This window comes from Chiloscyllium punctatum, chromosome 33, assembly GCF_047496795.1.
Source record: "Chiloscyllium punctatum isolate Juve2018m chromosome 33, sChiPun1.3, whole genome shotgun sequence".
Classification (NCBI taxonomy): domain Eukaryota; kingdom Metazoa; phylum Chordata; class Chondrichthyes; order Orectolobiformes; family Hemiscylliidae; genus Chiloscyllium; species Chiloscyllium punctatum.
This window is the reverse complement of record NC_092771.1, coordinates 26,708,530-26,996,887: the sequence shown is the minus strand read 5'-3', so window position 1 is coordinate 26,996,887 and position 288,358 is coordinate 26,708,530. Positions and strand designations below refer to the sequence as shown.

Genomic DNA, 288,358 nt, shown 5'->3' with positions numbered 1-288,358 from the left:
CAAGCCACGCCCCCTTCCCAACAAGCCACGCCCCCGTACGCGTGCTCTGCTCCGCCTTTTACGTCCTATTGGCTAATGTCACCACAGCGTCACCGCCTCCCTTCCTGATTGGTTGGTGCCGGAGGGAGCCCATTGGTCCCTGCTACTTTCCCCCTGGTTGGTGTGGGGGGGGAAGAGAGAAGGGGGAGGGACGGCTGCGTCACAATGGAGTCTCACATAACGGGGCGGGGATTCCCTCACGCGGGGAATGGGATAACAAAGAGACAGGGAAGTCCCGCCCGGAATCACACTCGCCCTGGGGAGGGGGTACACAGGCAGGAGTCCCCTGGGGGTGTCCCATCCCATGTCAGCCTCACCCCGGCCAGGGGAGGGGGGTGCCCACCGGGGTCACCCTCATTGGAGAGGGGGGTGTAGGGGAAGAAAAGGAAGGAGGTGGAGAGAATATTGCCCGTTGGTCACCCTCACCTGAATCTCACAGCCCGGGGGAGGAAAACAGACAGGTGCCCTACCCGCTGTTAGCCTCACCCGGGGAGACGGTGGGGAGGAGGTGGGGGAAGGGAAAGAGCGTGCTGCCCGCTGTCACCCTCACGCGGGGAGAGAGTGCCCGCAGTCACTGGGTTTCCCCGCTCGCCTGAAAGTAAAATTACAGCAAGAAATCTAGTTTCTTCCAGCCTGAAACAAATCAGGAAAGAACACAGGGGAGATGGAAGCCCTCGCTGAGTCACCCCGGGGAGCCACTGGTGTGTGGCTGAGTTTCGGCGAATTGTGCCGTGTCCTGGTTCTTGTTACAAATTCAAAAGGAGAAAACACTATCGGCCAATGAAAAGCTCCAGGGCCAGAGTGTGTTGACTGTATCCAGTTGAGGGCGGGAAAGGGGTGGAGCCCAGGCTTTTCACCCAATTGTAACCTTCCTTCAATCTTATTTATTTTTGCTCCGGTGGTTTACTCTCGGGTGTTCTGTCCCTCCAAAACCAGCGTTGTCACGGTGTTAACCGAGAACTTTCGACCTACAGGGATGAATGTTATTTAATCGTATAGGGAGAGGGGAAAACAGACATAGGCAGCAAGAGGGTTGAACAGCTGGACGACTCGCAGCTGCTGAGTGCTCTAGGTCTCCGGCAGAAAAGGAGATAGACTTCCAAAAAAAAACAAAGTGCAAGAACACCACTCTGGAGTGAATCGATATTTGAAACTCAAAAATATCCAGGAGTTGACACTCGACTCTTCATTCCTCTAAGGGCTAGAATCGTAAATTTGTAAACACGTTTACCAAATCAAAACATAAATGGCCTTAAAGTGCTCAGCAGGTCTGGTAGTCTCCATGGAGAGAGAAACAGCGTAAGGGTTTCGAGTCCAATCTGACGCTGCTTGAGAAGTGACCTTGTTTGGGAATTGTAAGGCAGGGGGAGGGCACCTTGTAAAGTTCAATATTGCTGAAGCCACTGCGTTGTTTTCATCGTTCACTCGAACAGCCCTGGAGAAGTTGTAAAGTTCAGGGGATAGAAACAGCTTTCACCCATAGCTAACCACTTTAAAAATTAGATTTAACTTTTTTTAGTATAAAGAAGCCGTTCAGAAATAATAGCAATAGGGTTCGGTTAATGTCATTCCTCTTAATCACCAGAAGTTAATTTGAGGTTGCGGTGAGCAAGAGAGTCCCTACTAAAGGTAACGCCTCTACGGAGAGTTTTGACTTTTAAAAAAAAACAGTAGTCTTTAAGCAATCTGGGTAAAGACAAGAAATTTCGGACCCTCATTTTGGAAAGTTACATTTGAAATATCAGTATTCAGTATCTCAATGTCGTGTCACTAAAAACTGATTCGACAGCAGAGTCACAAAACACAGAAACAGACCCTTCCGTCCAACGAGTTCATGCCGAACATAATCCCAAACTAAACTGGTCTCACTTGGCTGCTCCTGGCTCATCTTACCAAACCTTCCCTATTCATGAAGTTAAGAGAATTGTTCCCCCCCCCACCGCCGTCTTTAAGATATCTCATCACCTTAAAAATATACCCCCGCCCTGCATTGAATTCCTTAAATTCCTATACTCCCGGCTTGAAGTCATGCACCTGAAATTGTTTGCTTTGTTTCTACCACAGATGCTACCAGACCTGCTGAGTGTAGCTTCTGTGTATATTAGGTGGTGGCAATAAGTCAATTTGAATTAGTAAATGACGTGATCTAGTTACAATAAAGCAATGTCAAGTAAGCTTATTTATTCATTTATTGATTAGAGGTGATGTTGCTGGCTGGGAAGACCATGGTTACCCTTGATTAGCTGCCTTCTTGAACCACTAGTCTATATTCTGGAGGTAGATGTGCAAGGCTATTAAAAAAAGGGTGCAAATGCCAGTATTAAACCCAATGTTAAATTGTAGGAATTTAGCATTTAATCACCAAACCTGAATCTTATCCTGGTCTCATTAGTTGTAGATACTGACTCCTTTAGAAATCTATATAATCCTGAAAACTTGTGAAATCATGAACCCAATACTGAATGAATGGGAAAATATTTCCAAGTCAGGTTGGAGTGTCTTAGAGGGAATGTGCAGGGGGTGGTGGTCTCTCATACTTGTCCTATAGGTGCTGTCAAAGTATTCTTAGAGTTGTTGTATTACACCACTGCAAGACAGTGAATAGGAATGTTTATCAAGTGAGTTTTGATTAGATTCCCTATAGTGTAGAAACAAGTCCACACCAACTCTGAAGAGCAACAGACCCAGACCCATTCCCCTACACTTAACACTATGGACAATTTAGCATGTCCAGTTCACCCAACCTGCACATCTTTGGACTGTGGGAAGAAACCTGAGCACCCAGAGGAAACCCATTCAGACAGAAAGTGCAAACCCCAAACAGTTGCCTGAGGCAGGAACTGAACACAGGTCTCTGGTGTTGAGGCACCAGAGACCTGTGTTCAATTCCTGCCTCAGCCTGGGTAGCACCCTTGTCCTGGTGGAGTTGGGCTAGTGTTGTACTCATTCTGCAAGAACAGGACAAAAAAGTCTACGGGTCCAGTCCCTCAAGCACAGTAGCTACCCTGGAACCTCAAGTATTCCATTATACTCCTGTCTTGAGCCTCAAGGACAGGTGGAGAGTTCCTAATTACAGAATTTCCAGCCTCTAGTGTGCTCTGGTTGAGCAATATGACCAGTTCAGTGTTAAATTGTAGGAATTTAGCATTTAATCACCAAACCTGAATCTTATCCTGGTCTCAGTTGTAGATACTGACTCCTTTAGAAATCTATATAATCCTGAAAACTTGTGAAATCATGAACTTCATCATTCTTTCTAAGGGTGGAAGTGGAGAAGTGGTCAAAAGATGTTTAGACTTATGATACAGTCCTGCAACTGATAGAGATAGAGTTAAGACAGTGTTGTGTTGAACTTGAATGGCATTGTGGTGCCCATTGGTCCTGGAATTGGGTGGGGACAGTGAAAAGTCACCATCCTACACATCCCAGGATACTGGGGTAATTTAGCATGGCCAAGCCACCTGACCTACACATCTTTGCACTGTGGGAAGAAACTGAAGCACCCAGAGAGCATGTGTAAACTCAAGTTGGATGAGGCTGGAATTGAACCTAGTGCTAGAGGTAGCAGTGCTAACCACTGAGCCACTGCACTCAGCCAGGACTGGCCACTTCATACCACTGACTGCAATGTTGTATGGGATACTTTCATGTGGTAAATCAAGGCCTCAAATATTTCCTACAAGAAGAAGAAGTTTGAAAATATTTGCACCATTAAGACAAAATTCACTAATTGGATTAGTTTGTAGAATTCAAACAGAAATTGCTATTGGATGACTAATCACTTGAAGTCCACACCATTAATTTAAAACTAGGCAGATTTCTAGCATGAGGAAATGGAAATTGGGGTTAGATCTGTATCCATTGGAGTTTGAATGAGTGTGGGGGTTCAGCGCGAGAGCACTCCTCAGAAAACCTTAAAGGTACAACAAGATGTTTCCCTGTGAAAGAAGAATAGGGGTCACTTTAAAACAAGTCACTCCTGTTCAGTCAAAAGGCAGTTCACCACTACCTTCATTGCAATTCAGGATGAGCAGTAAATGTGACCAAGACAGGAATTCCATCTCATGGAATTTTAATATTCCTGTTTAGCGCCTTGTCAGCCAAGTCACTGGTTCAAATAACATCAGCACTCCCACCATGTTGAGAATTTGAAGTGTAGCTTTGTGCTAAAGCTAAGCCTGAAGTCTGATCTTCTAAAGTCAAGATCCTGCATTTCAGAGACCGGTGTCCAACATCCTGTCCACACACCATTGGCATCAGGAAAGCGTCCTGTTGCTTTATGAAAAGGCGATCACCTAATACATTGGACCTCCCACCTGTACAAGACTAGTCACTGAACATCTGACAGATTGAGGGACTAACTAGGTAAGAATTTTTGCTTTGGTTTTCTTCACCCTCCTCCCCAGGCTTTAAGTTTTTGTATTGCTTTGTTGTTGCTCAGATTACTTTTTCCTCCATGTCTCAGGCTGGTTCCCCTGTAACATCACTGCCTGCTATGTCCATCAAATCCCACCCTAGTACTCAACCACTAAAGTCAGTCCAACAGTAGAGATCTTGCCTTCTCACCTGGCTCAATTTTGAGCCATCTGGTTTCTATGTACAGGTCCACAGACTATTCAAGTCAAAACAATCTATAATATTCAGATTGCAGCCATCTGGACCTTTCTGCACAGGCCATCTTTTCCCCAAGTCCACTTTAGTGGAATTACCCATGATTCCATTTCAAACCCTGCCCCATGTAGCTCCCAAATATTTCTTGGCTCTTTTGCTGATTCAAGATTGTTTACTACTTGTACACTTAAATTTCAAAATTCAGTGAAATGTCTATCACAAACACCATCCCCATGTAGTCTGGCTATTTGCCTCCGATGTACAGCATGGAAACAGACTTTAGTTCAACTTGTCCATGCTATAAGGAAGATAAATTAGTCCCATTTGCCAGCACTTTACCCATATCCCTCAACCCTTCCTATACCCATCTAAATGGGTATTAAATGCTGTAATTGTACCTGCTGCCTCTTCCTCAGAGCTCATTCCATACATGCACCACCCTCTGCATAAGTGTTGTCTCTTAAATGAACTTCAGAATCTCTCCCCTTATCCTTAACTCATGCCCTTTGGTTTTGAATTTCCTTACTGCACCTCATGATTTTGTAAACCTAAGTCAGCCTTCAGCCTCACCTCACACCAAGGAAAATTGACCAGTCTATTCAGCCTCCCTACAACTTGAGTCCTTTAACCCTGGCAACATCTTGGTCAAATCTTATCGGAATCCCTTCACATTCCACAACATCCTTTAACAGGGGGACCAGAATTGGACACAGTATTCCAAAAGTGGCCTAGTGTTCTGTATAGCTGCAAAATGACTGCTCAACTCCTATACCTCAATACTTTAACCAAAGGCATACTAAACACCTTCACTACCTACCTGTGACTCCACTTTCAACTATGAACCTGCATTCCAAGCTCTTTGTTCAGCAACACTGAGGACCTTAAAGCATCTTAAGTTCTGTCTTGATGTGCCTTTGAAGGCAGCACCTCACATTTAGCTAAACCCCATCTGCCACTCCTTCACCCATTGGAGCATCTGATCAAGGTCCTATTGTACTGAGGTAACCTTCCTTGCTGTACACTACAATTTGAGTCACCTGCAAACTTACTAACTATACCTTCTATGTTCAAAGTCATTTACATAATTGACCAAAAAGTGGACCCAGCACTGATCCTTATGACACCACTAGTCACAGGCCTCCAGTCTGAAAAGCAACCTGCCACCACTGTATCTTGAGCCAGTTCTGTATTTAACTAACAAGTTCTCCCTGTATTCAATGTTACATAAGCTCACTAACTGGTCCATGAGGAACCTTGAATGCCTTATTGAAATCCACAGATGATATCCACTCCTCTGCCCTAAATTGTTACTGAAGAAATAAGGTTTGAGAGAATTTCCCCACAAAGCCATGTTGACTATCCAAGTCAGTCTGTGCCTTTCAAAAAAAGTGGAAATCCTATCTGAATTCCCTCCAACAACTTGTTCACCATTGATGTCAGACTCAGTCTACAGTTCCCTGGCTATTCCTTACCACTGAAGCGGTACCACATTAGCCAGCCTCTAGTCTTTTGGTGCCTCACGTGTAACAAATGATACAAAGATCTCCATCAGGGGCCAATCACTTCCCACAGTTTGAGTACACTTTATCAGGTCCCAGGGATTTATCCACCTTAAGTGGAAGCATCCAGCTCCTTCTCCACAGTAAGGACTAAACCAAATAAATTACTACACTCGTGTTTAAAAAAGGGTAGATGAACCAGAACATCAGGAAGACCCAGGCAAAAAACAGCTTCAATCCCATTCAGAATTACAACTAAACTAACCTACAAGCAGGGTGTTTTTGTCTGGCTGTTACTTTTATTTTCCTATCATATTTGAAACTTTATTTGCCTACACTTTGCCTCATTACTATAAAAGCTGATCCCTCATCCATTACCTCCACCAAAAAACAGTTACCACACTTGCTGGTGACCTGGTTCTTGCTTGGTGGCAAAAACAAGTGGACATTTACTCATGTTAAGAAGTTAATGTCAATTCAGATACAAGCCCAATGGTGAAAGAGAATTCTATCCTTCCCTTGGTCAGAGTTGACAGTCACAACTCATCCCACAATATTTTAAAATCAGCTTGTTCAAACCTGTGGCAGATGAGACATGAACCAAAGACCTAGAAGTAGCAAGACTATTGTGTTCAAGCACTATATACACAACTTTAAAAGTGTTTTGACAAAGCTTGGAGCATGGGACTTTAACTGGGACCTGGATCTTCTGACCCAGTGTTCCAAAAGAGCTAAATCATCCAAAGTGCAGTAAGCAAAATTTAAAGTTTTACTCCTTGTTATACATTCTTTTGTAGTTCCAACCCATTTCATCTGTGCAGCCTCAAGCTCCTTCAAATCTGTGTCACTGACCCCTTAAAGAAAAATATTTTCACTAATTGGAGTTCTCCCTTACCCTCTGTTGCAGAAAGGGTCTTGCAAGACTTGGGGATCAATATTTGATTCACCTTCCCTTTCCTACATTCAAAAGAAGTGGATACAGGTTGTGGTTGGTGTTTAACCCAAGGGAGGTACCAATGCTAGGCTCCTCTGACCAGCAAGAACTTATGCCAGATTGAACACCAGGGCCTCTTGCAAAGATGTCATTCCACATTAAAATGTGGGTCAGAGGAGTGACAGCCAAGTTCAGATACCAACAAAAGCAACACTTTGCATCTCTTTCTCTCCATTAGAAATCAAATGGAAAGTTTGATTAACATTTAGTAGAAACCAACTCCTCTGGGGAAGTGTTTGAAAATGCCCACATCAGGATCAAAGTCTCTTACACTCATCTGCAAGGACCCCTCAGTGATATGCTGGGGCTTTATTTCCATTAATTCAGACTGAAAATGAATGCATTTGGTCACCGGGGGGGGGTTAGTATTAATGCGAGGCTATAATAGTGTACTGTATTGCAATTTGGCTGATTTCTGAAGTGAAAGCTGATGCTCCTTCAAGTGGTGGAGCTCATATCAAATCTGACTGCAGACTACTTCTGCAATGGCCATTTTCTGCACAGAAGTTTGTGCAGTAGTACAACATCTGAAATACTACTGCATCCAATGATCCAAGTAGTTTGTGGATGCTCGTTGTGCACAAATTAACGGTGTTCCCCTTGAAGGAAAGATTAAGATTTTGTTGACTGAAGTTCTTGGGACATCCCGAGGTCATAAGCAATCTTTTCATACTGAATCTCAGCCAGTGCTGAATTTTCAGGAGAGCAAATCAATGCAGCTCCACAGCTGTGATAGTGACTGGGTAGGATTACAAGGGAAGCATTTAGATTGCTCTAATATCTACAGAAGCAGTCATTCTAGACAAGTATTAGAAAAAACATTTAGCACCCTGGACCAGCCCAAGTCTGTCAGCAATACTTCCAATCAAATCCCTGTAGTTTGGAAACAGGCCATTTGGCCCAACAAGTCCACACTAACCTTCTGAAGAGTCTCCCACCCAGACCCATTCCCCTACATGTACCCCTGACTCATGCACCTAACCTACACATCCCTGGACACAATGGGCAATTTAACATTGCCAATTCACCCTAACCTGCACATCTTTGGAATAGATCAGTGATGAGAAAGTCCAATTCAGTTCTCTCTCTCAGACACACCAAACCCTTTAGTTACCATCCTGGGTGGAACAGCCAAAACAGCTTGTTAAGATAAGGGCAATAGGAATACCAATCAATCACTTACCTTCTAGGTCATCCCATCCTAACATGGATATAAAATGTCATGTTATCACCTTCACCACAGACTGATCTTAAGCAAACAGCCAATCACCATCAAGGTGATGAAGTCATGATGGACAGCTTTGGTAACAAGGTCCTCATCCTTACCTGTGTTTTTAGAAACTCTCAATAGAACCCCATCGCAAAACTGGTGGCTTTCCTCTGTCTGCACTGCCAACAGCATCCTCTACCTCAAATAAACTTGACCCATCTGTTCATTTAGATTTGCTGACTCTCAAACTTGATACTTGCATCTAAACAGGAACACAAGTGAACAGGTTTCTTATTTATGGAGGCAGACCCAAAGTGCAGCTTGTTCTGGAGCCAGAGTCTTACAATAGAGTGCCCACCAGCCATTCAGCTTTAATGTCCTGCAAGATAAATCTACAGGAAAATGTTTCCAGTGCTTCAGTGATACATGAACAAAAACTGCCTGTTTGAAAAAGAGTACATCAGCTTTCAAAGCTGTTCAGGATAATAAGTGGGAAGCAACTTTTCCAGACAAACAAGGGCAGTAGAAACCAACCATTATCGCTGAAAACTACAGATCACATTTTTTGAATTAAGGCATGTAGGTAAGGGATATAGATCAGTTAAGATGCAGACTGCTCAAATTGAAGTCTGGGACATTTTAAACTGCTATGGATGGGAAGTGGAAATCCATTCACTTGTGGGTTTGAGAAAAATCACTGCAATTTGATTTTACCAATTTAAGTCTGCTGCACATTGTACTTCTGAATCACTTTTAGCAAAATTTAGATTATGAAGAAAATAAAAAGGGGCTGATTTGAGTATTGAATCTTGACTTGGCATTCAGTGCCAAGTGGCATTATCTTGCTGGCTTCTACAGATTGCCCTGCTAAGGAAAGTAGGCAACAGGTTCCCACATAACAGCTTCCTGTCCCTAGCAAGAGACTGGCAGCTCCCACCTCCCAGAGGGTGCTTTGTGTCCTTTAACTGGGCACCAAACTCATTTGGCCAATTAGGGTATTAAAATTTAACTGTACCTTTGTCTGAACAGTGTTGTTTAGATGCAGGGTTGTGGCATGGAAATAAAATTGGAAACATGTCTTAAGGTCAAGAGTACACATTCAAGGGATCATTGGCAAAACTAAACTGAGGTGACTGCTTTGAGGAACACCTGTCCACAGGAATAACCCTGACCCCCAGTTGCTTGCCATTAAGGCTTTACAATCTGGTTTCTCTTTAGTTTGCTCTTAGAGGACCCATTCTCCCCTTTAAAACTTAATTCACATCCATTTTATAATCTCATTCACCATTATCAAACCCTGCATCTTTTGCACTGGACCTCTTCCATCTGTCACTTTGCTCCTCTGCTGCTTGAAAAACTAGTCACTCAAGAACAGTTTTGAAGAGTCATACTAGACTCCATGTTTAATATTTTCCCTACAGACATTGCCAGACCTGTGGAATTACTCCAGCATTGTTAAAAAGAATATTCTCAATTTCTGCTGAATGCATCTCCCCATCAACATTCCAATGACCATGTTCCCTCCATAACCAGGGTCTGGATTAGTGGTGCTGGAAAAGCACAGTTCAGGCAGCACCTGAGGAGCAGTTTAAAAAACTGACATTTCAGGCAAAAGCCCATTCCTGATGAAGGGCTTTTGCCTGAAACGCCAGTTTTATTGCTCCTCAGATGCTGCCTCAACTGCAGTGCTTTTCCAGCACCACTAATTCAGAATCTGGTTTCCAGCATCTGCCGTCATTGTTTTTACCTCCATAAAAGAGGGTCAAATTCTCAGCACTCAACTCATCTGTTCCTACAGGATCTGGTCACAGTTACAAAGGATGCAATATTTGCATTTTCATGATCTAGAAATGGTTTCTAGATCAAGTGATGAAGGGGCAGTACGGTGGCACAGTGGTTAGCACTGTTGCCTCACAGCACCTGAGACCTGGGTTCAATTCCTGCCTCAGGCAACTGACTGTGTGGAGTTTGCATGTTCTCCCTGTGTCTGCGTGGGTTTCCTCTGGTTTCCCACCAGTCCAAAGATGTGCAGGTCAGGTGAATTGGACATGCTAAATTGCCCGTAGCGTTCGGTTAGGGGGTATGGGTGGGTTGCGCCTCGGCATGGACTTGTTGGGCCGAAAGGCCCGTTTCCACACTAATGTAATCTAATCTAATTAATCTAATGTAAACTTTACTGATGTTATTACACTTGTGTTGCTTGAAGACCATATGCACATTGTTTTGTAAAGCACCTTGAGTCATTTACTTAGTCCACAAACATACCAGATTTCCAATTGTTACTTTTTACTTCAGCACCTCATTCAAAAAAAAGTAGTGTTCCAGTAAGTCAGGGAAACTAGGTGGAGGTGCAGCACCTCATTCCAATTAGGCACTTTACAGCCTTAAGGAATCAGTGTTGAGTTTTGTTGTTTGAGTGATGAAAGAATGCTCAAGAGGCTTAAGAATAGTCAGGTATTTGAAATTGATGGTGAGGGGAGATTACTGAAAGGTTGAGGGATTAGAAAATAAACATTAATGTTTTTTAAATTGAGAGCTAATGAAAGTCTTTAGTTAAAATGGCTTAGAACACAAGTTTTGCCCTTCCAAGTCAAGCTCATCTACTGCATGAGCTGTAGAATCAGGGTCTGAATTGGTTAAATCCTTGTAATCTTCAGGAAAGGAGTCAACTGCAATTGGAATCCTGCAAGTGACAGCATAGCTCAGCAGAGTCAGTCATACAGCAAGGAACAGTCCCCTTCAGTCCAACCTGTCCATGCTAACTTGCTATTTTAAGTTAATCTAGTCCCACTTGCCAGCATTTGGCTTATCTCTCCAAACCCTCATTCATATACACATCCAGATGGCTTTTAAGTGTTCTAATCTTACCAACTAGAAGTGGATGCTGGGACCATTCTTGCTCCAGTTAAAAGTTTTGGGTTCAAGTGTCAGTTCATAATCAAACCTGGTAAAAAGGGGTACGGCATAACCATACGATGTTCAAGTAGACCAAGAACCTGCAGTATTAAAAATTCTCTAGGTGTACTAGCCCATATTTATCCATTCAATGGAAGTTACTTCTGTTCTTGCCTGAGCAAATCAAGGCAACAGCTGCCAGATTGCAAGATGTGGTTACCACTGCACTTTATAATTGGCTACTTAGAACAAGACCTAGGTTGGAGTAATAGTAGACAATTCAGTCCCTTTAGCCTACTCTAAAGGCTAAACTGTACTTCCATCCTGCTTCTTAAAAAGGCAGACTTGAAAGTTATTTCTTGCACTTTCCAAGTCTATTTAAGAGAAAGTCAGGATAACTATGTTGCCTTTCACATTCTTCTTTCAACTCAACAAGCATCCTTAGTAGAAAAAACTGGTCACCTAATTTTGGAACTGTCAACTAGGACAGTTAATTTTCATGTGATGCTAAAACACTTGAATCCATAGCTTTAGGAGATAGTCAAAAGTTATAATGAAACTGGAGTATTCCTTGCATTTTTTTCCACTTATCAAGTAACATGTCCAGGGACCTCAGAGGCAGTTAGGCTTCAAACCTGGGTCTCCTAACTCAGGTAGGGATATGACCACTGGAAACAGCCTGCCAAGCCCAAATGTAGTGTTGCATGAAACATTGGACATTCTGATGGATCATTCACTTTATCCCCTTCAGTCTCATTCTGAAAAGAGATATTTAAATGGCTGTTTATACATGATTAGTTGGCACAGCATTGACCTGTTGCTGAGAGTTTATTCTGCATTTCAATTACTCTGGCCTCAATGTTCTGGTCTGTAGCCAGATGTAAAGGCTTTTAAATTTTGTACTCTTGACTCAAAGGGAACATAAGCTAACTAGCCAGTTGTTGACCAAAAGTTTGAGGCACAGCAAGTATAAAGACAGGTTGTCACCTCAATTTTTGTTTTGTCAATTTCTTACCTACTCCTTTTTCTTCACCCCTCCCAAACTGTCCATCTTAAAAAAGGGGACAAGGGCATGGAATGCAAAAGGCATTGCAGTGTCTAAGCTCCAGACAGCATCTTTAACAGAGTGCAAGCTGATGTTCATCCCTCTTGTTTAGTTGAAGTCAGTGTAACAAAGTCACTTGGATCCTTCTGGATGGAGACAGCTGGCCAGTGGACAGTGCCTTATCTCAGCAGGTCACAGACAGCCTGTTCAAGAGACAGTCTTAAACATTTAAACTTTCATCTGTATAGCAAATGTCACAATATTTACAGGAGTATTTAAATTGACAAAATCTAGTTTTTCCCTGTATGGCTCAGTATGAGAGAAATGCATCAGGTCTGGCAATTTGAGTGAAAGGATAATTTTAGTCCAATATAACTGCTGTGGTTGAAAGATATTATTTCAGGTGCTTGGCCAAATGGACAGGGATTTAAGCACTATATCTTGATTTTAACTTTTGCAAAATAAAACATGGCTGTGACACTCAGACTTTATTGTTTTGGATCAATTAATCTGAAGTGTTTGTGCTGCAGCCATTTAATCCAGTAATTTACTGGATGTGATCATGTAAACTTAGTTTGCATAATTGGTGTTCCCAACAGTGTTGTGGTTCAAGATAGGATTTGGCAGAGAGTTTGATCCTTCTCCTGCTCCAAGCAGGAATGGTTTGCATAATTTTGCATATTAATTCTATGAAATGGAGTTAAGATTATAGCAGAGTTAATGAAGCTCTTACTACTGCTATAGAATAGATCTCAGCCAGTTAAGGTATTTAAGTAAAACTAAAAAGTCATTATGTTCATCTCCCACTCCAGTTGTGGTCTTCTTGAAATGTACTCAGAGGGTTAATTTTTTTTTTTTTTAAAAACTGACTAGCTCATCTTTGCTAATAGACAGCCTATGTCAAAGGCTTGTCATGCCCAACTGAAGCACTGCTGATACAGAATATAGGACTTGTACTGTTTTTCAGCCCTCCAGTGTTGTGCTAACCTTTTATCCAAATCCAAGATGAAACTAACCGAAACACTACATTTTGTAGTCATCCATGTGCCTAAGAGGACTTAAATGTCCCTAATGTATCTGACTCTACCACTACTGGCAGTGCATGCCATGCACTCACCACTCATGGCATGTTTACAGTCAAGTATAGTAGGCTGTCAGCCTCCAGTGGTCTGTTTCAATTGTTTCATAGATATTGGTTTTGCTATAGACATACTTAGCTACTCCATAGATAGCTTACTTATGCTTTGTAAGTGGTGGACAGACTGTAGGGAAGTTAGGAATGGAATTACTTCCTATTTCCCAGCCTCTGACCTGCTCCTTCAGATGGTCATGTATAACTGAAAGCAGATGAAAGATGGATATTTTGATGTGGATAGAGTCACTAAGGGAGGATGAGGCATAAACTAAAAGCAGCTTTTAAATGGAGAAGTGAGGATCTACAGGTACAGACATGGCTGAAAGTTCAGCTACTGAAATAAACTGGGTGAAAAGAGATAGGGGAACATTTGGGAATTGACAAGGTGTGCCAGGATACAACTGGGCTATTAGGATAGTTTTAACATGGTCACTTGAAAGAGATCAATGGCAGGCTGAGACAGGAAAGAAAACTCACGAATGGGAGATGCAAAGCTTAGGGTTTAACACTAAAACAACAATTGCAAGAACAGTTGAGGAATGAGACAAAGCAAAATTTGTATATAGTTTGCAAATCTTGATTTATCACAGCAAGGATGTAGCCTTAGGCTAGAATGTGGGGGTTAAAGATCAAAATATTCCTTGGACCTGTGAGATATTCAAAGTTGCCATGAATATAGTGGATGCTGTGGTAAATTCAAGGATATTTTGATTCTGGAAGAATGCACTAGCAATTTTCCAATCATCCAGTAACTCCTTTATTCACTAGGAAACATGAAAAGGCAAATCTGGCTAGTTAGCTTATCTTGTTAAGAGGAGGAGATTATAGGGAATGTATTAGACTATTTAGAAGAACAGTTATCAAGCAAAGTCAGTATGGCTTCAAGAGGATGTCTGAAATTTTGGTGGTAACAAAGAAGGAGAGAAAGAAGTGCATGCAATATTTGATTTCCAGGAGATATTTGATCATGTACCACACAGACTAGAGAGCCCATTTTGGAGGTAGATATTAGCATGGATAGAGAATTAGCTAACTCGAGAGCTTGGATAAAAGGAGCTTTTCCGGATAGCAACCTGTTACTAGTTATGTGCCACAGGGATCAGTGCTGGGCCATAGCTATTTACAGCACAGATGGCTTTGAGGAACATGTACTATGGACAATTTTGCAAGTTACAATAAGTGAAAGGCAAAGGGCAATGATAGTTTGGAGAGAGATTGGGATGCAAGTTAGACGAACATTTGGCAAGTGGGACAGTATGGGGAAAGTAAGGCTTTGATCATGAAGAATCAAGGAGCTGAGTTTCTTTTACGTGGAGAGAGACTGCACAAAGCTACAGCACATGATTGTCCTCATGCATCAGGAGCATACATGTTCAACATATAAAAGCTACATTTCACTACAGCAAGCAAACTCTAGTCATTAAGTATATTCAGGACTAAGATAGATACTTAACCAGGAAGGAAAGTTATGGAAAGACAAGGAAGTAAAGTTGAGGATTACCAGATCAGCCATGATCTGAGAACAGGAAAACAGACTTTGCTTCTGAGTCTTATGGCATTTAGATATGTAGAAGCAGCAAGATAAATATGACTGTCACATTTAATGTTTGAATAAAATTGAAGGGAGTAAAGACATGTAAACAATTTGAACTAGCAAGAGCAATTCCTGGATCAATAGCCTACTAATGGATTGCTTAATAATTAAATCTTTTACATTGCTAAAGAAAGAAGTTTGGGGTGAAGCTCTCAACACAAGTTTGAGGTAAGCATTTGTTTTCAGTAACTGGAGGACAGACTAAGTGTTTGCTCAGCACGATTGATTAAAACAAGCCAAAGATTTATTTATGGTGCCATTCGTTTTCTGGGCCTCATGGTCATTCCTACAGATCCAAAGTGCAGTCACTCCCTAAAGCTGCTATTTTCAGAGACCCAAATCACACCTGTGGGTCCCAATTTTCCCCCCATAGTAAGAGTTAGACAATTACTCCATAACCCAGCCTGACAAGTTCACCATGAGGGGAGACTGTGCAAGTGGGAAGGACTGTCAGTAAATATATCTGAAGTTGGGTTTTTGTACACATATCCACAAAGAACTATGTCAGTTCTGTGCAAGTCTAAAATGTCCTGGCTGTCTGGCCTCTTTGGCAGGCCAGGCATTTCTACTGAATCCATGACATTAGGATCCAGGTGAAACTAAACAAGTCTCTTATCTGAAGAACTGGGGTGGGATGTAGGGGTTACACCTCCCTATCATCTAGATATTGCCAGTGTTGTCCCCCTACCATTTTCATTTTATCTTCAAGTTTGAAAATCTGAAACTGAAAATAGTTTATCAAAAATAAGTTTTGGTATAAGGTCTTTCACACAGGGTCAAATTATGCAAGAATGGTCAAAACTGAAGTGGTAAGGGTATGATTTCTGCAGTCAGATAAAAAAAAGTGTCACAAAAGGTTATTGCAGAACACAACTCTGGAAGGTATAATATTAGCAAGACAAGTGGATTGTTAACTGAGCATGAAACATTTGCAATAGTGGGTGATTCAGGTTGCTGAATTAACCTTTGATTGAAGAACTCAGCCTATCACATTAGCAGCTCATTCTTGCAGTAACTTCAGCATCTTGAATTTGTGGATTTCTTCAAGACCTGTCCAAAGTCCTAACTCATGGTTGAGTTCTGTTCTGGCCAGATAGAAATCAATATTCCATGTTCACTATTGACAGTGATTGTTAATACTTAACATAGAAAGTCTCAAGACCAGAACCAGAGTACTCCAAATATAACCCAAGGTTCTACACAAATGGAACACTTACCCACTTGTGCATTATGAGTCAGCTCTCATCCATTGTGGTTCTAGTAACATGTCACTATCACCTTTTTAAGGTGTAAAAAGTGTCTTTCAGACCTTTACTCCTTTACCACATTTGATTTTTTAATGTGCTAGTGGCCTCCTTAGTCCTCCTAAGAAACTCACTTGCTATTTATTCACTTGCAAGCCAAATCAAGAATACTTCCCTGACAGTACTTTGAGGCATGAGAACCAGTTGAATGACAAACTAAAAACGAGTTATTGGAAGAGGACAGCTAAGGGTTAAAGCTAGCAAAGTAGCAGTGGGATTGGGGAAAGGTAAAGTTAGCTTTGGATAAAGTTCCAAATAGGCAAGATTTGGAGGGGGCATTTTACACAATTAAATTTTTGACCCCAGCTCTAACTTTATATGACTTTCATCTAGGCTCAGCCTCAGGCTTGGAAGATTCTTGCTGTCCTATTTAATCTCAACTGGAGCTCTTGACCCTGTTGTATCCCAATAAGGATGCTTATTTCACCTCCACTTGAGCTAATCATTCAACAACATGTGCATTCTTTGGTTGTCTCTAGATTGTACTATTAAGGTTCTATTGGCCCACTTCCCATCTTTATTGGGGGAAGATGGAAAATATTGCCACCTGATCTTATGCTGCTTATCAAACATTCTCAGACTGGGATTAGAAATTGCTCCCTGAACTCAGATTCAAGACTGCACCCATGTTAAAAGCCCATATGATCAATTCACTGCTTCTCTCAAATTTTAGTACAACAGCCCAATTTGGCTTTGATCCTAATTTATGCCCTTATGCATACTCCTCCCTTCTCCAGGGGAACTACCCAGGAGTCATATCTAAGCAACCATCAACTCCCATTTTAGGCTTCATACCAGCATTTAAAAAGTTCTGAAGTTTGCCTCAGAGGGCAGTGGAGGTTCAGTCTCTGAATTCATTTAAGAAAGAGTTGGATAGAGCTCAAGGATAGTGGAATCAAGGGTTATGGAGATAAGGCAGGAACATGATACTGACTAAGGATGATCAGCCATGAATATATTGAATGGTGGTGCAGGCTCAAACGGCAGAATGGCCTACTCCTGCACCTATGAGTAGGAGGGTAGAGTTTACAATTGCAACTGCCCAATGACTATTAACCCCTACTGATCATCCAAGGCAGAGGCACATACATTCATCAGCTGACACCAACTACAGCAGTGATCAGACTAGTTTCTCATCTATATTACTAGAGATACTAAACTACATCTGATTGTAGTTTACAAGCATTACATGCTTAACTTGGTTATGCTAATCAAGTCCACTTAGACTGAATGAGACACTGCAGAAAGCAACCAAATAAACAAAATTTATTCCTATAATTAGGCCTTTATCTTTAAAGACATTTTAGATAGTTGTTTTGTTGTTCCATACATGTTTGAGCAAGACTGATTTGTTCTCATTGTATGTGAAAGCAGCTGAGGAGATTCTATACAAAGTTTTAGGTTTGGTAGTGCATGTTTGCACATCTTCACTAGCTGAAAGGATGGCACAAGACAAAGCTTAGATGGGAGATTTACTGATATCTACTGGTAAAAGACTTTCCAGTTAGTTATTACCCAACTATCCCCCAGGACATAGATGAAATTTTACAGGATTATGACTGACTATTCTGAAGGGTCTCTGGACTTAAAATAAGTCAGTCTCACCACAGATGCCACCAGACCTGCTTGTTCTCCAATGCTAGTTTTTAAAAAGTGATTATTTCAGTGAATAAAACAGCTACCTTACTTCAATTACATTCTTAGGTTGAAAAATGGTTTGTTATTTTTAATAATAAAAAGGAGAAAACAAAATAGTGCATTAGCACCTATTAATACATTCTTCCAGAATGTGGAAGTAAAGGTAAAATATACACGTTTGTGCTAGTGATTTGGTTTAACAATGTCAGATAACATAGGAAAAAAAATCATTCACGTATTTCATAGTTCCGATAAGAAAGCCCACCACGCTAGGTCTAGTTTAAGGATTATAATACATCGTTATAAAGTTTAAAAAAAACCATAGACGATACAATACTGGCCTGACCCAGCAAGTGATTAGCAAGAAGCTTTGTTTTTAATCATCTTTTGAGACTCATTTGGAACATGACCAAAAAACCTGCGAAAGTAGAAAAGCAAAAAGAAAAAATATCCACAAACCAACAACTGAACGCAAACCTGCAGTGCCTGCTCCGAATGTAGAAAATGGTAACCCTATAATACAGCTACTACCAGTCGTGGCACTTCCGCTATTAAAGGCAAATACCTGTCCATCATAATGATGGAACTGGCGGAAAGCCAATAGAAGCGTGGCAGTCGCCTCAAATAACGCGGACTAACCAACCACTACGGTGTTGTGGGCGGGACAGCCGGTGGGGCATTGCTTATTGGTCCAGCGAGTGGGCGTCACGGTGGTTGGCAGTTTCTGGGTTCCAATCAGACATCTAGCTGGCCGAGGGGGCGGCAGCGCCTACCGCCAGCCAATCGCTCGCGCGGCGTGAGAGCTGGGACTTCCGACTCCCCGGGCTGGTGGGAGGGGGCGGTACCTGGTTGTCAGGTTACCGTCGACAGCTGGATGATTGACGGTGGACGCGGACCAATGGGCAGACGGCGGGGCGACAGGCCTCGGCGGGGCGGGAGCCAATGGCGGCGGGGCAAGGAGGCGGGACTTCCTCCCGCGGCCCCCGCCGTTTGATTGACAGGCGGCGAGCGGACGAACAGACGGCCTCTGCTCCGAGCTGTTTGGGCTTTTTTTTTAATTCAACAGCTTCCTTCCCCCCTCCCCTTCCCCCCCCCCTACCCCTCCTCCTTCCACCGGGCCGGAGGATTTACTCCCGGCGGCGGTGCCGCTTCTTCCCCAGAGAGTGTGAGAGGCAGAGGTGAGGGAGACGACTGCATCGGGGGGGGGGGGGGGGGAGCGGTGAGTGAAAGGCGCGGGCTGTGTGTGTGTGAGACACAGAGAGTGTGAGTGAGTGAGTGCGGGGCTGAGGTGTTCACCGCCGCCGCCGCCGGGCGGCCCGGGGGCTGGCCTGCGATGCTCGCTTGGTGTGTGAGGGCAGGCGAGCCGAGGCCTGCACAACAATCGGCGCCTCGGGTTCGCGTTCTGAGAGAAGGGAGAGCCCGATCGGAGTGGGCTTGGTGGGGGGGGGGGAGGGGGGGTCTGGATTTGGGCGGCGATCGGGGGGGTGGGTGAGGGAGGTGGATGAAAGGGCTGGGGGACCCCCCCCGCTCCTCCCCCAGCCCCTCTCCCTCCCCCCCTCCTCCCCCAGCCCCTCTCCCTCCCCCCCTCCCTTTGAAGGACAGATTGGAGGGTGGGCGGGCCTTTCCGGGGCCAGGGGCACGGATGGAGAGGGGTGTGTGTGTGTGTGTGTGTTTTTTTGGGGGGGGAGGGAGGGATCGTCGGGCTTTTCTGAGGGCATCCGAGGAGAGAAAGGGGCCGGAGGCGAGCTGGGGATTGGCGCTGAGGGCATCCGAGGAGGAGCCTGCACAGGGGAGGGGAGGGGAAGGTGCAGAGGACCGCCCTGCTCTCCTGGCCCGGGGGGAGGTGGGGTGGATTTACCGGGGGGGGGGGGGGGGGTTGCTGCTGTCCTCTGCTTTTCGGTCCGTTTGTGGACGGGGCACCGAGGGAGGGATCTGAACCAGGCTGGGTGGGAGGTGGGTGGAGACTGAATACGTTTAGGGGCACGGCTAGTGATTTGGGGAGGAGCTGCCAGCGGCAATCGGGACGGAAAGAGAGATTGGACTATGGGGCTGAGGCTTGACTGTGGGGCTCACCCCCTCGTAAAACTTGTTATTGTCAAACTGTGCGAGACGTGTGAGGAACGGGCTGGGATCTGGGGTTTGTCTGACGGTGTTCAGGTGGAACAGAATAAGCGCCTTCCTGGAGAGTCTAAAGTGCAATCAGAAAATCAGGGTAGAAGACGCGTAGCAAACAGGTTCGTCCTTGCGACTGAGTTTCTCATGAGTCGAGCTAAACGTTCACCAACTGAACTGCCACTTTGTCCTTTTTTAGATGCTGACGGGTCTAGGTAAAAGTGCCCCAGTAATGATCCCCCGTTTCTCCCTTCCATTGAGTTTTAAAGATTAGGAATGACTTGGAGGTGACTGGGGCGGACAAAGTTAAAAATCGCACAACACCTGTTATAGTCCCGACAGGTTTATTTGGAAGCACTAGCTTTCAGAGTGCCGCTCCTTCATCAGGTGGTAGTGGATTAGGAAGAATTTATTTGAGCGAGAGCAGGGAAGCACTCTCTAGTTTTCTTGCCAACATTTATGCCTCGACCAAAAAACAGTAAAATGGTTTGTATGGTCATTTAACTTGCTGTTTGTTTATGGCAGCTAGTTAACAGTTTTCTCAATTAAAACAATGTCCACAATTTATTAGCTGCACATTGCATTGAAATGCAATCAAAGGCACCTTATAAATGTAAGTGTATTCCTAGTTGCAGTTTCTCAGGATGTTTAAGGAAACACCTTTGTGGTCTTTTTGAAAATTCTTCAATATAAAACATTACAAGTAAACACTCGGTAATCTAATTAACTTTCTACATAAACATAAGATGTCTTCAGGTAAGAATAGTTGAGTAATACACAGATGAGAAATAACGGTGTGCATCTGGGACTGCTGAACACAAGGATATGTGGAGTGCACTGTAGTGCAGAGGATTCTGGGCAATGATTGTAGGGTGGGGGCAAGACTGAAGTTTGAGGTGGAATTAATAAGAAGTAGATTCAGGGCGAAAGGATCTGGATGCTGAACATAAAGTTGCAGCAACTGCTTCGTCCCTCAATACAATGAGTAGATCTGTTGTTTTCAGAATAACTGGAGAAAAGATGGCATTTTTTCCATTTGTTAAAGTTCCTCAAAGTGTAAAGCTTTATGGCCAATGTGGCAGTGTGCCCATCTAACCCTCCAGTAAGCACCTTACACCTCTATTGGAACATAAAGTGATCATTACTGATCAGGTTGATGCAGAGTTAAGAGAATGTGTTGCTGGAAAAGCACAGCAGGCCTGATGAAAAGCTCCGGCCTGAAACGTCGATTTTCCTGCTCGTTGGATGCTGCCTGACCTGCTGTGCTTTTCCACAACACACTCTCAACTCTGATCTTCAGCACCTACAGACCTCATTGTCTCCTCCTGATGCATAGATAGATTTCCAGCTTGATTTTGTATTTAACTGTCACTACAGAATGGTGTGGTCCATAATGGCTGTAAGAAGTAACTCTAAATTGGACAGCAGGGCTTGATTTTTAAGTTTACTTGTGCTGTGTTTTATAGTTATTCACTGCATCATCTCTGGTGCTGGTGAGTTGCTGATGTGGGTTCACCTCAGGTCCATTAAATTACATATCCCGAGTTATGATTATAGCTAGGTTTTTCTAAATTCCATGGACTTGTGGAATAATGCAGTGTTGTACACCTGTTTGGTATGTTTAATATGAGGAGCTTCTTGTGTCAGTTGGGAGATTCAAATGCACTAAAGTGTATTGGTGAGTGAAATGTTGTATTTGTAGACTTCATCGAAGAGTGGAAGAACTAATAGACATTGCAAACTGAGGCTGGGATTATAAGAAATAGATTAGTCAGGCAAGGATGGCCATTGAGATGGTACAGTTTAAAGCTTGAAAAAGAAAAGGGAGCTGGACTACACTGATAAATGTTTGGTAGGAGGAGAAGCAGCAACAGCTTGTATCTTATATAGTGCCTTTCATGCAATTTAAGCAGTCCTTTCACTGGACCATTGTAAAACAAGCATTGACCCCGGGTCACAACGTCATATTAAGGCAGACGACCAAAAGCTGGGCTGAGAAAATAAGTTTTAAGGAATTTTTTTTAGGAGGATAAGAGAGTTGGACAGGTGTACAATCATGGGTATTCAAGAGGCCAGAAGTTATGAATAATGAAGCTTTAAGGGTTCTGGGTCTAGATGAGATTGCAGAGATTAAAAAGTGTAAATTGTGCTGTTTTTGTTTATTTGGGGATCAACATTGTATATTAATTCAAAGATAATTGCTGAATGCTTCCACTTGTGTCTTATTTTGGAATTGAATGTGAACTTTTCTTTCATATGAAAAATCTTTATATAAAACAATTTTCTATGTTTTTCATTTAGTTATTGATATAAGGTTTAGTTAACAGACTTGTGTGTGATAGTGAGATGATGCCAACAGTGAGCACCAAACCTTTAGAAAAACTTGTGTGAAATTATTCCTATTCAGATTAACACAGTAAACTGAGATCATGGCAGCTGTCCAGTGCTGTCTAATATATATATTGGATTGACTGGTGATTTGAAAATATAATGGTCATCTCTGTTTGTGATTATAAACAACTTCTAATTTCCTATGTTTCAACATCAAGTCGTCAGTTTCTATTTTACCTGCCCAAAATGCAACTTTGTGACCTTTGATGAACAGAAGAATTTTACAACAAACTACTTTTGTTGCCTTCTGTCACTGTATATGGTGTAAAAGGAAGTTGAAAAGTAAACCCCTGAAGGATGTCCCACTGATTCTTGTAGTACTGCCAATTATCTTTGAAAGGCCGAGAATGCCATGTTGTATTTGTCAACGTGTTTTACTCTTGTGCCATAGAGTATAATTTTGTCATCTAATCTTTGATCCATATCCGTAGTGAAAGGTGTGTTTTTATGTGTCTCATTTTAATGTAGGAGTATCACTGTTTATTGTTTAATATTCTGGCAACCATATTATTGAAAAATGATGGTGACTATAAACAAAATTTAACGTGTTTCTCCTTTTGCATTTGGATGAATTTTTGTGCAAAGGGAGTAGAGCAAATTTCTGCCTTTCCATTCTCAATATGTGATGTCTCTGAACCAGGTGTATTACAAGTTATGCAGACTAAAGTTCAAATGTGTTTTGATTTAGAAATGTCTTTTAGAAGGACACCTACTGTAACAGAAGGGCAATCTCATTCTCAACAACAGATATGCCACGTCTTGATTGACATTACCAGTGTAGTGCTGGTTAGCTGCTTATTTTTGTGATTTTTCCCAGTGCAATCTCGAGAAAGGATATAAAATATTCAGGCTTTCTGTCTGGGAAACGAGAGTACTGTCATGCATTGTTTGTATTACATTACCTGTTTGCACAAACCTGCTTGGAGAAGTTACTAAGTATTGTACAAAAGAAAACAAAGTAACTAACTTTCAAGTTTCCTCAGCTAGTAACTGTGTCTGATTAAATTATATTAAAAGGTAGTTATTTTAGTGAGGTTCTTTGATTGTAAATAATAGTCAGGGAAATACATTGTTATGTGGTTAGTAATGTGGAAACTTATGATGTAAATGACGGAAGTTTCTTGTGTCTAGGCCCACTTAAAGTTTCTGTTATGACAGCTGATGAAACGAGTCATGCAACAGGCAGTGGGTGGAACCTAATATGCAGATTATAAAGTTTAGTTGACACTTAGAGTGCCGATACTTGGTTATGTGGATGTGCAGGACTATCAGAGCCATGTTACTGACTTCTGCATTTTTGTTTGGGTAACTGGTATGTTGGGAGTTTAGAAGAGTAAGAGGTGATTTGATTGAAACATATAAGATCCTGAGGGGTGTGGACAATGTAGAAAGTGTTTTCTCTTATGCCAGAACTTAGATCTAGCGGTTACAGTTTTAAAAAATAAAGGATTGCCCATTTAAGATAGATGAGTAGAGTTTTTTTTCCTCATAATGGGTGGTGAATCTTTGGAACTTCGTTTGTAAGGAGGTAGAAGCAGAACATTTGAATATTGTTAAAGCAGTGGTAGATATATTCTTCACAAACAAGGTTATCCAGAGTATGGAGGAATGTGGTGTCATCAGATCACCTATGATCCTGTTGAGTGGCTTCACATTTACTTCTAATTCATGTGTGTGTGCTTACTGTTTAAACTTCAGATTTACATTTTACCTGTGGAATATTTGGAAAAGCAGGCAATCCTTGGGGTTGTAGTTTTCCATTCTCCATGTGGACTTCAGTGTCAATAATGTGGCAGTTATGCAGCTATTTCAGCACTATACTGGCGATGCTAAAAGTGCTTTGCATGTATTCTTATGCAGATATTCTCCATGTATCTGTGTGCTTATTTACCAATGAAGAGTCAGAAAAGTTTTGAACATTTTGCTTTTTGTCTTACTGATTTTAGCACTAATTGCATAAAAAAGTTAAATCTAAGAATCAAATATCTGCCTGGTATTGGTATCTGTGACTCATTTTTTATTTAGGAAATACAATCAGCAACATCTGTATTCTTAATTAACCACATGTGGCTAATATATTGCACACTGCTGTGATAAGGCATACACTCTATAGCCATCAACTGTTATCATTAATTTTGATGCTGAGCCAACGTTTTCAGTGAAGTGTTACTTTTTCATATTTTGAAGTACTTTTCCCTTGGCTGCAGTGGTCTGGAGGCCACATGAAGTTTATTGACATCTGATCAATGTCACTATTTCAGAATTGATTCACCTTAAGGCCTGTTTCTCTCCATTCACTGCTTAGTTGATCACAGATGCACAATAATATCAACTGTGAATTTACCGGGTAATATATTTGCTGCAACCCTGACCACAGAAATGGCATGGCATGAAAATTTTGGAGTTCAATTACTTGGACCGTGAGCACCGTTCTGATTATACCCTTTACATGAATCCGATTGAACAAAAGGAAAATAAACTATTCTTCTCTTAGTACCTCTTATATCTATCCCTCCACATTGCAGACCTTTGCAATGTATGTGTCTAGAAGTTTACAAAGGCATGTTATATTTGCTAGCATCATTAATGTAATAAAATGTCCCTCAGGAAAAAAATGCTTCACTGTGGCATTATAAAATGCTGATCCATGTTGGTATAATATATTAGATCAGATGATTAAAGGTTTGGTCAAATAGAGGGTTTTTAAGGCTCTGCTTCCCAAACCTTTACCCAGTACTACCCAATTTTAATGCATCAGACTTCATATGACTCCAGAGTGTAAATTTGCAGGTACAGAAGATCCATTGGGCAGAGTTGAGGAATGGAATGGGTTAGTTTTAGTTCTTGATTGGGGGTGGGGAGGGTATGTGGCAAGGTAGGCAAATTGGAGTTGAGTGTTGGGGGAAGTTGATGGAAAAGGCAGGATTCCTCAAAATAGGACTTAAACATTTATTTTTTTACGCACTTATAGTATTTTGCAGCAGCACTCGTGCTTATGAGAGCACTGCAGTAGGCCATGCCTACCAGTTGAAAAAAACAGCTATTTAAAGGCTTGAAGCTGTTAGCCCTCACTCACTTGGCTGCTGTTATTCCTCTGAGCATGACACTCTAAAATCCTATCTTAGGATCCCTCCAATGATATAACACAAGAGTTTTTGAAATACTAATTTAAGGGTTGTCTTAAAAAGAGCAAAGCGCAGTAGAAAAGTGCAAGGTGGAACTCTGTAGTGTTCGGCTTTGTGAAACCCATGCTGTTCCATTCTCTTTGCAACATGCACTGAAACATTTTTAAAAACGTGACGGGCGAAATTTATAAAGGGGTTACCTGAATTTGAGTTGAGGTGGTATATATTGTTTGGTCATCTTTAAACCTTCCTTCAAAAAGTGAGCAATGTATGTCAATCTTGTGAATTACTGCCATTCAATCCAAAGAAAGCATGTGTCTGGGGTTTATACCTCATTGGACTCTCTTCAGGTTTGTGCTTTTTGAGGGTTGGATTCATCCAGTATTTCATTCTGTTATTCTGCTGTTAGCTTGTCATTCAACTTTGATTAGCTGATAATGAACTGGTAAATTACTTGATGACACTAAAGCTAAATTTTAGTGTGAAACAACTACCCAGCAAAATAAAACTGCATAAAGCATTTCAACAGCCTCCTTAAACAGAAACTGTTAAGGTTATTTCTAAAACTTTAATAGTCTTGATGTTTGTCAAAACTGAAATATTGTCACTTTTGCTGTAGGAATATTGTTGCTGAATGACCGGCATCAAAAGTTGTACTAATAGTTACAATGGTGTTCTTTAGTAATTACTGAAGTATTTATTACATTTTTTATGACAGTATAAGAACTTGACTGCTGAGAATGAAGTAGATGAGTGCAGTAGATTTAGAATGTTACCCCATATAATTCAAAGTTCCAATTTAAAGTTACAGTAGTATATTTATGTATAAATACTTTGTGTTATAATGAAGTTTGAAAATGTATTAACATGTTTCCTTTTTGTTTATTGGTAAGATACAATTCTGCTAATTAATCTGTGACTTTTGGGATTGCATCTCTTATTTGAAATCAAGGGAAACATTATCAGAGGGTACAGAGATAGGGGGTGAGGAAAGGAAATTCACCAGTACAAGAAAAGGCATGTTACTCAATCACTCAGACAAGCATTTCTAGTTAGAATGCATGTCTGTCAAAAACCTTTTGGGCACTCCAGCATTTTAGTTTCCAACAATAAAGCCAACAAGGATGAAACCCTTTTTTAAAGTTAGATTTGGGTGGAATATCATGGTTTGCAAGGTGCCATTTTATGCATTCCTGCCTTTGATTTATAACCATGCTGCCTTCACCCTGTCTTGTTCCAAGTTCCCATAATTCTAGCCCCAGCTATATTTGTTTCTGTCTATGAATGTATTTTTTAAAAATCCTCATTCATAGGTCCTTTTGTAGCTTTCCCTTTTTCTGTCCTGCTCTTCATTTCCCCATTCTGGCTGCTTTGTAATACTTGACAGAGCATTCAGATCTCCACACTTCAACTCATTTGGCCTCTTTCTCATGTTCAGAAGCCTATTCAACCTTTGGGCACTTTCCAGCTTGGCATTTGTTTTTTCCAGATCCCCTTGTTTAAAAGAACTTTGAATTGGTTCACTACTACATGAAAGACACTATATAAGTGGACATTGTAGTCCAGTAACTTCAGAATTTTTTTAATGTTTCATGTTGCTTCGCGCGACTGTCTGTGTGGCATTTGCACATTCTCCCCGTGTCTACATGGGTTTGCTCTGGGTGCTCTGGTTTTCTCCCACAATCCAAAGGTGTACAGGTTAGGTGAGTTGGCTGTGCCAAATTGCCCATAGTGTTCAGGGATGTATGGGTTGAGTGCATTTGTCAGGGGTAAATGTAGAGGGGTTGAGGAGTGGGTCTGGGTGGGTTACTCTTCAGAGGGGCGATGTGGACCTGTGGGCCAAATGGCCTGTTTCCATACTGTAGGGATTCTATATTCTGGAGCGATTGTAAAAAATTTACATTCTAACCCTGAGTCTGAATGTTGACACTCCATTCAAGGATTTGAGTGCTCACTGTTGGTTAACACTTCAACCTGAGAGCGTACTTAATTGTCAGTGGTACTGTCTATCAGTTGAGGCGTTAAACGGAGGTTTTGCCTACCTATTACAGTGTATGTTACTCAAAGAAAAGTCAAGTTTTCTTTGCGTATCCTGGAGAGTCTACCTCGCAAAGTCAATTAGAGGCACAGATTAATTGATCATGCATCTTAGTTACTACATTATGAATCTTGCTGCCTTTATTAACCTACAAGTTACTGTGACTGCATCTTAGAAATAATTAAATGCTTTGTAATCATCTAACTATATGATAAAATGCTATAGAAATGGAGTCACTTGGCCATTTTCTTTCAACATTTTAAAATGTTGAATGTGGCTAATTTGTAATGCAATGGAGTGTGGTGTATTTCCTTATCAGAATGGAGAACAAGATTAGCCCTTGTCAGTAAAATTTTATCATGAATGTGCTGTAGTTCTTATTTTCTTAAGTATGCCATGTGCAAACACCCTGTTTAGTTGAGATGACCCTTAAGCCCACCGCTCCAAATAATCACTGTACAATGTGCACTGCAATCTTTGGCAAGAAAATAAAAGTGACATGGGAGTATTTAATTATCTGTTCAGGACAACACCTGGAATTTGCACTGTCCTTTATTGGTTGCTTTGTATTTTTGTTTGGAGCCTTAGAAGAATAAAATGGACTCACTGAAGGTACTGGACCAAGTTTATCATCAATATTAGATAATAAAGCATATACGATATTTAAAATACATAGAGAGTACAGCCCCCGGCCTCTCTGTTTTACTCATCCTTGGAACAAATCCGTTTCTGCTTTCTTCGTAGCTGCTTCTGATATTTGGTGCTTGAACAAACTGATTCTCTTTTAACCACATCCCAAGTCGGATGTCTCACTGGATGTAAAAACAATAAGTAATATTTCTTCCATTCATTAATCCATTTCCTTTGCAACCCTAGATCAGAGGTTGAATCATGGTACTACTTTAGAGCACTTTTTTCAAAGGAAACCCTTGGAAGTTTTAAACCTAATGTCATTTGGGAACAGATTCTATAATACATAGGGTAACTTTGAAGGAGGATCTTTGAGATTTGTTCATATTGAAATGAACAGGGTAAAGCCATGCTCAGAACAAATGTACTCTCATCAGGCTTACAGTTAAGGAGACTTGTGTAAATAGCATTTTTTTTCTCATAGTGTTACATAACCTGTGATGAACGTTGTAGCTTATTCAGTCTGTCTAAACTTGCCACTAAAAGTAAAATCCTGGATAAACTAGTACATGGAGGTGGGATATCTGCGCATGTGTTTAAAGGAGTTATGGGTGGGTTTTATTTCAGAATGTTTTGTGGACTACTTAAAACAGCTTCTCATTCGGTTCATTTAAGTGTAAAATATTTGAAAGCAATAACTCCATTCAAAGACATTGAGTTGTAAGGAACCGTTGGTGAATGTTCTTTCACATTGTAAGTAACAAGGATACAGCAGAGCAGACAGAAATATATCTATACTATTAAAACATTTGTGGATTAGACAGAACCCTTTAAAGAATGACCAGTTTATGACCACCTCTAACAGCCTAGCACCTGGAGCACCAACCTAATATTGGTTGCATTTTCTGGTCTTCTGCATTCTACTTATTCACATGTACAAATTAGTGTGAACTGGAGGCCTGACCTACCTCTGCAGGAGGAAGAGAAAGTCAGAGTATGATTTAGATGTTCTGGCAACAACATTGAGGAAGCTTGGAAGTTTGCTGCCATTCTTCACAAGGTAAAGCTCATGCAAGGAGAGGAAGAAGTTTTTAGAAGTTACAGGTGTACATATCTTTATTAATAATGGGAAAGTACACTGAGGGACTGTGTAGAATGTAAATTAGAGCTTTATACATAGTCTTCAAAAGTTATAAAATGTTATAATTTTAACTTTTATTTCTGAGAATTTGATTTAAAACACCATTTTAAATTGAATTCTGATGATTTCATCAGCAAAGTTAATCTCTTAAATATTTATTTGTTCGAGCTGTGGACAAAGGCAGTGTTGGCATCAGTGCATATACTTTTCAGGATGAGGGCTTAAGTATCTTCAGAGGCTACACTCTCAGTCAGTATCTCCAATAAGTGATATGATTGATATTTGCTGCTTAACTTAAGGTTTCACATGATCTAGAAATGCAACTGAAAAGAAGCTGTAAACAATGAAGTTTTTAGTCTTTCTGTTACTGACCCTCCTTTACCACTTTGTGATTTGTGCTGATATTACAGATGTTGCAAAACTTTGATGGTATTGCATTACTGCCAAAGTGATCACAATATTGGAGTTACTGTTCTTTTTGCAAAGATCAAAAAGATCACTACCTGAAAGTGCTGCGACATGCTGGGATGTTCTGTCTATTCAAAAATGAACTCATGTCAGAAGTGTCAGAAATTGTAACTGTTGCAGTTTGTTACAAAGGTCATTTTTTTTTAGTTACGTGATGCTACCAGTCATTCAGCGAGTGTGTTTTGAATAGAATTTAGAAAAACGTCTGTGTTGGTTCTGTAATGTTGACCATTGATTGATCTTTAATTATATAATAATCCTTAAATGCTTGAATGTTGCATAAATAATGCCTGTATTTAGTTGACGTTTATTTTTATCCCTAGAGTAGCAAATATTTGAACTACTGAGCTATTATAATACACTTTCATCCTGTGAATTTACATTCCCTGTGTTTTGGTGTAAGTTCTGGAAATTTGTGAACTAGATTCGCTTTCATATTTTTAAAATTTAATTTGGCTTGCATATGCTTTCTGCTTTGAATTGACACTTGTTTCTAGAAATTGAGACTCTTTTTGCAAAGTCTTGCAGTTGGTTGTGTCTTGTCATACCATACATCAGTCCTTAGTGAAACTAGCTCATTTTATCGCACTGTTCAGGCTCAGCCACTGGCACTCTAAATTCCACAATGAAGTTGACTTGAATTCCCAGGGATTAGGGTGCTAGTCACAAGTGGAGGGGTTTATTAATGTAGAGAACTGGAAGGCAATGAATGTAGACAACAGATCAGGGTGAGTAGGTGTAACTTGGTTTCCGTTTTAAAGTCATACATAATTTATTTTCTCACAATATTTTTACTTTGTAGTAGTCATAAAACTTTGCAATAATGTAAATGAGGAAAAGTAGCAGCAGAGGCTTTTATATAACTCAGGCTGAGGCATACAAAATGGGTGAGCTGTGGCTCAATTACTGATGAGAAGGTGAAATTGCAGTATGACAAGTTTATATAGACAGTTTGTGAATTCTTATGTCAACATTTATAATGCAATGTAAATGTTGCAAGAGATATTTAAAGGTAGAAGATCTTTCAGTACGTTACCAGGCATTTGATAGGTTAGGGGCAAACACCATCTGTCACTTTTTTGTTTACATAGAATAATTCAGGATGGAAGGTCTGGTGTCATGATTCACTATTGTATATTTAGTGTTTACTTATCTTTACTGAGCTCATTTTAAATATAATCCAAAGCAATTTGTTTTCTTTCTGATGGTTGGTTATGCCATTGTAATAGCAATTTATATGCTATTAAAAAAAACTCTCAGGGATTTGTTCTTGGTTATCTCAAAGCTTCAACCCTACTGAATAAGGGTTAAGATAGAGCTTTGGCATATTGCTTTGAGCACAAGTCAGGAGTGTGATGGAATACTCCCACTTGACTAACAAGTGCATCTCCAACCACACTCCAGCTCGACCCCATCAAGACAGGACAAGGCAGATCACTTCATTGACACCTCATCCATGAGCTTCCACTCCTTCTACCACCAAATTTCAGTAGCAGCAGTGTCTATCATCTAAAAGATACACTGCAGAAAGTCACCAAAGATTTTTAGACAGCACCTTCCAAACCCATGATCACTTTCATCTCAAAGGACTTGGGCAACAGTTATAATGGGAACACCATCACTTGAAGTTTCCCTCTTGCAATCTTGATCTGGAAATATATTGCTATTCTTCACTGTCATTAGGTCAGGATCCTAGAATTTCCTTCTTCACAGAATTAGGGATCAACCTATATCACGTGGTTTGCAGCGATTCAAGAAGGCAGCCTTTCTTGAAAAGCTTCACCACCCCTTCTCCAGGAAAACTAGGGATCGGCAAAAGATGTTCATTTTAAATTTTTTTAAAAAGGGCGTTATCGGAATCAACTTCACATTTATTCAACTGTTAGACTGATGAAGCTCCTGGACTTAATACAATCCATTCTACAGACAGAATGGGAATAGAGAAAACTCAAGAGCAAATCCCACATTTAATGCAAGCAGGATTTGTAGAAGCAGCAACTGCATGAGAAATGTTCCAGTAAATGAGAAGCATTTCTTGTTGTTTGTAAACCTGTATGGTAGAGAATGAACAATTCATGTTGAGATCCACGCCAGACTGTGTATCCATTGAATACTAATCAGTGTGCCTCATCCCCAGATCTCACCATAGCTTTTGGCTTCTTGGGGTTTGATATCCAGTGCTGGTGGGGATTTTTTTCACTCAGTTGCCTTTGGAAACAATATGTTGTGATGGGTCGGTAAATTCTTTGGTCTCTGGATCCCTGTGAAGAGTTTAATTTGTTCCTCATTACACCTGCCCAAGGTTGACTGATGTGCACTGGGTAGTTCAGTTACGATCTAACCTTCTACAGACATAATTACATGTTCTTGAAATGACTATATCAATTTGAGTCATTTGATACATTGCATATTGTTAGAGGGCTTTATACTGTTAGTGAGGTCACTTGGGGAAAATTATGTAACAATGAGTTAAGTGCAGTGAACAGTGAAAACAGTTTGTGTTGCTTTCGGCCTTGTGTATTTCTTCGGCCCTAAAGAAATGTTGGTGTGTAGACCATACCTAAGTTAATAGTGTCTCTATACTCTGCTTTTCTCTAATTTTAGTGTGAGAAAAGGTTAGAGTCATCGAGTCTCACAGCATGGAGACAGGCCCTTTGTCCCAAACTGGTCCATGCCGACCAAAATGTCCGTCCATGCAAATCCCATTTCCCTGCACGTAGTCCATATCCTTCTAAACCTTTCCTATCCATGTATTTGTCCAAATGCCTTATGAATATTATTAATGACTCGACTCAACCACTTCCGCTCACAGCTCATTCCATATGCGGACCACCTTCTTTTAAAAAAAAAGTTGCCCCTCAAGTTCCCTTTTATTCTTTCCCCTCTCACCTTAAACTGTTGCCCTCCAATCCTTGATTTCACAACCTTGGGAAAAAGAGTGAATGCACTCGCTCTATCCATGCCTCTGATAATCTTATACATTTCTGCAGGTTCCCTCCTCAGTCTCGTATGCTCTGAAAAATAAAGTCCTAGCTTGTCCAACCTCTCCCTATAACTCAGACCCTTGCGTCTGGCTACATCATTGTAAATTTCTTCTACGTTCTTTTCAGTTTAATAACATTCTTCCTATAGCCAGATGACCAAAACTGAATACAATCATCCAAGTACAGCCTCACCACCGTCCTGTATAACTGCAACATAACTGCCCAACTTCTATACTGAATGCCCCAAATAATAAGACCAGTGTGCCAAAACTGTCCTTCACTGCCTTGTCGACTTGTGACTACACTTTCAGAGGACTGTGAACCTGAACTCCAAGGTCCCTCTGTTCCAGTGTACTCCTTAAGGCCATAAATTCACCATGAAACTCTGACCTTGATTTGACTTTACAAAATGCAAGACCTCACGCTTACCCATATGAAACTCCATTTGGCATTTCTCAGCCCACTTGCTCAACTGATCGAGGTCTTGCTGCAATTTCTGATAACCTCCTCAATGTCCACAACTCCCTCTATTTTAGTGTCATCAGTAAACTCACTAATTATGCCTTGTACATTCTCATCCAAATCATTGATATAGGTAAAAAACAGCAAGGGGCCCAGCACCAACCCCTGAGGCACTCCACTAGTCACAGGCCTCCAGTCCAACAAGCATCCTTCCACTATTAACCTCTGGTTCTACCATCAAGCCGATTGTGTATCCACTTTGCCAGCTCCCCTTGGATCCCGTGCGATCTAACCTTCCAGAGCAGCCTACCATGTGGAACCTTATCGAATCCATATAGACTATGTCTACCATCCTGCCCTCATCAACCTTCCTGGTCACTTCATCAAAGAACTCTAACAAATTTGTGAGGCATGATCTCCCACTCACAAAGCCATGCTGACTCTTTCCAAATGCATGTATATCTTATCCCTCAGAATCATCTCAAGTGATGTACCTACCACAGATGTTAGGCTTATTGCTCTATAGTTCCCAGGTTTTTCTTTGCAGCCCTTCTTGAATGAGGGTGTAACATTTGCTACTGTCCAGTCTTCCGGGACCTCACCCGTGGCTAACAATGATGCAAAAATTTCAGCCAGGCCCCCTGCAATTGTAGACATTTTGATGACAATCCCATTTGATTTAGGCCAGAAATTACTATAGGACATAAAATCCTGATCATGAAATTGTAAAAGATTCTACTTCATATCTGATTTTTCCATGCTGATTTCAAACATTTGTACTTACTTAAAAATTGGTCAGAGAATCCTTCTTAAAAATAAGCTGTTTCTGTTCTCTTAATGCTGAGCATGTTTTGGCCAGTGTATTATGGACCTAATTACTGTGAGGTGGATGATAGAGGTTTGGTTTTGGTCAATTTCCGCTTTCAGCAGGTGGACTGGTCCCTCCGGGAAGTACAAAGACAGTATGAAATTTGTTCTTTTTGACAGAGATTCGCTGTTGGGATTTGTTCATTTTAAAATCCAGTATCCCTCAAGTTATTGTTGCAGGTATTGATCACTAATTCATTCTAAATCTGTTCATTTCTCAATCTCAAGTTTTAGTCAAGGCATTGCCCAATTATAAATAAGCAGGAGTCAAACTAGTGGACAGAGATGTTACATATAAAAAGTAGCTTTCATCCTCCACTATTCCATCCAGACTTGACATTTTAGGTGCTTTCTGAATACAGGCAGTCCCTGGGTTTCAAATGGGCTCTGTTCTTGGTTTCATTTGCAGATCGATTTGGATGTAAGTTGGAATACAATGCAGGACAATATAAAGTAGCTGCTTATAGTACAGGATATGTTCATATGTCTGATCTTTAAAATTATATCTCTGTATGGGATTGCGTTTGTAAGTAACAGCATTCACAAGTTGACGTTCATATATCATGGATCCCTTGTATGTTGAAATTTGAATGTGGTGGAACATTTTAATAGATGGTCATCTGTCTCTGAGATTTCCTGAAGTGATGTTAAATACTAGTGATGTATAACAGGGAGAAGTGTGACTGCACAAACACACTCTCAGGAAATACATGATTGATCTGTATTCACCGTAGTAAGTTGTGCTTGATGGCAGGTGATAATATACACAAGGAACACCCCAGAGAGTATTATGGTATTTTGTGTCATTTCAAAGAGAACAACCTGCTACTCTGTTGTAAGTGTTGTATTAGACTGTATCTATATTTAGTGTCAGTAATAATTAGTATTCATATAGTAACTCTAACAAATTGCAATGTCGTTAAATATGTCCATTTAAAGTGTCTGTGCAGTAGCACAAATTAAGTTTTCCCTCCCAAGCGTGACTTGGAAAGAAAATAAAACTTCATTTATATAGTGTATTCCACAATCTTAGGATCTCTAAGGGCTTTACAGTCAAAAGAATACTTTTGAAGTGTTGTCAAGTATGAAAAACTTTAAAAGAAACATGAGCATCAATTTCTTTACATAGAGTAGTTAATGTATAGAATGAACTTCCAGAGGAAGTGATGGATGTGGATACAGTTACAATGTTTAAAAAATATTTGGATAAGTACGTGAATAAGAAATACAGGCCAAGCACAGACAGGTGGGACCAGTTTAGTTTAGTGTTATGGTCAGCATGGACGAGTTAGACTGAAGGGTCTGTTTCCCTGCCATATGACTCTCTTACTTTATGAACTGCAGAAGCTAGTTTGCTAAGAACAAACTCTCAAAGACAATAATGAATCATGTGTTTGGCAAGTCACAGAGGGAGTTACATTGAGGTAAATGGAGATGTATGTCATGATTTCTGCAAACTATCTTAATGGTGTAATGCCTTGGTGCTTTCTTGTCTGTAATCATAGAGGATGATATTCACCTGAGATAACATTTCACAGTCATCTGGGCAGGTAAGACTTGTTGTGAACATGCAGAGTAAATTCTTTATTGACAACAATGTGGAATAGTTCCTGTTAGTCTGTCATGCTCTTTCCTCCCTTCCCATTGTGGAGTCTAAAGACTTGGCCAAGAATTTCACACTGAAATTTGAAGAGATAAAAATGGATGAAAACAATGAAGTGTAGTGATAAGAAAGTTATGTTAAAACAGTTGAATAATGGGGCAAAGAGGGAATGATAGGTGCAGCATACTGTAGATCACACTGTCCAACAGAAGTCAATGGGAAGTATTAAAGCAAACAGCAGCACTAGAAAGTCGAGATTGTAATGAGGGCTAGTTAGAACATGAGGGTATAGTGACCAAATTCTAGCTGTAGAATTGTGAAAATCAGCTTGTGACCTGCAGGGAGCATGTTGCACACAATTAGGAATATACTTGCCAGTACTGATTTAATCAAGGTTTAACTTGGTTAGAATATACAGCAAAATCAATATTAACTGATTTCCAAAATAAATTGCAGAAGTTTATACATAAACCAGACTCATGATGTCAACAGATTGTGAAAGAAGGATATTCTTATCTAATGTGTGGTGAGTGCTCTCATCTAGTTCCATTCTTAACTATCTAATCATAGCCAAGAATCACGTGTAATTACTTCTGTCCACCCTCCTGTAATATTTCTGTTGTGCTCCAGGATCGCCTCCTGCTTGTTTATATTGCTGCCGCATGGCGATATCATGTAAAAGTGCAGCATTAATTTTAAAATGATGCTGACAATATCCAGCTCTACCTCATCATCGCCTTTCTGGAATCCTCCACACTTGCTAAATTATCGGGTTGCTTATCTAATATTCAGCACTGGATGAGCAAAACATTCCTTCAATTAAGTATTCAGAAAACTCTGTTTTCAGTGTACATTCCAAACTCCCATTCCCTGGTTCATGAAAGTATTCCTCTCCCTGGCACCACTCTGAGACTAAACTATTCTTTCACAGTTTTCGTGTCATATTTGACATCAGGATGACCTTCAAACTCATCCTTGCTAATGCTGAGGCCATCTAATTTCATCTCTCTGACATTGCCTCTGCCTCTGCTCAACTATTGAAATAATTATCCATGCCTTTATCCCATTCTATCATTTGTAAACTTGAAATCACACAAAATTCCATTTCTCAGGTTGTGATTTATGTCAAGTCCTGTTCATCTATCGTTGCTGTGCTTGAAGACTTACATTAACACCTGATCAAGCACTACCTTGAAATTAAAATTCTTAACTTTGGTTTTCAAATTGCTTCATGGCCTTGCTCCTCTCTATCTCTATAATTTTGTTCAAATCCACAAACGTCTCAAATATTAACACTCCTGGATTCCTGAGCATCCCTGATTTAAACAACACCCTCAATGTCATAGAGTCATAGAGATGTATAGCACTTTTTAAATGTTGCAATTGTACCAGCCACCACCACTTCCTCTGGCAGCTCATTGCATACATGTACCACCCTCTGCGTGAAAACGTTGCTCCTCAAGTCTCTCTTATATCTTTTCCCTTTCACCCTAAACCGATGCCCTCTAGTTCTGGACTCCCCCACCCCAGGGAAAAGACTTTATCTATTTACCCTATCCATGCCCCTCATGATTTTATAACCTCGATAAGGTCCCTCAGCCTTGACATTCCAGGGAAAATAGCCCTAGCCTATTCAACATCTCCCAGTCGCTTAAATCCTCCAACCCTGGCAACATCCTTGTAAATCTTTTTTGAACTCTTTCAAATTTCACAACATACTTCTGATAGGAAGGAGACCAGAATTGCACACAGTATTCCAACAGTGGCTTAACCAGTGTCCTGTACAGCCGCAACATGGCCTCCCAACTCCTATACTCAATACTCTGACCAATAAAGGAAAGCATACCAAACACTACCTTCACTATCCTACCTACCTGCAACTCCACTTTCAAGGAGCTATGAACCTGCACTCCAAAATCGCTTTGTTCAGCAATACTCCCGAGGACCTTACCATTAAATGTATAAGTCCTGCTAAGATTTGCTTTTCCAAAATGTAGCACCTCGCATTTATCTAAATTAAACTCTCCATCTGCCATTCCACAACCCATTGGTCCATCTGTGGCTGTGTCTTCAGTTCCTGAGACTGCAAGCTCTGGAATTCACTCCCCATATGATTGTCCATCTCTTCCTCAATTTCTTGCTTAAAGGCACTCTTAAAACTTACCTTTTTGACCAAAATTTTTTTCATTTAGCCTACCTTCTCCTTATGAGACTCAATGTTATGTTTAGTTTAATCATGCTCTTTGAAGCACTTTTGGATCTTTTTAATTTTTCCTCATGACAATATAAATTTTTGTTGTTTAGTGCTGCCGCTCAATGGGTCACGTTTAAGATGCCTTGCTAGTTTTGCCGAGTTCATAAATTTTGCTTTCTCATTCTGAAGTACATGTTTTCACCCCAGTGCTCTCCATAAAGACAAGACTACAGTTTCTCAATATTTTCGTCATGGTGATCACTCTCGACTGATTGTTCTTTGGCATGACTTATTTCATTTTATTGCTTCTTCCTGCAGTGAGTGCAATTATGAGAGGTTTGTATACATGTTAGGTCTTGGATCAAACTTCTTTCCCTCTCAAATTGCCAAAACGTCTAATAAAGGGCCACAGGTGTTCTGTGTCTGACCTTCTTTATTCACCATACTTCAGTGCAGATAGTTTACATGTGTTCTGTAGTAGTTAATCTATCTCAGGGCAGGTCCTCTGTTCATTTTCTTTTTTTACCCCTTATGGTCATGTCTTTTCAGTTGCCTGTAAACCTCCCATTTTCAGTTTCAGTGAGCAATATCATTATGTGGGCTCTAGCAGTGTTCAAAAGAAGTGGCTAGTTTAGCTGAAAAAAGACCATGTTATAAACGGCAATATCCTAAACAAAACGAGCACTTGCAGCAAAGAAACACTGGGAGACCCTAATACTTTCATGGTGTCAACTATGGAACTCATTGACACTGTCACATTCCCAATTTGGATAGCCTGCAGTGTATCAAGAACTATTAATTTTAAATATAGTATGCCATCCATTGTAAAGCTATTGCATCTGTAGCTTTCCCTGAATTGGAACCTCTACTGCTTTCCCTTGCAGTTTTGTCTTTGCAATGGTGTCACATGAATTTACACTAGTGACTGTGAGTCAATATTAGTCTTTATGAAAGATTCAGATTTTATGGAATGGTGAACTGTTTATCTAGGATGCATCGTGGATGAGAAACTGCACTATGTGTGAGATTGATTGCTAGTTTGATTCATGCCCAGGGACACAGTGATTTTCTCTGCTTCGGATGCCGTGTAAAGAACTTATTATATATACAGTGACTGATTTGAAAATTAGGATCTGAGGAAAGAAAAGACCGCTGATACCAGTACCTATGATACTTATAATTTGTAGGTTTCATTGTGTGCATATATAAAAATAATACAGGTGCACTTGCTGTATCTTATTTACTTTCAATAATACTTATGTGGATTCCTGTTGTTGAGAAATGTCTGTTGTGTTAACAGTATCCAATGATGCTTCATGAGAGATAATTCTTGCTCCTCTACTCTGTCATTAGCAACAGAAGAAGCTTTCACTTTTGTTAAGGTTTGAAGTTTGACACCTGGGAGCTGTTGCATGAATACAGAGAGAGTTGAGCTTGTGCATTCACAAAGCAGCCAAGGCTCAAATTTAACTGGGTCCATCAGATGTGGTAGAAGTACATTTGAGTGAAACATCTATCGACCTGTGTCTTCTGCAGGGGGTGGGCAGGGAATGCACTAATGCACTGTGTTGTCCGGTGTTTGTGTCCATCATTAAGTTAAACTACACTTTATAGAGCTTAACTTTATTTTAATGTAATTTTCAAATGTGTGACTAATGTCGAAGGTTTATGTAAGTTCAATAAAGTTGCAAGACAATTCCCAGTTAGATATGTGCATCCGAGGACTTGAAGTCAGAAAGGAAGTAGAGGTTAACAGGGTGTAGCCTGCACAAGACTTTAATGTTTATTCTCTTGCACTTGTGCAGGCAGTGTTGAATTTTTAATAATACAGTTCTTCTTTACTGGTTCATTGAAACCAAAGTTCAGAATTCGGAAAAAGGAAAGAATTTCAGTACCTTGTTGTAAAATGTGAATGAGTAATTGAATCCTTACAATGGGTTACTCAATGAGAACAGATACACCTGTTTTTCTCCTGCTTGCTAATTGTAATATATGCAGAGCACAGACTATAAGAGAGAGGACCTGCATTTATACCGCATCTTATGTCACTAGGAAGATAACATGACTTATAAAATGACTTGTATGGAGCACTTCTGTGTGATTGAAGATTGTGTAACAGCAGCGAGGACTATAGGATAATATTGGAGTTCCCCTTAAGCGTCACCCACACTGCACCCTCCCACCCACTGTCTGAGTTAGATTGATCTTTCAGCCAGGAGTTTTTTAAAAAGACAATGTTATAACCACTGGCCAACTTAGGTTTCTAGGACTTGTGAAAGTTGACACGACTTTGTGTTTAAACCTCCTCAGAAATTGATATGCTTTTTAACAACTGAATCAAAGGAGGCTTTTTATTTTACAAAGTGTTGAAAGTACTTTGAACTCTTTTGCTCATTATTTGAATATAATTTGCACTTGTTCAGTCCTCCATTTTTTTCACAATACTTCTGCAGCTGTTTCTCCTTTTGACCACTCCTTCACCTCCAACTTTGATATGCTTGTGGTTTCATTAAACAAGCCTTTATTCAATCCCATCTTGGTTGATTTTCCTGATGGTATTCCCCCTTCTCAGCTGTCAGAAATCCAGGAGGTGAACACATATGAATTGGCTTGCTTGCTGTCTCTTAGTTTGACCTTTCATCACCAGAATTAGCTAAGCAACTTCTCAAGGTTCATAAATTAACCCCATCTTATTTTAGTCACTCTCTTCTCCCCATTCACTTTATTTTCACCTCGAACAAGGAGCTCACATACATCTTTATCACTAAGGTGGAAACCCATCGATATAGTTGGCTCAGTTACTTCTTTTCTGTGATGCTGTACCTTTTCTCTTGCTTTCAAGATTCTGCTTAAAGTCCACCTGACTAAGAGTTTTCTCCTCCCTTTGTTGTTTTGTTCTTTGGCTTCACCACTTTTCTTTGACCACACCTCTGTGAAGCACCTCAAATTGTGTCTCTATTTAAAAGATGCAATACAAATACATGTTGTAAAGTAAATAAATTAACTGAATTAACAATTACATTGTGTGTATTTAATGGTCCACTTCCTGTCCAGATTTATAGGGCTCCCTTGAGTATGAACACATAATGAAGCGCCGACTGGATGAGCAGGAAACAGTTTATGCGCCTCAACAGCGTCGGATTGCAAGCAGCGCTGAAACGTTTTCACACCAGCATCGGGTGCTGGCCCCAGCACCCCCTGTCTACGAAGCGGTATCAGAGAATATGCAGCCCACTGCTGGCATTCAGTACTCAGTCGCCCCAGGATACCAGGTACTTTATTATCTTTGTCGGGAATTTTTTAAGCTGGTCTTTAAAGTGTGCTGCGACTCAGTCTATGGAATGTCCAAAAACCCTTGACAGTGGAGGCAAGTTTAGATTGTAGTTCGCTACTGGCCTATGTCAAGCACACATTAGTTCAGAGCTCATCACCTGTAGTTTATGGCTACATGAAGTAAACTGATTTCATTTTATGTTCTGGTCTCACTGAATGAAGTCCAAGTACTGGCTAATACAAGAGCATAAGATTAAAAGAATCTGTTGAACTCAATCACGAATGTTTTCAATGACATGGCCCCTATTGTTCTATAATGAAGAGCGCTCCACAGACAACTGATCATCTGAGAGAAAAAAAATCTTCAATGTTTAATCCTCAGATAGAAATAATATAACGTTAAAGCATGGGTGGCACGGTGGCACAGTGGTTAGCACTGCTGCCTCACAGCGCCAGAGACCCGGGTTCAATTCCTGCCTCAGGCGACTGATTGTGTGGAGTTTGCACATTCTCCCCGTGTCTGCGTGGGTTTCCTCCAGGTGCTTCGGTTTCCTCCCACAGTCCAAAGATGTGCAGGTCAGGTGAATTGGCCATGCTAAATTGCCCATAGTGTTAGGTAAAGGGGTAAATGTAGGGGAATGGGTGGGTTATGCTTCAGTGGGTCGGTGTGGACTTGTTGGGCCGAAGGGCCAGTTTCCACACTGTTAGTAATCTAATCTAAAGTATGAAAATAGACACTTTTCTCTTGATTCCAAACCCATTGCTTTGCTGTAAAAGTGGCATAAGTTGAATATCCAGTATTCTCTAAGTGTAAATTCACCAAAAAAAATACAATATTTGGCAAGTAAATTAGAGTGGAGATGAAGACTTTCTTTTGTTGTCACAGTGAATTGTTATGACCTTGAATGCACTGACTGAACAGGCGACAAAAGTGCATACAATGGTTGGGAGTTTATGAAACCATCAGAGATTGCTGTCATTACACCTCCGAATCAAAACATGAGTTCAGGGTTCCAATGCAAGTGCAGACTAACGCATAGATCTTAAATGTTGAGGGAGTCAGTTTGCTCCTTTTTTGTGTGTGTATGAGGTTTTTTTAATCTTTTACAGTTCTTAATATTGTTGTGAGGAACTCTATGAAAAGTTCTAACTTCTTCAGAGCAATATTTTTAATGGTGAGCTGGTCATTACACAACCTTAGTTTGGCCATGAAGGAGTTGTAGAAAATTAAGTTTTTTAATTATGATTCTGAAACAGTGCTTTCTAAATGATTTACAAAAATTGTAAATAAGTTTAATTTTTAAGACTTAAGACATTTTTTAGCATAGCCTGACATGTTACGTCCCTTTTTTAAAGTTTTTTCTGTGAAAATTTTAGAAAGTTATTTTCATTAGTGGTTTTAGATTCCTGTTTTGCTGTCTGTAAAAAAAAATTCTTTGATGTGATTGACTGTTTAGCTTGATGACATTACTGCAGGGTATCTCACTGGGCAACACTACAGTCAATCTCACAAGAAAAGAGCTAAAGTTATCATCACAGATTACTAGGGCTTTCAATGTAACTTTCTATGAGATCAGCAATGATTGCCTTTGATTAGATTAGATTACATTACAGTGTGGAAACAGGCCCTTCGGCCCAACAAGTCCACACCGACCCGCCGAAGCGCAACCCATCCATACCCCTACATTTATCCCTTACCTAACACTACAGGCAATTTAGTACGGCCAATTCACCTGACCCTGCACATCTTTGGACTATGGGAGGAAACCGGAGCACCTGGAGGAAACCCACGCAAACACGGGGAGAACGTGCAAACTCCACACAGTCAGTCCCCCTGAGGCGGGAATTGAACCCAGGTCTCAGGCGCTGTGAGGCAGCAGTGCTAACCACTGGGAGGCAGCAAGACTGAATTAAGACTAGCAGCCAGTAGCTTCCAAAAGGGATATATGATGTTAATTGGACAGCTCTTTCAAAAAGCTGCTGCAGGCATGATGCACTAAATAGTCACCTTCTGTTCTGTATCATTGTGTTTTAAAAAGCAGGCTCTAACCATTAAAGGTATTTCTAAGAGATACTTCTGATTTGAAACTTTAATTTTGATGTTGGGGTGTGCAAATATTGTACATGTGGTCAATAAGTACTTCAGTTGGTGGAGATTTCCATAGGTTTAGTGGAATTTTACTTGTGGCTCTTATTTTATCTGGATGTAAATTAATAGTTGGAATCTGATGGGGAGATCATTGAGCATGATACGTGGGAGTTCTTTTGGGGTTTTCTTTGATATGTAGTTCCTTGTATGAGATTGTGCTGAAGAGGACCAGGTTAATGCAGACACCTGCTTTAGAATCATAGTCAACCCTTGAAAATTTGCATACAAAAGGAAGCCATTTGACCCTTCAGTTGTACCAGCTCTCTGCAAGTGCAACTCACCTTTTCTACTACTCCACCTTTTCCCAATTTATATCTTTCTACTCTGTCTAGACTTCTCACTATTTTGCACCATGATCCTGTTGCTGTTCTTCAAAGAGAACAGTCTCAACTTTTCCAATCTATCCATGTCGCTGTAGTTCTTCATCACTGGAATGATTCTTGTGAATCTTTTCCCTGTCCTCTCTAATGCCTTCACAAACTTCTGAAACTGTGGTATCTGGAATTGGAACCATAAAAGTATTTTATGAAATCATAAATTTTATCATAAGTTTATACATTTTGAATGAGAGCTTTTTTCCAAAGGTTTCCTTTTATTCATCGTCATTGAGGCTGAATAGGCGAGGGCTATTTTCCCTGGAGTGTCAGAGGCTGAGAGGGGAACCTTTATAGAAGTTTGTAAGATCACGAGGAGCATGGATAGGGTGAATAGTCAAGGTCTTTTCCCCAGGTAGGGAAATCCAAAACTCAAGGGCATTGGTTTAAACTGAGAGGGGTGAAATTCAAAAAAGGACCCAAGTGACAACTTTTTCATGCAGAAGCTGCCAGAGGACGTGTTCGAGGCTGCTAAAATAACAACATTTAAAAGGCATCTGGATGAATAGGAAGGGTTTAAAGGGATATAGGCCAAATGCTGGTTAATGGAATTAGATTCATTTAGTAGCACTGCTGCCTCACAGCACCAGGGTCCCAGGTTCAATTCCAGCCTCAGGTGACTGTCTCTGTGGAGTTTGCACATTCTCCCCTTGTCTGCATGGATTTCCTCCGCGTGCTCCGGTTTCCTCCCACAGTCCAAAGATGTGTAGGTCAGGTGAATTGGCCATGGTAAATTGTCCATAGTGTTAGGTACATTAGTCAGAGGGAAGTGGGTCTGGGTGGGTTACTCTTTGGAGAGTCAGTGTGGACTGGTTGGGCCAAAGGCCCTGTATCCACACTCTAGAGAATCTAATCAATATCTCATCAGCAAGGATGAGTTGGACTAAAGGGTCTGTTTCCATGCTGCACAACTCTATGACTCTGTAATTCAATAGCACAAGTAACAATAGTTGTGCTGTTAGGCATTGGTAAATTGAACTGACCAATAGCACTTTGGGAGCAGGTGGTGGTTTGCTCAGTTCTTGATATAGTTTGTAGATTAGAAGTTGTGTGTTTGCTTGCGTGATTTTTTTAAACTATCACTGAATACTTAGCACTCTAATGCACAGTGAGTCATGAGTTCTGTTATCCTTTATGTTTTCATCCATCGCACGTCACTTATAGCCTAAAGAATGGGCAAACTATCTCTGCCTGGATGCGTCAATGTTTGCTTTCGCACCAGTCATAGAAAGAAATCTGTATTAATGGGATGAATAGTGTGCTGATTTGAATACAAGTAATGTGTGTTTCCAAAGTGGAGAAATGTTGCATCTCTTTATACATGCAGTGAATTTACAGGTGTACTCCTGTTTTCAGAGTTCAAAAACCAAATATTCCTCCAGGGCATTTAGCAACCTGCTAATGACAGGTGGCTGGGTATGTGGATTGGTAACGTGACATTGCAAAATACTGTCTGCAATTATGGCACATGTTAGCCCAAGCAACAGTTTATGTTTATCAAAGCCATGTCGAAGCAGTCTTCCTCCATTCACAAATTGGAGCTGAGGGGCTGTTCTTTTCTGCTTAACCCATGCCCCTTGCATGTAGTGTCTAAAATGAATGAATTTGGAGCTGGCTGAAGGTGCTTTCTTACTATAATCGCATCATTGCAGTATCACCCTAATGACTCTTGGCATTCCCTGCATAATATTTTACTGTCATCAGCAGTACAACTGGAAGCTGGTTAAAATCAATGAGTGCTCTTGTGGCACTGAGGTAGTGTCCCTATCTCTGAGCGAGGGGCCTGGTTCAAATTACACTTGCTCCAGAGCTGCACCATAATATGTCTGACCAGATTGATTAGAAAATATCTATTTCATTGACTAATGTTCTACCCATCATTCTCCTTGCAGCCTAAGAACCCCAAAGGAGACAAGTTGTAGGCTGGCTGAGTGTATGGTCCACTTGAAAATGTTACTGAATATGGGAAGGTGCATTCAAATCAAACAGAAAAAGGGCTTTGTATATTGTGCTGCCTTTTGGATGTCTCCATTGTTAGACTAAAGAATCATTTAGCTGGTATGTTGCTGTCAGCCCTTTTAAAACATAAAACTAGGCACCAAAAAGTTATTTGCTTTTGTCAGGACTTTTGTCCAGTATCGACAAAGATAGGCAATTGGAAAGGTTAATATTATAGCTCATTTGAATCATTCATTCATAAAAGCAAATTAAATAGGAAATGACTCAAAAATCAATTCAGTGTTAATGCCCTCGGGCCAGTAGTAGCATCTGATGAGCAGAACCTCTGGGACATTGTGTGTGTGAAGTCTTTCCTTATCCACCTGTTCCTTAGCATATCTAGGGATGTGGAACCAAGCAAAATTAAAGCACTGTTTGTCTGTCTTCCTAAGATGTAAGACTGCTAATTTTTCTGCAGTACTTCAACCTTAGCCAACTACATGGCTGTTTTTACTTACTTTCTGTTGTCAAAATCTAGGTGGTTAGTAGTTACTCAGTGAATATTGCAATTTTACAATACAGGCTACAATGCTTACGTCCATACGTGCTTAGAGAACTCTCAAGAATTGTGTGGTAGCCTCATGAATGAGTAGAAAAGATTAAGTTCACAGACAGACATACAGCATACTCAATTTGCCACTTTTCAATTTTAGATTCATTTCCTGCAAATTTAATATTTGCTTCACAAAAATACACAAACTATTACTGTTCATAGAATCCTTACAGTGTGGAAGCAGGCCATTCAGCCCATGGAGTCCACGCTGACGCTCCGAAGAGCATCCCACCCACACCCAATCCTCTACCGTATGGGTTTCCCTAGATTTCACATGACTAATCCACCGAACCAGCACATCCCAGGATACTATGGACAATTTAGCATGGCCAATCCACCTAATGTGCATGTCTTTAACTGTCAGAAGAAACCCACGCAGACACTGGCAGAACTTGCAGACTCCACGCAGACAGTCGCCCAAGGGTGGAATTGAACCTGGATCCCTGGTGTTGTTAGGCAGCAGTGCTAACCACTGAGCCACCGTGCCATCCTGAACCCTGCCTCTTAATGGAACAGGATATGTGGTAGTAGCAACCCAGTCCAGTTCAGCACTTCTTGTATTTGTATGTCTAACAAAGCAGTTATAGTTCAGTTGAAATGAACAGAGCATTGATCAGCTTCATCTGAGATATTGTCATTGGTTGTGATGCCACCAAGCATGGATCATTCAGGCCACAAGTTCAGTCTCTGGGTGATGGTCTCACTTGGATAACTGCAGTCACAATTTGACCTCTTATTTCACTTATGGAACAAAAGGCCATATTTTCCTGGGTTGTCCTCAAACACTTGAGGATTATCCTGATTTTCTGCATAATGTTGAAACCTGCGACTTACCACTTGTGTCCATAATTAGTTTACAGTTGGTGAAGCATGCAGTTAACCAGGAGGTGTAGAGTTGAGAGTTAGGGCTGTCTTTAGTTAGTGGGGGTTGGATTCTGTTTCAGTAGGGACAGTGTGATTTCAACTGTGTGCATGGAATTTTTTTTGATGTCCTGTGTTAGTGGAAGTGCTTCGTTGGCTCTCATAGAGTCATACAGCACGGAAACAGACCCTTCAGCCCGACTTGTCCATGCTGTCCAGGTTTCCTAAACTGAACTAGTCCCATTTGCCTGCATTTGGACCATATGCCTCGAAAACTTTCCTATCCATGTACCTGTACAAATGTCTTTTAAATGTTGTAATTGTACTTGCTTCTACCATTACCTCTGGCAGATCGTTCTATATACACAGCATTCTGTATATGATAAAGTTGCCCCTCAGATTCCTTTTAAATCTTTTCCCTCTCACCTTAAAGCTATGCTGTCTAGTTTTGGACTCCCTTGCCCTGGAGAAAAGACCTTGGCTATTCAGCTTATCCATGCTCCTCATGATTTTGTGTGGCTTTGCTTCCTTCCTTGTGATCTGATGTTCTGCAGTGATTCTAGGTAAATCACATCAGTCCTTGCTGTTTTGTCTGACCTGGTTACTATCAGGGTGTTGCGTGGTTATCGCTTGGTTGCTCCCAGACTGGATGGCAGATGCCAGGCTTTTTGGCTTGAGTATGTGAAGTCGAACAACTTTGGTTCCTGCCATCTGGCATCATTCAGGAAATGAGCGTGATGAGTATTATTGCCACATCAGTGTCTTAATTTTCCCCATATTCCTCTTGGAGTAATTCACTTTCCACGATCTTCAGGCAAGGCATTTTTTTTCTGGAGACCCAAGAACCAAATTTGGTGGTTGCCAGCATGAGGTGTTGAGTAAAGAGGTGTAGATCATCTACCATGAACATCAACTAGCCACTAAATGCCATGACCAGCTGTTTCTAGAAGCATGACACTCGCTGACTCCATCAATAAACACATTGACCTTGACTGGGTATACCGACCACTGCAACGAGCAACCAGAACCAGTAACTGGAACCAGTGGGAATGAAACCAAATAAGTTCCAACTGACAAAGTAAAGCAACGCTTCTCAGGAGGCTCCACTGCACTGAGAGTGTCATCTAGAAAAACATCTGTAAACCAATTTCCCAGCATGGCAAACATATCCACAAAAACTGCGAGGTGATAGATTTTGGGAAGGGGTGAGATCTGGTAAGTGATAGTATCTGCAGTTGGCATCCTGACTGCCTTTTGCAGATTTCAGCATGATTCTAATTTGATATTTATAGATTTTACTGCTGAGCCCAATTTCTAATGAGTTGTTGGCGATGTTTTTACTGGGGCAGCATGATAGCACTTGACTGACTACTGACGTGCTCCTGATCTTTGCTTTCATGGATCATGAAGCAAAGATCAGGTAAGTAGTTGGCGGAATAAAATGTGAAAGGCTGCTTTACATCGTACATTTGTTTAGGCCACGTACAGAGGTCATAGAGATGTACAGCACGGAAACCAACCCTTTGGCCCAATCCGGCCAAGCCGACCAGATATCCCAACTCAATCTAGTCCCACCTGCCAGCACCTGGCCCATATCCCTCCAAACCCTTCCTATTCATATACCCATCCAAATGCCTTTTAAATGTTGCAATTGTACCAGCCTCCACCACTTCCTCTGGAAGCTCATTCCATACACGTACAACCCTCTGCGTGAAAAAGTTGTCCCTTAGGTCCCTTTGTACTTGGCAATATGGGCTTATCAGTTGGAAAGGTCTGTGTGGTGCGTTTCCTACAGGGTGACTATGTCCACCTTCCTGTCCAAGGTACTGTTGGAAGGAGCTCAGGTCCACCTGGATAGGCTGTTGATATTGAATCTTTTTGATCGCATTAGTTTGCAGATTTTCGGGTTGGAAAATTGACTCTAACAGGAGAATTGCATAGCAGCTGCTTACTCCCTCCCATACCACAAGTGACAGGATTTAATTACCTGTCACTGTCTTGAAGCTTGGGTGGTGAGAAGGAATATTTAAAATTGAATGGCATGGAATTCTGTTCTTGAATTAGACTCTTATCTGCATCAAGAATATGATAATGAAGTTTGACATTATCACATCAATATGAGAAATAGAAAAGCAGAATACATTTTTAGATGCTGAGACTGGGAAATGTGCACATTCAAAGGGATCTAGTTATCCTTGTACAAGAATCATTACAAAGGTAAATTGTACATCAGCCTTTGTTACAAGGAGATTGGAATAAAGCAAAGAATTCATACCACAATAGGACTTTGATGAGGTTACACCGAGAATACAATGTGCTGCTTTGGACTCATTCCCTAAGGAAGAATACACATCCCCTCAAGGGAATACAACAAAGATTTTTGGGATGGTAGGTTGTCTACTGAAGAAAGTTTAAGGAGACTAGGTATGGAGATTAGCATAATGAGAGGTGATCTGACGGAAACATATAAAATGAAAGGGCTAGTTTGGGTAAATACTGGGAAAAAAGTTTTTGACTGTTCTGGCAATTTAGAACATGGGGGTCAGTGCACCAAATAAGGGTCAATGTTCCATCTCCTTTCACTCCCCTTCCCTTCAACTTGGTTGACTTCATTTCTGGGGATTGGCTGTCTACTAATATATATTACAAGCCCACTGACTTCCGCAGCTACAAACTACACTACTCAACTACCTCACACCCTGCATCTATTAAAGATTTAATTCTATTCTCCTAGTTTTTCCATCTCTTTTCCACCCCGTCAGCCTCCACATTCAAAAATCATCTTTCACCATTTTTGCATCCGGTACAATGCAATCACCAAACACATTTTCCCCTCTGTCAGTGTTCCAAAGAAACCATTTTCACCCCAAACACCTTTTATCCCTTTCTATGGTTTGTGGGAGATGTAACACTTACCCAATTATTTATTTTCTCTCCTCACTGTCCAAGGCTTCAAAAGTTCCTTTCAGGTGAAATTGTAATTTACTTTCAATTTAGTCTACTATATTCACCGGTAACAGTGCGGCTCCTCTATATTAAGGAAGCCAAGTGTAGATGGGTAGCGCCGTTGTGGAATATCTCTCTACTCCATATTTAAGTGTGGTTCCAAGCTTCCAAATATTTTAATTCAAATATTTTAATTCAGCATCTTGCGCTCGCATTCACATCTCTATCCTTGCTCTGCTATACCATTGCACTGAAGCTAAATCCCTGGTTGGGTTCTTTACAACAATCATTAAATCCAGTAATTTTTGAAATTGGACCCTGCCTTTTATTTTTAATTCTTTTATTTTCCATTGCCAGTTTAAATTTTAATTTTTTTTCCTTTTCAGACATAACTGTTAATTGTTCCGGCATTTATGCTCACTGGATACTTTGTTTCTTCACTAGAACAATGACTACTTCCTTCGCCGTTTGTTCCAGGACATCTTTGCACTGCTGGCATTTAACCTCTCTCTCAACCTCTTCTTTATTCCGTTTTGCGTTTCCTCCAGTGCCCCACTTTTGACAGCATGAACCCTATCATATTTCAGCCACCCTACAGTTCTAAAGAATAGCCCTATTCGAACCATAGCATAAACTCTGCTTTTCTCTCCACGATGTCACCAGACTTACTGAGAAGTTGCAGTACATTGCATTTTTATTTCAGACTTCCAACATCTGCAGTACTTTCACTGTCGGAGTAAGTGGCTAGCTATTTAAGACTGAGATGAGGAAAAATTTTTTCATTCCTAGGATTGTAGATCTTTATTGCAGAAAGTGTGGATCTTTGTAATTGAGAGAGAGATCAAGAGTTTTTGTGACCGAGATAATTTAGCAGTATGGAATAGTGAGGAAAGTTAGAGTTGATACAGAAGGTCAACCATGATCTTATGTGATGGCAGATCAGACTTGAAAAGTACAGTTCCTGCTTCTGAATTTCTAGAATGGGCTATTAACTTTCTGAATACCAATGCATATTTTCCTCTGCTTCTTGCAAATGCGCTGAAACTAGTTACCTAATGAAGCAGCAGTGCTTTGAAAGCTAGTACCTCCAAATAAACCTGTTGGACTATAACTTGGTGTTGTGAGATTTTTAACTTTGTCCCACCCCAGTCCAACACTGGCACCTTGACATCATGGCTTTCCTGGTTACGTGATCCAGTCAAAGGTGACTTGCAATTGACTTTCACAATGCTGATCTTGCCTAAGAAGAGCATTTTAAAACAATATTTCCACTTATTTAAAAACAAGTCTGCAAGCTAAGTTTTGGTTCAGGAGCCATATTCCATCTGAATAAACCTGTATTTTGTCAGGCTTGAATTGTATCAGTCAAAGGGGTTGCAGAATGCATACTAAGACTACACCTACTGCCACCTAAAATTTGATTTTTGGGCTTAGGTTTGCTCCCTGAGCTGGAAGGTTCATTTTCAGACATTTTGTTATCACATTAGGTAACGTCTTCAGTGAGCCTCTGAATGAAGTACTGTTGGTGTAGCTGGCTTTCTGTTTATATGTTTGGGTTTCCTTGGGTTGGTGACATCATTTCCTATGGTGATGTCATTTCTTGTTCTTTTTCTCAGGGGGTGGTAAATGGGATCCAAGTCAAAGTGCTTGTTGATAGAGTTCCGGTTGGAATTATTGTGCGTACGTTTGTTTGGCTTGTCCTAGGATGGGTGTGTTGTCCCAATCAAAGTGGTGTCCTTCCTCATCCATGTGTAAGGATACCAGTGAGAGTGGGTCATGTCTTTTTGTTGGCTAGTTTTCTGCCTGTTTGTCCAATGTAGTGTTTGTTATAGTTCTTGCAAGTTATTTTACGATGTTGATTTTTATATTGAACGTTCCTATCTTTGTGATGGGGCTGATACTTTCTCCCCACCTTTCCAGACTGAGAACTCACCCCCTTGTCAGATTAGATTAGATTACTTACAGTGTGGAAACAGGCCCTTCGGCCCAACAAGTCCACACCGCACCGCCGAAGCGCAACACACCCATACCCCTACATTTACCCCTTACCTAACACTACGGGCAATTTAGCATGGCCAATTCACCTGACCTGCACATCTTTGGACTGTGGGAGGAAACCGGAGCACCCGGAGAAAACCCACGCAGACACTGGGAGAATGTGCAAACTCCACACAGACAGTCGCCCGAGGCGGGAATTGAACCCGGGTCTCTGGTGCTGTGAGGCAGCAGTGCTAACCACTGTGCCACCGTGCCAGAAAGAAATGTTGTAGATCAGTGGAGCGTGGTGACTTTCTAGGTTCAGGGTGGAAGAAGAGCCATAAGCAGTGCCCAAACACTTCATTTTTTGGCCTGGGAAATCAAAAGCTAAGTTACTCTGGATCTCTCTGCAACTGTTTCACATTGGCCTGTGTGCAGGTTAGCTTCATGAATCTTTCATGTGTGAAGCAGTAGGTGATAGTAGAATACTTGAAGGTACCGAAGGTTAAATTGTGAGTTGTATGCATTCTGCTTAAGCAGAAATGTCAAGTTTTCCAAAGCAGACATGCATTAAAGTAACAGCAAAGGCAGCATTTCTCTTTGGTAGTCCTTTGAAATGAGGATGATCCTTGTTCATTGAATGAACCTGCTTGTGGAATTTTTTAATATGAGAAGATGCTGTTACACTACAGCTATCATACCATACTGACTAACTAAGAAACCCATTCATTCCTGAAGAAGGGCTTATGCCCGAAACGTCGATTTTCCTGCTCCTTGGATGCTGACTGACCTGCTGCACCTTTCCAGCACCACACTTTTCAACTCTGGTCTCCAGCATCTTAGTTTCTCTGAACTAAGAAACCCTCTCTGACTCTCAACTCCCTATCATAGGCATATTGGAAAACTTTCCTTGTTGATGGTCAACCTGTTTAATTGCATTTTGACACAACTCCTTTGGTCATCAAGTCCTGAGGTGGAACTTGATTCAAGAGCTTCTGGCTTTGAGGGATTCCTTTGAACAAAGGTACCAGTTCTTCCTTTATACAAAATTTTTACATCACAGTCAGTAATGCACATAAGACAACCCCAGCCACTCTCCCACAGTCACATGCCACTGAAGACACAATGCAGTGATGTGATTATCTCCAGAAACAACATAATGTAAATCATTTCCTAATGGCAAGATCTGGTGTGAATCATTTTTTTTTAACTGTAAGAAGTTGTCAGAATTTCAGTGTTCTTATTGATTCTGAATAGGAGATGATAATGTAAATTTATTCTGAATTATAGGAGATGTGAATGTAGAGTTTTTTACTTTGTACCTGTGATATAGAAACATACCACTCTACCCCTGGGGGCATCCAATTTCTTGAAGGTCAGCAGAGCAAGGTAACTCCTTAACATTCAACAAGAGCAGAATTGGGCATTTGGCCCATCAAGTCTGCTCTGCCATTTGATCATGGCTCACGTGTTTCTCAATCCCTTTCCCCTGCCCTCTCTATAAAACCTTTAATCCCCTTTCTAACCAAGAAACTGCCTCTCTCTGTCTTAAATACACTCAATAACTTAGCCTCCACAGCCTTCTGTGGCAATGAATTCCACAGATGCACAACCCAGTAGCTGAAGAAATTTCTCCTCATTTCGGTGCTAAAGGGCTGTCCCTTCACTCTGAGGCTACACCCTCAAACCCTAGTCTTTCCTGCTGGTGAAAATATTTTATCTGCGTCCACTCCATCCAGGCCTGCCTGTATTTTGTATATTTCAATGAGATTCCCCCACCCGCATCCTTCTAAATTCCAAGTAAATTCCTAGAGTCCTCGACCACTTCTGATATGACTAGTCTTTCATCCCAGGGATCATCCGTGTAAACAGCATTTGGAAACCCTCCAAGCCATTGCATTCTTTATTAGATATGTGATCAATACTGCAAATGCAATCAGACCAAAGCCTTATATAACCTCAGTAGTTCATCCCTATTCTACATTCTAGCCCTCTCACAATGAATGCTAACATCACATTTGCCTTCCTAATTGCCAAGTGCACCTGCATAATAACCTTAACACTCTCATGAACTGGGACTCTGAAGTCCCTTTGTGCTTTCGATTTACAAAGCCTTTCTCCATTTAGAAAATAGTCTGCCATCTCTATTCTTACTATCAAAATGCATAACCCCTCATTTTCTCTCATTGTATTCCATCTGTCATTTCTGTGTCCACTCTCCTAGCCTTTCAAGTCCTTCTGCAGCTTTCCACCTCCTCAAAACTAACTGCCCATTCATCTGCCTTTATGTCATCTGCAAACTGAACAACACTGCCCTAAATTACTTTGTCCAGATAGTTAATGTATAACCTGAATAGTTGTGGTCCCAACACTGATCCTTGCGGAACTCCACTAGTCACCGGCTGCTATCTTGAAAAAAGACCTCTTTATCCCCCACTCTCTGCCTTCTGTCAGTCAGCGAACCCTCTATCCGTGCCAGTACGTTGCCCCTAAAACCATGGCCTCTTATTGTATTGAGCAGTCTCCTGTACGGCACCTTGTCACAAACCTTCTGGATCCCAAGTTGGTCAAAACCACCGGCTGTCCTTTCTCTAATTTGCTCATTACTTCCGCATGATCTCCCTTGATAAAGTTGTGCTGACTCAGACCTATCTTACCACACAGTTCCAAGTACTCTGCATTTTCATCCTTAACAATGGACCCTCAAATTTTACCAACAAGTGCACTGACTTCATTTTTATTAATGGTTTGATTAACAGCCTGAAAATGTGTGCTCAGTATCTTGTATTCCTGGAAAGGTTTTCTGTACATTGTAAATGTCCCCTATTTCAGATTGTGGCATGGAAATTGACATCAATTGGTGTGAGATTTCTGAATTGTGATGAATGGGAAATATTTTAGTACACTAGTAGATCTCCTGTTAATATTGCTCATGGTGAGGCAGAGGAAGCTATCTCAGAATAATGCTGTTAGCCTTTTGTGGGAAGTTGTTACAGGAAATAAAATAGAGGTGGAGTCTCGTTCCTGCTTTTGCATCCTCCTCCTGCCTCCATTTACCTAGAACAGTACAACACAGGAACGGGCTCTTCGACCCACCATGTGTGTTAGTGAGGTTTGAGAAGATTTGTACCTCAAGTTGAGGTTCTGGATCTAAGTTTCACACTGAGCTGGAAGGTTTGTTTTCAGATGTTTTGTCGCCATACGTGGTAACATCATCAGTGAGCCTCCATGAAGCACTGGTGGTGTAGCCCACTTTCTATTTATATGTTTGGGTTTCCTTGGGTTGGTGATGTCATTTGCTGTAACATCTGGAGAAAAACAACAGGAAATGACATTACCATAGGAAATGATGTCATCAGCCCTAGGAAACTCAAAAATATAATTAGAAAGTGGGCTACACCACCAGTGCCTGTTTCAGAGGCTCACTGAAGATGTTATCTAGTATGGTAACGAAACGTCTGAAAACGAACCTTCCAGCTCAGCAAGCAAACCTACATCCACCACCATGTCTGTGTCGACCATGATACCATTTAAAACTAATCCCATCTTCTTGCACATGATCCCTATTACTCTATCCCCTGCTTGTTCATGTGTCTGTTTCAATGCCTCTTAAATATTGCTATTGTATTTCCCACACTTCCTACAATTATTCTTCAATTCAAAAGCTTATATTTTTGCTGGATATACGGTACAATCGTTATTAACTAAAAGATGGTATTAGGAGGCAAGATTTGCAATGCCAGTCACACACTCAAATATTGATTAAGTTCCATTTTCACAGCAGATGCAGTTTGACATTTTCCCGATGGATGAATGTGAAGGGTTAGTGTTTAACTTTGGGTATCAGTTTATCAGTCACCACCTTTATCTGCTGCAGGTTTCAGCTATGCCTCAGAGCTCTGGCAGTCACAGCCATACTCCAGCTGTACACAGTGGGCACCATCACACTGCATCAGTTCAACCTCACGGACAGCAGGTGGTACCCCAGAGCCATGCCCATCCTCCAGGAGCACCAGCCACTCCGGTCCAAGGTCAGCAGCAGTTCCAGAGGCTAAAGGTGAGTTCTCCTTATCATAACTGGCGTAGTATTTTTAAAAATAATCTAATTTCAGAGTTTAAGGTAGATTTATCTTAAAATTTATACTTGAAATAAGGAAAACAAACTGTTCTCCTGTAATTTGCGTCTGGAGATACATCCCATAAAAATAAGCTAACTTAATTGCATACATCTGTCATGTAGTTTCTTTCAGTGAAGAGAGTCATTTGTGTCTGCCTGTCACAGGCTAAGAGGTTAAAGACACATTAATGAGTTTTTAATGCGGTTCAAAAGGATTGTTAACATTAAAAATTGGAAATTTATTCTGCCTTCACAATAAATCTTGAATACCAATATGGTTAATGCATGTGAGAAGGACATAACAACATGTCTGTGATATAATGAGTTAATTGTTTGAAAGCAAGAATTTCACATCATCACTTAACGAATAAAGGAAGAAGTTAGGAGTTTTTTTAAATGAAGATAATTGACACTTGGAATCGGACACTAAGTATTAGTATTTCAAAAAGTCATGTAAAACATTTGAAATGGATGGTTCCCTCAGAGAGTGGGGAAAATGGGCTGAATGGCCTTTGTTTCTGCCATTCGATTCTGTCAAAGAATTCAGGTGATGACTTTAACCATACGAATGAAGAGAAAACAATTTGCTAACATTATATGAAATTCTAACTTTGTGATAATATATTGATGGAGTTTATAGTTGCAGATTAATTCTGCTTTTGTTCTACCCTAAGTTACTGTCATGATGGATAATTACTTTTGAACTAATAACTTTTAGAACTTTTCAATCATTGCATGCTGTAATGTTCTTTTAAATGTAATACTGATATTGTTATATTTACAATATTGCATCCTCAATATATTATCCTTCATTATTCTAGGACTTGTTACATTAATTGGTCCTAGAATTTATAGCTACGCCCATGGTATGTCAACCTTACATCATACCAGGACTTGTTATTCTCTGCGTTTATATGATGAAATTACTGTTTTTTTGTAAAGGTTGATGTAAGCAATTTAAAAGGAAGTAACTGGGGGAACTCATTTTTCTGATACTTGCTTGTGTGTGAGGATTACTTGTGTGGAATTCGTTCCGGTGTGTGTAATTTGCAGAATCTGCTTATTTTTGAGTTTATGGCCCATGCTGTTTTTGTAGATTTTAAATTGGCACAGAATCTCCATCAATTTTGTTTGTGCTTTATCAGTTTGATTTTAATCTACATTATACAAGGGTTTCTCCTTCCAAAGTGATTCATTTATTATAAAGTAACGGGGTGATCTAAAGATTGAGGTTTTCTTTATCCTCTTGCTTTTTTTTTCTTTTATTTCTTTTACACTCTCTTCTTTCACCAATTGTTCTTTGTTTCACACCCTCCATAACACACTTCATATTCCCCATCAAGTTTAATTAGAGGAATGTGGGTGCAGTATGAAACCATTACCTGGTAAAGCAGACCAGTTAGAAAGTGATCCTATGAAAATGTAATCAGACATTGTATGATGAGATATCTGTTGCACGCCACCATCATGAGAACATAACCCATTGTAGCACAATCTGTCATTTACTCTGACTCCCCAGCGTCTGTCCACTATCTACAAGACACAAATCAGGAAGTATGACGCATTACTCCTCAATTACCTGGATGGGTGTATCTTCAACAACACTCCAGAAGACACTATCCAGGACAAGGCAACCTGCTTGATTGGCACTACATCCACAAGTATTCCCTCCACTACAAACATTCCATAACAACACTATGTACCATTTACAAGATGCACTGCAGAAATTATCCAAGGATCCTTAGACAGTACCTTTCAAACCCACAGCCACTTCACTCTATAAGGGCAGCAAATATGTGGGAAGACCATCTCCTGCAAGTTCCCCTCCAAGCCACTTGAAAATATATCACCATTCCTTCACTGTCGCTTTCCACCTGAATAGCATTGTGGGTCTTTCCATAGAACATGAACTGCAGCAGTTCAAGAAGACAACTCACCACTACCTCTTCAAGAGCAACTAGGGATGGGCAGTAAATGCTGGCCAGCCAACGATGCAGGTGCCCCATGAGAGAGGGAAAAAAACCACTTATAGTAACAAGTGCCAGTACCAGTATTTGTTTCTGAGTCTCCGGCATACCTTTCTGATGTTGTGTTGCATTTGTGGTGCAGAAATAGCATTTTAAAATTCATTCTTAAGTTGTGAGCAGTGCTGGCTGGGCCATTTACAACGCATTCCTAGTTCCCCTGAGGGTGGGCGTGAGCTACTTTCTTGCATTTTTCTTGAGTGTTTATTGCCTACCCTTAGTTCCCCTTAAGTTGATGGTGAGCTGTTTTCTTAAACTGCACTTGTTGAAGATAAACCCGCAATGCCATCAGGGAGAGAGTTCCAGTACAATGCTTTAAGATTTAATCTTTTATTGATGGTTGAAATGTTGCTTAATGCCACACTGGTATTGCTATCCCTGATCACATTGTATAATAGTGTTGTGCAATGTTATAACAGCTCTTGTATCACTTGCCATGTGATAGTGTTATTCTACCATAGTGTGCTGCCCAAAAGTCTGAGTGTCATTGCTAATGTAGAGTATACATTTGACATTAAAAACAATGCGGCCTACTGTATTTCTTTCAATGCCCTGGATGGTAATTAGTAATTCTGGTTGTAGTTTGACAGTTTGAGTGGCACCTTAATGAGGCAAGGCAAGGAGGTGACCTTCCAAGAGCTTACCACATTTGGCATTGGGATTGAGCCCGTATTGTTGGTGTCATGTTGCATCACACTATACCCAGCTTGCCAACTGAGCTAACTGACTCCATCCAGCCTTGCCCTGTATGAATGTTCATTTTTCATTGTGATTTTGAATACATTGCTCTCCAAGGGTAATATCGCCAATCACCCATTCACTCTTCTGTTTTAAATTATTGTCCAAAAAAATGATGATGTATGTAGTATCATTAAACTGTGACTCCATTTGCTTTCTCTTTTGGCAGGTCGAAGATGCTTTGTCCTATCTTGACCAGGTGAAGTTACAGTTTGGAAACCAACCTCAGGTTTACAATGACTTTCTCGACATTATGAAGGAATTCAAGTCTCAGAGGTATGTGCGTAAAGATTCCTTTTCCTTGCCTGTTTCAGATTGATGAGTGTGTAATCTGAACATTTGCTTTAGAGAAGAATTCTGACCACTATGTTCAATGAATGCAAGAACCCTATAGAGGCGTTACAGCACAGAGGAGACAGTCAACCTGCTGAATCTATGCTTGCAATTTTTAGAACAATCTCACAGCCAGCTCTATGCTTGTAACTTTACAGTTTTATTTCCCTCAAGTGTTTTTACAATAATTGATTGTTTCACCACTCCCACAGGCAGCAGGTTTGATAAACACTTCTTGAACTGAAGGGTGTATGCTGCAGTGAATTCTATAAAGGCATGAACCAGGGCAAATACACTTTTTCTCTTTTTCTTTTTCTGAGATTAAATATGAAGTTGGAATAAAAGCAGGGCTTCTTCCACTTGGAGGGTTGGATTATCCTCAGCAATAATATTCTTTTCAGCTCAAAACATAAGGAGACACACTGGTAATTTTTAAAAAAATTTGGGGCAAACATTCTGAAACCTGACATGATCTTCCAGGCTCAAACATATGGCTGCCATTTTTAAAAGGTTTCAGCAGTTCAAGAAGCATATCATGAACGTTTCAGGGCAATTAAGGATTTGTAGTGCAAGTTGGTCCAGCCAGCATGAACAAATTTTAAAAAACGAAGAAAGTCAACGGATGTGTGAAAGTCATATTTGACTGAACAAATTGAACTTTTCTGAAGAATTACCAGAGAAGGTTTATATCAAAAATGCAGTTAATGTTATCTATATGGATTTTAAGAAAGCATTTAACAATGTTTCAAAAGCCAACAGGCTATACAAGTTGAACTGAAAGGATCATAATAACTTTGAAACATTCATTGTATTTCTCTCTCCATAGACATTGCCGGATCTGCTGAATTTCTCTCGCACTGCTTACATCTGCCATGCCTGATCTTTATCATTTTTAAAATCCATGCTAATACTGACTGTCCAATTCTATGAGTCTTAAATTCATTAAATTGTATAGCCTGTTGGCTTTTGAAACATTGTCAAATGCTTTTTAAAATCCATATGGACAACATTCACTGCATTCTTGATATAAACCTTTTCTGGTAATTCTTCAGAAAAGTTCAATTTGTTCAGTCAAATATGACTTTAACACAACTGTGTTGACTTTTTGTTTTTTTAAATTTGTTCATGCATGCTGCTGGCTGGACCAACTTGCACTGCAAATCCTAAATTGCCCTGAGAAGTTCATGATATGCTACCTTCTTGAACTGCTGAAACCTTTAAAAAATGGTGGCCATATGTTTGAGTCTGGAAGATTGTGGCAGGCTTCAGAATTTCTGCCCCAAATTCTTTTTTTTAAAAACTTACCTGTGTGTCTCCTTATGTTTTGAGCTGAAAAGAATATTATTGCTGAGGACAATCCAACTCTCCCCAAGTGGAACAAGCCCTGTTTTTATTCCAGCTTCATATTTAATCTCCGAAAAAGAGAAAATCCTACCAAGTATATTTGCCCTGGTTCATGCCTTTATAAAATTCACTGCAGCATACACCCTTAATCTCTTATCATACTCTCGACCTGCCACCTGCCTTTTTGTAAGGACTGTGTGTGGGCTGGGGTTGGGTGGGGTGGGGTGGGGGTGTATGTGACTGCAAGGTTGGCCTTTGCCACTGATGGGAGTCCTCCATGGGCCACTGAATGCCAGGTCAGGAGTGTGTCACCTCAGCATATCTATCCTGCCTTATCCTGAAGTCTCTCAGCTCAACAATATGGTAATAAAGTGAAGGAAACTTTAAGTTAGCGATAACTTAAGTAAATGAAAAACTAAATTGAACTTAAGAAAAAAAAATCAACACTTAATAAAACAAAAACATGTACCAACTAATTTAACTTTCAAATTCAGTTAATTTTGTTATATAAACATTCTTGGAGTCTACAAGAACCGGAACGGAGGACTAATTGAATAACCCTTTCGAAGAGCTGGTACCTGCGTTATTCTTTCTGTACTGTAAAATTTGTCAGTTCTAACCACCACAGCCAATTTTGTGCAAAGAAAAGTCCAGCAAACACAATGGGGGTAGATGATTTAATTAAACTAGAGCTGTGAATGCAGCTGTGTAGTTCGTAGGAATGATGACAACCTTATTAATGAGTGACATTCATGGAAATATTTCAGGCTTAATGAAGACGTGCAGATAATAAATGCAATGGATTGATTAGATAGATTGAAGCTGATGAATTCCTCAGGGTTTTGAATTTTAATCCTCTCTTTTTTTAAAAATGTTGCAGCATTGATACCCCTGGAGTGATCAGCCGAGTTTCCCAACTCTTCAAAGGGCATCCTGACCTCATCATGGGCTTCAACACCTTCCTTCCTCCAGGCTACAAAATTGAGGTTCAGACAAATGACTTAGTGAATGTGACGACGCCAGGGCAAGTCCATCAAATCACACCTCAGCATGCTGCCCAGCCGCAGCCCCAGCAACAACATCAGCAGCAACCCCAGCAACATGCTGCACCTGCTCCAGCACAGCCAGCACCACAACCACCACCTGCCAAAATTCCAAAGGTGAGCATATGTAAAATGACATGACAAATTTCCTAACATTCTGAGAATTGTGTAATCTGAGTCACTTTTAACTGCTGTTAGGTTTTCAACTTTTTTTTCAACTGGCAGGATCAGAGGTTTGATCCTCCCATTATCTTTTGTGTAAACCTGTGTATACCAAATCACTGTGCCATCTCTCTGTATCACTCCAAGCTTACTTTTTGAATTTTCTTCCCCAATTGCTATTCTTTACCTCATGGATCAGCCTTTGAATTGGGAGTAGAGTCTTCACTTTGATGCTCGCATTGGCTTTGGAGAGTTGAATAGAGGTGCCGCAAGCTAAGATGCCCTGTGTCACTCTGTGAAGTGGCTAGGCTGAACGTGGAGATGTTTCCACCAGTAGGAGACATCAGAGTAAAGCGACAACCCTTTAGAACTGAGATGAGTTAGAATTCCTTCAGCCTGAGGATGGTGCATCTATGGAACACTTTGCCACAGAAGACTGTGGAGGCCAAGACATTGAGTGGACTTAAGGCAGAGATGGATAGGTTCTTGATTAGTTCTTGAATGTGTGGAAATGGCCAAGTGAACAGGTGGCAAACATATGCATGAGTATTCCAGCAGCATATAAACTGAGGCAGGATGAATTTAGGCAAAGTTATGGGATTGGAAGTAAATATTGCTTATGATGGCATAGATATGTGTTCTGAAACTCATCTAATCTTTGACACAAGGGATGTAAACGATTTAGTTTAATCTCAGACAGTTGCCAGGGAGAAATATAGAGTAGATATGATGGAAGCAGAATTTGGAACAGGAATTGAAAACAGTACTATCGGCCTTCTCAATATTTAATATGAAATAAATTTCTATTTCTCCACGGGACAATGATGAGGAATATCTGGGTTTCATCAGCATGCATGTAAACTCATATTGTAATGTTGCCAAGGAACAGCCTGTTGGTGAGAAATAGCAAGGAACCCAGGATAGGTCCTTGCAGGACACCAGAAGTATCAGTACAGAAACAAGAGGTCATTGAAGGTTATAATTTGGCTACAATTAGATGTATGCAGTCAGGCTGAGGAGGGACAGTTTATTTTTGTTGTAGTCATGTAAGATGTCATTTATTACTTGGCTCCGAGCAGTTTCAGTATTGATGCAGGAGAGATAGGTGTGCATTTGGGAGAAAGCAGCACATTCAATGATGCTGGATAAGAAGGACAAGCTGTAAATAGGGTATTGCCTTGGAAGTTTAGAGGGTCAGTAGGTTTTTGAGGAAAAAGATGTTGACAGCAGATTTAAAAAAGGCTGGGCAACAGAATGTTTAGTATTAACCATGATAGGTTGACAGGTGCTGAACAGAGTGATCAAACTGATAATTCGGTTCCATAGTTTTCACCTTTATTTGTCTTTTTAGAATACAGATATTCAAAACTGTGCATTTCTTTTTGTTTAAATCTGTTCTAAGTTGGGTGTGCAACTCTAAAATAAATTAGTAAGTAGTAAACTTTTGTTTGGAACTCACTTTGCAAACTATTGCTTGCTAGGAATATGGCCATTATTTAGTAGCCTCTTGTTAAATTGTGACTTAAATATTTTTCACCATTCTAATTGGATTTATTGATGCTAGCTTTCGTTTAAACAATGTTTATGGAACTCTTTCCAAGAGGGGAACTCCAACGTGCAAAGTGTATGTTTTTTTTGTTACTAGTAATGGAACGTAGTATTTGGCAAATGTTCTGAGTGACAGTGATAGGAATCTTCTTCTGCACAAGGTACCTTGTCTGCCAGCTGGGTTTGAATTTTCTCTGACAATCTCTCACCAATTTTGAGTCCAGATCAAAAACAGGATTAAGAATTTTCAAATGTGGCTACAAGCATTCAAAACATTGGAAAAAGACCTGGCATAAAATGTTTGCTAGCCAACATTTAAGTAAAACTGCTTTAAGCAAAAAAGAAAATGTACATTCTAATGAAATATCAACGTTACTGAGGAAACCAGCTGTCAAGAAAAATACAAGTTACATCTTCGATATCGTACTCAGCCAGAGCAATGGTGTGGGAACAACTATTGACAGCTCCTCCCATGTCTGACAGAGAGAGGCAGATTTGCTGAATGTTAGATGAGCTTTGGGTTCCCCATTCCTGAATGCTCTCATATTTGCTAGTGGCAAATACTTAGAACTTTTGAATGATAATTCATCAATTTTAAATAAAAGTTCATTGCACCGTAAAGTGTGTCCAATTATCTCATCAAAATGACAGTTAACATGTAACAATTTCCTAGGGTCATAACTGCATTTCAATAAGTTGGAATCCGTAAACTCCCAGGAAAAACAATCAAGTGATGTTGGTAACCTACCCCCGCCAAAAACTGTTTGTGGGCATGATTTAATTGACTACTTTTTCAGAGTTGTTTTTGGGAATTTTTTGGAAAATGGAACAGAATTCACTGCAGATCTATACAGTTTACTTTTCTTTGGTTGTAGCCACTACAGTCACAGACTCATACCCCAACCAGCCAGCCAAATGCATCACTGGCTCCATATGCCTCCCCTCGGTCACCTCCAGTGCAACCCCACACGCCAGTCACCAGTGCTCATGCTGCTACACCGCCCATGCAGAACAACCAGCCTGTGGAGTTCAACCATGCCATTAATTATGTCAACAAGATCAAAAATCGTTTCCAGGGACAGCCTGATATCTACAAGGCCTTTCTGGAGATCCTGCACACCTACCAGGTAAGGAAGTGTATAGCATTCATATTTCTCCCCTGACTGTCACACTAATAGCAGTGGAAAATGTTTTAGCATCTTTTGTTATCAACCTTATAAGTTATCAATCAAGCAATTCTTTTCCTTTCTATCTATGTTTGCCACTTGGTCCTTTTCAATTGTGTTAGTATGACTAGCTGAATCCTTGTCTTGTGTAGCTTTCATGTTCTGCAGAGAGTAAGGGCAAGAAACAAGAATACTTAGTTTTTTGTGTGTCACCGTATGACTGGGTGAGAATAGGTGTCTTTGGGGTGTGTGTGTGAGTGAGACTGTGCTTCATATAAGATGCTCTGAAGTTTTCCTTCTGTTACAGAAGGAACAGCGGAATGCAAAGGAGGCTGGTGGGAACTACACACCAGCACTGACAGAGCAGGAGGTATATGCTCAGGTAGCAAGACTCTTTAAAAACCAAGAAGACCTCCTTTCAGAATTTGGACAGTTCCTGCCTGATGCCAATAGCTCTGTTGTAAGTATTACGTATTAATTATTTTTTGGGAAATTAATGGACACTCTCTGCTCTCATTCTGCTGCTTTTCTTTTTTTCATCTAAACTTGAACTGAGTGTCCAGGAATTCAAAATTACAAACTGTTATATTTCTTGACCGATATTTTCAAAATCATTGATAATTGGAGCTGGGAATGTTAATAGAAGTTAATTTATGACTACGTCTTTTGGGAAGGAAAGAGGCAGCTTAAACCATGGAACACTTAATAGAAATAATTTGTGATGCCTTGGAAAAAATCTAGATCATACTCAGTAAAAGAGTCATCTATAATTATAATTTATTTTAGCTTTTGACATGAATGCCTCTTTCCCCACCTAGGCTTAGTCCACCCTAGTGAGATGTAGCTTCCAGAATGCCAATTCTTGTATTTGCATTTCTGTATAAATTAATGGCAACTTCTGGCTGCTTTTTCCAGATAGGTGAGTATTTTCCTCTTTTGGCTTCTCCTAGGACATGGTCTGCACGATGCTGCTACATGCTGCAAAGTAGCACATGTACTGTTTTCTCAGTGTAGTAATCTCGATAAGCATGCGTCCAAACTCTTCAATTGTTTTAACTTGTCTGAATTATAACACAACCTCAGAACTGAACTGATTGAAAGGTGTTTTCTGCACTGTAGTTGCTGAGCAAGACAACAGCAGAGAAGGCTGATTCTGTTAGGAACGATCATGGTGGCACAGTGAAGAAGCCTCAGCTGAACAATAACAAGCAAAGAAGCAATCAGAATGGTTGTCAGATCCGTCGTCACTCAGGCACAGGAACCACACCTCCCGTCAAAGTAAGTACAGAATAACTATTATGTGACTAAACAAGAGTTTGAACAAGGGTTCTGTGACAAATTTGTTTGCTATTGTATACATAACATCACATTCTAATGCAAAGATTGTAAACATCCAGGTACAACAACATGCATTTACACAGTGCTTTTAAAGGTTTCGAACATTTCGCTGGATTTCACAAAGACATGATTGAAAGAATATTGGTCCAAAGTTTTTGATGTAGAGAAAAAATTGCTGCTGTAACAATGAGTTTTTCTGGAAAGCATCTGCATGATTCCTGAAGAGAATAGCATGCATTGTTTGGTAAACATGCTTTTGATATCTTATGGTAGACTGATACTGTGCAGTTTAGTAGCACTTCTGTAGTCTTGCTCATGATAAGTCCGTCGATTAGCCTATTGAATGATTAAACTATGCATCAAGTATATTATTCTATTACTAAAGTGTTTTAACATTTGTCCTTTTAAAGGAAGCATATCTGAGACTTGTGCGAGATGTTTAGATGTGTACCAAGAGGTCCTGGGCCACACACAAACCCGCATGTCCTTGATAATTTGCTTTGCTCAAGCAGCTGGCATTAATAGATTTTGCTGTTTTAATTTAGGAATTATCCATTAATGAGGATGTAGCACTATGAACATTCTTTTCCAAACTTCAGAAACTGGAAGCCCAGGAAATACCATAGGGCAAGTAGATAAGTAAGAAACAAAAATCTGAATAGAACTGATTGACGTAGGTTTTGTGTCTGAATTGGCAGATTTATCCCGAGGGAAGTGATTTAGGCTCATAAAATTAGATTGTTATATATTAATGTGTCCTTTAAAATTAAAGGTTAATGGCTATTGATAAGAGAAGTTTGTAGGTTGGCAAATGTTTGTAAATTCTTGGAGCCAGGTTAGAAGACAGAAAATGAACATCATTAGTTTGTGTGTCAGATTTATTTATGACAATTTTGGTTTATTTTGTGGATACAAGTGACTGTATAATTAAGATCCCCTTTTGAAATTCCTTGATTTGTTGCTTTCCCTGATGTAAAGAAGCTCTGGTTATAAGTGTCATACTTGTGATATAAGCTGCTGCAAAAGCACTTTAAATTGATATCTTTCAAGTGCTCATGTTGGGAAAGCAGCAAAATTTATAAGTCGTACATATGAGATGAAAGCAGCTAATATTATTTGAGAACTTGATGTAAGGACAAATAAAATATGGACTGGTAACCACAGTTCCACTTGGCAGGCTCCTGATTTTCTGTTATCTGCTTAGCGACAGGCTGTCTCATTGTTATCAGAGACTGAAGATGAAGAACTATAGTAATGTGATCATGACATTGCTAAACCTTTGACAAGTTTAGCTCAGTTGGCTAAATGGCTGGTTTGATGCCAACAGCATGGGTTCATTTCATGCATCAGTTCAGGTCACCATGAACCTCGCTCGTTTCCTGAGATGTGGTGATCCTCAGGTTAAATCATCACCAGTTGTCTTTCCCAAATGAGAAAGTAGACCTATGGTCCAGTAGGACTATGGCAACCTGACTAGAATATTCATTTTGAACTGATGCAATATGCTTTACATGCTCTGCTCTTCACTCTACAATTGTTCAGAAAGGTCATCTAAAATAAACGTAAGCCATCGGTGACCACAAGGTTTTTCTTTTTATTTGTAGAAGAAACCAAAAATGTTGGCATTAAAAGACCAGTCCTTGGCTGAAGTCAGTAAGCATGGAGCTGGAACAGAAACTTTGTTCTTTGATAAGGTAAGTGGGATTGATTCAAAATCGGTGCACTGAAAGAGTTTAATAGTAGCCTTTTTTTCAAAAAAATCTTCTTATAGTCAGTGGTACCATCGCTTTTATGTTTCTGGACTAATAATCTAGAGGATGGCTCAAATCTCTGCTACAACACAAACTTTTCAAATCTCTGATGTATTAAATCATAACTGCATTCTCTGAATATGCTTATTATGCACAGACTGTTTGATTATGGACAGCACTTGAAGGAAACTGCTCCTAAATAGGGTCAGATAGTATTTTTAAAAGTACCCTTGGTTTCCTTACAATCCCCAAAAGACAGATTTGCTGTTTCTCCTACTTATAGAGTCATAGAATTTTCAGCATGGAAACTGACCCTTCAGACCAACTTGGCCATGCCAACCAGGTATCCTAAACTGATCTAGTTCTATTTGCCAGCATTTGACCCATCTCCCTCTAAACCCTTCCTATTTATATATCCATCCAGATACCATTTAAATGTTATCATTGTAAGCCCCTTCATCTCTTCCTCTGACAGCTTGTTCCATACACACACTACCCTCTGTGTGAAAAAGTTGCCCTTTAGGTCCCTTTTAAATCTTTTCCCTCTCACCTTAAAGCTATGCCATCCAGTTTTGGACTCCCCGACGTTGGGGAAAAGACCTTGGCTATTCACTCTATCCATGCCCTTCATGATTTTATATGCCACGACAAGATTACCCCTCCAGCCTCCAACACTCCAGGGAAAATAGCCCCACTCTATTCAGCCTCTCCCTATTCCTCAAACCTTCCAAATCTGGCAACATCCTTGTAAATCTTTTCAAGTTTCACAGTGTCTTACCTATAGGAGTGAAAACCAGAATTGTTAAGGAGTAATCAAAATCAAAAAGCTGGAAATACTCAGCAGGTTAGGCAGCATCTGGAGGAAGAGATACAGAATTAATAGGCAGAATCTTGTTGAGATATCAGAGACCTTGTCTGCTGTTTGGTGAACTGGTGAGAGAACCACATTACCTCTTTTCAGGAATGCTTGCTGAACCACAAACCAGTCAGGCAATGGTAAGGCCACTGGTGGGCCTTCCTTGGTATCAAGACTGAGAGTGTGAAAGTTACTCCCACTGAGAGCTGCTAGCCAATCTGCTGCCAGAAGGACATACAACAGAGTCTCTGCATTGGAGAGTGATCTCAGAGGTGACAAGCTGGCTGATTAGGTGGATGCTGTACTAAATTGCCTGTAGTATCCATGAATGTGCAGGCTAGATGGATACGCCATGGGAAATGCAGGGTAGAAAGGTGGGTTTGGGTGGGATGTTTTTTAAAGGGTCGGTGTGGACCCGATGGGCTGAATGGCCTGCTTCCATACACAGAACTGTACAGCACAGAAACAGGGCCTTCAGTCCACACTGTAGGGGTTCTATATTTGGTCTTGGATGTTGTGACTTTACTTGGCAACAGGCCAATCTGCAGCTGAGTTAATCCCAGCCACTGAAGAGAAGAAGCCCTTCAGTGATTCTTAACTGACCACTTCAGGGCCTAATTTTTTGGCAGGGGATTTTGAGTCTTCTCACCCAGACCCGAAATGTAATTAAAATTTAATGAAGGCAGGAAATTGTCAGGATTCAGATACAATATCCCACTTAATCACATATCTTTATTATCTCCAAATTTGCCATGTGGGAGAGCTGAAGATTCAGGTTGATCACTTTTCACCAGCATGAAAAAATGTTTGAGATATTACAGGCTTTTCAGAGGAGGTTCTCTTGGTTAATCCCAGAGTTGAGAGGTTTGTCATATGAAGAGAGATTGAACAGTTTAGGACTGTATTCCTTTGAATTTAGAAGAATGAGAGATCAAATTGAGGTATTCAAGATGATCAAAGGTATGGATAAAATAGACGTGGAGCGAATACTTTCTCTTTTGGGGCATTCTATGATGAGAGGTCATAGTCTTAGGATAAGGGGTAGTAAATTTAAAACAGTTGAGGAGAAACTACATATCCCAAAAGAGTTTTGAATCTGTGGAATTTGCTATCCCAAAGTGCTGTTGATGCTGCAACTGTGATTAAATTTAAGGAAGAATTGGTAATGTGTTGAAGGGTGTAGGGAGAAGGCAGGAAAATGGGAGTAAGGAGTACATCCATCATGATTGAATGGTGAAGTAGACTCAATGGGCTGAATGGCCTAATTCTGCTCCTATAGCTTATGAACTTTCAGCAAGTACAGACCGAGAATCCGGGAGGAACAAGGAACAGAAGTGATGGTCTAAGATTGCATGGAAAGCAGAAGACAGAGATGATAGAAAAAAAGAGTTGATGATTGCAAGATAAAAGAAGTGGCCGAGTGACGAGTGAAGATACAAGCCATTGACACTTGGAGTTCTTCTGGATCTATGGCAGAAACATACCTCACGCATGGTAATGGGCGATAGTGATGATGATCTGAAATTGTGGACTGTTGTGGCACAGTGTTGGTGTCCCTGACCTTGAACCAAGGCCTGTGTTCAAGTCCCATCTGTTTCTCAAGGTGTATTATGCATCTTTGAACAAGTTGATTAGAATATATGTATGATCTGAAATTACTGGCCTTGATACAAAAGAGAAATACTCTGGATACTGAAAATCTGAAATAAAAACAGCAAGATCCAGAAACACCCAGCAGGTCAGGCATTATTTGTGGAGAGATGAACACAGTAAATGTTCCTCTTTAGTGACCTGTGACACTCATTTCTCTCTATTGCTGAATTTGACTTTGGGCACGTTAGAATCGTCTAGACTCGATCAAAAGGTGAAGTGCTGTTTCTCAAACAGTGTTGAGCTTTATTAGAATATGTAGGAGGTTGGAGTGGGAGTGACCCAGAAAATGAAATTAGCAAGCAATTGGAAACTCATGTAATGCTTGTGAAGACTGGACACCTTCCCATGACAGAGGTACATTGGTTTGTGCGGGTCTGAGATACCTTCAGGGACTCATGATGTGTTTAACACTGATTCTGCAACAAGCAATCACAATGGTGTTGATCCTCATACAAATTAATACAAGTCATATCAGTGACCCGACTGCCAGATAAATCCAGCTAAGAATTTAATTTCTACACTAAAAGGTTTCCTTTTGAAAAGAACATTTGTGTTTGGTGAAGGTGCAGATACAGATGCTGACTTTTCCACCCTTGTGTAATTACGGTTCCTGTATTAGTTATGTAGCAAAATATAACTTGACCTAATCATCATGGTAATACTTCCAGAATGGACACTGGCTGCCCACAGACACTCAGTGTAGGTAGAGACAGACAGTGCTTTTCTCTCTGTGGGAGTCAACTAGTGGCATCTGCTGTTTGATTCACACATTGCAATGAAATGTTCTGGTTGGCCCAGCATCAATTTCAGACTCATTACTGGGACTGATCTATCTCAAATTATTCTAAGTTTTTAAAGGGCTGATTTAACGACTGAGATACAATCAATTTTGTATGCATGTGCATGTTTGACATGAAGGAGATGCTGTGGAAAAGAGAATAAAAGCAGTTGTGTGACACTTTTCATGTCCCTTAGACATTTCAAAGCACTTTTCAGAAAGTATTCAATTGGCTGTAGAGTAATTATTGTTGTAATGTAGAAAACGCCACAGCTAATTTGTGCTCAATAAATTCCCACAAACAACAGTGTGATAGTGACCAGAACATTTTTTTTAGGCATATTGATTAAGAGCTAATAAATATTAGCTTGTTCACGAAGGACAAGTGTCCTACTCCTCTTTGAAAATCTCAGTGAGTTTTTTACATTTGCCTGAACGTAATGCATGGTCCTCAGTCTAATGTCTCATCCAAATGATGGCATATCTGACTGTGCAGCACACCCTTAACATTGTATTGGAGTGAGATATTTGATTTTTATGTTCAAGTTTACAGTAAGACTGCTGCTGTCAGAGCCACTTCTGAAATTGGGTAGAAATGCATATAAAAAAAAGAGTTCGAGTACTTGGGATTTATTTTGGAGCTTTTTTGATTGCTCCACAATTTTATTTAGAAAATGAAGAGGTGTAAAATTTATGAAATATACTTTTTCAATATTTCCTAACAGATCAAGTCACTTCAAGCACTTTGGAGTTTACAACAATGTTGTTGGACTTCCATTAATTGGATCAGTATATATAAAGATCCGAACAATCTTGATCCATGGGCTGAATTGGATATAAATGTGTACACACAAGCACCCCCTTCCAAAAAAAACTATTTAGTATGAAGGAAAGAATAACATAATTAAATATTCTTTATTATCTGGTTTTAGGTCCGAAAAGCTTTGCGGAGTGCGGAAGCTTATGAGAACTTCCTACGCTGTCTTGTCATTTTTAACCAGGAGGTCATCTCTCGTGCAGAGCTGGTCCAGCTTGTATTTCCTTTCTTGGGGTAAGCAGTGACTGAAAAAGAGTTCTGTATTCTGGTTAGGCAATTTAAACCTTGGAAGACCTCAATAGCCCTCAATAATGTATTACTGCTCTTTTATTGTGTGTTCTGTGATTCAGTATATTTTCCTGATTCACAGATTCCACGTTGACAAATTCCAGGCTATAATGATGTGTAATACAGGAAGCTGGAGGGTTAGAAGCTAAATAGGAAAATCAGCATTGGCTTATAAAGCAAGTAAACACTTGTTATTTTCAAAAACTGAACAGCCATCAAAGTTTGCACCAAGTTTGTTAGTGTTTTGAGAAGTTTTTCTTTGTTTGGTGACTTGCTGCCAAAAAAGTTACATAAGAGCTTCTTTTGGTGGCACAGCCTGATTTGCACATTGCTATTATCTTTTACTTTAATGGTCTGAGGAACAAACTTGAAGTAAGAGGACTGGCAAACCCTTTTCAGAGGGTAGTGAGGAGATGCCGTTTGGAATTACTAGGTTAATGTACTGGCAAAATTTTAAGAAATATTAATACTGTCTTAACTCATCAGATTGTGCATCATTATCCACAAATATTTACACAGTTTCAAATTGGGCATTTCTGATCAGGCACACTGAGCTTGTCAGTAGCTTCCATAATGTTGTGCAAGTCGAATTCTAAAAGTTGTAGTTTTTTAAAATTGCTTATTGTCAGTTCGAGTAACCAAGCTGATTTGGTTGTAGTCAGAGTAAAAATTACTTGTTCCAGCTCAAGTAATGTAATTTCATTAGTGCATTTTCACAGGGAAAAAGAATCTTCAAAACTAAATTTCAAACACCTGTTCTTGTGTTTTTTGGCTTCAATTAACAAGCACCAGTATTTGGGGTAGGCCCTCTTTAATTTACTGCTGGCCTGCAAGCTGTTTAATTTGGACAAGCCATAATTTCCCTTGCCTGCTTCTATGATGTTTTCATCAATGAATGGCTACTCTGTCAGTCCATTAAAAATAACAGTTCCTTTTTAAAAAAAGGGCAATATATTCAGACAGGGCTTAACAGATTAATTTAGAGGTTTGAAAACAAAAGAAAGTCAAATCTACAGAGTAATTGTTTCTAAATATTACTGTTGATTTACCTGCAGCCTTAGATTTATGCAGTCTATATTGTGAAACCTGTAAGAGTTTAGTCAAACTTGTAAATGGACCAGACAGAACTATTAGAGGTATATTTTAGCACATATTAAAACCTGTGCAATTCTGAACAGTGTAACTGGGAGATGGGTTTGAGCTAGAGAACCTCCGTTTGTGTCTACATCCCTACTACTGAGGAATAAGGGAAAAGTTAAAGGGCAAGTCATTCTGTTGACTAGATTGGGAAGCTGACTATTAAGCTTGAAGAAAGACAGATTGAATTTACTACTTGAATTCTCTGTTTTCTTGCAGAAAGTTTCCTGAACTCTTTGTCTGGTTTAAGAATTTCTTGGGCTATAAAGAATCCTCCCATATTGAGGCATTTCCTAAAGAGAGAGCTACAGAGGGCATTGCAATGGAAATTGATTATGCATCTTGTAAACGACTTGGTTCAAGTTATCGAGCATTACCCAAAAGTTTCCAGCAGCCCAAGTGCACAGGCAGAACTCCCCTTTGTAAAGAGGTAAGGATGCCTGTATGAAATTATTCCATTGAAGGTTAAATTCTGACGTGGCTGAATGTGTCTTCCGCTGTCCTAGATAGGCAAATTGGAGTCTTAACTTTGAGGCTAATGCTGTGTGGAGCGGTTGGATTGGAGGCTGGGTCATTTTCAGTTTAAGAATTGATAGAGTGAAGTATTACTTCCATTCCAGATAACTTGATTGCCCTAACGTTTCCCACTGCAGCACACTAGATGGTAAATTATTGTACATGTCTAGTCACTGACCACAAAAGGAAATAATATTATGTTGAAAGGTTACCATTTCTTTCTCCATGCAATTTGTAAAATAATAATTTTAACTCAAAAAAAAGTGAGAGATGGAAGCTCGTAATTCAGCCCCGTTTTATCAGTTATAAATTTCACAGTTTAGATTGGGCAAAGATGCTGCCAAGTTTATATGTGGACATTGTTGAATCATTAAGTCTTTATGGATAACTTTGCTTTCTTAACTCTTTGTTGCTTTGTAATTATTGCTGGTACTTTCACTGCAGGTTCTTAATGACACATGGGTATCCTTCCCCTCCTGGTCTGAAGATTCTACCTTTGTCAGCTCAAAGAAAACACAGTATGAAGAGCACATTTACAGGTGTGAAGATGAGAGGTTTGAGGTAAGCAAACATTTTTTTGTTCAAGAAAAATACTTTTCATAAAAATTTGTAAAACTGTATTCCACTGTACAAATTGGACGTGACCGAAAGTGCTCACCTCTGAATCTGCACATTTTCATGTTGAAACAAATCTCTCAAGATCTGACTGGTAAGCAACTGCTGTGAAACTTCACAGGTTTTGAGCTTTATGGACTGGTTCCATTTTCTTTCTAGATTGAGGCTTTGGCATAGCAAAATAACATGTGAAGTAGCAGCAGAAAACTGAATAAAATCTGAGAAATGTTGCAGATGTGCTGTCACTTGTTAACTAAAAATCTGTGTCCTGACTTGCCTCTTGGACAATTAACTTCTTATGCTTTCAACTTTGATGATCACCATCCACTCCTCTTTGTCACGAATTGATCAGTCCTTTTAAAGACTAGTAACATTTCTGTGCTAATACACCAGTTTCTGTTTATACAGTTTGAATCAAATAGCAGATGCATGGTTGAAGGTCACTCACTTGCCTGAGTTCAGGAGGACATGCTGCACTTAATTTACCACTTAAAATCAGAGGATTTGATTAAGAGCATAAGAAATAGGACCGTGTTTCCAAAGGACCAGGCCTTCACGGTCCCTCAAGCCTATTCTGATATTCATTTACACCATGGCTAGTCTTTGACATCAATGCCTCTTTCCTGCTTGATAGCTTTATTCCTTATTTGCCTTAGAGTCCAAAACTTTATTGATGTCAGCTGTGAAAATACTCAACATTTATTGACTGAGCATCCATAAGCCTGAAAGTTAGAGAATTCTGAAAATGCACAACCTGTTGAGCAAAGAATTTTCTCCTCATGCCTATCTTAAATCATGAGCAACTTAGTTCTAGATTCTCCAGCCAGGGGAAACAAACAGAGTAACTGCCCTCTCAGAATCATATATTTTTCGCAGTTATCATTCTTCTAAATTCCAGGACAGGCGAAATCTACTCGACTAGGGTAGGGGTCATGATATTAATTTCTTTGTTTGGGAGAGTGGGGTACACTTGGGCATGGTCTTAAAATTAGAGCTAGGCCATTTAGATGTGAAAACCAGTAGTTATCTTCACACAGAAGCGTTTGGATTGTTGTGCAAATTGTGCTATTTCTGAGATTCAGAGATTGTTGATGGGTAAGGACAATACCAAATTTGGAGCCAAGGTGGCTAAATGGAGCTAAATTGAAAAACAACGAGAAGAACTTAATAGGAGCAGGAGTAGGCCATTTGGGTCAGTAAGGTCATGACTGATCTGATTGTGGCCTTAACTGTGTCTACTTGCCTTCCCATAACTTGTCTCTCAAATCTTCTTTAACTTAACTCCTTTTCCCATAAACCTACGCCCCCTAATTTCAACCCTGGTAGAAAGACTCTGACTATCCATTTTATCCACATCCCTCATAATTTTGTAAAATTCTATTCAGTTGCACCCTCCTCCTTCGATGTTCAAATGAAAACAAACCCAGCGTGTCCAATATCTCTGCATAGCTAATAACCTCAAAACATGGGCAACTGTTTCTATACCCTCTCCAAAGCTTCCACATCCTTCTGGTATTGTGGCAACCAGAACTATACACAGTATTCCAAATATGGTCTCACTATAGTTTTATACAGGTGCAACATGGCTTGCCAATGTTTATACTCTTTGCCCTGATCGATGGAGACAAGCAAGACATATGCCTTTGTGACTCCCTTATTACTTGTGGTGCCACTTTCAGGAAACTGTGGACTTAAATGCCCAGCTCCCTCTGTATGATGAGGCTGCTGAAGGTTCTGTCATTTAAGGTATACTTTCCTCCTACATTAGATCTTCCAAAATGCATCACCTCGCATTTGTCCAGATTAAACTTTATCTGCAGTTTCTCCGTTCAAGTCCCTAGCCTATCTATATCCTGTTTGTACCCCCTGGCAATCTTGCTCACTATCTGCACCTCTCCCAGTTTTTGTTTTGTCCACAAACTTACTAATCAGACCACCTACATTCTCCTCCAGATCATTCATATCTATTCATCACTGGTCACAGATCTCCAGTCAGAAAAGCACCCTTTCATCGCTACTCTGTCTTCTATGACTCAGCCAATACCGTATCTATCTTACTAGCCTATCATGGATCCCATGTGACTTCATTTTTTGTATCAACCTGCCATGAGGGACCTTGTCAAAGGCCTTGCCAAAGTCCAGATACACAACCTTCACCACCCTCCCTCATCATTTTTGTTACTTCCTGAAAAAAAAATTGTGAAGTTTGAGAGGCAGATTATATCCACTGATTCCTGGAGAAGAGAATTCTAAAATCAAATGATTATCTATGCCAAATGAGAGATGATATTTTTGTAAATGATGCCCCCTATGTGCATCCTTCCGATAATGAGGTGACCAAAACTGAACACAATATTCCAGGTGTGGCCGAACTAGAACTCTATAAAGCTCGCACCTCTTAGACTCAGTCCCCCTGCTACTGAAAGCCAACACTCCGTATGCTTTCTTGACAACCCTATCAAGTTGAGAGGTGACTTTGAGAGATCTATGGACATGGACCCCAAGATCCCTCTTCCTCCACACTGCAGAGAATCCCACCTTTAACCCTGTATCCTGCCTTCAAATTGGACCTTCCAAAGTGAATCATTTCACACTTTTTCAGGTTGAACTCCCATCTGCCATGTATCGGCCTAGTCCTGCGTCCTGTCAATGTCCCGTTGCAACCTATAACAGCGCTTCACACTCTCTACCACTCCATCAAGCCTCGTGTCATTGGCACACTTACTAACCCACCCTTCCCCTTCCTCATCCGAATCATTTATAAAAATCACAAAGAGCAGAGGTCCTAGAACCAATCCCTGCTGAACACCACTGGTCACAAAGCTCCAGGCTGAATACTTTCCATCTACCGCCACCCTCTGTCTTCAATGGGCCAGCCAATTTTGTATCCAGACAGTCAGATTTCCCTGTATCCCATGCCTCCTTACTTTCTGAATGAGCCTACCATGGGAACCTTATCAAACGGCTTGCTAAAATCTATGTACACCACATCCACTGCTCTGCCTTCATCTTTGTGTTTTGTCACATCTTCAAAGAATTCAATAAGGTTTGTGAGGCATGACTTGCCTAACAAAGGCATGTTGACTACCTCTAATCAAACTAGAGTTTACCAAATGATCAGAAATCCTGTTTCTCAGAATTCTCTCCAATACTTTGCTCAACACAGACGTGAGACTGACTGGTCTGTAATTCCCAGAATTATCCCTGTTCCCTTTCTTGAACATTTACCACCCTCCATTCATCTGACAGTAATCCAGTGAACGGTGAGGATGCAAAGATCATCGTCAAAGTCGTAGCAGTCCCTTCTCTTGTAGTAACCTCGGTATATCCCATCTGGCTCAGGGAATTGATCTATCCTTATGATTTTCAAAATTTTCAGCATATCCTCCTTCCTGACAGCAACCCGTTCTAGCACATCAGTCTGTTTCACGCTGTCCTCAGAAATGTCAAGGTCTCTCTCAGTAGTGAATACTGAAGTAAAGTATTAGTTCAGGACCTCCCTCCCTCCTCCGACTCCAGGCACAAGTTCCTTCCAGTATCCCTGATCGGTCCGAGCCTCACTCTGGCCATCCTCTTGTTCCTCACATAAGTGTGGAATGCCTTAGGGTTTTCCTTAATCCTACCTGCTAAAGCTTTTTCATGCCTCCTTCTAGCTCTCCTAAGTCCATTGTTCAATTCCTGCCTGGCGATCTTGTAACCATCTAGAGCCCTGTCTGATCCTTGCCTCCTTAACCTTACTTAAGCTTCCTTTTTTGTGTTGTCTAGATGTTTCACATCCCTTGACACCCAAGATTCTTTCAATTTACCATTCCTTCCTTACCCCAGTGGGACAAACCTATCCAGCACTATCAGCTACTGCTCCCTAAACTACCTCCACATTTCTGATGTGCATTTCCCTGACAATATCTGTTCTAAATTTAGTTAGGAACTGTAGCATTGTAATTCCCCCTCCCAATTAAATTCTTTCCCATACTATCTGTTCCTATCCCTCTCCATGAGTATAGTAAAGGTCAGGGAGTTGTAATCACTATCACCAAAATGCTCTCCCAGAGGTCTGACACCTGGCATGGTTCATTGCCCAGCACCAAATCCAATATGGCCTGCCCTCTAGTCAGACTATTTACATACTGAGTCAGGAATCCTTCCTAGACACACCTGACAAATTCGGCTCCATTCAACGATTTGAACTGAGGAGTTCCCGTCAATATTAAGGAAGTTGAAGTCACCCGTGACAACAACACTGTTACTTTTGCACCTTTCCAAAATCTGCCTCCTACTCTGCTCCTGTGTCTCTGTTGCAACTGGGGAGTCTGTAAAACACTCCCAACAAAGTGACGTTCCTTTCCTATTTCTGACTTCCACCCATTCTGACTCTGTTGGCAAACCCTCCTTGATGACCTTCCTTCTTTGTGCAGCTGTGATACTATCCCTGATTAGCCACTCCTCCACCTCTGTAACTACACCTCTTCCCCTGCGATATCCAAGACATTTGGACAGGTACATGAACTAGGAAGCTTTAGAGAAATATGGACAAAATGCAGGCAAATGGGACTAATTAAGTTTGGAATACCTAGTTTTCATGGATGAGTTGGATTAAAGAGTCTATTTCTGTCTCTATGACTCTATCTAAATGAACTCTCCTTAATTTGTCAGACATGTGTTTCACAAAACCAAAATGAGTGCCTGATTGATTTATGATTTTATACATGTCTATTATGGTTATTAATTCCTTAACAGTGGAGTTTGGCATTTTTCTAGTGACAAATGCTAGACTAAGTTGCCTTTTGTTTTCTGCTTTCTGTCTGTCTCCTTTCTCGAACACGTGGTTTTCCAATCCATTGGCACCTTTCCAGATTCTGGGGATTTTTGAAGATTACAACCAATGCATTTATTATCAATGTAGGCTCTAAGATGAGGCCATCGCATCTGGGAGACTTACTGACCCATTAGGTTTTGTAGTAATTTTGTCTCCAGCGGTAATGATTTTTTTTAAGTCCCTTCTGTCCTTTCACCCCTGTGTTTTCTACTATTTTTGGATTCTACTTTGTTTTTCCTGTGAAAACTGATGTTGTTTCTTTGTTTCCCGTATTAATTCCCCAGTCTCCCCTTCTAAGTACCAGTGCTCCGTTTTGATACTGTTTGCCATTGTAGAAGCTTTTAATATCTGGTCTTATTTTTTGTTAGTTTTCTTTCATACTGTGTAATCTAATTGAAGGTAGAGGAGCCTTAAGCTACTGACAGGCTTCCTCCTGTCCCTAATATTTCCATGAAATGTGTGTGATGATTAGGCCTGTTAATACTCAAAATTGAGGTCTATGCAAAAGGATTTAGTAATTTCTGTTGTGCTGTGGGATTTCAATTTGTTGAGTTACACACATTTAGGTTGCAATATTTGGACTTGAAATTGTAGACTTGTAGCACAGGACATGGGAGCTGGATTTGGTTTCTATGTTAAGTAACTGAAGTGTGACCTATGAGAAGTTATTGTTGTATCAAGGTTAGGATTTAACCTGACTGTTTGTTTGTAATTTGTGCACTCTGGATCATGTGTACTTTCAACATCAGAGTTAAAATGAATCGTAAATAACATTGTAACTCAGACTTATCCAGGCTATTTTGAGCCATAATTGCAGCTATAATACTTTGAAAAAAAATTCCTTCTATAGTCCTGCCTGTTAAAATATACTTCTGTTTTAAGGTGTGTACTGTTTTTACTATTTATTCCTTTAATTCAATTTGACAAAATATAAGCTATTTTTCCCATTCCTACATCTCTCCTTAGTTTCCAGGGGTGTACTATATGTCATTTCTTTGTCAAATGAGTGAATCAGAGTTTGCACAGAGACCTCTCCTAACGTCACTTAGTAACTAGCCATGTGTAGACTGTGCAGGGCACACTTGTTTAGAATACTCCAAAAAGGAATTTTCACACCCTGGATATCCCACAAAGCACTTGCTTTGTTTCAGGAACACATCATGTGGGTCTTGCGATGCCTTGGTATAACTGTGAAGTTGCTCTTCCTGGAAAAATAAATGCTGGAAATTTGATGTGGAACTTTGTTTTTCAAAAATTTCATAGCTTTTCTTCATGAAGAATTTGAAAACTTTATCGGTTACAATTAAAATAAAAGCAAGTTCCTTATTCTTGGATTTTTTGGCACAGCTTGACGTTGTCTTGGAAACGAACTTAGCAACGATCCGTGTCCTGGAGACTGTTCAGAAGAAATTGTCACGAATGTCAGCGGAGGACCAAGCTAAATTTCGTCTGGATAACACTCTTGGTGGTACTTCAGAAGTCATTCACCGTAAGGCCATTCAAAGGATATATGCAGACAAGGCTGCAGACATTCTTGACGGCTTGAAAAAGAACCCTGCAGTAGCAGTACCCATTGTGCTGAAAAGGTAAAATATATTCTGGCCATGTGCTCTAAGAAAGATTCATTTGTACTGTACTATATATTGAAATCTTTTAAAGATGCTTGTTTTAATATACAACAACATATATATTTAGCAAGAGTAGTTTCACAAGATAAAATTACTGCATAACTCCTTGCAATGCTTTCCGTATTAATAATTATTTGGCAGTATAGAACTTGAGTATTTCTGAAAAATGGCATTTTATTGAAGTTCTTCCTCTTTTACCATTAGGTCAATACACAATTATACCAATTGAAAGGAAAATTACATTTATGAGAAGAGAGTGCTGATTATTTGATGTGAACTCTGATTGACAGATTGACTGCCATGGGAATGCACAAATTAATGATTGACCTTAACTTCTGAACTTCATTTACAGCCAGCTATTTCACACTTGTGCTATGTAAGAGCAACACAATTGGTGTTCACCATTAATAAGATGCTGCCATGAAGCCAAAAAGGCATTCTTCTTATCACACAAATGAGCACTGTGCTATTTGAATTTCAGTGCTGGTGTGATGCCACGCCATGGTGTCAGCCATACATCCCAAAAATTAGCAGATCATATCAAAACAATATATCAGTTCAGCTAGTCACAACAAACAAGGTATTGACCCAACCTGCCCACATTGCAACACAAGGTCCAACAATGGATGTGATTCTGCAACTGGACAACATTTCTGGATAATTGAGTGTGCACAGAATTTTGCAGGCAGCCAATTTAGGACTGTCATTCAGGCCCATGGTATGATGCGCTTACATATACTGGAAGCTACGTGTATTAATTTTTTATATGTTACATATATTTGGCTGGCATGGTGGCACTGCTTCCTCATAGCACCAGGGACCCAGGTTCAAGTCCAGCCTCAGGTGACTGTCATTGTGGAGTTTGCACAATTTCCCAGTGTCTCTGCAGGTTTCCGCTGGGTGCTCTGGTTTCCTCCAACAGTCCAATCATGCTAAATTGTCCATAGCATAGGCTAAGGAGATTAGCAACGGTAACTTTGGGGTTATGGGGATAGGTTGAGGGTTTGGGTGGGATGCTGTTTGAAGGGTCAGTGCAGATCCGATGGGCCATATGACCTCTTTCTTCACTGTCGGGATTCTATGATTCTAATACCGAGACTCTGTTCTGTGCAAACAGAGCATGTGCATTCACAGAACCTGTTTCAAATTAATCCCCCCCAAAAAGATGACGGCCATTCACTGGCTCATTGATTAGGTTTAAAATTTATCGAAGCTTGACAGTTAATTATCATTCTTTGTGACAATCTCCTCTACCAATCAAGAGTTCACTTGCCAACCAATCAGTACTCTCCACTGATGCAGCATGAATGTTGATTTGGTATTCTTATGAATTGTCCTGATGAGTGCAAGATGAAAATCTTCGACAAAATGTGTCTTTTTCTTCCAGCGACACTAAAGTTTCCACATTGTATTCAAATGTGCATTGTATCTCAGTGCATAAATATCTCAAGTCTAGATATTGTCGTTAGCAATGTTAACAGATTTATACCCTCTGTTATTCTAATGCAGAAGCTTTTCCTACCGAACACCATTGAGAATAAATTGGTTAGCATGTGTGTAAACGGCAGGCACAGGAATGTCCTGCACACCTCCTAAACATGTGCTTGCCATCAATAATTGCTCAGTTATAGTGTCTGCATAGGTATATAAAGTAGTTGATAGAGAATTTGGTCTTTGTGCTAAAGTGACCAGTCCCAGCTATGTTAGTGGCAGGATTCAGTTGCTGTCCTCTACATGACTGAATTACAGAATGCTTATAGCACATTATGGAGCCAGACAGTGAGTCTGTATGGGCTGTCCAAATTTACCTGTTGCCCCTGAGAAGTGTCCTAGCTTCTTCCCATAGTCCCAAACACTCTCTCTCTCTCTCTCTTCCTTTTTAGATAACAAACCTTTTTGAATGCTGTGATTGAACCCTGCCTCTGCCACATTGTCAGACAATGTATTTTAGATCTCAACCATTTGCTACATGAAAACATTCTCTTCATATCCCCATTGCACCTTTTGCTAATTCAATCAAATCTGTGCCCTCTTGCTTCTAATCTTTCATCTGTCAAATCTCATTTCAACCTTCTCTTTTCCAAGGTAGAGTCCCAACCTCTGCAGTTAATATATTTTAGCATTGTTCAGGCTGAAGATAACATTGTGATTTCCACTATTAGTTGCTGTCTACTGACTGTAAGGACACCTATGATCCTTGCAAAGCTAGTTCACAATTAAAGGAAGAGTTGGCAAAAGAGAGCCAATTCACACAAAATCCTCTGTGTAATATATTTTGTTCAGACACTGGTACAAAGAACAGAAACTTGGGTCAGGGACTAGAGGGTTGTTAGTGCTTCTGAAATCACAGCCTAACAATAATCATAATTTTCAGGTGGAGGGAGAAAGCAGTAGAAAATATTTGAGAGGGCGCGTCATAGATTGAAGGTATTCTGAAACAGGACTACCTTTCAAAAATAACTTTGAACATGCAGAAAGGACAAAACATGGTATTAGAATGAGCTATTGGGCTGAATCCAAAGATCCATTACTAAGGTTTCCTGCTTTTTTGCAATCCCCTTTCTTTGGCCCATCTCTCCAATCTGGAAGGCAGAAAATGTCTCCCATAAGTATCAGTCAGAAACTTCTAGGAACTGTGTGGTTTTCCACAGTTTTTACTGTCCCTCTGGTAGCGGTCTTGTGATTGAGAACTGCTTTCTCAAGACGTATATGGACTGTTTAGATGAATACATGAAACACCACAGCATACAAGGCTATGGGCCAAGTAGTAGAAAATGGAATTAGAATAGATGGATGTTAGAATAGATGGATATGGACATAGGCCTGGATGAGATGTGCCTAAGGCTACTGTGTGATGTAAGGGAGGAAATTGCAAGGACTCCAACATTAATTTTAAAATGAGCTCTGGCTACATGAGGGGTACAGGACGACTGGAGGATCGCTACGTGGAACTGTTTATCAAGATGGGTGGTAAAGTAAACTAGGAAACTACAGACCTAAGAGTCTGTGGTATGGCAACTATTGAAAAAAGTCCTGAGGGACAGAAATAATCTCTGCTTGAAGTGGCAAGATTTATTAAGGATAGTCAGGTTGTTATCTAAAAAGGAAAAGTGTGTTTTTGAGGAGAAGAACATAATTAACAAATTTGATTGATTGAATTATTTGAGCAGGTGATTTGGTGTGTAGCTGAGGGGAATGCAGTAATCTACATGGACTTCAAGAAGGCTTTTGACAAGTTCTCACATGGTAAATTGGTTAAGAAGCTTAGAACCCACAGGAACTAAGGCAGTTTGGCAGATCTGATCTAAAGTTGGCAGGAAGCGATGGGTGCTGGTCAGAAGTTACTTTTATGATTGGAGACCTGCATTCAGTGGTGTACCACAGGGTTCAGTGGTACCACTGGATCCATGGCTGTCTATAGTGTACATGAATGATCTAGATATGAATGTAGGAGGTATGACCAGTAAGTTCATAGATAACATGGAAATTGATGCTGTGGTAAATAGTGAGGGATAAAGCCTTAGACTACAGGACGACATATTTGAGCTTGTCAGAGGGGCTAAATAGTGGCAAGTGGAATTTAATGCCGAAATGAATAAGGATTGCATTTTGTAGGGATTAACAGGTCGGGGAGTACATGTTGAATGGTAGCACCCTAAGAAGTACAGAGGATCAGAGGGACCTTGGTGTGCATGTCCACAGATCCTTAAAGACACAGGACAGGTAGATATATTCAAAGCATATTGGATACTTGACTTTATTTATTAGTCAAGGCTTTAAATGGAAGAGCAATGAGGTTATGATGGAGCTGTATATATTGTTTGATTAGACCACAGCTCTGGTTGTCACACTGTAGGAAGGTTGTGATTACAGTAGAGAGCATGCAGAAAAGATTCACCAGGATGTTGTCTTGACTGGAGAGAAACTAGATGGGCTGTTTTAAACATATTCCCTTTGCAGAAGTTTAGAGGGGATTAAAGGAAACATTTTCACTTCGAGAGTTTATGGGTACGTGGAACTCAGTGCCTGAAAGCGTAGGAAAGGTAGGAATTCTCAAGATGTATATGGACGATTTAGATGATTTTATGAAACACCACAGCATACAAGGCTACGGGCCAAGTAGTAGAAAATGAGATTAGAATAGATAGATGTTTGATAACTGGTGCAGATATAATGGGCTGAAGAGCCTCTTTCTGTGCTGTAAAAACTCTTGACTGTATAATTTTAGGTTTCAACATAATGCAGTAACCAATATTCTCCCCATTTCACTGAAGCTGGTTTTTGGTTTGTTCTCTCGCAGTCTTTGCTTCTGTCTCATTTGAAGTTTTTGTTAGAATTTCTCTTTTTGCCTTTCCTTCTCAGATTAAAAGCAAAAGAGGAAGAATGGCGAGAAGCACAAAGGGGTTTCAATAAGATTTGGAGAGAGCAGAATGAGAAGTACTACCTGAAATCTCTTGATCATCAAGGAATCAACTTCAAACAGAACGATACCAAAACCCTGCGTTCTAAAAGCTTACTGAATGAGATCGAGAGCATATATGATGAGGTATACAGCACATGTGCAACTAATGTTTGTTTCTGGGAGAGGGGGAAAGCATCTCCAGCTGTGATTCAAGGTCCATTTGTCTACCAGTGGTAATAAGAGGGTGATGTTTTCACCTCGATTTGACTGTGATTATTTGTTCAGGACTGTTGATCTGAGAATTTGATGAGAAGTGTGATGCAGTTTCAAAGATTGTGACTACACATCACTGGGATTTTCTGACATTTTGCCTAGAAATTGCTGCCAGTTATGGAAATTGTGACTATCTCTGTTTGTGAATCTCCCTTCCTTTTCCTTAGTATTTCTTCCTAAACTCCAGTTCTCAATGCTATGTCCTACCCATGAGATTACACCCATATTATCCCGACTCAAGACTCCTGCGGTTAAACTAATTTCCTAACCAGGTCAATAATTTGCTTTTAATTCCAAGAGCTTTAGCTAACAGTCCATGCTTAAAGGAGTATTTTAACTTTTCAAGGAACAATGAAGACTAACCTGTGGGGAGCCAGTTCCTGAGGCTTAGGCAATGTAAAGTTATTCAGTAAATAATTTTCCTATAGCCCTTGGCAGGTGGTATTGTTGTGTCCTGTTGATAATATCTGTTACCTGTCTGCAAAGTATATCCATTACAAACATTGGAGATTGGCTAATGTTTATTTCAGGCTAGTAACATGTGTTTGTGCATCACTGATCCTGCTAAATGTGTAGAAGGAAACTGCAACCTGTATTAATTTTGTAAGTGCATAGCTCAACAGGAATCACCTTATACAGTTTCAATTCAGAATCCTGGCAAGTGAGATTTAATGCTTTATTTCATAGTTGGGGCAACATCATTGAGACAATAACGATAAACTGTCCTTTGTTGGCAACTTTAAATAACTTCTGAATTTTCTTTCATCTATTACAAAAATGCACCAACTGAAATATCTGGGTGTGTCAGTACTGAATCTAATGCTTGTGAATCCTCATTCTGGTGATTTGACCACATAATGCTGTGCTGGCATCTCCTGCAACCCTGAGGGAATGCTGCACCACTAGAGGTGCCATTTGGGTGAGATTTTACTCCTCTTGGGCAGATGGAACCCTGTTCCACTCTTTTTAGGAGAACTATAGGAGGTCTCTTTGATTTTCAACTAACATCACTAAAAGGATAAGATCTTTAATGTCTGTGGGCTCTTATGAACAAATTAGTTGTTTCATTTCCAAACATTGCATCAGTGACCACATTTTAGAAGTATTTAATTAGCACTTTGGAACATCCTGAGACCATGAGAAGCATTGTGTAAGTGAAGTTTTTCTATGAAAGTGAAATGGCTCAACATAGCACTTAAGACAACAAATTGGATCTGGATTAAATTCTGTACTTATAAAATATAATTAAGTCTTTTCAGTATGTTTATGCCTAAATATTTCTCTTCTTTTATTTGTGGCATTTTTAGCGACAAGAACAGGCATCTGAGGATCACACACATGTGACATCTGGTTCTCACTTAACATTTGTTTACGAGGACAAGCAGATCATGGAGGATGCAGCCTCTCTCATTATTCATCATGTGAAGCGGCAGGCTGGGATACAAAAGGAAGATAAATACAAAATTAAACAGATAATTTATCACTTCATCCCAGATCTGTTGTTTGCTCAGCGTGGCGAGCTGTCAGATGTGGAGGATGAGAAGGAGGATGAGGAGGATGAGGAAATGGACATTGACGAGAGCACAGGGACAACAAAAAAGCACAATGGCATTGGCAGTAGCCCTTCCAAGCCAAAACTGATGTTCAGTAACACAGGAGCACAGAAACTGCGGGGCATGGACGATGTATATAACCTTTTCTTTGTGAACAATAACTGGTATATCTTCATCCGGCTTCACCAGATCTTGTGCTCACGACTTCTGAAGATCTACAATCAGGCAGAGAAGCAGATTGAAGAGGAATGCAGAGAGAGGGAACGGGAGATGCTGACAGGAAAGCGGGACAAAAGTGACAGTCCGGCTATTCAGCTACGACTGAAAGATCCGAGTGAGTATACACTGGAATCTCAGTAATCCTTCTCTCTTGGGAAATAGTAAATACAGTCACTTTATTTTCCCACAACCAACAAACTGATAGTGATGGTCTGACAGGATCTTTTATGATATATTTTCTAATGCTAAAAAGAGACATGTTGTCAAAGCTTTTTGTCTAGCACTCATCAGAACAAACACAAGAATGCCAAATTGCAAATGATCGCAACAATTCATACTATAGCAGGAAAAGGGTGCTGATTGGTTGGCAGGTAAACTTTGACTGGCGTTAGTGCTGCCATGGAGAAAGCAATGATGCCCCATGGTTGCTGATGACATTGGTTGCTGTATTTTGGCATTTTTCCTACTCTTTTCCACATTAAGAAATAGAAGACTGAATTTCAGTGTCGTATTTTTAAGGGAATCTCTGTAAGATTAATTAAAAATGACACTTAGATGAAATGCAGTTGGTACACTGATGTAGTTTTATTTCTTCATAGATTAAAGTGTGTGCATTTGTCTCATGAATACAATTTTTTTACTAATGAGCTGAGTAATAGTGATGCTGACATTTCTAACGTTTGAGTGTTTTGTGCGGAACATTTTAAAATTTTGATTTGATTTAAGCTTTATTGCCATGTGTACTCAAGCACAGGAGTAAGGAATGCTGTGAAAAGTGTACAGTGTCACCACACGCGATGCCATCTTAGGTACAAACATACCTAAGCACGAAACATAGGGAAACAAAGTTAAAAGTAAAGCATGACTGTTGTTCTTAGTATAAGTAGCAAAAAAGAAATAAAGTTGGAAGTTAACATTACTGTCCTTCCCAGTATTAAGTGAAAAAATAAGGAATAAAGATAAAAGTTGAACATATTTGAAACTGTAACATTCTACAATGCATCGGTTGCAACAGACTTGAGTTAAAACAGGCTTACTACCTGTATAAAATCTATTGCAGTAATTTTGATCCTAGTAAACTGTGGCTGATTTTGAATTTTGTTTTGCATGTTTATGTTTGTCTTTCTTTGGTCTATAGAGATGTGTAGTGCTGCAGTAGCACTTCTAGTAATGTGACTGACTGGTTAACATCTTTCTGCGCTAACACAGTCTAGTAAACAGCAAGCATAAATTGTACTGAGGAGAAGAGCCAAATAGAATCACTGGTAACCTCTTGAACCAAAAGGATGCAGCCCACTGCTGTGTGATTTGAGCACATGATTGAAACTGTTATTCAATTGCAGTATTGAATATGTCAGCATGATTGAAGTTGACATCCTCCTCATAAGACTTTAAAGTAAGGCCCCGGGGTGTTGAAGATAACTATGGCACTATTCCGTGAAGAACAGTGGACACACCCACTATCCTGATTATATTTGACCAGCACTACTGGAAACACATTGCTTATTCACCTAGTCGCTGTTTATGGGGTCTTGCTTTATGATTACCCGTACAACAGCAACAACTTTACAACATAACTAATTCTGCATGAAATGCAGCAGAATATTCTTAAAACAGTTTTTATATGTACTGTTTCTAGTACTTAAAAAGCCAACAAAATATTGTCAGTGTTTCTATGAGAGGCAGTGATTAGGTTTGTTATTGAAATTATAGTCTTATGAAGCTATTTTCTCAACTTCACACTCTGTCTTGGGCTAGTCACTAATGAAGAGAATAGAACATAGTAATGAGGCAATGCTGAAAGAGTTTTCAGGTTAACAGAAAAATTCTGGGAAATGCTATAAATAAATAAAAGCTGAAATATTGCAGGTTGGCTGGAAGTGATGATTACGGTAACTTAATCACAAGAGAGAACTTAGAATGTCACTTTAAATCTGTGGTATTTTTGATGTTTTGACATGTTTCTCACGTTGGGTTTCCTCAGAAATCTTCTCCTTCAGGATAATTCATTTTAACATGTGATGTGATCTAAGATTCCTGTAATAAAGCAGAAAAGTAATTGCATTAGCTTTGTATGGAATGGGACAACACAGGAGCTATTTGACATATTTTGAATGCTTTGAAAGAATTATCAGTTAGTCTTGTCCCCCTGTTCTTTGCTCTGCAAATCTAAGCATACTGCTATTCCCTTTTCAATGTTGCCATTGAGTCTACTTCCACCACCCTTTCAAACTGCATTTCAGACCTTGTGTAATTTTGTAATACACAAGATGGGGAATGCATATTATATGAGGTGCTCTGTACCTCAGATGTCAAGAATGGTCATTTGTATGTGCACAAGCGTGGTGTAAGGAGCTGAGTTTTACATGTGGCAGCAGAGGTGAGCATTTTTGTTTTATGTATACGAGAGTCTTGTTTATTTGGGGTTGTATGTAATACTTGCATTGCCATAAAATGCACAGGACAAAATGTGATGGGAATAACTTTGAATGTGCAAGGCTTGATGGTGTAACAATTTTTTAAACAAATTTCAGTGGATATCGACGTGGAAGACTATTACCCAGCTTTCCTTGATATGGTCCGGAACCTTCTGGATGGCAACATGGACTCATCCCAGTATGAGGATACACTTCGGGAAATGTTTACAATTCATGCATTCATCGCTTTTACAATGGATAAACTCATCCAGAGTATAGTCAGGCAGGTAAGCTGTGGTCAGTCAGAATTCTTGCCATTTCTTCCTAAGTCTTGATTTACAATCCTGATCTAAAACTACGATAAATTGAATCAGTGTACCCCTCTCCTATGCATATTAAGCAGACCTTCAAGATTCCCAAGGAGCTTCATATGTTTGCCCAGTGTCCGAAATGGAAACATAATTACAAAATAAATGTTGGCCTTTTTCAATTTGTTCACACTTTACACAGCTTGATTCTTTATGGTAAAAGATATTGATAAACATTGGAGTTTGCTCTGAAAAATCTCAGTGACCATTTTTCACTTAACATGCTGCCTTCAAATGAGACTGCCACATTGTCATTGCAATCACATATGCTTTTGTGTGTTTTTGTGCTATAGTGCAAAATCCCAGAACAAATCAATGATTTTTGCATTTTCAACTGGGGAAACAGATGTGTGAGCAGGCAGGCAGATGTTAATTGAACTCTTCAGGGTCATCAGAGTGAAAATCTTCCTTTTCTTCTAATGATACGTTTCATCCACTTTGCTGATCTATGCCTCAATAATGCTGGAGTTTAGCCAAGTAGTTTTGTTAGCCTCGCTGCATGTGTGTATCTCAACTTCCGAAATCCAACGTGGCTTTGTGTCAATTTCGCATCAAGGTGAGTCTATCCACTCCAGTTACTTCTTAAACAAAATATACTGATATTGATATTTGGAGAATCCTTAAGAAGGGATGCATATTTGTTACATTGTTTAGGACATATATGGTTATATTGACAAAAGGCTGATTGGACACGAAGCAGAAATGAGCTGCAGAAGTGAGAATTGATTGAGCATGTGGATGTTGAGAAGGTACATGAGATTTAGGAGAGACGTTGCAAGGCTGAGACATTTACAAAGATATGAAGTGTAACACCATAATGGTTTCAACCTGTATTGCTAATGTTGGACTAGACCATGCTGAAACTTAAAAGGTTTGGGCTGGGGATGTAGCTTGGCAGAGTTTGGACATAAGAGTGTAGGCAACTTGCAAAGAAACCCAAATAGAGCTTTCCCATTTTGGAGCAGACACAGGATTAACAGCTGTGGTAAATGAAGACTAGTCATAGAAATTAGGGATCTCTGAAGAGTTTTAGAAAGGTGAAGACTTTGCCACAGAGAAGAAGAGAGAATGAAATTAAATCTTATTCTGGAGAACTACTAGCTGTGAGTGAGCAGAAGGTAATGTCATAGAAGTAAGACAGCTGCCAGAAGAAAGGAAACTTAAGAATTGGGGTAAATTTGAAGACTTATCGAGTGGGGCATAGGTTTTATCCCTGTGATAAGTCATTCTGTTTGACTCATTTTCTGTCCTGCTGTTGATGCCTCATGTTTCTTTGCCTCCTCCAAGGGAGTTTTAGAAATTATGAATAATTCCTGCATGGCCTTCTGCTTTTTACTCTCATTAACTTGATGTCATCCAAAACTCTGCCAATATCCTGATTTGCCCTTGTGCACACTGACTCACACTGGCTCTCTTTAATCCAAGTTGCAATTTTAAAATTCTTGCACTTATTTTTAAATTCTTCTGATACTTGCCTCTCCCTGTTGCTATAATCTCATCCAGTCCCACAACCATCTGAGAAGTCTGTGCACTGACATCTTGATTTTCCACACGAGACCATTGTTCATGCCTTCAGTGACCTGGGCCCTAATGTCTAGAATTCCCTTTCTACAAGAGTCGGTCTCTTAACCTGACTTTCCTCCTTGAAGATGCTCATTAAAATCTACCTCTTTGGCCAAGTTTTGGTCATCTGCTGTAATATGTCCTTATGTTGCTTGGTTTCAACTTCTATTTACGATGCCAAAGCAATATTTTATGTTAAATACTCGATATAACGACAATTTATTGTCATAATTTTTGCACGATTTGGAGTATGTTTAAATTGTCCTCTAATGATGTCTTAGTCGAAACATTTCATTATCCCTTGTATTTTTCTAAAACAATACTTTGTAAGTTATAGCTTTAAGTTCAGTACCATTATTAAACAATTGCCTGTGGTCAGGTGCAGTTAGGATCGCTGTTCTGGTCCATATAAAGCAAGGACAAATTTGTTTTACTTCTGATTTTACTTATGTTGTTTGTTGTTTTAATTTCCTGGTTTTGGAAATTCATGTACCTTCTCAATAAATAACACTTATTGGTATTGATCTTTTTGAATTGCTTAGAAATGAATGAAAGCTGGATAAAAGTTTTTCTGTGAGCAGGAAGAATTCATGGTGCACCTTATTACAGGGTAGTGGCAAAAAGCTTGGAAGCTACTGCCATAGGCAGTGCATTTTAGACTGACAGTTGTATAAAAAAGTGCACGTGTAAAGAGAAAACCAGAGCCATTGGTAAGACTCATCGAGTCATAGACATGTACAGCATGGAAACAGACCCTCCGGTCCAACTCGTCCATGCTGACCAGATTCCCAACCTAATCTAGTCCCACTTGCCACACTTGGTCTATATTCCTCTAAATCCTTTCTAATCATATACCCATCCAGATCCCTTTTAAAAGTTGCAATTGTACCAGCCTCCAGCACTTTCTCTGGCAGCTCATTCCATACATGCACTACCCTCTGTATGAAAAAGTTGCCCCTTAAGTCTATTTTATATCTTTCCCCTCTCACCCTAAACCTATGCCCTCTAGTTCTGGACTCCCCCACCTCAGGGAAGAGACTTTATCTATTTATCCTATCCATACCCCTCATGATTTTATAAACCTCCATAAGGTCACTCCTCAGCCTCCGACACTCCAGGGAAAACAGACCTAAGCCTATTCAACCTCTCCCTATAGCTCAAACCCATCCGCCCTGGCAGCATCCGTGTAAATATTTTCTGAACCCTTTCAAGTTCACAACATCCTTCCGATAGGAAGGAGACCAGAATTGCATGCAATATTCCAAAAGTGGCCTAACCAATGTCCTATACAGCTGCAACATGACCTCTCAAATCCTTTATTCAATGCTCTGTCCAATAAAGGAAAGCATACCAAACGCCACCTTCGCTATCCTATCTACCTACGATTCCAATTTCAAGGAGCTATGAACCTGCACTCCAAGGTCTCTTTGTTCAGCAACACTCCCTAGGACCTTGCCATTAAGTGTATAAGTCCTGCTAAGATTTGCTTTCCCAAAATGCAGCACCTCGCATTTATCCAAACGAAACTCCATCTGCCACTTCTCAGCCCATTGGCCCATCTGATCAAGATCCCGTTGTAATCTGAGGTAACCTTCGCTCTCCACTACTTCTCCAATTTTAGTGTAGTCTGCAAATTTATTAACTATGCTCCGATGTTCATATCCAAATCATTTACATAAATGATGAAAAGTAGTGGGCCCAGCACCGATCGTTGTGGCACTCACTGGTCACAGGCCTCCAGTCTGAAAAACAACCCTCCACCACCACCCTCTGTCTTCTACCATTGAGCCAGTTCTGTATCCAAATGGCTAGTTCTCCCTGTATCTGTGAGATAACCAGTCTCCCATGGGGAACCTTGTTGAATGCCTGAATGAAGTCCACATAGATCACAGCCATGTTGATTCTCCATAATCAGTCCTTGCCTTTCCAAATACGTGCACATCCTGTCCCTCAGGATTCCTTCCAATATCTTGCCCACCATCGATGTCAGGTTCACCAGTCTATACTTCCCGAGCTTGTCCTTACCACCTTTCTTAAATAATGGCACCACATTAGCCAACTTCCAGTCTGCTGGCACCTCACCTGTGACTACCAATGATACAAATATCTCAGTAAAGGGCCCAGCAATCACTTCGCTAGCTTCCCACAGAGTTCTAGGGTACACCTAATCAGGTCCTGGGGATTTATCCACGAAATGCATAAATGCATACTGGACATCCAGTACTTCCTCCTCTGTAATATGGGCATTTTTCAAGATGTCCCCACAGTCTATATCTGCCATGTCCTTCTCCACAGTAAACACTGATGCAAAATAGTCATTTAACATCTCCCCTATCTCCTGCGGCTCCACACAAAGGCTGCCTTGCTGATCTTTGAGTGATCCTATTCTCTCCCAAATTACCCTTTTGTCCTTAATGTATTTGTAAAAACCCTTTCAATTCTCCTTAACACTATTTGCCAAAGCTATCTCATGTCCCCTTTGTGCCCTACTGATTTACCTATTAAGTGTACTCCTACTGCCTTCATTGTCTTCTAAGGATCCAATCCATCTATCCTGTCTATACCTGACACATGCTTCCTTTTTGTTCTTAACCAAACCCTCAATTTCTTTAGTCATCCAGCATTCCCTACATCTCCCAGGAATATTCTGTCTCTGACTGTTGTAATCTTATTTCTGAAGACTACCCATTTTCCAATCATCACTTTACCTGCGAACATCACCCAAACAGCTTTTGAAAGTTCTTGCCTCATACCATCAAAATTGGCCTTCCTCCAATTTAGAACTTCAACTGTTAGTTCCGGTTTAGCCTTTTCCACCGCTATTTTAAAACTGACAGGATTATGGTCGCTGGCACCAAGGTGCTCCCCCACTGACTCCTTCGTCCTTGCCTTATTTCCCAAGAGTAGGTCGTTTTGCACCTTCCCTAGTAGGTACATCCACACACTGATTCAGACAATTTTCTTGTACACTGTTAATAAATTCCTCTCCATCTAAACCCTTAACACTATGGCGGACCCAGTCTGTTTGGAAAATTAAAATCTCCTACCATAACCACCCTATTATTCTTACAGATAGCTGAGATCTCCTTACAAATTTGTTTCTCAATTTCCCACTATTAGGGGGTCTATAATACAATCCCAATAAGGTGGTCATTCCTTTCATCTTTCTTGGGTCCACCCAAATAACTTCCCTGCATGTATTTCCATGGATATCCTCCCTCAGTGTAGCTGTAATGCTGTCCCTTATCAAAAACTCCACTCTCCCTCCTCTCTTGCCTCCCCTTCTATCCTTCCTACAGCAGTTGTATCCTGGAATGTTTAACTGCCAATCCTGTCTATCCCTGAGCTATGTTTCTGTAGTTGCTATGATATTCCAGTCCCATGTTCCGAACCATGCCCTGAGTTGATCTGCCTTCCCTGTTAGGCCTCTTGCATTGAAATAAATGCAATTCAATTTATCAGTCCTACCTTGTTTTCTGCTGCCTTCCTGCCTGCCCTGACTGTTTGACTAGCTTCTTTTCACAAATATACCGGTCTCCGATGGATCTGTTTTCCTCAGTATCTCCCTGGGTCCCACCACCTCCAGAAGAGATTCCAATGATCCAAAAATGTGAATCCTTCCTCCATATACCAGCTCTTCAGCCATGCATTCATCTGCTGTATCCACCTGTTCCACCCTCACTCGCTTGTAGCACCGGGAGTAATCCAGTTATTGTTACCCTCGAGGCCCTCCCTTTTAAATTCTTGCCAATCTTTCTATATTCTTCCTTCAGAATCTCATCCTTTTCCCTTCCTATGTCATTGGTACCAATGTGTACAATTACCTCCTCCTGGTCCTCCTTCCCTTTGAGAACATTCTGCACCCTCTCTGAGACATCTTGATCCTGGCATCAGGGAGACAACACACCATTCTGATTTTTCACTGCTGACTGCAGAAACGTCTGTCTGTGCCCCTGACTAGAGAGTCCCTTAACACAAACGATCGCTTGCAACCCGATGTACCCCTCATTGCATTAGAGCCAGTTTTAGAACACAGAACAGTACAGCACAGAACAGGCCCTTCAGCCCACGATGTTGTGCCGACCACTGATCCTCATATATGCACCCTTAAATTTCTGTGACCATATGCATGTCCAGTAGTCTCTTGAATGTCCCCAATGATCTTGCTTCCACAACTGCTGCTAGCAACGCATTCCATGCTTTCACAACTCGTGTAAAGAACCCGCCTCTGACATCCCCTCTATACTTTCCTCCAACCAGCTTAAAACTATGACCCCTCATGTTAGCCATTTCTGCCCTAGGAAATAGTCTCTGGCTATCGACTTTATCTATGCCTCTCATTATCTTGTATACCTCAATTAGGTCCCCTCTCCTCCTCCTTTTCTCCAATGAATAAAGTCCGAGCTCAGTCAACCTCTCTCCGTAAGATAAGCCCTTCAGTCCAGGCAGCATCCTGGTAAACCTCCTCTGAACCCTCTCCAAAGCATCCACATCTTTCCTATAATAGGGCGACCAGAACTGGACGCAGTATTCCAAGTGCGGTCTAACCAAAGTTTTATAGAGCTGCAACAAGATCTCACTACTCTGAAACTCAATCCCCCTGTTAATGAAAGCCAAAACACCATATGCTTTCTTAACAACCCTGTCCACTTGGGTGGCCATTTTAAGGGATCTATGCACCTGCACCCCATGATCCCTCTGTTCCTCCACACTGCCAAGAATTTTATCCTTAATCCTGTACTTGGCTTTCAAATTCGACCTTCCAAAATGCATCACCTCACTGAGCTTGACCCTAGCTTCCTCCACCTTATGTAAGCTATCTTTTTCCCTTTTGACGAGAAGCTCCACCGCTCTCGTCATCCAAGGTTCCTTTGTCTTACCCCTTCTTGCCTGTCTCAGAGGGACATATTTATTCATCACTCGCAACAGTCTCCACATGTCTATAGTGCCTTTACCATGGAACAATTGCTCCCAATCCATGCTTCCTAACCCATGTCTAATCGCATCATAGTTTCCTCTTCCCCAATTAAATATCCTCCCATTTTGCCTAATCCTCTCCTTCTCCATAGCTATGTAGAATGTGAGGCAGTTGTGGTCACTATCACCAAAATGCTCTCCCACCACCAAGAACTGATACCTGCCCCGGCTCGTTTCTGAGCACCTAGTCTAGAATGGCCTGTCAACGTACTGAGTTAGGAAACCCTCCTGAACACACCTTACAAAAACAGCTCCATTCAAATCTTCTGCTCGAAGGAGGTTCCAATCAATATTGGGAAGGTTAAAGTCACCCATTACAACAACCCTACTACGTCCACACTTTTCCCAAATCTGCCGACCTATGCTTTCTTCAATCTCCCTGCTGCTATTGGGGGGCCTGTAGTAAACCCCTAACGAGGTGACTGCTACTTTGCTGTTCCTAATTTCCACCCATACTAACTCGGTAGGCAGATCTTCCTCGACAATGGAAGCTTCTGTAGCTGTGATACCCTCTCTGACTAGCAGTGCTACACTCCCTCCTCTTTTTCCACCCTTCCTATTCTTTTTAAATGCTCTAAACCTTGGAACATACAGCAACCATTTCTGCCCCTGAGAAACCAATGTCTGTTATGGCCACAACATCACAGCACCAGGTACTGATCCATGCTCTAAGTTCATCACTTTTATACCTGATACTCCTTGCGTTAAAGGAAACACACTTTAACTGATCGCTTGGTTCCTTCCCAGGAAAATCCTTCCCACTAGCTGGTCTACCTCTTGCTATTGCCTCATCTGCATCAATTCTCACCTCCGGTATACAGCTCAGGTTCCCACCCCCCCGCCATACTAGTTTAAACCCTCCTGAACCACTCGAGCAAACCTTCCACCCAGGACGTTGGTCCCCTTCCAGTTCAGATACAACCTGTCCTTTTTGTACAGGTCCCACCTTCCCCAGAAGGCATCCCAATTATCTACATATCTGAAGCCCTCCCTCCTACACCAGCTGCGCAGCCACGTGTTAAGCTGCGCCCTCTCCCTGTTCCTCACCTCGCTATCTCGTGGCACCGGTAGTAAACTAGAGAACACTACTCTGTTCGTCCTGCTTTGCAGCTTCCATTCTAACTCCCTGAAATCACTTTTTATATCCTCAATCCTTTTTCTGGCTATATCATTAGTGCCAATATGTAACACGATTTCTGGCTGTTCACCCTCCCCTTTTAGAACCTTATACACCCGATCGGAGACGTCCTGGACCCTGGCACCAGGGAGGCAACATACCTTCAGGGAATCCCGATCCTGACCACAAAATCTCCTCTCGATTCCCCTAACTATCAAGTCCCCTATCACGAGTACTCTTCTATTCTGCCCCCTTCTCTTCTTTACCACAGTGTCAGGCTCAGTACCAGAGAACTGACTGCTATGGCTTTCCTCTGGTAGGTCATTTCCGCCCCCCCCCCCCCCCCAGCAGTATCCAAAACGGTATACTTATTGCTGAGGGGAATGTCCACAGGGGATCTCTGCACTGTCTGTCTGTCCCCTTTCCTCCCCCTGACTGTGACCCATGTATCCTTGTCCTGAGCCTTAGGAGTGACTAACTCCCGGTAACTCCTCTCAATTGCCCCCTCAGCCTCCCGAATGATCCATAGTTCATCCAGCTCCATCTCCAATTCCCTAACATGGTTTTCAAGGAGCTGGAGTTGTGTGCACTTCCCACAGATGTAGCCAGCGGAGATGTGTGCCATGTCTCCTACCTGCCAGATTCTGCAGGAGGAGCAAGCAACTGCCCTAGCATCCATACCCGACTTATCTGAACACCAACTCAGTACTAAAGTAGAAAGCTTAGTTCAAGTTGCTATAAAATTAATAGCAAACTTATATTCAATAGAGGAAGTTTAGAATGAACCTTACCTTATTAACTAGGTTAGAGGAGGAGGGCAGGTGGGAGACACTACAGTTGTAGAGTCTCAGGTTTAGCCGCCTTGCTGATATTTGTGGTACCAGAAACTTGGCTGTTCATGCTGCATTCCCCTGAAAGTCCATTGTCCCCTACATTTTCCAAAACAGCATACTTGTTTGAAATGGGGATAGCCACAGAAGACTCCTGTACTCTCCGCCTGCCTCTCCTGCCTTTCTTGGAGTTAACCCATCTACCTGACAATAAGCAGTGCAAAACAGCATTCTGTCTCAAAGATGGCATTGCAGAAAGTGCCCTTTGCTCCTGCTCCTGCTCCTACTCCTGCTCGGGCCCATCCTCCACCACAATTTCTCAGCCCCTCATCAGCGAAAGGTGCCGTGATGATGACATGACTGTGTATGGAGTGCACTGACACCATTGCATGGTTGCACACGTCCTGCAGCCTGGCCAATTGCACATGAATGGTGACCATTTTTATGTAATGGATAATCACTCCGTCTGTTTTCAAATTAAAGGATGTAAATCTTGATGCTACCTGGAGCTCTTTCATTAAGTCAGCTAATGTAGGTACTGGGTAGTGATTCCTTGGGAATATTGAAATCTTATGACCTCACACAGTATAACTATAGGATGCTCAGTTGTGGTTTTGGCTTGTGTGAAGGAAAATGACCAGCAAAGCAAATAATTTTTCCTCATACTGGTGTTGTTTTGATAAGAGGCTGCTGTGAATCAGGTCATTCTCAAGACTTCTTTACCTGTCTGTTCCTGATCCCAGTCATGCAGTGAGACAAGCCAATTGTTCCACAGCAGTATGCCAGAAGCCTTGGCACAGACAGTTTGACTGTCCTGTATCCTCCATCAACAGATGAATTTTCTGAAATTACCTTTAAACAAACCTGCTGGTTGTTTGTGTTTTATACATCGATATCCATATGTTGAACTAGGTAGCAAAAGACTTTCAGATGTTCACAAAGATTTTATTGTATGTTGTAGTATAGTACACCTTCTCAGCCCTCTCACTGTCTAAAAGCAATATTCCACTGGAGAAGAGCTCAGCTCTAGATATTTTCTAATAAACTGTTGAGAGGTATTATTACACACATCTGGAGCAGGTGGGGGTCTTGAACAAGAGGCAGGGACACTAGCAGTGCCCCACCAGAAGCTCCTAAGAATTCAGCTGTAGAATTTCTTAATCAAACTATGACACGTGTCTGGAAAAGGCAGGTCCTGAACCCAGGCCTCCTGGCTCTGAGGTAGGAAGAATTCAATCTTAAACTGCAATTCTTTTTCCAATCAGTTAAGGGATCAATTAAGGGATATTATTATACACCTCTGGATCATGTGGGAGTTGAACACAGGCCTCCTGACCAAGAAGTAGGGACAGTGCCACTCTGCCTCAAGAGCCCCTGAACCCTCGACTGCAAAAGTGCAGAAAGCAGCAATGAGCATAATCTGCTGTCAATTAACTCTTGAGCTGATCTATCTGAGCCTTTGAGTTTCCAACTCTTTGACAGTATGATATGTGTACTGTGATGAGTGTTGCCAAATATACTTGTTTACAGTCTTTTTTACAACATGTTATTTGATTGATTAATGTTCATTATTCAAACAAAAGTGCTAAGATCCATCCTCCTTTCATCAGTTTATTTTGCTGTTTAAAGGAGAAAACACAATCTCACAATTTTGTAAGCTTCCTGAAAGTGTTCATTTTACTGGGGTATCTGCAAGAGCAGGATGGATAAACACCAGAAGGAGTTTCTATACTAGAAGGTTGATTATGCCCCATGGTCTGTCCTGTTTTGCGATTCTTTTAAAACGATAGTTGGGAACTGGGATTGGGAGGAAAGGTTTTATTATTTGCAATCGGTTGCTGTGGTTTAACATTTTCAGTTATCAATCATTGAAACTAAGGACATAAATCAGTTCTTGAGTATTCTAACTGATGAATCCCATCTGAAAGGTTGAGAGTGACATGGGCCTTCTTTGTGCGTACTGACCTGATTTCTGCTCCGGGATTCCCTTTAATAGTGTGGCTGAGATTGGGAATGGGGAATGGCAAAGTTGCAGGTATAAACATATGCCCCACTCAGTGTATTTGTGCCATGGTGCCACCAGTTAACATTTTATTAACCTTTCTGGAATTAATTTCTGTCTTGACTTGTACTGAGATCAGGAATATTGCTCACCTAGCCCGTAAATTCCAAAACACAACCTCAAATCTAACGGTCACTTTCAATCATTAAGCTAACACTGCTTTTTTGTGCTTTTGTTCTTTACAGTTGCAGCACATTGTGAGTGATGAAATTTGTATACAGGTTACTGATCTGTACCTAGCAGAAAGTAGTAACTGTGCCACAGGAGGTCCCTTGGCAACCATTTCCTCCCGAGTTGTTATCGAAAGCAACTACCAGCGCAAGGCTGAACAGCTCATGTCAGATGAGAACTGTTTTAAGGTAAGTGTCTATTCAAATACAGATTCACCATTGGCATAAATCCTGTTTAAATTACGTTTGATGAAATTATGGCCAGAATGTCTTCTGCAGAAATCAACACAGTGGAATCAGTATGGTGTAATATGGCTTCAATTTTACTCCGTTACTGTGGAAGATGTAGATTTATCACATGATGGAATCCCGTCAAACTCTCTCTTATTGCTGAAAAAAAATTTTGTCGAAGCCTTTCCTCTTGCATTCATCAGTACATTTACAAGAATTCCAGCATGGAGAGGAGCACTGTTTTACATTGTGTAAGAGAGTGCCAGTTCATTGGCAAATGGGCTTGAAAGGTGAAGACTGCAAGACGAAAAAATTTGACAAAGATATGTCTTTTCTTTCACCAACATTTGAGTTCTGTGCTACCAAACAACTAATTATACTGCTTTATCTTGACTTGGTTCTTTTGAATGTAGTTCAGTGCTACATTTGTGACATTAAAATCGCACCTGATAATATTTGTTTAAATTGTGTTCCAAATTTGGTACTTCGTTTGGAGCCCTACGTTAACGTTGGCTTCAAATCCAGAAAAAACAGTTAATTAAATCTAAGAATTTGTGTCAAAGTTGTGAGAGGGTGACCACAGAACAAGAAAGATAATGTGATATAATGGAGTCTGTTAAGATGTATTGTGCATTTGCATTGATACATATAAATTTTAAACAGTTCACACATTTGGGATTTGGAATGCATATCTGATGATATCTCCTGCTCCCCATTGTAAATGTGCATGATGGATCAATTGTTATTGCAAATTCACCTGTAAACTGGTAGGCATAGCTGCAGGCCTAACACTCTTCTGTTGTCAGTTCCCTTCTCTCAAAATTGTAGAACCTTGCAGCACACAAAAAACCCACGTGGCTTGTTGTCTCCCCGTTGGTTAACTATCTGGGCATTGAGACAATGATGAGTTGGGGAAATGTGGTTTTGACTTGTGAAATGCAAGTCAGTATAAAGATCTGAACTATTAATGAAGCCGGTCAGACCCTAACACTCGATATATAGTATACTTATACACTAACTGCAGTGAATCATTGTGACAGTAGAAGCATGCCCTCAATTGATGTTTCATTTTGTTCCTATTTTGCATGCCTTAACTTACTTGTTTATTGCTGATAATCTTAAATTGCTGTCCTCTACTTCTAAAGTTATCTACATCCTGCCACCTGACGTACTCTTGCCCTAGTTAAATTATGGAAATTTAAGTTTGAACATTCCAGCCAGATTTCCTCCTAAATTCCTTTGGTCTGTTTTCTCTAGTCTCTTTGTACCTGCAATCTTGTATTCATGGTATTACTTTATTGAACTTGTATTGAACTTTACATGACATCATTTGTAAAGAACAACACCCAAGGCTAGGCACAATATTTGCCCACTCAATGATGTGTATCAGTGCTTTAACTTCTTTTAATTGTGTGCCTAGTTATACAACCTGGGGTCACATATGTTAATTTTTTTTAACATCATTATCTTCATGTACATAATTTCAAAGATTTTTGAAGTTTAAGCTGTGACCAATCAATTCCTACTCCTTTCTAATATGTACCATTTTAGTGTATCTGTTACGTTTTAGAATTTCTTAATATTGAGAAAGTTGGTTATGTTTAGGGTTGCAGTTTAAAGTAATTTGTCTTATTACACAGGTTTTTATTGAAAGGAGATTGAGGACAAAAATTGGTGCTTTAGATGCTGCAGATTTTGAAGTTGTTTCCCCAAAGACAATACTTTAACTTATTCAGGAATTGGTAAACACACGCTTCCATTGTACTGAAAGGGAATGGATCTTGGGTATTCCCTTGCTTTGGACTCTGGCAGATAAAGAGAAACATCATATTTTTAAAGGAAGCTGTAAAGACAAAGCTTTCACTACAATCTGAAGATTAGAGTACAGATGGGTAGTTTGGCATTTTAAGTCACGCAAAGCTGGACTGAAATCAACAGAAGAGTGTCAGTTAACAAATTATTTTTCCACCCTGAAGCTTGTTTTTAATCTTTTTAATTTGTACCTTCCTTTAGTTTCAACATATGTTTTGTAAAAAAGCAAGTATTGAAAAATAATGCAAAATGATTTGGTGGGAATATGTGATGTGGGGCAGCAGACATAGGGATAGCTTGCAATGTTTTTTCTACATATTTTAAAACAACGTGTTCAGAAATGTAATGACAATACTCTAGAGTAAGTGGAACTTGAACCAACCCTTCTGGCACTACCACTGCCCAGCAAGAGGCCTGCAGTGTCTTTATATACTTAATGAAGTAATGGCTTAATGAAATTTTAAGTCACAATATGAGCCAATAGTTGATTATAATGCTTAATGTATAAACAAATATTAGTTATATTTTATAGCCATTCACATTTATTATTTATTTTCTTCCTCGCTAGCTTACGTTCATTCACAGCCGAGAGCAAGTGTCATTAACCATTGACCTATTGGATACTGAAGAGGAAAACTCAGATGACCCTGTGGAAGCAGAGGTGCGCTTGACAAACTGAAGTTGAGATTGATGAATGATATGAGGTTACTCCCAGTCAAGAGTTTAAAATTCCTGGGATCCTGTCTACACAATAATGTAGTTTTACTTCGCCAGAAACACCTAGACTTGGAGAAACAAGAAGGTTCATTTATAAATTCCATGTATGATTAAAACTTTTCTTTCTCCAAATTGTACATATAAGTACAAAGGGAATACACAGATTTTCCTCCACATAATACCGTGGTTCCCTTTTTTTGCACACTTATCTTCATTACAGCCTGTGCTTGTTTTAGTTTATTGAACTTCAAGTATTTCATCTCAGCAACATACCCATCCCATGTTGCAGATAGATGTGATTGATACAGTGTTCCTGTGCACTGATTTGCACATTGTCAGAAAGATGAGACTTTCTTAAATAGAATTGGCTGCCAAGCAGAATGGGGTATGAGCATCCTTCGATGATACTTAACTGTTATTTGCTAATATAGTTAGTGTCCTCCTCATTTATCCAGAAGTAGGCAAAACTTTTATTGTTTATCCCTAATTTCCCTGAAGAAGGTCGTGATGAACTGCCTTTTAAATTGTTGCAATCCATGGTGGGTAGATATAGTCACAGCACTCCTCGGGAGGAATTCGAAGGTTTTGGCCTAGTGACAGTTAAGGAGCAGTGATATTGTTCAAAGTCAGGATGGTGCATATGGAGAGGAATCTGCAGGTGGTGATCCTCTCATGCATTGAGTGCCCTCATTATAGGGTTGTAGAGGTTGGGAGTTGGGAAGCTTCTGTCAAAGGAGCCATGATGTGTCCCTATGGTTCATCTTGTAGATGGTACACATTGCTACAGCAGTGCATTGGTGATGGAGGGAGTGAATGTTGAAGGTGGTTGACAGTTTGCCAATCAAAAGGGTTGCTTTGACCTGAATGATGTCAACTTCAGGTGTTGCTGGAACTGCACTCATCCAGGCAAGTGGAGAATATTCCATCAACTGTAATTGGTGGGAAGGAGACAGGAGGTGTGTTACTTAGTGCAGAATTCCCAGCCTCTTAATTACTCTTGTAGTTAGAGTATTTCTATGGTTAGTTAAGTTTCTGGTCAATGGTAATGCCCAGGGTATTAAAAATTGGGGATTCAGTGATGATAATGCAATTGCACTTCAAGGAGGAGATGGTTAGATGTTGTCTGGTTCTTGAGTCGTGCAAAAGTTATGTGCCACTTATCAGCCCAAGCCTGGAAGAGTGCATACATTTCATAGAATTTCACTAAATGGCAGGAATTGTGGAATGCTGAAAATTTAATTCAATGGGTTTTTGAGCCTTACCTTTATTCTCACTTCAACGTGTTGGATCCATGAACATTGAGTAACACGTAGGGTGCAAGGACAGATCAGTTTTGTGTCCCCATCATTAACTTCTATCAAGCATTGTGAGAGTTAGAAAGGATTACGCAACTAAGTATTTGAACTTATCAGCACTTTCTTGCAACTCCCAGAAACATCTCAAAGTGCTTTACATAGATTAAATTAGAAGTACAGTGACTTGAAGTGCAGCAACTGTTCTGCACATAGCACAATGCCTCAAACAGCAGTGACTTAATGACTGGCCAATCACTTTGTCATGATGTTGGATGATGAAAGAAGTTGGTCACTAAAAGAGTACTCTCTACATACCTTCAAGTGTGCTATGCAATTTTTTTTTTAAACATTCTTATGAACCGTTGGAACTGGATGTTTACTGTCTCATCTGAGTGGGTACTGCCTCAGTGTTCTACTTAGTTTTAGATATTACCAAGTTCCAGGTTAATGTTTGAACTAAGCTGATGGGAGTTGAGATGCAACTCGATGAATCAACTTGAGAGCTAGTTTATCTCATTTGGAAGTACATTTATGCTGAAGTTTTACCCACTTTTTTTGTTGAGAGGAGTTATGGTTTACAAACAGTGCTCATCAGTTAGATGGACAAAACCAACGTGCCGTCATTGCTTTAGAAAGCTGTCTTTTCTCCTTTGAAAGTATAGCATGAGAAAAACCTTACATGTGGTAAGTTAGAAAGTTTATCTTGTGTTGCTCTTTTATTAATTTACTCTTTGAATTACATGATATGAACAGGACTTCATTTGCTGCCACTACTGGTTTCCCAGGGTGGATAATAGTGAGCTTTCTTGAACCACTACCAGTTTGGTGATGAAGCTGCTAAAGAGAAAATTCTAGAATATTGATGCAGCAATGACAAAAGAACACCAGTAATATCCAGGTTAGGATGTTGTGTCACTTTGAGGAGAACCTTGAGATAGTGATCTCAGATTTTATGCTTGATCCTTCATTGTAGTTGAGAGCTATGCTATCAAATACCCTGGATGATATAGTGAACTGTATCCTGCAGGTTAAACATACTGCAGGAACAGCACATTCACTGGATGTAGAGAATATCAAATTTCATAGCAGAAGAATTAAGCAGACTGCATTGGTTGGGATAATATCAAGCTTCTTGATTGCTATGGCTGTGCCCATTTGAAGCAGATAATGAATATTCTATTATTTACTTAGTGAGCAAACTATCTTTAGAGACTTTCTTTTAGGGGACAGGCAGTAAACTCACTTTGTAGCTATGATGCTGATCTGGCTGGTCCAGTTAAGCTTATCACCTGTGTTAACCTTCATGATTTTGCTGGTGAGGGTATTGTCATGGTGGTGCTATTGAAGGTCATTGAAGATGGTCATTATCTAGCAGTTGGAAGGCCATCCATTTGTTATCTGTAACCTGGTTGTTATGCAGATCCTGATTAAAAAGGTCTGCTTCATTATGAGAGGTGCTGTAAGTGCTGAATGCTGAATTTGCAGATAACCTCATTTCTAGCTTTTATGGAAGTGTGTCCATTCATAAAACAGCTGAAGATGGTTGGACCAAGGATGCTTCATTAAGAAACACTGGTATCCTTGGCTTCCAACAACTTCAGTATCATCTTTTGTGTCAGGTATAACTTTAGCCACTGAAGGCTTTTTTTCTTTAACCATACTTCTACCAAAATAACCCAAGTTTCATCAGTGATCATTTGTGCTGTCGTTGGTTAAATGGTGCTTGAATATTGAGCATGGCAATACTTCATCTCTGTTCTACCATTGGTTCTTAATCCTACAGTCAGTTCTTCTGTAACACGATGATTGTATTCCTATGCAATCCGTGTTATAGAAAAATTGCACTTTAGAAACAGCACTTAGTGTTTGGGCTGTGATTGCATTTTAAAAGTTCATAGTGTAGAAATAGTGCCCCATATTCGTCAACCACATTACAGCAAATTCATGTTGACAAAACCTGGTTATAACAGAATGACCTGTGTGTCTTAGTTGTTGGTATAATGAGATCTGCAGTCATTTGATTATCATGGAATGAAATGTGAATGTTTGTGGAAAGGGTATTGGTGAGTTGGTGTTAACTGATGACATTATTCCATCCATTAGTTTTGATTAGAAGAAGGCTAAAACGGTAGTAATAGATTAGGTTAGATTTATCCTGTTTTTTACTGAATGGGATGCACCTGTTAAATCTCGCACATGAGTTGGTAGGGGTTTGACTTATAGGTTCTCATAAAAGCAATGGTATCATTCCTACCCTGTGGACAATAAAGCCTAGTTTCAAGCCTAACCTGCTCTGGAGATGTGTAAAGATGTCTCTGAACACGTTTATTAGAAAATATATAAAGGTTTGTCTTCTCTGTATTGGAACAGCTAGGCTATGTGAGCATTTCGCTCTGGTACATGCATACTCAGTTGAACAGCTGGTTTATTATTGAGGCTCATTGTCTTAACTGTGTCCAGTACACTCAGATTTATCTCCATATTCAAACAATGATCTGAATTGGCATTTATGATATTTGGGGACCTCACACTGGCTCATTAGGAATTGCTTACTGTGCATAAAGACACTCTCGAGTCCTTAAGCTTTTTTACATTCATTTCCTTGACTCCAATGATAGGATGTTTACTGAATCTTCTCCTGTTGTTTGTTACCTGGTAGTCCTCAACCTTGCTTGACTGGATGTGTTAAAGCTTATAGCACTGTGCTATAGTGCTTTGCTCTGCTGTTTCTGCATTTACTTGCCCCTGATTTTACGTCGTGCTTTTGGTGTTCGACATGCAGGTAGTCGTTTCACCAAATACGTCATTCACGTATGTGCTTGGTGCTGCTCTTGCCACGCTTTTACACTCTCCATACTGTCACTGAGCTTGATGACCATCCAAGTAAGGGATGTGCTGAACTATGAAGCCATGCTTTATGGTGGTATGCAATTATGTTATGATTATATTGCAGTCATGGTTCATAGACCCTTATAGATTCTGATGCTTTGGGTTGTTAGATGACATAGTAGCATGGCAATAATGCCATTCTAACCAATGGAACTTGTGCTTGTTATAAAAGTGAGACTTTTCACAAGGTCATTCCAGTGCATTTACTTTTTCATGTTGGTTTCCTTCAATGAGATGCATGTCCTTGGTCTAGCAATTGTGTGCTTGTGGACTTGGTCATTTCATTGAATTTATTTCTCAGAGCTCCCTCCAAATGTGGGTGGCACAGTGGTTAGCACTGCTGCCTCACAGCGCCAGAGACCCGGGTTCAATTCCCGCCTCAGGCGACTAACTGTGTGGAGTTTGCACATTCTCCCCGTTTCTGCGTGGGTTTCCTCCGGGTGCTCCGGTTTCCTCCCACAGTCCAAAGATGTGCAGGTCAGGTGAATTGGCCATGCTAAAATTGCCCGTAGTTTTAGGTAAGGGGTAGATGTAGGGTTATGGGTGGGTTGCGCTTCGGCGGGGCGGTGTGGACTTGTTGGGCCGAAGGGCCTGTTTCCATACTGTAAGTAATCTAATCTAAAAAAAATGTTATTCCAGTATTCATTGAGAGGAACATTGAGTGGTGACCAGAATATGTTCTTGACCTTATTTGAAACTTTCTGGAGTCAGGAGTTAATGTTGAGAACTGCTGGCTTTATTTGAATGTATCACTATTCCCTCACCTCGAATAGGTCTATCTTGCTGAGGGGACAAACCCACAATGAGTTTGTGACATTAGCTCCTTAATGTTTCATTTGGGCTCACTCTCCATGTGATGAGGAGGGTTTATTCGGCTGACTGCACTGTGGTTGTCCTAAAACAAAGCTTGAATGTTTGACAGACATTTTAATTTGTTTTTGAACTTGTTGCAGTTGTCCACAATTGAATGGGTCCAGAGTCATGTAGAGACCAGACTTGATGGGAGTGGTTGGCTCTCTGTTGTGTTTTATTGCAACCCAGGTGCTGGTGTTGAGCCACAAATGACCAGATTTATTCAGCTTGGTTTCACAACTTGATGTGCTGAGATTTGAACTCATGATCTCGGTTTGTTCCGAGTGCCAGTCACTATCCTGGTCGAACAGGAGACATAAAAAAATGTCAGAGCTCAGTCTGCTTGTGACTTATCCTCCTTTTGGATTAGTAAATTCCAGGTTCCTCCTGGCTACTGCACAGAGTTTTAAAACCCTTGATTGTCAATTACAATATTGTAATTCTGAAAGTAGTCTAGTGTGGATGCTAATATCCAATCTCTGGCAACTGCACAAGATAGATTTTGATAGAGCTCTGGGAGCATGATGCCCATCCATTCGCAGCCTGAAATCAAAGAGATTGAGAGATGTCGCATTTCTTTGTAGTTAGAATACCTTCCACAGTTTTGATTCAAGCTCAACCTCACCATATAAATTAACTTCTGACCAATCTTTTGTCTAGTCTGTTACAGGGTCTGTCTCATTTATTTTTTGTTGGACTTAGAATTTCTACTGGTAGAGAGGAGAAATGTTGACTGGTTGAGCCATATGGCTATATCTGTCTTGTACATTTTTGAGTCAGTTTGTAATCAGTTCTTTGTTGTTACTGTTGATTTATCATTTTAATGAAGCTTGGATGTGTCAAAATTAACTTACCCCTGACTTATCCATGCCATATTGCAGGTGTCAGCCTTTTAGGTGTTGGAGGTGTCGTCTTTCGGATGAGACATTAAACCGAGGCCCCGTCTGCCCTCACAGGTGGACGTAAAAGATCCCAAGGCACTATTTCGAAGAAGAGCAGGGGAATTATCCCCGGTGTCCTGGCCAAAATTTATCCCTCAACCAGTACTTTTTTTTTAAAAAAGACAGAGATTATCTGGTCATTTTCACATTGCTGTTTGTGGGAGCTTGCTGTGCACAAATTGGCTGCCACGTTTCCTACATTTACAACAGTGACTGCACTTCAAAAGGACTTCATTGGCTGTAAAGCGCTTTGGGACGTCCTGAGCTTATGAAAGGCGCTACACCAAGGCAAGTCTTTCAAGTCTTTCTTCTCTTTTGTTGATCTCCTAGATCTCACTATTGAGCTTCTGCTTTGAAATGTGGATGTGGATCAGCAGAGATAGGAGAAATTTCATGACACTAAGTGCAACTTTATTTGAAGAAACAGTGTCCCTGGGTGATTTTCTTTTTCCCGACCACACCCCCAACCCACTCGCATTGGAAGAAACTTATAATTGTATGCCGAGGTTGAACTTCAATATAAGAAAATAAATATCACGTGGAGCAAGTAATCTGACTTCTCTTCCTACGGGGCTAATTGTATTTAATAAACACTTCTCTGTTTGATTGCAGCGCTGGTCAGACTTTTTGGATCGTTATATGAATTCCGATTCTACCTCTCCCGAACTACGGGAACATTTAGCACAGAAACCTGTGTTCCTGCCTAGGTAAGGCTTTTCCACTAATTAAGCTATGATCATTGAATCACTGTAAATGATACTTAGTTGTTTGGGAGAACACAACTTAATTATTGCTGAAAGAAATATGCTTTTTGTCTTGCATTTGTGTGCTGATGAGTGGAATATTTCGAAGGGAGGTCCATAGAACTACACGGCACAGAGGGACTGGTTTGGACCATCCTGCATGTTCTGGCTTTTTGGAAAATTAGTACCAATTAGTTCCACATCCTGCTTTTTGTCCATAACCCTGCAAGTTTTTCATTCTCTAGCACCTGTCCAACTCCATTTAAAAATTATTTATGAAATCGGCTTCCACCTTTTGAGGTAGAGTGATCCATATCTCATCAGCTCCCTTGAGTAATGACATTTTCTAAATCCTTTGCTAATTATTTTAAATCCATGACCCCTAGTTTGATTTGTTTTCGCTATTGTCCTCATCAAAGCCTCTCACCTTGAATACCTGGTAGGTCACCTCCAAATTTTTTCCAACCTGCCCTCAGAACTGAAGTTCTTCAAACAGCTAATATTCTGATAAAACTCCTCTGTACCGTTTCTAATGCTCTTTAAGTCCTTTGTGAAGAAACAGATAATAAAATATACCAGATTTCAGTAGTCTTTCTACACTATTGTCATGGGTGAAGTGAGCTGCTGAACAAGTATGAGGTAATTAGAGTTGAAGTTGTGAAGGGTAGATCATGTCTGGATAATACAGTTGAGTTTTTTGAGGACGTCATTCACAAGAACAGAAGATTGTTTATTTATCTTGTCATTGTGCATTGTAGGAAAGCAAATTAGTAAGATTCCATTGCAAGAAATTAACAAGACTGTGGGTGTGTGTGTGGAATCAGAGGCAATCTTTGGCATGTCTTGATAATTGGTTGTTTAAGTAGGTGAGGGATAAAGAGAATCTACTTGATTGCTGTAATGTGAGATGTCATGCTCCTTGGGAATGTGTTCTTGACCCTCAGTGTTTCACCATATAAATGACTTAGATGAATTATTACAGTATTGCACGTTCTAGTTTGTTCATGATGCTAAGTCAGAATGCGCAGTGCATTCATGTGGAGTTAAATGGATTCATATGGAGTTCAATGTGGAGAAGTTTGAGATGAACTAAGAGTGGCTAATCAGAATATTTTATTAATAGCACAAGACCAGAAACTGGAAGAACAAAGGAGTTGAGAGATAGTGTATAAATCAGGAGCAATCAACATGTCCACTGCAATGTTATCCCAAAGGCTTATTGCATAGGGAAAAGGGTAAAATCCCCAGATTGCACAGAGTTTCAGTCAGACCCCATTTGAAGTATTACATTCAGTTCTGATCACTACCACAGGCTGGATATGTTTGTCTTGAAAGGAATACAATCGAGATGTACTAAAATGAAAGAACAGTTCAATGGTTTAATTATTAGCGTAGATATTTGAAATGTGCAATATATCTCTTGAGTTCAGAAGGTGAGATACTTAAAAAAAAGATTAGTAGAGTAGAGACAGAGAAGCTGAGGGAATCCAAAAAGAAATAGATTCACTGAATTGGAATTTGATCATTTATCATGAAGGAAATTTTTCACAATAGCTAGTGGAAATGTGCAATCATGTCCTCTAACAGGTGGTGGATATGTGAGATTTTCAAGACTAAGACAGAAGTAAGAATGTCGAGGGATATGGAACAAAAGATGAATAAATGTCATTGTGTTCTACATCAGTAGTGATCTAATTTGATTGAAAAACAGGCTCCATGGGCTAAGTGGCATTTTCCTGTTCCTAATGTTTGAATGAGCAAATAACAATGAAAAGAGAAAAAGAAGTTTAAAAATTCAGAGGTGAGATGGAAGATTGAATATATTAAATGCAACTGCATACACCAGTTTCAATGTGCACCCTTTTTGAGAGTTCACTGCACAAATTATCATGGACATACTATGTGTCATTATAATAACTGGTCACTGTGATAGGAATAATCTTTGAGAGGTGAGATGGAGAGAATTTGTTTTTGTTCACATTCACTTAACCAAGATATGTTGATTGATCACAAGGTAACATGTTGGGCAATATTATTCTTTGTAAGAGTTTTACACGCTCCATTGCACCCTGTGAGCTACTTTAAGGCGGTAAATTCAATTTGTAGACCTTCCTGAGAAATTATTGTCCTAAAATATATTTGTTAGTACATTCCTTGAAAGCACATGTTTTAGTACATTCAACTGTAACGTTTAAACCCTTTTATTTATCACCTGCAAAACCAAGTATTCTTTCAGTTACTTATTTCTCACAGTAATAAGGTTTAAAGTAAGTTGGTTTCTGAACAGTACGCTTCAGTAAGGGGTGGAGTATATTTTGCTTTGTCAGTTACCAGCCATCAACACCATCACTGAGGAAGAAGCTAGGACCTTATTTTTAGAGATATATTCAACTGCATCCTCCATAAAAAGGGGAAAAAGCTTATATTTATATAGTGCTTTTCATAATCTGGGGACACCTCAAAGCACTGTAGGCATCTAAGTACTCTTATTTAAGTGTAGTGTTATGGGTGTACTGTACCTTTTAAGAGAGTTAAAAGCTGGTAGAGCTACCTGACAGAACCAAGTGTTCTCAGTAAGCTAACACTTGGTCAAAAGCTAAATTAGCTGGTTGCCTAGAAATGATAAAACAGATTTGAATTAGGCCAATCAGTTTAAATTATACCCTGAAAAAATACCAAGTTCCAATCATGTTTGAATTGAGTATATTGACATTCTTAAAAACCAATGACACAATCTGATGCTTTGAGAATATAAGACTGGGAAAATTGAACAGTTGAGAGGAGAACTGCTAAGCCCCAGCATTTAAAAAGACAGCCTGAAAAGTAGCTCTCTGAAAGATACCTTTATTGATCAGTAACCTATGAAGCAGAATGTCCAAAAAGAAGAAGACATGAATACAGAGAAAACTGAAAGCTACCTGGTTTTGTGATAAGCAGTTTTATTTTGTAAATCCTACTTGGGAGTTTTATTGGACTAGTATTGTAGAAGGGCAAAGTATAAGATAGGTTAGAGGAAGGAGTTGTAAATAGTTGTTAATTATTCTTTGTTATGCTTTAAGAAATAAAATTGTTAATTTTTACTTTAACTAGTTCTTGGCCTATTAAATTTTTGCAGATTACTGCATGGGATAAATCTTTTCTGTGTGGCTGGTTTTAAATTAAGCAGGAGAGTTTACACCGTATCGTAACAGTAGTCACTATTGTACTTAAGAAACGCGATGACCAAATGTGTTTAGCAAATTCTGATAAACTATGGTACTGCTCAGATAATCTGCTTTGTTACTTTGTTTGAGGGATATATGTATTGACTAAGACTCCAGCAATAACACCGCTGCCCTTCTTTATAACAGTTAGATAAAATGTGGCACTGGAAAAAACACTGCAGGTCAGACAGCATCTGAGGAGCAGGAGAGTTGCTTTGGGCAGGATCTTTCATCAGAAGTGGGGAGGGGGAAGGGGTTCAGAAATAAATGGGGGTGGTGCGGCTGGGGGAAGGTAGGTGCGATGGCGATAAGTGGATGCAGGTAGAAGGTTTTTGTGATAGCTCAGTGGGAAGCATGCAACGAATAGATGGGAAGGAAAATGGACAGGGAGGTCAGGTCAAGAGGGTGGTGCCAAGACGGAGGGTTGGATCTGGGATGGGGTGGGGAGACTTGGAAACTGGTGAATTCGATGTTGAGACCAAGTGGTTGTAGGCTCCCGAGGTGGAAAATGAGGTTTCTTCCTCCAACTTGCAGGTGGCCTTGTTTAGATGATGCAGGAGACCCAGAATGAACATATCATTGGGAGTTGAAATGGATAGCCACTGGAAGGTGGGGTTGTTTGGTGCCTACAGACCAGCGGTGTTCCCTGAATCATTGTATGAATTTGCACTCGGTCTCTCTGTACTGGAGACCATATCTGGACCAATGGATGCAGTAAATGAGGTTTGAGGGTTTGCAAGTAGATCTGCTGGATTTGGAATGATCCCTTAGAGCCTTGGATGGAGGTGAGAGCGGACAAGTCTTGCACCTCTTGTGGCAGAAGGGGAAGCTGCCTGGTGTGGATGAGGGTTGGTGGGGTGTGTGAACGAACGAGGGACTTGCGGAGGGAACGGTCCCTATGGAACACATATGATTAGGGAGGGAAATATATTTTTGGTGGTGGGGTCTGGCTATAGGTGGTGAAAATGTTCATGGAAATTCTTCTGATGTTGAGATTTAGATATAGTGGCTGGACAGAGTACAAGAGAGCTTTATTCAGTACCTGAGGTTTACAGTAATATACAATGACTATAATCGGGGCGGCACGGTGGCTCAGTGGTTAGCACTGCTGCCTCACAGCGCTAGGGACCCAGTTTCGATTCTGGCTTCAGGCGACTGTCTGTGTGGAGTTTGCACATTCTCCCTGTGGTTTCCTCCTGGTGTTCCAGTTTCCTCCCAAAATCCAAAGATGTGCAGGTTAGGCGAATTGGCCATACTAAATTGCCCAAAGAGTTAGGTGCATTAGTCAGGAGTAAATGTAAGGGAATGAATCTGGGTGGGTTACTTTTCAGAGGGTCATTGTGGACTTGTTGGGCCCAAGGGCCTGTTTCCATGCTGTAGGGAATCTAATCTAATCTAATCCAATTGATGGTATGATATACCATTGACATAGAACAAGAGGCGATTTAGAGCGATGCTGGAAAAGCACAGCAGGTCAGGCAGCATCCGATGAGCAAGAAAATCGACATTTCGGGCAAAAGCCCTTCATTAGGAAGGTGTGCTTTTCCAGCACCACCCTAACCTTGACTCTAATCTCCAGCATCTGCAGTACCCACTTCTGCATAGAGTCATAGAGATGTACAGCATGGAAACAGACTCTTGGGTTCAACCTGTCCATGCCGACCAGATATCCCAACCCAATCTAGTCCCACCTGCCAGCACCCGGTCCATATCCCTCCAAACCCTTCCTATTCATATACCCATCCACATGCCTCTTAAATGTTGCAATTGTACCAGCCTCCACCACATCCTATGCCAGTTCATTCCGTACACATACCACTCTCTGCGTGAAAAAGTTGCCCCTTAGGTCTCTTTTATATCTTTCCCCTCTCACCCTAAACCTATGCCCTCTAGTTCTGGACTCCCCGACCCCAGAGAAAAGATTTTGTCTATTTATCCTATCCATGCCCCTCATAATTTTGTAAACCTCTATAAGGTCACCCCTCAGCCTCCGACGCTCCCGGAAAACCAGCCCCAGCCTGTTCAGCCTCTCCCTGTAGCTCAAATCCTCCAACCCTGGCAACATCCTTGTAAATCTTTTCTAAACTCTTTCAAGTTTCACAACATCTTTCCGATAGGAAGGAGACCAAAACTGCATGCAATATTCCAACAGTGGCCTAACCAATGCCCTGTACATCCGCAACATCAATACTCTGACCAATAAAGAAAAGCATACGAAACTCCTTCACTATCCCATCTACCTGCGACTCCACTTTCAAGGAGCTATGAACCTGCACTCCAAGGTCTCTTTGTTCAGCAACACTCCCTAGGACCTTACCATTAAGTGTATAAGCCCTGCTAAGATTTGCTTTCCCAAAATGCAGCACCTCGCATTTATCTGAATTAAACTCCATCTGCCACTTCTCAGCCCATTGGCCCATCTGGTTCAGATCCTGTTGTAATCTGAGGTAACCCTCTTCGCTGTCCACTACATCTCCAATTTTGGTATTATCTGCAAACTTACTAACTGTACCTCTTATGCTTGCATCCAAATGATTTATGTAAATGACAAAAAGTAGAGGACCCAGCACCGATCCTTGTGGCACTCCACTGGTCACTGGCCTCCAGTCTAAAAAACAACCCTCCACCTTCACCCTCTGTTTTCTACCTTTGAGCCAGTTCTGTATCCAAATGGCTAGTTCTCCCTGTATTCCATGAGATCTAACCTTGCTAATCAGTCTCCCATGGGGGAACCTTGTCGAACACCTTACTGAAGTCCATATAGATCACATCTACTGCTCTGCCCTCATCGATCCTCTTTGTTACTTCTTCAAAAAACTCAATCAAGTTTGTGAGACATGATTTCCCACGCTCAAAGCCATGTTGACTATCCCTAATCAGTCCTTGCGTTTCCAAATACATGTACATCCTATCCCTCAGGATTCCCTCCAACATCTTGCCCACCACTGAGGTCAGGCTCACCGGTCTATAGTTCCCTGGCTTGTCTTTACCGCCCTTCTTAAACAGTGGCACCACATTAACCAACCTCCAGTCTTCCGGCACCTCACCTGTGACTGTCGATGATACAAATATGTCAGCAAGAGGCCCAGCATTCATTTCTCTAGCTTCCCACAGGAACGAGAGGCAACAAGGACTGGTTCTGTTTTTAACCTTATCGCTTTGTTTAACTGTATGACAGTTTGGGCAATCTCCTTACCGGCACAATATAACTATATTTATCTTTATTTCTGTTCACATATTCCAATCACAAGAACTGTGGTCCTTTATCCTTGGTGGTTCCTAAGTGGAATGTATAAATTATAGGAAACTAAAAAGTATTTTTTTCCCACGATTGGTCATCACTGTATAATATCTTGGGCAAAGTAGTTTTGTTGCTTGCACAGAATTTTACTGTTGTGCTGCATATGTTTTGGGATAGTTATTTTTGCCAGGGATTTTTAATGGTGTTTTTCATGAGCACGGATGGAACGTGAATTTAAAATGCTCCCCCTAAGTGCATGGAAATGCAGCAGCCCGTGGTTTTGTGCAGGATACGGACAATTGGTACTTTTAAATTAGCAGGCATGCAAGACAGAGTGAAATTAATTTTGAGGATCTGCACATTTGAATGAACAGCTTTTGCAAATTAGAAAACATCACTGGATCACAGGGTCGATCGAGGAGGCCATTTGACTGATTGTGTCCAGTTCCCTTCAATTGAATCTGCCTCCACCTATCCGGACAGGCGGTGCAGCCCAGATTTTCACTTAGTATGGGAAAACATTTTGCTCTTGTTGCTTTTGCTTCTTTTATCAAATAATTTAGATGGTATGTTTGTTAACACCAATGTGTCAATGATGATTGCTAAATTGCATGCTCACCCTTGATTATTGCTGATGTGTGCATGATATTAAGCTTATTTTTAAACATTAAAATGAACATTTCGCTTTAACACATTATCTCTCAGCTGATATTAAAACTGAATCATGAATTGGTATTTGTCACTATTGCTATATTTATGAGCAATGTTGCTACTAATGCTGGGTGTCAGCTTGTCCAGCCTACGTTAAATCTATTTAAGTCTATAGATTAAGTCAAAATTCACCAAAGGTCAACCTGAATATTTGAAACTTATGGACCTGTAGGGAAAGAGCAGGAGAGTGGAAATAATTAGATAGACATTTTGGAGAATAGGCTTGGACACGTGGGCCAAACGGCCTCCTTCATAATATTCTTTAGAAAGTCATTGCAAAGTTTTCTGAATTGCAATTTGAGGAATTTGGAGGCAAGCACAAAGGTGGGATGACGACAGTGATTGATGTTTTGCAGATCTTGAACTTTATCAACTTCTTTGTTCCATTGCACTCATCTGAGTCACTGACCTGTATGTCCTTTTCTCTTTTAGGAATCTGCGCCGAATTCGCAAGTGCCAACGGGGTCGGGAGCAGCAGGAAAAGGAAGGGAAGGAATGCAGCAATAAGAAATCCATAGAAAATGCAGAGAACTATGATAAAGCGCAGTGCAATTTTAAACTCAACTCTTACAAGATGGTGTATGTCTTCAAATCAGAAGACTACATGTACAGGAGAACTGCGCTGCTCAGGGCTCGCCAGGTCAGTACACAGCTTGCAAATTGCATGTGTTTTAAGTTACAAAAAGTAAAACACTGTGGATGGGTGCTGGAAATCTGACACACAAACATAAAAAGTGGTAACTATCAGCAGGTAACGGAGGGGAAATCAAGAGTTAATATGTCAGGTCATTGGCGTTTCGTCATAAGAATTCTTATCTGTAAACCTAAGCTTCTGCCTACACTGGTGCTATCTGATCTACTGTATGTTCCCAGCACTTCTGTTTACGCTGAGATTAAACCGTTTTAAGCCTCTTCTGTTATACATGAATATCATTGGATTTGTTCAATTAAAAAGGGATTCTTGTCAAGTCCTATTTTAAGAAAGCTATTTAGTACACATGGTGTATGCATGTGGCGTATGAAGTGGAATTCCTTTATATTTTCTTCAGTCCCTCATTATTAATTTATAAAGATCAAGACAAATCTCCTACTCATCTCTCCAAAATGTTATTAAATAACTCAACATATACACTTGAGTAATTTTTCACAGGAACACTTTGGATTTCCATCACTGAAAATATTTTTACATTCAGAATCAGTTTGAGTAGTTGACCACTAATTGGGTGAGTGTGACAGGACATTTGAAACATTACATACAGCAGCTCCACATAAGTAACATAAATTAACTCCAAGGTAAACCTTTAAACAAAGAAGGCAGGGTTTATCAGTTAGTATTTTACTAATTTGGTGAATCTGATAGACATGTCAAGATGTTGGCAAAGTCTTTCGATGAAGGCTGCTTAAATAAAGACTTGGTCTATACTTGCCTTTACTCGGTGTAAATTACATCATTTAACCTCTGCCCTGCGGTATTCTTTATTATTAGAAACAGTCACCTGACACAAAGTAACTGCACTACAATTCAATGTGAAATTATCAGCCAAGCTTGTAACGTGGCTCATTGTTGCTTACAATGTTCATTCCAGTGAGCCATTCTTGGCTTGAACATATTTCTTTTGTTTGCAAAGTAAGGTTTTGAATTACCTGAAGCCTTAGGAAGCTTATACTTCCACACTACTTTCTCAGTGTTAATCAGAGTTGACTGTTCAAACATTCAACCCTTTTTTTTGTGTGATATAAATAGTTGTAATCGTTTGAAATTTGGCATTCTTTCATTTGTCCTGATGAGTAAAAGCCAAAAAACTTTGGAAATACATCTCTCTTTGTAGCAGTTTTCTTGAATTTCTTTTGTCTTTTATTACTTTATGGGACGGTTCTGCTGCCTCACAGCACCAGGGACCTGGGTTCGATTCTACCCTCAGGCGACTGTCTGTGTGGAGTTTGCACATTCTCCCTATGTCTGCGTGGTTTTCCTCCAGGTGTTCCAGTTTCCTCCCACTGTCTAGGGATTTGTCATTTAAGTGGATTAGCTATGGGATATACAGGATTATGGGGATAGGATAAGGGGGTGAGTTTGGGTGGGATGTTCTTTGGAGAGGCTGTGTGGATTCGATGGGCCAACTGGCTTGCCTCTACAGAGTCGGGATTCTATGATTTTATACTTTTTTTTTAATCCCTCATGATAGTCTGGGGGAGTATTATACTTTGTTTACTTGCTGTTTGGAATGTACTGTAAAAATCAAGTGTATGATGACATTGCTAAAACGAAAGCAAACCTAGATGCCACCTGACTGGCTTAGTGTTTGCCAACATCTAGTATTTTTATTTCAAGTTTAAATTCTTCTGTTCACTTGTCTTCTCTTTGTTGCCCATATTATCTCTTTTCTTCCCCAACCCTTTCATTTACTTAGTTTTACTTCCAATTTACTGTCAATGTTTCAACAACTAGCAGTACTTCCCAAGCATTTTCCCACTGTGGCCCCATTTTGAAGCTTGGAAATTGTCCTTCCTCCAAGCGAGAATTGGGAAAGTGGGGTATGAGGGAAGTTTTGGGAGCACAGCTGTTACAAGACGAGTTCCCTTGGCTGGTGAGAGATTTCAGAGCTTTAAGATTTAGAGAGATTTGCAAGTCCTTGTGCATGAATCACAAAAGATTAGTATGCCGGTGAAGCAAGTATTTAAGAAAGTAAATAGAATGTTATTTATTATCACAAGAGAAATTGAATCCAAAGTAGGGAGTCAGAGAGAAAAGACCCTTCAGCCCATCAGGTATGTACTAGTCAAAAACAAGTATCTAACTATTCTAATCCCATAATATCCAGAGGAGTTATACTTTAGTTATAGGGCACTGGTGAGAATGCATCTGGAATAGAGTATACAGTACTGGGCACCTTATTTAAGGATACTGTAAATGCGTTGGAGGCAGTTCAAAGAAGATTTACCAGACAAAATCTGAAATCAGAGGGTTGTCTGTGAGAAAGTGTTGAATCGGCTGGGTTTGTGTATCCTCTGAGGTTTAAAAGAGTAGGAGGTGACTTGATTGAAATGAAAAGATCCTCCGGAGTCTTGGCATGTTGAATACAGAAAGGATGTTTCCTCTTAGTGGGAAAACCTAGAAGTAGGAATCACTATTTAAGACTTAGTGAGGTGATCATTTTTCTCTCTGAGGGTTGTGAATCTAAGGAAGAGGGTGATAGAAGTAGAGTTTGAATATTTTTAAGACTGAGGTAGCTAGATTCTTGTTGAGCAAGGGAGCGAAAGGTTTTCAGGGGTTGATAGGATTGCAGTTTTGAGGCTACAATCAGATTCAGCCATGATATTTTTGCCTAATGGAACAGGTTTGTGGGGCTGAATGGCCTAATCCTGCTCCTAACTCACCTGTCACATAATCAGAGCTTCATGGTGCCTGGGCATTACTCAGAGATTTTGATCGACAAATTTCAGTTCACAATCCCACTTGGGCTCCCACTTTAGGAAGCATTGCTTTAATTGTCTAGCATAGCTGTTTAACTGGTATGCCTCTGCCACATTTTGAAATTGGGAACCATATCAGACAGCATCGCAACTAATACCACGGAAGTAGATTTGAGTTTTCTAAAATCCCAAAACTTTGAACTCAATAAACAATTCTGTAAAAATGAACTCAGCATTTTTTGTATTACTAGACTTAGCGTATACTAAATGCTGCTGCCATCTAGCAGAAGAGTTTTGATACTGCACTGACTTTATTTTATTCCACTGATAAACAGCTAGATCTGCACTTTTCGTGGGATCAACTTGTAAAAAGAACACAAGTAAAAGCAAAATACTGCAGCTGCTGCCAATCTGAAACAAAAACAGAAAATGCTGGGGAAGAGATCTTGCAGGACTGGTACAATCTATGCAGAGAGAATCAGAGTAGACAATTCGAGTCCAAAATGACTCTTCATCACCACTGTGTGAAGACGTGTCGTATCGGACTAGAAATGTTCATTCTGTTAATTTCTCCACATATGCTGCCAGAGTTTCTCTCGCATTTTCTGTTTTTAAAAAGAACACAAAATTTGGACAGAGGAAGAAGCAGAGCTTTTAAAAGTTTTTCTTTATTCATCATGGAATGTGGGTGGCAATGGCAGACCCAGCATTTGTTGTCCAGTTTTAAGACTCCTTGTATTGCTTGGCTTCTTGGCTATTTCAGGGGGCATTTAAGAGTTAACCAAATTGTCATGGGAAGAGGCTGAACAGGCTGGGGCTGTTTTCCCTGGAGCGTCGGAGGCTGAGGGGTGACCTTATAGAGGTTTACAAAATATGAGGGGCATGGATAGGATAAATAAATAGACAAAGTATTTTCCCTGGGGTTGGGGAGTCCAGAACTGGAGCGCAAAGGTTTAGGGTGAGAGGGGAAAGATATAAAAGGGATCTAAGGGGCAACTTTTTCACGCAGAGGGTGGTACATGTATGGAATGAGCTGCCAGAGGAAGTGGTGGAGGCTGGTACAATTGCAACATTTAAGAGGTACTTGGATGGGAAGTTTGCTGAGCACCTTTTCGTCATCGATGTTGCTTGTTCCAAGTTCTACCCTTTTTATTGCCTTTTCCAATAGGAATGGTATTATTCTTAGAATCCTTACAATGTGGGCACAGGTCTTAGGCCCAACAAGTCCACACTGACCCGCCGAAGAGTTGGCCCACCCAAACCCATTACTCAATACTCTATATTTACCCCTGATTAATGCACCTAACCTACACATTCCTGAATGCTATGAACAATTTAGCATGGCCAATTTACCTAATCTGCACATCTTTGGATTGTGGGAGGAAACTGGAGCAAACCCACGCAGACACGGGGAGAGGGTTTGGAGGGATATGGGCCGGGTGCTGGCAGGTGGGACTAGATTGGGTTGGGATATCTGGTCGGCATGGACTGGTTGGACCGAAGGGTCTGTTTCCATGCTGTACATCTCTGACATGTGGCCAGACTGGGGAGTGATTTCCTTCCCTAAAGGACATTAATGAACCAAATAAGTTTCTCTGATTACCAAAGTTGGTTTTGTAGAGTCTGTTACTGGGACCAACTTTGTGTTTCAGACTTATTGAATTAAATTCAGTTTGACAAATTAAATTTCAATTTCACCAGCTGCTGGAGTATGATTTGAATCCTTGGTCTCCAATGGTTATCCTGCTGTTCTGGATTGCAAATTGGGTGATGTTACCACTACTCCTCCAGCTTCCCCCCAACTCGATATTAGTTCCATAATTATTTATCTCCTCTCTGTTAAGTGTCAATTGACACAACTAAAATATATCCCAGTGAGAAAGAAAGATAGTAAGGGGAGGGGGGGAAAATCCATAGCTAAACAAGGAGGGCAAGGACAATCAAAAACAAGATATATTGGAAAGGCCAGTGGCAGGATCAAAGCTTGCAAAACTTTCAAACATAAACAAAGGGATACTAAAAAAATTAATAAAAAGAGCTAAGGTAAATTACCAAAGATAACTAACATAAAATATCAAAAAGGATAGCAAAACCTTCTATAGGAATATAAAAGGGAAGAGAATCGCTAAGGTCAGTGTTGGTCTCTTGGAAGATGAAACCGGAGAGTTAATAGTGGGGAGCACTGAAATGGCAGAGATGCTAAATCAATACTTTGCCTCCGTTTTCACAATGGAGAACAATATGGGCGACATGGTGGCACAGTGGTTAGCACTGCTGCCTCACAGCGCCAGGCACCTGCGTTCGATTCTAGCCTTGGGCGACTGTATGTGTGGAGTTTGTACACTCTCCCCGTGTCTGCGTGGGTTTGCTCCAGTTTCCTCCCACAATCCAAAGATGTGCAGATTAGGTAAATTGGCCATGCTAAATTGTTCATAGTGTTCAGGATGTGTAGGTTAGGTGCATTAATCAGGGGTAAATATAGAGTATTGAGTAATGGGTTTGGGTGGGCCAACTCTTCGGCGGGTCAGTGTGGACTTGTTGGGCCTAAGACCTGTGCCCACATTGTAAGGATTCTAAGAATAATACCATTCCTATTGGAAAAGGCAATAAAAAGGGTAGAACTTGGAACAATCAACATCGATGACGAAAAGGTGCTCAGCAAACTATTAGGAGACAAGTCCCCTGGGCCTGATGGCCTACATCCTAGGATATTAAAGGAAGTGGCAGTGGAGATAATGGATCCATTGATTACACTATTCCAAAATTCCCTGGACATGGAAAAAGTTACAGTGGTTTGAAAAAATACTAATATAATGCCCTTATTCAAAAAGGGAGGGAGACAATATGTGAAAAATTACAGACCAGTTAGTTGAACATCTGTTGTTGGGAAAGTGTTAGAAATCATTATCAAGGAAGCAAATCAAAACGCTATCCATCAGAGTCAGCATGGTTTTATGAAGGGCAAATCATGTTTGACTAATTTTCTAGAGTTCTTCAAAAATGTAACAAGCAAAGTAGATAATGGGGATCCTGTAAATGTAATATATCTGGATTTCCAGAAGGCGTTTGATAAGGTTAATTCACAAGGTTGGAGCATATGGGTTTATGACTAATTTATTAGCTTGGATAGATGATTGGCTGAGGTAAGGAAAGGTAAGGAAATATTGTTGCAATGATACAAGGTATTGGTGAGACTGCACCTGGAGCGGTGTGCACCGTTTTGGTCCTCTTATTTGAGGAAAGGTGTTGTGGCATTGGATGTAGTTCAGAGGAGGTTCACGAGATGGATCCCAGAGATGAGCAGTTTGTCGTATGAAGAGAGATTGAACAGTTTAGGCCTCTACTCTCTCTGGAATTTAGAAGAATGAGGGCAGATTAAATTGAGGTATTCAAGATGATAAAAGGTGTGGATGATTCCTCTTTTGGGGCATTCAGGATGAGAGGTCCTAGTCTTAGGTCAAGGGGCAGCAAATTTAAAGGAGAGTTGTGGAGAAACTACTTCTCCCAAAGGGTTGTGAATCTCTAGAGTTTGCTACGCCAAAGTGCGGCGGATGCTGGGATAGTGAGTAAATTTAAGGAGGGGTTAGAGATGTAATTGGTAATGGGTTGAAGGGTTATGGGGAGAAGGCAAGAAAATGGGGGCGAGGAACCTTTCAGCCATGATCGAATGGCAGAGAAGACTCGATGGGCCAAATGCCTAATTCCGCTCCTATAGCGTATGAACTTATGAACCATGTTCCTGCAAGGGAATTTCCTCAATTCCCTTAGTATCTAAAAATCTCTGAGGTGGATAATTCCAAAGATCCACAATACTGTGACTGAGATGAGGAGATGGTTCATCATTCAGAATTGCTAATCTCTTGTTTCCATGGCGCTCTGTTCTAGATTCTCACTATTCTTTTATTTTACAAGCTGAGAAATTTCTTTAAGTTTGCTATCCTTCACTTGGACATCAATTAAATTTGCTATTGAACGACAATGATGATGTTTCACCATATTTTTGTTTAAACTTTTCAGCCAATAAGATCCTAAATGTTTTTAGTAATTGTCTATTGACTACTGAAATAATAACTGGATTGTGGATTGTTGTCACTGATGTCCTTTTTTCACAAGTGGAGGGGAGATACAATACTGCTAAAGTTTATGAGAATGTTGACAGGTAGACTGACTCAACAACCTCCCATAACTATCTAAAGCCCTCATCCAAGAGGACTTTTGAACATCCGTTACAATATTTTGTTGTAAACCATTTGAACAGTTGGATAAGTCTCGGTGATGCTGCTAATTGCTGCTTTTAGCACCCAGCCCCAAAAGCACTAAGGTGCAAATGCCATCGGTTTTTGTTGTCAAGGAACTAGGCAGTTCCTTTAACGGGGAAGGAGGGGGTGATTGGGAGTTCACTCAGTTTGTTGTTAAATTTGATTGGCATAATTGATGACTCTAATTGTTTCTCTCTTTGGATTTAGTCTCACGAGCGAGTCAGCACACGGTTACACCAGCGGTTTCAGGCTTGGGTGGATAAATGGAGCAAGGAGCATGTCACTCGTGAAATGGCTGCCGAATCCAACAAGTGGCTAATGGGAGAGGGATTGGAAGGCATGGTGCCTTGCACAACCACCTGTGAAACGGAAACACTGCACTTCATGAAAATCAATAAATACAGGGTGAAATACAGTGCTTTATTCAAGGGGCCGTGACCAACTTGCACAGCAGGTCCTCCCCTTACTCAATGTGCCCATGTTGTGGCATCTCATCCAATGCCATACACCAGCTACTCTCCACGACACACGCACACGCACACACACACACATACACACACACACGCGCGCACTCACAAAAAACACTGCTATGTCTTTGTAAATACTGTGTACATATTGTCAACAGACTTTTTTTTAAAAAAGAACCAATCTGCATCAATGTGCTAGCATTACCTACTAGCTTATTGTGTATCATAGTATGAGGTGGCTTGAAGTTAGTTAATATGGAAAAATGAGGCACCATTATTAAAGTTTTTACCAAAGGGATTTCAGAGTAATTGTAGCTTTCTTTGTGTGTGAATTTCTGTTAGTGAAAAGATATTTCATTATGTACAGAACACTTGCATCATTAAGTGTCCCTGTGCAGCATGCCATTACATAGTACATTTTGGCCTTTTTTTTGATTTAAGTTTTAATTCAAGTTTGCTCGTCTAATAACAACTGGACCAAACTTCATGGCAGACATCATTGGAACTGTCCAATCACCTTTTCTTTCATTATGGAAATGTTGAACTCTGGGTCTCTGAGGGTAATTTACCTGTGACCTTTTTTTTTAAACCTGCCTTAGTCTTCCAAACACAATTCGCTTCCTCTTGGAAGTCTGGCAGACTGCTGGTTCCAGTTTTATGCAGTATTTGACCCTATTGATTAGTAGCTTCAGGTATTAAAGGATGTTAATGAGCAAGTGGTTGACTGACTGAAAGATCTCTCTTACTATTGTGGCAGCTGTCCATTCAGGTTTTTCTCATACTGTTCTGTCCTTCTAGTGTTTTTTTCAGAACTGATATGGTGATTTAGTAATTTGGTCATATTTGACACTGTCCCAGATTTTCCTGCTGCTTCATTGTGTGTTCCAAGCAACATTGGTTTCAGCCATTTAGGCATTTTATTTTGAAGATTTTTTAAAGCATCTGAATCCTAGCATTTGAAGCTTCTTGTGAATACAATAGAAACTATTGGAAAACAATGAAACACTTTGAGTGTTCCTTTTTATATTAAACGGGTCACAAGAAGAGCTTAGCAGAATTTTGAGAGATTTTCTACAAACCTTAAACTTGGTTGATGAGAACATCATTGCTTGAAAGTGCTCTGAATGTCTGAAGGACAAGACTGTTAATTATGATGCCTTTGAAAATCAGTTTTATACATTTAACAACGCTAGCCCACTCCCAATCATATTTTAATGCTCAGGCTATTCTTTTACCAGTTGAAAGGTAATTTTTTTAAAAAAGATTAAAAACACCTCCAAAATTTCCATTTTTGATTTGATGAGACTAAACAGCAACGCTGCACATTAGTACGTGTGTTTCATTTCACAAGTGGATGTTCCCATCTGTTTGGACTTTGTTGTAGTCCTCTGTTAGCCACGGAACTCTCTATTCTGTTTTCGACAACATACGAGCTGATAATTCAGGCTTGTCCTGGTCATGAAAGAACCTTCAACATTTTTATCAATTTTTTTCTGTAAATTAGTTTAAATTATCTTCAGCCCCACACCCCATCTGTCTTTTTTCCTGTGTCCACTGAGATGGCTTGTCTGCCTTTGCCCTCCCTCAAATGCTAAAATGGGTATTGGGTTGGAAAGCATTGGACAAGCCATTCTAATTGAGGCAAGATTTGACTAATGGCAGCTAGAAAATCATATAATTAAGCTTTTACTCATCCACTTGCCCAATTGCTGGGCACTAACCTCAAATTGTCCATTTAACATGTTGATTCTGTTCAGATAGCCACTGTGCTCATCAACATAGTGATCAGATAATGTCAGAGACCGATTTGTACAGTTTGCCCCAGCAACCTCTCTTTTTTCACTTTGTAAAGTATAAGAGGCAGGGCTTTTAAGCCAGCTTGTACAATGCATATATATTGCTTTTTGTATTCTGTACTGTGATCTTTGGCCACCCACATGTGATTTCTATACAGAAGTTGTAAACTTGACTTGTAGTTCAGTATTTCCCATTAAAATGTCGCCAGGGCTGAAATCTGGCTGTCTTGTGTGAAGTGTATTTGTTTTCATTAATTTAAGTTTTCGGCTTGTTTTCTGTAACTTTTTCAATGTTTAAATAGAAATTGCTTTTTAAAAAAATGTTCTTGTGATATCCTCCACATTCGTCTAGAGGCCAATGGTTAATACCTATCTTGTCTGAATTTTGAATCACACAAAGTAAATTTTTTTTTAAAAATGAGGATAGAAATCCATGTCCGGTCTTACTTTTTTGCTTAAGAACTGCTAAGTAGTTGTGCAGAACAAAGCATTATAACTTACACATTGATTATCATTTTCCCCAGATTGAGGGAAATGAAGGCTTCCTCAACCCAGCAGGCAATGTCACCCTGGTTACTGGTCAGAAAACCAGGCACTTTGCTCACCTGCCAAGAAAACAGGTAATCAGCAAGTTGAGGCTGTTATGTAGCCATTAATTGACCATTTAAGGTTTTCAATTGCTCACAATCCCCATTGGACTTCCTCATCTTGCATTAATAAGAAAGGGATGATCACCTTATTTGGATTGTATTGTAGACCCCCTAATAGGCATGGGGAAATTGAGAAACAAATTTGTAAGGAGATCTCAGCTTTCTGTAAGAATAATAGAGTGGTTATGGTAGGGGACTTTTAATTTTCCAAACATAGACAGGTACTGCCATTGTGTTAAGAGTTTAGATGGAGAGGAATTTGTCAAGTATGTACAAGAAAATTTTCTGATTTAGTATGCGGATGTACCTATTAGAGAACATGCAAAACTTGACCTATTCTTGGGAAATAAGGCAGGGCAGGTGACTGAGGTGTCAGTGGGGGAGCACTTTGGGGCCAGCGACCATAATTCTATGAGTTTTAAAATAGTGATGGAAAAGGATAGACCGGATCTCAAAGCTGAAGTTCTAAATTGGTGAAAGGCCAATTTTGATGGTATTAGGTAAGAGCTTTCAAAAGCTGATTGGGGGCAGATGTTCACAGGTAAAGGGATGGCTAGAAAATGGGAAGTCTACAGAAATGAGATCATGAGAGTCCAGAGAAAGTATCTTCCTGTTAGGGTGAAAGGAAAGCCTAGTAGCTGTAGGGAATGCTGGATGCTGAAAAAGAAGGAAGCATATGTCAGGTATAGACAGGATAGATCGAGTGAATCCTTAGAAGAGTATAAAGGCAGTAGGAGTATACTTAAGAGGGAAATCGGGAGGGCAAAAAGGGGACATGAGAAAGCTTTGGCAAATAGGGTTAATGAGAATCCAAAGAGATTTTGAAAATACATTAAGGACAAAGGGTAACTAGGGAGAGAATAGGGCCCCTGAAAGATCAGCAAGATGGCCTTTGTGTGGAGCCACAGAAAATAGGGGAGATACTAAACGAGTACTTTGCATCAGTATTTACTGTGGAAAATGACATGGAGACATAAAATGTCGGAAATAGGTGGTGACATCTTGAAAAATATCCAGATTACAGAGGAGGAAGTGCTGGATGTTTTGAAACGTACAAAGGTGGATAAATCCCCAGGACTTGATCAGCTGTACCCTAGAACTCTGGAAAGCTAGATGAAGTGATTGCTGGACTTCTTGCTGAGATATTTGGATCATCGATAGTCACAGGTGAGCTGCCGGAAGACTGGAGGTTGGTTAAAGTGGTAAGCCAGGGAACTATAGACCAGTGAGCCTGACATCAGTGGTGGGCAAGTTGTTGGAGGGAATCCTGAGGGACAGGATTCACATGTATTTGGAAAGGACTGATGAGGGATAGTCAACATGGCTTTGTGCATGGGAAATCATGTCTCACCAACTTGACTGAGTTTTTTGAAGAAGTAACAAAGAGGATTGATGAGGGCAGAGTGGTAGATGTGATCTATATGGACTTTAACAGTAAGGCGTTTGACAAGGTTCCCCATGGGAGACTAATTAGCAAAGATGGATCTCATGGAATACAGGGAGAACTAGCTAACAGAACTGGCTCAAAGGTAGAAGGCAGGGTGGTGGTGGAGGGTTTTTCAGACTGGAGGCCTGTGAGCGGTGGAGTGCCACAAGGATTGGTGTTGGGTCCACTACTTTTTGTCATTTTATATAAATGATTTGGATGTAAGCATAAGATGTATAATTAGTAAGTTTGCAGCTGACACCAAAATCGGAGGTGTAGTGAACAGTGAAGAAGGTTACCTCCGATTGCAAAAGTATCTGGACCAGATGGGCCAATGGGCTGAGATGTGGCAGATGGAGTTTAATTCAGATAAATGCGAGGTGCTGTATTTTGGAAAAGCAAATTTCAGCAAGACTTATACACTTAATGGTAAGGTCCTAGGGAGTGTGGCTGAACAGACACGTTGGAGTGCAGGTTCGTAGCTCCTTGAAAGTGGAGTCGCAGGTAGATAGGATGGTGAAGCATGCATTTGGTATGCTTTCCTTTATTGGTCAGAGTATTGAATATCGGAGTTGGGAGGTCATGTTGCGGCTGTACAGAACATTGGTTAGACCACTGTTGGAATATTGCATTCAGTTCTGGGTTCCTTTCTATCGGAACGATGTTGTGAAACTTGAAAGGGTTCAGAAAAGATTTACAAGGATGTTGCCAGGGTTGGAGGATTTGAGCTATAGGGAGAGGCTGAACAGGCTGGGGCTGGTTTCCCTGGAGCGTCGGAGGGTGAGGGGTGACATTATAGAGGTTTACAAAATCATGAGGGGCATGGATAGGATAAATAGACAAAGTCTTCCCTGGGATCGGGGAGTCCAGAACTAGAGGGCATAGGTTTAGGGTGAGAGGGGAAAGATATAAAAGAGAACTAAGGGGCAATGTTTTCATCAGAGGGTGGTACTTGTATGGAATGAGCTGCCAAAGGAAGTGGTGGAGGCTGGTACAATTGCAACATTTAAGAGGCATTTGGATGGGTATATGAATATGAAAGATTTTGAGGGATATGGGGTGGGTGCAGGTAGGTGGGACTAGATTGAGTTGGGTTATCTGCATGGACGAGTTGGACTGAAGGGTCTGTTTCCATGCTGTATATCTCTATGACTCTAATTAGTAAAGGAGCAAATATCTCTCCTTGATCAATTTGCTCAATTACTTCCTGTTTCTTTCCATGCCCAGAAAGGGGCAGTTTATCTCCAACATTGCTGTCTTATGGCATTGCTCAAGGATGTGATTGGAGACATGGGTTAAAATTAATAACTGCTAAATTTGTGCTGTGTTTGGTCTTTCTGCAAAGTCTTCAGGTTAGCAAAACTTGGCAGAGCCCATTGATAATTTAAGAAAGTTTTGGCTTTGTGAAATTCAAGTGCTGAATTCCGAATTAGGAAAATCATGCTAAACCTTTTAGGTCTCAGTTATTGTATTGTCTACAATTTTGGGTACTAAATTTCATAGGAATAAAAGACAAGATATAGGGAGGATTATGAAGATAATACTTGAAGATTTAAAGTAATTGGCAAAAGCCCTATAAATCAGCTAAATGGGACAAACTTTATTTCTGTCCAAAAGATTGCTAAAATCTGAAGTGCATTACTTTAAAGGGTGGTGGAATTCCATTGCATGATAAGCGAATTGGCAATATCCTTACTGATGGTGAATTTGAAGGAATATATAGGAAAGATAGAGTGTGAGACTGATATAGACAACTCCTTTAAAGATCTGGCACAGGCTAAATTGCTTCCCAGAGCGATTCTTCTCTGTGAAAAGGTAACTACATGTTTGAAGTGGAAGGCTTGTTACAACATTTCTTGCATTGAAGGGTGAAAAAAGGTCTTTGGATGCTACACCCTGGAAGATAACATCTTTTTGATACAGCAATCCAAAGTTAATTCCAGTGCTCAGTTCTGTTCAAGCTCTGTACCTGTTTTTGTACTGTTTACTTGCAAAACCTTTCATTAAATTGATGCAAGATCTCTGTAATACTTCTAAATATGATATCCAGAGTAATTGATGGTCATTAGACAAACCCATAATGATTAATAATTCATCTCAAGTTGACATTACCTCCACGGTTGATAGACGAGTTGTTTTGGGATCCATCTGTTTTGTTACTTCCCCAAGAAAGTACCTCATTCCATTGTTCTACCTTTTAAAAAGAGGAGTAGATGTCAAAGTTCTTGTGTTCCTGATGGGATGAGACCCTGATTTGATGAGATCTGAACCCTGTACTCCAATTGGGTTTCAAACCAGGTTTCCCGATAGACTCTGAACACTGTGCTCTCATTAATCCATCATCACTGGAGTCTATACTTTGTTGTGTGAGATACAAAAAAAAATTGACCGCTTTTAATTTACTACATCAGTAAAGCAAGTAAGAGAATGACAGGTCTTTTTCAGTGCATAGTGTCTAGTGGATAAAAGGGACAAATGAGTTGAATTGTTTTTATTTTTATCACTGGTGTCTCAAAGCAGAAATGTTTCTAACTTTTGTTGTTTTTGCCTTTTGAAGTATTTTTGTGTTTCCCCCATCTGCCCAGATTTGCTGTTTGTGAAGTTCATATTTTTCAATGACCTGAAATATTCTCTTTAGATTTTAAAACAGAAATGTCGTTTATTTATGCACTCCAGCTCAAGGAACAATTGTCGCAACACACAGACATTCACATGCTTGCATGCAAGCAAGGTAAAAGAAAGAAAGTTTAAAACTAAGAATAATTTACAACTCAAAGATGTGAACATTAATTGATATTTGTGGACTGTTATTGTCCAGTGTCTGCATTGGAGCTCACTTGGTTACACTTCACTGAAGTCACAGAATTCCTATTAGAGTTGGCAAAGGCTTAGTAAGCTGAGGTTGCTGTTCACTTTTCTAGTGGATGCAAGCTTTCTGCTGAAGCTAAGTTTCAAAGAGATTAGATTCCCTACAGGCTTTTTGGCCCAACAAGTCCACACTGACTCTCCGAAGAGGGTCTATAATTACTCCTGACTAATGCACCTAACACTATGAGCAATTTAGCATGGCCATTTCACCTGACCTGCACATCTTTGGATTGTGGGAGGAAACCGGGCCACCCAGAGGAAACCCACGCAGACACATGGAGAATGTGCAAACTCTACACAGACAGTCACCTGAGGCTGGAATCAAACCCAGGTCCTTGGGCGCTGTGAGGCAGCAGTGCTAACCATTGAGCCACCATGTGGCAGACTTAATTCAGCCAGGTGTCTGACTGATATTAGACAACCTTAGATTCTTAGCATCTTCGATTCTTACTGATGTTAATACAAAGTAGATCCTAACCAAATTGGAGCAAGGGTTTAGAAAATATACGATTCAAAGACCAGAAATTTTGATCATATGATGAGGTTCCTGGGTTAATCAGTTTTAATTTAGTGAACAATGTAACAATTAGTTAATGTCTCTGGCTAGGACCATTGTTCATTACATGAGATCAGTGGCGAGCCTCTTGCTCCACTTCAGGTATAATGATTTTGCACCAGTCCCTTTTGTTCAAAACTGACTTAAGATTGATTCTGTCTTCAGTTCTGAAGCAACCATATTCAGCTTGTAATGTTAACTTTGTTTCCCTCTCCATACTGCCAGCTCTGCTGTGTATTTCCAGCACGTTTTTCCGTTTTTAACCATCACAGAATAATTAGGTGTTTTGTCCTGATGTCTGCAAGTCTTTTTGCGCTTGTGGACTGCAATCCAAGAAGGATGATGTCTGTGAGTTCTGTCCCGGTAATTACTCATTGGTACCCTTCCATAAACAGTGTTCAATTTGCATCTTGTAATTGGAGGTGGCCATAGTTTAATCCTGATAAGTTCAATTTAAAATTTAAATGAGAAAGTATAGTTTTAAAAACAATTTATGATTTCTCTTCATTGTCTTGTAGACTTTTTCCCCCTCCGGAACATAGGAGGTTGAGGGGGTGACCTTATAGAGATTTATAAAATCATCAAAGATATAGAGAAGGTGAGTGGCAGGTGTCTTTTCTATAGGGTGAGGGATTTCAAGAGTAGAGGGCATACATTTAAGGGAGAGGAGAAAGATTTTAAAAACGTCATGGGAGCAACAATTTTTTTACATAGCAGTTTGTATGTGGAATGCACTTCCAGAGGAAGTGTGACTGCAGGTACAGTTACAATGTTTAAAAGACTTTTATATAAGATTAGGAATTGTTTGGAGAGATATAGGTGAAACGCAGATGGTGGGACGACTTTAGTTTGGGATTATTGTCGTCATGGACTCGTTGGACCAAAGGATCTGTTTCCATGCTCTGACTTGACAAGAGCAAAACGCAACCCTCTCCCTAAGCTATCCCAATTCTCGAACTAACAATAAATTAATGAAAGTATTCACAGGAGCTGTGAGAAACTGAATCAATAAAATGGGCAATTAGAATATGTGTCAGGGGGTGGCAAGAGCCCTATTTCCTCCACAGACACGACCAATTTTAAGCTAGTTTTTAAAATATATATCCAACTGTATAACTAATTCCCTCGCCTGGCAGGACTGAAATGTTGAGATCAAAGGCAGAGTAAACAATTTTTTTTTGCTATTATCACCGCTAGTGAGCATTATAATTGAGCTCAATCCATCCTCGTAACCACTCATCAAGTTCTTGGAAAGATGCTGGTCTAGTGGGGAAAGCCTGTTCTCTCTCCCATGGTGATTTGGGAGGAGTGAGGGATTTTAATTAGGAATTGGAGTCCTACCACCTTCTTCCATACACTCTAATTAAGTCTTCCTCCTCTGCAGCCTTGCCATTTAAGGGCCTCATCTAGCCATCGCTCGTATTAGCCAAACGATGGGCAGGGCATCAGCCATGCAATCACCTTCGCAAGCATACCTTGATGAGTTTGATTACAGGCTCCCCAGGGGCATCGCATATTTAAAGACATTCAGCGCTTGCAAGTTACGCAGCATTAAGGGATTGTGGGGACCTCTGACACACTCTCGTGCTTGCTTTCATCCTACCCGCTCCCCTTCCCAAGGGCAGGACTGTCCTCTGGTGCCCTTAATCATGGGGGAGGACCATCAAATGCATGACTCAAGATACAAAGAAACAAAACAAGGATTTTATTGGCTCTGCAGAAGTGATGGTAAGATTCGTGTTACCTCCACACAATGCTGCCAGTTGTCTCCCTGGGGTTATGCATGAGTTTCTTTTTTATAACCAGTCTTGCATTTTCCGTTTTCCTCACATAAGCTTAAGTGCTGGGACCAAAAATAATGGTAAAACTGGTGAATCGTCTATTGGTGTGTTTATTTTTAAACATTATCACTCCCTTTGTTTTCTGTTTTAGGATGTCTGCCATTTAATCTTTTCCATCCACTGCCCAGACATCTCTTTATGCCCTCCCCCACTCGTGGTATAAAGCCTATCACATTTCTGTCTTCAGTTCTGAAGCAACCATACTCAGCTTGTAATGTTAACTTTGTTTCCCTCTCCATACTGCCAGCTCTGCTGTGTATTTCCAGCACGTTTTTCTGTTTTTAACCATCACAGAATAATTAGGTGTTTTGTCCTGAACCATTAACTTTACTCATGTTTGTCATTCAAGCAGCAGTGGTATAGAACTGCATCTCCATTTCCTGAATGATTAAACGCAGGGACTTTGTGCAAATTCTACTCTGTGAATGAACTACCAAGTACATCTCAGTATTTCAGGCTGTTTATGTTTTAACAATTTAAATTCTTTGCACCAGGCATTGAAGAGAAACTTACCAACAATTTCCCTTTCCTGAATGTCTGCTATTGTGTACCTAGTGAAGAGGCACCACTCAGATACAATATAAAGGGAAACATTGATGCTTTATGCAGGTAAGTCCAAACACTTACTTAAAAGCAATAAGTTAAACAAATTGTTACAGGCTGTCATCAAATCAGGTGTATTGCGTATAAAGGACATTTATTTTTGAAGGAATTAGATCATGTTATGTACCTCGATTTTTAAGTTCTCCATGGTAGGCTGCTCTTGCAATTGGAAACCGTGGAGATGAGGATGTGGGTGTCATTGGCAAAGTCTGTGTTTATTGTTCATTTCTAATTTCCCTTGAGAAGGTGGCAATGAGCCACTTTCTTAAATTCAACAGAGCATCTTGCTTGACATCTCGAGGGAAGCTTAAAAATCAACCACATTACCCAGTCTGGAGTTGTGTAAGGGAAGATTGACTCAGAATGACAGATTCACTCCCCTCATGGACATTTGTGAACAGATGGGACTTAAAATGATTCAGAAGTTTTGTGGTCACTGACTGAAATTAGATTTTTTTTAAATTATGTTTATTTAATGAATTCAAATGTGGCATTGGGATTTGAACTCAAGTCTCAGACCATTAAATCAAGGTCTAGTCCAACAGCACAAAAACTTGTGGAAACTCAATCATTTGGCAGGTTCAAGGTAGAGAAATTGATACATTTCTGGAGACTAATGACACTAATGAATAATACCGTGGTAAAATGACATTGAAGACATGATCAGCCACAATCTAGAATGGTCTGGCAGGCTCAATGGGCTAAATGGTCTACTCCTGTACTATGTACCACTATACAAGAGTGTCTGCGAAAGATAAAGTTATGGTTGATGAAGGAACGTCATAGAGAAGAGTTGTGTGCTCCTGTAGTTCCCGCTGTGGACAATAGGATGCATCATTGCTTCAGGTTATGAGGTGACAGTCTTGAGTGCAAGAATCTAGGTTGACAAGTCAGTTCAGGACTGAGGCAGTGCTGTGCTGTCAGAAGTGTTTTCAGATGAGACATTAAACCAAACCCTGACTTCTATGATGTAAAAAAAATCCATGGGCACTATTTTGAAAGAGGATTCTTGCTGGTGTCCAGATCAGTATTTATTCCTGAATCAACATAATTGAATACAGATAATCTACTTGTAATTGCATTGCTGCTCATGAGAGTTTGCTTTGTACAGGTGTGGCTGCCTTGTTTCCCCATGACAAGAGAGACATTTTGAGAGTGCGTTATTGGCTATGTGGATGCAAGCCTGAGATTGCCAATAATGTTATTTGAATGCAAATGAAAACAATTCTCTTAAAGTAGCGTAGTGAGAATAAAAATCTAACGTAACTACAGCAGATATTACAAATACAACTTGACAATACTTCTCCATCACATCTTTCCATCTTCTACTTCTGTACTCACCTTGGTGGGGGTATGGGGTTTTAACTTTCAAGCAAGTTTTTATGATAGTTGCATGAAATATGAATGACAGCTGCAAAGATTAGTCAGATTGATATTCTTAATCTACATGAACATTAAAAATCTCAATTAAAATCTGCACAAAAAAACCTGGCAGAAGAAATTCAATACAAATGTAGGGTAGTGTAATCTATTTGTAGTCTATGGGATAGTACAAAAAGATGGTCAAATGAATGAAGAACGTTCTGGGAATAATAGTAGATTTGGTGCTGGATAATCAAATCACTCTTTAATTGCAATAAAAGCAAGTAGACATGCACAAAAGGGTTGGAGGATTTGAGCTACATGGAGAGGCTGAACAGGCTGGACCTGTTTTCCCTGGAGCGTCGGAGGTTGAGGGGTGACCCTATAGAGGTTGACAAAATTATGAGGGGCATAGATTGGGTAAATAGGCAAAGTCTTTTCCCTGGGATTGGGAGGACCAGAACTAGAGGGCATAGGTTTAGGGTGAGAGGGGAAAGATATAAAAGAGATCTAAGGGGCAACGTTTTCACACAGAGACTGGCACGGGTATGGAATGAGCTGCGAGAAGAAGTGGTGGAGGCTGGTATAATTGCAACATTTAAGAGGCATTTGGATGGGTGTATGAATAGGAAGGGTTTGGAGGGATATGGACCGGGTGCTGGCAGGTGGGACTAGATTGGGTTGGGATATCTGGTCGGCATGGATGGGTTGGGCCGAAGGGTCTGTTGCCATGCTGTACATCTCTATAACTCTATGGTGAAAGGGGCCAAACAGGCAGCAGTGGATGTTTCATTGGACAAGGAAAAGCCAGGAATTCACCATCAGCAGGAAAAATAGCAGTGTGTGAAGGATGTTAAGAAAGTGAAGAATCCCAGTACTAAATTTCTGGAGGCAATGAAACTTTTAATATACCTGAACCCCGAACCCCAAGCTTCTCGTGAAAAGCAAAGCTCCCAGCAAACCCAGCTCTGGGAAATGAGGATTGAGCTGCCCAGTCCATCCCAGTCACAGAAGATCAGGTGCAAAGGTGAGAGTCCAGCACACATACCTGAAAAAAACCAGAAACGAAAAGGTCTTGATGAAAAGCAGAGGGGAATGGAACAAAAATCTGAGGGGACTTGATACTGTAGGTACGTGTAGAGGCTTCCACTTTGTTTTATTTACTCCCAAGATGGGGATATTTCTGTTTGGTTTATTGTCCATCCCTAGTTCACCCTGAGAAAATGGTGGTGAGCTGATCTGCTGCAGTAGGTACACTTACAATGCCATTGGAGGGGGAGGGGGGGTACGGGGGGATGTTTCAGAGTTTTGACCGAGCAAAACTAAAGGGACTAGGAGAAAGTGAGGACTGCAGATGCTGGAGATCAGAGTCAAAGAGTCTGGTGCTGGCAAAGCACAGCCGGTCAGGCAGCATCCAAGGTGCAGGACAGTCAACATTTCGGCATAAGCCCAATATATGTCCAAGTTAGGATGGTGAGTGGCTCAGAGGGGATCTTGCAGGTGGTGGTGTTCTCATATGTCAGCTGCCCTTGTCTTTCTAGAGAAGATAGTGTACACCATTGTCATTGAGTGTCAGTGATAAAGGGTATGAATGCTTGTGGATGTGCTGCTAGTCAAGGATGGTTAATCCATTGTCTTGGATGGTGTTAAGCTTCTTGAGCTTCTAGGCATTTGGGGAGTATTCCATCACACTCCTGACTTGTGCCTTGACGATGTTTGACAGGCTTTGGGGAGTCAGAAGGTGAGTTATAAATACTCGCCACAGTATTTCTAACCTCTGACCTGTTGTATCCACAATATTTATTATGGCTAGCCCAATTTCTTGTCAATGGTAACCCATTGAATGTTGACAGTGGAAGATTCTGAGATGGTTACACCATTAAGCGTCAAGGGGTAATGATTAGATTCTCTCTTGTTAAAGATGGCTATTAGCTGTCATTTGTTAGTCCAAATCTAGACATTGTTTAGACCTTCCCACATTAAAGATTTGTGGGTGACAGTTGAACAAAGGATACCCTTTTAAGAGTAAAGGAGCTCCCTTTTGAAAAGGAGATTTCTGATCGTGAGAAGGGTCTTCCTGTCAGATTGTTCGTACTTACGCAGAGCCTCTCGCCCCGATGTGCTCCCCTCGAGGAACAGACTGTTGCTTACCTCATTCTGGAACTTCCTGTTACAAAGAAGATATGGGAAGATGTTCATTGGGTTTTGTTGAGACTTCTGTGCTTTGTGTTGTTCCCTGGGTGCGTACTGAGATAAATATTAACTGTTGTTGGAGGCTCAACAACTTGGTTTAAGAAGTGTTTGTTCTCCCCAAAAGATGTTAGTCTTCCTGTACTAGGTGTTATGATTTGGACTGGGGTGTACAAAGTTAAAAATCACACAACACCAGGTTATAGTCTAACAGATTTAATTGGAAGCACACTAGCTTTCGGAGCGACGCTCCTTCATCACAATCACCTGATGAAGGAGCGTCACTCCGAAAGCTAGTGTGCTTCCAATTAAACCTGTTGGACCATAACCTGGTGTTGTGTGATTTTTAACTTTGTACTAGGTGTTACCAGTGACTGAGTGTTGCAGACTGGCCCATTGTAAAGTTCAGAACTGAAGCATGCACTAAACAGGGAAAGGTCTCTTGAGGAGACTTTTAGTCTCACATATTCCCACCTAAGGCACTCCTGTTATGGAACGCCAAAGGGGTGGACACCATGTGAAAGCTCTCAGGTTGTATACTTGATATGAAAAATAAGCTTTTAAATAAAACCAGTGATGGTAAGTATCACATATCACGTACTGCATTGAAAGAAATTTATTACAATTAAAATTTGATATTAAGAGTGTAATTTTGCATATTGATGAAGAAGCTCACTTTTTAATAACAAAAGCAGGAAAATGATTGAAATATGTTACTGGATCATTCAAATATGAATTTGATGACATGCTAAAACTATAGTTCTGTAATTGGGCACCACGTTAATGGAATCGAAGAGTGTGGAGCTGGAAAAGTACAGCTGGCCAGGCAACATCTGAGGTGCAGGAGACTCGTCATTTTGAGCATAAGCCCTTCATTAAGAATGAGGCTTGTGGCCTGAGAGGGGTGGGGCTGGAGGGAAGGTAGCTGGGAATGTGATAGGTAGATGAAGGTGGGGATGAAGGAGAGGAGAATGGAGCGGATAAGTGGGAAGGAAGATGAACAGTTCAAGAGGTTGGTGCTGAGTTGGAAGGTTGAATCTGAGATAAGGTGGGGAAGGGAAATGAGGAATCTGATGAAATCCACATTGATTCTGTGGAAGATGAGGCATTCTTCCTCCAGGTGGCTAGGGTTTGGCAGTGGAGGAGGCCAAGGACTTGCATGTTCTTGGCAGAGTGAGAGGGGGAGTTAAAGTGTCCGGCCACAGGGCGGTGGGATTGTTTAGTACGTGTGTCCCAGAATTGTTCTGTGAAACATTCCGCAAGTTGGCGTCTGTCTCGGCAATGTAGAGGAGAGCACATCGGGAGCAACGGATACAGTAGAGACTTGTGTGAAAGTATAGGGAAATCTCTGTTGGATGTGGAAGGATCTTTTGGGGCTTTGGACGGAGGTAAGGAGGAAGGTGTGGGCGCAGGTTTTGCACTCCTTCCGGTGGCAGGGGAAGGTGTCGGGAGTGGAGGGTGGGTTGGTGCAGACATGGACCTAACAAAGGAGTCGCAGAGGGAATGATTTCTCTGCCATGTAGTTAGAGATGGGGAGGGAAATATATTATTGGTGGTGGGAATCTGTTTGTAGGTGGAATAAATAGCAGAGGATGATGTGATGTACCCGGGGGTTGGTGGTTGGAAGGTGAGGACCAGCACCATTCCCCACCTCTTCCTCTGCTACATTGACAACTGTATTGGCACCACATTGTGCTCCCACGAGGAGGTTGAACAGTCCATCAACTTCACAAACACATTCTACCCCAACCTCAAGTTCACCTGGACTGTCTCAGACACCTTCCTCCCCTTTCTGGACCTCTCCATTTCCACTTTCGGCAACCAACTCAACACAGGCATCTACTCCAAATCCACTGACTCCCACAGCTACCTGGACTACATCTCCTCCCATTCGGCCTCCTGTAAAAACACTATCCCATATTTGCAATTCCCCTGCCTCTGTTGAATCTATTCTCAGGTGGACTAATTCCACCAGAGAACATCCCAGATGGGCTCTTTCTTCAAAGACTGCATTTCCCCCAGCAAGGCAGCTTACACGTGGAGCCGCAGGAGATGGGGGAGATACTAAATGATTATTTTGCATCGGTGTTTACTGTGGAGAAGGATGTAGAAGATATAGAATGTGGGGAAATAGATGGTGACATCTTGAAACTGCCCATATTACAGAGGAGGAGGTGCTGGATGTCTTGAAATGTATAAAAGTGGATAAATGACCAGGAACTGATCAGGTATACCCTAGAACTCTGTGGGAAGCTAGGGAAGTGATTGTTGGGCCCCTTGCTGAGATATTTGTGTCATCGAAAGCCACAAATCAACAGGAAAAATCAACATTTTGGGCAAAAGCCCTTTGTCAGGAATGGCTTCCTGATGAAGGACTTTTGCCCGAAACATCAATTTTCCTGTTCCTCGGATGCTGTCTGACCTGCTGTGCTTTTCCAGCACCACACTCTTGACATAATGGAAAAGACCTGGGGTGTGTTGCTGAACAAAGAGAGCTTGAAGTGCAGGTTCAGAGGGCAGAGCAGTGGACATGTTCAATATGGACTTCAGTAAGGTACTTGACAAGGTTCCCCATGGGGTTCCGGTTAGCAAGATTAGATCTTGAAAGTATCCTTTTGAAAGTAGACTCGCAGGTAGATAGGATAGTGAAGAAGGTGTTTGGTATGCCTTCCTTTATTGAGTACAGGAGTTGGGAGCTCATATTGCGGCTGTACAGGACAATGGTTAGGCCAATTTTGGAATATTGCATGCCATTCTGGTCTCCTTCCTATCGGAAGGATGTTGTGAAACTTGAGAGAGTTCAGAGAAGACTAACAAGGATGTTGCCAGGGTTAGAGGATTTAAGATAAAGGGAGAGGCTGAAAAGACTAGGGCTGTTTTCCCTGGAGCATTGGAGGCTAAGGGGTAACCTTATAGAGGTTTATAAAACATGAGGGATATGGATAAGATAAATCGACAAAATCTTTTTTTCCCGGGGTGGGGAGGGCATGGGTTTATGGTGAGAGGGACCTAAGGGGCAATGTTTTCATGGAGAGGGTGGTGTGTGTATGGAATGAGGTGCCAGGGGAAGTGGTGGAGCTGACACAATTGCAGAATTTAAAAGGCATCTGAATGGGTCTTTGAATAGGAAGGGTTTAGAGGGATATGGGCCAAGTGCTGGCAAATGGGACTCGATTAGGTTAGGATATCTGGTCGGCATGGATGAGTTGGACCAAAGGGTCTGTTTCCAAGCTGTATATTTCTCTGACTCTATGATGTGATTAATGATGCCTTCCAACACATGTCCTCCACCTCCAGCACCTCTGCCCTTGAATCCCACCCCTCCAATTGCAACAAGGTCAGAACTTCCCCCATTCTCACCTTCCACCCCACCAACCTCTAGATACATCAAATCATCCTCCAACATTTCCGCCATCTACAAACAGACCCGAGCACAAGGAATATATTTCCCTCCCAACCCATATCTGCGTGCCAGAAAGACCATTCCCTCTGCGACTCCCTTGTTAGATCCACACTCCCCTACCCTCTCCTCCCCTCCCCACCCCCACCAACCCACCCTCCCCTCCCGGCACCTTCCCCTGCCACCGCAAGAAGTGCAAAGCCTGCGTCCACACCTCCCCACCCCCACCCCCCCTCCACTCCCCCCCACCTACATCTAAGGCCTCAAAGGATTCTTCCACATCCAACAGAGATTTCCCTGCACTTTCACACAAGTCATCTACTGTTGCTCCCGATGTGCTCTCCTCTACATTGGGGAGACAGGATGCCAACTTGTTGAACATTTCAGAGAACATCTCTGGGACACACGTACTAAATAACCCCACCGCCTTGTGGCCGAACACTTTAAGTACCACACCCCCCCACCATGTCCTGGGCCGCCTCTACCGCCAAACCCTAACCACCTGGGTCTGGAGGAAGAATGCCTCATCTTCTGTGAACCTTCTGACCATATGGGATCAATGTGGATTTCACCAGATTCCTCATTTCCCCTCCCTCCACTTTATCCTAGATCCAACCTTCCAACTCAGCACTACCCTCTTGAACTGTCCTACTTGTCCATCTTCCTTCCCACCTATCCGCTCCACTCTCCTCTCCAACCTTCATCTACCTATTGCATTCCCAGCTAACTAGCCCCAGCCTCACCCCACCTCCCATTTATCTGTTAGCCCCCTTGGGCCACAAGCCTCATTCCTGATGAAAGGCTGAGACCCGAATAGTCAATTCTCCTGAACTCGATGCTGCCTGACCAGATGTGCTTTTCCAGCTCCACACTCTTGGATTCTGATCACCAGCATCTGCAGTCCTCACTTTCTCCCACCACATTAATTGATGTGAGTTGATTTGTCGTCCACTGTATCTGCGTGTACTGGAAGCTCCATACATACAGAGGACATTGTTCATTACAGACAGAAAGAACATGTACATACTGCACTGTTTCAACTCAACTAAGTAGGTGACAGCCATTCTCTGTTTAATTTCTCAGGCCAATGCCTTGACATATCTGGTAGTTTAAAGCTTGGTGGTTAACTGTCAGTTATCATTCATCATTATAACAGCCCACCAATAAAAGTCCATTTCTGGATTAGTGGTGCTGGAAGAGCACAGCAGTTCAGGTAGCATCCGAGGAGCAGTAAAGTCAATGTTTCGGGCAAAAGCCCTTCATCAGGAATAAAGGCAGAGAGCCTGAAGGGTGGAGAGATAAGCTAGAGGAGGGTGGGGGTGGGGAGAAAGTAGCATAGAGTACAATAGGTGAGTGGGGGAGGGGATAAAGGTGATAGGTCAGAGAGGAGGGTGGAGTGGATAGGTGGAAAAGAAGATAGGCAGGTGGGACAGGTCATGAGGACAGTGCTGAGCTGGAAGTTTGGAACTAGGGTGAGGTGGGGGAAGGGGAAATGAGGAAACTATTGAAGTCCACATTGATGCCCTGGGGTGGAAGTGTTCTGAGGCGGAAGATCTTCCTCCAGGCGTCTGGTGGTGAGGGAGCGGTGGTGAAGGAGACCCAAGACCTCCATGTCCTTGGCAGAGTGGGAGGGGGAGCCCAACAATACCCTTCCACCGACACTCTCATTCGTTTGGCCGAACTGGTCCTCACCCTTAACAATTTCTCCTTCGAATCCTCCTACTTCCTCCAGACCAAAGGGGTAGCCGTGGGCGCACATATGAGCCCCAGCTATGCCTGTCTCTTTGTTGGCCACGTAGAATTACACCGGCACCACTCCCCACCTCTTCCTCCGCTACATTAATTACTGCATTGGCACCACCTCGTGCTCCCGTGAGGAGGTTGAGCAATTCATCAACTTCACCAATATGTTCCACCCTGACCTTAAATTTACCTGGACCATCTCTGACACCTCCCTCCCCTTCCTGGACCTCTCCATCTCCATTAATGACGACCGACTTGACACTGACATTTTTTACAAACCCACCGACTCCCACAGCTACCTGGATTACACCTCTTCCCACCCTACCTCTTGCAAAAATGCCATCCCGTATTCACAATTCTTCCGCCGTATCTGCTCCCAGGAGGACCAGTTCCACCACAGAACACACCAGATGACCTCCTTCTTTTACAGACTGCAATTTCCCTTCCCACGTGGTTAAAGATGCCCTCCAACGCACCTCGTCCACATCCTGCACCTCTGCCCTCAGACCCCACCCCTCCAACCGTAACAAGGACAGGATACCCCTGGTGCTCACCTTGCACCCTACCAACCTTCGCTTAAACCAAATCATCCGCCGACATTTCCGCCACTTCCAAAAAGACCCCACCACCAGGGATATATCTCCCTCCCCACCCCTTTCTGCCTTCCGCAAAGACTGTTCCCTCTGTGACTACCTGGTCAGGTCCACGCCCCCCTACAACCCACCCTCTCATCCTGGCACCTTCCCCTGCCACTGCAGGAATTGCAAAACCTGCGCCCACACCTCCTCCCTCACCTCCATCTAAGGCCCTAAAGGAGCCTTCCACATCCATCAAAGTTTTACCTGCACATCCACCAATATCATTTATTGTATCCGTTGCTCCCAATGCGGTCTCCTCTACATTGGGGAGACTGGATGCCTCCTAGCAGAGCACTTTAGGGAACATCTCCGGGACACCCGCACCAATCAACCAAACCGCCCCGTGGCCCAACATTTCAACTCCCCCTCCCACTCTTCCGAGGACATGGAGGTCTTGGGCCTCCTTCACCGCCGCTCCCTCACCACCAGATGCCTGGAGGAAGAATGCCTCATCTTCCGCCTCGGAACACTTCAACTCCAGGGCATCAATGTGGACTTCAACAGTTTCCTCATTTCCCCTTCCCCCACCTCACCCTAGTTCCAAACTTCCAGCTCAGCACTGCCCCCATGACTTGTTCTACCTGCCTATCTTCTTTTCCACCTATCCACTCCACCCTCCTTCCTGACCTTCATCCCCTCCACCACTTACCTATTGTACTCTATGCTACATTCTCCCCACCCCCACCCTCCTCTAGCTTATCTCTCCACCCTTCAGCCTCTTTGCCTTTATTCCGGATGAAGGGCTTTTGCCCGAAACATCGATTTTACTGCTCCTTGGATGCTGCCTGAACTGCTGTGCTCTTCCAGCACCACTAATCCAGAATCTGGTTTCCAGCATCTGCAGTCATTGTTTTTACCTAATAAAAGTCCATTGTCCAACCAACTGGCATTGTCCCAAAGATGTCTCCCTGTTACTGTGGTATTTCTTGCAAATTGTCCCGATGAGTGCAAAACAAAATACTTCAACAAACTGTGTCTTTCTGTTTAGCCTCCTCAACTCTTCATCTACTCAGGTCAGTATCAGCAATCCACCAACCTCCCCACATTAAGATGTCCCCGCTCTCGGACCACCTCACACACCTTTAGGACTTTGCTTTGGAGCTCTTTGGGTTTAGGGGTATGTCTGGGTGGGCCATGATCAGTCAGGCACTCGGGGCTACAAATATCCAGAGATTTGTGTCCTTGCAGTCCAGATGCTAGTCCGTGGTCAATCCTGCAGTTCAAGTGTAACTCGTCTGAGGATTATAGGTAGGTCAGTCAGGGGGAATCTTGGAGACCTCAGTCCGTGGTCTGGGCCAATTTTTCCTGCAATGGGACAAAAGGAATGATGGAGTAGGATGGAAAAGGATGACCGAGCAAGTAGTAGAGATGCAGGAAATGTAGTGAGGTGTCTTCAGTGAGTAAGAAGGAATAATAATTCAGGAGGATGAAGTGGCTGAGAATCTTTGAGGTGGATAGGATGTACATGATAGTGAGAGTTGTAGTCCATGAACTTTGGTGAACTAAGTGTTGTAGAGGCAGAGTTAGAGTAAGTGGTGCTTCTATGAGTGTGAGGCAGGAGAGTTCAATGTTGTGGAGTAGAGAAGATCATATATGCTCCTCCTTATGCTGCTGGGTATCCCTTTTAACTCGAGACACAGCGCTGACCCAGGCCACTCACTGTCAGTGTCCAGGTTTCTGGTGATGTGGCCTTCTGTGTCTGTGAACTGTAAAAACTGCTTACTTCCTTCCCTCACTCCCCTGTCCACAGGCAACTCCAGGTTCCAGTAATGTGAAACAGGGTGCAAGATTCCCTTTATGTAACATAATGGTCTAGTACCACATGGTGAGTGTCAGCTCATGCCACCTGAAGTGGTACAGAATTGAGCTTTAATTGGGCAGTGTAGCATGAATGCTGACAAGTACCAGCCGTGGAGAGTATTCTCCTGCTGTGGAATTGCCCAAGAGCCCAGTCCTGCACATAATGAGGTGAAAAACAGAAGATTGCAGAAGAAAAGTTGCTTTGAGTGGACCAGGTGCCATGCATCGCACTTGACAAATGGAAAAAAAAGTAAAAATGTGAAAATTCAGCTCTGTGTTTCAATTCTTCTCTCTGTCTGGGCTGGAACATTTTACAGAAACAGATTTGACATTTCATTTCATGGACGATAGTGGCAATTGTAAAAGTATCACTACAAGAACTTTACTAATCCATATTCCTGTTCAGCAACAATTTAAGTGTATTAAAAAGTAAGTTACAGGCTCAGAATTAGTAATTTTCTGAAGCTCAATCAAATTATTGTATCCATTTGTTATGTGTCCTGTGGAAATTGAGATTCTCATATGTCATGGGTGGAGTCTTCCCTGAATGATGTAGGCATTGGTGATTCTGTTGATAAAATAGGATGAGATTAGTAGAAATTAGATTCTTGACTAGAAGAGGGAAAACCTCCAATTCTCCAACCAAGTTTTGAATGGCAAGATGAGAATCGCTTATTGAGCAGTGAGAGTTCTGTTGGTTTCTAGTTGCATGTGTTAGCATGCTAATATTACCTCATCTCACCTCACTGATATACTGCCTTCCATTCTCCCACCCCCAGTAGATACTTTCGCCAATTCATGATCTGGAAGAGTGAGAACCCCATGACTCCAGCTCGCTGCTCTGGACTGCCATCTTGAACCGCAATTCCCAACATCTCAGGGCACTCTCCTTCGGCAGTGACCAACCACACCCACTCATCATAGAGCTTGGGATCTATTGCCCTCACTGCACCCTCCTGTCGTTTCTCCAACACACTTATAATATAGTTCTGAACTTCAATGTGGCACTTTGGGGCACATTGGCACACTTTAGATTAGATTAGATTAGTAGATTACTTACAGCGTGGAAACAGGCCCTTCAGTCCAACAAGTCCACACCGACCCACCGAAGTGCAACCCACCCAGACCCATTCCCCTACATTTACCCCTGCACCTAACACTATGGGCAATTTTAGCATGGCCAATTCACCTAACCTGCACATTTTTGGACTGTGGGAGGAAACCGGAGCACCCAGAGGAAACCCACGCAGACACTGGGAGAATGTGCAAACTCCACACAATCAATTGCCTGAGGCAGAAATTGAACCTGAGCCTCTGGCGCTGAGAGGCAGCAGTGCTAACCACTGTGCCACCGTGCCGCTCTGGTGCAGGGCCAGGCTCCAGACTCTCTGGTTCAACCTGGGCGCATCTTGGGGCTCCTTGCTGGCTCTCTTAGAGCTCATCAGTTAGCATCAACTTGGATGCTCACAACATTCCTGCCTCACTTTTTTGTGCCTTGTCCTCTCAGGCAGGGTTTAAAGACTCACTTCTGTGTTACCCAGTAACTCGAAGCCATGCAGCTCCTCATGGTTGTCAGCATGTTCAGTCAAGAGAATAGATATGTTGTTGTACAGCACTGTGCTATGTGAGTCTCTCACACCCGCACCATGTGCCAGTAGCATACGTGGCAATGTTACTGTGTGTTTCAACCAAAAGGCCATATCTCAAAGTCTAAAGGACATAGTCCTCAGTTAGAGTAGAGGAGATAGCCTTGAGTCAGGAGACCCAGCACAGTAAGTCATCTGCTAACAGTCCAGAGATTTGGACATGGTCAGTCATTTATTTGGGGCAGTCAGAAACCTCTACAGTGTGGGAGTCAGTTCAATGAATGTGGGTTTATATGAGAACGCACTGTGATAGGAAAGATGTGGAAGGCAAATACTGGATTGGAGGCAGCTTGCTGGGATGCAGAAGGGACAATAATTTTGAAGGGGAGAAACAACAAACTGGGGAGTTGATTGGAGGACAGCGTTCCTGTGGGAGATGGGTGGTCATCAATGGTCATACCACCCTGGTTTCGGTGGGGGTGGGCGGGCAGGGGTTCAGTACAGCACAACAGATAATGGGCATTGTGACAACAGTAGCACTCCTTCAGACAGGGCCCTAAGATAGGATGGATCCTATGCAGTTAATTGGCAATATATTTACTGATGCCAACTTGTATCTGTAGTGAACTGTCAGCCATGCCACCTCTGTGCCCTAACAAGTGTTTTGTATACACTGTGAAGACAAACTGCTAATTGGCAGTGGTTGACTGGATGCATTGCCAGGCTTTAAAAAATGGCATTGGTGCCAGGAATCAAGGAGACCTGGATAGTGGTGACTACTCCTACCTCTGACAAGAGAGAAGGCAGGACGAGAATGTTACCTTCGCAGCATGATGCTGTGGTAATGAGATGAGTTTCAGATAATAAAGTGAGAAAACCCATTAAGGCTCCCACAGAGAGAAAGTCTCCATGTCGTACAAGCCAAGGATTGCAGCCCAAACCAAATCAACTTCACTATCCCTACATTCACAACATAGAGAACTTAAAACATTCAATGGCCTTCAAAATTGCTCAATTATTCCGAACCAGCCTAAACAACTACCAGATTTTGGACAGCAAGTTTACACTTTAGAATTAACTATTTATTATTAGTAATGTAACTTTAGCAAAAAACATAGAGCCAATGCTTCCAAATAAACCTGTTGGACTATAACCTGGGGTGTTGTGTGATTTTTAACTTTGTACACCCCAGTCCAACACTGGCATCTCCAAATCAAGACTTTTAAATGTTGTAATTGTACCAGCCTCTACCACTTCTTCTGGTAGCTCATTCCATTCATGCACCACCCTCTGCGTGAAAAATTGTCCCTCAGGTCCTCTCTGAATCTTTCCCCTCTCACCTTAAACTTGGACTCCCTTACCCTCGGAAAAAGGCCTTGACCATTCATCCTCTCCATACCCCTCATGATTTTATAAGCATCTATAAGGTCACCCCTTAACCTCAACACTCCAGGGAAAATAGCCCCAGCCTATTCAGCCTCTCCCTATAACTCAAACCTTTGAATCCTGGCAACATTCTTGTAAATCTTTTCTGAACCCGTTGAAGTTTCATAATATCCTTCCTAAAGCAGGGAGATCAGAATTGAACACAGTGTTCTAAAAGTGGCCAAATGGACAACAAGGATCCTGAATCAACATCTATAATCGAAGTCCAATCTTCTTCGATCACAAACTTCCATTCTCACACTGACAGTCAGACACAGTTAAGGGATAAATTTATAAAAACTGCATTAAGTTGTCCATTTGATAAGCATTTCAATGATAAATACTAGGCCTTTAGGAAATCCTTACATGATGTGTTATATTATAGGCTCATAGGATTGTGTCTCTTGCTTGATTTCCAAAGTCACTGGTCAATGCAACCAGCTTCCACAGACATCTGGGGCATTTCACTTACTTATTAAAACTGGAATTCTTTTCTCAGAATTTTTAACAAATTGATAACAGCAGAATAACTCAAGACAGCAAAACCAACAAACAGCTTCCTAGTCTGGCAGTTTCTAAAGCAAAACTGCCTGCTGCCCAAAGCCCCACTGAGAGCTTGTTCAGTCTTTGATTTTAGTTTTTCAATATTTTCTGCGGTTGGCTAGTCAGCACCAGTCCTCCCTTGATTGGGTGCAGAATTGATCAATCAGCTGCCAGTCCTTGAGCATAACAGCATCTTGGTACTGCTCTGTCTGTAGTGTCATTCCAGCAGTAATTAATTAGCATTATCTTTCCAGACCAGTTCCCATCAGCAAACATCAGTCTTTTGGTCTCTTCCCAAAAATTAAAGAAAAATAGTGATGATCTCACATGGAACTTGCAAGACTGACACCTAACAACATTCAGCTCCATCATCCAGAGCTGCTGCAATTTCCATCCTGTGCACTTGCCCTACACTATCTGAGCTGGTTTCTCCTTTTTGTGTATACTTTATATACCCATGCAGTGGTTTGGTTACTTATTGTAACTAGTTATTGGTTAATGATTGCTGGGGGTGAAGAAGAGAAGGTTATTCTAAGCTCTTAAAGTATTTGGTATGAAATTATTGTAAAGATTAACTTTTTAATTCACTTTATTTGTGATTGTGGATTTAACAGGAAAACAGAGACTGAGGAAGGAATAGCTATACACTTAAAGCAAGTTACTGAAAGCCTTTGTAAGTTGTGTTTATACTGTTGCTGGGGGAATGTGTAACAGGGCTGAAAATGTGTTGCTGGAAAAGCGCAGCAGGTCAGGCAGCATCCAAGGAACAGGAGAATCGACGTTTCGGGCATCAGCCCTTCAGGATTCCTGAAGAAGGGCTGATGCCTGAAACGTCGATTCTCTTGTTCCTTGGATGCTGCCTGACCTGCTGCGCTTTTCCAGCAACACATTTTCAGCTCTGATCTCTGCAGTCCTCACTTTCTCCTCGAATGTGTAACAGGGGACAGCATGCCTCCAGCTTGTGTATACAAAGTGAGGTTCAACTGGCAACAGATTGCTGATTGGTTTGTGAAGCTGTGACCAGTTGTGGATGACAAAGACCACCAACCTGACATCAACTATCTTAGATTGGCTTAGAATCATAGAGTACAGAAGAGGCTCTTCGGCCCATCAAGCCAAAAGTGCTAATGGGTAGCTGAACAACTTGTAGCTGTGAGCCAACACTGAAAGAAGGCTTTAGAATGCTTAAGCTAATTGGCATCTCTCTCCAATAAAATACTTCAAGTCTGAAGAAAGCCGGTTCATTATCTCCCACCAGTTGCTATAAGCTGTTGTTTTCAAATCAATAAGGCGGAGACTTTAAAATTTGTGAACCAGCCACTCTGTGTCTCCTGTGAGGATTTGGGAAACCGAAGGAATCCCTCCATTGAAGGGGTTTCACAGAATAACTGGCACCATTGTACTGCTTCCCCAGTATTTTTCCGTCCACTCAACACCAATTTTCTTTTGTTCAATTTTGTCATTCTGTATTTGTGTGTAGGGGATTTTAGAAGGGATCCAGAGCTTTAACGATCAGCGTTGTATGTTGACAGTTCAAAGTTGTTTACCTGTGGTTAGAATCTATTTATTTGTAGTAAATAGTAATTCTTGTACAGATCCTGGTCCATATTTAAGACCATAAGACATAGGAGCGGAAGTAAGGCCATTCGGCCCATCGAGTCCACTCCGCCATTCAATCATGGCTGATGGGCATTTCAACTCCACTTACCCGCATTCTCCCCGTAGCCCTTAATTCCTTGTGACATCAAGAATTTATCAATCTCTGCCTTGAAGACATTTAGCATCCCAGCCTCCACTACACTCTGCGGCAATGAATTCCACAGGCCCACCACTCCCTGCCTGAAGAAATGTCTCCGCATTTCTGTTCTGAATTTACCCCCTCTAATTCTAAGGCTGTGTCCATGGGTCCTAGTCTCCTCGCCTAATGGAAACAATTTCCTCGCGTCCACCCTTTCCAAGCCATGTATTATCTTGTAAGTTTCTATTCGATCTCCCCTTAATCTTCTAAACTCCAATGAATACAATCCCAGGATCCTCAGCTGTTCCTCTTATGTTAGACCTACCATTCCAGGGATCATCCGTGTGAATCTCCACTGGACACGCTCCAGTGCCAGTATGTCCTTCCTGAGGTGTGGGGACCAAACTGGACACAGTACTCCAAATGGGGCCTAACCAGAGCTTTATGAAGTCTCAGTAGCACAACACTGCTTTTATATTTTATATTATATTTACTGTTAGCCTGAGTCTATCTAGCAGGTAATTTGGGCATCTTGTATACTTGGATAAAATGGTTAACTTTGTGATGACTTTGGGAATAGCAGGGCTTGACTTTTCAAAAAATTCATGCATGGGATGAGGGCATCACTGGCTAGGCCAGCACTAATTGCTCAGAGGCTAATTAAGAGTCGACCACATTGCTGTGGGTCTGGAGTCACATGAAGGCCAGACCAGATAAGGATGGTAGTTTCCTTCCTAAAGGGCATTAGTGATACAGATGGGTTTTTCCAATAATCGTCAATGGATTTGTGGTTGTCATTAGACTATTAATTCCAGATTAATTTATTGGATTCAAATTCCACCATGTACCATGGTAGGATTTGAACCTGGGTTCCTTGGGTCTCTGCATTAACAGTCCAGTGATAATGTCACAAGGCCATCACCTTCCCTGCATATATATCCTGTGAGTGAGGCATGACACAGTTTGGGTATGCTTGGATGCAGTTTGGAAGAAACACAAACCAAATGGTGTTCTTCCTCCTGCAGCAAACATAAGGTGGGATATCAAAAGTAATATCTTGGTGAACCGCACTGAAAATTTGTATAATCCTACTTTATTACAGTGACAGCCACACCAGGGAGTTCCCTTGTTCTGCTACATTTGTACCCACTAAGATTTAATCTCGTATCCAGTAAAGGGTTCATGTTATGCAGGAGATTTTGGTGAAGCATAAAATTAGTTGCTTTCCTAAAGTCTAGTTTCTGTATATCCATTTGTGCTTTAGGCTACTGTCAAAGTCATGCATGGCCTCTTGCATAGTATACATAAGTTGCTGTCACAGGATTGTGCTTTCAGGAATCCTTGCTGACTTATTTTCAGGATGTTATGTTCTTCAACATAGTTTACGATGTGGATGGAAATTAAACTCTCTAATACTTTACAGGAACCTGAAATGAATGGGATTAGTATTTAATTAGCAGAAAGTGATGGGTTGCCTTTTGTCAAGATAAGACAGATGGTAGTGTACAGGGTTAATACACAGATTTGTAAATAGTAAGCTACATCAGTCAGTACGTAAGAGGCTACGTGATCGAGAGACTTTGAAGAGCTATACTACAGTGCTAAGTCTAATCTTCTGAAGACCTTAAACTTGAGCAGTTTCCTTTGGCTTATTAAGCACCCAAGCTTTTCCAAGATTACCACCACAATAATCGAGTTAGCAGTAAACCAATCTTTGGTAACCACCGCACCCCACCCTCCATACCTTTACTGATAAGTTGCATAGTCCAGTATTTGTTGGTGCTAACTCTTCGACACAATCTTTCATTAAACACACTGATGTTTTATCAGGTCCTCATGATCTATTCCCTTTGGAGTTTTAATAATCCAGTAATACCTCTGCTAAAGGCTAATATTGTTGTGCAAGGTGGCAGGGGTGGGGAAGGATGTAGTGGATTGTTGATTGAACTGTGATCTGGCCATTCACGGTTGTTGCATTCCTGTAACTATCAGATGAGTCCTTGTACTGTTTGCAATGGGAATGTTTGAAAACAATCTATTGTGCATAACAAATAACCAGAACTTTTGGGATTGTGATGTTTGGTATTTATTGTATCTTGGATGTGTACGTTTTGAGTTTTGTCCAGCTCCCATTCAGTATTATTTTGAAGCTTGCGGAAAACTTTTCAGTGTTTATTTTCTCTTTTTTTGGCTGAATTATAGACTTTTGCATTTGTCTTATATCTGAATAGGCTGGAACTTAATATTTTGTCCCATCTATGTGGCAGGTGAACTGTGTGACTCAACCTTCACAGATTCCAGTATAGCAGTAAAATGTGGCACACTGCAATGTACATTCACATTACAATTAGTTCCCAGCTCTTTACAAATAATAATGCTTTGTTTTACTTGGAATGTGGGATCTGACAGCATTTATGGTGGCGTTTGGTAGGGTGTCCAGTCCACATCTAAGCATCTGCCTTCAACTCTCTTGCATCACTGACAAATCTTCCTTGCTATAGGAGTACGCTTAGCCTTTTCAAATTAACCATAACATTTTCTTTTTGATTTGACTGCTGGTTATTCACTCATGCCAGGTTTGGATCATTTCAGTACTTTTAACACAAGCTGGTCAGAATGTGAGCTGTTTGGTCTCCAGCATGTGGATACTTGAGTATGTTGCCAATTGTAAAAAATATGGCTGCAGAGTGATAATAAATCTCACACAATCCAGTTGTTCCATTGCCCAGGATGACAAATAAGGCAGGCGTTCGTTACCAGGGGGACATCTCCATGTTGAGGTGGGAACAATTCAGGCCGGAACCAAGTGTCGGGGTTTCCTATGAGTTGGGTTTGGGGAGATGTTTGAGGCGGTGCACCATGGCCGGTTTCGTGCTGAAGAACCGCAGGACGACTCTGGAAAGAGCCGAAAAGTTCATCTCCGCCGAATATTTCACCGACATCAACCTGCGGGGCCGGTGAGTGAACAGCGTCGGCCGCCCGGGGACTGGGCTCCGACAAACCGGCTCCTTATACCCGACCGGGGACAGGGACAAATGAAGGGGCCGAATCGACCCAGTCCGTCCCGACCAAAAAACAATCCACGACAACCAGCTACACCCCCCCCCCTCAACAGACCCACAAATACCCCCCCCCCCAACAGACCCACAAATACACCCCCCCCACACACACACCCACAAATACACCCCCCCAACAGACCCACAAATACACCCCCTCAACAGACCCACAAATACACCCCCCCAACAGACCCACAAATACACCCCCCCAACAGACCCACAAATACACCCCCCCCACACACACACCCACAAATACACCCCCCCAACAGACCCACAAATACACCCCCCCAACAGACCCACAAATACACCCCCCCCACACACACACCCACAAATACACCCCCCCAACAGACCCACAAATACACCCCCCCAACAGACCCACAAATACACCCCCCCAACAGACCCACAAATACCCCCCCCCCCAACAGACCCACAAATACACCCCCCCACACACACACCCACAAATACACCCCCTCAACAGACCCACAAATACACCCCCTCAACAGACCCACAAATACACCCCCCCAACAGACCCACAAATACACCCCCCCAACAGACCCACAAATACACCCCCCCAACAGACCCACAAATACACCCCCTCAACAGACCCACAAATACACCCCCCCAACAGACCCACAAATACACCCCCTCAACAGACCCACAAATACACCCCCTCAACAGACCCACAAATACACCCCCCCCCAACAGACCCACAAATACACCCCCCCACACACACACCCACAAATACACCCCCTCAACAGACCCACAAATACACCCCCCCCAACAGACCCACAAATACACCCCCTCAACAGACCCACAAATACACCCCCCCCAACAGACCCACAAATACACCCCCTCAACAGACCCACAAATACACCCCCTCAACAGACCCACAAATACACCCCCCCCACACACACACCCACAAATACACCCCCTCAACAGACCCACAAATACACCCCCCCAACAGACCCACAAATACACCCCCTCAACAGACCCACAAATACACCCCCCCAACAGACCCACAAATACACCCCCCCACACACACACCCACAAATACACCCCCTCAACAGACCCACAAATACACCCCCCCAACAGACCCACAAATACACCCCCCCACACACACACCCACAAATACACCCCCTCAACAGACCCACAAATACACCCCCCCAACAGACCCACAAATACACCCCCCACACACACACCCACAAATACACCCCCCCCAACAGACCCACAAATACACCCCCTCAACAGACCCACAAATACACCCCCCCAACAGACCCACAAATACACCCCCCCAACAGACCCACAAATACAACCCCCACACACACACCCACAAATACACCCCCTCAACAGACCCACAAATACACCCCCCCAACAGACCCACAAATACACCCCCCCAACAGACCCACAAATACACCCCCCCACACACACACCCACAAATACACCCCCTCAACAGACCCACAAATACACCCCCCCAACAGACCCACAAATACACCCCCCCAACAGACCCACAAATACACCCCCCCACACACACACCCACAAATACACCCCCTCAACAGACCCACAAATACACCCCCTCAACAGACCCACAAATACACCCCCCCAACAGACCCACAAATACACCCCCCCAACAGACCCACAAATACACCCCCTCAACAGACCCACAAATACACCCCCCCAACAGACCCACAAATACACCCCCCCACACACACACACACAAATACACCCCCTCAACAGACCCACAAATACACCCCCCCAACAGACCCACAAATACACCCCCCCCACACACACACCCACAAATACACCCCCTCAACAGACCCACAAATACACCCCCCACACACACACCCACAAATACACCCCCCTCAACAGACCCACAAATACACCCCCTCAACAGACCCACAAATACACCCCCCCAACAGACCCACAAATACACCCCCCCAACAGACCCACAAGTACAGACCCACAAATACACCCCCCCACACACACACATACACCACCCCCCACACACCCCCCAACAGACCCACAAATATACCCCCCTCACACACACCCACAAATACACCCCCCAACAGACCCACAAATACACCCCCCTCTCACACACACACACACACACCACCCCCCCCCACACACACACAAATACGCCCCCCTCACACACGCACAAATACGCCACCCCACAGACCCACAAATACACCCCCCTCACACACGCACAAATACGCCCCCCCACAGACCCACAAATACACCCCCCTCTCTCACACACAAATACACCCCCCACAGACCCACAAATACACCCCCCTCACACACGCACAAATACGCCCCCCCACAGACCTACAAATACACCCCCCCACACACCCACAAATACACCCCCCTCACACACACACACCCACAAATACACCCCCTACAAATACACCCCCACAAATACACCCCCCACACACACACCCACAAACACCACCCACACACCATCCCCCACAGACCCGCAATACACCCCCCCCACAGACCCACAAATACACCACCCCACACACACCCACGAATACAACCCCCCACACACACCCACAAATACAACCCCCCACACACACCCACAAATACACCCCCCCACACACACCCACAAATACACCCCCCCACACACACCCACAAATACACCCCCCCACACACCCCCACAAATACAGCCCCCACACACCCCCACAAATACAGCCCCCACACACACACACCCACAAACACCACCCACACACACCACCCACACACCATCCCCCACTGACCCACAAATACACCCCCCCACACACACCCACAAATACACCCCCCCACACACCCCCACAAATACAGCCCCCACACACCCCCACACACCCCCACAAATACAGCCCCCACACACACACCCACAAACACCACCCACACACCATCCCCCACAGACCCGCAAATACACCACCCCACACACACCCACGAATACAACCCCCCCACACACCCACGAATACAACCCCCCCCACACACCCACAAATACACCCCCCACACACCCCCACAAATACAGCCCCCCCACACACACTTACAAACACCACCCACACACCATCCCCCACAGACCCGCAAATACACCCCCCCACAGACCCCCACAAATACAGCCCCCACACACACACCCACAAACACCACCCATACACCATCCCCCCACAAACACCCCCCCACACTCTTTCCCCCCCCCCACCACCACCACACTAACCCCCCACGCCCCCCCCCCCCCACAAATACGCACCCCCACACACCCCCACAAATACGCACCCCCACAAATACATCCCCCACACACTCCACCCCACACTCACACAAATACACCCCCCACACACACACACACCCACAAATACACCCCCTCAGACACACAAATACACCCCCCTGCACGCACCCGCAAATACGCCCCCCCCCCCTCCGGCACGGACCCACAAATACACCCCCCCACACACACATATACACCCCCCCACACACACCCACAAATACACCCCCCCACCAAGACCCACACACACCCACAAATACACCCCCCCACACAGATCCCTCCCTCTCACTACACACACACACCCCCATGCAGACCCCCCCCACACACTCACAAATACACCTCCCACACAGACCCCCACACACACCCACAAATACATCCCCCCACACACCCACAAATTGACAAATACACCCCCCCATACAGACCCCCACAAATACCTCCCCCACAAATACACCCCCCGACACACACCCACAAATACACCCCTCCACACACTCCCCCACAAATACACCCCCACACACACCCACAAATACAACCCCACTCACACCCACAAATACAACCTCCACATATACACCCCCCACACATCCACATATACACCCCCCACACATCCACATATACACCCCCCACACATACACCCCCCACACAGACCCCCACACCCACAAATACATCCCCCCCACACAAATACACTCCCCACACACGAACACACAAATACACCTCCCACACATAAATACATTCCCCCCCCCCCACACACCCACAAATACACCCCCCACACAGAACCATAAATCCCCCCCCCAAAGACCCCCCCACACAACCCACAAATACACCCCCCCACATACAACCGCAAATACCCCCCTCACAGACCCCCCACACACACACCCACAAATACAGCCCCCACACACAGACCCTCCACACACAACCACACATACACCCCCACAGACTGCCCACCATCCCCCACAAATATACCCCCCACAGACTGCCAACGCACACCCACAAATACACCCCTCACAGACACCCCACATACACACCCACAAATACACCCCCACAGATCCCCCACACTCTCACCCACATATACACCCCTACAGACCCCCCCCACACTCACATATACACCCCCACACGCACCCACAAATACACTCCCCCACAGATCACCCCAAACACCCACAAATACACCCCCACACACAGACCCTCCACACACAACCACACATACATCCACCACTGACCCCCCGACACACACCCACAAATACACCCTCCACAGACTGCTCTCACACACCCACAAATACACCCCTCACAGACACCCCACACACACACACCCACAAATACAACCCCCACAGATCCCCCACACACACCCACATATACACCCCCACACACCCACAAATACACCCCCCCACACACACACGCACTCACAAATACACCCCCACACAATGCCTCCCCCCCCACACTGACAAATACACCCCCCACACACACAAACCCCCCCCCACTCCACCCATACCCATGGATACACCACCCCCCCTCACACACACAAATACCCCCCGCCACCACACACACACACACACAAATATACCCCCCCACAAATACACCACCCCACACAGACCCCCACAAATTCACCTCCCCCCCACAAATACACTCCCCCACACACACACCCACAAATACACCTTTTACAGATACCCCATACACACCCACAAATACAACCTCCACAGATTCTCCCCACACACCCCCACATGTTCACCCCCCACACACACCCACAAATACACCGCCACACAGACCCCCCCCACCACACATCGAAAAATACATCCCCCCTCCACACACACACACACCCACCCCCACACACACACCCATAAATACACACCCCACACAACCCCCCACAGACCCCCCCCACAAATACACCCCCCAAACACACCTACAAATGCACTCCCCCGCGTACACCCTCAAATACACCCCCCCATACAGACCCCCCACACCCACTCCACAGACTCCCCACACCCACTCCACAGACCCCCACGCACCCACAAGTACCCTCCACACAGACCCCACCACACATACCCACAAATACAACCCTCCCACACACACCCCTACAATTATACCCCCCACACACACCCACAAATACACCCACCCCACAGACCCCCCTACACACACCCAAAAATAAACCCCCATCACACACACCCACAATTACGCCCCACCACATACATACACCCACAAATACACCCCTCCACATCCACACAGACCCACAAATACACCCCCCCCACCCACACCCACCCCACAGAACGCCCCCCACACACCCACAAATACACCCCCCGCACACACACACCCATAAATTTACCCCCCCACACCCCCCTACAATCCCCCCCACACCCATACATACACCTCCCCAGACAGAACCCCTCCACTGACACCCACAAATATTCCCCACCCCACCCCACCCCACCGACCCCCCATGCTCACACCGACAAATACACCCCCCCACAGAGACCCTCCCCCACACACACCCACAACTACACCCCCCACACATACCCACAAATACCCCCCCCACAGACCCACAAATACACCCCCCACACGCACACCCACAAATACACCCCCCCAGACAGACCTCCCACAAATACACCCCCCCACAAACACACCCCTCCCACACAGACCCTGCACCCACATATACACCCGCCACACCCACAAATACACTCCCCCACACAGACCCACAACCCCCCCACACACATTCCACCCACACACAGAGACTGCCCACCCCCATCCCCCCATCCCCCATCTCCCCCCCCAACCCCCCATCCCCCACCCCCCCAACCCCCCATCCCCCACCCCCCCCCACACACTTACATTGCCCCCCACACTTACATTTCCTTCCACACAAACAACCCCCCCCCCACAAACACACCTCTCACACCCCCCATGCAAAATGTCCCTGAAACCACAGACACCTCCCACACAAAATCTCCCTGAAACCACAGACACCCCCCACGCAATCTCTCTGAAACCACAGACACCCCCTCCCACGCAATCTCCCTGAAACCACAGAAACCCCCCACGAAATCTCCTTAAAACAACAGACACACGCTCATGCACTTTCCCATGCAGACCCCCATCCCTACATTCTTCTTAAAACTAGATACCTCCCCCATCCACAACTTCCCTGAAACCACAGACACCCACTCCACGCAATCTCCCTAAAACTAAAGACAGCCCCCATGCAATTTCCCTAAAACTGTAGAGCCCTTTCTACACACTGTCCCTAAAGCCACACGCCCCTAAAGTCTCCTTAAATCTACAAGTATTTCCCTAAAATCACACTCACCCCCACACACAGCATCCCTGTAATCACAGACCCCACACAATCTCCCTAAAGTCATATACCTCCCCTTCACACAATCTCCCGAAGAACACAGACGCCCCCATCCCCACATTTGCACGCACCCTCCCTAAAGTCACAGGCAATCATCCCCACACGCAACTTCCCGAAAATCACAGACACCCCACACACTTCCCTTAAAGACAGACCTCACCCCCAACACAATCTCTCCAAAAACAGTCCCCCCTCTTACAACTTCCCCAAAAATAGTGGTCCCCAGAGCCTCCCCAAAATTGGACCCATCCCCCCCGCCCCCCTCCCACAAAACCTCCCTAAAAATACAGAACTCCCACCCAACCATCCCTCCCAGTAAAGCACACACCCCTCACTCCCACACACACACTTCCCCATAAAAACAGTTTCTTCTCCCCAAAGAATATCCTTTCCTCACCAGAAAAAACATAAATGCTGCCAAAATCAGAGATATTCTGGATATAGGTTTACTTGCTGAGTTGGAAGGTTCGTTTTCAGATGCTTTGTCACCATACTAGGTCACATCCGTGAGCCTGCAGTGAAGCTGAAGACTCACTGATGATGTTATCTAGTATGGTGATGAAACGTCTGAAAACGAACCTTCCAGCTCAGTGAGCAAACTTACATCCAGAACTTCAACCTGAGCTACAAATCTTCTCACAACGTGCTGTCAGAGATATTCCCTAAAGAACAACTTCCTCGTCCAAATACAGACTTCCTCCCAAAAACAGACCCTCTTTGTTAAACGAGCCCCAAAAACACACCCCTTCCCAAACACCCTCCAAAAGCACGTCCAAATGCTCCCCAAAACAGACCCTTTCACCAAACCCACTGCGCTCCCAACCACCCTCCAAAAGTTGGTACTCCTTCCCAAATAATCATTGAAGTCTTGTGAACAGGTACAGACCACCTTCATTCCACACCACCCTCCAAATATAGTCTCCTAATTATCACTAGCTGCAAAACATGCACACACTACCCTTTCCTCTCAACCTAAAACTACACAGTAACATCCCAATCTCTAACTGCCCCCCCCCCCCCCCCCCCCCCCAATAACCATACCCTTATCACACCACATCTCCTCACCAGTCTTTATCTCTCAGATCTTAAAACAAAACATTCACTCATCCGCTGAGGCTCTCCTTGAAAAGCCACCCTTCAGCTCCTCCCCAACAACATAGACACAACCACTGAGCGTCACTTTCAAATTCCAAAACACACTTTATCAAAATAACCTACACTCTATCCTCACTTCTTTCCCATTTACCCTCATAGAAATGCTCCAAACAACATTCTAACATTGAACAATGCGTGGGTTTCCTCCGGGTGCTCCGGTTTCCTCCCACAGTCCAAAGATGTGCAGGTTAGGTGAATTGGTCATGCTAAATTGCCCGTAGTGTTAGGTAAAGGGGTAAATGTTGGGGAATGGGTGGGTTGCGCTTCGGCGGGTCGGTGTGGACTTGTTGGGCCGAAGGGCCTGTTTCCACACTGTAAGTAATCTAATCTAATCTAAACATGCTCTCACCTGCTCCATGATCCTCCTCCACATCTCCCTAACCCTCTCTGCCCATTCCTTCTCCCCATCTAAAGCTGCAATCATCAGCTTATAAACACTAACAGAAAAGATTATTAAGGAGGCCATCAATAATGCAAGTCTTTAATTACTTTAGATGTTGGAAATCTGAAGTAAATGATAAATTTCAGCAGGTCAGGAGGGTGGAGAGAAACAAACTTATTATTTCAGGCTGTGACCTTTTAGAATCATCCCCTCAGTTGTTGGTCTTGGTGGCTTTTATTTTTCCTTATCTATGCCTTCTTTCATTAATATAGGCGCTATAATGTGGTGACTTTTTTTGAAAAAATATAAGTGACAGTAAATTCCTATTCTATTCAATATCTAACCCTATTTTGTATTGCTGAAAGAAAGACACATTTTATCAAAACTTTTCATCTTGCACTCATAGAATCCCCACAGTGTGGAAGCAGCCATTTGGTCCGTTGAGTCTACACTGACTCGCTGAAGAACATCTCACCCACACCGACACCCCTACCCTCTAACCCTGCATTTTCCATGGCTAATGCACCTAACCTACCCATCTCTGAATGCTATGGGCAATTTAGCATGGGCAAATTCACCTGACCTGCACATCTTGGGACTGTGGGAGGAAACCGCAGCACCCGGAGGAAACCCATGCAGACACGAGGAGAACGTGCAAACTCCACACAGTCACCTCGTGGTGAAATTGACCCCTGGTGCTGTGAGGCAGTAGTGCTAACCACTGTGTCACTAATCAGGGCAACTTACAAAAAATACCCAAGTAAATACAAATTAACAACATTTGTACTGTAAGAGAGGAGCGTGTGGCAAGTGGCTTCAGATTGGTGGAAGTGTTGCCATGGAACGTGCACCGGTTAATGATGACAGACTGCTAATTGCCAAGCTTTGTTTAAATTTGAAACTCGACAGGTTGGTCTGATTGATCAAGGTATTGTCCTCAGAAATGAACCAGAGAATGGCCAACATTTATTTTGTAACATTTAAACAGATGTAGCGCATGTACATGTTCTATCTGTCTGCAAAGTACTGGTTTCTATCCAGTTCTGTAAATGTAGCACTCTACAAATTCAAATGACAATGCAAAATTGTACAAATCTAACACCTTGCTCATGGTAACAAAGAGAATACAAGCACACATTTCAAACTTTCTCTGAAGTTAACAGCCCAGAGCTACAACCTCTAACTGCACTCTGTGTACCTTGTCAATAAATACCTTTCCAAATAAGATTATGTGTACTTGGATCATCATCTTATTTGAAGACTTACAGTATATACCCTTCAAGAGGTTGTAACAAAATGATTTGTAGTTGTTGGTTGCCGGTTGATTTTTCTCAAACGTTTCTTCTCCTGTCTGGATGACATCTTCAATGCTGTGTAGCCTACAGATGAAGTGCTGTTGTGATATGCCCAGAATTTATGCAGTCCTGTCTGTCAAGGCAGGTCTATTGGTTCTATAGATGGAGCCTTTTTCAATATGTTTGTTTATGGAACCATCGGGTGAATACCAGGCCTCCAGGAATTGCCGAACGTGTCTTTATTTTGCGTGTCCTAGTATTGTAATGTCCCAGTTAAGTTGGTGTCCTTCATTGTCAGTGTGTATTGATGTGACGTTGAACTGATCATGTTGTTTTGTGCAAGCTGATGCTCATATATTCTGGTGGCAGGTTTCCTTCCTGTTTCTCCTATATCCTGTTTCCCACAGTTGCTGCATGGTATATCACACTCATCCTGCATGGTGTGGGTATAGCGTCTTTTGTCCTGGATAGTAGCTGGCGATGTGTGGCTGTTGGTTTGTGTGCTATCATTATTCCCAGAAGGTGTAGGAATCTAGTAGTTAGTTCTGAGATGTTTCTAATATAAGGTTAGAGTGTTGGGGCACACAGATCGTTTTGGTGTTGTTTGTATGCCAGGCATTGGCCGATGAAGCGGTTAGGGTACCCCATTATTAGCGAAGGAAGACTGATTAGCAAGGTTAGATCTCATGGAATAAAGGGAGAACTGGCCATTTGGATACAGAATTGGCTCAAAGGTAGAAGACAGAAGGCGGTAGTGGAGGGTTGTTTTTCAGACTGGAGGCCTGTGACCAGTGGAGTGCCACAAGGATCGGTGCTGGGTCCTCGACTTTTTGTCATTTAACGTAAATGATTTGGATGCAAGCATAAGAGGTACAGTTAGTAAGTTTGCAAATGACACCAAAATTGGAGGTGAAGTGGACAAAGAAGAGGGTTACCTCACATTACAACAGGATCTGGACCAGATGGGCCAGTGGGCTGAGAAGTGGCAAATGGAGTTTAATTCCGATAAATGCGAGGTGCTGCATTTTGGGAAAGCAAATCTTAGCAGGACTTATACACTTAATGGTAAGGTCCTAGGGAGTGCTGCTGAACAAAGAGACCTTGGAGTGCAGGTTCATAGCTCCTTGAAAGTGGAGTTCCAGGTAGATAGGATAGTGAAGAGGGCGTTTGGTATGCTTTCCTTTATTGGCCAGAGTGTTGAGTACAGGAGTTGCGAGGTCATGTTGCAGCTGCACAGGACATTGGTTAGGCCACTGTTGGAATATTGCGTGCAATTTTGGTCTCCTTCCTATCGGAAGGATGTTGTGAAACTTGAAAGGGCTCAGAAAAGATTTACAAGGATGTTGCCAGGGTTGGAGGATTTGAGCTATAGGGTGAGGCTGAATAGGCTGGGACTGTTTTCCCTGGAGCATCAGAGGCTGAGGGGTGACCTTAGAGAGGTTTACAAAATTATGAGGGGCATGGATAGGATAAATAGACAAAGTCTTTTCCCTGGGGTCGGGGAGTCCAGAACTAGAGGGCATAGGTTTAGGGTGAGAGGGGAAAGATATAAAAGAGACCTAAGGGGCAACTTTTTCACACAGAGGTTGGTACGTCAGTGGAATGAGCTGTTAGGGGATGTGGTGGAGGCTGGTACAATTGCAACATTTAAGAGGCATTTGGATGGGTATATGAATAGGAAGGGTTTGGAGGGATATGGGCCAGGTGCTGGTAGGTGGGACTAGATTGGGTTGGGATATCTGGTCGGCATGGACGGGTTGGACCGAAGGGTCTGTTTCCATGCTGTACACCACTATGACTTATAAGTATTCCTCTTTTTTGCGGCGGTTTGGGGTGTTGCAGTGTATTATAGCTCATTTAAACAGAGTCTATACACAGCTCTGTTGTGGACATTGGGATGATTACTGTTGTATTTGAGAATCTGGTTTGTGTATGTGTCGCCTTTCTGCACATTCTGGTAAGGATTCAACGTCGTTTGTTCGTTGTACCAGTACGTCTAAGAACGGGAGTTGGTCGTCTTTCTCTTCTTCTCTGGTGAACCTGATCCCGGTGAATATGCTGTTAATAAGGTAGTGTGTGCTTTCTAACTTGGCCTGTTTAATGATAATGGACGTATCTGATCCATAATTTGGTCTGTATCTGGGGGAGGGCTGAACCATTGCAGCTGATCCAGTGTAGGTGTCCCATACAGTAATTTTTTTTCTTTCTCTCTGTTATGCTTTATTATAAGTACTTGCTGGGCCATTTGAGAAGGAATTTAAGAGACAGTCACCTTGCTGTGGATGTGGAGTCATATTGAGCCAGGCTGTGTAAGGATGGTAGATTTCTTCCTCTGACGTTATTAGTGAACCACCTAGATTTGTATGACAATTGATAGTCTTGTGGTCACCATTACTAATGCAGACTTTGTATTCCAGAGTTATTCATTGAACTTAAATTCCACCAGCTGCCATGGTGGGATTTGAACGCATGTTTCTGTAGCATTAATCAGGATCTCTGGGTTACCAGTCCAGTAACACAACCAATATGGCGCCATCCTTGAAAGAATCTAGTCCTCTGTCCAGTGACAATTATACACCCTATGTTCTGTGAGACAGGATTGCAACAATTCAGCTTAGAAGTTTGTAGAAGCCCTACACTGTGGAAACAGGCCCTTCAGCCGAACAAGTCCACACCAACTCACTGGAGAGTAACCCACCCAGACCCATTACACTCCCCTATATTTATCCCTGAGTATTAACCTACACTCTGGGCAATTTGGCACGGCCAATTCACCTCACCTGCACATCTTTGGATTGTGGGAGGAAATCAGAACACCTGGAGGAAACCCACACAGACACTGGGAGAATGTGCAAACTCCACACAGTCAGTTGCCCGAGGCTGGAGTCGAACCCACGTCCCTGGCGCTGTGAGGCAGCAGTGCTAACTATGAGCCACCGTGCCACCGTTTTTGACATACTGCAGTATGCTTGTACAGTTTGATTTGAATACCCTGATGGTGGCATTAATTTGTACTCGTTGCCCTTGTGTCTTTTGTAGGCTATTTGGTGCTTGCTGTCCCATTGAATCACTTTCCTATTTTCTGACACCCTCACGCATCCTGTATGAAAATGCTGTGATGCAAGAATTTATTCCTGCTAAGGTTGGAGATTCCTTCGGACCAACGTAAGTACACAAGAGGAAGGCACACTGCCTGATTTGAGGAATTTTTAATTAATTTTAAAAATACTTTTCTCTACCAAAAATTTGTGTTAATGAAAACCTAGCTCTCCAGTTCAATCCCATTTACTCGTACCCAGGTTATACTTCTTTTTCATTTCGTTTGCATTCATTTCATTTTTATAAATTGCAAATGTTTTCTTTTGTGCCACTTGTGTAATGGGAAGTCTGTACATAGATTTAATATGATGCCAATTCTCTTAGTCTCACAATTGACCGTTTTTCCTGTAGATGGTGGACGTCCTGGTTCAGGGTGACACTGACCATTCCGAAGGCTTGGAAAGGTGAAGAGGTGCACCTTGTGTGGGAGAGTGACGGAGAAGCATTGTTGTGGAGAAATGGCATTCCAGTACAGGTATGGTAAATCGACAACAGCAGAATACTGTAGAAACTTAAATGTGGAAATCTGAAAAAAAACCCTAAAACTTCTGGAATCACTCCATGGGTTAGACATCATTCATGAAGAGAGAAGCAGAGTTAATACTTCAGGTTGTGACCTTTCACCAGAACTGGGAAAACTGATGAAATGCTATTTCTTTTTCCTGCACAGTGTCTGTGTATTTCCAGCATCTTTTGTGGTGAGTCTGGTATTTTAATTTGTATGGAATATAAATGAATATTGAATTAAAAGTATTTTTCTTTGTTTAATAAACTCACTGTCACTTATTTAAACTCTTGTTTAGCTCAGGAATGTCTAATGTTTGCTGTTTTGCATGGATATACTTTTGATGACACTGTTTGAGTCATCAGTGACACCCTCACGCATCCTGTATGAAAATGCTGTGATGCAAGAATTTAGTGACTCCCTGAAATCTCCACTTACCTGGATGTGAGAGTTCCCAGCAGCATTCACGAAGCTTGATAGCATCTACGATGCTTGGCCAGCACCCTACTGACTGCCTTAAATATTCACCCCATCCACTTATGGGGCAGTGGTCTGTAACCTCCACAAGATGCACTGCTGCAACTCACTAAGGTTCCTTCAACAGCACCTTCCAAAAGTGGGACCTTTCCCATCTTGAAGGACTAGGACAGCAGATATGTGGGAATACTACCACCTTCAAGCCACACAGCACGTTGGAGCGACATCACCATTTCTTCACTGTCATTCATGAATTCCTGAAATTTCCTTTTATAACAATAGTGTGGATGTACCTATACTACATGGATTGCAGAGGTTCAAGAAAGTGGCTCATTACCATCTTCTCAAATTCCATTAGGATAGGCAAGAAGTTCACCTTGTTAGAGGTGCCTCACATCCTATAAAAAAATCCTTGTTACAAATAAATGTATGCCACAAATGTATTTATTGACAATTATTTTCTATTGTTGAGTATTCATGGACTTGAAGCACTCACAACAATTTAAAGAATCTGCCATTTTTGTCTACTAATTTTATCAACAATCATGCAAAAATATTATGTCTCACCTGCACACAATATTTAATATGAATATGAAGATTAAATATCCAGTGTTGGTGTGTATTACTCACATTTATTTAATGATCAGAAGTGCTGTTAATTTGGATTTCTAATGATCCTGTAGAGGAATTTTGTAAAGCGTAAAATATCATTATTTTCTGATATAAAAACATGTTATTAAACTATGTCTTTCCAGTTCCTGTGCCTAATGGCAGAAGTGAATAGACAGATGTTGGCTCACTATGTGGGTAGTAAGTTTCTCAGAGCATGTCCTATAATATTGAGAATTGGATGATTCAGAGAGAGGGACAGAGACAACAATAGGGAGAAACACAGAAAGACAGAGCTGAAAAGAGAGACAGAATGAAAGGCAGTGGGGGGGCAGAGTATCAAATACAGTGAGAGGGAGAGAGAGACAGAGAAGGTAAGAGAATTTTCAGAAACTAAATGAGAATGATGGAAGTGCTCTGTAGGGAAGTGATTCACGGAATCGAGCAAGTCAAGGTCTGTTAGTGTGTTTAATTCTGTTTTTGCTAACCCTGCATGCAGATGAAAGGTTTCAATATATTCGATCATTTGTAAATCTCACTACTCCACAGTGCACCATTTCCTCTGGTGTTATGTCATGCCAAAAAAGCCATTATTGCCTTCTAGAACATTTTGAATACTTGCGGATATTCTAGCTGTTTGGAAATATGTGGAAAACTTTCACTCATTACTATCTCAGTATCAAACAAGATGACGTCCTGTATTTAATATTTATGGTGAAATTGTGGAAGCATTAAAGATCAAATGAATGGTTTTGGTTGAAATTATGGTTAGAGGAAATGTCCTCACCTATTTTGATGTGGCCAGCACATAGAAGCCAAGAATAAAATGTCTGATGGAACAGGATACTTAAATGTTGCTTAAGAGAAAGACATGTTATTGAAACATTTTGTCTTGTGCTTGGGGCAAACACAAGAATGCCAAATTTAAAATGAGCATAACAATTGCTACGTAAGGAATAGTTTGGCAAACTGGTTGTGCTTGGCCAAGGTGTTGTCATGGTGAATGTAACAGGTGACTATGAACTTCCAGATAATTGAGAAGAGGCACAAGGCTTGAACGTATTTCTTTGCTAAGCTTTGGCAGCATCTGTTTCTTTTCAGCAGCATTTAGGTTCTGTAATACCAGGTAACTGTTTGGATCAGGATGACTGGGAAGGATGGTGTAAGGTAAAGTACAGGAATAATTTTATTAGATTAGATTACTTACAGTGTGGAAATAGGCCCTTCAGCCCAATAAGTCCAAACCGACCTGCCGAAGTGCAACCTACCCAGATCCATTCCCCTACATTTACCCATTCACTAACATTGCGGGCAGTTTAGCGTGGCCAATTCACCTACACTGGACATTTTTGGACTGTGGGAGGAAACCGGAGCACCCGGAGGAAACCCACGCAGACACGGGGAGATTGCGCAAACTCCACACAGTCAGTCGCCTGAGGCGGGAATTGAACCCGGGTCTCTGGCGCTGTGAGGCAGCAGTGCTAACCACTGTGACCCCGTGCTACCCAGTGTCAGGTACAGTTACATAGTTACAAATTCAAGCATTGAATCTTTATTAAAGCCGAAATATCAAGTACATAGGAATTTCTTTAAAACATAATGCTTCAATCATCTAAAATTAATTATGCCATCAGGGACTGACCAAAGAAGGGGAGAAGATCAGCTATGTCCTGACAGAGAAACTCACAGATGAAGAACCTCACAGGTTAGCTTTCATGCACATTTGGGTTTCAGCTATTATCCACTGTGTTCTCTAACAATTGCTTTCATAACCTTTCTTAAAAATCTGTTGGACTGCAACCTGGTGTTATGTGATTTTCAACTTTTTTATAAAGAGTATCTCAGAATTAATGGGTTTATCTCTTGGGACATACCATAACTGGCAAACATTTCTCCTTAGAATTCTTCTAAATTCTTATTTTGCTTTAGAGAATTCACTTAGGTTCTCTGTCTGTCTGTCTGCCTGTCTCTCTCTCTCTCACTCACTCACTCATTCTCACACTCTCTCTCTCTCTCTCTCTCTCACACACACACACACACACTTTCTTTCAGATGATACTCTGTCTTTCTAATTCACTGACTTCCACTCTGTCTTTTTGCCCCTCTTTCTGCTGTTTCCCTATTTCTGTCCCTGTCTCTGCCAAAAGCTTCTGTTTCTCTTTAGACATTAAAAAAATTACCATTATCTTAATACATTAAACATTCTGTGGAAAAGAATCTTTGTTATCCTGATTCCTCAGAGTAGGATACATTTTTAAAATGTGTAATTTTACTACTACAGGTCAACTTTGGTCCCAGTCTTGGCATGAATTGGATATAATCTCAGTTAGATACTGGTAGCAATTTTTTCCTATCAATTTGGTAAATGATTTTTTTGTTAGTCATAACCAGGTTGTCTAAGGGAAGGAGATAGGAAAGTGGCTGGAGGTTATGTACTAGCAGGGTGAACTTCATGCTTGTTTGCAACCTGTGATTAGTTCATTTCGTAAATGATGTTCCATGGACATGTCTACAAGCTTCTCTCATGACTGTGATGCCTGTGTTTGTCCAGAGTTGCATTTATTGCAGACAGGTGTATTTGCATACTCTCTGCAGCTTGGAGCTGTATGTGGAGCTGGCATGCAATGGATTGTTTGGAGCAGGGCAGGGCTCGATGATTTCAGCCCCGGATCCGAACCGCAGTTTCACTCTCTACAAGGCTGAGCTGGTTGTCTTCAACAGAGACGTTCATGAGCTGCTGATTGACTTTGAGGTCCTCTCTGACATTGCAAAGGTACGGCTATATGGTAGTGTACTGACCTCCATTGGTTGGTCGAGACAACTCAAGCATTTCTAAAAGGCAACAGTTATAGGAGCAGCAAGTACTACCACATAAAGTTTAAAACAGTTCTCTTTTCAAAGTAATCTAGTCTGTAGATTTCTGCCCACCAAAGCCATTCTGATTGTTTAGGGCACAAATATACAAGTTTAGCAAGGTCTGTACTCTATCGATGTTGGTCATGAGCTCCCATGCCCCTGAACTGGGTCTGCTGCATTGGAAGAGGAAAGAGGCCATTTTGGGATACGTGATCATTTAATTTTTAAGATTTAAAATCTGTCCTCTGGGAAGTGTGAACTGAACCAGTTTTTGTGCAGAAATTCAAATCTTCCAGTATATTAAGTTCTTGGCCTCTGTTTAGGCAAGTACCACAGTTTAATCCAGACCTTGACAGTGGTACATAACTTAAACTGATACTTCTAGTTTGGACTGAAATAGGGTTCCATTGTCATTAAGTCTTGGTTGAATCATTGTTGTATCTTTTTAATTCAAGAAATCAAATACGTTTCTTTTCCCCCTTTGATGAAGGCAAAATTAACCATGGTGTTAGCTGTGACTCACCTCTTAGTTAGAAGTTTGTGGGTTCACTTCCTGCTATGGAGATTTCAGCATGTAATCTAGTGTGACAACTCCGTGCAGTATTAATGGAGTGCTGCATTGCTAGAGATGCAGTCTTTTGGATAAGACATTAAACTAACTTCAGCGCATTCTGTAGACTTATTCGTGATTTTAGCTGTAACACATTATGAAGTTATAAAGCTTTTTGTACTACTTGTTCCCTCTTTTATCCTTAACTCCCTCTAGCACCTTGGCATTGAAAATCAGCATAGCTATCAAGCATTGTACACTGCCAATAAGATGGTGAATGCCTGTGATGTGGAAGACAGGAGCACATTTGCAAAAGTTCACAGATTGGCCAGTGATTTTCTTCAGCAAGAGAATGGCAAGAGTCAGCATACAGTGCATGCAATGGGACACTGCCACATTGATACAGGTCAGAGAAGATCAGCATATAGTCATGATTTGGAGATGCCGGTGTTGGACTGGGGTGTACAAAGTTAAAAATCACACATCACCAGGTTATAGTCCAACAGGGTTAATTGGAAGCACACTAGCTTTTGGAGTGACGCTTCTTCATCAGGTGATAGTGGAGGGCTCGATCGTAACACAGAATTTATAGCAAAAATTTGCAGTGTGATGTAACTGAAATTATACATTGAAGAATTGATTGTCTGTTAAGCCTTTCATCTGTTAGAATACAGTGATAGTTTCACTTCTTTCATGTGTAAATCACAAAACCTTATTTTTAAAGTTGCATTCTCGGGAGCGTTGCTCCGAAAGCTAGTGTGCTTCCAATTAAACCTGTTGGACTATAACCTGGTGTTGTGAGATTTTTAACAGCATATAGTCAGTCATTAAAAAGGAACTAGTGTTTACAGTTCAGTGTCAATAAGGCTCTCTGCTCTCACAACGTATTTAGTTGTTATCCCTCTATTTATAACCTTATAGTTACTGACATATATCCATAATTCAGTGTACAGACCATTTTAAACCCTTGGCTGCTCTACAGTCTGCATTGCATCCAAAGTATTTAGTTCTGTATATGAATTATTTTGATTGCTTCAATTACCTTACTAACTGAAAATACAGTTTACTGGTTCAGATGGTCCATATCGAAATAACATTATAGGACATCATTTACTTGAAAGGATGAAATAGCAAACAATAAGTTGCGTTTATATAGCACCTTTTAACATGGATAAGGCTTCCAAGGATTTCCACAGAAACATCATTGAACAAGATTTGCTTCCATATCAGAAAAGAAGGTATGTTTTCTCAAAAATGTAGATTCAAGGACCATTGAAAAGGTGTAAAACGAGCTTGAGGGAGAGCATCCCAGAGTCTAGAGCTTTCATTGCTGAGTGCACAGCCACCATGAGTAGAGCAACTAAAATAGGGAGTAAGCAAAAAGGTCAGTATTGGAGGAATTCAGGTATTTCAGCAGTTGTGAAGCTGGCGGATGTTTTAGAAGCAGGGAGGGGGCAAAGTTATGTAGGGATTTGAATTAAGGATGAAAATTTTACATTTGTGGCATTGCTTAACCAAGAGCCAGTGCAGGATACCAAGCACAATTGGAAAATATGTACAGGTAGAAATGACTGCCAGTAGACTGGCAAAAAATCCAGTGTTGCAGTCTATCTTTTAATCCATTGTCTGTAGTGTTATGAAGATGTGGGTGTACTGTACCTTTTAAGAGAATTAAAAGCTAGCAATGACAGGACAAAGTGTTCTCAATAAGATGAAATGTAGCTAGGATAGCTGGTTGCTTGAAAACGACAAAACAGATTTGAATTCGGCCAATCAGTTTAAATTATACTCTGAAAAATGCCAAACTTCAATCCAGTTTGAGTTTACTGTATTGACAATTTTAAAAGCCAATGACATAATCTGATGGTTTGGGGTTATAAGACTGGGGAAAATTGAACATTTGGGAGGAGAACTGCCAAGCTGCCAGCATGTAAAAAGACTGTCCGAAATAAAGCTCTCGTAAAGGTACCTTTATCGATCAGTAACCTTTGAAGCAGAAATCCCTAAGAAGAAAAGAAGATTCAACATCTGATTGGTTTTTTGAAAAGTTAAATTTTGGTAAATCTTAATCGGGGGTTTTATCGGACTAGTATTGTAGAATGGAAGGCTAAAGGTAGGTTAGTTTAAGGACTTGTAAATAGCTGTTAGTTAATTATTGTCTGTTATACTTTAAGAAATAAAGTTGTTAATTTTTACTTTAACTAGTTCTTGGCCAATTGAACTTTCACCCATTACTGCACAGAATAAATCTTTTCTGTGTTGCTGCTTTTAAATTAAGCAGGAGAGTTTACCCCATGTCGTAACAGGAGCCCATGTGTGTTGAATCTAGGCTGAGGGACTGTTGCATTGTCAATAGTGCTGTCCCTCGGATGAGATAATAAACCCAAGCCATGTCTGCCCTTTCAGAGGGAGATAGTGTTCGTGTATCAGATTTGAAAATGACCTGAGGAGCTCCCCTGGTGTCCGGGCTAATATCCATCTCTTGGCCAATTTCTAAAATTAGATTCTCTGCTCTTTATTGCAAAACTCTTTGTGGATCCTAATGTGTGTAATTGGGAGGCAAGTTTCCTACAACACTTAATATGCTTCAGATTACTTCTTTAGCTACGAAATTGTTTTTAGATGACTGTTAATTGTGAAAGGTGCTACATTAATGCAAGTATAGATTTTTATAAGTATAGATCTTTCTATACTTTCTAAGTATAGATCTTCCAACCACTTTGCAAAAATATTTGTCATTATAAAATCTTAATCTGGTGCACTCAGTGTGGTGCAGGGACACCCACAGTGCCATTAGGGGAGGGATTTCCAGGTTTTTGACCCAGCGATAGTGAAGAAACCGTGATATATTTTCAAATCAGGATGGCATATATGTTGGAGGTGAACTTGCGGGTGGTGGTGTCCCTGTATATCTGCTACTCTTGACCTTCTAGGTATTGGAAGTTGCAAGTTTGAAAGGTGATGTTAAGAAGTATATTTTGTAAGTGATACATATTGCTGCCACTCTGCATTGGTGGTATCACCTGCAATAAAGAGCAACTCTGTAAATATACAGTTAGTTTTGCTGAATTGAATCTTATTGTGTTTCTTCAGTGTTATAGGAATTGATTGTGTTTCTAAGTGAAAATATGAAACAAATGATCACAAGGTGGCATCCTAGTTTGCTTCTCCTGATTTTAAAACATTTTAATTGAGGTCTGTGAACGTATAACTTCAGGAAGATGTGAAATAGTCATGAAATGCTGAGTCATTATCATTCCCCCTTAAAATTTAACTCATAAAATCTTATAGCACAGAGGAAAGCCATTTGGCCCATAATTCTGGTGCCCGAGGGCCTCTTCAAGAGAATAAATAAATAAATTGGCAGCTCTGTATCCTTTTCTTCTTTCTTCTCATCATAGAGACTTAAGAAATTCACAGACCGGAAAAGGTCCTTCAGTCCATTATCCCTGTCGGTGAAAAATAACCACCTTACTACTCTAATGCCATTTTCAAGCACTTGGCCAATTACCTTGTATGCTTGCTTTTGTAAGTGCACCTCTAAAGACTTTGAGGCATTCTGCCTTGACCACCCTTACAGGCAGTGAGTTCCAGTTTCCGGATATCGGTAGTATATCAGATTTGACTATGTGCGCTTGAATATAGAAGATGAAAGGGTGTTTATTAAGGTAATGAGTTGGATAAAGGAAAACTGTTTCCTTTGTGGATGAATTTAGAGCAAGAGGGATGCAATCTTAAGGTTAGAGCCAGGTCGATCGGTTGCGTTGTAAGGGAGCACTTGTTTAGATAAATGAAATTGGAAAATTCCCCTAAAAGGTTTTGGACTTGGGACCAATTGAAATTTTCAGAAAGGATGGATATCTGTTAGGTAAGGACATTATTGGATATAGATATGGAAAATAGTGTAAATGGTCTTACAGCTCATCCCTAAACTAGTTGAATGGAAAAGGAGATGAAAGGACTGCTACTTGTTTCTGGGTGCTCTGTGAGATTGGACTTAGTATTTTAATGTTTTTTTTATTCAACAGCTTGGCTGTGGCCTTATGAGGAGACTATTCGAAAATGTGCTCGGAGCTGGGTATCTGTACTTCGCCTCATGGAGAAAAACCCAAGCTTTATCTTTACTTGCTCACAGGTGAGATGTGTGGTGATGTAATTTGAATTTTGCAGTTTTGTCTTCTGTGTGTACGTCTGTGCACATGCATGTGCACAATCAGTCAGGAGTGCAGGTCTCCTCATGATCCCCTCGTAACTGCTCTGTAATCAGCAAAAAGCAAGTTCAAAAGTGTGGAATTAGTTTGATGGTTCTGACTTTTTTTTTCCAATTTTGTTTTCAGAACGAAAGAACAACTTCAATCAGATTTAATCATAGCCCTAGGCTGATGTTGAAGCATATGTAACTCTTTCATCCATTTGTTTAGATTTGGTGGGGATGTTCTGTAGGTTCATAGAATTAGCTTAGATGGTGAAAGGGGTGCAAAGAAAGAGTTAAAGATGCTGTATCTGAATGTACAGAACATTCACAACAAAAAATGGTTGACTTATTAGCACAGATAGAAATAAATATATGACCTGATAGCCATTACAGAGACATGGTTGCAAAGTGACTAAGGCTAGGACTTGAATGTTGAAAAGAGTTGATACAATGGAATGATGGTGGGGTAGCTCTGTTAATTAAGGACAGCATTAGTACAATAGTGAAAGATAACCATAGCTTGAAAGAGCGAAATATTGAATCAGTTTGAATAGAGATAAACAAAATGAAAGGTAAGAGGTCAGTTGTGGGAATGGATTATAGGTCCCTAACAGTAATTACAATGTAGGACAGAGCGGACAGGGATAAATAAATGAGATCTTGAAGAAAGATGTTATCAATAATCTTTGATCACCATTCCTGGGTATGACCTCTCCTCCTGACAGGACAGATCCACTAGAAATAGCAGCACAACGATTTACAGTCAGGAGGGACCTACCCTGGGAGTCGTCAATGTTGATTCTAGACTCCATAAAGTCTCATGGCATTGGGTCCATCATGTTCTCCTGCATGTTGAATACCATTTGGAGGATGTACTAAGGGTGACAGTGGTGCAGAATGTATTCTCAGTTGGGACTTTATTGTCCATCTCTCTAAGAGTGGACTGGCAGTACCACTTGAATTCTCAAGGGGTTAGCTACTATCCTAATCTGCAGCAAGTCACGAGAGAACTAACAAAAAGAAAAAAAGCTTCTTAATCTCATCAATTTGCTGTTGCAGATGCATTTGTCCATGACTGCAGTAGTGCACAGTCATTGTGAAAAGCAAACCCTATCTTCATATTAAAGTTCTCCTTCTTCCTGCTGTGTGACAGTATTACTGTGCTGAATGCTATACAAACTCAAGATAGGGTATCCATTGATGTTCTTTGGGCCATCAGTGTCAGCAGAATTATATTCAAACACAATCTGTAACCTTAAGGCCCAGGGTATACCCATTCTACTGTTACCATCAAGCCTGGGAATCAACTCTGGCTCAACAAAGTGTGCAGGCAAGCAACAAGAGCAATACCAGGCATACCTCAAAATAAGATGTCAGTTTGGTGTTTGTGTTCTGGCAGTGAGTGTGTCCACTTTAGTTTCTGATAGTTTAAAACCTCTCACCTTTTTTCAAAATACAGTGTATTTGTTTTATTAGTATTGATTATACTTTGTTACTGTGACTGAGCTCAGCCTGAGTATTGCACATGGCAGCATGCGGTAAACTGCAGTATTCCTACCTAGCCGATCATTGTTGGCTCTCCCTCAATTTGAGAATGATGTCTGTTCAGGGCCGTGAGTCGATGTCACAGCTATGCACAGGCTGAACAGTCTGAGTTTGAAATGTATCATTGGGCTCAAAAGGACACAGTACTTAAGAACAGGAATTGGCCACGTGGTCCTTCAGGACTGCTTCCTCTTTTACTCTGCTGCCTTTTTGCCTCATCATTAAGGTGTTTCGACTTGCCCACAAAACATGATTCATGGAATTCTTCAAACTGGCATCTTCACAAAGCTAGAAAATTCAGCAAAATATATTTGAGGCAATGCGCAAATAGGAGCACTCTCGCTTGAGAGAATGTGAAAGTTAGTATATAAATGTAAATTCTTTCTTTTGTCCTTATACCTTGGATTTAAGTGCTTAAAGAGTTCAGTGATAGAGAATGAGTATGAACTGTTATCATTTCCTTTCACTTTCCAACAGGCACAGCAGTTCGAGTGGGTAAAGAGCTGGTATCCAGGTTTATACACACAAATCCAGGAGTTCGCTGAGAAGGGGCAGTTTGTCATAGTGGGAGGTACCTGGGTGGAAATGGTAAAGTATCAGATCTTTTGATTTGAAAAGCATTTCTTGCCCCTGCCTAGTCACATGACACTAAGTGTCACATTGCCTCCAATGGTAATCCCAAATCAGAAGTTTAGAGGTTATTTTTCCTATTCCCAGGTTTGACAGCATAGATAGGCTGACAGTCCATGTACATTATTGAGAGAAGGCTTTTTCATTTCAAAAGACCATAATGTCAGAGTAAGGGATTGCCTATCGAAACAGAGATATGGGGGAAATGTATTCTGTCAGAGGGTGGTTAATCTGTGGCATTCCTTACCACGAAGAGCTGTAGAGGTTTGGATGTTCAGAATATCTAGGGCTGAGATCAACAAACTTTTAATCAGTAAGCAAGCCAAGGGTTCTGGGGCAAAGTGGAGATGAGGATCATCAAGTTGATTATGATCCCATTGAATGGCAGGGCAGACCTGATGGGCTGATTGGCCTATTTCAGTCTGCTCCTTCATTTTATGGTCTTGTGTCTCAGTGAGGCCTGCTACAAATTCAAATGTTTAAGTGCACTTCTTTGGGTGAGATGCAAAGACAAGCATTGCATTAAAAAGCAGAGGTTTACCCGCCCCCGCCACCCCAAGAATTAAAACTGAAACACTCAAAGAGGAGTACCTCACCCTATAATGTCTGAAAAGTGGTTAAATAAAATACATCCCTGACACTCTTTCCAAAATCAACAAGTAACAATTTATTTATCTAATTCTAACAATGAGCAAATTAACTAAACTATTAACAAACTGAATAAATCCTTTCTACCTGCTAATTGTTTCCAAATAAAACAAGATTCTAATGGTATGCTGTTCCAGTAAATATAACTTCCACTCATATTCAGAAAAAACATAATTTAGTCTCTTGAAATTACAGCCAGGTTACATGTCTTCCAAAATGTTTGGTGCCTTCTCCCATTGATCCTTCTGTTGGGGATGCTTCCTCCAATTCTTCTGTCAGAAATACCTTCTTTATTTACATGGCACTTTCTCGAATACATCAATGACTGAGAGACCCGATTTCTCTCTGGAGAGCCTTTTGGTCTTGGCCAACTGCCCCCATCTTTTATACCCTTGATGACATATCAATACTTCTGACAATAAGGTTAGTCCTATATTGTCAAAGCCATCAGATTTAATTTTAATAAGCTTTTGGTATCCAAGTGCCTGGTTCAAGTTGATTGGCTAAATTCAAAAACTATTCCTGGCCTGCTGATCCAAATGTTTCAGTTCAGGCTGTCTGTGTCCTTACATTTTAAATCTCTAAGCAAAGAAGCAATACCATCTTTTAAAAGGGCCACGCAACGCTTTCCCTATTTTACAATTTTATAAACACAAAATTCTAATTCTTGTCTCCCAATCTGCAATTACTCTACCCAAGTTTTCAACAACTGAGTCCTGCCAATGACCTGATTAACATTTCTACCAGAATCAACACCACTGAAACCAAATTAACTGATGACTAATTTTGAGAGTTATGGAATCTTGCTATGTACAAAATAGCCTTCAGAGTAATGTGGGGAACACTTTGGAAATGTGACAAGTTGTAATATGTTATTGCAACTTTTTCTTTAGTCTTTCATAATCCATGATACATAACATCAGAAACTGAAGTATTCCATGTCTAAATTCAGCAAGAATTGGTTCAGTATCCAAGTTTGAGCTGACAAGTATCTAGAAACATTTGTGCCACACATTTGCTCGGCAGTGATCCAATAAAAGAGAATTTTATCGTTGCCCCAAGATGTTCCATCAATAAGTTCCCCCTCCATCAACTTCCTGGGGGTTACCATTGACCAGAAACGGAACACATTATTTCTGTTGCTCCAAGAGCAAATCAGAGGCTTGGAATACTGTAGCACGTCACTTATTTCCCAACTCCCCAACCTGTGTCTACTATCTGCAAGGCACAGGTCAGACTTGTGACAGAGTGTTCCCACTTCCCTAGATGAATGAAGGCCCAACAACTCTCAAGAAGCTTGACACCATCTAGGACAAAGCAAGCTGCATAATTGGGACCACATGCAAGAACATTCATTCCCACCACCACCAGTGCTCAGTAGCAGCATTGTGTGCCCATGTCCAGGATGCACTGCTGAAATTCTCCTGAGACAGCACCTTTCAAACCCATTACCACTACCATCTAGAAAATCAAGTTCCTCTCCGAGCCACTCGCTATCCTGACTTGGAAATATATTGCCATTCCTTCAGTGTCACTAGGTTCAAAAATTATGGAACTCCCTTCCTAATGGCATTGTGGTGTCCCTACACCAAATGGACTGCAGACAAACGCAGCTTAACATCGTGCTCAAGAGCAACTAGGACGGGCAGTAATCTATGCACCAACTAGTGAGCCCACATCCCATGAATGAATATTAAAGGACAGTACAGTTTTTTTCAATTCACTGCACATCACTGCTTCCCAGCAATTAAATGGAGGATTCATCATAGATTTGCCAAAAGCTACAACAAATTGTCGTTTTATTTTGCCTTGGTATTAGCAAATAGGTTTACAACAAATCCATTCCTTCTATTTCTCATCTCCAAAAGAGAAAGCTCTTTATTAAACATTACCTCAGAATTTGATTCACTTTATTTATATTTATTTTTCCACCCTAAATTTTCCATCATTAATGTGGGTAATTATACTACGTGGATCCATTGCTTTTCCAATATTCCCTTTATCCAAAGCACTCCCTGTGGATCTTAGGCTAGCAAATCAAGAAAAAAGGAGAGACATAAGACGGAACTGTTGACCAGTAAACCTGAGAAATAGTAAATTCTAGTATTATATTAAGGGTGTGATAACAAGGCACTTAGAAAATCATAACATGATTAAGCAGATTTGACACAGATTAGTGAAGGGAGACCAGGTTTGACAAAACTGCTAGTTTTTGAACTTGTGTCTAGTCAGTTGGATACAGAATGATTACATTTTCAAAAAGCACTTGATAAGGTGTCATACAGGAGATGTTTTGCACAAAAGTAGGCTTCGGTTTGGCAGGAAAAATGAGAAGAGACAATATAAAGAGAAAGAAAATTCTCTGTCTGTCTGTTTCTCTCTCTCTGTCTTTCTCCCCTGTGCACTAACCTGACCATGTGCTGCCTTTGCCTCTTCCTGTCCCTCTCTCACTTTTAAAAGTATTATTGTTTTGACTTTGTTTTGGAACTTTGGAGAAAAAAAGTGCAGCAGCATATAAAGCAGTAATTGCTGCTCCTGGAATTCGAGGAAATCACCTCCAAAACCTAAAATACCTCAAAAAAGGAGCAGTCTGTTACAGCCAGAAATTTTCCTGACCTAATGCGAGGTGCTGCATTTTGGGAAAGCAAATCTTGGCGGGACTTGAACACTTACTGATAAGGTCCTAGGGAGTGTTGCTGAACAAAGAGACCTTGGAGAGCAGGTTCGTAGCTCCCTGAAAGCAGATGGCAGGTAGATAGGATAGTGAAGAAGGCGTTTGGTATGCTTTCCTTTATTGGTCAGAGTATTGAGTACAGGAGTTGGGAGATCATGTTGCAGCTGTACAGGACATTGGTTAGGCCACTGTTGGAATATTCCGTGCAATTTTGATCTCCTTCCTACCAGAAGGAAGTTCTGAAACTTGAAAGGGTTCAGAAAAGATTTACAAGGATGTTGCCAAGGTTGGAGAATTTGAGCTAAAGGGAGAGGTTGAATAGGTTGGAGCTGTTTTCCCTGGAGCATCGGAGGCTGAGGGGCGACCTTATAGAGGTTTATAAAGTCATGAGAGGCATGGATAGGATAAATAGACAAAGTCTTTTTCATGGGGTCGGGGAGTCCAGAACTAGAGGGCATAGGTTTAGGGTGAGAGGGAAAAGATATAAAAGAGATCTAAGGGGCAACGTTTTCACGCAGATGGTGGTACATGTATGGAATAAGCTGTCAGAGGAAGTGGTGGAGGCTGGTACAATTGCAACATTTAAAAGACCTCTGGATGGCTATATGCATTGGAAGGGTTTGGACCGATATGGGCCAGGTGTTGACAGGTGGGATCAGATTGTGTTGGGATATCTGGTCGGCATGGACGAGTTGGACCGAAGGGTCTTTTTCAGTGCTGTACATCTCTATGACTCTATGACCTTTCAAAGAAGAGAGTTTGAAAAACACACATCCCTCAGAGAAAAATATTCTCCTCATCTCGGTCTTAAATGAGTAACCCTTCTTCTTAAACAATGACACCTTGTTCTAGAATCGCCCACAAGAGGATACATTCTCTCCACATGCACCCTATCAGGATCTTGTATGTTTTAATCAAGTTACATGTTTCTGTTCTAAACTCCAGTGGATACAGCTCTACCTTGCCTGGCTTTACCTCAGGAGACAATGCGCCCAATCCAGGTATTAATGGAGTAAACCTTCTCTGAACTGCCTCCAATACATTTACAGCTTTTCTTAAAGAAGGAGACCTGAAGAGTCTACCATACTGCAGAAGTAATCTCACCAAAGCCTATATGGTTGAGTCATAATCCCTCCATTTTTGCATTCATTTTCCTTGCAATTAGCAACAACATTCTACTACCTTTTCTGATTCTTGCTGTACCTGCACACTGATATTTTGTAATTCACATATGAGGACATCCTCATGCTCTGCATCTCAGAGCTTTGCAACCTCTCACCATTTTGCTAATATGCTGCTTTTTTATTTTTCCGAACAAAATGGACAAGTTCACATTTTCCAATAATATACTCCAATAGCAGGTCTTTGCCTACTCACTTGACTTGTCTTAATCCTTTGTAGCTTCCTTGTGTCATCTTCATAATTGACTTTCTTACTTTCATTGTTTTATCAGCAAATTTAGCAATCAGAATCTCAGTCCCTTCGTCCCAAGTCATTTGTAAAAGAGCAGGTTCATAGCTTCTTGAAAGTGGAGTTGCAGGTAGATAGGATAGTGAAGAAGGCGTTTGGTATGCTTTCCTTTATTGGTCAGAGTATTGAGTACAGGAGTTGGGAGGTCATGTTGCGACTTTAAAGGACATTGCTTAGGCTACTGTTGGAATATTGCATGCAGTTCTGGTCTCCTTCCTATCGGAAAGATGTTGTGAAACTTGAAAGGGTTCAGAAAAGATTTACAAGGATGTTGCCAGGGCTGGGGGATTTGAACTATAGGGAGAGGCTGAACAGGCTGGGGCTGTTTTCCCTGGAGCGTTGGAGGCTGAGGGGTGACCTTATAGAGATTTACAAAATTATGAGGGGCATGGATAGGATAAATAGACAGTCTTTTCCCTGGGGTTTGGGAGTCCAGAACTAGAGGGCATAAGTTTAGGTTGAGAGGGGAAATTATATAAAAGAGACCTAAGGGGCAACTTTTTCATGCAGAGGGTGGTACGTGTATGAAGTGAACTGCCAGAGAATGTGGTGGAGGCTGGTACAATTGCAACATTTAAGAGGCATTTGGATGGGTATATGAATAGGAAGGGTTTGGAGGGATATGGGCCGGGTGCTGGCAGGTGGGACTAGATTGGGTTGGGATATCTGGTCAGCATGGACAGGTTGGACCAAAGGGTCTGTTTCCATGCTGTACGTCTCTATGACTCTACAATTGTAAATTGAGGCCCCAGAAATGATCCTTGTAATACTCCACTCGATAGATTTTGCCAAACAATGTGATTCATTTATGACTATTCCTGATTTCCTATTAGCTAACTATCGTCTATCCAATATGTACCCTATACATGCACATGCCCACACACATGCCCACTTTCTCTCTGACCTCCCACGTTCTGCAATAATCTCTGATGCAGTACCTTGTAAATGGCCTTCTGAAACATGCAGTTACTGATTCCAGTTTGATACAAGCGAAAATTACGACTTCAAAGGAGTCCGATACATTGGTGACACGAGATTTCCCTTTCACAAAACAGTGTAGTTATCCCTACCATCACAAGAACCAACCTTCAGCCAATTTGATTTACTTTATGTAATATCACAATAAGGCTGAAAAATAGTGAGTGCGCACTGGATACAGCAAAGACTATGGACCCCAAAAGTATCCCAGCTGCAGTACTGAAGACTTGTGCTTTCGAATTAACTTCACTGTTATCCAATAAAACTACAGCACTAGCATATGTCTGACTGTGTGAAAAATTACCCAGGTTTGTCCTGTTCACAAAAAGGCAGTGGAAGAGGGAGACCCAGAACTTGAAACAAAAGTGGCATTGGCGTAGAAAGAATCTGATTGGCCATTGGTGAAATGTGCTGCTGTGGCAGAAATGAGTCTTTGCTGATTTTATTGGGGCTGATTACTCTCTTCCTTTTGATACTGACCCTCAAGTAAGCAAGTACTGTAGGCTTCTAGAAATGGGATGTGGATTATGGTGTTAGTCCCTGTCAATGCCTGGGCTCCATACATTTTGGCTACCTGAGCCAGTTGACAAAGACCTTGCCCTGCCAGAACTGTATGAGAGTCTGTGCAACTGACCCTCCACATTAAAACAAAAATGCATAAGCATCTTCCACGCCCTCCAAACATTTGGGAACATCAGGCCCCTCATGGACAGCCCCAGCAGCAACTGAACGTCACATTGCCATCCTCACTCGGGAACTCTCACACTATGATATTGCCATCACTGCTCTGAAAGAGTCATGGCGTATAGGAGAAGGTCAGCTCAAAGCACAAGGTGAATGCTGGATGGGTAAACCAGAGGAAGACCACGGACTCCATGAGTGTGGTCGCACCATCAAGAACAAACTTGGCTGAGCCCTCATGGAATAACCCAATGCCCCACAGCCTGTTGGCTCACCTTAACACAGGAGCAGTACACCAGAGTCATCAGAGCATACGCCTTGAGCGTGGAAGCAATGGATGAGGCCAGGAAGAATTTTTCTCCAGCCCTGAGCGCTTGTTATCTGTGTCCCAAAGGGAGACAAGCTAATTCTTCTTGGTGATTTCAATGCCAGCCTTGAGAGGGACACAACCCTCTGGAAAGGTTTGATTGGCAGGGAAGGCAAACTTCAATGCGCTGTCCTCCTGACATGGTGCCTAGAGAATGGCCTGATCAGAACGCACACCCTATTTTGTTAGCGTGATAAATACAAGACCTTATGGCAATGCTCATTGCAGACATTGACACCTGTTTGACTGCATCATCATCCATGGAGAGTCAATGTTTCGAGCATAAGCTCTTCATCAGGAATGGTGAAGAAGTGGGAGGTGGTGGGAGATAAATGGGAGGGGGCTGGGCTGGGCTGGGGGGAAGGTAGCTGGGAATGCGATAGGTAGATGAGGGTGGGGTAATGGTGATAGATCAGAGAGGAGGGTGGAGTGGATACGTGGGAAGGGAGATGGACAGGTAGGACAGTTCAAGAGGGTGGTGACGAGTTAGAGGGTTGGATCTGGGGTAAGGTGGAGGCAGGGCAAATGAAGAAACTGTTGAAATCAACATTGATTCTGTGTGGCTGGAGGGTCCTAACGTGGAAGCTGAGACGGTCCTCCTCTCGGCGTCCGGTGGCCAGAGTTTGGCAGTGGAGGAGGCCAAGGACTTGTATGTTCTTGGCGGAAAGGGAGGGAGAGTTTAAGAGTTCGGCAACAGAGCGGTGGAATTGATTGATCCATAGATGTTCTCTCAAACATTCTGCAAGTTGGCATCCTGTCTCCTCCAATGTAGAGAAGACCACATTGGGTGCAATGGATGCAGTTGATGATGTGTGCAGAAGTACAGGTAAATCACTGTCAGATGTGGAAGGATCCTTTGGGGCCTTGGATGGAGGTGAGGGGGGAGGTGTGGGTGCATGTTTTGCTCTTGCAGTGGCAAGGGAGTTTGCCGGGTGTGGAGGGTGGGTTGGTGGGGCCTGTGGACCCAACAAGACAGTCACTGAGAGAATGGTCCCTCTGGATAGGATTGTGGAGGGAACTATATCCCTGGTGGTAGGGTCTGTGTCTGGTGGCAGAAATGGCAGAGGATGATGCGTTGTATCTGGAGATTAGTGGAGTGGAAGCTGAGGACTGGTGGGGAGGGGTTCTGTCATTATTGCAATGGAGGGGTGGGGTTCAAGGGCAGAGGTGCGGGGAATAGAGGAGATGCATTGGAGGGCATCGTTGACCACATTCAAGGGGAAATTGCAGTCCATGAAGAAGGAGGCCATCTGGGTGTTCTGTGGTGGAATCGGTTCTCCTGGGAGCAGATGCAGTGGAGGAATTGGGAGTAAGGAATAGAGCTTTTGCAGGACGCAGTGTGGGAGTAGGTGTAGTCCAGGTAGTTGTGAAAGTTAGTGGGTTTGTAATAGATGTCCATGTTGAGTCGGTCACCAGAAATGGAGATGGAGATGTCCACGATGGTCCTGGTGAACTTGAGGTCAGGGTGGAAGGTGTTTGTGAAGTTGATGAACTGTTTAACCTCCTTGTGGAAGCACGAGGTGGTGTCGATACAGTCATTGATGTAGCGGAGGAAAAGGTGGGGAATGGTGCTGGTGTAGCTGCGGAAGATAGACAATTTCACGTACCTGACAAAGAGGCAGGCATAGCTAGGGCCCATGCGGCTGCCCATGGCTATCCTTGTGGTCTGGAGGAAGTAGGAAGATTTGAAGGAGAAATTTTTAAGGGCGAGGACCAGTTGACTCGATGGAATGAGAATGTCAGTGGAAGGATACTGGTTGTGTCGGCGGGAGAGGTAGAAGTGGAGGGCTTGGAGGCTTTTGTCATAGCGGATGGATGTGTGCAAGGACTGGATGTCCATGGTGATGATGAAGCATTGGTGGCCAGGGCAACAAAAGTCATGGAGGAGGTGGAAGGCATGGGTGGTGTCCTGACTGTATGTGGGGAGATCTTAGACCAAGGGGACAGGGCGGTGTCAAGGTATGCAGAGATAAGTTCCATGGGGCAGGAGCAGGCTGTGACGATGGTTTGACCGGGACAGTCAGGTTTGTGGATTTTGGGTAGAAGGTAGAACTGGGCAGTGCGGGGTTCCTGGACTATGAGGTTGGAGGCTGTGGATAGGAGATCCCCTGAGGTAATGAAGTTGTGGATGGTCTGGGATATGATGGTTTGGTGATGGGAGGTGATGTTTTGGTCGAGGGGACAGCGGGAGAAGGTGCCTGCAAGTTGGCACCTAGTTTCAGTGGTATAGAGGTCAGAGCACCAAACAACACAGCTTCCCCCCCCGTCTGCTGATTTGATGGTGAGGTTGAGATTGGAGTGGAGGGCTGCGCATTGCGAGAGTAAGAGTTTGGAGTGGGCGAAAGGCACCTATCCACTCCACCCTCCTCTCTGACCTATCACATCACTCCCACCTTCATCTACTTATGGCATTCCCAGCTACCTTAACCTCTCTTCCCCCCCCCCCCCCCCCACCCCAGCCTCACATCCCTCCCATTTATCTTTCAACTCAGTTTCATTGTGAGCCCCTAATACGCATCCCACATTATGATACTTGTCACCATCATAGCTCTCACCTGATCTGAGGTTGAAAAGACCTCCCAGCTGATGATAACCAACAAGGCTACCATTGCACACAGCATGCTTACCAAAATACTAAAATATGGTGGGAGAGCAGTCTTGGAACACATACATGACCTCACTTCCCTCTTCTGGAAGAAGAAGACCATGGTAAGCAGATCTCTAAGGTGCCATAATTGTGACTGTCTTATTGATTGGATTTATTGTTGTCACACGTGCCAAAGTATTGTGAAAAGTGCTGCTTTGCATGCTAATTAGACAAATCATACTTAGGTAAGTCCATCAGGGTAATAGATTATAATGCAATATATAGTATTCTGTTTACAGAGAAAGATCAACTCTAATATGACATGTCCTTTCATAAGTTTGATAATAGCAGGGAAGAAGCTGTTCTTAAATCTAGAGATATGCAATAAAACATGAAATGTGCTTTCCAGCTCCAACTTATCCCAAGATGGTAGTTAACAGGAATTCCCAGCTTTCTGCCCTATCCCAAACCCTTGAAGCTCCACTTTACAGCTGAGATCACGTAAGGCAGCTTTTACCAAGTCTTCACAGTCTTGTTGTGTGATCTTTGCCTGCGGGTTGAGCATCTCAGCTCCCATCTCCAGGATCAGCTGGGAGAAGTCAGGATTGTGGGCCATTGGGTTACGGAGCAGGCCTGCTTCTGGTGTGTGTTATCAAACTTCTGTATCTTCTGTCTGATGGAAGAGGGTTGAAGGGAGTAGAACTAGGGCTGTCTCTAAAGAGAGGTCTCCCACTGTTGCCACAAGTAAGGTCATTGCAAAGATCCTCCTACCAGTGACGGAAGAGCTTTTACTGAAGACACAGTGCAGATTCTGTCCATCAAGAAGCACAATGGACGTGATCTTCACAGCATGACAAGTCCAGGAAAAATGCAGGGAGCAGCAGCAACCTTGATACATAGCCTTTCTTGATCAGGCCTTGGAATCTGTTAGTCAGGCAGGATGATGGAGCATTCTCCTCAAATCTGACAGCCAATAGAAACTTCTCACATTCCTCTATCTCCTGCACAGCAACATGAAAACTGTGACACCCTGTTCAACCTGTGTCACCTCCAATCCAGAAGCAAAATCCCTCTAACCTATGGACTGCAATATACAGACAATGCTTGTAAGTGCAAATGGGCCTTAAGCTAAACATCTGGAAGACAAATCATTCTACCAGTCTGCTCTCTCGACTATTAACTACAGTGAGTCACTGGATAGCATGAATCAATTCTCATACTTTGAGAGTTACTCCTCAGCAATTCAAAGAGATCATTGGTGATCTATGGCCTAACTCCATACACTAGCGTTTGGCTCATATCTTTTAATACCTTTGCTTAACAAAAAAAATCCATCTTGGATTTAAAATTAGCAACTGTACCCTCTCAATTTTGGAAGAGTTCCATCCTTCTCATCACCTCTGCTGAATGGTCTGGACCTTATTCTCAAACTATGCTGCCTGGTTCTAGAATCCCCAACCAGTGGAAAATGTTTATCTTTATCTACCCTGTCTTTTCCTGTTAATGTCTTGAAGACTTTGATCAGATCACCCCTTAACTTTCTAAATTCTCAAGAAAGTTGGCCTAATTTGTGTAATCTGACCTCAGAACTTACCCCTGAAGTCCAGGTATCATTTTTATTTCTCTATTTTCTAAGATCTTGTCACTGACAAAAACTGTATCTATGTACGTTTGTATCTAAGGTAGCAATGTAAGTGGTGACTTATGAACTTTTTACTGCACTCATTTGAGTACATGTGACAATGAAGCTGATTCACTTCAATTCATTGAACTCCCTCCTAGGCCAATATGTCCTTCCAAAGGTATCTTCCTAAGGCGCAGATCTGCTCACAGTGTTCCAAGTGGAGTCTAACAGTGTTTTGTATAACTGCAGCATAACTTATGCATCCTTGTATTCCAGTCCTCTAGTGCATCTGAACCCAAGCCTCTGGACAACCACTGTATTTCACTTGATACCACCTAGAAACTCTCTTGATTTATCATTTTTTGGTCCAAAATTGATATATTGAAATCTACCTGCCACAGTTATTTCCCATTCACTTAGTCTCACCTGTATCCCTATGTAGTTTTATGCTCTCATCTACAATAGCACCTACCTTTGTGGCATCAGCAAATTTGGATATAAGACTCATCATGCCATTATCCAAATTGACAATGATTTGAGTAATTAACGCCTTAACACCGATCCTTGTGGGATACCATGGGTCACATTCTGCCAATTTGAGCAACTACCCATTGTCTCTATTTCCTGTCACTTGCCACTCAACCAACTTTCCAGCCATGTTTGTAATTCGTCCTTGGTTCTGTAGGCTTGTACCTTAGTTAACTAGCCCTTGTGTGGAACTTTGCTTCTGGACGTCCATATAAACAACATCCATTGACATTGCCCTGTCCAATACCTTAGTCGCCTCTTAAAAAGATTCAGTGGGGTGTATCAAACATGACCTGTCTGTCATGCTGGCTCTCCTGATTAACTGGAAATTTTCCAGGTGTCAGTTACTCCATCCTTGATTATAGACTCAAACAATTTCCCTACCACAAATGTTAGGCTAACTGGCCTGTAATTCTCTAGTTTTCCTCTTTATTTTTCCCTTGTTAAAAAGTGAAGTGACATGTATACTTTTCCATACCAGAGGAATGACTCCTGTATCAAGGGAACTCTGAAATTGTCACTAATCATAATAACACTGAGAGCGACTTGACTATGACATAGCAACAGCTTCATCACTAAAGATTTGAGATGGCACCGACAGCAAGTCAAAGTAGGGAAGACAACAAGCATTCTATTAAACCACTATAGGTAATAGATAATATGTTTGGAGGTGGAGTTCCTCTGGTGTTTTTTTTTGTACAATACCAAGAGGTCTAGCAGCTGGCAGTTACTAACACTATTTGTCCTAGATCCTTTCAATTGTGTTTCTAGGCCCTTGTAAGCCAGAATGTATGCCCCTGTAGTGGGTAGGAACATCCATCTGAGCCAAATATAGGTAGTTTCAGTTTAGGCAGAGAGGGTTGGTGAAAGGGAGGTAGGAATTTGCTTCTTATATTCACTTAGTACATTCACCAGTTTCATTATTGATGCGGCAAGAAAATAAATTATTTGTGGATCCTAGATTAGCAGAATTTTTTTGAAAGCCATTTGCCTAAAATAAGGATAAGAAATAGAAGCAACAACATTTTCATTTATAGATAGATATTTGTTTATTGCACTGTCTTAAATCTTTTGTGCTTACATCAATATCTACAATGACAGTCAACATCTAGTCCAATGTACTAGCTGTGCCTTTGGATGTCTGAAGGGCAAAGTGCTTGATGACAAAGATCAAACCTGGTATCAAGCTCCTGGAATACTGGTCTGCGTATTACCTGTCCTTCCATCAGGCCACATTGTCTGCATGCCTGACTTCCAAAGTAAGCTCTCAGTTTTTAGCTTTCTCATGAGAAGGCGAAGGTAATATTTAAGGCCTTCCTGAAAAGATGCAATATCACTGCCTACTGTAACCCAAGACTGACTAAACTGGAGAAGCATTCGCAAAGGTGGCAAACAATTCGAATGTCTCCAGCATGCCCTGGTGGAGGTTAAGCAGAAACAGCAGAAGGAGTAAATGAAAACCGTATGGATCCAGCAGTGAACTGTTTGGTTACCTCAAGACCAACAACTCCAAAGTGGAAGAAAGCCATCCTCAATCCCAAGGAACTGCCTGAGATGAAGAGAAGATTTGACTGACTCTGGCATCAAGGAGTCCGAATAAAATTGGAGTCGAAGAAAATCAGTGGTGAAAAAGTGTTCATTGTGTGATACCATACCTAGCTGAAAAGATTGTTGGAGGCCAATCATCTCTCTTTTGAGATATTGCTACAGGAATTCTTCAGGGTAGATATTTTCTAATTGACCTGTTCAGAAATGATATTACACACTTTTGAGCAGGTGGGACTTCAACCTGAGTCTCCTGACTCAGAGCTAGGGACACTACCATTATACCAGAAGAACTTTGTTCGTCAGGGTAATGTCCTAGGATCAACTATCTTCATCTGCCTCATCAATGATCTTTTCCTCATCACAAAGTCAGAAGGGGGCTGTTAACTAATAAATGCACAGAATCTGGTTCCATTTGTGACTACTCAGATGTTGAAACATCTTGTGCTTGCATAAAGCAAGAGCTCAACAGCATTTGGGCTTTGATAAGTGGCAAGTGACATATGTGCCACATATATACCAATCATTAATCACCTTGAAGAAAGAATCTAACCACCTGCTATTCGCTTTATCATTGCTGACACTCCTGCCTAACAACCCAAAGATTAATGTTAATCAGCAACTAAAGTGTACCAATGAAGTAATTGAAGAAGTAAGAAGCAAATACTGCAGATGCTGAAAATCTCAAGTAAGATTGGAAAGTGCTGGACAAATTCAGCCAATTTGGCAACATCAGTGGAGAGAGAAAAATAGAATTGGCGTTCTGAGTCTAATATGATTCATTTCAGAAGAAGAGTCCTATTGGACTTGAAATGTTAACTTCCTTTACTTCCACGGATGCTGCCAGACTTGCTGAGTTTCTCCAGCATTTTCTACTTTTATTTCAGGTAAATGCTGTCTTTACAAGACCAGGTCAGAGGCTAGAATGTTTAAATGACCACTTCTTTGTGGCACACTGACTCAGTAGTTAGCACTGCTGCCTCACAGCACCAGGGACCCGGGTTTGATTCCAACCTTGGGTTACTGTCTGTGTGGAGTTTGCATGTTCTCCCTGTGTCTGCATAGGTTTCGTCCAGGTGCTCTGGTTTCCTCCCACAGTCCAAAGATGTGCAGGTTAGGTGAGTTGCCCATACTAATTTGCCCATAGTTTCAGAGATGTGTAGGTTAGGTGCACGAGTCGGGTGAAATGTAGAGCAATAGGGTAGGGGAATGGGTCTGGGTGGGTTACTCTTCGAAGGGTCAATGTGGACTTGTTGGACCAAATGACCTGTTTCCACACTTTAGGGATTCTGAGAACTCACTCAAATCCTGGCTACTATCTCCAAAGCAGAAGTGTAGTAGAATATTTTCTAGGCTGAGTGGCACTCCAACAAGATTGAATAAACTAGACATGGACAAAGGCACCTGCTTTATTGTCAGTCGTACCATCACCTTGAAACACTCAGTCCCTCCAGCATTGGCACATTGATTTACAAGATGTACTGCAACCGCTTATCAAGGCAGTTTTGATAGCACCTTCTAAACAGTAACCTCTACCATTTGGGAGAGCAAATGCAGAAAATTAACAGGAGCACCATCAGCTTTAAATTCCCTTCCAATACACAACCTCTTGGCTTGAAATTGTATCGGCATTTCTTTGCAGTTGCTGAAGTAAAATCGTGGAACTCAATCACTAAGTATACTCTGGCTGTACCACAAGTTTCAGTGGTTCAAGAAGGTGGCTCAGCATCACCTTCTCAAGGGCTGTTAGGGGCAGGCAATAAATGGTGGCCTTGGCAATGACACCTTCATCCCTTGAATTAAAAAAGAATAGCACCTCTCCTTATTAGAATGAACATGTCTACATGTGAGAAGATGTAGACTCAACATTTCGCCTCTTGGGCCTGCTGTAGCATTCAGTAAGATTGTGGCTAATGGAGACTGATAGTGTTGTTTTGTATGGCTGGGAACCTTAGGTGCTAACGTGAATTCTGTCACTTAGCAGCCGACTGTTAGACCATAAGAGATAGGAGCAGAAATTAGGCCATTCAGCCCTTTGAGTCTGCTCTGCCATTTAATCATGGCTGATAGGTTTCTCAACCCCATTCTCTGGCTTTCTTCCAGTTACTCTTGATCCCCTTGACAATCAAGAACCTATTTATCTCCATCTTAAATATACTCAAATGACCAGGCCTCCACAGCCTTCTGTGGCAATGAATTCCACAGACTCACCACTCTCTGGCAGAAGACATTTCTCCTTATCTTCGTTCTAAAAGGTCTTTCATTTATTCTAAGGCTGTGCCCTCAGGTCCTAATCTCTCCTACCAATGGAAGCATCTTCCCAACATCTACTCTGTCCAAGGTATTCCATATTAGACAATAGACAATAGATGCAGGAGTAGGCCGTTCAGCCCTTCGAGCCTGCACTGCCATTCAATATGATCATGGCTGATCATTCCCAATCAGTATCCTGTTCCAGCCTTATCTCCATAACCCTTGACTCCACGATCTTTAAGAGCTCTATCCAATTCTTTCTTAAATGAATCCAGAGACTGGGCCTCCACTGCCCTCTGGGGCAGAGCATTCCACACAGCCACCACTCTCTGGGTGAAGTAGTTTCTCCTCATCTCTGTCCTAAATGGTCTACCCCGTATTTTTAATTGTGTCCTCTGGTTCGGCACTCCCCCATCAGCGGAAATATGTTTCCTCCTGCCAGACTGTCCAGTCCTTTCATAATCCTATACGTTTCAATCAGATCCCCTCTCAGTCTTCTAAACTCAAGGGTATACAAGCCCAGTCGCTTCAGTCTTTCCGTGTAAGGCAATCCTGCCATTCCAGGAATTGACCTCGTGAACCTACGCTGCACTCCCTCAATAGCCAGAATGTCTTTCCTCAAATTTGGAGACCAGAACTGTACACAGTACTCCAGGTGTGGTCTCACCAGGGCCCTGTACAGCTGCAGAAGCACCTCTTTGCTTCTATACTCAATTCCTCTTGTTATGAAGGCCAGCATGCTATTAGCCTTCTTCACGACCTGCTGTACCTTCATGCTTGCCTTCATTGACTGGTGGACAAGAACACCCAGATCTCTCTGAACAGCCCCTTTACCTAATTTGATACCATTGAGGTAGTAATCTGCCTTCCTGTTCTTGCCACCAAAGTGGATAACCAGACATTTATCCACATTAAACTGCATCTGCCATGATCTGCCCACTCACTTAACTTGTCCAGGTCACCCTGTAATCTCCTAACATCCTCATCACATTTCACCCTACCACCCAGCTTTGTATCATCAGCAAATTTGCTAATGTTATTGCTGATACCATCTTCTATATCATTAACATATATTGTAAAAAGCTGCGGTCCCAGCACGGATCCCTGCGGTACCCCACTGGCCACTGCCTGCCATTCCGAAATGGAGCCGTTAATCACTACCCTTTGTTTCCTATTGGCCAACCAATTCTCTATCCAATCTAGTACTTTGCCCCCAATACCGTGCGCCCTAATTTTACTCACTAACCTCTTGTGTGAGACTTTATCAAAAGCTTTCTGAAAGTCCAGGTACACTACATCCACTGGATCTCCCTTGTCCACCTTCCGAGTTACATCCTCAAAAAATTCAAGAAGATTAGTCAAGCATGATTTCCCCTTCATAAATCCATGCTGACTCTGTCCTATCCTGTTACTATTATCCAGATGTGCCGTAATTTCATCCTTTATAATAGACTCCAGCATCTTTCCCACCACTGAGGTCAGACTAACTGGTCTATAATTTCCTGCTTTCTCCCGCCCACCCTTCTTAAAAAGTGGCACAACATTAGCCGCCCTCCAATCCTCAGGAACCGACCCCGATTCTATTGAACTCTGGAAAATAATCACCAGCGCATCCACGATTTCCCGAGCCACCTCCTTCAGTACCCTGGGATGCAGGCCATCAGGTCCCGGAGACTTATCAACCTTCAGACCTAACAGTCTCTCCAACACCAAATCCTGGCAAATATAAATTCCCTTAAGTTCAGGTCCTTCAGCCACTGTTACCTCAGGGAGATTGCTTGTGTCTTCCCCAGTGAACACAGATCTGAAGTACCCATTTAATTCCTCTGCCATTTCTTCGTTCCCAGTAATATATTCCCCTGTTTCTGTCTTCAAGGGCCCAATTTTTGTCCTAACCATTTTTTTGCCTTGGACATACCTAAAAAAGCTTTTACTATCCTCCTTTATATTCTTGGCCAGTTTACCTTCGTACCTCATTTTTTCTCTGCGTATTTCCTTCTTACTAATCCTCTGTTGTTCTTTAAAAGCTTCCCAGTCCTCAGTTTTCCCACTTATCTTCGCTAAGTTATACTTTTTCTCTTTTAACTTTATATGTTTCTTTACTTCCCTCGTCAGCCACGGCCGCCCATGTCTTCTCCTGGGATCTTTCTTCTTTTTAGGAATGAACTGATCCTGCAACTTCTGCATTATACACAGAAATATCCTCCACGGTCTTCCCTGTTAAGGTATTGCACCATTGAACTTTGGCCAGTTGCTCCATCATAGCTCCATATTTCCCTTTATTCAACTGAAATATTGTCACTCCCGATTGTACCCACTCCCTCTCAAATTGCAGATTGAAGCTTATTGTATTATGGTCACTACTTCCCAATGGCTCCTTCACTTCGAGGTCACTGACCAATTCTGGTTCGTTACACAATACCAGATCCAGAATCGCCTTATCCCTGGTCGGCTCCAGCACCAGCTGTTCTAAAAATCCATCTCTGAGGCACTCCACAAAGTCTCTTTTATGAGTCCCGATACCATCCTGATTCTCCCAGTCTACCTGCATGTTAAAATCCCCCATAACAACTGTAGTAACATCTTTGCGACAAGCCAATTTCAGCTCCTGATTCAACTTACATCCGACATCCAGACTACTGTTTGGGGGCCTGTAGATGACTCCCATGAGGGTCTTTTTACCCTTAGTGTTTCGAAGCTCTATCCACACTGACTCTACATCCCCTGACTCTAGGTCCCCCCGCGCAAGGGACTGAATATCCTCCCTTACCAACAAGGCCACCCCACCCCCTCTGCCCGTCAGTCTGTCCTTACGATAGCACGTGTAGCCTTGAATATTCATTTCCCAGGCCCTGTCCCCATGAAGCCACGTCTCAGTTATCCCCACAATATCGTATCTGCCAATTTCCAAAAGAGCCTCAAGCTCATCCACCTTGTGTCTAATGCTTCGTGCATTCGTATATAGAATTTTTAATTTGTTACTGCTCTCACCCTTCTCCTCAACCCTTATTTCACTCAACTTTACAGCATGATGCCTTTTCCAGTTTTCTGCCTCCTTGATACAGTTGTCTTTCTTGACTTCTCTTGTTCTAACTACCCCTTCAATTTCCTTTTTAAACATCCAGCTTGTCCCCTCCCCCCCGTTACTTAGTTTAAATGTAGCGGTGTTGCAGCAGAAAACCTGCCTGCCAGAATGCTGATCCCTGATCTATTAAGGTGCAAGCCGTCTCTCTTGTAGAATTTATGGTTACCATAAAATATACCTCAGTGATCCAAGAACTTGAAACCTTGCTTCCTGCACCAGTTCCCCAACCACATGTTCAAGTCCATTATCTCCCGGTTTCTGGCCACACTAGCCCGAGGAACTGGAAGCAAACTGGAGATAACCACCTTGGACGTTCTGCTTTTTAGCCTTCTTCCTAGTTCTCCGAAGTCTCGCTGTAGTATGTTCCTCCTTTTCTTCCCGACATCATTTGTGCCGACGTGTACCACCACCTCGGGCTCTTCACCCTCGTCCTTGAGGATGTCCTGCACTCTGTCCGCAATGTCTTTCACTCTAGCACCAGGAAGGCAACACACCATCCTTAATTCCCGTCTGCTGCCACAAAAACCCCGGTCAGTTCCTCTCACAATGGAGTCCCCTATTACCACGGCTCTGTGCGATGTCCGACTCTTCCGCTCTGCTTCTGCGGCAACTTTTGATTGACAAACATGGCCGCCTTGCGAACTGGCAGTGTCATCAGACTCTACTGTTTCCAAAAGCTTCAACTTGTTCCTGACAGTTACAATTAGATCCCACCCTTCATCCTTCTAAACCCCATCGAAAATAAACCCAGAGTCCTCAAATGTTCCTCATATGTTAATCATTTCATTCCTGGTACCGTTCTTGTGAATTTCCTCAGAACACATTCCAGGGCCAGTACATTCTTGTGATATGAGGCCCAAACCTCTGCACAATACTCCAAATGTAGTCTGACCAGAGTCTTATAGAGTCTCAGAAGTCCATCCCTGCTTTTATATTCAAATCCTTTCAAAATAAATGCCAACATTGCATTTGCCTTCCTAACTACTGACTCTAACTTGCAAGTTTACCTTGAGAATCCTGGACTGGAACTCCAAATCTCTTTGCGCTTCAGGCTTCTGAATTTTTTTCCCATTTAGGAAATAGTCTCTACCTCTATTGTTCCTACCAAAGTGCATGACCTCGCACTTTCCCATGTTGTACTCTATCTGCCCACTCTCCTCACCTGTTCAAATCCTTCTGCAGCCCTCTTCGCCTCCACAGTGCTATCTGTGCCTCTACCTATCTTTGTATCATCTGCAAACTTAGCCAGAATGCCCACAATTACTTTGTCTAGATCGTTAATGTATAAAGTGATAAGTTGTGGTCCCAACGTTGAGCCCTGTGGAACGCCACTTGTCACTGGCTGCAATCCTGAGAAGGGCCCTTTTATCCCCACTCTCTGCTTTCTGCCAGACAGACAAGCTTCTATCCATGCTAATATCTTCCCTCTAAAACCATGGGCCCTTATCTTACTTAGCTTCCTGTACAGCGCCCTGTGAAAGACCTTCTTGAAGTCCAGATAGATAACATCTATTGGCTCTCCTTGGTCGAACATGCTCGTTACTTCCTCAAAGAATTCTAGTAGATTTGTCAGGCGTGACCTACCCCTAATAAAACCATGCTGACTTTGCTCTATTTCCAGTTCCATGTATTTAGAAATCTCATCTTTCACAATGGACCTCCAGATCTGCATACGTCCCAATATTTTGGAACTGTAGCAGCAACTTGAATTCATAGAAGGCCTCCAATGTAGCAAAATGTCCTGAGGTGCTTCACAAGACCGGAATAGGATAGCCATTGACATGAAGTCATGCAAAAAGATAGAGGGACAGGTGATTAAGAGGAATATTGAATGGCCTGGGACAGAGTGGACCTTGAGGCCTGAATTACAGCAGGACAAAGAGTGAGAGCGAACCAGAGAGGTTGAGAAAGGGAATTCCAGAGTTTAGAGCCTTCAGCAGCTGAATGCTTGGTTACCAATGGAATGTTGAAAGTCAGGTTTGTACAAGAGGTTAGAATTAGAGGAGTACGGAGATTTCGCAGGGTTGAGAAATTGGGGGCATTGTGAAGATGGGAAGGAGTGAGGCTAGCCAGAACAACACTGGAATAGTCATGTCTGGCAGTAACAAAGGCATGGATGAACAATTTAGCAGCTAATGTGTGAGAAGCTGAGAGAACGTGATTGGTGTGTAACTGATCATCTTTGATGACAGAATGGATTGGCGATCAGAATATTAGGTTCAAATGGAACCTACTACCTACATTTTGATCACCCATTTAGCATTAGTCCCCAAATTTCTACAGCAGTAAAGGAATGAACAGGTATATTTGCTGAACAAGTGTTTAATCTATGTGACTGTTCCTATTTTGTTGATGTTGGTTGTATTTCTGCTTTATTTGGATTATGAAGCAGTAACAAATTCTGCCAGTAGGGTGCACTAATGTACAGGTTTTGCAGGATGGAAATCTCCCTTCTGGTGAATCCATGGTGCGACAATTCCTCCAGGGTCAAAGGTTCTTCCAGCAAGAGTTTGGGAAGCAATGCTGTGAGGTGAGTGTTTGGAATAGCAATAAGGCCTTTGTTAGAAAGTGATTCCTGCATAGTTACAGAATAAAATGAATCATCAAAAGGAATTTTCTATGTAAAATGGTTTAACACTGTTAATATTGTAACTGTTCATTTTATCCTGCGTACAAACTGCATAATATAAGATTCATTTCAGTAAGGACCACATAGCCCTTTTAAATGAAATTCTAGGGGTCTCTCTTAATTAGCTGCACCAACTTACTTATCCAAACACTTGTGGTTTGAATGGTAACTCATTTACTTGTATAGCCACCCCATGCCCTAATTGTGAGTAATTCTTTCCTCCCTCGTGATTTCTAAAACCACTCTCTCAGATCGGACAGAAGATGACATTGCAATGCTTTAAGATACGAAGTACAATTGTAAAATTGTCCTGACAACCAAATTGAAATTTGTGTTTGCTGATCTCTGAGGAATCAAGCAAATTCTACTTTCATCATAAAAAGCCATAATTTTATGTTGTGTTTTGTAGTAAAATCAAGTCTTCTCTAAGAATTGGAGGAGATTTTCTGAGGAAGCAGCTTACTGGGCAACAAGCTCCTCATGTTTACAATGTGAGCTTTTGTTTTCATGCTTATTATCAACTAACATGGTTCTGTCTTTCTCTGCTGCACAATAGTTGTGATTTGTTCCTCAGTGATTCTTCTGTTATGATTGGCACCTTTAGCCATTTTTCTTGAACTACTTGTCCTGCATGTATTTTTATAGTGTATGAGGGTATTTATACTTCTGCTAATGTGTTTTACTGAGTTACCATGTACTCTAAATTAACACATGGAATAACGTGAGTGCAAAATGTCTTCATTATCATTCCAGTACCTTTTTCATTCTTACTTTAATAAAGCATTTTGTTACCACTGTCAACATGCATTTCTTCCCTTATCACCTAAGGCAGCAGTCTCTATTTTGGTAACTGTGATAATTTAGGTTATCATATTTTAAGCATTAATTTAAGCAATGGGGCTCATTAATTGGCAATCAAACAAGGCAAGATTTTTGAACAATTGTGTCTGAATGTGTGAAATGATACAGCCACATTGATTTATAAAATTAAGGTTGGAGATTTAGCATACCAAGCTATGTCTTATTCGGTCTTTAATTTTGGAGTGAGCTAATGAGTGTTGTACTTATCTAGCACTGCACCTATCCAAAAATACTTTGTTTCTGCAATTACTTTATCTGTGTAAAGTTCTTTTCTTTTGAGTGATTATATAGAGTTTACAGTAGTAAATGGAGCAGATTTTGCATCTTTTAGTGATAAACTAAACGTATATATTAAGTTTTTTTTATCACCTTAAACCTTAGCTTTTCAAGGGTCTTTGACAGTTCAGGCAGTGGTTAGATTTTACAGAAATCACTTCTGTCCGATGGGATCTGCTGTAGCGTTTCTGTCCCAGCCATCAAACACATGACTGCCCCTGGAAAATAAGCCATTTTTGGGACAGAGTACTGTAATACTCCAGTGAGTACAGTGGGATTCTCATGCCAGGATAATTCTTGTTGGCCCTGTGACAGCCTGCCCACGTGGCTGTAAATCTCTTGATATCCCATGTGATTCTATTTAATTGTTGCCTCTGAGAATGCTCCATCCTCAAAATGCATAAAGCTTCAACTCATAAAAAGGCCATTGGCACTTGGCCTCCTGCTGATATATATTGGGTAACAAACACAAGAGCTGTTTGGTTCTGGTATTTTTGGTCATGGCCTATTCTAGTGCCACCCTTACACCTACACAAGTTGGGATAGCTCAATATCAGCATCAGTTGCACTCTGGGCTTTTTGTAGGGCTGAAGAATGTTAGCAGGAATAAAACACACATCATTTTTCTCTCTCTCATTATCTTTTTAAATAGTTCTGGTTGCCAGATACATTTGGATACTCTGCTCAGCTGCCACAGATTATGCAGGGATGTGGTATTACGCGCTTTCTCACTCAAAAGCTCAGCTGGAACCTGGTGAATGAATTCCCGGTAAGTTGCTCAGTTCTGGTGGTATGCACAGCAGAAGGCCCAAGTTACTGATCACAATTTTTCAAAATGTGTATTAAAAGTACTTGAAAGTGGTCAGGGACTGTCAACAATAGAAGAATAACAGAGGCTGGTGGTACAGTCAGTACAATGACTTACTCCTTGTTGCAAACATTCAGATATTCTCATCAACTGACTGCCTTGCAATTTAGACCTGAGTGGAAATTGTTTGCTACTGTGCAAGTGTCAACAGTTTTAAGATAATGGGTATTGTGCTTATTAGACTTGTTCAGGTTACTATGGTTAGATAGTTTTCAGCTCCCTGGATGAAATACAAGGAGGATAGCTCAGATAATCCAAGCATCTCACATTATTTAAATGGCATATAGTTACTTTTCACTGATAGGAAGGTAGCATTGGGCAACAGAAACATTAAAGGACATCAAAAGCCAGATTCACGATCTACTTTTCCTTAAATCCAGTCTCTCGAACCTGAACAAGGTCGCTAACCCCATGGATTCTGGAAAATCCTAATTCTGTTAGCAAGTCAATAGTGTCTATGCTGTCTCAGCCATGGATGGATGCTGGCCACATACCCAAAGACAATTTGTTCAGTGAGCTGGTCACTAGGTGATGATCTGCTGGATGTTCATGCCTCATTACAAGGAAAGTATGAAAGTATCAGACATCAACACACGTTAGAAGAAAATTGCTGATGACCATGACTTCTGTAAGTGGACTATTTGGAGGGACATTAGAAGAGGCAATCAGAAATGTAAAACTGAACAGAACAGGATGGGGACCCAGAGCAAACCGAGTCTAACAGATTTTGAACTTTCTCTAACTACCATCTTCTGCAGCAAATCTGGCAGAGACTACCAGTCCAGAGGGGGTTTCTCACCAATACCAGGCACGAGCCATCATTTCAAGAGATGGAAGGTTGCTGAAGTGAGCACCAGAATAAAATCCTTATAGCACTAGCATGATACTTGTTTTCCTCAAAAATAGCTTTTTGAGTGCAGAAATTGCTGAAGAAACTCGATAGGTATGGCGCCATTTATGGGAAAAAGGCAGAATTAACGTTGAGTTATAATGTAGAGTCATTGGACTCAAAAGGTTAACTCTGCCTTGCTCCTACAGATGCTGCCAGACCTGCTGAGTTTCTCCAGCAATTTATGTTTTTTTGTTTCAGACCTCCAGCTTCTGCAGTTCTTTGTTTTAGTTTTGAGTGCAACTGGCTCCGTGTCACTTTTGTCTATACTTTGTAAGTTTTCATGCAGAAAACTCACCAGAAATGAGTTGAAACTATCTCAGTTTAATTTCTTGTATGCTGATAGAGATCTGAATTGAACTTCATATCAGCTGAACATTGGATGTATGTACCTAATTAACCAGCATAATGTGGTAGTATTTGGAAGCTTATCCTGCTGATTTTACATTCTGATTCCATTTAGTGCTTGATAAATATGATGATTATGTGACTGCAGTACAGGTTCAAATTTCACAAAACATGTTTGACCACTCAGTTGAAACATTAACCTGTCCATTTCTTGAATAGATGCTCCCTGACTGATTTGAGTTTTCCAGAATCTCTTATCTTTTAGACTCCCGATTTTACAGCATCAACAAAGTTTTGCTTTTTACTTAAAGTCATGTGAGACTTTCACCAACCATACTCCCCTGCAACAACTGATTCCTGGGAGTTCCACTCTCCTTCACATCAGGTTGATCCTTGTCTGAATTTACATGGTTAAAAATCACACAACACCAGGTTATAGTCCAACAGGTTTGTTTGGAAGCACTAGCTTTCGGAGCGCTGCTCCTTCATTGGGTGATTGTGAAGTCTTGTGCTCCACAATCACCTGATGAAGGAGCAGCGCTCCGAAAGCTAGTGTTTCTAAATAAACCTGTTGGATTATAAGCTGGTGTTGTGTGATTTTTAACTTTTTCCATCCTCGTCCAACACCGGCTCCACCACTTCACGAAATTACATGATCAGTTTAATGCTGGTGTGAAACTGAAACTGTTTTGTACCAGTATCAAAGTTGTCTGCTATACACACTCTTTCTTAGAGTTTGATTCATGTACAAAATATAAAAGGCGTCATCTAGGGATTTCTTTACCAAATTCTTATCTCTTCTTCGATCATCTTTGAAGGCTTTGTCTCTGTATTTGCCATTGGTGCTATGCATGCTCAATATTTACATCACTCAAGTAATCATTCCTTTATTGTGAGGCAGGTTGCTGAGCATCTGCAGTTTTTTTCAGTAGGAGGCATTGCACTAAAACTGAATTTTGTCTGTGTTACTGTCCCCAGTATGTTTTAAGCAGGGATATCTGAATGATGGTTACTATCAGAAAATGGTCAATTTAATCTCCTAGCCTAGGATAATGAGATCAGTTCTATTTAATAGAACATGAAATTAGGAGATCAGGTCACATAAACTTTGCATATATTCGTTTATATGTTTACATGGTTTGATGGGTTAAAATGGGGAAACTGTTCCCACAGGTGGAAGAGTCCACTACGAAAGGTACGTAACCTTAAAATTAATGGTAAGTCATTTGGATGTGAAATTGAGAATCATTTCTTCAACATAATAGGTAATGGAAATCTGGAACTTGCTCTCGCTGAAAGCCTCCAATGGTGGGGGTCTGTTGGAGGTTTCACACTTAAGATCGATAGAGTTTTGTTAGGTGAGTTTGTAAAGGATGTGGGACAAAGGGAAAAGTGTTGCAGATCAGTTTGTAATCGAGTTGAATGAAGAAACAAATTTAAGAACAAACTAGGTTATTGATAATATCACCGTCTATGGGATCTTCTTCATCTGCATGGATCAGTTGCTGAATATTCAATCAGTTCCTCAACTAGAAGAGTTCCTACATTGGAAATGTTGATGTTTGTCTAAAAGCAACTGTATTGAGGTCATTGGAGGATTTGTTTTGTAACAAGAATTGGAATGTTCATAAATACTGTATGCCATGAGCCACTATTTCCGGTGCTGCGTACCAACGTTGTTCCTGTTTTCTTGTTTGGATTTATTGTACTTTGATTATCTTGACACAGAGTTTGAATTTGAAAACACATCTGCTTCAATTTCTTTGTCATGTTGAGTAACACTTGCTTATTTTTCCCTCTTTGATATTGCCAATCTTGACAGCACCACACATTCTTTTGGGAAGGAATTGATGGCTCCAGGGTTCTGACCCATTTTCCACCTGGCAACTCCTACGAAATGAAATGCAAGGTAGAGGAAGTAAGTAGGCGGCAAACTTCAATCTTTGGAGAAAGCAAGAGAGAGGGGTGCTGCTGGTGCTTGATTACTGCAGCTTTCTGTGCCAGCATCTTGGAATGCCCTTACAGGATTGGGCTATTTTTGTTTTCTCTTTTGGTGTCCTATAGGAAAATTCAGCCCACTGCCAACTAATTGTGGCAATTAGTTGTCTCACTCATTTGCAATCGTTTGTGTTGATGTTTAATTAACTGCTAGGAAGAAAAGAACAAAAACAGACTTTTTAACTTGACGGTTCTATAAACTTGGACGAATAAGTCCAATGTAAGCCCAAACTCTGCAAAAGGGAACCAATTTAAAACTTGCAATTGAAAACTTTAAAGTTTCCCCTAAGACCCAAAAAGGAAGTTAACTCTTCACATGGAAACCTATTGGGAAGGTTCCCTTTGCATTATAGCTAAAGCCAGAAGCCAGTTTAAAAGTAGAAGTCAGACTTTTGACTAACCAAACAATTGTCTGAGGAAACCTTGTCTAATGTTTTGGGAAAATAAATATTTCCAAATTAAATAACCTTAAATGCTACCACCTGTGGTTGTAACAATATTGAATGTTGTAAACTAGATTTTGCTGCTCGTTGGATGCTGCCTGAACTGCTGTGCTCTTCCAGCACCACTAATCCTGTATGTTGTAAACTAGCTCCTAGCCAGTCAAAATAAAGACCACTGAGGACTTGGGTTTTCCTTTTAAGAGGTTATGGATCAGTCCAAGTGTCAAGGTGTCTTGCTATTCTATGGGGATGGTTATGAAATTTGTCAAAGGCTACATCAAAGAGGAAAGGTTTAGTTGAAGCAACCTGTTACATTGCTGTCTACCTCAAAACAATTCAGTTTTCAAAGAAAGAACTAAATTTGAATGCTTTCGAATTCAGTGTAGTCGTTTTGCATAACTAGTTGCTTCATGATTGATATGAAGGGATTTATTGAGGTTATTTCAAAGGCATTGAATTTTTAATAAACACGTGCAGTGAGATCATACAAAATTTGGCTTAATTTGCCTTTCAGAATGATGGTGTCTAACAAGTACAGTCATAATTTCTGTTCAAATTACATTGCCACAACTTAACAGCTGAGGAGCCATGATGTCATTTTTTTCTAAAATTGGAATTTAAAATATTTCAGTGACAAGTATTTAATGTCTTGACTTTTTTTCTTCATTCTTTGCAGTGTGGGCAATGCTGACAAGGCCAGGATTTGTTGCGAATCTTAAATTTTCGTTGATGTTCTTAGGCTATGTCACAAGGCGGTTAGCAGTCACAAGTAGGCTAGACCATGAAAGGATGGCAGATTTCCCTCCTTAAAGGACATTAATGAACCAGACGTGTTTTTCAACAACAATTTGATGATAGTGTTACAGTCACCAGCTTTGGTACTATCGTTTGATTTCAGATCTTACTGATTCAATTCAAATTCCACCAGTTGCAGTAATTGGATTTGAACCCGTGTCCTTAGAACATTCGTCTGGATCTCTGGAGTACTAGTCCAAAGATAGTACAGGTAGTTCTGGGATAATGCACATTTCAGCAGCGTGATTTGACTACACCATCACTGAAGAATTAGGGAATGGTACTTTTGAGAATGCCTACCTCTGTTGGCAATAGTGCAGTTCTATTGGGGATCGATTTGTGCGCATCGTTCCACACTTGCACCGATGTCTGCGCCAAAATCTTCGTGCTTCATTCTGCACGTGCACTGGTGTTTGCGCCGCTATACGCATGTGCAATGTCAGCGCCAGTCTCTGTGCCATCCTGCACATGTGCCGATATCAGCTGCTGACAGAGCAGCTTTCTGTGAGAGCTACTGAACAGAGAGCAGTTTTCTTACATTTTTTAACTGTGCTGTGTTAAATTTACTTTTGTTTCATTAATAACTATGATTTCAAGCTTCATTCAGGCTGCGCTGTACATTGCGTTAGACTCTTGGGTGATTTTTGAGTGATCGTGAGTGATACTTTTGCCGGTCTGCGCCAACCCCAATTTTCCTGTAGACCCCACTATTTCTATGAAGCGATTTTCTATTAAGCGAGGTTTGACTGAAATGCAACTACGCCATAAAAGGAGAACTACCTGTACCACTATACCAGTGTATTTTTAAAAATTGGGGTGGGAGGAATTGGTGACTGTGTTAAAAGCATCCTATGTAATAATAGGATCAGGGGTGGGGTAGCTAGAACATCGAACTGTACAGGCCCTTCGGCCCTTGATGTTGTGCCAACCTTTTATTCTACTCTAAGATCAAACAAACCTATGTACCCTTCATTTTATTATCTTCTATCCAAGAACCACTTATCCAAGAGTCACTTAAATGTCCCTAATGTCTCAGACTTTTCTACTGCTGTTGGCAGAGAATTCCATACACCCACCACTCTCTGTGCTAAGAACCTACCTCTGACATCTCCCCTAAACCTTTCTCCAGTCACCTTAAAATTATGACCCTCATGATAGCCGTTTCCACATTGGGAAAATGTCTCTGGCTATCCACTTTATCTATTTCTCTTGTACACCTCTGTCAAGTCACCTCACAGCCTTCTTCGCTCCAATGAGAAAAGCCCTAGCTCCCTCAACCTTTCTTCACAAGACATGCCCTCCAGTCCAGGAAGCATCCTGGTTAACCTCTGCACTCTCTCTAAACCTTCCTATAATGAGGCGACCAGAACTGAACACAATATTCAAAGTGTGATCTAACCAAGGCTTTATAGAGCTGCAGCATACTACACGACTCTTAAACTCATTCCTCCTGTTAATGAAAGCCAACACACCATACACTTTCTTAACAACCCTATCAACTTGGGTGGCAACTTTGAGCGATCTATGGACGTGGACCCAAGATCCCTTTGTTGCTCCACACTGAATCCTGCCTTTAACCCTGTAATCTGCTTTCAAAATCGACCTTCCAAGATGAATCACTTCACTCCTTTCCAAGTTGAACTCCATCTGCCACTTCTCAACCGAGCTCTGTATCCTGTCAATGTCCCGTTGCAACTTACAACAGCGTCTCCACACTGTCCACAACTCCACCAATCTTCGTGTCATTGGTTAACTTATCAACCCACCCTTCCACTTCCTTATCCAAGTCAGTTATAAAACATCACAATGAGCAGAGGTCCTAGAACAGATTCCTGCAGAGCACCACTGGTCAACGGACTCCAGGCTCAATACTTTCCATCTACCACCACCCTCTGTCTTATTTGGGCCAACCAGTTCTGTATCTAGACAGCCAAATTTCCCTGTATCCCATACCTCCTTACTTTCTAAATGAACCTACCGTGGGAAAACTTATCAAACACCTTGCTAAAATCCATGTACATCACATCTACTGTTCTACCTTCATCAACGTGTTTTGTCACATCCTCAAAGAATTCAGTAAGGTCTGTGAGGCATGACCTGCCCCTCACAAAGCCATGTTGACTATCTCTAATCAAACTAATCTTTTCCAAATGCTCATAAATCCTGTCTGTCAGAATCCTCTCCAATAATTTGCCCACCACTGACGAAGACTGAATGGTCTCTAATTCCCAAGATTATCCCTTTTCCCTTTCTTGATCAATGAATAACATTTGCCACCTTCCATTCATCTAGTACTACTCCAATGGACAGTGAGGACGCAAAGATTATTGCCAAAGGCGTAGAAATTGCCACCTGTAGTAACCTTGGGTACATCCTGTCTGGGCAAGTGAGGACTGCAGATGCTGGAGATTGGAGTCAAGTGTGGTGCTGGAAAAGCACAGCAGGTCAGGCAGCATCTGAGGAGCAGGAAAATCAGGAAGAAGGGCTTTTGCCGGAAACGTCAATTTTCCTACTCCTCAGATGTTGCCTGACCTGCTATGTTTTTCCAGCACCACACTCAACTCTACATCCAGTCTGGCCCAGGGGACTTATCTATCCTTAGGTTTTTCAAAATTTCCAGTACATCCTCTGACTTAACGTCAACCTGTTTGAGCATATCAGTCTGTTTCACACTGTCCTCACAAATGACAAGGTCTTTGTTAGTAGTGAATATGAAGTAAAATATTCATTAAGGACCACCCCCTACCTCTTCAGACTCCAGGCACAAGTTTCCTCCACTGTCCCTGATCAGCCTGACCCTCACTCTGGCCATCCTCTTGTTCCTCTCATAAGTGAGAACGCCGTGGGGTTTTCCTTAATCCTACCTGCCAAGGCTTTTTCATGCCCCCTTTATAGCTCTCCTAAGTCCATTGTTCAATTCCTTCCTGGCTACCTTGTAACCATCTAGAGCCCTGTCTGATTCTTGTCTCCTCAACCTTAAGTAAGCTTCCTTCTTTGTCTTGACTAGATGTTCCACATCCCTTGTCGCCCAAGGTTCATTCAACTTAGCATTCCTTCCTTACCCCAGTCAGACAAACCTATCCAGCACTATCAGCAAGTGCTCCCTAAACAACCTCCACATTTCTGTTGTGCATTTCTCTCAGAACATCTGTTCCCAAGTTATGCTCCACAGTTCCTATCTAATAGCATTGTAATTCCCCCTCTCCCAGTTAAATACTTGCCCATACTGTCTGCTCTTATTCCTCTCCATAAGTATAGGAGATGTCGGAGTTGCGATCACTGTCACCAAAATGCTCTCCCACCAAGACATCTGTCACCTGACATAAAAAATTGGATAAAAGCCATGGAAGGGTGGAATCGGGCTCTGAGTCCCAAGTGGAAAATGCGATGTTGTTCTTTGAGCTTGTGCTGAGGCTGTCTGGAGCACTGCAGTAGGCCTGAGACCGATATGTTGGTGTGGGAACACAGTGATGTGTCAACCTGGAGGTAAATGAGCAGGTATTACTCCTTCTGCGATTGCTTGGGATGAGCCATGAGAGTGTAAGGAGGTGTGGACCAGGTTGTACCAAGGGATTTAGTCCCTGTAGAATACTGATAAAGGAGTTAAAGGGAAGGGAATGTGTGTCTGTATGTGGCATCTAGTTGGATGTGACTGAAATAGCAACTTACAATCCTTTGGATGCCAGACACTGGTGGAGTTTTAAGTGACAATGCCTGTCTCTTTGTTGGCTATGTAGAACAGTCGATCTTCCGTAATTACACCGGCACCACTCCCCACCTCTTTGCGACATTGATGACTGCATTGGCGCCACCTCGTGCTCCCACGAGGAGGTTGAGCAATTCATCAACTTCACCAACACATTCCACCCTGACCTTAAATTTACCTGGACCATCTCTGACACCTCCCTCCCCTTCCTGGACCTCTCCATCTCCATTAATGACGACCGACTTGACACTGACATTTTTTACAAACCCACCGACTCCCACAGCTACCTGGATTACACCTCTTCCCACCCTACCTCTTGCAAAAGTGCCATCCCTTATTCCCAATTCCTCCACCTCCGCCGTATCTGTTCCCAGGAGGACCAATTCCACCACAGAACACACCAGATGGCCTCCTCCTTTTAGAGACCGCAATTTCCCTTCTCACGTGGATAAAGATGCCCTCCAACGCATCCCGTCCACATCCCGCACTTCTGCCCTCAGACCCCACCCCTCCAACCATAACAAGGACAGAATGCCCCTGGTGCTCACCTTCCACCCTACCAACCTTCGCATAAACCAAATCATCCGCCGACATTTCCGCCACCTCCAAAAACACCCAGGGATATATTTCCTTCCCCACCCCTTTCTGCCTTCCGCAAGGACCGTTCCTTCCGTGACTACCTGGTCAGGTCCACGCCCCCCTACAACCCACCCTCCCATCCTGGCACCTTCCCCTGCCACCGCAGGAATTGCAAAACCTGCGCCCACACCTCCTCCCTCACCTCCATCCAAGGCTGTAAAGGAGCCTTCCACATCCATCAAAGTTTTACTTGCACATTCACCAATATCATTTATTGTATCCGTTGCTCCCGATGGGGTCTCCTCTACATTGGGGAGACTGGGCGCCTCCTAGCAGACCGCTTTAGGGAACATCTCCGGGACACCCGCACGAATCAACCACACCGCCCTGTGGCCCAACATTTCAACTCCCCCTCCCACTCTGCCGAGAACATGGAGATCCTGGGCCTCCTTCACCGCCGCTACCTCACCACCAGATGCCTGGAGGAAGAACGCTTCATCTTCCGCCTCGGAACACTTCAACCCCAGGGCATCAATGTGGACTTCAACAGTTTCCTCATTTCCCCTTCCCCCACCTCACCCTAGTTCCAAACTTCCAGCTCAGCACTGTCCCCATGACTTGTCCTACCTGCCTATCTTCTTTTCCACCTATCCACTCCACCCTCCTCCCTGACCTTCTTCCCCTCCCCCACTCACCCATTGTACTCTATGCTACTTTCTCCCCACTCCCACCCTCCTCTAGCTTATCTCTCCACCCTTCAGGCTGTCTGCCTTTATTCCTGATTTTGACCGAAATGTCGATTTTACTGCTTCTTGGATGCTGCCTGAACTCCTGTGCTCTTCCAACACCACTAATCCAGAATCTGGTTTCCAGCATCTGCAGTCATTGTTTTTACCTGACAATGAATGGGATCCAGTCAGGGTTATGGGAGAGAAGGGAAGGGGTGAGGGCAGAGGTGCAGGAGATGGGCTGGACTCAGCTCAGGGCCCTGTCGGCCACAATAGTGGGGAACCCTCAGTTGAGGAAAAAGTGTACATTTCTAATGCCCTCTGGAGGAAAATGGCATTGTCAGAACAGGTGTGATGGAGATGGAGAAACTGGAAGAATGGCATGGAGTCCTTTATAGGAAGCAAGGTGTGAGGATGTATAGTTGAGGTAACTGTGGGAGTCAGTGGTTTTGTAATGAATATCAGTGGCCAGCCTATCCCCAGAAATGGAAACAAAGATGTCATAGAAGGTTTATTGCTTTCCAATATTAAGTCTTTGTTCTTCCAACTCTGGCACTTGTGTACCTGTCCAGAGTTTTGTTCAGCTGCACCTTCAACCATATCATTTCTAAGCTGTGGAATTTTCTCTGAAAATGCCTCTACATCTTCTCCTTTTGGGGGAGACAGTGCTAATGTCACTATGGGGCTGGTGGAATTCAAATTTAATGAATAGAATCTGGAATTGAAAGCTAGCCTCAAGTGTTGGTGACCGTGAAACTATCATTGATGGTCATAAAAACAGATGCTGCTCACTAATATCCTTATGGGAAGTAAATCTGCCATCATTACTCAGTCTAGTCTATGTGTGAATCCAGATCCACAACAATGTGGTTAACTCTCAACTGCCCTCTGAAATGGCTTCGTAAGCTACTCAGCTCCAGGGCAACTAACAATAGGCAACAGGTGCTGGCCTTTCCAGCAATGCGTAAGTCATATGAAAGAAGAAAATGCTCTTCAAAGCACACCTATTTGAACCAAATGGTTTTCCACCTGTTTTAATGTTATCCCCATTGTCTTGATGTCAAATTTTGTCTTATTTGGGGAAGTTGTTTGAAGTTACAGTCACTATTTGATGCATGTTGCTGTTGGTCATGGCACTACATATCTTTGAGTGGAAAGCCAGTGTTAATTTGGTGTGAAGTCTCATCCTGGAGGATTTAAGCAGTTTGAGGAAATTTTTCTTCCCTCTATTGCAGCTGCTGAATACAGTTAAAAATAATAAAGACAAAGGTCGTGTCAATGATAGTGCCTTCCTGTTTGGGTTTGGAGATGGGGGCGGTGGACCCACACAAGACATGTTGGATCGACTCCAGAGAGTTCAAAACACAGATGGGCTTCCCAGGTCAGGAAACAAACACTGTTTAAAAGTCATGTGCGTTTTTAAACCAACTTGCCAGTTTGGTGTGGTCTGAAAAAGTGTATTGTTCAGGTGTATCTTTAAATTGCTGTCAGAATATAAAATTATGTGCAAAATCTGTTTGTTCGCATGAAATAATTTTCAAAATTCTGCATGCAACCCTGTATTGCTTGTGGTGTAGTGTGTAGGATACCCAAACTGCTGTGCATGTGTGCAATCTTTGGCCTGTAGAGTTTCTGCTGTTAGCAGTGGTACTAAGAGGGTAGCAGAGAAACCACTGTACTTTACTACACATCTGGGCAATAGTGTTTGAGATGTGGAAATAGATTTATTGTTCCCCTCTAATGTGCAGATGGCAGCAGACATGTGAGGATTGGAAATAGAAAAGCGACAGAACACTTTAGAAAGAGAGTTGCTCCAGAGAGGTTGGATATGGGAAAAGAAGCCATAAGGTGCTTCATACATCTTGGGGCAAACTGAAGGCTGAAATATGAGGTACCGTTGAAATGGCACTCAGGAAGTGTTAGATGTGTTAAAAATTAGAAAGAAAGTAAGTAATTTCTTTAATCTTGATTACTGTTCCAAAGCTAGTTCCCAGAATTTACGAGCTGCTCCCAGTGCAGAGCAGTGGTTGGCCGGATTACACTGCTGACACCAGGAAGTTCTTCACAGGGAGTACCTGAGCAAAATCTTAAACAGAGCACAATGTAATCTTAACAACGGAACATCTCAACTGTGTCCACAAAGTACCTTTAAACAATGTCACAAGGGATTTGATCTTAAGTATTAGGTGCACTGCACATTTCAAATGTGTCCATCACAAATCATTGTTATATCCCTGATCTCCTTTTATATCAATGGCAATGTGGTAAATATTGCTTGATTATTTCAACCTCTTGTAGCTCATCCCAAATAATCGAAAATCCTCAGAGTACAACGAAGGGCTGATTTACTTGTGTCCTGTCAGTGATATGCTGCTGTTTCTAAAAAAAATAATCTGTTCATGAGATGTGAAGATTGCTGGCTTGGCCAAGATTTGCTGTCCATGAGAAAGTGGTGGTGAGCCACCATCTGAATCCTCATCTGAAAGTTATACACAATCTTAAACACCCAGAAAGTCAGTGATGATGGAGTCTAAGAAAATCTCAGGAGGGAAAAATATCGGCTGAGTAGTGAAATAACTCATTGGAGGCCAGTATCCAATCACCAGGTCATTCTTTATTGCCACGTGGAGAGTTCTTGTCACTAATCCAGCTCCCTCAGAGCCAGCTCTCAGGCTGAACAGCATGTCTTTCACCCCTGTTCTGTTCTTTTCCTGTTTTTATTCCACACTACCGCCTAACAGCGGCAGTGCTTATTTTACCCCAGCACCCATGTCATGTGTGTGCGGGTATCGGACACTGAAGAACAACATGTATGTAAATCTTTATTTATATTCCACCACCAGGAAGAAAGGAAACACCTGAGTGGTTAGTGATAAGCAGTGCTACACTCCTGTTCTTTTATTAAACAGTACAGTTTACAAACAATTAACAGCGTATACAGAGAAACAACAATTTACAAGGGAGAGGAGCAGTAAAGCCAGACCCCAAACCCTACGCTCCTGTTCTTTTTTTTTCTCTTTTTTTCTTTGTTTTCTTTCTTTGCCCTTTTTATATAAACAATAAAGAATAAACAAAAAACTTCAAAATAAACACCTTGTCGATGCGAAGACGCCAACAAAGACACCACCCCTTCTCTTTTAACACAGGAAAAATAGACAATAGGTGCAGGAGTAGGCCATTCTGCCCTTCGAGCTGGCACCACTATTCAATATGATCATGGCTGATCATCCTTAACCAGTATCCTGTTCCTGCCTTATCTCCATAACCCTTGATTCCATTATCCTTGAGAGCTCTATCCAACTCTTTCTTAAATGAATCCAGAGACTGGGCCTGCACTGCCCTCTGGGGCAGAGCATTCCACACACCCACCACTCTCTGGGTGAAGAAGTTGCTCCTCATCTCTGTCCTAAATGGTCTACCCCGTATTTTTAAGCTGTGTCCTCTGGTTCGGCACTCACTCATCAGCGGAAACATGTTTCCTGCCTCCAGAGTGTCCAATCCTTTAATAATCTTATACATCTCATTCAGATCCCCTCTCAGTCTTCTAAACTCAAGGGTATACAAGCCCAGTCGCTCCAGTCTTTCAGCGTAAGGTAGTCCCGCCATTCCAGGAATTGACCTCGTGAACCTACGCTGTACTCCCTCAATAGCCAGAATGTCTTTCCTCAAATTTGGAGACCAGAACTGCACACAGTATTCCAGGTGTGGTCTCACCAGGGCCCTGTACAGCTGCAGAAGAACCTCTTTGCTTCTATACTCAATCCTTCTTGTTGTGAAGGCCAGCATGCTATAAGCCTTCTTCACTACCTGCTGTACCTGCATGCTTACCTTCATTGACTGGTGTACAAGAACACCCAGATCTCTTTGTACTGCCCCTTTACCTAAATTGATTCCATTTAGGTAGTAATCTGCCTTCCTGTTCTTGCCACCAAAGTGGATAACCATACATTTATCCACATTAAACTGCATCTGCCATGCATCTGACCACTCACCTAACTTGCCTAGGTCACCCTGTAATCTCCTAACATCCTCCTCACATTTCACCCTGCCACCCAGCTTAGTGTCATCAGCGAATTTGCTAATGTTATTACTAATACCAATAGCAGAATCCTTCAATCCACACTGATCCAGCTCCCTCAGAGCCAGCTCTCTGTGTACAGGACATCTGACACTGCTGTTCTTTTTTTTTCCTTTTTTTATATATAAAGCGCCCACACTACCGCCTAACTGCGGTAGTGCTTATATTATCCCTAGCACCCATGTTATGTGTGTGCAGATGTGAGACACCGTGAAAGACACAAGGTGTACAACACTTTATTCGATTTCCACCACTAGGAAGAAAGGAAACACCGAATGGCCAGTGAGAAGCAGTGCCTTTCTTAGAGGGTAATGCTGCATGATCACATCTGTCAGTGTGGGCTTCCTGATTGGACCAGGTTAACAGCCCTAATCAGGAAACTCATTCAATGAGGTCCACCTGGCTGACCTCATTTCAATCCCTATAAGTCATCCTGGGCCAGTTAGGCAGAGTAATTAATGGCACAGGCAGTGCTATTGGTTCCACTGAATCGATGCCAGCTCCCTCCAGAGCAATCCCACTTAGTTTCCCTTCCCTGCTTCATCCCTGTATCACAAAATAACATCATACTCAGAAGCCATTCAGCTTGCATTGATTATGAAGTCTGAATAGTTTACAAGGTGTTGTCAGAAATTTACCAAGCCTCCTTCATAGAATAGCACAGCACAGGAACAGGTCCTTTGGACCACCATGTAAGCTCTGATCATAATATCATTCTAAATAATGCCATCTTCCTGCACACAGTCCATATCCCTTTATTCCCTGCCCATTCAAGTGTCTGTCTAAATGCCTCTTAAACTTTACTATTGGTCCTGCTTCTATTCCCCTCTCTCGGCAGCATGTTCCAGGCACCTACCACCCTGTATGTAAAAAAAAAACTTGCCTCGCCCATCTCTTTTAAACTTTCCCCCCTCACCTTAAACCTATGTCCCCTCGTATTTAACATTTTCACTCGGAGAAAGATTCTGACTATCCATCTTATCCATGACTCTCATAATTTTATATACTTCTTTCAGATCACCCCTCAGCCTCTGACGATTTAACAAAATCAATCCAAGTTTAACTAACCTCTCCTTCTAGCTAATGCACACCAGCTAGCTAGGCAACACCCTGGTACATGTATTTTGCATCCTTTCAAGCTTCCACATACTTCCATAGTGTGTTGGCCAGAACGGCGCACAATAATCCGAGTGTGGCCTAACTGAAGTTCTATACAATTGTAACATGACTTGCCAACTTTCATACTCAGTGCTCCAACCAATTGAGGCAAGTGTGCTGTACACTTTCTTTACTACCTTATCCATTTCTGTTGCCACTTTAAGGGAGCTATGGACTTGCACCCCAAGATTTCTCTGTATATCAATGCTCTTTAGGGTCCTGCCATTTTCAGTACACTTTTCTCTTGCATTTACCTCCCAGAAATCCGTCACCTTACATTTGGCTGGATTAAATTCCATCTGCAGTTTATCTGCCCCACTTTCCAACTGATCTATATCCTGCTATATTCTTTGACAACCTTCCCCTTTATCCACATTTCCACTAATTTTTGTGTCACCTGCAAACATACTGACCAGACTACCTAGATTTTCATCCAAATCATTCATATATTGCAAATAGAGGTCCCAGCAGTGATCCTTGCAGAACACCACTGATCCCAGACTTTTAGTTAGAAAAACGCCACTCCACAATTCCCATCTATCTTCTATGACCAGTCCAATTTTGTATACATTTTACCAACTCTGTGTGGATCCCATGTGACTTAATCTTCTGGACCAGCACCACCCTTGTCAAATGCTTTAGTAATGTCCATGTAGATAACTGTCCTACCTCATCTTTGATACTTCATCAAAAATATCAAATTTGAGCGATCTGTGCTCCTGCAAGTTTGTCTTTCCAATGCCTGTTCAATTTTCTTTTGAAATTGTTGCTTGTACTTCCATCACACCCATATCTATTAACAGGATGAAGAATTACACCAGAGTTGTTTCCAGGTTTATTACCCTTATTAGCCATGGTTCAGTGAGTGTCTGTCATGCAGCTTGAATCAGAAAGTTAAAATGTCAAGTTCTGTTTTAGGACTTAAGCACAAAAATTAAAATCAAAGCTGACCCTCCCATTCGGTACCATGGGAGTTCTCCATTATCAAAGTGTGATGATGCTTTTAGGATGAGATGGTAAGCCATAAATGTGAAGTTGTCAAACTAATTACAATAGGGAATTCAGGAAAGTATCAGAGTGGTCAGAGTTTGGAACTCATTCACAGCGAGTAACTGAGGTAAATACTGTAGAAGTGTTTAAGAGGGAGTTTGATAACCATATTAACAGAGAAAGGAATAGAAAGATATTTTGATACGGTTGATTGAAAAGGGGGAAGAGGAGACTTGCATGGACTCGTTGGGCTGAATGGCCTGCTCTGTATTCTAAATATTTTGCAATAACACAATAGGCTTCTCCTATTTTGAATTAATCAGCCAGAGTACTGTCATGTAAATTCACCTTGTTGTAGCTGAGGCCAACAGGAGGTCAGTAAATTTTTCATCCAGATAACCAAAGTCAGAAGAATTCACGATGAAGAGTTTGTTTCCTTTACTCGTATTTTAAAATTAATTGTGTCTATAACAAGGTATGCTGTGTGAAGGTATGTGTGTATATAGACATATATAAGTTGTCGCTAGCAAAGGTCATTATTAAGTGCATACTCTGTGTCTCAGGGTGAAACAATCCAGCCCAGAAACATTCTTCTCAATTTTGGAAGCTGACACCACGATGCTTTGTACCTGGGTTGGAGAACTATTTTTGGAACTACACAATGGCTCCTATACTTCCCAGGCAAAGGTAGGAATCTTTATTATTCTTAGTTTTTAAGTATTGTGGGGACTGGTCTACTAATCCAGAGTCCTAGGCTAATGTTCTGGAAATATTGTTTCAAATCCCATCATGTCAATTAAATGATAAAGCTAAAATTAAAAACTAGTCTCCATAACATTAACAATCAAATCACTGATTATTGTTAAAGTTCAAATCATTCAGTATGTCCTTGAGGGAACAAAATTGGGCTGACATTGGACTCCAGACTTCTACAAGTCTTGACTGTCCACTGAAATACCTAGCAAGCTGCTGCAGAAAAGTCAAAAACCAGGCGAACCACCCAGCATTGACCCTGATTTCGCTGCTCCTCAGATGCTGCCTGAACTGCTGTCCTCTTCCAGCACCACTCATCCAGAATCTGGTTTCCAGCATCTGCAGTCATTGTTTTTACCAGGCACTGGAGCACTGATGCCAAGTCAAAATCCTGGAACTCCCTTGTTAACAGCACTGTGGATGTAGCTACATCATATGAACTGTTGACTTAGAATAAGTTGGTTCCTCATCATTTTCTCAACTGGCTTGCCAGTGACACAAACGTCCGACAGAATCATCCCTTTTTATGATCTCATTTGCAAACGGTTTTCAATTTGCTGCAGGCCACAATGATTTATTGATGTTAAAATAATTATATTATTAAACATCTAGCTTCCTGTAGCAGGTAGTATATATAAACACAAATAAGCACACATATAAAAAGCTTGTGTATGTATGCATTCCCAATGTACACATATTACTTGTTTCCATTGTTTTTTTAATGTATTATATTAATGTTTAATCTTTGTAATCAATTTTTATTGATTTTTTTCTATGCAAACAGTTGCCAAAGATTGTTGATGAGCCAGTTTGTCACTCAGCTTGCTTTTTCACATTTTTCTTGGCTGCTGAAATATATTAAGTGCCAAGTTAGATCCAAAATAGAACTAAAATTTAAAATATCTATTTGATACAATTAACCCAATGCGTTGCCTATGTCTTTTAATCTCCTTTTAAAGTTTTTGCTTTTAAGACTACAGCCTCTTTGAAAAGTCTGGTTTTTAGCTGTTTTGCTTTTGCACAGTAGTTAAGAATAAACTTTGTCACATGCCAACATAAAATGCACACCATAACAGGACTAGAAAGGTCCTCTTATTCTGTGAGGATTTGAGATTTTTTTTAACACTTTGTTTCCCAGAAAGTTTTAAAAGAAACTGGAAACTGAAATCAAAACCTTGAGATATGAAGCAGGGAATGGCAAATGTATATGATCATATAAAAACAAACAGTCCTGATCCCTCTATTTATAGCATCTTTAATAGTTAAGGGAGAAAGTTACAAGTTTGGTTACAAGTTTGGATTGGTGTTTACAGCTGTTGAAATTTCAAATCAAAATCTCTGTGATAATTGCTTTGACAAAATCTTCCCTTTCTTAGAACTGGCAGGGTAAGTGGTGTGGTAAATAGGTGGGCTGGTTGGGAGATTTCTGCTGCATTCCTATCACCGCTGGAATTAAGTTCTAGGAGCAAAGATCACCCCCACCTGCAACCAAATGACCCAGCTGAAAGTGGGTACTGCAGATGCTGGAGATTAGAGTCAAGATTAGAGTAGTGCTGGAAAAGGACAGCAAGTCAGACAGCATCCGAGGAGCAGGAAAATCGATATTTTGGGCCAAAGCCCTTCATCAGGAATGGCCGGAAACGTCGATTTTCCTGCACCGAATGAAGACCCTCTTATGTGGACAATTAACAACCACTTCAGGGCTTGATAGCACATCGTTTAGTGGGCTTTCCCATTCACTTTGGTGTCCCATTCATATATACACCCAGCACCATACTTCTTTCAAAAAGCAGAAGATTCTGCCCAATGATTTATTACATCTATACAGTACTTTTTTTAAAATGGCATCATTATTTGGGAAATTTGTTTCTTGAAACGTGTGTCTATGAAAGACTGATGAAGTTGGTCATCTCAACCATGCGCTACATTTTGCTCTGTTGTCTGTCAGTTGTGAACTTCTGGAACCTACATTGCCGTCCTGTGAGCACACACCTGTTAAGAAGCAGAAAGCATGAATTAAACCAGAAAAATTGATAAAGGAACTGGATGATTATGTAGCAAATGATAAGGGGACATCTGGAGCTGACAAAGTGGTACTGGTTGGGCTGGAGGAGGCTGACAGCATTGGCATAGCAGGTTGTTGAGGCTTGATGATTTGATATGGGCCTCTGACTTCTTGGACTTTCATCCTTCACAAGCTGCTCCCTTCGGTGCTGTTAGATTATAGCAGTCCCCCAATGTTGTTGAAGCTTTTGGTTTGCACTGATCAGGAGAAACACCAGAATGTCAAATTTCATACCATCACAAGTTACCACAGGAGGAAAGGGTGCTGATTGTTTGGCAGTTTGACTCTGGTTGGCTGAGGCTAGAGGAAGCAATGGCAAACTAGAAGCTTCCTCTGCTTCTGGGAATTTCTTTTAAAATGCAAGGCTTTAATATTTCTTTTGTTTGTAAAGGACAGATCCCTGTGTTATATCCCCACCTCTTGCTGAACCCAAGGCTAACCCATCTGCCCAATTAACTCAACTCTCAGGATCTTAAGAGCCCTTGTGTTGTCCAGAAGCATGTCGATTGTATTCTGAGCATGTTCTTTGATCCATAAACAACCAGTATCCCCTACCAGTATCTGTCTCGATCACACATCTTTTCCTCTCCTCCATAAAATGCTGCTTGCCCCAGAGACCTCATCCTAGTACGACCAGAATACAGGTGACCGTTGGATCCAATGCCATTCCCAGTGCTGATGACTCACTGCCTCCCTTGATAACACTACTTTGGGTAATGCTCCAGTACTCGTAACATCTGATTCACTGAGCAATATCTCAAAAATTCTACTAAACTTACCTAAAAATGGTGTATCCAGACCATATCTTGTCAGTCCTGCCTCTAATGTTACAACTGGGTATCACAAAAGACAGGGAGAAAGTGAGGACTGCAGATGCTGGAGATCAGAGTTGAGAGTGTGTTGCTGGAAAAGCACAGCAGGTCAGGCAGCATCCAAGGAGCAGGAGAATAGACATTTTGGGTTTAAGTCCTTCATCAGGAATGAAGTTTGTGGGTCAGTGGGGCTGAGAGATAAATGGGAGAGAGGCTGGGGCTGAGGGGAATATAGCTGGAAATGTGATAGGTAGATGAAGGTGCGGATGGAAGTGATTGGTCAGAGGGAGGGTGGAACAGATGGGTGGGAGGAAGGAAGGAAGATGGACAAGTAGGACCAGTCAAGGGGACAGTGCCGAGTTGGAGGCTTGTAACTGGGATAAGTTTGGGGGAGGGGAAATGAAACTGGTGAAATCCACATTGATCCCGTATTATTGCAGGGTCCCAAGGTGGAAGATGAGGCGTTCTTCCTCCAGGCGTCAGGTGGTAATGGTTTGGCGATGGAGGAGGCCCAGGACCTGCATATCCTTGGTGGAGTGTGCGGGGGAGTTAAAGCATCGACAGACAGACAATATAGGCTGGCACAGTGGATCGGTGATTAGCACTGCTGCCTCACAGCACCAGGGACCTGGGTTCAATTCCAGCCTCAGGTTACTGTCTGTTTGAAGTTTGCATATTTTCCCCATGATTGTGGGGTTTTGTCCAGGTGCTCCAGTTTCGTCCCATGGTCCAAAGACGTGCAGGTTAGGTAAATTGGATAAGCTAAATTTGCCAGTAGTGTTCAGCGATGTGTAAGTTAGGTGCATTAGGGGTAAGTGTAGAATACTTGGGTAGGGGAATGGGTCTGAATGGAATACTCTTCGGAGGGTCAATGTGTATTTGTTAGGCCTAATGGCCTGTTTCCACATTGTGGGGATTCTGTTCTATGTCATTCTATGTCATATATGTTTCATACTTGCATCAAATTGTCTCATTTCTTGTTAACAAACCTGCAGTGTTGCAGTTGTAAATGTGAACATTTAGCAAACAGAATTGGAAGCTGCCATTTATTAGGTTTGAGAAAAACACTATTTCAAACCAAAAGTGCAGTTAATCAACAAGAAACTTACTTTTGAAAATCTTTTCAGCTGCCATCATTAGGAGTGACACGGTGCCTCAGTGGTTAGCCTGCTGCCTCACAGTGCCAGGGACCCAGGTTCGAATCCAGCCTCGGGTGACTGTCTGTGTGGAGTTTGTACATTCTCCCCATGTCTGTGTCAGTTTCCAGGGATGTGCAGGCTAGGTGGTTTAGCCATAATAAATATAAGGTTACATGGGTAAGGTAGGGGGATGGGTCTGGGATGGATGCTGTCCGCAGGGTCAGTGGATTCGATGGGCTGAATGGCCTGCTTCCACACTGTAGAACATTTATGATTCTATCTTAATTATAACTATTTGTTTGGAAAACTAAGTTTTTTTTTAAATCAAAAAAACAAGGAAATTACAAGACTAGATGGTAGCATTTTCTCTAACAGTATTTCATTAAAAACCTTCTTGTATGGGCAAAACCTTAGCCTGGAGCTCACTTGTGGTCCTAGTGCTATTGTTTAGTGTGAGAGAGAGTCAGCCACATTGAAGCTGCAGTCACAGTATTGGGAGATATGAGCTGCACAGTGATTGTTAGTAAATCTGGAACTATGGAGTCCTGATTTAATGGTCGGACCATGTTTCCATTTTTTCACCCAGTTTTTCATGTGGCACAGTCACATTGAGAGCAAACCTGCTGTACAAGGCCAGAGCCAAGATTAGGACAGGAGAGAAGGAGAGAACGTAGGAATGGGTATGGAAGATATTTTTAGATGGTTGGGGAGAGAGGGACATCAACAGGTCTGGAAATTAATGGAAGAGTGATGGTTTGCCTTGAAGGCTAGTGGAAAGCAATCTGCTCTCACTGGCTCCCAAGAAGGTATTGAATTGCTGGTTGTGGAGGGGTATTTCTCAAATCTTTATACTGGTCAAACTGGACGTTTTGTGTGTGTGTGTGTGTGTGTGTGTGTGTGTGTGTTAGATTAGATACAGTGTGGAAACAGGCCCTTCGACCCAACAAGTCCACACCGACCTGCTGAAGCGTAACCCACCCAGACCCATTTCCCTACATTAACCCCTTCACCTAACACTACGGGCAATTTAGCATGGCCAATAACCTGCACATTTTTGGATGGTGGGAGGAAACCGGAGCACCCGGAGAAAACCCACACGGACACGGGGAGAATGTGCAAACTCCACACAGTCAGTCACCTGAGGCGGGTATTGAACCCAGGTCTCTGGCACTGTGAGGCAGCAGTGCTAACTGCTGTGCCACCGTGCCACCCATAGTTAAGGGTTCCTAGTGGTGAAAATGCTGTCCACCTCCATACACATGCAGACACACGCACTCGTGTACAGATCGCAAATGCATGCACCCTCCCATGAGCATACACTCACACACATGTGCAGCACCTGCACGCACCCTAACATACAATGCAGATATGCCCCTGCCCATTTCACCCAATAACACACACACACCCCCGCCCCTTCAACCTCCACCGCATACACAGACTCTTCTGCCCTCCCTTCTTCTGGGTTGTCAAAACTTCCTCCTTCAAATTCGAGAGTTTTCTTCAGTAATAACAGAAAGCCACAGAGGAACTTGCTGCTTTAGAAACCCTTTCTAGTGGAAGTTTTTGCAGACAAAACCTTCATGGAAGCCACTTATGAGAAACAGTTAAATTGAAGTAAACAGTACAGAGCAAGCAGTCCAAAGATGTGCAGGTTAGGTGAATTGGCCATGCTAAATTGCCCATAGTGTTAGCCACATTAGTCAGAGGGAAATGGTTCTGGGTGGGTTACTCTTTAGAGGGTCGGTGTGGACTTGTTGGGCCAAAGGGCCTGTTTCCGCTCTGTAGGGAATCTAATCTAATCTAAACTTTTAAAGTAACTCAAAAAACACACTAAAAATTTGCTCATGGCTGATTACCTGGAAGTGCATTCAACAAGTCCAATAAAGACATGAATATTGATAAATTAGTGAATGCGGAAGGACAAGGGTGAGAATGACTAAGAATTATGTAATTTTACAGCAAAGGAGGAAGCTAAAGCTTTCATTTTTCTGCTTTTTCTCCACACATCCTATTAAAGCTTAAGCTCACTTCCCTTTTAAAAACTCCAAATGCTACTACCTTGTAAACATTTGACAAGGGTCTTGTGAATACAGTAATCAGCAATGCTCCTGACATTTCATATAAACCACAAGAACAAAATCTGGAAGGAATATACTGTTAATCATGTTTGAAAGGAGCTTTTCTGCTTCTACATTAAACGTGTATTTAACGAGAAGGATTTTTAGGTAACTACATAGAGGCTTTTGGTAAAGAAGGAAAATCAAGGTATAAATTGCTGTAACCTTTAACTTTTAACATGAGCATAAAAGTTAACTGAGGAAGAAAACATTATAATTGAATAGATAATAAAGCCCTGTCATCCACGACTGGAGGATAGGACAACCAGTCCAAAAAAAAACAGCCCAGCAGAAAGGAGGGCGATAGCATCTGAGTAGATTCACATGCAGTGCTTCGAGTGGCAGGGTTGGGTGGGGGAGCGGTTGCGGGATGTGGCAGGGGGTGCAGTCAGTGTGTGCTTGACTGATCTAGTGAAGTTCCCCATTTGAAATGCAGAGACTTCGTTTATACAATTCATCTATTTTCAGTGGCGGAGGAAATCTATTTATTTCCCAAGTACTAATTGAACACTGTATCACTGGTAATCTTGACACCCCTTATTGACTTCTTTCATGGTTGACTATACCACACAACCCAGGTTCATCCTGTTGCAGTAGAATAACTTTTGATTCACCCGAATAATACTTTCAGAGACTGAAATTTACTTGTAATTTAAGTGTAGAAAAATTGTTTGGTAAACTGGATGACATGGAGTTTATACAATTTGTACCTGGATAACAATGGGATGTGGATGGACTTAAATGAGATGCCACAAAAGGTCTGTGGTATTTTAAGCATTGGTTACTTTGGACTTTTTAAAATCTTAAAAGCTCCATTGGTCCAGAGCAGCAAAATTGGCTACAATCCCTACAGTGGAATGACAAAAACTTTGGCACTTACATCCATTTAGGAATGTTATCACATTGCTTCCAAATTTTCCAGCACATTGACATTATGGTCACGTTATTCCATTTTTAAACAGGGGAGACAGTTCCAGAGCACGATTGTCACTGATCTAGTAATCACAGAAGCCCAGGTAGTGCTTTGAGCATTTGTCTCTTCCTACACACTCTTCAATTCTTTTCACCCTCATTTACTTAACCAGCTTTCCCTTACAAGCAAAATGAGTGATAGAAAGATAAACTTTATTAAACTGGTTCTTTCAGCAGTTTGCACTGTCAGGATCTCTACTTCACAAATGTAAAACATTTTAAAAAATATTTCTCTTTAGATTAAGAAAGGCAATCGCAAATGTGAATGTATCCTTCATAGTGTTGAAGTTGTGAGCAGTCTGGCATCCATACAGAAGGATACCTTCGAATATCCGAGTTCCCAATTGCAACATCTATGGAGGTAGTATCTATTTCATGAGATTTACTTTGTTGTGTTGTTTGTTCTTTCTGCTATGAGATTTCTCTGTTCCACAAAGAATTAAAGTTATGAAGCTCCGAAACTGAGCACTTCTAACCTTTGACACCACACACCTGTGGAATATAATGACGAGGGACTTTGAAAAAGTGCTTTGATCTTTCTTTTAACCACCTCTTCACACCACCCCTGAATTTCTTACCTGCCACTTGACTCTCCCTTCAGTGGTTGCATCAAGCTGGAAGTCATCCTGTACAGATTCATAGTCCAAATCACAGACCTATCCCACTGGCAGCATGGACCTTCTCATAGAGGTATGGAATGTGCAGTTCCTACCCGCAGGGAGTGTTGCAGGAAATCAGACCTCCAAGCTCTAGTTTGAGTAGGCTTCAAGAGTTAATCAATGGTGCTCCCTAAATGCATTACATGGGTATGAATTACTGAAAATTTTCTAATGATTAATGTTATGGTAGCCATTTGCTGATTGTGCAGTTAAAGTTGCAGCACACATTGCAGAAATGAATAAAGTTTAGGTTGACACTTGAGGTTCATGCTCAAAGTTTAAACACTCTTTCTCAGTATATTTAACTTTCCCATGAGTTGTGAGTAGTTTTCAAAACATGCTGCAATTTGAGACACTCAGTAATGCTGCACTATGTTGGTTGCTGAGTTTGAAACCTGACTGAAAGTGAGAATGTTGTAGCTTTTACAAGATGAGACCAGAACTGAGAAGTTCTGCCCCTCCCCCCCCCCCCCACCCCCTCCCATTGTCTGTAAAGCAAGATCGGAGGGGGAGCTGATTAGAGATCTTTAAGATAATTAAAGGGATCATATTTCCACATGTTGGGAAGACCCTAAGCTGATAGCCGTAAAAGCAGTCACCAATAAAGCTAAGAGGGAAACTATGAGAAACCTCTTTAGTCAGAGAACCTCCTGCCACAAGGAGTGTTTGGGGTGAATAGCACACATGCATTCAACGGGAATCCAGATACAAATATTGAGAAGGAAAAGATTGGGAAGTTTATGCTGAATAGGGTGAGTTGCAAAGGGGTGAGACAAGGCCCACATCAAGCACAAACATTAGTGTAGAGAGGCTAATTTTGTGTAATTTAATGTAACTATCACATTTCACAGACTGCTGCTCCTTAATCAGTTCCATGATGTGCTGCCTGGCACATGTATTCAGCCTGTAGTGGAAGATGCAGTAAAGTTCTATGAAGGTAAGGCATCTGTCTTCATTCCATATATTATCCATTCTCCTAAATCTGCTGTTATGTTTAGAGAATGGACCTCTGTGTCACAGAGGCCAAACGCCAACTCTCCGACACCACATCCTACCTCCCCCTTGACCACAAGTCCACCATGGTCCATTAGGCCACTATTATCCATACTGTGACCTCATTGCTTATGGTGACTTCCCTCACAGACCCCCAGCCCCACACTACCCAGTTCTGTCTACTCCCCAAGATCCACAAGCCCAACTACCCCGGCTGACCTATCATCTCCACATGCTCCTGCCCCATTGAACACATTTCTTGCTGCCTTGACTCAATTCTCCCTACCCTTGGTTCTGGCAGTTCTAATCTACATCTGAGACACCGACCACGTCCTCCATCTCTTCGAAAACTTCTAGTTCCCGGCCTCCAGCGCTTCATCTTCACTCTGGATGTGCAGTCCTTATACACATCCATACCCAGTAATGATGGCCTGCAGGCCCTCAAGTTTCTTCTCTTCCAACAGATCCATTAGGTCCCCCTCCACCATAGTCGTCACCCTCAATAACTTTTCCTTCAACTCTTCCCATTTCCTCCAAATTCAGGGAGTGGCCATGGGCACTCACATGGGCCCTAGCTTTGCCTGCCTCTTTGTTGGCCATGTCGAACAGTCCCTCTTCAGCATGTACACATGTGCTATTCCCCAACTCTTCCGCTGATACTTTGATGACAGTGTCAGTGCTGTATTCTGCATCCACGCTGAACTGGAGCAGTTCTTTTCACTTGGCCAACAACTTCCACCTTGCCCTCAGATTCACTTGGTCTATCAGACAATTCCCTCCCCTTTCTTGACCTCTCCATTTCCATGTCTGACGGCTGTTTATGGACTGACATTTACTATAAACACACAGACTCCCATAACTACCTGGACTACATCTCTTCCCACCCCGTATCCTGCAAAAACTCTATCCCGTTTTCCCAATTCCTTCATCTCCGTCACATCTGCTTTGACGAGGAGACGTTTCACTCCCAAGCATCCCAGAAGTCCACCTATTTTAAACAACTTGCTTCTTCCCCCTCTGTCATCCAGACGGTCCCCCACCGCACCTCCTCCATTCCCCACTCCACTGCTCTAAACCTCCACCTGCCACCAAACATAATAAAGACAGGGTTCCCCTTGTCTTCACTTTGCACCCCACTAGTCTCTGCATCCAACGAATTATCCTCAAACACGTCTGCCAACTCTAACTAAACCCCACCACCAAGAACATCTTCCCCTCCCCACTCTTCTCTGCTTTCCACAAGGACCATTTCCTTTGTCACTCCTTCGTTTGCGCCATTCTCTCCCCCCATCCCCCCAGTAGCTTCCCCTGCACCTGTAAAAGATGCAAAACTTGCCAGCACATCACCCCACTCACTTCCATCCAAGGTCCTAAACAATCCTTCCAGGTGAAACAAAGGTTCACCTGCCTCTCCTCCAACCTAGTTTACTGCATCCAGTGTTCCTGATATGGTCTTTTCTGCATCAGTGAGACCAAATGTAAACTAAGAGAACATTCTGCTGAGCATCTCAGCCTGACCTCCTGGTTGCTGTCCATTTCAGTTCCCCCTCCCACTTCCTCTCTCCATGTCCATCCTCGGCCTCCTCCATTGCCACAGTGAATGAGACTGCAAATTGGAGGAATAATACCTTATCTTCCGCCTCTGCAGCCTACAACCAGGAGGACTCAACATTGAGCTCCAATTTCAAATAACCTTCCCACCCATCACCCAACTCCCTTTCTAGCCTGCCTCTTCCCTTCCATTCCACTTACCGACCCTTCCTTCCAGCTACCAACTGGATTCATCCCTCCCATTGACCAACCAGGTTGTACCCATCACCTGCATTCACCCATCACTGCCTCACCATCCTGCCCCTCTCCCCACCCTTCCCTCCCTTCCTGAAGAAGAGTTATACCCAAAATGTCGACTTCTCCACCTCCTGATGGTGCCTAGCTTACTGTGTTCTTCCAGCCTCCCGCTTGTCTATTATGTTTCTTTTGCAGGCAATTAGACTAAAGTTTCTTATATCTTTTGTGATTCCTTACGTAATTGTGGATATTTAGCTTTTTGAATCGTAGGTAATTATATGGTTACATTTATGTAAATTTTGCATAAAAATGTAATTTTATCACTTCCAAATTGCTGTAATTTTCTAGATTGTGCAGGAAGTAAAGCTCATGCAATGCAGGTATATTTTGAGAATGACTTTATTGTAGGGTTTATTGTTGTAAGTAACATTTGAGTAGCACTGAAAAAGGTGATCTGGCACTGCTTCCTTTATTTGCTTCTAATCCTGGTGTGGTAATGCACAAAAAACATGTTGTGCTGAACTGAATATCTTGAATTGGGATTTGTCAGCAAGTGCTGCCCAATTGCAGAATCAGATCAAACAGTGGATGCTTTATCAGGCTTTTAATGTGGTTTGTTTATTCTTGCTATACCTTCGTAAGCAGGGACCTGTCCTGTACAAACAAAAGGAACATGTTCAAGTATTACCTTCTTTTAAATTACCAGGGAGATTGGGGAAACTTAGATCCTTGATGCTTTCTCCATAGAGAGAGAAAGTGAGGACTGCACCCATCAACCTCACTACCCCATGGCTGCACATTTCAACTCCTCCTCCCACTCTATCAAGGACATGCAGGTCCTGGGCCGCCTCCACCACCAAACAATTATAACCCGATGCCTGGAGGAAGAATGCCTCATATTCCACCTTGGGACCCTGCAACCACATGAGATGAATGTGGATTTTAACAGCTTCCTCATTTCTCCTCCCCCCCACATTATCCCAGTCCCAAGCCTCCAACTCGGCACCGCCCTCCTGACCTGTTCATCACCTTTCCCAACTATCCGCTGCACTTCTCCCGACCTATCACCTCCCTCACCTTTATCTACCTATCATTTTCTCAGCTATCTCCTCCCACCCCACCCCCCTTCCATTTATCTCTCAGCCCCCTGGCCCACAAGCCTCATTCCTGATGAAGAGCTTATGCCCAAAACATTGATTCACCTGCTCCTCGGATGCTGCCTGACCTGCTGTGCTTTTCCACTCTTGACCCCTTGCTTTCTCCATAGCAATGCCTGGACCAATCACAGTTGACTTGCCAACCAATCAGAAGCCTTCTCTCCATGAGTTAACGTTATTACACGTTTGAAATTCGGCATTCTTGCATTTGTCCTGATGAGTGCAAAATGAAAAACTTGAGCAATACTCAAGTCCGACACTAAGCAAATCTGGTCTGTCTAAAATATTTGATTCTGCTTTCTACCAACAAGTGCAAACCCTCTTCCATTTGTTTATCTTGCATGTAATGTATAATAAATCTTTCTTTAAAAAGCTGCCTGACAAAGTGTAACAACTGCTTTCAGTGACTGAAATTTGATTATGTGTATCCACCCACTAAAGCAGCCAACATCATACACTATTTTGATTTGGAATTGTATCACTGTTCCTTCACTATTGCTGGGTCAAAATTCTAGAACTCCTCTCTTTACAGCACTGTTGGTGTCCCTAAACTCACTCAACTGCAGCAGTCTGGTTCAGCCTGAGACAATGTCCAAGCAGAGATGGAATTAGTATCAAAGGTGGAGCTTTCAGCAGGGGTTGCCAACAATGGCTTTCATGTTCCTATGTTTAACAGGCAAATATCACAGATTACGGGTATCAGACAAGAAATTTGTCAACACAGATGTCATAGGCTGGGAGATGCCAAAGAAGTAGAAATGGGCGGCATTAGTGCACTTTTGGAAAACGCAACTAGAAGAATTTGCGGTTACACAGAAACTTTACCTACCCAACATCCTTCATTGGACCATAATCAGATAAAATTGGACAGCAACTTGAACGAGGAGATATTGAGACAGTTTTACAGAAACAAAATACTGCATTTCTGGAGATCTGAAGTAAAATCAGAAACTGCTGGAGAAAATCAGCTGGTCTGGCAGCATCTGTGGAGAGGGAAACAGAATTGAGATAGTTTTATTTGGTTGCTATTTTTGATTACTCCATGTGATTGTTTAATGATTGCTGATCTAATTACTTAGAATTAGACTGAACTACTTCAGAGCTGTTACTAAATTCGAGATTTCCTTCTTGGTGGCTTTTATTGAGAAGAGTAAGGCTGTGAATGTCAGGAATAAAGGATATTACCTCCTGACTATAAATATTAAAAGTGATTTTCCGTCCCTCTCCTCGGTATAAAAATAATTTCATTTTTTGTTTCTGTGGCTCAGAAGGGAAGGGGGGAGAATAGGAGAGCAAAAATGATAGGAGATTCGGTCATGAGAGGAACAGACAGGAGATTTTGTGGTTGTGAGTGAGACTCCCAGATGGTATTTTGCCTCCTGGGTGCCAGGGTCAGGGGTGTCTCAGAGTCTACAGGATTCTTAAGGGGGAGGGAGAGCAGCCAGAAGTCATGGTGCACATCGATGCCAGTGACATAGGTAAGGAAAGGGAGGAGGACCTGAAAAGTGAACATAGCGGGTTAGGTTGGAAGCGAGAAGGCAGGACGAGCAGATTAGTAATCTCAGGATTGCTACCGGTGCCTCTTGCTAGTGAGGCTAGGAATAGAGAGGGAATGCAGATGAACATGTGGCTGCAGGGCTGGTGTAGGAGGGAGAGCTTCAAGATATATGGATCATTGGGATACCTTCTGGGGAAGGTGGGACCTGTACAAGAAGGACAGGTTGCACCTGAACTGGAGGGGCACCAATATCCTGGGCAGGAGGCTTGCTAGATCTCTTCAGGGGGGTTTAAACAAGATTGGCAGGGGAGTGGGAACCTGTGCTACAGCTCAGAGGATGGGGTAGGTAGTGAACAGCCAGATACAGCATGCAGAGAATCCTGAGAGGAGGGGTAGGCACTTGATAGGGCCAAGGTGCAGTCAGTGTGATGCGTTGAACTGTGATAATTTTAATGCAACAAGTATCAGGAATAAGGGAGACGAGCTCAGAGGGTTGGAACTTGGAACTGTGGTGTTGTGACCATTACGGAGACTTGGATATCACAGGGACAGGAAAGGCTGTTGGATGTTCCAAGGTTTAGATGTTTCAAAAGGAGTGGGGTGGGGTAAGGTAAAAGAGGTGGTGGAGTGGCATTGCTAATCAGGGATAGTATCACAAAGGGAGGTCATCGAGGAGGGTTTGTCTACTCAATCAGAATGGGTGGAAGTCAGAAACAAGAAAGGAGCAGTCACTTTTACTGGGGGTTTTCTACAGCTCCCCCACCCAATAGCAACAGAGACACGGAGGAGCAGATTGGGAGGCAGATTTTAGAAAGGTACAGAAGTAACACAGAAATTTTCCTGGGTGACTTTAAATTCCCTAATATTGATTGGAACCTCCTTAGTTCAAATAGTTTGGATAGACCAGATTTTGTCAGGGGAGTCCAGGAAGGGTTCCTGACTCAATGTGTAGATAGGCCGACTAGAGGTGAGGCCATATTGAATTTGATGCTTGGCAACAAACCAGGCCAGGTGTCAAATCTCTCAGTGGAAGTGCATTTCAGTGATAGTGATCACAACTCCCAGACCTTTATTATAATCATGGAGAGGGATAGGAGCAGACAGAATGGGAAAGTATTTAATTGGGGGATGGAGAATTACAATGCTATTAGGCAGGAACTGAGGTGCCTAAATTGGGAACAGATGTTCTCCGGGAAATGCACATCAGAAATGTAGAGGTTGTTAGGGAGCACTTGCTGTGAGTGCTGGATAGGTTTGCCCCACTGAGTCAAGGAAGGGATGGTAGGGTGAAGGAACCTTGGGTGACAAGAGGAAGAAGGAAGCTTACTTAAGGTTGAGGAGGCAAGGACCAGATAAGAGGCAGGACTGTAAAGGGTTACAAGGTAGACAGGAAGGAATTGAAAAGTGGACTTAGAAGAGCTAGAAGGGGGCATGATAAAGCTTTAGCGGGTAGAATGAAGGAAGACCCGAAGGCATTTGACATTTATGTGAGTAGCAAGGGGATGGCTAGAGTGAGGGTAGGGCCGATCAAGGATAGTGGAGAGAGCTTGTGCCTGGAGTCAGAGGAGGGAAGGAAGGTCCTAAATGAATACTTTGCTTCAGTATTCACTACTTTGAGGGACCTTGTCGTTTTCGAGGACAGCAAGAAATAGGGTTGTTGTTAGGAAGGAGAATGTGCTGAAAATTTTGAAAAACATACGGATAAATAAATCCCTTGGGCCAGATGGGATATGCCCAAGATTATGACAAGAAGCAAGGAAAGAGATTGTTGCGTCTTTGGCGATGATTGTTGCATTCTCACACTATCCACTGGAGTAGTGCCAGATGATGCAGGCTGGCAAATGTTATTCTGGGAATTACAGACCAGTCAGTCTTATGTCTCGGTGGGCAAAGTATTGGCTTTCATTGGCAGGGGGCTTGAGTTTAAGAGCTGTGAGGTTATGCTGCAGCTCTATAAAGCCCTGGTTAGACCACACTTGGAATATTGTGTTCAGTTCTGGTCACTTCATTATTGGATGGATGTGAAAGCTTTAGAGAAGGTGCAGAGGAGATTTACCAGGATGCTGCTTGGACTGGAGGGTGTGTCTTATGCAAAAAGGTTGAGGGAGTTAGGGTTTTTCTCATTGAAGCGACGAAGGAAGAGAGGTGACTTTGATAGAGGTGTACAAGGTGATGAGAGGCATAGGTAGAGTGAATAGCCAGTGACATTTTCCCAGGGTGGAAATAGCTATCATGAGAGGGCATAATTTTATGATGATTGGAGGAAGGTTTAGGGGGGATGTCAGAGGTAGGTTCTTTACACAGAGTGGTGGGTGCGTGGAATGCTCTGCCAACAGTGGTGGTAGAGTCACATACATTAGGGACATTTAAGTGACTCTTGGATAGGCACATGGAGGACAGTAGTTTAGCCTGATCTTGAGAGTAGGATGAAAGGGCCGAAGGGTCTGTACTGTTCTATGGTTTGTGGACCGAGCCTCAAATTCACTAATTGAGAACTCCTTTTGCTCTGCCATTTTATTTTTGGTTTTTAATTTGCAGAAATCCAGAGCAATGGGAATGAACTCCTGAAAGAGGCGATACAGTGTCTCCTGGGAGGATCTGAACAGGAGACTGGGAAGAACATTCATGTGCTCAATACCCTGTCATGGGAACGGACTGAAGTAATCTCAATGCCACGACTGGAAGGAGACGAAGTCCTGGGTAATAGAATTAGACTTGGTGACTGAAAAGCTTTCAAACATAGAATGCCTGCCCTGCTGCCATCTGAAACCAAGCATAAGCTGATTCCTAAATAGGCCAAAAACATTGCATTCAAGAGGGGAGACTGACAGTAATAGCAGTCTCCTGTAGGAGCACATTATGACTTTATTCTTTAATTAGAAGTCAGTGTCACTGGCAAATCCAGCACTCGTTACTCATTCCTAATTGCCCTACTAACTTGCTTGGCCAATTCAGAGATCAGTTAAGAATCAACAACATTGAACATTGAATTAAGATTTTGTAAGGACAGCAGGATTACCTACCTTCGTGGGCATTAATGAATCGGATAGATTTTTTTGACAATCGATGGTAATTTCAGAGTCACCTTTACTGAGGCTAACTTTTAGTTTCCAATTTTTAGAAATTAAAAATATTCTATAGCAGCATATTGCTGGTATTTGTCGGGAACCTATTGTGATGAGAATTTATTCACAACAAAGTTTATTTTGCAAAAAGTGTCTGTGGTCAGATAAAAAGTGTTTTGCAGTATCTTACTCAGAAATATGACTTTTTTAGTTTTAAATGTGTTTCATTTTCTTATGTATTTGAAGTTCCCCTTGTTAGGTTTCATTATTCTCTGGCTGTTGGGAAGGTAGGTTCCTCTGTTAGTGCTGTGCTTGAGTCAGCACGGTACTGGGGAATCTTGGCCACTTTCTCTGATGGAGTGAGGAAGATTAAGAATTAAGGTCAAAATTAAGGCAGGTGATGGTCTATATTTTAAGGCACCAGTACATCGCACCATCTGTTTTCTGTTGGAATCGTGGCAACACAATGGGCGGCACGGTAGCACAGTGGTTAGCACCGCTGCCTCACAGCACCGAGATTTGGGTTCAATTCCCGCCTCAGGCAACTATCTGTGTGGAGTTTGCACATTCTCCCCGTGTCTAAGTAGGTTTCCTCCGGGTGCTCCGGTTTCCTCCCACAGTCTAAAAAATGTGCAGGTTAGGTGAATTAGCCATGCTAAATTGCCCGTAGTGTTAGGCGAAGGGATAAATGTAGGGGAATGGGTTGCTCTTTGGGGGGGTCAGTGTGGACTTGTTGGGTTGAAGGGACTGTTTCCACACTGTAAGTAAGTAATCTAATCTAAAGTAATCTAAACATTGAGAACAGCCATGGTTATAATTTATGCATCTGTTTTGCCTCTTCAGAAATTCCTGTCAGGGTACAGTTCAACAGGTCTTTGAAACCTTGCCAAGGTGGTCATCCTAGATACTGAGTGCTAACAAGCTTATTTGACCTTGAGGAGCATCACAGCACAGCTTGAAGTACTCGCACATTTTGTTGGCAGGGAAGGTTCCAGAATAGCAATTGAGAGTGGCTGAGTGTTAATTTATATTTCCTTTCCCTAACCCAGTGGCGCCAAGGCCATTTTTGTGCCACTCAGATGATTAGAAGTTCTTATTCTTCTGTTCCTTAACTGAAAAAAGCCAAGTATTGTTTGCTTTGATCCCCAACTCAGGCTTCTAAAGTCAAATAATTGTATCAATTATGTTATGTGTGAGATTGTCAAAAAAAATTCTAATCTTATTCATCCTTTTTCTTCACAGACATTCATGTGTTGATGCATCGTAGAGTAGTTTCAGTAGCTCAGTTTGAAGCTGGCACACTGGATTAATGTGAGGTCTGATCCAGAGACATCCAATTTTAGAAAGTTATTTGCAGTATATTTGTCCAGGATCTGGCCATTCAGTGTCTATACTTTATTTATCCATTACTGTCACAAAGTTTTAAGTAGCTTCGGTCCTAACCAAGCCATTCTTTGTAGCTGTGCTGGCTGTCCTGTTTCATGCTTCTAATGACCCTGTTCTTCCCCCAGTCATTCCAACTTAATCAGTTTATTATATCCTTTCTTGACTGACTGAATCCTTGCAGGTTATGGACAGGTTGGGTTCTAACAGAAAGCTAGAATTCATTGCAGCTCTGATGAAAGGTCATTGACCTGAAATGTCAACTCTGTTTTCCTGTCCAGAGTTGCTGCTGGAGCTGAATGTTTCAGCATTTGATTGATAAAGTTCAGTAAATTAGGAGCCAATTCATTGGTTGAAAGTTCACTTCATTTGCTTACGATTCCATTATCATGTTTACCTGTAGTCTAATTGTTTTACACCCTGGGAGTTGCTGGTAACCCGGTGGATGCTCTCTGTCACAGCAAACTCCAGTTGAATTGCTCTCCTCTGACCTCCAAGTGATCAATTAGTCCTTTTTGTTTTAGCATCTGTCTGAATATTGATAAACTAATAGTATCAATGCATGCTTACTTCACCCCTTTCAGTTACCGTTGCCATTCCAATAGCTATGTCTGTTCAGGATCCTCAATCACAGAAAGTGATTCTTAATTACAGATTCGGCCAAAGTTAACCATACACACAAATTGTAAACCAATTGTTGGCCAAGATAGGGACAGAAAAGTAAAGACAGAAGAATAAGTGAGAACATCAATGAGAATAGCTGGTAGACATTCTTATTTAACCACCTTGTTACAATGGGTACAGTGCTCCAAAATGTGAACCCTAGGTCTGTGAAGGGAGGGAAATGATGTCTTCTGATAAAGCTTTCACTAAGGTTTGCATTCTTTGTCATTTGCAGCTCTGATAAAGGTTCCCAGTGTTGGGTTTGCCACAGTGACCAAGCCTCTGGTCCCACCTCATCCAGTTATTGTCAATTCTCAGGTAATTATAGCATAAAACACTGATTTTTGTGGTCTCTGTGTCCTCTGACTCTTTCATCTTGATGCACTATATTGTTTTTGCGCTGTGTGCCTTCATCCATCAGTCATGGTCTAGTACTCACACCAGGGAATCAGAAAACTGAGTTCTAGTCCTAACCTAAAGATGCAAACTCAAATTTTATTTTGACAAGTAAAAACACTAAACCGAGGGTACTTGAAGAAGAGCACAGAAGGTATCCTAGTGTTCTGACAGCATTTATCCTTCATTCAGCATCACTAAGCAATGCAGAGTATTGGCTCGTTAACATGTTGCCCATGTGGGAGCTTGCTGTGCATAAATTGGCTGTGTGTTTTGTTTGTTAAGACTATGACTACCAAAGAGTTTCATTGACTGTATCAGAGTATTCTGAATCGTGAGAAATGCTTTATAAATTTATATCTGTCTTGATTTCTTGCTTATTCTCTGTCTTGTTGTTTTCTCTCTCACTATCTCCGTCTTACTGTCTATGCACTTTCAAGGTTCCTCATTCCTTCCCTTTGCAGTTTCACTCCTCCCCCTTAATTCCATTTACACAACACACTGGTGCTTCTCACGCTAATGTGCTGTATTTTGCCGTTTCCCTTCCTTGCTATACGTACATTTATGTTTGCGTTCTCATGCATCACTGAATCTTGTTGCAGGGAGATGGTTCTGTACTTATGGAGAATGGAATTCTCAAAGTCGCATTTGATTCATCGGGTCGTATAACATCGCTTTCTCATTTACTTTACAAAAGGTATAGAAGATCCACTTCATACATTGCCAAGCACACAAATTGAATGATTGAGTGGTTTATCTATTGTTACTTACGTTTTACAGTGAATATTACACTAAAATACAGTGAAAATCTTCATTAGTCACCACACTCGGGCACTATTTTGAATCCTTTAAGAATAAAAAGGATAAAAGATATAACTGACAGAGTCCTGCGCTCTGAGCCGGCTCACCCAAACGCACCTGTGCTGCCAGGCATCCTCCTCCGCCTCGCTGCCATCTGCACCGAACTCAGTAACGTAGGAGTCACCATTCTTTAGGCACCATCTCTTTGCCGTGGGGGCCTACCTCGCCAACACCACCACCGATGCCAGGTCCCATGCTGAACCCACACACTCGCTGTACAAACCAGAAGTCCTCCATTCTGCTGTTTTCTTGATGATGCTAGGAGTCCCAGCTCCAGTCATCCCACACTGCAGCCACTGCCTCATCCAAGTCAGGAGTCCCCACTCTGGGCCGACTCCAAGCAGGAGTCCCTGGCTCCACTGTCAAACCAGACCACCATCTCGTCAAGAGTCCTGCTCCAACCACCCTCATCTGAGATGTCGCCTTGCAGCACTGCCATCTTGAAAAGCCGACTGCCACCACCCCTGAATTAGAATTAGAATTAGAATTCCTACATTGTGGAAACAGGCCCTTCAGCCCAACAAGTCCACACCAACCCTCAGAAGAGTATCCAACCCAGACCCATTACCCTACATTTCTCCTGACTAATGCACCTAACCTATATATCCCTGAACACTGGACAATTTAGCATGGCCAACTCACCTAAGCTGCAGATCTTTGGGTCGAGGGAGGAAACCGGAGCACCCAGAGGAAACCCAAGCAGACATGGGGGCAAGGTGCAAACTCCACACAGATAGTCACCCAAGTTGGAATAGAACCTAGGTCCCTGGCACTGTGAGGCAGCAGGGCTAACCACTGAGTCACCGAGCTGATCTAATCTGATGACTGAGGAGCTTTGCCACTGCTGCCAGTCTGGAACTCCAGGAGGATGTCCTTATCACCGCTACCATCACTGCCTCCAATTGCCATGAGGACCCTCTCTGCCACCATCTCCGGACTCCCTTTTTGTACATGACACGCTGTAGCTACCATCCCAGTTTTGCCATAAAAGGCTCCAAAGAAGTGAAAAATAAAAGTGGAAAAAAGAAAAAAAAATCAAAAGCACACATGAACAGATGAGCCCCAGACAATAGCCCCCATCAGCCCTGCTATTCAGACAATAGCCCCCATCAGCCCTGCTACTCAGACAATAGCCCCCCATCAGCCCTGCTACTCAGACAATAGCCCCCATCAGCCCTGCTACTCAGACAATAGCCCCCATCAGCCCTGCTACTCAGACAATAGCCCCCATCAGCCCTGCTACTCAGACAATAGCCCCCATCAGCCCTGCTACTCAGACAATAGCCCCCATCAGCCCTGCTACTCAGACAATAGCCCCCATCAGCCCTGCTACTCAGACAATAGCCCCCATCAGCCCTGCTACTCAGACAATAGCCCCCATCAGCCCTGCTATTCAGACAATAGTCCCCATCAGCCCTGCTACTCAGACAATAGCCCCCATCAGCCCTGCTATTCAGACAATAGTCCCCATCAGCCCTGCTACTCAGACAATAGCCCCCATCAGCCCTGCTATTCAGACAATAGCCCCCATCAGCCCTGCTACTCAGACAATAGCCCCCATCAGCCCTGCTATTCAGACAATAGCCCCCATCAGCCCTGCTACTCAGACAATAGCCCCCATCAGCCCTGCTACTCAGGCAGTAGCCCCCATCAGCCCTGCTACTCAGACAATAGCCCCCCATCAGCCCTGCTATTCAGACAATAGCCCCCCATCAGCCCTGCTACTCAGACAATAGCCCCCATCAGCCCTGCTATTCAGACAATAGTTCCCCAGAAGCCCTGCTACTCAGGCAGTATCCCCCATCAGCCCTGCTACTCAGGCAATAACCACCATCAGCCCTGCTACTCAGACAATAGCCCCCATCAGCCCTGCTACTCAGGCAGTAGCCCCCATCAGCCCTGCTACTCAGACAGTAGCCCCCATCAGCCCTGCTACTCAGACAGTAGCCCCCATCAGCCCTGCTACTCAGGCAGTAGCCCCCATCAGCCCTGCTACTCAGACAGTAGCCCCCATCAGCCCTGCTACTCGGGCAGTAGCCCCCATCAGCCCTGCTGCTCAAGCAATAACCCCCATCAGCCCTGCTACTCAGACAGTAGCCCCCATCAGCCCTGCTACTCGGGCAGTAGCCCCCATCAGCCCTGCTGCTCAGGCAGTAGCCCCCATCAGCCCTGCTACTCAGACAGTAGCCCCCATCAGCCCTGCTACTCGGGCAGTAGCCCCCATCAGCCCTGCTGCTCAAGCAATAACCCCCATCAGCCCTGCTACTCAGACAGTAGCCCCCATCAGCCCTGCTACTCGGGCAGTAGCCCCCATCAGCCCTGCTGCTCAAGCAATAACCCCCATCAGCCCTGCTACTCAGGCAGTAGCCCCCATCAGCCCTGCTGCTCAAGCAATAACCCCCATCAGCCCTGCTGCTCAGGCAATAACCCCCATCAGCCCTGCTACTCAGGCAATAACCCCCATCAGCCCTGCTACTCAGGCACTAGCCGCCATCAGTCCTGCTACTCAGGCAGTCGCCCCCATCAGCCCTGCTGCTCAGGCAATAACCCCCATCAGCCCTGCTACTCAGACAGTAGCCCCCATCAGCCCTGCTACTCGGGCAGTAGCCCCCATCAGCCCTGCTACTCAGGCAATAGCCCCCCATCAGCTCTGCTACTCAGGCAGTCGCCCCCATCAGCCCTGCTGCTCAGGCAATAACCCCCATCAGCCCTGCTACTCAGGCAATAGCCCCCCATCAGCTCTGCTACTCAGGCAATAGCCGCTATCAGCCCTGCTACTCAAGCACTAACCCCCTTCAGCCCTGCTACTCTGCGCCATCATTATTCTCTTTTTATAGAACATAGAACATTACAGCACAATACAGGCCCTTTGACCCTCGATGTTGTGCCACCCTGTGAAACCAATCCAAAGCCCATTGAATCTACACTATTCCATTCTCATCCATATGCCAATCCAATGACCATTTAAATGCAAGTAAAGGTGGCTGTTGCAGGCAGTGCTTTCCATTCCCCTACTACTCTGAGTAAAGAAACTTCCTCTGACATCTGTCCAATATCTATCACCCCTCAGTTTGAAGCTATGCCCCCTTGTGCTAGCCATCACCATCTGAGGAAAAAGGCTCTCGCTGTCCACCCTGTCTAATCCTCTGATTATTTTACATGTCTCAATTAAGTCACCTCTCAATCTTAGATTAGATTACTAACAGTGTGGAAACAGGCCCTTCGGCCCAACAAGTCCACATCAACCCTCCGAAGAGCAGCCCACCCAGACCCATTCCCCTACATTTACCCCCTCACCTAACACTAGGGGCAATTTAGTATGGCCAATTCACCTAACCTGCACATTTTTGGACTGTGGGAGGAAACCGGAGCACCCGGAGGAAACCCACACAGACACGGGGAGAATGTGCAAACTTCACACAGACAGTTGCCTGAGGCGGGAATTGAACCCAGGTCTCTGGCACTTCTCTAATGAAAACAGCTTCAAGTTCATCAACCTTTCCTCGTAAGACCTTCCTTCCATATCAGGCAACATCCTAGAAATCTCAGAAATCTTGTGTCCAAATGATGTAATTTTTAAAAATCTGTATGATTTGTCCTGTAAGCTGCAGGAGCCTTTCTGAGGTTCTGAACACCAAAATATACTTGTGAGGAAGCTGAAAGTACACAGCATGTCTGTCGCCGTCTCAAAGGATGGGTTCATATTTTTGAACTGCTGTTCTGACCAAACCCAAACTGTTTTCCTGTTTGTTTTCTCGCATATATTGGTGAGCTTGCTGTGTCAATCAAACGTTTTTCTTTCTCCCTCATAACGAGTCTGTTTTTGGCATCTGGCATCGGCTGAGCCAGCATTTATGCCCATCCCTCATTGCCTTTGAGAAGGTGGTGGTGAGCTACTTTCTTGAACCGCTGCAGTCCACATGCTGTAGGTTGACTGACGACTCTCTTAGGGAGGGAATTCCAGGATTCTGATACAGTGACAGTGAAGGAATGGCAATATATTTCCAAGTCAGGATGGTGAGTGAATTGGAGGGGAACTTGCAGGTGGTGTTCAGATGTATCTACTGCCTTTGTCCTTCCAGTTGGGATTTGGATTGGGTTTGAGAAGTGCTGTGTAGGGACCTTTTGGTGAATTTGTGCAGTGCTTCTTGTGGACGGTACACATTGCTGCTATTGAGCATCAGTGGTGAAGGGAGTCGATGTTTGTGGATATGGTGCCAATCAGGATAATAGCAGAGTTGAAGTTACTGGTGGTCACTGAACTGCTGGTTGAAGATGTACACGAAGCAAAACTCCAAAGGAATTTCAAAATGGACCTCCTATTCTGCATTTACTCTGGTACTTTCACTCCAACATAATGGCACTTTCACACATCAGCTTAGGGTGTTTGGACATGGTAATGTATACCCAGCCAGTATGCAGTGGGACAGTCTTGGTTGGGGATAGAGGGCAATGGTGTTGTATGTCAGAGATTGAGGTGGAACCTGATACCCCAGGGTGGTGATGGGGTGGTGTAAATGATTGAGGGGTAGTTATCCAGGCGTTACAGCAGGTTTTAATCCCTCTGACATTTCCTGCCTAACTATTCAGGTAAGATTTTCAAAACCCTTTGAAGTCTCTGTCTCTAACTCAGTGTTGGGGATTTCTTTGGAGGGCTCCTACAGAGGATAATTGACCATCGTAAGTTCAAACGTTATGGCAGTTACCATGTGGTCAATATGTTGGGACCTCTGAGGGATCCTGCAATGCATCTGTCTGTACCTGTGGACACTGGTGGGCGCTTTGCTGAATTAATAGGCACAATATAGAGAACAGTTTGAACTGACAGAAAAAACAGCCCTTTCTCAGTAGCTTTGAATTTTGCTTTGGTTTATATTTCCTTGCTGTTGCATACAGATATGACACTGTGATTGCTACAGAGCACAGTGTTTGTGAACGCTTGCTGTCAGTGTACAGAAAGCATTTAAAATTCACTCTGGAATCTAAATCTTAAATCAGAAGCATCCTGCTGAGCGTCAGGGAAGTAAAGTTCTGATGGTGATGATTATTATGTGTCAATCTGAAATTCACAATGTGCATTTTTAAAATGATCTACCTGGAGGCGAAAGTTTGTTTGCTATCTTTGATTTGAAAGCAGAAGTTTCATTCAAACTGTGTTTATTTGTAAAGGGTAGTTAATAAACAATAAGTTGCAATAATGCAAAAGTGTTTGCTAAGTTAGCAATAGGTAGTAATCTTAAATACAGGCTAAATAAAAACTTGTGACTTGTGTTGGAGATGTTAAATCAACTTATCATTCTGTTGAGTGTTAGTGAGGATTAATAGACAAAGGCTTTTCCCTGAGGTGGGGGAGTCCAGAACTAGAGGGCATAGGTTTAGAGTGAGAGGGGAAAGATATAAAAGAGACCTAAGGGTCAACTTTTTCATGCAGAGGGTGATACGTGTATGGAATGAGCTGCCAGAGGAAGTGATAGAGGCTGGTACAATTGCAACATTTAAAAGGCATCTGAATGGGTGTATGAATAGGAAGGGTTTGGAAGGACATGAGCAGGGTGCTGGCAGGTGGGACTAGATTGCGTTTGAATATCTGGTTGGAATGAATGGGTTGGACTGAAGGGTCTGTTTCTGTGCTGTACATCTCTCTGACTCTCATATTGTTCTGTATTTAGCTGTAGCACTGCTGAGAAAGAAAAAACATTGATAATTCTACCAGAGACCGACTATCTTCCTGTGCTATATTCTTTCCTGTCAGTCACCCCTAATACATCCACTTTTATGACTCCCTTACTTTTAATACATGGAGTTATGATAGGTTATGGTCACTTTGCAGCACTTGAATGCTTCTTTCTCAGACCCAGCCAGAAATGTTCCTTTACCCTGATTTTATTACTTAAAGCTTATATTTTAGTTCTTGGCAATTAGATCAGTAATTTAACTCTGTACTGCATGGTCACTTTGATAGTTTACAGGGCAAACGCTTCAGGAACCTTGAAGGTAACTCAGGCTATTTTTGAAGGAACTACATTACAGCATGGCTGTAATGGTGAGGCTAAAGGAGATTGCATGCACAGAAAGGTAGTTTCAGAATAACACCGATTGATGTAAGGTTTTGGGAAGTTACCATTTATAAAGGGATAAGGTCATGGATAGGGCAGTAGTATGCAAGGACACTAGATTTGAGAGTCGGATTTATGAAATACCATTCTCTCCTTAATTGCCAATAATCATAGGATTTAATGTCATTGTTATTTGTGTGAACAGCTAAAGTGTTAAAGAAAACAACAGTATGTATTTCTAACCATCTTCCTGTTGTAAAGTAGTTCCAGAACTGGGAGGATCTTTTGCTCATCACTGGAGTCTCAAGTTAATAAGAACATTATTGTTGTCTGTGTTGTACTTCCAGGGAGACTATTCCTGACGGCTGCTGTGGGAACCAGTTTGTGTTGTTTGATGATGTTCCTTTATACTGGGATGCATGGGATGTCATGGATTATCATTTAGAGACAAGGTAATGTCAGAATAATCCTTATAATGAATATTTAGGTTTTGCATTTCTAGTGAGAGAGAAATCATTGTTATAAACCAAAACCTCCCAGGTTTCTGTGTGTACAGTTAGCTGCTGGGAGCAACAGCTGGAATGACAGGCAGGGCTTTATGTAAGAACCAGTGAATGGTGAAGCTTAAACTAATTCTTTAAAACTCCTATGAGAATCTTTCTATTTTTTATCTTTTCTCCATAAATCATTGAATACATAGGTGTCTAACCTGTGCTGCAATTAGAATATAGAACATTACAGAGCGGTACAGGCCCTTTGGCCCCTGATGTTGCAACGACCTTTGGAACCAATCTGAAGCCCATCCAACCTACACTATTCCATTATAATCCATTTGTTTATCTAATGACCATTTAAGTGCCCTTAAAGTTGGCAAGTCTACTGCTGTTGTAGTGGTTAATCGTTTCACTGTACAGTCCATCTGAACAAATACCTCTTTGTATCTATCACATTAAAAACCTTCCTTTTTTTGGGTGCTGGAGCTGCCAAGATCTTATGCAGTTTCCATCTTTTAAGGTTTGCTGATACCACTGCAGAATTCTTGGTTTTGCAGTAAAGTTGAGCTCATATCAATGTTTGTTTGATGAAAAGGTGGGCCGGTGATTTGAGTCCCACTCCAGGACTTGTTGGCCCTGAAAGAAACAAGCCAGTGCTGCAGGCAATCCAGAGTGTAATGGTGTCAGTCCCCAGCCCAGATAAATGAGGAGAGTGTGTGACAGCAAGGGCATCTGGATGTAAAACTACTTAGCATATCCAAAAGAAAATTGTGGTTTATCAGAAGGAGTGATCCATGAGTATTGTAATGAACCCATGTAACAGGATAGAAGCCAGAGAGTGAGAGAAAGATATTTGTTGTATAATGGGAGACTAAATTAATCTCATCTGGAAATCTGCTCATCAGGAAACCTGTGTCACAAGTTGTGAAACCCCTGGAGGTAGTCTGCCCTGGCGGAGTCAGGGGAAGTGTAAGATACTCTATCCGTATCAGTGATAGCAGCAAGATCCGCCAAGAGATCATACTGGATGCTTGCTGTCCCTATGTTAAGTTCAAAACAGAGGTGAGTAGATTTTAGAAATGTCAATATTTTCAGCTTCAAATCATACACTTAATGACCATTTGGCTTTGCTGTGTTTCTCCTCTTCAGGTGGAATGGCATGAAGCACACAAGTTTCTGAAAGTGGAGTTTCCCACAACAGTGCACAGTCTTAATGCCACATATGAAATCCAGTTTGGACACCTGCAGCGACCGACACACAGGAACACTTCATGGGATTGGGCGCGCTTTGAGGTATGGATGACTTGGAATTGCACAACAGAACAGTCTGGCCAGTGTGAATATTGCATTGTTCAGCTCTTTTGGGGTTGAGTAAGTGCTTTGTAAGGAATAAGTGGCTTATTACATAAATTTAATCTGGTACTGATCTGTTTTGCAGTGATGTCAGAAAGCACTTCTGCATACACAGCATGGGTGAAATCTGGACTTCCTTTTACCCAGAAAGTTGTTGGTACTGAGGGTTCAACTGAAAATTTAACAATTGAAACTGACGGTCCTTTTGTTAGTTAAGGGTATGAAGAGGCACAGGAGCAAAGAATGTGGACAGCAGTGTCTAATTGAATGGAATAGACTTAAGAGGCTGAATGATCTACCTTTTTCCCTATGTTTAGACCAGGATGGTCAGATCCTGGTCAGGGATCTGTTCTGGATTTTCAAAGAACTTTATTGTTCTTGGTCTTTCAATTTGTCTTCAAAATTGAGGCAGCTCCTTTGACTGTTGAACACAAAGGTTGAGTGAAAGATATCATACTGCACGTACAAACAATTGTACATCTTTCAGGTAATATTGCCTGCTTTATGGCGTTTCGCTGTCAAAACAATTAAGGTGATAACTGAGGTCAGAGGGGAGTAGCAGTACTGACCCAGAAGAAGTTAATGTTTTGTTTGCCAAAAGGTACAGGCCTAACTCAGCGCTATCACCTGCTGATGTGTCCCAATCTGTTCAGGTTCGATCAAAACAAAGCTACAACTGCCTCTGTATCTTCTGCAAACTGAACTGCCTCCTCTGTCAGCAGATACTCTCAAAAATAAAACAATAGGACCTTTTAACCAAGGTTCTTCTTTGAATCATTATCTCCAGTGGTAATGTGGACAATATAGGTTAACTTTTAGAATATAATATACTTTATTGTCACATGTACTCAAGTAACATTGTTACAATGTTGCCTTTCATGGCGCCATTTTAGGTACAAAGTACCTAGGTACAAATCTTAGATACAAAAAGAGGAATAAAAAAGAAAAGTTTCATTACCGTACGGTGATTCATGGTGTAAGTTAGAAATAAGACATAGTTGAAAGGATAAACAATTACAGATAAACATTGCATTGCAGTAACTCAGCACAGGGGCTCCCACATGTCTGAACAATCTCGTAAGCCACTGACTGCCTGTGCTGGTCTCCAGTCCAACAATTGTCCTCACTCCATATTATGCCTCCAGCCCATTCCACTCCACTCTGGCTCTCAGCTGCCCTATTCCTGGCCACAAGCTCTCACACTCTGACTCTCAGCCACTCCACCTCTCAGGCCCACTCCGTTCTGACTCCCAGCTGCTCCACACTGTTATAGTCCTCAGGCCGCTCTCCTCCAGCTCTCAGCCACTCTGCACCACTCCACGTCTCCGATCTGCTCTGCTCTGGCTCTCAGCTACTCCAAGGTAAGTTTCTTATCAGAAAAAAAACTATAAAATCTTAGAAAAAAAAGAGAGGAAGTAAAGTGGGCAAAAAAAGCTATTGGTTGACGAGCCCAAAAGCTGCCGCCGCCGCCATTTTGAAATCTTAACTTTTAACTGTAAGTAACTTCAAGCTTGTTTAAAGTTGTCACTTGAGAGGCTTACCAATTTCTTAACCAGGTGTTCTCATTTAAAGTTAAAACTTTAAATGATATTCACAGTAACAGTATGCAAGGTCAACTGCAATCAACAACTTATGCAGTAAACACACATGAAGATGATGGAATTCTAATTTTGGTTTGATAGTGTTCGGTATATATGGTGGTTGGAGTCCAGCATGTAGAACGCAGAGTATTTGAATTCTGGCTGTGTCTCAGTGTGGTCCTCACAAGTTGGCTGGTCCACATGATGTTCCACTCATTATTGCAAGGCAAAAAAAACAAGAGCCACTGAGATTAGTCATCCAAAGGGAGGGCATATTTTGTGTCCTGAGAAACGCTGGGACAGCTAATTGTACACTTGAGCAGAGGATAGAGAAGGAAAAAAGCAACACTTGATGACTTTAAATTTAGTTTGATGATCTTAAATAGCCTGATATCATGGAAATCACCTAGATTATATGAATAGTTTAAGAGTAAGTGATTAAACTGAGGATAGCATTCATTCCAATTACCTGCTTTACTGCTGCAAGTAGTAAACATCTATGCTGCTGCTGTTGAGAAATAGCTCTGTGTGAATTGCCCAGGTTCGGCCACAGCTTGTTAAGTGTAAGCTGTGTTCAGAGCTAGTGTTTACTGGTTGAAAATCAGTGACTCCACCGTTCTAATCGATTAGTCCACATTTAAGGAAAAGAGAGTAAGTTTTTGTCAGGGAAAATGTCTGAGTCAGGCCTGCAGAGTAGAAACTTTATTGTAATCAAACATGGTAATTCCAAAGTAACTGATAGGAACTGTTCAAGCAGAGACTATTTCACTGACTCAGGTTCATTCAAAAGTGGGGAGACAGATACATACCCATTGGATTTCTGTATGGAAAGCTAACAGGAGCCAGAAGACCAGTAAGGTGTCTGAAATTCTGCTTCAAAGATGTTTGCAAAGGTGAACTCAAGGCCCTATATATCAATTTTTCACATGAGCCAATAAGAGAGAACAATGATGACCTCATCTCTGTACCCTCAGGATGGTCCATGGCTACATCAGTTTGGCAACAGGAGCTAACTCTGAAAATAATAACCCATAAAGATTCCTGATAACTACCTCACATTGTGGAAGTTATTGTTCAAGTTCCCTATCCTGATGGATTTGCTACATGTCCATGATCTCCAGTAGCTGGTAGTACCTCAGTGTTTATCCTCATTTGTTTTTGCATTATGAAACTGTTCATAACTTTCTCCTACCCTGCTGACCTGCCTTGCACTCCACGTCAGCAGTTACTCTTGCTCCCATGTTCTGTCCACTCTAGGGTCTAGCTGTCAAATATTGATGAAGGTACTGATAAAAATCTCACATCACAAGTGAGTGCAAAGTATACATAGTCATAGAGATGTACAGCACCGAAACAGACTCTTCAGTCCAACTCATCCGTGCTGACCAGTTATCCTAAACTAGGAGAAAGTGAAGACTGCAGATGCTGGAAATCAGAGTAAAGAGTGTGGTACTGGAAAAGCACAGCAGGTCAGGCAGCATCTGAGGAGCAGGCGATTCGATGTTTCAGGCATATGCCCTTCATCAGGAACTCTTGACTCAGATATTATAACCTAATGTAGTCCCATTTGCCTGCACTTGGCCCATATTGCTCTGAACCCTTCCTATTCAGATGCTTTTTAAATGTTGTAATTGTACCAGTCTCCACTACCTCTTCTGGCAGCTCATTCCATACATGCCCTTTACGTGAAAAAGTTGCCCCTTAGGTTCCTTATAAATTTTCCCTCTCACCCTAAACCTATGCCCTCTAGTTCTGGACTCCACCATCCCAGGGAAAAGACCTTGTCTGTTTATCCAATCCATGCCCCTCATGATTTTATAAACCTCTATAATGTCACCCTTCAGCATCTGACTCTCCTGGGAAAACAGCCTCAGCCTATTCAGCCTCTCCCTCTAGCTCAAATCCTCCAACCCTGGTAACATCCTTGTAAATCTTCCTGAATCGTTTCAAGTTTCACAACATCCTTCCCATAGGAGGGAGACCAGAACTGCACACAATATTCCAAAACAGGCCTATTCAATGTCTTGTACAGCCACAACATGACCTCCCAAATCCTATGTTCACTGCTCTGTCCATTTTAAAAAAAAAAGCCTTCTTCATATCCTGTCTACTTGCGACTCCACTTTCAAGAACTGTGAATCTGCACTCCAAGGTCCCTTTGTTCAGCAACACTCTTCAGGACCTTATAAACTTAATATTAAGTCCTGCCCTGATTTACGTTTCCAAATGCAGCACCTCACATTTATCTAAATTAAATTCCACCTGCTACTCTTCAGCTCATTCACCCATTTGATCAAGATCTCATTGTATGCTGACGTATCCTTCTTTGCTGTCCACTACACCTCCTATGTTCACATTCCAAATCATTTATATAAATGACAAAAAACGGTGGACCCAGCACCGATCCTTGTGGCAGTCCACTGGTCACGAGCCTCCAGTCTGAAAAACAACCCTCCACCACCACCCTCTGTCTTCTATCTTCAAGCCAGTTCTGTATCCAGATGGCTAACTCTCTTTGTATACCATGAGATCTAATCTTGCTAACCAGTCTACCATGACGAACCTTGTCAAACGCCTTACTGAAGTCCACGTAGATCATGTCCACTGCTCTGCCCTCTTCAGTCCTCTTTGTTGCTTCTTCAAAAAAACTCAATCAAGTCAGTGAGACATGATTTCCCACGCACAAAGCCATGTTGACTATCCCTAATCAGTGCTTGTCTTTCCAAATGCATGTGAATCCTGTCCCTCAGGATTCCCTCCAACAACTTGCCCACCACCGATGTCTGGCTCACTGGTCAATAGTTCCCTGGCATGTCCTTACCACCTTTATGAAACAGTGGCACCACATTAGTCAACCTCCAGTCTTCTGGCACCTCACCTATGACTATCTATAATACTAATATCTCAGTTAGGGGCCCAGCAATCACTTCCCTGGCTTCCCACAGAGTTCTAGGGTACACCTGATCAGGCCCTGGGGATTTATCCATTTTAAGACATTCAGCACCACATCCTCTGTAATATGGACATTTTTCAAGATGTCACCATCTATTTCCCCACATTCTATGTCTTCTATGTCCTTTTCCACAGTAAGCACTGATGCAAAATACTTGTTTAGTATTTCTCCCATCTCCTGTGGTTCCACACATAGGCCGCCTTGCTGATCTTTCAGGGGCCCTATTCTCTCCCTAATTACCCTTTTGTCCTTAATGTATTTATAAAATCTCTTTGGATTCTCCTTAACCCTATTTGCCGAAGTTATCTCTTGTCCCCTTTTTTGCCCTCCTGATTTCCCTAGTAAGTATACTCCTACTGCCTTTATACTCTTCTAAGGATACACTCAATCTCTGCTATTGATACCTGACGTATGGTTCCTTCTTTCTCTCAACCAAAACCTCAATTTCCCTCGACTCTCATCTTTTGCCCAAAACGCAATTTTCCTGCTCTTCGGATGCTGCCTGACCTGCTGTGCTTTTCCAGCACCACCCTCTCGACTTGAAGATGAGTGGTAAAGTATTAATTTCCCTGGTCAATATTCATCAATGAGCCAAGCCTACCAAATATACAGATGCTGTCATCATTTACCTCATCACTGTGTGCAAAATGGTTCCCATGTTTATTTAAAGAAAGAATGACATGCAGTAACTTGAAGCTTTTCACAATCATCACACATTGCAGTGTAATCACTGGTGTTTTAAAACAAAGACTGTGCTCTGAAAACAATTCACTGGCTATGAAGAATTTATAATCATCATGAGAGTATGTGCAAAATAAATGCAAAATATTCCTTCGTTTATGATGCTCTAAGAGTATGGAGTTTATTTGCAATTGTGTGGCCAATCCCACCGATACAGACCTCAAGCAGAAACAAATAAATTTAACAGGATCACACAAACAAATTGGTGAGTTGGTGTTATCTCGAGCTACAAATTAGCAAGTATTAGAGGAACCTCAAAGTTGAAATGGGTGCCTGGCTGAATCTGTGGTCTCTTGCAAGGCTAGGAGTACCACATTTAATTAATCTCAGTGGCCCAGATCTAAGGAAGGAGAGAGAATATTCACTTGTAAATTCTCAATAGAGATCTACCATATCAGATCACTGGAGAGACACAAAATTCGAAGACCATTTAAAAAACAGCAAACAAAGCCCCATAAAAATAAAACTGAAAAGGAGAAAGTGATGTGAAATATGTAGAGAACCTTGGTACACCACACTTGGAGTACTGTGAATAGCTCTGATCTCCGTCATACAAAAAGGCAATAAGCATCAAAGAAAGTGCAGAAAAGATTCATGACAATGACATAAGCATGCAGAGGATACGTTTATCTGAAAAGGTGATATGAAACTTGCTGAGGTGGTAAACAGTGAGGATGATCTTCGATTGCAAGAGGATATAGATGGGCTGCTCGGTGGCAAATGGAATTCAATCTGGATAAGAGTGAGGTGATGCTCTTGGGCAGGACAAACAAGGTGAGGAATCCATGATGAATGGTAGTACCCTGAGGATCAAAGGGAACAGAGTGTACAGGTACAGTGGTCCCTTAAGGTAGCAGGACAGGGAGATAAAGTGGTTAAGAAAACAACAGAAACAGAAAGTGCTTGAAAGACCCAGCAGGTCTGGCAGCTTCTGTGGAGAGAAATCAGAATTAACCATTCAGTCAATTTTAGTTATAAAGACAGGTTGGATAAGTGGGGTTGTTTTCCTTGGAACAGAGGAGATGGATTTGCATAAGATTATGAGGGCACATTCAGGGCAGACAGGAAGGAACTCTTTCCTCTTGGTAGAGTGATCAATGTGGGCATAACTGAAGGTAAAAGACAGGAGGTTTCAAGGTGATGTGAGGAAAAGTAATTTCACTCAGCTGATGGTGGGAATCAGGAACTCATTGCCTGGAAAGGTGTGGAGGCAGAAACCTTCATAACATTTAAGTACTGCAGTATTTAGAAGTGCACTTGGTCAAAGGCTGGGAAATGGATTAGAATAGTTAGGTATTTGGTTTTGAACATTGCAGGCTGGGTGAGCTGAAGGGTCTTTTTCTGTGTTGTAGCTCTCTACAAGGCAGCAATGGACGATATCCCTAGGTTTGAGCTGACAAGTGACAAGCCCTCATTCACGCCACACGTGTGCCAGGCCATGATCGTCTCTGACAAGACAGAATCTGTCACCCTTTGCCATCCAATGGTGATGATTATTGGTGATCATTGAACCCGCCCCACAGTGGGAGCATGCTGGGCCCATAATCCAGAGATCAATAGATCAAAACCATCTTCTCCTATTTTGTTCACACATTCTCCCAGTGTCTGTGTGGGTTTCCGCCAGGAGCTCTGGTTTCCTTCCGTAGTCCAAGGATGAGCAGGTTAGGTTGATTGGACATGCTAATTATCTACAGCATTTACAGGGATGTGTGGTTAGGTGAGTTAGCCATGGGAAATGCAACTTAGCAGGATTAGGGTATGGAGATGGGTCAGTGTGGACTTATAGAACAAGAAGAACATTTACAGCCCAGAACCAGGCCCTTCAGTCCTCCAAGCAAGTGCTGATCCAAATCTACTGTCTAAACCTATCGCCCAATTCCTAAGCATCTGTATTCCTCTGCTCCCCATCTACTCATGCATCTGTCCAGACGCACCTTAAGTGAACCTACCGTGCCTATCTCTACTACCTCTGCTGGCAATGTGTTCGGAACTGAAAGGGGTTGGAAAATGCTGGTTTTTATGCTGAAGACAGAGTGGGGAGTAAAAGTAAGGGTGTGCCCTCCTCACTTTTACTCCCCACTCTGTCTTCTGCACAAAAACCAGCATTTTCCAACCCCTTTCGGTTCCGAACAAGAGTGAAATCAGACTCTAGACATGAACCGTTTCTCACTCCACACACAGTTCCTGATCTGAAGACTTCCTCCAGCACACATAAGGATAGAAATGTCATGTTTGATTTGCCCATGACACGTTCCTTGAATTTGGAGTGTTCTATTATAGTGTTTAATTAGGATCCATCAAAAGCAACAGCCAGTCTTGTCTGAGTGCAGAACCAACTCAACTGACTGAACAAGCTGCACAATTCTTCTATATGCTGTTTAGATGTGACATCCTCTCCCTCTTGTCAACCCAACAGGATTAAAGAGGCAGGGAGTACCATTCTCTCTTAACATGATTCCTAATCCACAGTTATTCCAGACACACATCCGTAACATCTAAACCTAAATAGTTAGAAGCTCCTCAGCCTGAACTCCCACAAACTATAGAATGGCTTCAGCACAGAAGGAGTCTGTTCTAATGGAATCACATCTGTTCTTAAATTCCACGTTAAGTTTATTATTGTATTAATCTGTTATAAATGATGTATATTTTTGAAAGGGACAGAGAGACATGCTTCATCTGGAACCCTACAAGAGGTTTCTGATCACAAATCATACAGTACAGAAAAGGCCCTTCGACCCATTAAATCTGTACCATCAAGAATATATTATCACTTACACTAGAGTCATTAAGCTGTATAGCATGGGACCAGACCCTTTGGTGTCCAAAACTAGAGGGCATAGGTTTAAGGTGAGTAGGGAAGGGGATCTAAGGGGCAACTTTTTCACACTGAGGGTGGTGCATGTATGGAATGAGCTGCCAGAATAAGTGGTGGAAGCTGGTACAATTACGACATTTCAAAGAGGGTGACACCTACCACCCTCTGTGTAAAGTATTTTCCATGCGTGTGCCCCTTAAACTTTTTGCCTCTCACCTTGAACGCGTGATCTCTTGTTATTGAATCCCTCACCTTGGGAAAAAGCTTATCTATCCTGTCTATACCCTTTTTTTCTAATAATAACAGTCCTAATCTACTCAACCCTCTCGTCATAGCTAGCACCTTCCATACCAGGCAACTTCCTCATAAACCTTCTCAGCACCCTCCCCAAAGTGTCCACATCCTTTTGGTAATGTGGCGACCAGAACTGTACACAGTATTCTAAATGCGGCCGAACCAAAGTCTTGTACAATTTTAACATGACCTGCCAGCTCTTATACTCAATATCCTGCCTGATGAAGGCAAGCATACTATATGACTTCTTGACCACTCTATCCACCTGTGCAGCCACCTTCAGGGTACAATGGACCTGAACTCCCAGATCTCTCTGCTCATCAACTTTTCCCAAGGTTCTTCTGTTTACAGTCTAGTTCACTCCAGACTTAGACTTCCTAAAATGCATCACCTCACATTTGCGTGGATTGAACTCTATCTGCCACTTCTCCACCCAACTCTCCAGTCTATCTATATTCTCCTGTATTCTTTGACAGTCCCTTATGCTTTCTGCTCCTCCACCAATCTTTGTGTCATCTGCAAACTTACTGATCAGACCAACAGTGCCCTCTTTCAGATCATTTATGTATATCACAAACAACAGGGTCCCCAGCACTGACCCCTGTGGAGCACCACTGGTCACCTTTCTCCATTTTGAGAAACTCCCTTCAATTACTACTCTCTGTCTCCTGTTGCTCAAGCAGTTCTTTATCCACTTAGCTGCACACCATGTGACTTCACTTTCTCCATTAGTTTTCCATGGGGAACCTTATTAAATGCCTTACTAAAGTCCATGTGTGTAACATCCACAGCCCTTCCTTCATCTATCAACTTGGTCACTTAGATTCACAGAGTTATAGAGACGTACAGACCATTCGGTCCAACCCTTCCACGCCAACCAGATATCCCAACCCAATCTAGTTCCACCTGCCAGCACCCGGCCCATATCCCTCCAAACCCTTCCTATTCATATACCCATCCAAATGTCTTTTAAATGTTACAATTGTACCAGCCTCCACCACTTCCTCTGGCAGCTCATTCCATACATGTACCACCCTCTGCGTGAAAACTTTGCCCCTTAAGTCACTTTTATATCTTTCCCCTCTCACCCAACATCTATGCCCTCTAGTTCTGGACTCCCCGACCCCAGGGAAAGACTTTGTCTATTTACCCTATCCATGCCCCTCATTATTTTGTCAACCTCTATAAGATCACCCCTCTGCCTCCGACGCTCCAGGGAAAACAGTCCCAGCCTGTTCAGCCTCTCCTTAATAACTCAAATCCTCTAACCCTGGCAACATCTTTGTAAATCTTTTCTGAACCCTGGTAAGGCATGATCTCCCTTGCACAAAACCATGTTGCCTATCACTGATAAGCCCATTCTTTTTCCAAATGTAAATAGATTTTATTCCTTAGTACCTTCTCCAGCAACTTTTCCACCACTGACTTGGGATAAATGGCCTGTTTCCACACTGTAGGGATTCTATGGACTCTACGGCTGGGGCTTGTCTATTGAGAAAAGACCAGACGAGAGAGATGAAGGGTACATATGGAAAGGATGTTTCCACTTGTGATCAAGAATTAGAGATCACAAATGTAAAACTGCCGACAATAAATCAAATAGGAAATTCCAAAGAAGCTTATTTACTCAGTGAAGAGAATGTGTTTGAGGTGAGCAACATAGATGTATTTAAGGAGAATTTAGATAAGTACAGGGGAAGGCTGGAATAGGGAAATACATTAATGTAGTTGGGTAAAGACATGGAAAGAGGACAGCATCAATACTGGCCTGGACCAGTTGTGCTGAATGGCCTGTTTCTGTGCTGTAAATAACTCCTACCAAAGGTAAGCATTTAAAATGTAAAGATAAAGTCACCATCGTCCTACTGGACCATTGGGGGCTGCTCTCTCATTAGAGAGAGAAGACTGGTAGTGGATTAACCTGAGGGCCACCATGCCTCAGGCACAGGATAACCTCAGCTGACTTGGCAATTGAACCCACACCATTAACATCATTTTGAGTCACAAACCAGCCATCCAGCTAAATGAGCTAACCACAGGAGGAGTGCGAGAGAACATGGAGGAAAGCTAATGTTGGTACCATTATTCAAGAAGGCTGGTAGGGATAAACCAGGAAACAACAGGTCAATCAGTCATAGGGAAAATATTGGAAAAACTTCTGAGCAGCAGATTCATCTCCGTTTGGAGGAGCAAGGATAGTCATCACATGGGGAGATCATATCTAACAAATGTGATTGACTTTTTCAATGAGGTGACTAGGCCTGTTGATAAAGATAATGCAGTTGATGTGGTCTAAATGGTAAGGTTTGTGCATGTCAGACTGGTTAAGAATCTGGGTAATCCAAGATGGAGGATGGGAAAATTTTCTGGCTGTAAGAGCTGCTCCTTTTTGTTTGAGATATTTTAGGTGCTGGAGGTGATTTCCTCGAATTCCAGGAGCAGCAATTACTGTTTTATAGGCTGTTGCATTGTTTTGGAACTTTGGGAAATAAAAGGCAAAACAGCAGCAGTTTAAAAGGCAGAAGGGCAGACAAAGGAAGCACATGGTGAGGACAGTGCAGGAGAGAGAGAGAGAGAGAACCAGCACAGTTACTGCCTTTGCTGTTTGAATTCGTGTATCGCTGGACATCGGAGTGCATCTGGGAAAATTAACGAACAGTGAAATTCACAATTAATCTTGGAGGAACTGTTGGGCGAAGTTCACAGCACAGAATCAGATAAGTTAATTGTTGTTTTAAGTCTGTCCAAGAGAAAGGCTGCAGTAGTGAGTATAGTGGATTCTTTCTTGATTATATGTTTTTTGGAGATGAACTTAAAATATAAGCCATAGCTATTAATTTAACCTGGGGCAGTGTTTGTAGAGGAATAAGGCAGTGTTATTTTCTGGGTCTGTAGATTGTGAAGGAGCAAAAATGGCCTTTGCAGTGATATATACTTCTTGTCAGATATGGGAGTTTAAAGAGAGTTTAAGGGTTACTGCGGATTATATCTGCCATAAATGCTGTTGGTTGCGAATCTTATCAGATCAAGTGGATCGGGTTGGAGAGACAGATAGAAGCGATGAGGAATTTGCAACAGCAACAGTACGTGATGGATGGCAGTTATAGGAAGGGAGGGAAAGTCTCAGATACAGTCACATGGATGGGTTATCTCCAGAAAGGGTAAGAGAGGTAGGCAGCTAGTGCAGGAGTCTTTTGTGGATATACTCATTTCAAGCAGGTATGCTGTTTTGGAAAATGTAGGGGGTGATGGATTCTTAGGGCAATGTAGCACGAGCAGCCATGTTTCTGGTATTGAGACTGGCTCTAATGCAACAAGGGGTATGTCGGCTTCCAACAGATCAATTGTGTCAGGGGATTCTGTAGTCAGAGGTACAGACAGACGTTTCTGTGGCCTGCAGAGAAAAACAGAATGGTGTGTTGTCTCCCTGGTGCCAGGATCAAGGATGTCTCAGAGAGGGTGCAGAATGTTCTCACAGGGGAGAGGGGCCAGCAGGAGGTCATTGTCCACGTTGGAACCAACGACATTGGAAGGGAAAAGGTTGAGATTCTGAAGGGAGATTACAGAGAGTTAGGCAGGAATTTAAAAAGGAGGTCCTCAAGGGTAGTAATATCTGGGTTACTGCCAGTGCTACAAGCTAGTGAGGGCAGGAATAGGAGGATAGAGCAGATGAATGCATGGCTGAGGAGCAGGTGTGTGAGAGAAGGATTCACATTTTTGGATCATTGGAATTTCTTTTGATGTAGAAGTGACCTGTACAAGAATGACAGATTACACCTAAATTGGATGGGGACTAATATACTGGCAGGGAAATTTGCTAGGACTACTTGGGAGGATTTAAATTAGTAAGGTGGGGGGGTGGCACCCAGGGAGATAGTGAGGAAAGAGATCGATCTGAGATGGGTACAGCTGAGAACAGAAGTGAGTCAAACAGTCAGGGCAGGCAGGGACAAGGTAGGACTAATAAATTAAACTGCATTTATTTCAATGCAAGGGGCCTAACAGGGAAGGCAGATGAACTCAGGGCATGGTTAGGAACATGGGACTGGGATATCATAGCAATTACAGAAACATGGCTCAGGGATGGACAGGACTGGCAGCTTAATGTTCCAGGATACAAATGCTACAGGAAGGATAGAAAGGGAGGCAAGAGGAGGGGGAGTGGCATTTTTGCTAAGGGATAGCATTACAGCTGTGCTGAGGGAGGATATTCCCAGAAATACACCCGGGGAAGTTATTTGGGTGGAACTGAGAAATAAGAAAGGGATGATCACCTTACTGTGATTGTATTATAGACCCCCCCAATAGTCAGAGGGAAATTGAGAAACAAACTTGTAAGGAGATCTCCGCTATCTGTAAGATTAATAGGTTAGTTATGGTAGGGGATTTTAACTTTCCAAACATCGACTGGGGCTGCCATAGTGTTAAAGGTTTAGATGGAGAGGAATTTCTTAAGTGTGTACAAGACAATTTTCTGATTCAGTATGTGGATGTACCTACTATAGAAGGTGCAAAACTTGACCTACTGTTGGGAAATAAGGCAGGGCAGGTGACTGAGATGTCAGTGGGGAGCACTTTGGGGCCAGTGACCATAATTCTATTAGTTTTAAAATAGTGATGGAAAAGGATAGACCAGATCTAAAAGTTGAAGTTCTAAATTGGAGAAAGGCCAATTTTGAAGAACTTTTGAAAGTTGATTGGAGGCAGATGTTCGCAGGTAAAGGGATGGCTGGAAAATGGGAAGCCTGCAGAAATGAGATAACAAGAATCCAGAGAAAGTATATTCCTGTCACGGTGAAAGGGAATGCTGGTAGGTATAGGGAATATTGGATGACTAAAGAAATTGAAGATTTGGTTAAGAAAAAGAAGGAAGCATATGTCAGGTATGGACAGGATAGATCGAGTGAATCCTTAGAAGAGTATAAAGGAAGTAGGAGTATACTTAAGAGGGAAATCAGGAGGGCAAAACGGGGACATGAGATAGCTTTGGCAAATAGAATTAAGGAGAATCCAAAGGGTTTTACAAATACATTAAGGACAAAAGGGTAACTAGGGAGAGAATAGGGCCTCTCAAAGATCAGCAAGGCAGCCTTTGTGTGGAGCCTCAGAAAATGGGGGAGATACAAAATGAATATGTTGCATCAGTATTTACTGTGGAAAAGGATATGGAAGATATAGACTAGGGAAATAGATGGTGACATCTTGCAAAATGTCCAGATTACAGACGAGGGAATGCTGGATGTCTTGAAATGGTTAAAGGTGGATAAATCACCAGGAATTGATCATGTGTACCAGAGAACTCTGTGGGAAGCTAGAGAAGTGATTGCTGGGCCTCTTATTGAGATATTTGTATCATCGATAGTCACAGGTGAGGTGCCGGAAGACTGGAGGTTGGCTAATGTGGTGCCACTGTTTCAGAAAGGCAGTAAAGACAAGTCAGGAAACTATAGACCGGTGAGTCTGACCTTGGTGGTGGGCAAGTTGTTGGAGGGAATCCTGAGGGACAGGATGTATATGTATTTGGAAAGGCAAGGACTGATTTGGGATAGTCAACATAATTTTGTGCATGGGAAATCATGTTTCACAAACTTGATTGAGTCTTTTGAAGAAGTAACAAAAGAAGATTGATGAGGGCAGAGCAGTAGATGCAATCTCTATGGACTTCAGTAAGGCGTTCAACAAGGTTTCCCCATGGGAGACTGATTAGCAAGGTTAGATCTCATGGAATACAGGGAGAACTAGCCATTTTGATACAGAACTGGCTCAAAGGTAGAAGACAGAGGGTGGTGATGGAGGGTTTTTCAGACTGGAGGCCTGTGACAAGTGGAGTGCCACAAGGATCGGTGCTGGGCCCTCAACTTTTTGTCATTTACATAAATCATTTGGATGCGAGCATAAGAGGTACAGTAAGTAAGTTTGCAGATGACACCAAAATTGGAGATGTAGTGGACAGCGAAGAGGGTTCCCTCAGATTACAACAGGATCTGGACCAGATGGACCAATGGGAGGAGAAGTGGCAGATGGAGTTTAATTCAGATAAATGCGAGGTGCTGCATTTTGGGAAAGCAAATCTTAGCAGGACGTATACACTTAATGGTAAGGTCCTAGGGAGTGTTGCTGAACAGAAAGACCTTGGAGTGCAGGTTCATAGCTCCTTGAAAGTGGAGTCGCAGGTAGATAGGATAGTGAAGAAGGCGTTTGGTATGCTTTCCTTTATTGGTCAGAGTATTGAGTACAGGAGTTGGGAGGTCATTTGCAGCTGTACAGGACATTGGTTAGGCCACTGTGGGAATATGGCATGCTGTTCTGGTCTCCTTCCTATCTGAAAGATGTTGTGAAACTTGAAAGGGTTCAGAAAAGATTTACAAGGATGTTGCCAGGGTTGGAGGATCTGAGCTATAGGGAGAGGCTGAACAGGCTGGGGCTGTTTTCCCTGGAATGTCGGAGGCTGAGGGGTGACCTTATAGAGGTTTACAAAATTATGAGGGGCATGGATAGGGTTAATAGACAAAGTCTTTTCCCTGGGGTTGGGGAGTCCAGAACTAGAGGGCGTAGATGTAGGGTGAGAGGGGAAAGATATAAAAGAGACCTAAGGGGCAACGTTTTTACATAGAGGGTGGTACGTGTATGGAATGAGCTGCCAGAGGAAGTGGTGGAGGCTGGTACAATTGCAACATTTAAGAGGCATTTGGATGGGTATATGAATAGGGAAGGTTTGGAGGGATATGGGCCGGGTGCTGGCAGGTGGAACTGGGTTGGGATATCTGGTCGGCATGGACGGGTTGGACCGAAGGGTCTGTTTCCATGCTGTACATCTCTCTGACTCTATGACTGTAAGTGGCCATGGGATGAGGAGGGTGTGCCAAGCAGGCTAAGATAAAAGGTAGGGAGAAGAGACTTGGGGGAGGAGCGTTGGGAATGCGATAGGTGGAAGGAGGTTAAGGTGAGGGTGATAGGCAGGAGAGGTCGGGAAGAAGATTGTGTCCCCAATGTATAGGAGGCCACATCAGGTGCAGCGGATGCAGTAAATGATGCGTGTGGAGGTGCAGGTGAATTTCTGATGGATATTGAAGGATCCTTGGGGCCTTGGAGGGAGGTGAGGGGGGAAGTGCGGGCGCAAGTTTTGCATTTTTTGCGGTTGCAGGGGAAGGTGCTGGGAGTGGAAGTTGGGTTGGTGGGGGGTGTGGATCTGCTAAGGGAGTCGCGGAGGACTCCGGAACGCTGATAGGGGTGGGGAGGGAAATATATCCTTGGTGGGGAAATATATTGGGGAGACTGGCCGCCTACTTGCGGAACGTTTCAGAGAACACCTCTGGGACACACGCACCAACCAACCCAACCTCCCTGTGGCTGAACACTTTAATTTCCCCCTCCCACTCTGCCAAGGACATGCAGGTCCTTGGCCTCCTCCATCGCCAAACCATAGCAACACGACGCCTAAAGGAAGAGCGACTCATCTTCCGCCTCGGAACCCTCCAACCCCAAGGATGAATACGGATTTCTCCAGCTTCCTCATGTCCCCTCCCCCCACCTTATCTCAGTCCCAACCCTCAGACTCAGCACCGCCTTCTTGACTTGCAATCTTCTTCCTGACCTCTCCGCCCCCACCACCCCTCTAGCCTATCACCCTCACCTTAACCTCCTTCCAGCTTTCACATTCCCAACACCCCTTCCTCAAGTCCCTCTTCTCTACTTTTTATCTTAGCCTGCTTGGCACATCCTCCTCATTCCTGAAGAAGGGCTTATGCCCGAAACGTCGATTCTCCTTCTCCTTCTCCTTTGATGCTGCCTGACCTGCTGCGCTTTTCCAGCAACACATTTTTAAGCTCTGATCCCCAGCATCTGCAGTCCTCACTTTCTCCTAGTGCCCATGGGATCCAAGGCTATTTGGCATATTGGATCCAAAACTTGCTTCGTGGCAGAGATTGATGGCCGAAGGGTGTTTTTATGACTGTAACTCTGGATTTGGTGTCACAAGACATGGTTTGGTGCTGCGTCCCTTACTGCTTGTAGTGTACATTAATGATCTATACACAAATGTACCAAATATAATCAATAACGTTACATTTAACAAGAAAACAGATAATGTGGTGAACAGCAAGGAGGAAAGCTTTAGATTACAGGATGATATAGTTAGATGGTCAGATGGACTGAACAGCAGCAAAAGAAATTTAGCCCTGAAAAGTGCAAGGTGATCAACTTTGGGAAGACTAACCAGGCAAGGGGAATGTACGAATGGGGTCGAACCATAGGAAGGACAGAGAATCAGAGGGACTTTAGTGTGGTCCAGACATTCTGGAAGTCAGTAGATCAGATAGAAAAAGGTGTTTAAGAAGGCCAAGGAATATTTGCTTTTATTAGTCAAGGTACTGAATACAAGAGCAAGAAGGTTATGATGGTTTTGTCCATAACATTAGTTAGGCTGCAGTGGAGTACTGCATGCAATTCTGGTGATCACATCATAGGAAGGATGCAATTGCACTAAAGAGGATGCAGAGGAGATTAGCTGGGATGTTATCTGGACTGGAGCAATTCAGCTATGAAGCTAGACAATATAGGCTGGGTATTTTCTCCTTGAAGCAGAGAAGGCTGAAGGTGGATCTGATTGAGTTGTTCAAAGTTGAGGAGCATGGATAGGACAGATAGAGAGAAACTTTTCCTTTGAGGAAGAAAAACTTTGCTCAATTTGGCAAGTACTACCTAAAAGGCTGGCAAACGTGGGAACTCCCAAGAGATGCTTGACAACTAGTGCAGATCCAATGAGCTGAAGGACCTTTTCTATACCGTAAAAACTGACTCTATCTCCTTAATGCTGTAATACAAAATACTCCTTGTCCACACGCAAAAAACACCTCAAATACGAACAATGTACATCAACTGAAGCTATGGACTTAACCATTCAAGACAAGAAACAGTGCTCCCTTTATAAAAATATTAACAGTGTCATTTAGATAATGCCATAAAATTCACATGTTCTACCCTACAATCCTCAATATTATACAGAAATTGTGACATCTCCCTACCAGTACATATTAGCATGTGTTCCCAATATCTACATATCTATTGGCATCTCTCGTTCCAGAAGCAGCCTGTGAGAAACACTTGGATTTTGAATTCCCTTTGGCCTAACGTTTTAACTAAAAGCTTTGATTAGCAAGAATAGCTTAAGCATTGTAGAGACACTATTCAATAAAATGTAGCTCTAACCGTTTTATGGAGGTTTGAGAGACAACAGCTTCCCTTGGTAGATACTTTTAATCATCAGATAAATTATCAAACACGTCTGACCCAAGGGTAGGGACCACTACCAATGAGCCATAATGCTCCTCCTCCCCTTGAATACATTCAGAATTATAGAGCACATCACGCTTTCCTTTTAGTATGCAGTGTTAAAAAGACACCAGCAAGCAGGCATTCACACATGGGAAATATGTGTGGGGGTAATATTTTCTGGAAACTGTGAAAGTTAAGTACTAACTGAGTTAATGTAATTCCGCTGACAACTTGTAAGAAAAGTATACGCAAATGGATTCCCCTCTTCATGGATTCAAAACCTTGGCTAAATTTACAAAGCAGCATTTAATATCTGATGTTGTTCTATGGGATAGAAAGACAGGGATGGCAGAGGATTGAACTCTGTAAGATTGTACTGAAATCTTTGCTTTCACATTTTGAATGTCTGTTTTATTTTGGCCTGAATGGTGAGGGTGATAGCATCCAAATGCTGGAAAATAGTTTCAGAAATCAAGATTTATTTGGCAGAGAGAGATTGGGGTACTCTTTTGATGATAATGTTCGAGATTTGTACCCCAATAAATTCCACTCCTGATGTAATTTTGTGTTCTTCAGATGTTTTCCACTCTAATGTGGCAGGATGTGGTCGTACTCCTGGAGATTAAGTCACAGACTTGTTTTCATATGTCATATTCACAGTCAGGGCTATTGACCTTTGTTGGAACTTCTGGTTAGCTTTTGCAGATTTGAGAGACAGCTATTGCCTTAGCTTGCTCCATATGTCTGCTGATTATTTCCCATTTTAACACTGTATTCGGCCGTGGCCTTAGTTGATCATTCAGGAACAGTTCAGGCATTTTTGCTCCATTACTTGTTGCTTCATAATTGTGTTGCCATATATGTCTCCCAAACAAGTGAGTTCCAATCATTGGTATTCATGAATGTTGGCAAGAAGATGAATTAGATCATGATCTAATTGGGCTGAAGTGTTTCAGCACTGTTGGAAAAAGCTACATATTTAGAAGATAAAAGCTGTTCTCGGTCTGCGACAGGACCCGTTTCCCAGGGTGGGTAGTTAACTTGCTGCTGTTGCAATCACCTGCAACTGTACTTTCTCCTTTGCATTCTCGTTGATCTAGTGAGAGTAGTTGACGTCTTTTGAGAGAAACCATTTTGCTTAGATTACTTAACAGTGTGGAAACAGGCCCTTCAGCCCAACAAGTCCACACCGACCCTCCGAAGAGCAACCCACCCAGAACCACTCCCCTACATTTACCACCTTACCTAACACTGCAGGCAATTTAGCATGGCCAATTCAACTAACCTGCACATCTTTGGACTGTGGGAGGAAACCGGAGGAAACCCACGCAGACACGGGGAGAATGTGCACACTCCACACAGACAGTTGCCTGAGCCGGGAATTGAACCTGGGTCTCTAGCGCTGTGAGGCAGCACTGTGCCACCGTGCCGCTCATAAACACTATGAATTAACATGTGCTCATTCAAAATGCAAGGTCACTGAAGAAGCCTGGGTTCTTGGATGCGATTACTCAAGTTTAGTTTCCTCAAGGTGAGGCTAAGCAGGTCTCCCAGGTCACTTTCTACAATGAGAAAACCAAGCTCTTTGGAACTAAAATGCTTTTTATAAGCCAGCCTAAAACAACAACTTGCATTTATCAAGTGCCTTTACGGAAGTAAAGCATCCAAAACGATTCTTTACCAACGATTACTATCAAAATATGGCACTGAACCTCCTAAGGAGGTATTAAGAAAGATGGTGAAAAGAGGGAAGGTTTTATGGAATGTCTTAAAATACGACAGAGGAGTGGAGAGTGTTAAGGTGAGGCTTTGTATAATCGTGCATTGCCAGATCTGGAACCACTGTGAGCGTCCGAACAGACAGATAGTAGATGAATGGATCTCAGCGCCTGTTAGAATATGCAGAACAGAGTTATGGAAAAGCTTAAATTCACAAAGGGGACAAGATGATAGCGTTTCAGTAATTGAGTCCGGAGATAGCAATGAAGGAGAATTAGGGTTTCAACTATGGATGGATTAGTGAAGATCCTAAGCAAAAACTTGAATTTTGAAAATGATAATTTTGAAGAAGTCAGCTGGAAGCAGGGTTGGCTAGAAGTTGCAGAACAGTAGAACCATTGCAACCATGAGAGGAGCCAGTTTCAGTTCCATTACTAGCTATCTCATTTTACTAGTATTATGATAAGTTTTATCTTCAATCCAATTTCCATCCTTTCTGTTGAAATCTGGGTGAATTAGTCTCCAGCCCTCCTCTTACCCCTCATTCTTTCATTGTTCAGCACTGTTAATACTTCTTTTGAGAATCTAGTTAGTGAGTGCTTACAGGCTGTAGGGACATCACAGCCCAACTCATTCAAACCTGAGTGCCACAACTGTTTGAATAAGCTTCCTTGGTGTTGCTTTTGCCATCTGGGAGTACATGTCATGTGCTTTTCTTTGTAATTATTCAGCAACTCCTGTTCATGACTCCCACAGCTGATAATAAATTGCATGCTATTCAGTTTAGTGTCATTCTTTTCCATATGGTGTTGAAATGGGCATTTAGCTGACAGTCCATGAAGGAATGGGAGTGGCACGTTGTCAAATTTCTCACTACAAAGCACTTGCCAAGCAGACTGTTTTGGGAAACAGCCACCATTCTCAACAGGGAAGGGGTTAGGAGAATCAGGGAGAGGCGCTCCCCACCAAGTTCATTACTACTCAGTTATTGCTTTCTGGTTCTTGCTGATTGACTGGTGCAGCCCCATGCTTTGCCAGTGATGATCACTCCATGCTGCTAAGTTCTCAATGTTGCCGTAGAAACTGCACATGCCACTGGGGAAAGGAGATTCAGGGATCACTGCGCATCTCTTGTTAAACATAATGTTCAGCACACAACAGCCCAGGTGGTCCCACTATTCAGAATCACAGAATAATAGACTTGTTACTACACAGAAAGAGGCTATTCAGCCGTTGTCAGTACTAGTCCATCCACCCAATCGCATGATCTTTGCAATTGTTTCTCACCTTTACTGTCTCCTGGTGCTTATACAATTCTCTTTGAAAATTATAATTGAGTCTGCCTCCACAATACACTCAGATGAGTTTAGCCACTCACTGCATTTAAAAAATGTTCTTTCTCATGTAACCTTTGCTTCTTTTGCCAGTCGCTTTAAATGTTGTGGTTCTCCCGCCTCGGAAGAATAGAAACTTTTCCTCTTTTTGTACTCCATCTAAGCACCTACTGATGTTTATTGGCTGTGAACATCCTTTTTCATAGCCTCCTATTCCTTTCTTCCTTATGTACTCAGCCAACTTTCCCTTAAATGAATCTAATGTTCTTGGGGTGAAAGAATTACACTTTGAGGACATTTTTAGAGTTTGAGTTTGTATTCCATTGAATTTCGAAAGTGACGGGTGTTCTAATTGAGATGATTAAGACCCAGTGATCAACCAGAGTTTCGATCGAGTGAGATATGGAAAAGCATCCTCCACTTGGACTTTGACACAGTAAATCCAGCCTGTCTCTTTTCTTGAATCAAGAGGTTTAGGTTGGACATTCCAAAAGGGTTTCCAATCCTGAAATAAGGTGCTTTACTCTAACACAGTAGAAAATGATTTTGCTTTTATTTCCTAGGTCTGGGGACACAAGTGGGCTGATCTATCGGAGCATGGCTTCGGTGTAGCAATACTCAATGACTGCAAGTATGGATACTCAGTTCATCGCAACATAATGACACTATCCCTGTAAGTACTTGATAACAATTAGAGATTTTTTGCTGTCAAGGAAGTGGCGCTGTCATCATCTGCAGGCATGTTCAGATGAAGAAACAGCTCTTCTCTTGTTACATTAGTAGGAATCTGATAAAATGCTCCTGTGGTGCAATTGATTGAATAGGTTTGTAAATTCTCATAACAGGGGCCTGGGGGTTTAGTTCCGCCTCGTATAAGAAATATGACAGGACTGATGAAGCAATTTGTATTTTTTAAACATGCAAAGAAATTCATCCTTAGTAACATTCATAAACAGTCTACATTAGCCATACTTTGCTGTTCCATGCAATATCAACTATAAATCATGGTGAGTTATTTAACATCAGCGTGTGTATGATGTACTCCCCACACTGTTCACTGTGCAGACACAGCGGCTGGAATGAGGAACTGACTCTGTGACCCATGCTCATTGTGCAATTTCATGCAGCATTTTAATCATCACAAGATCTTTGTAGACTTTCAAACCAGTCAGCACAGCAATCCGGTGAGGACTGAGGTCTGTACTTTAATGAGTGAATGAAACGAAAACTTTTAAGACCCCTCCAGAATTCTCAGATTCTGGGCAAAATCACTCTGAAAACATCAAGGAGCATTTGGGTTAGTTGTTTCCAGAATAATGGAATCAGGCAGGAAAATCTTGAATGAACAGATAGCAAGTCAACAACACAGCGTATATATATATAAAAACCATGAGGATATGGGCTGAGTAGAGAGGGAAAAACTATTCCAACTCACAAAAGGGTGGAAAACGAGTGCACAGGTTTAAAGTAATTGGTAAAAGAAGCCAAACTATCATGAGGAAAAACCTTTCCATGCAGCTAGTGATTAGGATCTAGAATGCACTTCCTGAGAGTGTGATGGAGGCAGGTCCGATTGAAGCATTCAAAAAGGGAATTAGATTGTTATCTATAAAGGAATCGTCCTGATGAAGGGCTTTTGCCTGAAACATCGATTTTTCCTGCTCCTCGGATGCTGCCTGACCTGCTGTGCTTTTCCAGCACCACCTAATCTTGACCCTAATATCCAGCATCTGCAGCACCTACTTCCACCTGGTATTGCAGAGTGTCAGCACCCATCGCAAATTCTAGCACCTGTTCTAGCTCACCACTTACTGGGAAAGAAACCATCACTTGACATCAGTCCTTTCCCACATTTGAGTACTTTACACGCATGTCCTAGTCTTCCCTATGTCTTTAACAAATTAAATAGTTTTAACAGAAATTGGATTAGTCTGCTGTCAAAGCTGCCTGCTCTATAAATCTCCATCAAACCACCTGTGTCCACACTGCTGGACAGTAAATGGTGCCTGTCTGAATAACTAAGGCTCCTGAAGGTAGAAATCATTCTTGAAGCTTTCCTCTGAATCTTTTCCAAGAGGTCTCGACATGGTGGCCTGTAAAATCAGAGTTGAGATCTTTGTGAAACCATCACCTGTGATCAGTCCTGTCACAACCTCAGAACTTGATCCTGTGGTGCCTGAACCTGATTCAGATTTTTTTTCACTTCCATTAGTCCATTTCCAAAGAAGCAAGAAATGAAAGCTGTCTCTGTGTTGTCTTGTCTAGTACGTGCTCACAGTCTTTATTTCTCTCATGAGACATTCTCCATATCCTGTTACCGTGGGCAGCCCGGTGGCACAGTGGTTAGCACTGTTGCCTCACAGCGCCAGAGACCCAGGTTCAATTCCCACCTCAGGCGACTGACTGTGTGGAGTTTGCACGTTCTCCCCGTGTCTGCGTGGGTTTGCTCCGGTTTCCTCCCACCATCCAAAAAATGTGCAGGTTAGCCAAATTGGCCATGCTAAATTGCCCGTTGTGTTAGATGAAGGGGTAAATGTAGGGGAGTGGGTCTGGGTGGGTTACGCTTCGGCGGGTCGGTGTGGACTTGTTGGGCCAAAGGGCCTGTTTCCACACTGCAAGTAATCTAATCTAATCCTGGACTCATTGATTAACTGACATAGAGGAGGCAGTGTCAGTGGCTTGACAAATCAAAAGACTTTGCCAGTGACCAGTTGTACCTGGTTTGTTGGTATGTCAGAGAAAATGTGGACAAAGTTAAAATTTTACAACAACAGATTAAAGTATGATATTTTTTATATAGCTATTTTTATTGAAAATTTAACATGTTTTTACAAGTTTACAAATTTAAAAAAAGCTGAAAATGTGTTGCTGGAAAAGTGCAGCAGGTCAGGCAGCATCCAAAGAGCAGGAGAATCGAAGTTTCAGGCATGAACCCTTCTTCAAGAAATTGCCCGAAACATCGATTCTCCTGTTCCTTGGATGCTGCCTGACCTGCTGCGCTTTTCCAGCAACACATTTTCAGCTCTGATCTCCAGCATCTGTAGTCCTCACTTTTCCCCACAAATAAAAAAAAGTATAAACATTGATATACAATTAAATCTTAAATAAATAATAACCAAAATCTATCAAACAGAAAAAAAGAGATACCGAGAAAAAAAGACAAAACTCAACTAACAACTAATCTAACCTACAACTAACCAGAGTGTATGATTAAATTTCTTACATTATTCAAGAAAAAAAACAGACGGATAACACAGAAATTGAGTAGTAAAGTACATGCTCGGAATGTGTTAACATTAGATCGTAACAAAACCTGTATTCGTGCGGGATTCCTCTCCCAAGGGGCCCCGGTCCAGCCAGGTTCGCCATCTCAATTAAATAAAAGCCCTTGTTAGAATATCTGTATTTGTGTAATTCAAGAAGGGTTGCCATATTTTATGGAATATTTCAGTTTTTTGGTGCACCATGTTTGTAAGGAAGTCAAGGGAAATACATTCCATTATTAATCTGCCAATTTGAAAGTCCAGGAGGGCCCTCAGCCACCCAGTTTACCTAAATATTTTTCCTTGCACAGAAAGAATGGAAAATAATCTCTTCCCATGCACGTCCAGGGAGGGTAAGTTCGAGAAGCCCAAAAGGAGAGATACAGGGTCCACTCTAATTTCCATTCCCAAGATTTCTGTCAGAGCATTTGCTACTTTAGTCCAATATCTACGGATCTTATGACAGGTACATAAGCAACGTGCAAGAGTGCCCACCTCTATTTTACATTTGGGACACATTGGAGATGCTCCTGCCTTAAATTTGCTAATCGGTCCGGTGCTATATGGGCCCTATGAAGTATCTTTAATTGAATGGCCTGAATTCTGTTGCAGATGGAGATTTTTCTGGCATTTTCCCAAATGTCATTCCACTTTCTATAGAGATTTCCAGTCCCAAACCTGATCCCATGTTTTAAGCAGATTGTCCATATCTTCCGATACTTCATCGTGTAATAAATGATCAAGAGTGCTGATCGAAGGTACCCCCATTGGCCATAACTCTCTACGTTCTCTGTCTGATTTATAAAGACTACCTAATAGCATAGTCTTCTTCTGTATGTAATCTCGAATTTAGAAGTATCGAAAGAGATCACCATTAGGTAATCCAAATTTCTGATGCAGCTGTTCAAAAGACATCAGGGCCACTTCCTTAAACAGATCCCCTAAACAGAAGATACCCCTGGATCTCCAGAGTTTGAATGTGGCATCTGTAAGCCCCCACTATAGGAGTATAAGGGGATGTTTTATGTGAATTGCCTTCATTTTGCCGCATTATATTCCAAGCTTTAATTGTGTTTAGTATTATAGGGTTTTTAGATTGATCCGTAATGATTTTCCTCTTGTCTGAAAATAAAGGTTAATAAGTGGGCATTTTACTTGAGAAGCCTCAATGTCCAGCCAGATTGATTGCGGGTCAGACAAGACCCAATCAGCTATGTCACTTAATAGGGAACTTAACTGATATTTCCTAAAATCTGGGAAATCCAATCCTCCCCTTGCCTGTGGAAGCTGTAGCTTCTTCAGCTTAATGAGGGGCCGTGTACGATTCCAGATGAAGGAACCCAGCCAGCCCCACAATTTACGTAGTGCCAGCCTCGGCAGTATCACTGGAAGCATTCTCGTAGGGGATAGGAGATGGGGCAGGACATTCATTTTAATTAGTGCTATACTACCCAGCCAGGAAATTGGAAGGTCTCCCCATCGCTGGAGGTCCTGCCTCATCCTTTCCAGTAAATGCACAAAGTTAGCCTTGTATAACTGACCAAATACTGGGGTGATAAAAATGCCTAAATATAAGAAACCCTCTAGGGACCACCGAAAGGAAAAGTGGGATCCATCCGATAGGTGGGATATACTAGCCCATTGGCATAGCCTCCGATTTTGAAAAATTAATTTTATAGCCTGAAAATGCACTAAATGTATTAATAACTTGGATTAAGCGAGGCACGGACATCAGGGGAATACTGCGAAATAGGAGAACATCATCTGCATAAAGGGTAATTTTATGTTTACCTGTACCAATCCTCGGGGCTGTCATATTAAGGTCAGCCCGTATAGCTTCTGCTAGTGGCTCGATTATTAGCGTAAACAACAATGGTGAGAGAGGACATCCCTGACGGCAGCCCCTACCCACACTGAAGTTATTCCAGCCTAATCATTAGTAATTACAATTGCTTTGGGATCACTATACAATGTTGAGACCCATTTGGCAAACACCTTTTCAACGCCAAACCTTTCCAATGTGTAAAACAAATATGACCGCTCAACCTTGTTGAAAGCCTTTACTGTGTCTAATGAGACTATTACTCCTGGTATCTTTCCCTGATGGCAGGCTTGAATCACATTCAAAACCCTTCTAACATTATTGGATGATCTACAGCCCTTAATAAACCCCGTCTGATCCCCTTAATAAACCCCGTCTGATCCTCCTTTATGATGTATGGCAATACCCTTTCTAGTCTCAATGCTAGCGTTTTAGAAAGGATTTTAAAATCTACATTTAGCAAGGATATTGGTCTGTATGACGTACGATCTTCTGGATCCTTTCCTTTTTTAAGGATAAGAGAGATATTTGCCTCTTTCAGCGAAGGCGGGAGACAGCCCTGACTATATGACTAGTTATACATGTCCATAAGTGGACTAGCCAATATTCCTGTAAATTCTTTATAGAATTCAGCTTGAAAACCATCTGGGCCAGGCACCTTACCGCTCTGAAGTTGCCTGATTGCGTCAAGTATTTCTTGGCTTGTTAGGGGAGCATTCAGGACTGATATCTGTTCCAGAGTTTGGTCTGGGAAGGTCAAGTTTTTAAAAAAATGACTGCATCCTCCTAGTTCTGTCTTCGCAATCCTGCGATTTATATAAATCAGAATAAAATTTTCTAAAGATTGCATTAATCCTTTTATGATCATGAGTCAAAATACCCGTACTTTCCTCGATAGATGTGATAGTTTGAGGGCCCTTTTTTTTTCTTTGCGAGAAATGCTAAGTATCTACCAGGTTTATCGCCAAATTCATAGAACCTTTGTTTTGCAACTAATATTTCCCTCTTAGGCGTTTGGGTAAGCAAGGTGTTCAGAGCTGTCCTAAGGCCCGTAATCCTTTGTAATTTAATAATAGAAGGTCCGTCAGCATATGCTGTTTCAACTGTCGTTAAGCAAGGTTCGAGCAGACGCTGTTGTTCTCCCTTTAATTTTTTCTGGGTCGCTGACTATGAAATGATCAAACCTCGTGCATAAGCTTTGATGGTCTCCCACATCATCGATGGGTTGCTAGCCATACCTGAATTAATTTCTAAAAAAAGTTTTAAATTCTTGAGAGAAGTACTTTACAAATATACTATCTTTCATCAGGAAGGGGTCCATACACCAATGCCGGGGGGATGTCTCACTGTTCCTCGCCTTGGTTTCCATATATACAGCAGCGTGGTCGGAAATTGCTATACTGCCTATTTTACAGGATGATATGGAATTTTTGAAAATAGAGGGGGCAAAAAACATATCAATTCTCGTGTGACATTTATGTGGATTAGAGTTAAAAGAAAAATCTCTGCCCTGTGGATGAAGACATCTCCATCCATCTACTAATCCTAATTCTTTGTTCAGATCCACCAGTTGTCTAGATCTGGGAGATACTCCTGCAGTACTCTTCGGAATCCTACCTATTTCCGGATCCATAATACAATTAAAGTCTCCCCCTATAATTGTATGACGGGCACCGAGAGCCATCAGTTTGGAGAAGGCTTCCATTATAAATTTAAAAGGATGTGCCGGGGGACAGTACAGATTTAAGATCCCATATTCCTCTCCATTTATAAGGACTTTAATCAGAATATATTGTCCAGATTCATCTTTTATCTGATTTAGGATTTTGAAAGGGAAATTCTTCCGAATAAGAATAACAACTCCCCTACTTTTTGAGCTAAAAGAAGAAAAAAAGGCCTGATCAAATCCACCCTGTCGTAATTTCAAGTGTTCTTTATCCAATAAGTGTGTCTCCTGTAGGAAAGCTATATCAACCCTTTCTTTCTTGAGGTTTGATCATATTTTCTTCCTTTTTGACTGGTGAATTACTCCCCTTACATTCCAGGTGCACCATTTAATCGACTGATTAACCATAATCCATAACCATAACCATAGTCCAAGACCCTTGGGAGGGGAAACCCTATCCAGAACATCCCGAGCATAGGGCATATAAAATTCACAAAAATAAAGGCTCTTTAATACACTCACATCAATATAATAAAAAACTATTTCTAAATAAAAAAATATAAAACGTATTTAAACAGAGATTTTCCCCCTTGTTCCCAGGGGGCATCACTTCCTTTCCAAAAGCCCACCCTAACCTCTCCCAACCAGTGCCCCACCCTTGACCCAGGCATTCCACGATCGGATAAAGAAAATTCAAATATACTACAAAGCTAGAGTTAACAGTGAGTACCCTACCCCTCCCCACCCCTCCCCACCCCACCCACACCAACACCTGGATATATTTAGTAATGTTAATACCATGTATGAACATATATAACTATGAAATTACAGTCTCAACAAATAATAATACAACATAACAGGGGAAAACAGCCCCGCTCCTAAAGACTGAGATAAAATAGGATAAGGTAACCACCTCCCCCCACCTACGTTAACTAGACCCCCTGGACTATATATACAAAAAAAGGGGGAGAAAATCGCTAAGTGAAGAACAAATAAATAAACCCCTCTTCCCACCCCCTGGAGATAATATTAAACAGTAAGGTAATGAAAGGGAAAAAAAGGGGGTAGGGCAAAACAAAAAGGGGGTGGGGGGAGGGCAAAACAACATCATTCACCACTCGAATTAACTCTTACAATTTATCTAAGAGAGTCCAAAACTTCCTTGGCCTTCTCCGGCGATCCGAAGTTGTACACGGACTCTTCATGTCTAAAGCGTAGCGTCGCTGGGTAGCGTAAGGAATACTGGATGTTTCAGTCCCTTAAACGCTTCCTCACTTTGTCAAACGCCTTCCTCTTTTGGACCATAGCATCATCTTGGATTCTTTATAAATCATGGCTTGGGGATCTTTCCCAAGATTTCTGGAAGCTTCTAAGAGCATCTGCCTCTCCTTGTAGCTCTCGAGGTCGTCGATGTGATTCTCTAAGCTCCGGACTCGTTGTTCGAGAGTCCGGACCCGATCCACAGCCGATCCTGCTGTGGTCTCGGTGGTCACGGCCTTTAGTTCCGCCCCTCCCACTTGGCGCTCGAGTTCCTCAATGTCTCGGTCGTGCTTTTGTAGCCCGACCAAGAGTAAATTCCATCTGCTCCGGGACTCTTCGATGAAGGCGTCGATCTTTGCGTCAAGTTTGGAAATTATTTCCATGAGGCTCGCCACCGTAGGTAAGACCCCCGGGGAGGGCGGGGGAGGGGTTCCTGCCTGCTGAAAAGTGCGGGCTTCTTTCCCTTTAGTCATTTTTACAGGAGACTAGACTGTTTAAATTTAGTGCTGAAAAGTGTGTTGCTGGAAAAGCGCAGCAAGTCAGGCAGCATCCAAGGAGCAGGAGAATCGATGTTTCGGGCATAAGCCCTTCTTCAGGAATTCCTGATTCCTGAAGAAGGGCTTATGCCCGAAACATCGATTCTCCTTAGATGCTGCCTGACCTGCTGCGCTTTTCCAGCAACACATTTTTCAGCTCTGATCTCCAGCATCTGCAGTCCTCACTTTCTCCCTATTTAAATTTAGTAGAGAGCAATTAATTACATTCAGTAAAAACAATTTGAAGTGATTTGGTAAGTATGGTGAAGGCGGGTGGACCATTTTGCCCAAGTCTTGGGGGGGAGGAGCACTATAGACTCAGACTTGCTGGGTCGCCGCCATCTTGGATCTCCAAAGTATGATTTTTAACTTTGTCCACCCAAGTCCCAACACTGGCACCTCCGCATCAGAGAGAATGTGGGCACTGTGGTTTGTATCATTGATTGTTATGCCAAGCAGCTGAATGGCACCAGGAGCCACCACTACAGCACTAGACAACATTATCTATAAATAAATAAAAAGAATTGAAATAGGCGATTGTTAACCTAATCCATGGTTAAGATGGATGTTGAAAATTCTTTCACACTGTGATTCACACAATAAGTTTCTTCTGAAGTACTGCTCAAGGATTCAACAAGGTGAAGCATTATATAAAAGCAAATATTATGTGTCCTGTGTGGGGTGGTGGGTATATTCTCATTATCGGTGTGAGGTGATGCTCTTTATCTGCCCTGTGCCTGTACAGGCTAATGGCATCTGCTCTGAATCTGTTTGGAATGATGGTATCTGTTCTCTGTCTGTACAGTCTGATGGTATCCACTCTGTATCTGTATAGTTTGATGGATCTGTTTTGTATCTGTGCAGAGTGATGGAATCTGTTCTGTTTCTGCATAAGGTGATAGTATTTTCTCTATTTATATGGGGTTCTAGTTCTCTGTATTTGTCTGGGGTGACAGTATCTGCTCTGTGTCTTTACTGGATAAAGGTATCTGATCTGTGACTGTATGGGCTGATAGCATCTGCTCTGTTTCTGTATATGGTGATGTTATCTTCTCTGTATAACATGGTAGATCTGCTCTAGCTGAACTGGATGATGGTATCTCCTCTGTAATTGTACAGTGATGGAATCAGCATTGCATTTATAGAAGTTGTTTTAGACATCTGATGTCAGCAGAGGTGTGGGAAAGTAGATAGACGGCTTCAGATATCAAACCTAGATTCAGACACCACAAATGGTATGTTCGGTGTTTGAAATGTGTATGCTTCTGTAGTTAATTATTGAGAATGTCCAGTGACTTTCCAATCCACCAGCCGCCTTCATGATTTTGTCTTTATTTACAGCTTGCGAGCTCCCAAAGCACCAGATGCCACGGCTGATATGGACCATCATCAGTTCACTTATGCCATCATGCCCCATGCAGGTAAATAAGTTGATGTGGTCTCAGCTCTTTCACTGGTGAATATACAGATATTATTGCAGTATTTGCTGCCTGTATCTCTATTTTCACAGTAGAGCAGTGAGTTGCACAGAGTGCCATGCAAAAACTAGTTTTCTTGTGTCTGCTGATGATCCCCAGCTCTATCTTACTGCCATCTCTCTTAAGTCCTCCACTGTTGCTAAGTTATCGGATTGCTTACCCAGCGTTCAATACAGGATGAACAGAAATTGCTTCCACTTGAATATTGAGCAAAACACATTGAGAAGGCAAATAAAAGTGAATGAGCAGAAACCCTGGCAAATGGGGAAAAATGTAAGATTATGCATTTTGTGCCAATGGAGAAAGATACAGCAGAGAGGGATTTAGATGTCCTTGTACATGAAACACAAACTCAGCATCCGAGTTCGGTAGGTAACAGGAGGCAAATGGACTGTTGGTCTTTATTAGTGATTATTCATTGGAATTCAGAAGAAACATGAAGGTTCTTGGGGATTTGATGTGGTAGATTTGGACAGGTGGTTTCCCCTTGTGGCAGAGTCTAGCAGCAGAAGCTATACTCACAGAGTAAGAGATCACCTTTAGGAAAGAGATGAAGAGGATTTTTTTCTCAGAAGGTAGTGAATCTGAGGGACTCTTTATGACAAAGCGCTGTTGAGACAGGTTTGTAATCAGTAAGGGCAGCAAGGGTTATAGGGAAAAGGCAGCAAAGTGGAGTTGAGGATTATTATTGTCCATGATCATATTGAATGATGGAGCAGACGCAATAGGCTGAATACCTCAGTCTTATGGCCTCATAACCTTGATGTCATATTGACCTTGTAAAGAGTTTCCAATCACAAGTGTGTGCCCTAACTGAGATCACCTATTTCCAGTTTTGTAACATTGCTCTTCTCGGCTCAAACCTGCTGAAACCCATCATTTATGTCTAATTTACCCTTAGATGTGACTATTCCAATGTTAGTTGGTCTTCCATATTCTACTGTCTGTAACCTAGGACATCCAAAATTCTGTTGCCCAATTTACTAAATTGTGGCAAGTCTTAGCACCACTGACCTACATTGGCTTCTAGTCAAGCTTGTTTGTAAAATTCTCATTGTTGTTTTTAGAGCCCTTCATGATCTCCTCCTTCCTGTGTATGCAATTTCCTCCAACCCCATAACCCGCAAACTCTGTGCTTGATTCTAATTCTGGAATCTGATTTTAATTGCTGCGTCATTGGCAGACATAGTTCCCGTTGCCTAAGTCCCTGCACTCTGAAATTCTCTCTCTCACTTTCCTCGTTGAAACTGTCTGTAAAACCTTCCTGTTTGACCAAGCCTTTCATCATCTAATCTGTCATCTACTTGTATGGTCCTGTGTTATACTGTTTTGTGATGCTCTTGTAAACTGCCTTAGGGTGTTTTACTACCTCCAAATCATAAAATATCATGTCAAATTGTTATTACAATTTCTGACAGTCTTTTAAATATACACGCAAAGTGACATCTCCATTAAATTTCACACTTTCACATACTCAGTTTGCTCTTCTGTTGAGTTTACCTTTTGGGTTATATATATGGTTAGACTGGAGGGATGATATTGGCTTGGAATAGTTTGTTATCACTCGTTATAAATACAGTTGTTGGATTTTCTGTCCATCCCAACTCATTGTACACCCGTCCTGATACAGGCAGAGCGGAGAAATGGGTAAGTAAAAGCAAACTACCATGGGTTTGGGAGATCGGAAATAAAAACAGTAAGTGCTGGAGAAACTCAGCAGGGCTGGTCACATCTATAGAGAGAGAAACATTTTGACTCTGGTATGTAGGGTAATCACACTTTGGCAGTGCAGACACATATCATGTAACAGCACCTAAAACATTGTCCATGTAAGCAGCCTGTAAGATATACCAAGCTGTAGCTGATGGGTGGTAGACTGTACACTGGTCTGTACTGGGAGTATGTGAATCTGCCTGCTGATACCTAATGAAACTTAGCTGCCCCTGTAGTAGTGCAAACTACATTCTGGGGAACTGGATCTCTTGTGGCAAATGTGTTTACCAGGTCTTGTGTAGATGTAGGGCAAGAAGGGCTAGGGTACTGGCTCAGGGATGAGCTTGTGATATTGTGACACAGTATATGAAACTAGGAGAAAGCGAAGACTGCAGATGCTGGAGCCCAGAGTCGAGAGTGTGATGCTGGAAAAGCACAGCTGGTCATGCAGCATCCGAGGAGCAGGAGAGTCGATGTTTCAGGCATAAGCCATTTCCTAATGAAGGGCTTATGCCCAAAATGTCGGTTCTCTGCTCCTTGGATGCTGCCTGGCCTGCTGTGCTTTTTCAGCATCACACGCTTGACAGTATATGAAACTACAGAACATTTGTGCTTTTGTCGAAATCTGTGACCCTTTGCAAACATCAGTCCTGTACTGCCCAGGAGTTAATTATTTCTGACCCTGCATGACTGATTTGAGTTTTGGGGTGCCTGATGGTGATTTTGACCTGGCTGAGAACGTGGTGGTCTCTGTTTGCTTTCCTCAACAGGTTCTTTCCAAGAGGCCAATGTGATTCAGTTTGCTTACAACATTAACTACCCATTACATATTGTGCCTGCTGAACCCAGTGTCAGTGCTTCCAGTTTCTGGAGTGCTTTCTCGATTCAGTCTCCTGCTGTCGTTCTGGAAACTATTAAACAGGTAAATATTGGAAAAGGACTAGCTGATCATGTTTTTAAAAAAATAATTCAGTAATGACATTGTAGTGTACAATTTACTGTAAAATAATCTTCAAATGTGGCATTGATTCAAAACCAAAGTGTTTGTGTTTACTCCATCGCCCTAACAGCTGCTTTCAGCTTGTTAAGTGATTGTGGTTTGAGCAATAAATTTCACGAATTTTGTCAGTGTTACTATGTGGTGGTAACACACTTTGGGGGATTAAATAGATTTTTTTAACCTGGTAAGTGAGAAGATCTGTAGGTGAAATACAGTGGGCACACCCACACAATGGATGCTTTAACCCAGTGAGGGAAATGAATAGTTTGTACACTGAACCATGGATGTTTCTCCCCACTAGGCAGAAGACAGACAGAATGCTTTGGTAGCTCGGCTGTATGAGTCACATGGTAGCACCGTGGTCACATGGTTGCATACTTCACTGCCTGTTAAACAAGCAATCTGGTAAGTGGCTCTCCCAGTGCTCGTGAGTCTAGTGTGTGACTGTTGTACTTTCAAGATTTTGGTGCAGTCACCCATTAGAAACACAGGTAGTTATTCTATAACGCAATGGATACATTCTTGTGCAACACCATATGATAGAAAAATCGCACTTAGAAACAGCACTTAAAGTATTGGCAATGTAATCGTGTTATAGCCAACACACGTTTTAAAAGATCGCTATTTAGAAAGTGTCCCCAATTCGTCACTCATGTTACAGTGAATTCATGTTAACGAAGCACGTGTTATAGCACATACAGCAGGGAAGACAGGCCCTTCAGCCCAAACTGGTCCATGCTGACCAAAATGTCCATCCATGCTAATGCCATTTCCCTGCACTTGGCCCATATCCTTCTAAACCTTTCTTATCCTTGAATTTGTCCAAATGCCTTTTAAATGTTGTTAATGTACCTCGCCTCACCACTTCTGCTGGCTGCTCATTCCATATGTGTACCACTCTGAGTAAAAAGGTTGCCCCTCAGGTTTCCCTTTTATTCTTTCCCTCCTAACCTTAAACTGATTCCCTCTAGTCTTCAATTCCCCAATTTTGGGAAAAAGACTAAGTGCATTCACCCTATCCCTACCTCTCATGATCTTATATACTTCTATTAGATTCCCCCCCCACCCCACTTTCCCCCAACCCTTGAGTCCTGACAACATCCTCGTAAATTTCTTCTGCACTCTTTCCAGTTTAATAAGATCCTTCCTATAGCAAGGTGACCAGAAGTGAGTACAGTACTCCAAGTGCGGACTCACCAATGTCTTGTACAAATGCAACGTAACTTCCCAACGTCTATACTCAGTGCCTTGACTGATGAAGATCAGTGTGCCAGAAGCTTTCTTCACTGCCCTGTCTACCTGTGGACTCCACTTTCAGAGAACTGTCTGTCTGAACTTCAAGGTCTCTCTGTTCCACTACACTCATTAAGGCCCTAACATTCATCAAGGAGCTCCTCTGTTGATTTGACTTTCCAAAATGCAAGACCTCACACTTATCTATATTAAACTCCATTTGCCATTTCTCTGCCCACTTCCTGAGCTGATCATGGTCCTGCTGCAATTTCTGATAGCCTTCCTCACTGGGCATGATACTGCCTCTTTTAGTGTCATCAGCAATCTTACTAATCATGCCTTGTACATTCTCATCCAAATCATTGATATAGATAACAAACAGCAATGGGCCTAGCACCAACCCCTGAGGGACACCATTAATCACTGCAGCCCTTCTTGAATGAGGGTATAACATTTGCTACTCTCCAGTCTTCCCTTGAGTGGTTAAAAATGATGCAAAAATATCAGCCAGGGCCCCCGCAATTTCTTCTCTAGCCTCTTGCAGTGTTCTTGGATCTATCTGGATTTGTATATCTTCATATAATAAAGGACCTTTTGTGACCTCAGGACATTCCAAAGCAGTTTGCAGCCCCGGAAGCACATTCGGTTGAAGTGTTGTTGCTAATGTAACATGGGACATGTAGCAGCCAGTTTTGGCAAAACAAGCTCCCACCAACATGGCCACGGGTGAAGTGCTGGAACAGTGGAGGTTGGTTAATGGTGTGCCATTATTTAAGGAAGGCCTGCAAGGAAAAGCCAGCGCCCAAAGACTTATTATCCACCACTCACATTAGGATCATATGTTGGAGGAGATTCTGAGAGACAAGATCTACGTGCATTTGGAAAGGCAAGCATGACTTTGTGTGTGGGAAATTGTGTCTCACAAATTTGAGTTTTTTTGAGAAGGTAACCAAAAAGATAGATGAAGACAGAGCAGTAGGCGTTATGCACATGGACTTTAGCAAGCCCTTCAGCAGTGTTCCGCATGGTAGACTGATTAGTAAGGTTAGATCATATGGAGTCCAGAGAGAGCTTGCCAGTTAGATACAAAATTGGCTTGCTGGTAGGAGATAGAGGGTTGTTGTTCAGAGTGGATGTCTGTGACCAGTGGTGTGCCACAAGGATTAACGCTAGGTCCACTGCTTGTCATTTATTTTCTCATCCAAATTGTATATATAAGAAGCATGCTTAGTAAGTATGTGGATGACACCAAACTTGGCGGTATAATGAAAAAAATTATCTAAGAGTACAATGGGATCTTAATGAAATAGGCCAAAGAATGGCAGTTGGAGTTTAATACAGATAAATATGAGGTAATCAGGGTAAGACTTGCACAGTTAATGGTAGGACCCTGGGGAATGTTCTAGAACACAGAGACCTAGAGGGTCAGATGCAAACTTCATTGAAAGTGGTGTCACAGAGAGACAGGGTGGTGAAGAAGGTGTTTGGCACACTTGCCTTCACTGGTCAGAGAACTGAGTACAGGAGTCAGAATGTCATTTTATGGCTGTACAAGACCACATTTGGAGTACTGCGTGCAGTTCTGGTTGCCTTGCTATAGGAAGGATATATAGAGGCTGGATAGGTTGAGTTTTTTTTCCCTCCAAGAGTGTGACATTAGCAAGGTTTGTAAAATCATGAGGGGCATAAATAAGGTGTTTTCTCCAGGTAGGGGAATCCAAAACCAGAGGGCATAGATTTAAGATGAGGGAAAAAGATTTAAAAGGGATCTGAGGGGCAACACATAGAGGGAAACCTATTTGGAATGAGCTGCCAGAGGAAGTGGTAGAGGTGAGTACAATTAAACATTTAAAAGACATTTGGATTAGTACATGGATAGGAAAGGTTTAGCCGGATATGGGACTAGTTCAGTTTAGGACACCTGGTCAATGTGGAAGCTGGGCCAAAGGGTCTGTTTCTGTGCTGCATGACTCTACAACAGCAGGTTTTAGATTCTGAGTGGGTAAGAATCTCACGACATCACGTTATAGTCCAACAGGTTTATTTGGAAGCATTAGCTTTTGGAGCGCTGCTCCTTCATCAGATGATTGTGGAGTCTAAGATCGTAGGACACAGAATTTATAGCAAAAGTGATGTAACTGAAATTATACATCGAAAATGACCAGGATCGTTCGTTAAGTCTCTCATCTTTTAGAATGTGTAAATTTGTACTTGCAGAATGACATTTTAATTTGCTCAAAAACTACATGAATCCATGTAAATTTCTGTAAATCTTTTTTAGATTAGAATCAGTCTAAACATTGGGTCACAGACAGCCTCACACAGGGTACCTCACACCTTCAGTGCAATATCTGGGTCAACATGGCACCTATTGTTAAAGTTCACTTGAGAATGTAACTTAAAGAAAGTTCTGCAATTTACATATGAAAGAATTGAAACCAACATACCCATTCTAAAAGTTGAGAGACTTAACACATCAATCCAGGTCTTTTTTCAATATATATTTGCAGTTACATCACACTGTAAATTTTTGCTATAAATTCTGTGTCCTATGATCTTAGATTCCACAACCACCTGATGGAAGGAGCAGCGCTCCGAAAGCTAGTGCTTCCAATTAAACCTGTTGGATTATAACCTGGTGTTGTGTGATTTTTAACTTTATACACCCCAGTCCAACATTGGCAGCTCCAAATCATAAGAATAGAATGTGTTTGTTTTACTAAATGAATTTGTTTTGTTTTGACCATCTACCAGACTATAGGATATTCTAATCAAACAGTATGGTATATGCTACCTGCCATCCAGACTAAGCACGTGACTGCAACCAGTTCAGATTGATATAGTGAAAAAAAAGTTTGCAAATTCATAATTCTCACCTTTATTCTTGTGCAGGTTATGCAACTGACCCTGCATTTTAATTCCAAACCTGTCATTATTAATGAATATGCTGCTTACTCCATGGGCTCCCCTTGCTGTCTGATAACTGAAGACTGAATGGTTATTTCTGCTGTCTTGCAGGTGTGATCTCCTGGAACAACCCATGACAATCAAGCCTCTCTCCATCACGGACTTTCAGATCCAGCTTTCCTTCACTCCATTCCAGATCCGTTCCCTACTGCTCACCTTCTGAGCTGTCCTTGTCAAAACTGGGCCTCGTACATGATTGCTATTAATAAGTTTCTTTTTAAATTATCATTGAAATAGTTCCTAAATACAACACAATCAAGCATACTGAAGCAAATGAAGTGTGTTATTTAATGAAATTACCAACACAAAACACTACTGAATTAAAAGGTATTTCTTGATCATTCCTTACACTGTTTACACTAGAGTGCGAGTTGCTAGTTTTCACATATGACTGAAGGTAGAATGTTAGGGTCTCAGCAGCAGCAACAACAGATATTATACAGCAGTTTTGACATCGTAAATTGGATCAAGCTGCCGTAAAAAACTAGTGAGAGACGTGGAAGGGTGAACTTTATCATTCCCTTTCTAAATTTCTTCATCAAATACTGCTTAGAGTGTAGGGCCTGAAGGCAACGGCCACAGATGGAAGGTATTTGACATAAAACACCAGAATAATGAAGCACATCGGGCTGTGGAGCATTGTAGAAGGTTGCAGGGACAGGGAGAGACTTTAATAGCAAAATGGAAATGTTAAATTCATGGCCAGCAAGCCTGGGAGCGAGATATGACTGGGACTGATGAGAGTTAAAATATGGGAAGCCAAGTTTTATGTAAATTTACAGAGGGTATAAAATGGAACATTGGCCAGGGGCATGTTGCAAGAGTCCAGTCTGCGCTTAACAATCAATCAGTATGTGGATTTCAGCAGCAGTTGAGTGTTTGTTGCTGGAAAAGCACAGCAGGTCAGGCAGCATCCGAGGAGCAGGAAAATTGTCATTTTGGGCCGGAGCCCTTCATCGGGAATGATGAAGGGCTCTAGTCTGAGATGTCGATTCTCCTGTTCCTCAGATGCTGCCTGACCTGCTGAGCTTTTCCAACAACACACACTCGCCTCTGATCTCCAGCAGTTGCAGTCTTCACTGTCTCCTAAGATTTTAGCAGCAGACAGGCTGGGGTAGAGATGGGTGATAAGGCACAATCCATAAACTGTTCCTTTATTTTAGCTGTTGACCACATCTCAATGATCAGAGTAAACACATGGGAAATACTTTCTATTAGAAAACATTTGTACAATTCACCAGGCCGGGACAAAAGTCTGCCATTAGGAGACTTCCCTCCAGTTTGTTAAAACATACACATGGCAAACTGAATTCTAAAGATTTATTTAAAGTCAGTAAATATAAACCCTGTTCAGAATGATTAATGGAATAAACATTTTTTTTGTAATTATGCAAAATGAATGAGTAAATATAATCTTGATTTTTGGCAAAGTGTATAGAGAAGAATGCATCAGCAATCCCCACTCTCAAGGAGATGTCATGGTACACTTATTCTGCTCGAGATTTGTAATTTGCACTTGATTTACAAATATATTAGGGTACACTGATCAAATATGTCTCTACAGTGAGGAAAAACAAGTAATTTTAGCTTCCTAGTTGGAATATATTGAGTCACAGAACCTGTTTCACACAAGCTAGGGGAATATCAGAAGATAACTTAAAGCAGGAAAAAAAAGGTGAAAGAAAATTTGACGTGTTCCGAAAAACCCAACTTATTCCATGCAACAGACTGTGTTATCACTGAGATTAATCATGTCAATCCCAATCACTGACCATTTGCTGGAATTCACAAATTATTAAGTTGGGCAGTGTACTACATGAAGGAAAAGGCTTCTCTGCTTTAGGCCTAGGTAAAAGGAACAAATTTAATTGCTGGTACGTCATTTCCCTTATTTACATTGTATGGTTGCAGTACTAACTACACAAGCTAAGCGATATGGAAATCAATGCAGGAAAACAAGGTTTGACACAGCATAAATAAGGTTAACAGCAAAGGTCTTTTCCCAAGGTGGATGTGTTTAAAACCACAGGCTGTATTTTTAAGGACAGAGGAGAAAGATTTAGTAGGGATCTGTGGGGCAACTTTTTCACACACAAGGTGGTTTGTGTGTGGAATGAACTGCCAGAGGAAGTGGTGGATGCACTTACAACATTTATAAGACATTTGGATAGATGCATGAATAGGAAAGGTTTGGAGGGATAAGGGCCTAAGTCAGGCAGGTGGGATTAGTTTAGTTTGGGAAACCTGGTCAGTACAGATGAATTGGACCAAAGGGTCTGTTTCTGTGCTGTATGACTCTTTGGTCCATTCCTGACATTTCTTTCCTGAAGTAAATGTTGATTTGACTGGGGTTTTACAAACTAGTTATTACTTCTGCTAAATTGGAGAGATGGCAAACCACTTCATGTAGCCTGCATGTTAGTGGTGTACAATGCAGTGTTACAAAAACATTGCATGGTTGCCAATGTGGCAACACTGCAGTTGTTTCCATTTCATTGTACAGATTACTGCAAAGAAAACAAGCTGAAATCTCAAAGACTGCTATGAGCTGGCCAAGTTCCAGCAGGGGAGTTTCAAATCACTTTTTAAAAAGTCAAAGTAGAATGTAAAATAATTTTTATCCAGAGAGGCCACGATAGCTGCTAGACACTTTAAGGCCCAGATTTAGATAAGTACATACAAACACGTAGACTTGATGATGACATGATGTTTGGTTTTACTGCTACCATGACTAACTGCAGCAGTCATCGCTCCTTTACAAATGAAGTCGGGGCACATCTTCAGGCATTAAAGGATTTATGAAACAAGTTACTCAAAGCCACTGGAATAACTGGGCCAAGAACATCAGTGTATTTATGGTATTATGCTATCAAAATATATGTAAAATGGTCATTAATTTTTGACAAAATCCAAATGGAAAAGGCACATTTTTGGAATACACCATTTCTTTAAGGTAATGAAACATAACAGCCTCCTTGACAATACTCATATGTTCCACTTAATTGGCATAAATGAAAGCTCAGGAAACAACAGCATAAGAAGAATTATGGTTGTCAGAAATCCCAAGTGCCCTGTGTCATGGGTGATGGATGCCCCTAAACCACAGAGAGCGAACAGGAGCATAACAAAAACAGACAACTGTCCATCAACCACAGGCAAGTGATCGAAGTGATAGGGCATGAAGTAAAGCCAGAGATAACATTTATAAATAAGAAATTTGTGCATAAAAGATATACACACAAAACAAGCCAGATTGAGAAATCTAAAAAGCTGAAAGGATTAGTGGTTTAAACAGTGGGGGAACATTTACAGTACAAGCCAATTTGCCATAAAATGCAACAGGTTAAAGATTTACCCTCTCCAATTAATTACAAGTGCTTTAAGTTGACAAAATGCCTTGACGATAAACCAGTGTTACTCTGGCAGCCAGCTGTTGCAGGTTTGTTCAGTGGGTAAGTGATCAGAAAACTATTGGGGGCAGTTTTGTTACTAAAGGCAGGTTGTAGTGAATAGGTGCAATAGACCCTGATATGGGTCAATTTGGGTGGAAATAAGGAATGGCAAGTGAAAGTCATCACATTTGGGGGTTGGGGCTTTCCTCCAGATACTCAGATTTTCTCCCACAGTCCAAAGATGTGCAGGTTAGGTGAACTGGCTATGCTAAATTGCCCATAGTGTTGAGGGATGTGTAGACAAGGTGCATTAGTCAGGGGTAAATGTAGAGTAATAGGGGTGGGGAATGGGTCTGGGTGGGATACTCTTCAGGGGTCAGTGTGGACTTTTGGGCCAAAGGTCACGCTTCCACACGTAGGAATTCTATGATATAATAAAATGTGAAGTAGGATTGATAAGCAACCTCATATCAGCATCCTCAACTTAAATGTGGACAATTATACATATGAAGAAAGAGTTGCATAAAGCCAACTATGAAATTAGGGGAAGGTCAGTGGAAAAACAATGCAGACCTTTAAATGAAATGTTCATAATGGTCAGCAAAAAATATGGTCAAAAAGGATCTGATGAGAAGGATGAACCAGCTGTGGTTAACAAAAATGGATAAGGAGAGTAACCAATCAAAAACAAGTGCATACAAAATGATGGAAATCAGTGGTAGGCCAGAAGATTGGGAATTTATTTTTTTTTAGGAACCAGCAGTGAATAACTAAAAAGATACTAAACACTGATATTGATTAGGAAAGTAAATTGGCAAGAAATATGAAAATAAATTATGTTTCTACAAGTATATAAAACAACCAGCTAAAATGAATGTTGGACCCTTGGGGGATGGGACTGGGGAATAGATAGTGAGGGGAAAACAGGAAAATGGCAGTAATTTAAACTGATATTTGCACTGGTTTGAATGGTGGTGGACTCTTATAAACACCCCAATGCACTGACGGGAGGAAAGATTTTGTAGCAGCCTCGGTCACAAAGGGCAAAGTATTTCGAAACTAAGGGGATTGAAAGGAGGAGTGTTGCCAGAACCTAATGGCCTACAGGCACAGGTTTTAAAAGGATATAACTGTAGGGATTGGCTAAAATATTCTCCAACTCATTGGATTCCAGGAGGGGTTCCAGACTCTTGGAAAACTGCAAACGTAATGCTCCCACTCAAGAAGTGAAAGAACAGAAAGTAGTGCCAGTTAGACTGTTCAGAGTCAGAGATGTACAGCATGGAAACAGAGCCTTCAGTCGAACCTGTCTATGCCAACCAGACATCCCGACCCAATGTAGTCGCACCTGCCCACACCTGGCCCATATCCCTCCAAACCCTTCCTGTTCATATACCCATCCAGCTGCCTTTTGAATGTTGTAATTGTACCAGCCTCCACCACTTCCTCTGGCAGCCCATTCCACATGCACACCATCCTCTACATGAAAATGTTGCCCCAAGGTCTCTTATTTTCCCCCTCGCACCACCCCAGGGAAAAGAATCATCTATTTACCCTATCCATGCTCCTCATAATTTTGTAAACCTCTATAGGATCATCCCTCAGTCTCCAACACTCCAGGGAAAACAGTCACAGCCTATTGAACCTCTCCTTAAAGCTCAAATCGTCCAACTCTGGTAACATCCTTGTAAACCTTTTCTGAATCCTTTCA

At 42.1% G+C, this 288,358-nt stretch overlaps 2 protein-coding genes across 8 annotated transcripts in view; both read left to right on the top strand.

Annotated features, from left to right (window-relative positions):
* Nucleotides 1-127,521, top strand: part of sin3aa (SIN3 transcription regulator family member Aa) — a 128,636-nt gene extending 1,115 nt beyond the window's left edge. Inside the window, exons 2-22 of one of the 5 annotated variants that reach the window (XM_072553213.1) lie at nt 4,258-4,404; nt 41,034-41,251; nt 55,988-56,167; nt 59,159-59,265; nt 61,547-61,826; nt 64,295-64,546; nt 64,893-65,045; nt 65,705-65,863; nt 67,528-67,617; nt 71,894-72,012; nt 73,423-73,633; nt 74,164-74,280; nt 80,498-80,736; nt 85,141-85,324; nt 86,761-87,340; nt 89,760-89,929; nt 100,745-100,918; nt 103,341-103,433; nt 110,079-110,173; nt 117,797-118,004; nt 125,245-127,521. In XM_072553213.1, coding sequence (XP_072409314.1) covers nt 41,066-41,251; nt 55,988-56,167; nt 59,159-59,265; nt 61,547-61,826; nt 64,295-64,546; nt 64,893-65,045; nt 65,705-65,863; nt 67,528-67,617; nt 71,894-72,012; nt 73,423-73,633; nt 74,164-74,280; nt 80,498-80,736; nt 85,141-85,324; nt 86,761-87,340; nt 89,760-89,929; nt 100,745-100,918; nt 103,341-103,433; nt 110,079-110,173; nt 117,797-118,004; nt 125,245-125,475 — 3,828 coding nt within the window. In that variant the 5' untranslated portion in view covers nt 4,258-4,404; nt 41,034-41,065 and the 3' untranslated portion in view covers nt 125,476-127,521. Of the gene's footprint in view, nt 1-4,257; nt 4,405-18,971; nt 19,143-19,166; nt 19,184-20,076; nt 20,199-41,033; nt 41,252-55,987; nt 56,168-59,158; nt 59,266-61,546; nt 61,827-64,294; nt 64,547-64,892; nt 65,046-65,704; nt 65,864-67,527; nt 67,618-71,893; nt 72,013-73,422; nt 73,634-74,163; nt 74,281-80,497; nt 80,737-85,140; nt 85,325-86,760; nt 87,341-89,759; nt 89,930-100,744; nt 100,919-103,340; nt 103,434-109,406; nt 109,699-110,078; nt 110,174-117,796; nt 118,005-125,244 lie in introns of those variants that run through there. The other 4 variants (XM_072553214.1, XM_072553216.1, XM_072553215.1 and 1 more) reach the window with 4 other exon arrangements.
* A 26,947-nt stretch (nt 127,522-154,468) lies between these two features.
* Nucleotides 154,469-284,651, top strand: man2c1 (mannosidase, alpha, class 2C, member 1). Of its 3 annotated transcripts, XM_072553207.1 has the most exons (26): nt 154,469-154,626; nt 167,169-167,294; nt 167,580-167,703; nt 170,454-170,524; nt 171,415-171,592; nt 172,442-172,631; nt 176,254-176,360; nt 178,443-178,553; nt 199,473-199,565; nt 201,454-201,570; nt 204,729-204,824; nt 212,391-212,536; nt 217,945-218,068; nt 225,479-225,600; nt 226,750-226,835; nt 233,873-234,034; nt 236,681-236,763; nt 237,444-237,538; nt 244,106-244,210; nt 245,158-245,314; nt 245,402-245,545; nt 266,881-266,990; nt 276,206-276,285; nt 278,826-278,977; nt 279,357-279,460; nt 283,307-284,651. In XM_072553207.1, exons 1-26 carry the CDS (start codon nt 154,529-154,531, stop codon nt 283,416-283,418), a joined length of 3,093 nt encoding a protein of 1,030 aa, XP_072409308.1. In that variant the 5' UTR covers nt 154,469-154,528; the 3' UTR covers nt 283,419-284,651. The 3 variants fall into 3 exon arrangements, with proteins under 3 accessions (XP_072409308.1, XP_072409309.1, XP_072409310.1); XM_072553208.1 differs by lacking the exon at nt 167,169-167,294 and having other exon boundaries at nt 154,494-154,626; XM_072553209.1 differs by lacking the exons at nt 154,469-154,626; nt 167,169-167,294; nt 167,580-167,703 and having other exon boundaries at nt 170,466-170,524; nt 171,371-171,592.
* Nucleotides 284,652-288,358: the final 3,707 nt, after the last annotated feature.

Excerpts from the sequence above, each read along its gene's own strand:
- man2c1 (XM_072553207.1), top strand. The coding sequence starts at position 154,529 with ATGGCCGGTTTCGTGCTGAAGAACCGCAGGACGACTCTGGAAAGAGCC. Across the intron at positions 236,764-237,443 it reads CAGTTATTGTCAATTCTCAG|GGAGATGGTTCTGTACTTAT; the intron begins GTAATTATAGCA and ends ATCTTGTTGCAG. Across the intron at positions 278,978-279,356 it reads TTCTGGAAACTATTAAACAG|GCAGAAGACAGACAGAATGC; the intron begins GTAAATATTGGA and ends TCTCCCCACTAG.